This window comes from Phyllostomus hastatus, unplaced genomic scaffold, assembly GCF_019186645.2.
Source record: "Phyllostomus hastatus isolate PE091 unplaced genomic scaffold, TTU_PhHast_1.1 phas_contig_159, whole genome shotgun sequence".
In the NCBI taxonomy this organism is placed as follows: Eukaryota; Metazoa; Chordata; class Mammalia; order Chiroptera; family Phyllostomidae; genus Phyllostomus; species Phyllostomus hastatus.
The window spans coordinates 4,878,500-5,149,668 of NW_025333640.1; the positions used below are offsets into that span (position 1 = coordinate 4,878,500).

A 271,169-nucleotide genomic window follows, 5' to 3' on the forward strand; every position below is an offset into this window, starting at 1 on the left:
CATACAGATACTCAATGTCACTAATCACCAGGGAAATGCAAATCAAAACCACAGTGAGACACCGCCTCACACCTGTCAGAATGGCCGTCATCAGTAAGTCAACAAACAACAAGTGTTGGTGAGGATGTAGAGAAAAGGGAACCCTCGTGTTTTTGGTGGGATTGTAAATTGATGCAGTCACTATGGAAAACAGTATGGAGGTTCCTCAAATAATTAAAAATAGAGCTTCCCTATGATCCTGTAATTCCACTTCTGGGTTTTTATCTGAGGACTTTTGCATTTCTATGTTCACTGCAGCGTTATTTACAATAGCCAAGACATGCAAGCAACCTAAGTGTTCATCAACAGACGAACGGATAGGGGAAATGTGGTACCTATACACTCTGGAATATTACTCAGCCATGAGAAAGAATGAAATTTATTGCAACAATATGGATGGAACTAGAGTGTATTATTCTAAGTGAAATAAGTCAGAGAAGTACCACATGATTTCACTTATACGTAGAATCTTAAAACAAAAACAAATGAATAAACACGATGGAAAGGGAATAAAATAAAAGTGAAGTCTGACCAGATGCAGGAGTCAATGACTTCATTGCTCCTTGGGACCCGGCCCTTCAGGTTTTCCCCAGGTGGTCACGTCCCCAGCCATCACGCTGTTGATCCAGGCGGTGTAGCTTCCTACACGAGTATAGATGCCGGGCTTCTTGGGGTTGCCACACACACGGGATCCCGAGGTGACCACGCCCTCAGCCACGCCGTTGCACACCAGCGGGCCCCCAGAGTCGCCCTGTGTGGACAGTGCCGTTAGGTGGGGGCACTCCCACTCCGTAGCCCCTCCCTTCCTACCCATGCATCGTGCCTTTGGTGTCCCACTGCAATTCCTGCTCCTCCCTCCAGTTCAAACCTGCTCCCTCGCTTGTCAATCTCCCCAGGCCCTACCCACTACTGCAAGCCCCACCCACCAAAGGCTCTGCTTCCCGGCTCTCAGCTGTCTATTCTGCGGGCCCTGCACTCCCACATGACACTCCAGTGCCCCTCCCTCTGTTCCACCCTCTGCTCCACCCCACACCTTGCAGCTGTCCATGTTTCGTTTGCTCTCAGCACACATCATGCGCTCAGTGACGGTGCCGTCGTGGTACTTGCGCAGGTTGCAGATGGTACGGTTGATCACCGGCAGGAGCAAGTACTGCAGGAGGTCGGGCTTTCGGCCCGAGTGATTGATCACGCCCCAACCGGCCACGTCGCACAGCGTGCCACCCGCCACATCTCGGTCCTCTTGCTGCCAGGGCAGGGGCTTCACGGCGGGGCCCAGAGTGGCATTCTCAGAGAGCTGGGGGTGGGGAGAGGCGGGCATCAGGGTCGCAGGAGGGCATATAGCAGGAAGGGCTAGGCTAGACTCGGTGGGACGGGGTTGGGGGAAGGCGGGCATCGGGGTTGGGAGGCGCGGGATGGTGGGGGGCACGCAGCAGGAGCGACTGAGGCTGGACTTGGCAGACCTGCAGCAGAAGGAGGTCGTGGTCGATGGTGTCCAGCCGGCTGTCTGGGTGGGGCACTGCTCGGATCACATCGTACAGCTGCTTGGAGGGCTCAGGTTGTGACAGCGAGTGTGCGCCCAGGAGCACCTGCACCAAGGTCTCATTGGTGTTCCTGGGTGTGGGGCAGGGTCCACGTCAGATCCGTGTCGCCCCCCTCCCACCCCTTCCCTGCTCTGTTTCCCACCACCACTCACACATGCTCCAGGCAGTGTGCTGCGCTCAGCACCCACCGCTCCGTCACCAGGAAACCGCCGCACACATGTGTGCCGTTCACCTGCACCGAGGCCATGTAGGGCCGCTCGTGGGGCTTGGCCTGGCTGCCTCCCAGGATCCGGCCGCGGGGCTGTGCCACTAGGTGTAGGCAGGGGGGTGTGAGGACTCCCCAGATGACTGCAGCCCAGCCATCAGAGGCCCCGTGCACCACCCTCTCCAGTCCCCCTCAGACCAGGAATTCCATCACTGGATCCCCACACCCCAGGGTCACAAACTCAGAAGCTCAGATGCCTGGTAACAATATACACAGAGCCTAACAGCTTTGATTTAAACAAGAAAAGCAGGACAGACCAAACCAGCACTCCTGCCATCCACTGAACACACCAGCCGCCAGTTTCCGTTGTAGGACTGCATGTTCTCACTGTGAGGAAAGCTCACATTCCAGATGCAGGTTTTGAGAATTCATGAACTTTCAGATCCTTCCATTCGTCTGGACACTGCCCCATGTCTGCCCACATAGTAGGACTGGGAGACAGTCCTGTTTGATGTGGGGGGGACCGGCTGACTGCCCTGCAGGCTGGTGGCCCCTGCTGTCACCCCAGCCCCAGGTCCACTCTCACCACATAGGGCCGCTCCTAGGAGGATCAGAGCTGCCAGGTGCACTGAGAGATCTGCCATGCTGCTGCTGTGGCCTTGACACTGCCCCAGGCGGGGCCTGGGGCACTCTTATGAGAGTGGAAGGTGGGGCGGCTCCAACAGTCCCCATCTGCCCAATGGGCAGTTGCCCAGGTGGGTGAAGGGGAGCCCTCCTCTGCTCCCACCCTCCTCAGGGTGGGGTTATCTCCTGCTGGACTTTGCACTGTCAGGGGTGCCTCCTGCCTCACTGTACCTGGCCCAGGGCTGGCCTTGATGTGGGGAGCAGCCCCTCAGAATGCAGGAGCAGAGCAGAGGGATGGACCCACCCCAGTCCCCCAGCCCAGCCTCACAAGAGTGTCCTTCCAGCCCTCAAGTTTCACAACAGCTGTTGGAGGCTGGTTTATAAACAACCGATTTCCTCGTTTTCTGTACCTTCCTTCATTGTCTTTCTCTTCCAACTTGGAGAAGAAATTGGGTGGGGGTGGGGAGGCCACCCTATACCTTTTGTCCCCCAGTGCTGTGGCTCTGGGGCCTGACACTCCAACAAGTAGAATGTTGAAAATGTGGTGTGTAGGGGCAGCTGGAAAGACTGTGTCTGCAATAAGGAAATTTAAATGGAAAGTTCAGAGTCTGCCTTCAGGTGTGGCTTGATCCAGGCACCTTGAACAATGTTAGGTCTCTGCCTCTGGTTGTCCCCTTCCTCCTTGATGGCTTCTCTCCTCACCAGTCTCCCCTGTGATGGCCCAGGAAACCCAGATTCAGCCCAGTGGCTCAATGGGCTCCTCTCCTGATTCCGTATCACTCTAGTCAATGTCTCTAGGCTGCTTCTGATTGGCTGAGCTTGGATCATCTGCTCTGTCTCAAACCAACCTGCCAGGGGATGGAAGGTTCTGAGGAGCAGAACCTGTAAGGTGGAAATGGTGGGTCAGTGTCTCATGAACCCGTGGGGGCAGGCACTGGAACCAGAAGAGTGGGGCAGGCCGTGGATATCCCCAGTGGGAACAATGCATGATGTTTTCCCCTCCTTTTTTTCCCCCTCACAGCAGATTATTTCATATATACTGAATAGAAAGTAAATGTGATCTGTTAGATCCTAACATGTTTCCTAATTAAAATCAGAAGTTCTGAACAAAAGCCCATGAGGATTTGGAATCCAGATTATGTAAGAGTATTCAAAATTGCAACATAATCTGGAAACGACTTAGAACAATGGGGTGGTTCAGTAAATAACCCCGAACATCCGCATATCCTGTGAGGATGTGGGAAGACCCCTGGGTATAGTATTAAGTGGAAAAAGATGGTCACATTTCTGAGCAGGTGGCACTTGGGGGAAGGCTGGATAAGGGGACAGCCTGCAGGAAGAATGGGCAGGCAGAGGAAACAGCCAAGGCAAAGGCCCTGAGGGGACCCAGGTGACTGAACTTCCGTCCCCAGGGAGGGGATTTGGGGCCGGGGGACAGAGAGGGAAGGAGATTTATTCCACACCTGTGGTGTGTGTGGTGGGCATCATTACTGTTCATTTGCTGGTTCAGGTGACTATTTCTTCCCCCACCGCCAGACTATAAGCTGCATGATGGCAGAGGCCATGTCTGCTGTGGTCCCCACCCATGGCCCCAGAGGCAGAAGAGGGGTACAAGTCAGTCACATGCCCCAGGACAGCAACTTCCACCAGGACTGGGGGATGCCTTGGGGATCATCTGCTTTGCTCCCCCACTCCCTTGTCAGAGCAAAAGTCTGGAGAGGTGGGGGAGGGCTTGTCTTTGTCCCCTAGTGAGACCCCAATCCTTGGTTGCACCCGTCCTAGACAGCAGCTCACTCCTCCCCACAGGGAAACAGAGGTTCAGAGATAGCCACCAAGTTGCCAAAAGTCAGAGCTGGGACTCAAACCCAGGCTCCTGAGAACGGCTTCATTCTCTGCACTCCACTTTCTCATCTGTAAAACCACACTGGTGGGGCCTGCCTCAGGGGCCAAGGAGAGCTCCAACACTAGCAAAGACCGAGAATGATTTCCACACCTGGTCAGTGCTCAGCAAACACCTGCCGCAGTGCTTTGTCACCACGTGTAAGTGGGTTTTATGGGAGGGAAACCAGAAGTGGCAACTGGCATCCTTTTACGGCAGGTAGGGAAGAAGCTTCTTACCCCAATGGACTGGCTTTGCTGCCCCCTGGTGGCAGCATACTGGTGAGATGTCCAAGACACTCTCCTGACTACATTCAATCTTCAATTGCACAACCAACAAACACCCAGACACTTCCTACAAAACAGAGAGGGTTTTTATTGTGCCAGATGCTGCATAGTGCACCATGAGATGGGCCTGGTGAGGGGCAGGTGAGGTGGGGTGACCAGGGAAGTCCTTTCTAGAAGGTCCTACTCGCAGGGTCCCTGGGGTGGAGTTGAGGGTGGGCATCATGGCGGCGGATGATGGAGTTTATCCAGTCTGCGTACTGTGCCACGGCGGCAAAGGAATCTGGGAAGTAGCCAGAGCCACAGACTCCCCTGATGAAGGAGTCGATCCCGTGGATCAGTCCGTTGCAGATCAGGGGCCCACCGGAGTCCCCCTGCACAAAGAACCAGGGGAGGTTAGGAGCTATGTTTCCAGAGCCCTCCATCCACTTCCTTTCAGGGTTGTGAAGTCCTCCCTGGAGTCTGGCTTGCAGTCCCGGTTGCTGCAGCCCAGGTGGGAGTGGGGTGGGGGCTGAGAGGGGGATTGCAGATACTTACGAAGCAGATGCCGGCCCGCCGGCGCTGCACCAGCGTGCACACGTTTGTGGGGCGGCAGAGGAATGACACCACAGTCACGTTGAGCTCCTGTAGGACTCTGGCTGCTGGCCGGTTCATGCCCAGCTTGCCCCACCCCATGGCCACGCACTGCACCCCACTCTCCACGCCTTGGCCCTGCGCAGGCAGCCTGGCCACCTGCACGTTGGCATTGATGGTGGCTGACCCGTTGAGCTGCGGTGGACAGGGAGAGAACCAAAGAGTCACATGGGGCTGTCCCCTCTCCGGGTCCATTTTCCCATCTGAGGCCCCACGGTGGTTCTGGGATTCTGTGGAGTAGGATGCCCACCCTCCAAGATGTTCCCCATCCCGAGCCTCTGTTTCCCCATCTGTGAAGTAGGAGCAAGTGGCTCAGGGTGACCCTGGACATTTCTTGAGTGTAATAAGCAGTAGGGACCTGATACACCAAGCTGCGGGCAACCCCAAGGACAAGAAAACCCTGGTTCTAGGACATTACAGAGAATAATCGTAACTCCACGCACAGTGGGAAGGGAAGGTTTCTCTCTCTCGTCTCCCAGCAGTCTGAATGTGGGGAAGTTTGGCCCATTTCACAAAGACAGGGACTGTCCCTGCCCTTGGCCGCAGGGCACGAAGAGTCACAACAGTCTGGTAGCAGACAACTGTTCAGATCTCTCTGCATCCTTGTGTTCCCTTGCTGCACAGTCCTGCCAGGTGGGGCTTCTTTCCCAGTTTACACAGCCGGACACCGAGGCACAGGGATGACCTGGCCAGTTAGAGCCAGATGAACCCCCGGCCCATAGCCTCTTCCTTGCCCTCTGCAAGCCTCAGACCCCTGGGCCTTTGCACCTGCTTGGGCATCCCTTCCTTACCCCTGGAGCGTCCCTTGTCTGCCCAGCCAGCCCCGCACCTGTAGAATCACGATGTCATTCAGCAGCCTCTGGCGGTCGAAGCCGTTTTCGAAGACTTGCTGGATGCTGAACACCTGCCGGGTGGACTCAGGCCTCCCCAGGTTGTGTGCGCCCAGCACCACCCGCACCGTCTGGAAGTCTCTGTGACAAAGTGAGCGCAGGCGATTCGGGGTGGCTCTGCACTTTGAGGGTGGCAGAGAGGCTCCAGAGCTCAGTCGAGACTCTCCCCATTCCCATGAGGTGCCTCGCCCTCTGGGACAGGGCCTTGGGCCCCTTGGCTGAATGCGGCCACTTGGGCCTGGTGGAGAAGATGAATTAATGGGGGCTCCCTGGAGGAGCCCAGGCCCTGGTCTCACTCCCCAACCCCTAGCTCCCCACCCAGGTTTGACCGAAGTGGAAAAAGAGGGCCTGAAGGGGGAAGGTGTGCTCGGGGGTCACTTACCTGTTATTCACACAGTGGGCGGCTGACATGACAAAGTTCTGGGCCACTAGAGTGCCACCACAGAAGTGGGTTCCGCGCCGCTGTAGGGACACCATGAAGGGCCATGCATGGGGCCTGGCCTGCCGGCCACCCACGATCTCAGAGGCCAGCACGGAGCCTGGGGACATTCAGGGGTGGGGTTGGTGAGTGCCGTGGAGGAGACCCACCCCACCGGGCTGGTTAGCCCTTGAACCCCCACCAAGAACCCATGGGTCAAGGGCTCCTCACATGCTTTTTGCCAGCTGAGGCACAGAAAGGAAGGGGGGGCCTGCAACACCCCTGCCAGGGCACAGCTGTATCTGGACCCAACTTGGCTTTACAGCTCCCGGAGCATGCCCAGTGACCTTACTTCCCGGTCGCTCTGGGCTCTGGGCTCCTCACCACTCTTGACGTCAGTCTCCTCCTCTGAAAATGGGTCTACCTACCCCGGCCTCCCCCTCCATGAGGATGAAGGGGCCACTTGGGTCAAGGGCACAGTCAAGAGGCAGGAATGGGTTCCCAGGGACAGACTGACGGGCAGACATGTGGAGCCACTCACCACCCAGCAGCAGGGTCAGCAGGATGAAAGCAAGGGCAGGGCCGAAGGGTCTGCAGCTTTGGGCCATGGTGAGGCGGGGGCTCCGGTGTCTCTGTCCCCTGTGCCCACCTGGCCTTCTTATAGCCTGAAGCCTGGGGACCGTTGCATTGCCCCATGGAGGGGCCAGGTGTCCCCACTTCCTCTCTCCACCCCTAGGAACGGATGGAGGCGATGATGGGAAGAGCAGTGGGCAGCGTGGGGTGGTGTGTGCTGGGGCCTAGACTGGCTCCACATGAAATTCAGGGCACAAATTTGAAAGTCAGATAAACAATATTTTTTCTTTTTAGTTACATTTTTGGGGTGGCATTGGTCAATACAATTATGTTTCAAGCGTACAATTCTATGATACATCCTCTGTGCATTGCATTGTGTTCCCACCACCCAAAGTCAAATCTTCCTCCATCACCATATGCTTGAACCCCTTTATCCTTTGGTTTCCCGCAGCCGCCTTCCCTCTGGTGACCACCATGCTGATTTCTGTGTCTGCGAGGTTTTGTTTGAGGCTTTTTTTTTTCAGTATAACTGTGTCCCAAATATTGTACTTATCTAGAAAGTTAGTCATTGTTTATCTGACATTCAAATTTAACTGGGTGTCCTGTATTTTTGCTAAACCTGGCCACCTTAGGCCCAAAGAACGCCGGCTGGGTTCCCCCACATGCCTTGGCTTACCCACGGCACTGTAATAATGACGGTGCACCCAGAGCTGTCCTGACATTTTACAGGGGGATGGGGGCCTGCTAGGTCCTTATTTGATTTTTCTAAACCCTCACTTGAGGACATGTTTATTCATTTTTTAGAGAGATAAAGAAGGAGAGAGTGAAACACTGATGTGAGAGAAACATCAATCGGTTGCCTCTTGTACCCACCCCAACTGGGGATGGAACCCACAACCTTTTGGTGTATGAGATGACGCCAAACCAACTGAGTCACCCAGCCAGGGCTGGATCCCCATTTGAGATGAGGAAACTGAGGCACAACGAGGCCTCCCCCGTGAGTTCCTACCCAGCGACATGGTGAGCAAGTGGGGGTTTAAACTCAGGCCCCGCAATTCACAGCTGGCTGGTGATTCGATGCCCACCTCCCTAGGTCTTGGGTCTCCCTCTCCAGGCCTGGCCTTCCAGTGCCCCTTCTGCTGTAGCTCACAGTGGGGAGCGCATTCCCACCTGGGCCCTCATGAGTCTCTGGTCCCCAGCAAAGATTCTGAGGAAGAGCTCCTCTCATTCCCCCGCCCCCTTGAGCTTGGCAGGTCCCCTTTCTGGCCTGGGAAAGGAATCCTGCCAGACCTAGGGGCTGGACCATGGACGTCCACCGAAGCTGCTGCCTGGGGCTGTGGAAGAACTCAGACCAAAGCAATAAAGAAGGGGCCCCAGGGCTCAGCCCCCCACCCGATGGCCCTGTTCCTCTTCCCACCTCCCCCAGAATGCTCCAGCTGCAACGGCTGTAGCCAAGGCTGTCGCAAGAAGCAACGTTTTCCTGACCTGGAACAGGGCTCAGGGGAGGGAACCAACGGATCTATCTGCAGGGACAAGCGGTGGGGGCGCTGAGGACACCGGAGCTGGGGCTGAGTCCCGTTTGCCCCTGGGCTCCCTTCCACACGCGGCCACGGGCAAGCGAACCCCCACACCTCATCAGTGGGGATGACAGCTGTGCTCCCCCAGAACCTGGCACATAGTAGGCACTCAGTGTCTGCCCTTCATCTCCCCCTTCTTCACATGCACATCAGCCAATCCTGCCCCTCTCCCTACTTGGCAGGGTCCCCACCCCATTGTGTTAAATTTATCATAAAGTACTCAGTAAGCACCTACTGCATAGACAGCCCTGTTTCCAATCTGGAGATGGGAGAGTGGAGAACGCTATATCTTGGGGGTGGGGGCTGGCTTAGGTAGGAAGACCCCATTTAACCAAAGCTGCATTTATTGAGCACCACCTGTATGTATACTATGTTCACACATCTCATAGTGGTCAAGCATATCAACTCTGGGTTCCTTCTGGCTTGGCCACTTGCCCACTACATAATTTCAGATCACAGACTTAACCCATCTGTGCCTCAGTTTCCTCATCTGTAAAAGGGAAGCTATAATAATAGGCTCCATTGCATAGGATTGTCTCAAGGATTGGATTAATTTGTGAAGTTTTTAGATTAGAAAGTGATGTCCCAGAGGGCTTATTAACCCTGAATCACCCCCAGCGGGGCAAGGTGCTGACTGCCTGGCGGGTATAGGCTGGGAGGCAAATGCTAGGCTTATAATTTGCGATCAGAGTACCGGTGACACTGGCGATACTGTAGTGAGCCTTCCAAGCAAGACGTTCGCACTGTATAGGCCTGAGTTACGCCCCAGAGAGGAGACAATGACTTGAGCATCTCCCCCGACCTGGAGGCCGGGGACCCCTGAGCTGCAGAGAGTGGTCCCCAGCAGCATAGATGCCCCTCCATGGGGCTTCCCGGGGAGCCCCTCACCACCCCGCAGGCCTCCCAAATTGCTGATCATCCTGCTTGTTATTCCCATGGGTTTGTCCTTTCTTGGATCCACCCAGCGTCCCCAGGCCCCATCCTCAGCTCCCTCTCTTGGACCTGATCTTTGCTGTGCGGCGCTTCCCTGAGTCACCTCTCACTGGCAAGCCCACGGAAACCAGAAAACACCCGTGGCTGTGTTTGGTGGGTCTTTCTGTTCCCAACATTCCCTCTAGCAAACCACTCTCTACCCCTGATGCTGTGGGGTTTTTACAGAAACCCCTTCCCCACCTCGGGCGGTGGGAAATGCAGGGAGTGCCCAGCGGGCCCCTGACACCCATCATGCACATTTCCCAGGACCCAGCCATGTCCCCTGTCCCCGCACACATTTGTCCCTGGTAACACGGCCCAGGGGACGAGGTGTAAAAGATACAAAAGGGCGCAGGCCTGAGCGTTGTCACTCTCGCTCGAATCTGCACATGGCACCAGGTGGTGGCAGAACAAACTGATGAGGGAAGAGCTGCCTTCCAGCTCTGGTTTGTCCCTTGAGCAGTTGGGACCTCCTTCGGAGCCTCGTTCCCATGGCTACTCACCTGCTGGCCAATGACCTCTACCTCCTCCCGGCCTCAGGCCTTTCCTCTAAGCCCACCCAGTTCATGTCTGTGGGCCTGCATGCTCTGCCACGTCCCTGAACTTTCCTATTCTACCCCCTGACTCTCCATTCCAGCCACACCGCATGCCTTCCTGTTCCTCTTTGCTTGATGTGCCTCTGCCTGGGGCGCTTCTCCTCACATCAGGCATTGCCGCCTCCTCCAGGAAGCCTCCCTAATAGCCATTCTGCCTGCCCTTGACTGGGTCAGGAAACCCACAGGCCCTGGGCACTCCAAGTTATGACAGCCTGGTCATATGAGAAGCCCCAAGCTGGAGACACAGAGCCAGACACGACACCCGCATCCCTGAAGAACAGGTGGGGCTCCTTCATTGGTTCTGGGAAATGTCTGTGGTAGCTCCCTTTTCCAGATGAAGAAACTGAGACGCAAAGATGGGCATCAACTTGCCCAGGGTCACACTGGCAGGGCTGGATTAGAACCCACATCTACGGGCATTGGAGGCATGGGACATACTGTGACCTGGGCCCTCCACCAGCTTCCAGGCTTCTGCTCCACACCCCCGTGCAGAGTCTGGGGCCTGGGGCCTGGGGTGCTGGGGGCCCTTGGCTGCTCCCCCCCACATACCCCCTCATGGGAAGGACAGACAGGAGCCAAAGGAGGGTTTCGATTTTTATTGATGTCACCGTGAGGCTGGGCACAGCCCCCTGCCCCCAGTTAGAGCTTGTTCCCTGGTCCTGGCCCCTGTGAGGGCCATCTGGAGCAAGTGGCTCAGGGGCTGCCCTCCTCCCCCACACTTCTCAGCACGGACTGGATCCAGTCCACGTAGAGGGCCACACGAGCGAAGAAGTCAGGGAACAGGCCCGTGGCACACTCCCGGATCAGGAAGGAGTCCACGGCCTGGAGGACACCGTCACAGATCAATGGGCCACCAGAGTCTCCCTGGAAAGAGCGAGGACAGGGTGGTCAGTCGCCCTGGGTGTGGCTCCGTCAGGGAAAGTGTAGCTAGTGGCAGCCTGATGCTAGTTAGTGGTAGAATGCTTCCAGTCCGACATGTGGACAAGTGGACAGAGGGAGGCCATTCCAAAGGAAAGTGAGCATTTATTGGCCTCGGGCCATGTACCTGGACTCCTGGAACGAGGCTGGGCTAGTCACCCCCACTTCCACAGGGTCTGAGAGGGGGCCCCAGGATGGGAAAGTTCCTAGACCCATGAAGGCCACCAGGTATGACCTGAGCGCCCTCTCTGTGCCTGCAGCAGTGAAGGCTGTTCTGCTGAGCCCCCCTGATGGGTGTGCTCCTCTTCCAGATGGGGAGTGAGGCACACCTGTGCTGCTCAGTGAGGAGGGTGTGGGTTTGCATTCCGGCCACCTGCCCACCCTCCCTCCTGTGGCCAGTTCCTGAAGCCTCTCCTCTGCTCCAGAGCAGCCCCAGCCTTTCAGGAGGTCCCTCCGGTCATGCAAACTTGGTTCAGGGCACTGCGAGCCAGGCGGATACGTACAAAGCAGATGCCTGCTTTTCGACGGGGCACGAAGGTGCACACATTGTGTGGCCGACATAGGAAGGTGACCACGGTGACGTTCAGCTCCTGCAGAGTGTGGGCCAATGGTGCACGGGTGCCCAGGCGGCCCCAGCCCATGGCCAGGCACTGGGTGCCATGGGGCACCAGCTGGTCCTGCTCGGGCAGCTGGGCAACTGCAACCTGAGCGTTGAGGTTGGCAGGGCGGTCCAGCTGGAGCAAAGCAAAGGCATGTAGGAAGTGAGAACCTGTCTCTAGACCCCATTGCCACCACCTTCTCACATTTGTTCATGTCCTGACCACCCGTCCTGTGCCTCCTCTGGGGCCTTTGTACATACTGCTCCCTCTGCCTGACCCCTCCCACTCACTCTCAGGTTCGACCACAGGGGTCACCTCCTCTAGGGAGCCTGCTCTGATTGACCCTCCAAACCCTACCAGAGCTCAGTTTTACATTCTCTGACATCATGGACCTCCCCTCTGTAGCCTTTGTCACTGTGGCATTTATTTGCTTACAAAGCACTTATTGAGTGCTAACTGTGTGCTTGGCCTTCTGCTAAGCCCTTGGGATACTACCTCTGCCCTCAGGTGATCATCTGGGGAGGTGGAGAAGCCAGGAGGACAACAGACTTATAGCCAAGGGAAATGCTAAGATGGTGAGACGTATATGGGGAGGGGTGGCTGTCTTTCCAGTAGGGTGAGGGGAGCTCTTGCTGAGGCAAAGCGGGTGCTGAAGTTGGAGGTGAGGATGTCAGATGGATGGGTGCCAGGCAGGAGGCATGGCCAGGGCAAAGGCCTGGAGGCAGGTGGAGCAACCCTTTGTGGGGTTATTGTCTGAATGGTTTTCTCTTCTCATCAGGCCTACTATGTACCAGGCTCTGTCCCAGCACGTGCAGGGGCCTGGCATACAGTAGGTGCTCAATGCATGTTTGCTGAAGATGAACAAAGGGATCCTATAGATCCTGCGGGCCCCAACTACGCACCTGCAGGAGGAGGATGTCATTGAGATTCTGCTCTGAGTTATAGTTGTTGGAAAACTGACGGGTGACGTTGAACCGCTGTTGGCTGGGCTCAATATTCCGCAAGTTGTGGGCCCCAAGCACCACATTCACCAGGGTCTGGGGTCTGCGGGGTCAGGGCAGGGCACTCATCACTTGGTCCCTTACGGGCATCCTGAGGCCCAGAGTTCAGCTCCCTTGGTGACAGCCCCCTCAGACCCAGGGCAGGGCTGAGCCTCACCCTCAGACCTCGGGCAGGTCCACTGGGTACTCACGTGTTTTCTAGGCAGTGAGCCGCGGTCAGCACGAACCTCGGGTGGATCAAGGTGCCCCCACAGAAGTGGCTGTCCATTATCTGCAGTGATGCCACGTAGGGCCGTGAATGAGGCTGGGCTTCCCGCCCACCCACGATCTCTGAAGCCCATGCCGCACCTGAGGATGAGGGGCACCAGTCATCAGTGACAGTCACGTGTCCCTGCTGCACCCACCCCTACCCACCTCCCCGGGAGAGAAGCAGTGGTCTCTGCCCGTTTTATAGATGGAGAGACTGAGTTGAATATCCCAGAGCTGTCCTTCCCTCCCTCTGAGGCGTTCATCCTAAGCAGCAGATGGGCCCTGCCCTGGTCCTGCTTCAGTCTTCCTCTCTGTGCAGTGAGGGCATTGGGCTGGCCATCAGGGGTGGGTATTCTCAGAATGAGCGGGGCCTGGCTAGACAGGCGGAAGAACGTGTGGCCCACTCACCGCCCAGCAGCATGGCCAGCAAGATGAGGGCCAGGGCAGGGCCGGAGTACTGCTGGCTGTGGGTCATGGTTGGGTGGGAGCTCAGGGTCCCTTGCCTGCCCACCAGCTCTTATAGCCCATGCCCAGAGGCCGTTGGGGTTTCCCCATGCCAGGACTGGGCGTCCTCACTTCCTCCTTTCAACTTTGGGTGCACAGGGAGTTGAGGGTGTTGAACCACATTCCAGGAAGACAGGGAGTGTTAGGCTCACAGTCTGAGCCCCGCCCCCCTCAGAGTATGAGAAGCTGTCCCCAGCCCATCCCATACCTGGGTCTCCTGGACAAGGGGCAGCAATGACACAGTCCTCAGAGGGGCACACACCACTCTCTATGACTCTCCCCATGGGGTCCCTGTGTCCTGAGCAAAGTGGACTGTGGCCAGCATGTCCAGGCGCTGGGGTAAGCCTCAGTCTTGGGGACAGGAAAGGACAGGAAAAAGGAGTGGGGGCAACAGAACCATGTGCCCTTCTAAGACCCATATGGATTCATTGTTCTTACCCGGGTCATTGTTCCCCGAGGGGACCCTGTCTGGGGACATCTGTGGTTATCAGGAGTGGGGATGCCTCTGGTATCAAGTGTGTGGGGCAAGGGACATCCTCAATCCCCCCGCTCCCCCCCCCCACCCCAATGCCCAGGATGGCTCCCCATGGAGAAGATCTGCTCCTCTGACCCCCAGGATACAGAGTGCAGGAACCCTGGTTGATTGTTTGGGGGAAATCTGAGCTCACTCACTGCTCATGGTAGATACCAGAATAAATCCCAGTGGTGAGACAGAGTAAACCAGGCGGCCCCAGCATCTGGGAGTCGCCTCCCCACTCTGTCCCACTCAGGCTGTATATTTAAATGTGTACAGCCTCCCAGGACCTCCGCAGTCAGACGGTTACTGAACACGGAGTCTCCTGGGGCCCGTGGACTGCCTGGACCCAGGGGTTAAAGGAATGAGGCGCTGACACTTGCTGCAATATGGATGAGCCCTGGAAACACGACACTCGGTGAGAGAAGCCAGACACAAAAGGACAAATACTGTTTGATTCCATTTGTGTGAAATGTCCAGGACAGGCAAGTCCAGAGACAGGAAATGGGTTAGTGGTTGGTTGTCAGGGTCTGGGGGAGGGGTTTGGAGAGCAACTGCTGATGGGGATGAGGGTTTCTTTTTGAAGTGATGGAATGTTCTGGAACTATATAGAGGTGGTGGTTACGCAACATTGTGAATGCACCAAATGCCACTGAATTGTTGTATAGGCAAGTTGTATAGTTCATAAAGTGTATTTCAACAAAGCTTTAACCAAAAAAGAAAAAGAAACACACACACACACACACACACACACACACAGCCTGCTAGATAACTCACTCACTAAGGGGGAGCTCCCCTGGAGGATCTGGGGTCCTCCTCTCCAAGCACTCTGCTCCAGGCATGCATCACACGGAGGCCTGGGGGGCAGGCAGGTGAATGCAGGGGTGGGGGTTGCCTGGAGGCCGAGGGAGGCGGGATGCTGGGGTGGGAAAGCTCCTGGCTGGGGGTGGGGGCTGTGGAGAGCCTGGGGGTGTAACAGGAGGGAATGCCCTGGACCCTCTGAGGGTTCAGTTGGCAGGTGGAGGGGAAGTGGGGGCTGGAAGCTGTTGCCTGGCCCTTTCCCACTCCAACTGTGGGTGGCTTAACAGGCAACGGCCTCAGGGGAGGGAAGCTAGGTTTGTTGAGTCACCAGGACTCTAGCACGGAGGGAGAGGGAGGGAGCGGGAAGTGCAGCTTTAGTGTCTCTGTCTCTGTCTGTCTCTCTTTTTTCCTCTCCTCTCCTTAAAAAAGGAAAGTACTCTTTTTTGAGTATTGGGAGGCTCCAAGCTGGGAGACCATATGCTCTTGGACCCCAACACCGTGGGTCAGTTTCCCCGTCTGAACCACAAGCAGGCAGTGGCTCCACCTCTTCAAGCTCTGGTCAGGCCCCTGGACTGGTTTAGCCTCCTGAGCCTCTGACGTTCCCCTCTGGGCCTCAGTCGCCCGTGCACAAAGTGGTCTGATGGCAATGCAAATAACCACGGTGGCCTGTCAGTCTAGGTGAGCATCGGGGGCTTCCAGGGGGCAGTGGGTAGCTTTGGGATCGCCCACACTTGGGGCGGGGGCAGTGGGGTCCCACAGAGCCTCCTACCATGCAGTTGGGGTGTAGCTGCAGCCCCCTTCGTACTGTCCAGGGGTCCAAGGCCTTTGCAGGCCGTGGCACATATGACTGTCCACACGCCTGGAACCCCAGGCGGTCCATGGCCCATTCCATGGTTGGGGGGGCGCCTCTAGCAACTCAGATCAGCAGCACTGGTGCTCCCCTAAAATGCAGTGTGGCACCCGTTCAGGGGCTCCCTGCAGCCCAAACAGGTATACTGCTCTTCTTCAACTTAGTACTGATTTTTAAATTTAATTCCCACCCTCACATGGTTCAACCATCTGAAAGCTGAGTAAAAAGCTCCCCACTGCAAAGACTGGACAGTCTCTCGCACCCCTGACCCTCACACCCGGGTAAACTGACTGATTCTCTTGGACTCCTCAGGACTCCGATGGGCACATGAGAATGTGCCCCTCACACATGCACATACATTATTCTGCCCTGGGGTCTTCCAGTGTCCCCGCTGTCTCGTAAAGACCCCTTGGGTCAGTGAGCAGGGTGCCCCCAATTTTTACAAAGCTGCATAATATTCCCCACTGGCTGAACCAGACTTTGTGCATTTTGTGGTCTCCTCCTGAGGACACTGAGTTGTTTTCAGTCTCTTTTCCTTCTAGACGTGTGGCAGGAACACTCTTTGCACCCTTGTCATCTGCACAATGCCAAGTGACAGGGGAGGCAAACCCCCAGGGTGGTGCTGTTAGCTCTGATGCCCAAGATCCACCTCTGCCAGAGGCGTCCCAGTTGCCTGTCCACCGAGGTGGACACGCAAAGAGTTCTCAAACACCGTGGCTTGTGCACATTTCGTAGCTTGAAAAAATGGTATCCTTGAGAAAGTTTGCTTGTATTTCTAATATAATGAATGAAGGTGAAGGTGTTTCCATACAAGATTCCTTTGTGTTTCTTTGCTGTGCACCGCTAATCTCCTTTACCCATTTTTGTACTACTGGACTGTTTCTTTCTTACTGATTTTAAGTGCTCTTCATATTTTAATCATAACTATATTCCACTATATATTTTTAAATATATACATTTTATTTTTTAAAAGATTTTGTTTATTTATTTTTAGACTGAGGGGAAGGGAGGGGGAAAGAGAGGGAGAGAAACATCAATGTGTGGCTGCCTCTCGCACACCCCCTACTGGGGACCTGGCCTGCCACCCAGGCATGTGTCCTGACTGGGAATCGAACCAGCAACCCTTTGGTTTGCAGGATGGCACTCAATCCACTGAGCTACACCAGCCAGGGCTAATAAAAATTTATTTTAACAAACTACATTATATAATATAATTCTATGCATACATAATTTTTATATAGAATTTTTTTGGTTGTCAAGTGATCTTTAATTGAAGTATCTTCCTTTGTAGTTCTTAACTGGCCAGGCACTCCACTGCACCACTGTCGATGTCACCTGTGATGTCATGGGGGCGGCGGCCATCGACACAGCAGCCTGCAGCCTGGGCGGTCTCCGGATCTCTTTAGTGGTCCCGGAGAGCTCTCTAGCTGAAGATCTGCACTGCCTCTGTTGGGCGATGTTGATGATCCATCAAAGTGATATTTCCACTGTGCTTAATGATTTCTTGCTTCTTTCTGTCTCGTGGCGGTTCTCGGAGGGCTTTGATGATCAGGGCAGAGGCAGAAGGCACTGCCTCAGTCTGGGCCTGTCTGCTCTGAATGGTCAGTTTCACTGTGAGCCTCAGACCCTTCCCATCGCCGGTTGCTTTGGCAATGTCATCACCAGCTGTGTTTTGGAGACAGGCCCAGCCAACCTTGGGGGCCAGGGAGGATGTGGCACTGACTTCCCCACCAGTGCGCCTCAGGTAGATGACTGATCTCTCAGGGGCTGAACTTCGGCAATATGGTGGAGGCGGCTGGTGTGGGATGAACCTGGATTCCGGACGACCGAAGGAAGTTGCACCTTCACCTCCAAGCCGAAAGCCAACAGCATAATTGTTATTTATTATTTAACAGTTATGTTTAGCGCTCCCTGTAGTAGGCATATTAGTTTTCTGTGAATCCAGTGGCAAACACTCTTTGGCCAGTGTCTCGTGTGCCTTTTGCCTTTGCTGCACAATATATTCTTGACCAAAATGACAGGTGGTTAAGGGGGCTTAGAATCTCACAGATTTGGGTTCAGATCCCACACTGGCTGTGCGGCCTCGGTGAGTCACCCAAGCTTTCCCAGCCTCGGTGCTCCCTGTCAGGTAGGATGATGACAAGCCCTGGCTCTCAGGGCTGTGAGTGAGTTCAGCGAGTGGAGGCCACTCTGCCAGTAAATGCTCGTTGCTTCCTGCCCCCTGCCCCCGGCCCCCGCCAATCTGGCAAAGCAGAGGCCAGGTGCAGAGAGAACGGGGATGGCTTCTTTATCAGGGTCCTAACCGCACAGGCTGGGGTGTGTGTGGGGGACAGGCCCGGAGGTAGGAGGTCACATGCCATCTCCCCAAGGGCTCAGCGCGGGGCTCCTCCGGCCAGTGCTGGTCCAGCAAGGGGTTTAAAACAGAATTGATCCAGTCTCAGAAGAGTGCCACAGGGGCAAAAAGTTGGGGCCCCTCCAACCAGGCTCCATTGAGAAGGAGGCCACACCACGTGCCCAGCTGTTGCAGATTAGGTGCCCCCATCACCCTGGATGGGTGGCAGACCAGTGAGGGCACCCCCAGGCCCAGCCCCATGCACTCTGCTCCCATCACAGAACAAACGAGCTGGTGGCTGCCACCATAGCTTCAGCCTTTCTCCTGCAACCCTCAAACCTTGTTTCAACCCCATGTGCTCTCATGCTGCTAAAAATGCTCGAATATTCATCATCCAGGTCTAATTCCATACTCAGTCCAGGGGCCCTTGTCCTGGCCTTGCTCTCACCCACCACAGGGAACTCATTACCTCTCAAGATCCCTCCTCCCACCGTGGGGGAGCCCATGCCAGATTGTCCCAGCCTGTACCTGACAGATGCTGCCCTGGCAGGTGAGGTCACCACTGCACACGTTTTGGGGTGACACTAGTCCAAAGGGGTCACAGTGACATTGAAGACCCTTGGGAAACTGGAGAGAAGCCCTCTACAACACTGGCTGGGTAGCTCAGTTGGTTAGAACATTGTCCCAGTACATGAAGGTCATGGGTTTGATTCCCAGTCAGGGCACATACAAGCAACAACAAATTAATACATAAAGAGGCAGAACAATAAATTAATGTTTTTCTCCCTCTCCCCTTCTCTCTCTCTCTCTCTCTCTCTCTCTCTCTCTCTCTCTCTCTCAAATAAATAAAGTAAAGGATAAAATAAAATAAGAAAGTCCCCTACACCTTTGGATCCCCCTGGAAGCTGGTGGGCAGTGCTACTAGCGGCACGCTGCTGGTACACCCTTCATCTGGGGAGGGAAACCAAGTCAGGAGAAGTTGGAGCTGGGGCTGGAGTCCCAGGGGGCCCAGCTGGGAAGCCAGAGTGGCAGCGAAATGAATTCTGGTCTATAAAGTGGTTTGAGCTCAAGTCCCAGTATGAGCAATAAGCTGCTGTGGGATCCTGGCCAAGTCACTTGACCTCTCTGGGCCCCCGGTTCCTGCACCACAGAAAACGAATAGTCAATAATTCCTACCACAGCTGTGGCCGGGTAGCTCAGTGGGTTAGGTCATCAACCAGATATGCCAAGCTTGCGGGTATGATTGCCGGTCAGGGCACATACAAGAAGCAACCAATGCACAAATAAATGGGACATGGATTTGTATATCTCCCTCTCTCTCTCTCTTAAAAGCTGTGGATCAGGGCACACCTGCAGAAGTGCTGTCCCTGCTGCTGAAAGCAGGTCAGGAATGGGGAGCTCCTGTGACAGCCTTCTGTTCCCAACGATGTCCACAGGTGGGGGCTGAGCCAGGGGGTGGGACATGTGTAGCTCCTTAGTCCCAGCCCCACTCCTGCAGGGACACCCACCCCTGCTTTCCTCACCTCACCCAACTCGTTCCCTAAGAAGACACGTGGCCCCAGGTTCCCTGCACACTCCTTCGAGGACTATTCGGAAACAGCATGGTTGTGTGGCATGGGCTAAGACGTTTTCCCTCCCTGAGCCTTAAGTACAGAAGAGCAAGGACTGGGCTGCTGTCCCCTCCCACATGGGCCTTTCCCTCTGCAGCTGGACCCCCAGCAGAGACGAGCATGCCTGGCATGGGTGGGCACTTATCAGCCCTGGAAGTTGCCAGCAGGCTGGCCAGCAGAACCAGGAGTCTGAGTGCGGGCATGACAGGGCTGCTGAGGGTGCCTGGGGACGGGGCTGCCCTTATGCCTGGAACGCAGCTGTTGGCAGCACCCCTAGCACGGGGTCAGCCTCTCCTCGTGGAAAACGGAGAGTTGCTCAAGGTCTCCACTGCCCGGGAACAGCTGCTCCGGGAACCTGCCTGGACTCTGCCAACTTGTTAGATAGGACAAGGGTCTCACGGTCTGAGCCATTCTTACTAAAGGGTATTCTTGCTAAATGTGAAAATGTAGCACAGTATTTTGCAGACCAGCTGTAAACAGGGATTTGATAGGAACCCAACTCCACAAGCATAGCCAACTGCAAAGAAATCAACATGTAATCGACCAAATAGTGCATATAATCGATGCTAAGCCTCTCTTTAAGAAGGCAAGGCTTTGGTTATGAACCTCCTGTCTTCTTGTTGCAATTGAATAAAAGTACCTTGTGACAACCATGTCTCCTTTTTTAATAGAGCACCCCAAGTGGTGAACCCCTTGAGTTCAGTAACAAACTGGCAACTCCAGATGGGACTCTTCTAAAAGGATTTCCTCTTGGCCTTGTGTGGACGCTTAGCTGAGCAGTCAGCAGCAGCACCCCGTCTGGGGCTGACTTGCCTGCATGGCCACTGGACAGAGAAGCTGCTCTATGGGATAATCCCGCTTGTGCTGCCCACTGCAGCAGCTGCCTGGCCGCCTCGACAGCAAAGCAGAATGGCCACCTGCGTCTGTTTCTTTCAGGGTTTTGAATGGCAGGCGGGTGGGTCAGCCCCTGTGGTCATTTTAATTAGTGTTTCTATTCCTGTCTTGGGTGTAGGGTTGTTAGAAAGGTAATTTCAGTTCTGGTGAGCTCTTGGTTTTTGTTTGGTTGGGCAGGAAATATCTCCAAGATGGCAGATTCAGGGCCTGATACAGGTCTGACTCTGGAGGCTTGAGAAACTCCTGTGGGAGAATCCAGGACACCCTTGGGGGACCATCTCTGGTCTAGCTGTCTGATTGTCTGTCCTGAAGGAGACAGATTTTGCTGTTTGTGTGTACATTTGGGGTTGCCTTGTGTGTCTTATATGTAAATGTGTCAGCTACAGGGAGCTCCAATTCGATCCCTGAATGCAGCCTCTTCGGGTGCATTCTTCAGAAATGGATAAAAAGACTATTTATTTGACTTAAAGAAATTAAACACTTTAAATAAATTAAGAAATATAACAAATAGTCCTGGCTGGTGTGGCTCAGTGGATTGAGTGCTGGACTGCGAACCAAAACATCGCTGGCTCGATTCCTGGTCAGGGCACATGCCTGGGTTGCAGGCTGATGGATGCATCTCTCACACATTGATGTTTCTCTCTCCCTCTCTCTCTCTCCCCCACCCTCTTTCTCCCTCCTTTCCCCCCTCTCTATAAATAAACAAATACAATCTTTAAAAATACTATAGCTACAGTCTCCTTAAAGGTTGGAAAAAACGTAATTTATTTAAAAAAAGAAATATAACAAATAAGTTCATGGTAGGAGACTGCTTGTTCTGTTTAAAGCAGCCTTGCTTCAGGCTGGGATTCTATTGTGGATTCGAGAAGCATTGTTTTTTTTTAATTGATTGATTGATTGATTTTTTTTTTTAGAGAAAGAGATTGGAAAAGAGGGAGAGACAGAGAAACATAGATTTGTTTTCTGCTCATTTATGCATTCATTGGTTGATTCCTGTATGCGTCTTGACGGGACTGAATGACCCTGTATGACCTTGGCGTATTGGAATGATGCTCTAACCAACTAAGCTACTCAGCCAGGCAAGAGGCATTGTTTTCTATGTGCAGCTTCTTTGCTTCCTCAGGTTTCAACATTCAGTGATCACACATAAGCTTCTCCCCAGCCACTGCCACCCTGCTTCCGTCCAAGGAGTGCACTTTCTGGAACACCTGCAGCCAGGGTGAGCTCCACGGGCAAAGGGAATTCATTGCACGGCAGCACTTTCCTGAACCACCACGAGGCTCCCATCAGGCAGGCTGTACCACCTTCACTGAGGAGGACAAGCTAGTGAGCTCCTGGTTTCCAGGGGAAGTGATCTGGGACAATTAAGACTGAATGGCACCCTGGCCAGTGTGGCTCAGGTGATTGGAGCATTGTCCTGTAAACCAAAGTCCTGGGTTTGATTCTTGGTCAGGAAACATACCTGGGTTGTCGGTTTGGTCCCCACTTGAGGTGCATACAAGAGGTGACCAATGGATATTTCTCTGTCACATCGATGTTCCTTCCCCTCACTTTCTCCCTCCCTTCTCCTCTCTCTAAAAATAAATAAAATCTTTAAAAAATTACATGGCAGCTCTGACTGGCATGGCTCAGTGGTTTGAGCGCCAGCCTGTGAAGCAAGGGGTTGATTGGATTCCCAGTCAGGGCGCATGCTTGGGTTGCCAGCCAGGTTCCCAGTGGGGGCGCGCACAAGAGGCAACCACACATTGATGTTTCTCCCTCTCTTCCTCTTTCACTAAAAATAAATAAATAAAATCCTTTAAAAAGTTACACGACACATCTCTTCAAATAGTCTCATTGATATAAAGAGATATTCTGTTAGCAAGTGTGATTTCGGAAATTTTACCACAGGTATGGTAACAGAGACCAAATATCCTAGGAGTACTGGAAACTAAACAAAACTAAGATTACCTGATTGGATTGGGGCAAGAAAAGGAGAAAAGTCTGCTGTGATTTAGAAATGCAGTTTGAGCGCACTCCCTCTCCCCGCAGCATGCCCATGCCTTGCCCTCCCCCACAGGCACGCCTCTCTCCTAAACTCTAAGGGTCGCCAGGAAACTTGGCAATGAGGGGAGCAATGGGCTCGTCCAGGACTAACCCTCTAAAACTGTCCCCAAGGCCCCTCTGTTATTTCTTTTATCCTAAGCCCTTCCTTTGTTTCACTGTCCCCAGTGTTAATAAATGTCATAAATAAATAAATAGTTTGAGTCAGTTTTCCTGGACTTTAACACAAAGCAGGGGGAATCAATCACAGGTTTTCTTGCTGTTGTTATTTTTTATTTTTGAGAGAGAGGGAGAGAGAAACATTGATTTGTTGTTCCACTTACTTAGGCATTCATTGGTTGATTCTAGTGTGTGCCCTGACCCAAGGTCAAACCCGCACACTTAGCAAACGGGGACGATGCTGTAACCGACAGAACTACTTGGCCAGGGCTCACATGTTTGTGTTTTGAGACATAGAAGCAAAAATGTGGGCTTCCTGGCCCCATGGTATGGGAGGAAGGTAAAAATGACACAGGGAAATGAATTGCTAAAATAGTAAGGTTTTAGAGTGGACTTAAGAAGCAATTTACTGGTTACCTGTCCATTCGGCAGCAGAGATGGTGTCGAGGTCACTGAGAGCCCACTCAGGTCCCGAAGATGTGTAAGACCTCAGCTTCTTTTCTGGGCCCATTAGCCTCCCCCCGCCCTCCAAAGCTGTGGGGTAGCTGGGGGTGAGGCAGGTCGGGGTGAGAGAGCTTGCTCTCTGTACCCACAAGCAGGACAAGGTACTTCTTAAGCTATTTTCTCCTCCTTGGGGACTTGACCCCACTCAGCCTGGGCCCTCGCCCCTATGGCTTTGGGAGTCTGCCGACTGGCAATGGAAGGGGCTGGCCCAGGCACTCACCCTGGATGAAGCAGCCTAGTGTTTTGTTGTAGCCACAGGCAGCCATGGAGGTTTAGGGACAGAATATTGCTGCGCTAGTGTGTGATTTGGAAGGGAGACAGGTATAGGGAGTCCACACCTCCCTAACCTTTAATTTTTTTATTTATTGATTTTAGAGAGTGAGAGAGAGCAGGGAAAAAAACCCACTGATTTGTTTTTCCGTTTATATATGCATTCATTGGCCGCTTCTTGTATGCGCCCTGACTGAGGATCAAACCTGCAACTTTGATGTATTAGGATGATGTTACCTGGCCAGGGCCTGAACCTTCCCTTCAGCAGATTGAGTGTGGATTGTGGCATACGAGTTGAGATCTAAAACTGAGGATCCTGGTCCTGTCCTCTGCCTCTCAGAGTCCCATCTGCCGGGAACTGAGGGGTCGGGGGGCAAGCCTTGAAGGGGCCTTCTCAGCCCTTCTTCTCCAATAGTCCAGAAGCCAGAGGACTGAGAAGAAGACTGGGACCTGCCACTGCAATAGGAGGTGACCCTGCTGACACGGACATTCTTAGCCAGAGAGAAGAGGTGAGGCTGGCAGTGCCTCCTGTGAGAAGCTCCTCGTGGCATTAACACTGGCTGTCTTTACTTTTCCTCCCGTTTCAGTACAACCTGTGCCCACAGATGTTTCCTGTCTTCACTTTTATTTATTTATTTTTAAAGATTTTATTTGTTCATTTTTAGAGAGAGGGGAAAGGAGGGAGAAAGAGGGAAACATCCACATGCCAGGGGAACACCATCAATGGTTGCCTCTCACACACCCCCAACCCAGGACTGGGCTGCAACCCAGTCACGAGTCCCGACTGGGAAATGAACCGGTGACCTTTCGCTTTGTGGGGACGAAGCCCAGCAACTGAGCCACCCCAGTCAAGGCCTGTCTTCACATTCAGTCTTGAGCTCCCAGTGTTTCCCGAGTGGGGACAAGAGGTGGAAGGAGCCACAGTCTGCTGAAGATGGAAAGTGGGGTAAACAGACCTCAAGTATTCGCTCATCTCAAGGCTCACTCCAGTGCCTCCTGGGCAGGGGGTTTGGGTGACAGAGAGGTAGCAAGCGACTGTTACTTGCTCCTTGTATCCCGAATTCCAGAAGGGTTTAAGTCTCTGAACTGCAGCTGCGTAGCTGGCTGACTAGGTGATGACTAGGGTGTCTGAACACAGAGGGCCCATGCTGTGTGGGCTTGAACAGCGTGGCCACACGTGTTGGACCGGAAGTGCACATACACACAGGGAATTTATAGTCCTGGAGAGCGCCTCCTGCCATTGTGGGGTGGGAGCGGGGGCTTTTCTGTGGTGCACTATCCCAAGACTGCTGATTCAGAGGGCTGTGTTGGAGCTTCCTCCCAAGATGTCCTCCCTTCCCAGGCCGAGGTGCAGCTCTTCCCTTGGCCACATAGCAATCATCACTGCGCTTGAGAAACCATGAGATACTGACCGGTCCTATCTGGTGCTTCTCCCCCCTATCCTGGAATTACTGTGCTTCACCCACTAAGCTCACCCTTCCTGTAGAGTCACTTCTTACCCAGAAGTGTCCTTCAAAGTGCTGGACAGACCCAGCAGTCCAATATTTGCCCTTGCTGGCATCTTTGTCCTTAAGAAAGCTGTCACTCTGTTCCATCTTGCTCATTAGATCCCCACCAGGGTGTGACTTCATGAGTGGCAGGATTTCGGTCTCCTTGATCTCCCCTACTTCTGCCTCAGCTCTTCTGCCTCACGTCTTCTGTCACAGCAGAGCTCTCTGTGCCCTCCTGCGCTCAGAAATCACAAAACCTAGGGGACCCCAAGACCTTCATAAGTTAGGCAGCCAGAGAATTTCACTCTTCTAACTCAAAAACATACTCAGTCCATGTTCAGAAAACAGTTACAGAGGTATGACCCTCGTCCCTAATTCCTTTCAGAATGAGGAGTGCAAAATCTCTGTGGGTGTTAGATAAGGCAAAGGTCTCAAGGTCTGGGTCATTCTTAGTAAATGCTATTCTTGCTAAATGTTAAAATGTAGCACAGTATTTTGTAGACCAGATGTAAACAGGATAAGCTTGACAGGAACCCAACCTTTTAAGGGCAGCCAACTGCAAAGAAGAAATCAACATGCAATTGACAAAATAGTGTATATAAGCAATGGCTAAGCCTCCTCTGGGGAGGAAGAGGTTGGGATAGGAATCTCATGTTCTCTGGCTGCAAGTAAATAAAACTACCTTGTGACAACCATGTCTCACTTTTCAATAATGCACTCCAAGGGGCGAACCCCTTGAGTTCCGCAGTAAACTGCCTGCTCTGTGCCTCAGTTTTCCCATCTGTACAAGGGGGATATGCACAGTCCTCCCCCTTTCTGTAGAGCTGTGGTGAATATGGAGTTTGTGAGTCTCTGAGGAGCAACCTAGCATGCTCAACACCTCTTGCCTGCTCTAACCTCTTCCATGGCTCCCTAGCACCCCAGACTCAAGCACAGACCCCTAGCTGGGCAATGTGCCACCACGGTTGGCTCTTGCTCCATTTCCACCACCAGACTTGATGAGAAGAAGGACCCCCCCCCTCAGATCTGATATATCCCCAGACCCTCAAGCTCTCAGGAAGTTCCTCTAGGACACCTCTTCATGCTCCTGCTGCCCACCCCCCCACCCCCGGGCCCAGGAGGCACCCAAGAGTGATTGTCCTCTCTTCCACTCTTCCTTCTGCCTCTCAAGGGCTGACTGTAGTCACCTTTCAAGAGTAGATTCCCACAGGCAGTCTAGGAGAACTGAGGCCAGTCCACCACCAGGCCTAGGGAGGTGTGACAGACAGGGTCTGCAGCAGGGACACCCCTTTTCCCTGGTCTCACTGGGCAGCCTTGGTGGAGTGTGAACAGCTGACCAGGAATAAAGGCCAGAGAAGAGGCCAATCATGCAGCCCTCACCCCCAACACTTAAGTACAGAGCTGAGTGTCTGCGTCTGTCCTAGTTACTGGGGGTCCTCAGTTCAGGATACAGTTGGTGCTCAAGTGATAGTGAATAAATGAACTGAATAATATCCTGTCCGTTTGGGGGGTCTGGTGACCTTGACCAGTGACTTTTTAGTTCCCCGGGCCTCAGTTTCCCTGTTTGTAAATGAGGGCTCAGCCAGCCCCCACCCCACAGGGCTGTGTGTGGTAAAGAGGAGAGGACTACAAACAGCAAAAGCTGCCTGACTGCGCACCAAAAAATTAACCACGAGAGCTCTACCCGCCGTCCCCCGAATCCCGGGGCTGCAGGGCCATTATACCTGGGCGGCGGTGGGCTTGGCTAAAGGGCTGGACCGGCAGATCTGAGGGTGGACCGCGCCAGGCGCAGGGGCGAAGGTGGGCGGGGTGGAGAGAGGCCCGGTTCGGGGGAGGGCAAGCCCTCCGCCCGTCTTCTTTGTGTCCTGATCACTCGGTGCCCAGGAAGCTCGCCATGGAAACACATGCGGGCGAGCGGCGGGCACCTGGGAGGGTGGGTAGAGACGCGGGGTTGGGGGCGTCAGAGACAGGAGAGACACAGAGATAGCCAGAGACCCAGGAACCCAGACCCTCGCCCCCGGACCCAGCATCGATGGGACTCCCGAGGCCTACCCTTGGAGGGGAGGAGACTGCAGACCCCGACCTTAGCTTGCGAAGCACAGGGACCCCTGCGACCCAGAGACAGAGCAGGAGGGAGTCCAGGAGGCGGGGACCACACGCCCGGGGCCTGGCCAGGACATCGACGCGCGCGACGCTTCCAACGCTCCAAGACAAAGAGCCCCCGCCCCTCGCGCCGCAGCTAGGCAGCCGCGGGTGCGGGGTCTCGGAGCCGGGCGGTGTCCTCTCGGCCTACCCCTCCCATCTGCCCTCCGCCCCTCTCTCCCATCTCCCCTCCGCCCCTGCAGGGGAGGGGCTGTGCTTTGTGCTCCGCGCTCCGCCGAGCCGGCGCGGCCGCCAGCTCCGCCCTCCGAGCACCCGTGCGCCAGGTGAGGGGCCTGCGAGCCAGGCCCCGACCCTCGTTGACCGGGAGGCCCCTTCCCCGGTGCCGGGGACAGCCCCGGATTGAGACCCCTCAACCAGGCTGGCCCCGCCCTCTTTGCCCGACCTTCATCCTTGGTGTGGGGGTGTCAGTAGCCGATTGTCAGGGCCACGGTGTGGGGAGAAGGCCGCAGGGACACCCCTCTTCCCTGGCCTCAGTTTCCCTGGGGGGCTCCTGCGCATCCTTGCCCGCCCCTCCCCCGTCGCTGCCCGGTCCCTGGTTCCCGGACTCAGTCTGCGCCTCCCCTCCCTCCTCCAGCGCAGCTTTTTCTCCTCCAACCACGGCCTGGGGCACCCGCGACACCATGATCTCGACCAAGGAGAAGAATAAAAGCCCAAAGGACAGCATGACGCTTCTGCCCTGCTTCTACTTCGTGGAGGTGAGTGTGTGGTGGGGGGTCGCCCTGGCAGGGCCTGGTGGAGGTCTCAGTTCCACCAGCCCTGGGGACTCCCATGCTGAGGTACAGAGGTGGCACCACTCGGGTCACCCTTAGGTAGGGACACAGCTAGGGTGCCTGCGGGTGGGGATCCGAGGAGCTGGGCTCTGCCAGAGAAGTTCAAAGGGCAAAAGGGTGTTCTGGGCTTCCTGAAAAGCCTGGGCAAATGCTGGGAGGTAGGACCTTCAGCCTGGGGCTTGGGCCAGTAGCTCGCCTGGAGGGGGCTGGAGCAAGGTGCTGGGGATCATAAGGGTGCTGCAGTTAGTGAGGGTGCTGTGTCTTCCTCCGGCGCTCGGGCTCTAGAGCCTGAGGATCTGAGCTGACATCCCTGGCGTGCTGATCTCGGGCACTGGTGCATTTCCGCTACAGGCTGGGCACACAGTGAGGGCTGAGTGAGTGTTCAAAAAGTAAAAGATAGGAAGTGCAACCACCTGGCACTTAGAAGTGCTGATGATGACACAAGGTGACCTTTGTCCATTTTTGGAGGCTTGGCACTGACTTTAGTCTCCCCGTAGCCAAAATCTCCCCAACTTGACATGCCAACTGGCACTCGAAATGCTCCTTGGTCACGAGACCTGCTCTTACGAACCCCATTTGGGCATTTCCCCTCTAAGAGCCCCCAGCCTGGTCCCTCCCTCTGTCCTGGCCCTAGCCATGGGGCTTGGGGCATCTGTCCCACTCTGTCCCCCTCTCCATGGGCAGATGGATAGCTGCGGCCTCTTTTAATGTGCCATACAAGGCAGGTGTTAAGGTGGAAGTTTCTCTTGGGCTTCCTCTGTGCTTGTTTCCTCATCTGTGAGATGGAGGTGGGAGCTTCTCAAGGCAGCTCCCCTTAGGCACTTGCATACGCTCTACCCTCTACCCCCCCTCTACCCCCCATGGTGCCACCACTGTCTGTCCCCTGTGGCTATTTGAACTTGAGACCCTAAGACAAAGGCATAGCGTCCCCTAGGATGCTAGGGGAGTTTGCTTCCTCAGAAGATTCTGCCAGAATCTGTGCTCAATGGCTGTTTGAGGCTTGCGTAAATAAATGAGTGAGCGATATTCTGGGCACCATGCTTGTGTGATGTGATCGAGAACAGCTCAGCTTTCCCAGCCTCAGTCTTTCTTTCTGCACCTCACGGGTGGCATGAGCATATGGGACCATCATGTATGCTATAGTGCCCAGCTTGTGTGTGTGTCAGGGGCCACATGACAAGGGTGTGCAGAGGACAGCTGCATGAATTAGCAACTCAGTGAGTTCATTTGTTCATTCATTCAGCGCCTGCCATGGCCAGATGTCTATGTTCTTTTGGCTGAGGGGCAGGTTGGCACATAGGTTTTGGGGGCCCAGAGGAAATAAACTAGTACAAGGGGTGGAGAGATGGGTGGCCAGGGAGGGCCCTTCTGAGGAGGGCTGAGCACCAGAGGGAGTGTCTGAGGGCATCCATCCATCCTTAAGAGAAAAATTCCAGAGGTAGGAACATCTAAGTTGTTCAACATGGCAAAGGGGGCTGGAAGGAAGAAATGGGTGAATGAATTGGGGGGGTAGGTGGATGATGCATGAAAAGAAGGAAACATGGGTGGATGGAGGGATGGGTAAATCCATGGATTTATGAATGAGTTCATGAGTGCAAGAATAGCTACGATGAAGGGATGGACAGTGGACGCTGTACAATGAGTGGTGGGTTAGCCACTACATGATGGATGAGCTGACCATCGGGTGAACTGAAGCATGGACAGGTGGATGGGTGGGGGGCCCAGTGGATGGGACTGAATTCACAGACAGGTGAGTCAGTGAGTAGGTGTGACTGGCCAGCCATCTCTCTGCAGCTGCCCATTGTGGCATCCTCCATCGTGTCCCTGTACTTTCTGGAGCTGACGGACCTCTTCAAGCCTGCCAAGGTAGGTTTCCAATGTTATGACCGCACGCTGTCCATGCCCTATGTGGAGACCAACGAGGAGCTCATCCCGCTGCTCATGCTGCTCAGCTTGGCCTTCGCTGCCCCTGCGGCCTCGGTGAGTCCCAGCGTCCCCAAAGGGTCTCGGTCACCCTGTGGGTACCCCCGGCCAGGATCCAGCTGAGCAACCCCCTGTCGGCAGATCATGATGGGCGAGGGCATGCTGTACTGTCTGCAGTCTCGGCTGTGGGGTCGTGGAGGTGGCCCAGGCGGGAGCTGAGGGCAGCATCAACGCTGGCGGCTGCAACTTCAACTCCTTCCTGCGGCGCACGGTGCGCTTTGTGGGTGAGTCACTGAACACACCCAACCCTCCATTCACACCCGGGACTGGGCAGGTTCGGCCCCCAGCTCCCGCACAGTCCCTGATCCTTTCACCCTCAGGCGTCCACGTGTTCGGCCTGTGTGCCACGGCCCTGGTGACAGACGTCATCCAGCTGGCCACAGGCTACCACGCGCCCTTCTTCCTGACTGTCTGCAAGCCCAATTACACACTGCTGGGCACCTCGTGCGAGGCTAACCCCTACATCACGCAGGATATCTGCTCTGGCCACGACACCCACGCTATCCTGTCTGCAAGGTGAGCCGGCCCCAACCCCTTTCCCATTTAGTGTGGGGAAACTGAGGCACAGAGGGATTTTTTGGGATACAGCGGGGCTTACTCAGACACCTCCTACAGGAAGACCTTCCCATCCCAGCACGCCACGCTGTCGGCCTTCGCTGCAGTCTACGTGTCGGTGAGTCCCGGCTCAGGCCTTGCCCACCCTGACCCGCCCCGACCTCTCCTACCCGACACCACTCTTGCCCCACCCACATCTGCCCCAGCTGCCCTGGCCCTGCCCTCCCTAGGCCCTCTCTTTCTCTCCCCCTGCCCCCCTTTGCCACCACCCTGATCGCCGCACTGCCCCCAGATGTACTTCAACTCTGTCATCTCCGACACCACCAAGCTGCTCAAACCCAGCCTGGTGTTCGCCTTTGCCATCGCCGCGGGCGTCTGCGGGCTCACTCAGATCACGCAGTACCGCAGCCACCCTGTGGACGTCTACGCCGGCTTCCTCATCGGTGCCGGCATCGCCGCCTACCTGGTGAGGGTTTGCCCAGGGAGTCTGGTGGCCATTAGGCTGGTCCTGGAGCGGGAGGTCTGAAGGGGGCTTCTAGCCCCTGTGGGGGATGTCTGAGTGGGAGAGGCACAGGCAGCAAGGCCTGCCCCTGCCCTGGGGGACTCTGACAAGTCTCTTGGAATGCTGGAATCAGAATCTCAAGGGCTCATACCTGCCCATTGGGCAGAGTGTGAGTGACCAGAGGTGAGAATTTGCCCCACTGGGGAAAGACAGACTTTTCCCATTGAAGGCCAGGCCTCCCCTCAGACCCCCAAGTCTTTGCCTGGTGGGGACTCTGATCTCCGGCCTCCGGCTTCACAGCCAGCCTGCATTTCACCCCCAGGCCTGCCACGCGGTGGGCAACTTCCAGGCCCCGCCCACAGAGAAGCCCACAGCCCCAACACCCGCCAAGGATGCACTGCGGGCCTTGACCCAGAGGGGCCACGACTCGGTGTACCAGCAGAACAAGTCCGTGAGCACCGATGAGCTGGGCCCTCCAGGGCGGCTGGAGGGCGGGCCTGGGCCTGTGGCCCGAGAAAAGACCTCACTGGGCAGCCTGAAGCGGGCCAGTGTGGACGTGGACCTGCTGGCCCCACGCAGCCCCATGGGCAAGGAGAACATGGTGACTTTCAGCCACACACTGCCCCGAGTCAGCACGCCCTCACTCGATGACCCTGCCCGCCGCCACATGACCATCCACGTGCCACTCGATGCCTCCCGTTCTAAGCAGCTCATCAGCGAGTGGAAGCAGAAGTCGCTGGAGGGCCGTGGCCTGGGGCTGCCTGATGAGGCCAGCCTGGGGCACATGCTGGTGCCTGAAGAGCCCATGGCAGAGGAGGAAGAGGAGGAGGAAGAAGAGGAAGAGGAGGGGGAGGAAGAGGGCCCAGCCCCACCCTCGCTCTACCCCACAGTCCAGGCCAGGCCAGGCCTCGGGCCTCGGGTCATTCTCCCACCGAGAGCTGGGCCACAGCCACTGGTGCACATCCCTGAGGAGGGGGTACAGGCGGCAGCTGGCCTGTCCCCCAAAGGCAGTGTGGCTGTGCGGGCCAAGTGGCTCATGATGGCTGAGAAGAGTGGGGCTGCTGTGGCCACAGCCTCCACCCAGCCCCGCATTGCCAACCCGCCCCGGCTGCTGCAGGTGATTGCCATGTCCAAAGCGCCAGGTGGACCTGGCTCCAAGGTGGCAGAGACTGCGCTGTCCTCCAGCTCCAGTTCTGACTCCTCACAGTACCGGTCACCATCAGACCGCGACTCGGCCAGCATTGTCACCATTGACGCTCATGCACCCCACCACCCTGTGGTCCACCTGTCTGCTGGTAACGGGCCCTGGGAGTGGAAGGCTGCTGGGACCAAGGGGTCAGAGGGTGAGGGTAGCTATGAGCTAGGGGATCTGGCTCATGGCTTTCGTGGTGGGCCCAAGCCACTGGGTGTGTCCCCTGGCTCATCCGTCAGTGATGTAGACCAGGAGGAGCCAAGATTTGGTGCTGTGGCCACGGTCAACCTGGCTACAGGTGAGGGGCTGCCCCCACTGGGCGTGAGCGACGGGGCTCTGGGGCCAGCCAGCAGGGAGTCAACGCTGAGGCGCAAAGCTGCTGGCCTAGCGCTGAGCGAGCGGGATGCCTCCTGTGAGTCAGAGGCTGAAAGCTACTACCACAAAATGCAGGCAGCCCGCAGGTTCAAGGACTGAGCACCCAAGGGCTCAGTGGGCTGGGGTGGGATAAACAGCATGGGGGAACAAGGGGATCAAGGACTGAGCAGGTGTTTTGTGATCAGATAATAAAACATTATTGGAATCCTGGCTCCGTAGTTCTGGTCAATGGTTCTTCCAATGCAGGCAGGCCTGACCACTCACAGGGGCCCCAGGTTCCTGGGCCGGTGATCTCAGATGGTGTTTGAGGGGGGCCTGGCCCTTTATGGTGGGAAGCCACTGAGGAACAGGACAATGGGTGATATCCAGTGTGCCAGAGGGCTGAGCCGCAAAGTTCTATCTGGTCTGCAGAACCCAGAAAGTTGCCCTATCAGACACAGGTGCAGATTCCCCAGAGGCCACCCTACAGGAACAAGGGGGACTCCTGAGCAGGGGTCACAGGACTGCAGACCTGGATGTCAAGTCCCACCCATGGATAACCCCTCCAATCTTCCTTGTCCTAAGTTGGGGGCAGGGGGAAGAGCAAAAATGTCTGAATTCACACAGAAGAACAGCAGTGAAGACAAGCAGGCCCAAAAAAGAGGGAAATGAGTGCAGGATACAGAGAATTTATTCAAAGTCCAGTACAGACTGCCCAGACTGCCTTCCACAATGTGAACAGAGAGCCTGCAGAAAAGGCAAGAGTTGTTATAAAATCGCTTTAATTCAGTTCTCTCCACATTACAAGCCGTCAGGCAGGCAGTGGAATGTGCCATGCTCCACATTACAATACTGAGCCTGTAATTGCTGGTATCAAAATATACATTTGTGTCACCATAAAAAAAAAACACCCCTGCATTTTCTGCCCCTCATGCCTTACAACTGGTATAAAAAATTATAAATATTTAAACCCTTGTCCCTACCCCAACACGAACACTCAGGGGTCCAGGCCCCGAGAAGAGGGGCCGGCCAGCACGAGGTCTGCGCACAGGAAAGCCCCTTGGACACGTGAGTGCAGGACTACACAAGGTAAAGGAGACAGTTAAGACTCAACAGCTGTTGTCCCACCTTAAGGGGCCCCAGCGTTAGAGGCAGACAAAAAACAACTTTGGTCCAAAATTTGCAGGATATTAGAAACCCTGAAAGTTTAAGAGCCCTTGTCCTCCCAGCCAGAGGACAGGTTAGGTGTAAGGCGTCTGGAGGTCTCGGGCCTGGGCTCGCTAGAAGAGCCTGGCTCCTTGGTGGCCCCCACTGCGTCTGCCCTGGAAACTAGATCCTGCCCTGCAACTTAATTACAAGGAATAAAATAAGAGTACAGTATACAAGGTCATATAAGCAGGAAATTTAGATTACACTCATACCATTTTTTATCATCTTGCTATATAAAAGGTTACTTAAAACTATGTCTTTTGCATATAAATGAAGATTAGAATATTTGGTCAACTGGAAATATTGCTAGGCACAGACGTCTGCAACTGCATCAAAGCACAATAGATTTTACAATGAAACAAAGCTCCAAGCTGAAGAGGCGGCAGGGATGTACCCTCAGGGCAGGGGTCTTAGCCCAGGAGGGGCACCTCAAGCCAGGAGTGGGGTGAGGTGGGGTGGGGAGAATCACACACTTGATTAAATGAGATCAGCGGGATATTGGGAGAACTGGGATTTTCGGCAGATCCTGCAGCTGGCAGCCTCCTCCCATGCCAGGCACATGATATGATCCCTGCAGGAGCCTTGCCCCTCAGTTCCCAAACCTCTACACATTTGCTACTGCAAGAAGGCCCTGCCAGAGCAGCGGGTTTTAAGGCACAAGAAAATGGAATGGAGGTTTGGGACTGCCCACCCCGCAGGCTGCAGAAGGCACAGGCAAGGGGCCAGGGAGGAGCAGGCATAATGTCCATGTGTCACCAAGAGCCTGAGGCTGGCACCCCATCTCCCCAAGGTGAGCAAGGTGAATTAGATTTAATTTTTTTAAAAACAGGTAAACTGATTTCTCTTTAAAAAAATAGAATCTCTGGTCTTTTAAGGTCACTTCAGCTGCTTTTAAAGTGGCTATTTTCTGGAATGATGGAAGTTGTCACCGGGACAGCCCGGCAGGCTGGTCCTTGGTGGGGGAGCCTAGATGGTGGACTTGGAGAAGGACACCCGCAGGTGGTGGTTCTCGCCCAGGTCATGGTTGTGCAGGTCAATGAGAGCCTGGATGGCCTCCTCCACGGAGCCCATCTGGATCAGTGCCATCTTGCGGTCCTTCCTGTGGGGACAGGAGAGGGACAGGACATGAGGTGGAAGGGAGGAGGCGGGGAGGAAGGAGAGGACAAGTAGGGAGAGGGTTTTGTGCTCACTGGAAGAACTTGAACCCTTTGACAACTCCACCGTTGCTGGAGAAGAGGATCTTCAGGTCATCCTCGGATACAGAAGGCCTGTGGAGAGAGGGAGACCTGAGCCATGGGTCCTCCGAGGAAGACCAAGGCTACAGCTACTCCCTTGAGGATGGCAACTCTCGAGAGAAGGAAGACCTGAGGGATGTTCACCCTTTTAGGGACCCAGACATAGGATACTTAAGAATAATTGTATCAAAGTCTACCAGAGTCACAGAAAACATTCCATTTGGCTTCCAAAAATGACGCCAAACAAACCCCCCCCCACAAAACAAAAAACCCCACCCATCACACCTCTTCCCTCAGTTGTTTTGGGAGTGTTCAGAAAGGACAAAAGCAGCTTGTAGCAAGACAACCTGTCAAAAGCCTAGGGTTTCAGGGAGGGCCCCACCCTGCCCACCCGTGGGACACCTACGGGATGTTGGAAAGATGCAGGGTAGCTGAGGGTGGGAAGATGTTCTGAAAGTTCTTGGAGCCAGGTTTCTTGAAGCGGTGCAGGGGTGAATTCCCGTAGTCCTTGGTGAGGCCCTGGTCTTCCTGGCCCTCACGGGGCAGCTGCACGTTTTGGTGCTTAGACAGCGTGATGCGCACGGGTTTCCCGTGCAGCTTGTGCCCATTGAGGTGGCTCATGGCTGAAAAGGTGAAACCCGTGTGACCCAAGGCCCCACAGGCACATGTCTGGCCCCCCACTCCCATCCCAGGCCATCACCCCTTACCCAGCTGTGCTTGGCTCCCATCGGCCATCTGTACCAGGGCATTCTCCTTCTTGTTGAACAAAATCTTCACCCGCTGCACATCACCATACACGCCTTCAAAAGCGCGGGGACAGGGCCCTGAGCCTGGGATCTGCTGCCGCCTCCCCCACCAGCCCCCGTGACCCCGCACACCCTCACAGGGCTGGCTCTTCCCGAAGGTTTGCTATTCTGCCTCTGGGAACCTGCATCTAGTCACAGGGATGTTACCAGGAGGACTACCTTCAGCAAAGAAGTCATAAAATCCAGAAAAGGTCAATTGCCAAAGAGCCATCACTTTACATGCTACCAACACGCTTAACTGCGAGAGCATGCAGGGCAATGAACCATGCGTGTCTACGAAATCCAAATAAATACACAAAACCGAAGGCAAACCAAGTAACGAGGCAGAAATGCAAACTCATAGTACATCTTAGGGCATAAAAATAACCTCAATTAAATGAAAACAAGATAATAAAAGTGTGAATGATAACATACCGAAAAGAATAAAGAGGCTTTGGGGTGTGACTCTCTTTAGAGGACAGCAGAGCAAGGCAGCGGAGGGACAGGGAAAGGGAGAGGTCAGGGGGCGAGTTGCCATCGTCCACCACGAGGAGGCAGCCCCGCAGGCGTGCAGGTTGATGGATGATGAAGTTGTCAGGATGTTAATATTCAAGGGCAGGTTGGTTTCCGGAGAGCAGGGTTTGAGGGGGAATTTTGTTTTTATTTATTTATGGTTTTGTTTTGTTTCAAGCAACAACAGGAAGCAGAAGTACCGTGCAGTCAGTTGGCAAAGAAATTCCGGATCAGAAAAAAAATTGGGAAAGGGGAAGGGGAGAAAAGAAAAAAAAGTAGCAAAAAACACAGGTCAGTAAATACATAAGAAAATCCGCAGTGTTCCATCAGTCAGATCTACACACATTACTAGTCACAGGTCCACCTCGTGGAGCAGGCAGGAAAGCACCTGTCCGCACAGTGAGCAGGAGACGCTGCTGCCCCTCCGGCCTCGCCCTGCTCCAACCAAGCCCCTTGCTTGGCTCAGTTCCCCGGAACCTGTGTCTCCTGCTGACTGCTGCGGGGAAAGTATAAACGCTCACACAAGCACGAGGGGTGGAGTCTGTTAGTGAGGCTTCTAGAGCATCTAACTCAGACAAGGCACCGGCCGCCCCAGGCCAAGAGATCACAGGAGTGGTCAGATAGATGAGAAAACAGTCTGAAACGCTAATTGAACATTAATCCCATCTTTCAAGAGTTAAATATTTTGAGCCTTGATCTCACCCAAGCTCCCTGAGCCAAACTTGGCCCGGAGACAATTATAGGTTGGCTGTTCTAGGGACTGCGACTCTGAGTTGTGGGGGCAGTGCAGACCATGGCCCTCCTGAGCAGAAATGCCCAAAGACCTCTTCAGACAGAGGCATGTTTGGCTTGAAATTTTATGATTACTTTCATGTACTGAAAAACATTTCAACTCTGAACACTATGGAATTAGAAATTAAACCAGGACATTAGGGGAGATCCCAGCCCAGGGGGAAGGGAGGGGAAGACGCAACGAGTGCAGAGTGGGGCTGCACAAGGACTGGCCTGTGAATGAGCTCCAGGGGGTTACAGGAGCGTGGCCTGCTGGCAGTTTGCACTAGGACCCGAGAGCACAACTCCCCTACTGGACTGGGAACAGCCTGGAAGAGCCACGTACCTCGGGGTTGAGGTTGCTGACCAGCAGGACAGAATTTCCAGCACCTGCCAGGCCTGGGATGGCAATCCGGCCTGCTGCTGCTGCCGCTGCCGCCGCCGATGGGATGGCCAGAGGGGCCAGGGCCCCATGCACATTGGGAACAGAGAGGCCTGCAGAAAGAGAGGCAGTAAGGAGATGAACAGCAGCACCTGCTTTCCACCAAGAGAGGAGCAAAGTCCTGCCCATCTTCATGCAAAAGGAGATACACAGAAGGTGCCTGCACTCTGCCTGTCCTGGCCAAGTGGCCTGCTGGCTCCTTCATCCTCCTCACAGCAAATTGCACTGGGTTTGGACCCGGCTACATGCGCCCATACAGCACAAAAGCTCTAGAACTCCATGGATGCAGAACTGAGCCTTGGCCTTGTGTGCATGCAGGTGCCCATCACCATGCAGATGGCATGCCGGGCAGGACACAGCAGGCTCAAGACCTCATGACTGTCACATGGTGACTGTCATGTGGTTGGGCGCCCAGCCCCCAGGAGGGATGCTCAGGTGTGCCTGCCCAGCTCATGCTGCTCTGCTTACCAGGACACTTAAATTCACCTACTAGGGACACAGCCCTCCAACCACTGTGTGTACACGTCCTTGCCCGGGAAGTGCTTAAAGGAATCAGACCAGAGACTGGGGGGTTAGAGTATTCTCTGCATGGCCCTGTCCTACAACTACCCTGTCCAGGCTCCTCAGAACCCAGAGGCCCGCGCCCAGGAAGATGGGCTCCCCCCGTGACTGTGCCCGTTAGCTCGCGTGTTGGCAGAGCTACTGAAAGGTGTGTGGGCATGCACAGTCGGCTGTGGGGACCAAGACCAAGTGTTTGAGTACCTGCAGCTTGAGGAATGGCAAAGGTGGGAGGGAAACCAGCTCCTGCATACGGAGAGGCTGACATTATACCAGGTGCACCTAGAAACAAATGAGACACTAACCATCGCACCCACAACCTCCGCCACCAGAGCCAAGTGAGCCGCGTCAGTGTACCCCCACACCCAGCAGGCAGGTCCAATGTCCGCCTATGCTGGGTGCCACGGCCATGTAAGGAGTAATGGGCACCAACCTCCCTGGGCGCGGGGCAGGCACCATGGGACTCCTGGGGCCTGAGCACTTAGAGACTGAACTATGTGTCCTGGTCTACCACGGCACATGGTGGTACTGGGCACCTCGCTAGGCATCTTACCAAAGGCTGCAGCCATGGTCTGGTCCAGGGAAGGCTGGCTGTCACCAGAGGGCAAGTCAGGACGAGTATAGTCTCGGCTCTTGTCATTGTTGTACTTGACATTGAGGCTGGTAAGCTTGGAAAAGTCAATGCGGAGCGTGCAGCAGGCATTGTAGATGTTCTGCCCATCCAGTGACTGCAAGGAAAGATTTTGAGTGGCGAGGGCCCTGGTGCTGGGAGACGTGCAGGCAGGCAGGCATCCCCCGGACCCACTTACCAGCTTGGCGTGTTGGGCGCTCACAGGTTCAGCATACTGCAACAGTGCCTGGAACTGGTTGTTCTTGGTGAAAGTGATGATTTTCAGAACTGTGCCAAACTTGGAGAAGATCTACCAAAAAAGGAACAGTCAACCTCTGCCCAGAGCCTGGGTGAAAGATGGGGCACATAGATCCCACCTCACCTGGTGTAGCACATCCAGGGTGACTGGGTAAAAGAGGTTCTCCACAATGATCCTGAGCACTGGACTCTGGCCGGCCATTGCCATCCCGGCATCCACAGCAGCGGCCGAGGCAGCTAGCGCCAGGTTCCCCGACTGAACCGAGTTCACAGCGTGTAAGGCTGCCTGGGCCCGCTGTAGGGGAAACAGCTGTCAGTCCCCCAGGCCCACACCAAGGGCCCCGACCCAGCCCCCAGAGCGGATGAGGGGGTGACGCACTGCCTGGTTGGGGGAGCTGTCAGTCTTAAGCTCCTTGTGGTTGGAGAACTGGATGTAGATGGGCTGGCCGCGAAGCACAGGCGTCACGGAGGTGTAGTAGTTCACCATGGTGTTGGCTGCCTCCTCTGTGTTCATCTCAATGAAGGCCTGGTGGGGTGAGGGCATGAGCGGGGCCCAGATCTCTACAGAGAAGCCCTGCACCCCACCCTGAGAGTAGGCCCAAAGCCATTGCTGGGATGGGCTCACACACCTGGTTTTTCCCTTTGAGCATCAAGAGATTGGTGACCTTCCCAAAGGGCAGTCCCAGAGAAATGACCTCGCCTTCAGTAACATCACTGGGGAGCTTCCGGATGTGAATCACTCTGGAGGGCACACCTGCACTTCTGTTGTCACCTTTGAACTTCTTGCTATCATTTCCATTTGCTGAAAAAAGGAGTCGTTTGTCTTGCACAGGGCAACTCCCAGGCCCCCACAAGAGATCCCCCCTTCTCAGAACCAGCTTCCTCTATGATGTGGCCACACTGATCCCCACATTGGGTTGGGCCTGCCCCCAAACCCTAGTTCCCAGGTAAATGTGTCCATGTGTGAAGTGGGGCTCAAGATTGCAGCCAAAGTCAGTACACCCTAGATGTCCCCATAGCACAGAGCATACTTGGACACAGACAGGGAGCCCCTGTGGCAGGGACTAAGGGCTGTAGTTAGCAGTTACCTGCGGAGGCCGAGTTGCTGCTCATGATAAAGGGTCCGTTAGTAACGCAGGCAGAGAAGAGCTCGTCCGATCCCCGCTGGAAGAGAGGGTGCACTGGAGCAGGGATGGAGGTGGCCTGGCACATGGCTGCAGACCCCCTCTACGCCCAGAATACTCTGCTGCTTGGACTGGAAGAGACTGTCTGCCCGGTACCTGTCCCGCCTTGAGATGGCCTCACGGTCCTCCTAAACCCCCAGATGTAGCTGCTTTTCCAAGACAGGGGCCTGCATGTCACTCCCATATCTAGCTTCTGGGGGACACCCTTCCTGGGTCTGTGGACAGGCTTCAAGTCAGGTGCCTCAGTGGCAGTAGGTCCAACCAGCCACCTTTAGACTGTTGAACAGTCTTCAATTCTCACAAAACTGCTCGCAAACTTGAAAACAAAGCCCCCTTGTCATGCTGCACCTACTCCCTTGGCCTTAGGAGCTTGGCCTATTTTCTAGCTGTGTGAGGACACCTGAGCCACAGTCTCATCACTCACTGACCAGAAACACTACCTCTCTGTGAGTCTGCGACACTATCCAGTGACTACCCAAGTGACCAAGAAAATGGGGGCCGAGGGCAGATCTTGAACTGCCTGTCTGCAGATGGACAGGCTCCTGTGACTTCTGACCTGCCTATTTTCTTTCTTTCCAGAAACAACTTGTTTACTCCTGAGTCTCAATCTAATTGAGTCAACTCCCTGACATATTAGACTGACCCTGCTGTGGGGTTAGGCTTAACGACAAGACTGCTTTACCCTAGGGGTGAGCTGGATCAGACTGCGCAGTACTCAAGTAAGAGGTGCAGGCCTCAGCCCCCACCCCAGGACTGCCCTGCTAGGAACAGGAACATGGACACCGGGAACTTGCAGGCTCCAGGACCTGGTGGGGGGGGGGGGGGCGCGCGCACGCGGGGGGCACAGCTGTAGCAGGGCTCCATCAACAGGAACAAGGACGAAGAGTGGGAACCAGGGCAGGGTGTCACCCCCCCCCCACTGCCCTCAGTCCCCCCTAAGGCCTGTGGCAGGAACAGGAAAGACCAGCTCACCCAGGCCTCCAGCTCTCAGAGCTTAAGAGCCGCACCCCTTCTCCCTCAAACTGCCTTCTCTCAAGGACACCTTCTTTGCCCTTCCTCCAAACTGCCAAGTAGTTGTTACTCAAACCAGCACAACCATCATGCTTGCGATGTTGCCATGTGGCCAGCCATCTTTCACCAGAAAAACTGAGGTTCCTTGGAAACCCTCAGAACCCCTGCCCTGCCATGGGTGGTTGTTGAGACCTGAAAGGAGCCAAGGTTTACAAACTGCCCTTTGGGAAAAGGAGCAGGAATGACACCACCACTGGCTCCCTTCTGTGGGCACGTCCCCTCATTGAGGACCCCCGGCTGCACAAGCACCTGAAGAGCCACCCCTAGCTCCCCATCGCCCAAGGCTTCATGGGCTGCACAATGGACAGGTGCTTACAATTGCAGTGCAGACCCAGGGCCGTAGGCGCTTGGCCTAGAATGGGAGTTGCTAAAACCCTGGGTGCTCAGAGCAGAGAAATGCAGTTAGACTGCTGGTCTCTGAGGGCTGACATCTAATAGAAAGTGAAATGTTCTACACCTACCATGATTCTGAGCTTTCTTCCGAGTGGACACCCAGTGATTCAAAGCTCAGCACTGCAGGGACAGACCTCAGTGGGGACAAAGCCATGAGGCAGAATGCACTCACCACAAGTAAGTCCCACCCAGTGTCTGGACTAGGAGCTCTGACCCATGCCTTTGCCCCCATTTCAAAGATGCCCCCCCAGAGTTGGACAAGGGCCAAGCACCATGTGCTGGCTGAACAACCTTAAAAAGGGCCATCCTGACTGCTGTCTTTGACCAGTGCCAGGCAGAGTGTCATTTGAGGGGTAGCATTCTTGGCTCTCAATGGCATTCCCATGGCAGATGGCCTGGTACTCCCACAACATCTGTGGGGCAAACTGTAACCCTTGTCCATCCACATTCCCCCAGGCCCTCCTCTCCCCGGACACAGGCCTGGTCTGCTAAGCTGCAACACCCCTCACTTCAAAGCACAGGGACACTCAGATGCACATAGTGACCAGCAGCTCAGAAGCAGAATTGGGGCAGACACTCCAAGGGCAGAACCCTAAATGGACATGGGCCGGGCCAGGCCAGGTACTGAGGTTTCCCAAAGGCTCTGTGACTTGAGCACAGCAGGGCCAGGCTGCAAGCATAGCCACACTAAGAACACGATCCAAGCAAGGCCAAGGGAACAGTCTAACTGCTTCTGGACAGGCCACCCAGTGGACAGTGCCCTCCCCAAGCAGGTACTTAGGAAGATCCCATGGCACCTTCCCCAAAGTCAGTTAAGCATCTACTGGAAAAGCCTAAGCTGTGTGCTGCCTGCTCCCAACAGCATGTAGGGGGAACCTTTGCTTTTTAATCAATAGCTAAGCATCATTAACCTCTGGACTCCTCTAACTTATGGCAGTTTACTCTAGAGCTGAAATGGTGGTCAGTGGTGCTCAGAACCCAACTGTGCTGCCCTCCTGGTGAGCTGGGACACAGGTACCAAGCTGTGCTGGCAGAGGGCCTTAGCCCTGTACACTAGAGCCTCAAGGGTTCATCCCATGTAGGTCTGATTCTGGAAGCAGAGGTCCCCTGGGACTGGCCAGAGGGGCAACTCCAAGGACAGTCCAGGGCAGAGCTGCTGCAGCTACAAGCAGACAAAACCAGGTGGGTTATGGGAAGCCAGACATTTTCTACAATGGTTACAAATGCTTCAGATGAAAGTCTCCCTCCTCCCGCCACTGAACAAACAGGTTTTATCTGTAGGAAGATCAGGACAGGCTGCATGTGAAGACAAGACTCCACCTGGAAAAACTGAAACCTGGCCCAACAGCGTGGTCCACTGACCAAACCACCTGCAGTGGACTCCCCAGCACCCAGTCCCTGCCAGCACACAGAACCCCGTCAGCCCAGGTCTTCCTGGAGGCCACGTTCCTGGGACACACACAAAGACATGGTCCTCACCTGAGGGAAGGGCCACCATGGCCCTCCTTCCTGTGCAACAGCAGCAGCCAGCTCTGCCCTTTCTATAGCTTAAATGTCCAAGCACTGACAACAGCACATAAAGGGGATCCAGCACCTGTTTTCCTTTATCTCAAAAAATGCTATGGGCCCTGGCTGGCCTGTGAACCGAAAGATCTCTGGTTTGATTCCCAGTCAGGGCACATGCCTGGGTGGTGGAGCCAAGTCCCCAGTTGGGGGCGTGCGAGAGGCAAGTGATGGATGCATCTCTCGCACAGATGTTTCTTTCCCCTCTAAAAGTAAATTAAAACAAACAAAAAACAAACAAAAAAACAAAAAACAAAACAAACCCTGAAATGCCATCAAAAGTAGCTCCTCTCTACCCTGCTATACCACCAGCCACCCTATAAACTCCTTAGGGTACAATCAGGTTTTGACCTTTTCTATATTGAACCAAGGACACTTAGAACACTCTGGGTGGATACCCTCTCAGCCACAACCACACATCCCAGGACTCTTGCCAGGGCAGAGAGGAGGGACCCCAAATTAAGACCAAAGGTGCATTTACCACTGAGGGACCACTCAACCCACACTACTTGAAATAGCCTGAAATGGACTGGATGCAGACAGGGCAAAGGAAAGATGTCTTTAGAATTTCTGGCCTGCAAACCCTCCACCCCACACGAACTACAGACCACAGGAGAGTTGCTGTCAGAAGGAAGTCCCAGAGCTCAGCAGCAGGAGGGAAGGGGCCCACATGGGCAGCACCAGATTAGAGGCCGCGCCAGCTAACAGGGTAGCAGAGTCAGCAATGCCTACCTTTGTACCAACTGCTATGTCTGGGACAATGCTGTAGAGAGAAAGAGAGAAAAGAACATTAGCAGGTGTACCACATCAGCTGCTGCCAGGGCTCCGGGGACAGGCTGGCCAGCATGGGCCTTCTTGGGCTGCACAAGCCCCCCCCCCACCCCCCATTTAAGTCCTCAGATAACTAGTAAGCTTAGGGCAGGGAAGTGAGCTGTCTTCCATTTAATCTCAACTTGAAAAGGAGCCATCATTGTCCTCCAGCTCCCCTCCCTCCCAGCAGGACCCTAGACAAAGACACCCCCCTCCAAAGCCCCAGGAGGGACACTTGATGCTTGTTGTTAAAGGATAAAATGCGTTGTTTGCTTTCTAAAACTTGGAAATGCTTGGAGAACATTTTCAAGCATGGAAGGAAGACCAGTGAGAAGACAACTCACAAGACCCTGAGGTCAGAGCTCCAGGGGGTTGAGAGGGGAACTCAACAAGGGGACTCTGTTCAAAGAAAGGCAGGCTCCCTCAGAGAAAAGAGACAGCAGAGATAAAACAATCCGATTAAATTAACACAAGTTACTCATCAACCTGGCTCCCTGTGATTGGACTTTCTCCCTGCCAGAGGCCCAGCTCAGGTGGATACAGACGTTCCTACAGGCCTCAACTGAAGACTAGCTCTCAGCACAAACATAAAACCCTCTGAAGGCTTCTACATGGCAAATGTAAGCTGACAAGGTCCTCAATGACTCATGGAGAGGAACTTAGTCACCAACGTCCCCTACCAGGTCACCTGGATTAGTGGTCTGTGACCAGAGCCTACCATGAATGTCATACAAAGATGGCCCCCTCACCCAGCCATGGAAAGGCTGGTTCCAGAATGGGCATAAGGCCCTGGGGCAGCTACCTGCACTATAACCCCTTTGTTCCTGCCCTCAGAGAGGCAAGTTCAAGGCACCAACCCACTCCCCACCCCCAGAAACAGCCTGACCCCAAGTGCTGAGCCCTAGTCCTGCCACCTGCACTCCTCGCCAGCTCATTTTAACCCACTACCTCTATTGTAGGGCCTTCACTATAAAAAAACATTATGGACTAGTGTTAACAGAAATTTTAAAACTTTCTGAAGTCAAACAAAAACTTCCCAGAAAAACTGAAAGAATGAAAAACTTGCAGCTTCCTATCCGCCAACCCAGGGCAACTCACTATTTCCTACTCCCTGGGAGGGCCCCTCTGGCACAGAAAAGTTTTACATAAAATGGCCCTTCTTAAAAAGGTTCCCAAACCTTCCAATAAAAGGCTTGGCGGGGCTGCCTAGGTAACACCACACTATCCACAAAAGGTTGCAAATGGGACTGGACTCCCAAGCCACACACGGGGAATGAAACACTCCAACAGTCCTTGAGTGAAGCAAAACCAGATGACTGGACCAGATAGTTAAGAAAATGCTTTCCCCCACTTTGCATCAAAATTTCCCCACAGGGGGCCTAAGTACCCACTTGTTTGCACCCACAGCCCAGGTCTACTGGTTTGGAAAGGGATTCTCTGGGTGGTCTACCTGAACCTGAGATCATAAGGACCCACGATCACATTCTTCATACCCAGTTTTTCTAAAAAAGCTAAATTAAATTCATTCAGCCTGAAACCTATCATTTCAAACCCAAAGCAGAGGAGGTGACCCTCCGGGAAGACTGAGGGAAGGAGGGCTTTCAAAATCAAAACAATCAGAACTGCCTTCAGAATCTTCTGGATTAATTTTTTGTAATCGAATTTATTGGGGTAATGCTGGTTAATAAACAGTAAGTTTCAGACATGCAATTCTGCAATTCATCGTCTGTACATTGTATTGTTTATCACCCCAAATCAAGTCTCCTTCCATCACCATTTACTCCCCCCCATATAATATTACCTTCTACCTCTCCCCAACCCACTTCAGGCTTACTTTGTAAAAACAGAACCTACCCATGTCAATGGGAAACGAAAATAATTAGGCTAACTCGCAAAACGGAAAGGCACTATTTAGTTTCATTTTTAACAGGTTCTGTCATTTCCCCCCATATCAGAAACATCTAAAAAGGGCTCTAACAAAATAGTTTTATACCTTGACCTTAAATGTCAGTGTTAAAGTTAAAAAATCTTTGGAACTTCAGATCTGTTCAAGGCTAGAGAATAACTCACAATACACTAAGATTACTTCACCGTTGCCCCTCCCATTTCTCTGGTCCTGAGCACACGCACAAGCCCAGGAACTGATTACATGTGCACCCAGGGCCCCTTCCCTCTTCTAATGTGACCAGTCAGCCTTCTAAACTGCTCGAAGGCTCAGGGTCCGATGTTCAGGCCCACGTGGGTGGCTCCGCAGGATCTAGAGCCTGGAGCTCCACGGTTTGGGTGGAGCAACTTGTGCTTAAAGAATTCCCAAACAAGGAGCCCCGGGCTGGCGAGAACAAAGGGGGCGCGCGGGCCCCTCCCCGACACCCCCGACGGTCCTTTGTGGGAAGCCCAGGGAGGAGCCGGGCGGGGGAGGAGAGGGCCCGCGCCCTTCCGGGCAGGAGGGCGGCGTCTCCCGGCCGCACCCGGGACCGCCGCGGGCGGGGGAGGCCGAACGCACAGTCCGCGCGGCGGGAAAGGCCGCGCACGCGCACCACAGCCTGAGGCGAATGCGAGAAACTACGCACGCGTGCGTGGGGGCCGGACGGGGAGCGGGAAGGGCCACACAGAGCGTGCTAAGAGAGTACGGGTAACCGGAAAAGCCACATGGGGCGCGCAAAAGGTGGCGCGGGTGGGGATCCACGGGAAGGGACGTTCAGCCACCGCGTGCTTTCGGGAAGAGCCCCGAGAAAACCGGAAACAAGGACAGGGGCGGGGAGGGTTGGGCCTGGCTGACCCTGGCTGGGAGATGTGGACCACCTCGCACCCCTGGCAGTCTCTTCCCGCGCCTGGGAGGAAGGGAGGAACCCCAAAGAAGCCTGTGGGCCCGGGGCGGAGCAACAGGCGGGCCATCGCTCCGAGGAGGCGCCGGCGGGGGCAAGAGAAAGGTGAAACGTGAGGGGGGGAAGGCGCAGGAAGCGCGTACAAACACAACTCACCCGTCCATTGCACACAGAGGAGACCCGGAGGGGACGGAGTGGAGGCGCCGGAATAGCAGGAACCGACCCAACGGCTCCGAGTTATAGACTCACAAAATGGCGGAGACGCCTGAACACGTCCCTCGCGCGCTCTGCCCATTGGCTCCCGCTGCTCAGGGAGGGCGGGGAGAGCGCCGCGGGCCCCTGCCAGCGCCTCCCAATGGCTAGGAGGCCACTCGACGGGTGGAGCCAAGGGTAATGACAGACGACCATTGGAGAAGATGGCTGTCCGTGAGGGCTCAAGGCGGAAATGGCCCGTGGAATCGGGGGATGGGAGAAAAGCTGGGAGCACGTGTCGAAGCCTGAGCCAGTGAGCGAGCCGCTCTCCTGCGTGGAGCTTTGCGGGAGAAGCCATCTTGAGAGTGGGTACGTGGCGAGTCTGGCGGCGGGAAGTGTTCTTCCCCCGGGCTGCCGCCATCTTGCATACGGGCAGGGGTCGTTTCCTTAGCGCGTGAGAGCAGGGTGGAGTGTCGCCATCTTTGAGTCGGGCAGGACACCTCAGGTGCTCCATCTTGCTTGTGGGCGCGTGGTAGAAAAGTCTAATTAAAATTGAGGCCTTAGCAGGTGGGCGGGGGAGGGGGGGCGCAAAGGCCATTTACGCGTCCCAGAAGCCCCAGGTCTCACTTGCCACTGCTGGCTACCAACCTTGCAGGTTGGATGTGGTCAGGAATCGCGCCCGACCGTCCTTAGTCTCAGCGCAGTGAAGGCCAAGTGCAGTCTGCTCTCTGGCTGGAGGGATGGGGAAACTGAGGCCAGGGGTGCAGAGAGGATGCCGCCCACCCTGCACCTGAGGAAACTGAGGCCAGGAAGGAGGCCCGCACGGGACATAGCCCGCCCTGTACAAGGATAAACTGAGTCCAGGGCGCAGAGAGCAGAATCCTGCCATTATGGGACATTCGGAACGGGGTGGCTCTCCATCCCAGCAGCAGGAAAAACGCCCTGCAAGTATTCCCAAGAGTGCTGATTCCAATAGTTGAACAGAGTTGTGGCTGACAGAGGTGCCCTTCAGAAAGCACCGGAAACTAGGGCCAGCTGGGTTGGGAAAAGGGATCCATATGAGGTCAGAGAGGCCAAAGCCAGGAAGGCTGCTCATCGGTTGTGTCCTCCAGCCCTATTAGAAGCACCAGGAGCTGATGGGCATCGCAGGCTTGACAAGGTTCCCGGTGTGGAGTTCAATAAACAGAGGAAGCTGTTATTATAGTTTGCTGTATGTCCATGCTGAAGAGGAGTTTTTATTGGGCAGCAGCCTAGACAGGGAGAAGCAATGACATTTCTCTTTTCTCTGCCTCAGGTTGGTTTCATTTCACCAGTGAGCTCTCGTGGGCTGGGCAATACCACTTTCAGGGCCTTGAGGTTCGGGATTCTGTCCAGGAGTCTTGGAGCCAGAGGGCTGCCTCAGATTAGGTGCACAGCTCCCTCCTTTATCCTCTCATTCTGAAGGCCAGAACTCTGAAATCAAGGTGTCAGCAGGGCCATTCTTCCTCGAGAGGCCCCAAGCTCCTGGGTTGTAGGCACATCACTCTGGTTAGTCTCTGACTCGGCGATCACTTGGCCGTTTTCTGTTTTCTCCCTTATTCTCTCTGTTCCTTCTCCGTGAGTCACTAAAAAGGACACTTCTCATTGGAGTTAGGCCCTACCAGGATAACTGAGGAAGATATCAGGGTCACCTAAGACCCTGAATCACGACTACAAAGGCCCCTTTCCCGAGTAAAGTCATACTCACAGGGTCAGGGATTAGAATGAGAACACACCGTTTTTTGAGGATTCCAGTCAACCCACCACACCATCTGAAACTTGGACCAGCAACAAAAGGTTGCTGGCGGGGTCCTCATGATTGTAGCTAGGTTCCAGGGGCGGGGGGGAGGCTCGTGGTTACCAATGCTTAGGGCCCGCCATGGAGAATTAGATCCGTCCCTCTGATTTATTTAGGGGCAGGCCAGCCTTCTCTCTTTGTCTTCCTTTTCCCTTCTCGGTGCTTTCTTTCATCCTAGCCTTGCCAGCCAGCTGCCTCACTCATGAATGATTCAGGGTTAGGGACTGCATGCTCACCTTGCAATTGTTTGATAATTTTGAAAATGATACTCTCCGTGGCAGGAGCAAGGGGGGTGGATGGGTGCCACATGGGGGTAGAGGGCTGGTATCCCAAGCTCTGGTGAGAGGGACTTGCAGGGCCTCCATGCCCTGCTCAGATCTGATGGGGGTAGGGGTGATGGTGCCTCAGTTAACCCTTCATCAAAACACAGGGGCAAGGCCAGGTCAGTCCCTCTTCACCTCCTGTATGCTTACCTTCCTGTTTCAAATGGAAATAACTTAATAGTTTTGTATTTAGTCACATGTTTGTTTATCCAGTGCCTTGATTACAAAAGCCTTGGGGGGGTGGTGAGGTATCCGAGGCTTGGGCTTGTACTAGTCACTCCACATCTCCCCTCCCCTTGAAGCCCTCCCAGATTCTCAGACCCTTTTTCCACATTTCTGTTGGATTGAGCTGGGGAGGTCGGGGCATCAAAGAGGTTACTCCCAACCCCTCCAAGCTAGAGCCCTTCCCCTGTTCCAGCTGGGTGACCTGGAACCACTCCTGGACCTCCTGGGACTCCCTGTGGCCTAAGAAGATTCAGAATCTGCCTCCAGCCTGGGTCTATCAGGGAACAGCCAACTCCCCAGATCCAAGACTTGGGGCCAGTCTCCCTTCTCCAGTTAGGCCTCCTACCTCTTCCTCCTGCCCAGTCCCCTGTGTCTGCAAGGTGGGAAGGGGGGCCCCCAAGGCGCTTCCCCTGAATTGTCATTGTAACTTCCCAAGGGTCTCATCCTCGACCCCACACATCCAGAGCTCAGCCCTCCCCCTCCCCCAGCCCTGGGCACTCAGGCCATCTGCAAACTCCCCAGCCCTTATCCGCCCAAAGCAGCCTGGTTTACCCCTCCCTCTCAGGAACCCACCCTCTCCCCAGGCCCTGCCACCACCACCACCCTCCCCCTCAGCTAGAGCTAGGTTTCTGCCTCTAGCCCCACTCCACCCCAGCCTGATCCACACCTGCTGGGAGCTCAGCCAGTGCTGGGCGCCTTCCAGTTTTAACTCTTTAATCTTCTGAGTGTGAAATACTATCACTTCCTTTCCCTAGCCCAGAGAGGTCGAGTCAGCTGCCTGAGCCTCTCAGCCTGTAAGACAACCCCCTGGGTTTACCCAGACTTCTCTGCCTTCCCCCTCCCCCCGGGCAAATGGTCTGGCCTGTCCACCAAAGAGTCTACATAGAGTGACCACCTGACCCGGCAACACTTCTCCTAGGTGTGTGCTCAAGAGAAATGAAACATGCACACGAACACTTGTACAGGTGTGTTCACAGCAGCCAAAAAGTGGAAACAACAGACAAATGGACAAATATAAGTGGTCCACCCACACAGCAAAGTATTACTCGGCCAGGAAAAGAAACGAAGCACTGACACATGCCATAAAGTCAACAGGGCCCCTGCTGTCCCCACGGCTCCACAGGGCTGGCGCTGACCCTGGCCTCCTAGCCACTGTGTCTGTTAGACAGTCACTGGCAAGTCCCTCCCCTAACTGTCCTCTCAGGAGGGGTCACCAGCTGCAGCCCATAAAGAGGTATGCACCAGGGGTCTTTCTGTCAAATGGAGACTTGGGCCCAGGGCCCAGATGGCCCAAAGCCACGTCGGGGCTCCTGCTGGGCACTGGGCCTTGCAGGAAGCCTAGTCCTCAGGGAAGATGGATGATAAACCTGAAACTGAGGGTGGCAACGTCAGGAGGCTACAAGGAGCCCTGCAGGAAATGGCCGGAGAGAAAGGCAGGAAGGGGCAGGGAGGGGCAGGGCAGCCCCACAGAGCAACTACATTTAATCTGAGGGGGGTGGGCTGGCCACTGGAGGGCCTGAGAGTGTGGAGCAGGGAGCTGCAAGGGTCCTGCCATGGGCTGGATCATGACCCCCAAGGATATCTCCATGCCCTGACTGCCAACCCCTGCACCCATGAGTGCGACCTTGCTTAGAAACAGAGTCTGTGCAGGTGTAATTGGGTAAGATGAGGTGACACTGGAGTGGGGTGGCCCTAATGCAAGGACTGGTGCCCTTATAAAAAGGGAGATTTGCATGCAGACAAACAAGGGAGAGGCCACATGACAACAGGAGGCAGACCAGGGTGATGAGGTCACCAGCGTGGGACTCAAAGGTTGCTGGCACACCAGCAAGACACCCCCCCCCCCAACCTCCACAAAGGACCAGCCGACTAGCACCTGGGTCATGGACTTCTGGCCTACTGAACAGGAAGAGAGTAAATGTGTTGTTTTACATCACCCAGTTCATGGCTTTTGCTCACGGCAGCCACAGAAAACTCCTTCTGCCTTCGAGAAGTGTGGTCAGGCAGGTGGACAGACAGGGACTGTACTGCCTGGGCTGGCAGCTTCACCTGGTGACAGGAAAGTTGGCCTGCTTCAGCGGCCCTTGCAAAATTTATGAAAAGGAAGATGTCTTGATAGGAGAGGGAATGTGAGCTGGGCTGTAAGCAATCCCGTGGCCATCTGTTCACTTGGCTGCTCGCCTGTCCATGGGGTCGTGGGGCCACGGGCACCCACTGGGACGGGGCCAGGCAGGGGCTCTGGGCTGCCCAGTGTGTCCGCACCTGGGCAGGAGCAGAGACCCAAGTCCTCACTCACCGAGGAGTGGGAACCGCAGCCCCATCCCGGTCACTGCAGTGGAGCCTTTACTCCACTTAGTAAAGTAGCTGCTCTCACCCAGAGATTCTTTTTGTCCCCCTGCTTGGACACTGGGTGACATCTGAGGACGTCTGTGGTTGTCACACTGGGGGTGCTCCCAGCATCAAGTGGTTGGTGGCCAGGGATGCTGCTCTACACGCCATGGTGCCCAGCATGGCCACCCACAGAGAGTTACTTGTCCAATGTCGGCCGAGTTTAAATAAAGCCCCTGAGTCCTCTGCAGGTGACCCCCTGGAGGCCAGGCTGCACTGTGCGGTGCTCTGGAGTCCTGGTAAGAAGGTGATTCTGGAAGGATCCAGGCACAGAGGGAGAAATGTGCCCCTAGCAGGCAGGCGGAGAGGACTCCAGGACAGGAGGGAGAGTGGCCCTTGTGTTTCATAACAGGTAACATATGAAACCCAAGACAGCCGGCCTCGCGGTGGTGACAGTGCTGGCATCAATAGTTTATAGCAGGAACGGACACTTGATCTGGAGTCTCAGGAAGCTGGCCTGGATGGCCTCGGGGCCGCCTGCCTGGGCGAGGCTCCTGACGACCAACCTGGGGTCAAGACAGACGCTGTCCCTCATCCCAGTCTGAATGAGCAATTGTTTGGTGCTCTGGTTCCACAGAAGCTGCCCCTTCTTGTAGTGGAGACACTGTGTCACCATTTGTTCTCGTTTTGGTGGGCCAAGGGGTGGGTGCTGCTTAGGGGCTAGTCCAAAGAAGGGTTTCTGCTCGAGGCCGCCGGAGGCCGGGAGGATGGGAGAGACAATTGGGAGGGACGATGGGAAGGGGCTGAGGCCACTGGCTCCAAGTGCCTTTGCAGTTCTGAACAGACATTCGTACAAAGACAGGCAGATGACCGCCAAGACCTTGGCAAGATGTTCAAACACCATGAGCCATCAAGGAAATGCTGACCAAACCCACAGTACGATGACGCCCCATACCCACAGGATGGCCGCTGTTCACGTGGGGTCCCGGATGGACGAGGGTGCGGAGAGAGTAGAGCCCCAGTCCGCAGCTGCCGGGCTGGGAAGCAGGGCAGCTGCTGTGGCAGTTCCTCCGAAGGGTGAACATGGAGTTACTGTCTGACCCAGCAATTTCATTGCAGGAATTTTACTCCAAGGGAACAACAAACACATGTCCTGCCCTGACTGGTGTGGCTCAGTTGGCCGGGTGTCTTCCCACAAACCAAAAGGCCACCAATTCAATTCCCAGCCAGGGGGTCAGGGCAAATGCCTGGATTGCAGGTTCAGTGCCCGGCTGGGGAGCTGGGGAGCGTGCGAGAGCCAGCCAATCAATATTTCTCTCTCTCTCTCCCTCCCTTCCCCTCTCTCTAAAAATAAATAAATAAACTCTTAAAAAAGAAGATGCATGTCCACATAAAAGTGTCCACAAATGCGCACAGCAGCTTGATTCACAACGGCCACGAGGGGAGAACGAGCGTCCATGAGCAGATGGGTGTGATCCAGCCGCGCGCTGTCATGGCAGTCGCTGCAACACTGATGGACTTTGAAAGTGAAGTGCAGTCAGAGGAGCCAGACACAAACGGCCACGCAGTGCGTGATCCATTTATGTGGAATGTCCAGAACAGGCACAGCCACAGGGACAGGAAGTGGATAAGTGGCTGTCAGGGCAGGGATGGCTGATGGGGAAGGGGTTTCTTCTTGTTCCTGAGGCTTTTCTACATATTTTTCTTACTGAGTTTAAAATGTATGTGCATTAAATACTCATTGTATACAATTACATACCCAAATAGAAAAAAGAACTAAAAATTACCTGTAAACTCCACCTAGAAAGTCAGCAGTAACCACCTTTAACATCTGAGGCCTTCCTTTCGTATTTCCTTTATCTATTTATCTTATACGGAAAACAAGTGGAGCTCTAGCTGGTGTGGCTCAGTGGACTGAACATCAACCTATGAACCAAAAAGTCGCTGGTTCAATTCCCAGTCAGGACACATGCCTGGGTTGCAGGCCAGGTCCCCAGTGGGAGGCAAGAGAGAGGCAACCGGTGGAAGTTTCTCTCCCTCTCTTTCTCCTTCCCCCCCTCTAAAACATTTTTTAAAAAGAAAGTAAGTGGATATGTAATGCAGATATGTGTATATGTACCTGTCTGCATATGCGCGTATATACATATGCATACTGTATACATATTTATGTAACACATATAATCCCCATCACGCTAATACTTTCTAAACATTGGTTAAAAACTAAGTATCACTGTAACCAATTTACACACACCCAGAATGTAAAATAAACGTAAAGCTCCTTTGCCCTATTCCTTACATATTCCTGCTGTTCCAAGTTCACGCTGTTTGCCCCCAAATTGCTCCCAGACATTCCCAAGGCCTATTTTCCACCTTGGAATCTGCCGGCACAACACAGGCATCGTGTGTGTGTGTGTGTGTGTGTGTGTGTGTGTGTGTGTGTGTGTTGTCAGGTAGCATCGAGATACCAACTGCTACGCATCTTCATCTTTGTATCTTCCATCCTTTGAGTTTTAAATGGTCCTCAGGCCTTTTGTATTCATTTTCCCACAATGCATTTTGCATTTAACAACCAACCTGGTCACGTTAGTATAGCAAAACATTTAAAAATAGAGCAGAAGAAGAAACAAACTTTCTCCCGTGATCCAGAGGGAGCAACTGCTAGTGAGTCGGAGGGTATCGGGGGCATTGTTTTATTTTGTAGCTTCATTCTGGTCACTAAAGCAAGACTTGCTTCCTCGTTAAGCAGGTTCTCCCTTTCCCTCCTCCTTTCTTTAACATTTTTATTTCAATTGTTGTTCAAGTAGTTTTCTGCCTTTTATCCCCATCCCAGCCCCTCCCCCCCACTTTCCCTTCTTTTATATCCTGAAACTTTCTAGGTCATACTAACATTTCCTCTGAAACTCATTTTTTGCTGTTGTAAAATATGCATAACATGAAATTTACCCTTTTTCACCCTTTTTCAATCGTACAGTTTGGGGGCATTCATTAAGTGCATTCACATTGTTGTGGAACAGTCACCGCCATCCAGAACTTTTTCAACTTTCCGAACTGAAATCCTGGAAGCATCTTCCACACGTGCCAGACTGTTGCTGCCGACTGCCTCACACCCTCCTCCCAGTCAGCCCCCCAGTGCGGGAGCTGGGCCCCCCTCTTCACACGGGCGGCCTCTCCTTCCTGGTTTCTTTACCTCAGAATGCGCTGGGGGTGACAGGCATGTTCAGCCCTAAATCTGGGTGCTCACTCAGGGAGGACAGGGGTCAAGCACAATGTTCCTGGCCGCCCCGCCCCACATTCCAGAGGAGCCAGGAGTCTCCCAGCCCAGCTGACCTGGGACTGACCTCCCACCTCTCCTGAGTCTCCAGACCTTGAACCTCTGACCAGCACAACGCCAGGGATCTCCCTATCAGAACAGCAGAGTTCAACAAAAAACGAGAAAAACCCAGAAAGACTAAGATGATGAAAATCCTTCTTTCCTTAAAATCTACATCTTTATTTATTTATTTATTTATTTTTTGAAGAAAGCCACATTTTCCTCCCCTGCTCCAGCTTCTGTATCTGGCTAACGGAGTTTAAATTCCCAGGCATGATCCTGGAGGAATATTCTAGAATTCGCTGGGCAAGCACAGGCTCCTTCCTTTCTGCTGAAGATAAAACAGGTCCAACCATAAAAACAAACATACCGAATGCTGCTGCTGTTTATCTTCAGCGTGTGGAATGCTGTGTCATTTCCAGACATTGTGGAGGGTTCCGGGAGAGGGGCCGGCGCACTACCAGGCCAGGGCTTCGAACCACTGCTGTAAGTGCCCGTGTCCCTCCAGCAACCCACGGAGCTCTTGGTTGTTTCTCCCTGCGAAGCTTTCATCTCTGGAATCTTCCACAGGGCTCTTCCTGCCCAAGAATTCAAACCCTGAGGGGTTCCCCACCAAGACCCCCAAATGTCCCTTACAGCAAAGCTGTCGGAGGGAGTGATCTCCATGACAGCAAAATTCCTTTGTGTTTTTCATCGTCCCTCCCACAGCACAGAGCCTGGGGTGGCCTCAGGCCCTATAGGGCCAGTGCACCCGGAAGGGGACCTGGCCGCATTCCGAGCATTCCTTCTTTTGTCCCCACTTGTTTGTTTGTTTGTTTTAAGGGATGTGGCCCAGGAACTCCTTTTCCCGTTTGATTTCTGCAGCTGTCCGGCGTTTTGGGACTTTGTCCTGTCCTGGAGCCGCCAGCTGGCCGAGTCGTAGGACATGCTAGCACCCTCCCAGGCTGCACCCCCCAGACACGCCACGCTGGGGTCATTCCGTCTACGTGTGTCGTCTGGCCTGCCTGCCCGCAGGCCCGCATGCTCTGTCGCCAGGCAGGCCTGGCCACCCTTGGCTGACTCGCCTCAGGCCACCCCCCACTCCCCCGCCCGTCCTGCCCCCATCCAAACCATCCCCCTTCTAGCCAGGACAGTGGTGCCTCCCTCCATTCTGCTGCTGAAGGGAGGGAGGCAAAACAAGATTTCTGCCCTTTGCAGACCAGGCTGGGTGGTTGTGGACACGGTGGCCTGGACTCAGGGGAGGTGGCAGAATTTCAGATACTGCTAGACGGTGGCCAGCACTGGCAGCGCACCAGATTCCCAGTGGCGAAACTGAGGCGGGCGTTACAACCACTTCCCCAAGTCCTCAGCTGCGTCCACACCCTACTGAGTGTGTATTACTGTTCCCAGTGCCTGGGGCACAGTGGGCTCCTCAGAGAGGGACAGACTGACCCAGGTGGAGTCCGGGGGGCAGCAGGTAATTTCAGGAGCTGTTTCACCCCCTGAGCCTCGATATGGTCTCTAAGGGGAGGACCAGGGTCACACCATATAGAGCTGAGGTGCCTGGTCTGCAGAGAGCCTTTGACATCTAGAGAGGATACCTCCCTCCTATGTGACCTTGACCTCCTCCAGGAAGAAAAGCAGGATAGAACCAGACAATGCAGGTCAGGCCTCAGCTCAGTCTGGGACACTCGGGTGGGCTTTAGTTGTTCAAAAGAGACTGTTCTCAGGAAATTGGAGTGGGGTCAGTTCAAGCCCAGCAGGACTCTGGGTCTTTCTGCTCCTCGGGCCCATTTCTGGGGCCCGCACAGAGTGAGTGCATGGCGGGCAGAGGGCGTGAGCGAGCTGGGAGCAAGTGACTCTGAGCACAAGCCTTTTTTAAACAATTGAGGTGAATGTTCTGACCAATGTGGCTTGGTTGGGCGTCATCTCGTGAAGCCGAAGGTCGCTGGCTGATTTCCGGTCAGAGCACAAGCCTGGACTGAGGGTTTGGGTCCCCGAGCGGGGCGTGTATGAGAGGCAACAGATGGATGTCTCTCGTATTGTTGTTTCTCTCCCTCTCCCTTCCCCTTTCTCTAAAAATAAATGAAATCTTTAAAAAATAAAATTGACGTGAAATTCACATAATGCGGCATTATCATTTTCCAGTGGCATTCAGTACATTTGTAATGCTGTGTAATCATCACCGCTATCTTGTTCCAGAACATTCCCTCACCCCAAAAGGCAGCCCCAGTGAGCACTCACTCTCCCAGCCCCTCCCTGCCCCTGATACCCACTTCCTGTCCCTGAGATGGGCCCCTTCTGGACTTTCCGCATGAGTGGAGTCACATGCTGTGTGGCCTTGCGTCTGGCGCCTCTCACTGAGCACCGCACGTTTGTGCTCCATCCCCATCCTGGTGAGCGTCGCTGGCGAGTCCAGGGTGGGGGAACCATGTTCTGTTTGTCTGTTCCCCTGTGGGTCCACCTTCTGGCTGCTGTCGGTTGTGCTGCTGTGAGCAGTTGTGAGCACATTTTTGTCTGAACACCTGCTTTTGGTTACTGGGGCACGTACCCAGCAGTGGAGTTGCTGGGACAGAGGTAACTGTCTAAGTTTGGCTTTTTGGAGGGACTGCTGACTTCCCCGCAGTGGCCGACCTGTTTAACCTATTCCCATAGGTGAGCAGGATTCTTAGTGATGTGGACGCACTCGAAGCCTGGGCTCAAGCCCCTGCTTTTGGCCAACCCCACCCCCCACCCCGAGGTCGCACTGGCCGAGTCAGGACTTGCTTGGCAAGGGTGTGTGTGAGACCAAACGGTGCGTTTTCATCATTTGAGAGCTATGTGCACAGGAGGGAAATTTGGAAATTTGGACAAGTTCGGGCAGCCCCACTTGAGTTACCACCTTGGACTTCATGGCTGGAAAAACCTGCCAGGGACGTTTGGTGCCCTGCAGATGTAAACCCAAGGGAAAACGTCCACACACAGACTGCACGGGGTGCTTGCAGCATCTTCGCTCCTGACAGCCACACGTGGGAGCAGCCAAGATGCCCTTCGACGGGTGATGGGTGAACAAAGGGCGGTCCATCCGGGCACGAAACGTCATTCGGCGCTGAAAAGACGCGAGCCATCAAACCACGAAAAGACAGGGAGGAAACCTAAATGCGTAGAACTGAGTGAAGGAAGCCAGTCTGAAAGGCTCTGTGCTGTGTGGTTCCAACTCCAGGACGTTTCGGAAAAGGCCCACACTGCTGGGGGAACAGGGAAAGGAGGTGGGGTGTCGGGGCGGCGGAGGGACGACCAGAGCGCGGAGGGTTTCGGACGGTGGTGCTGCTCCGTGAGAGACGCGGCTGCGGTGGTTGCGTGTCGTTGTGCACTCGTCCAAACCCACAGAGTGTCTGCCACCAGAAAAGGACCCTGAAGTCCACTGTGGACTTCAGTTAATAATAATGTATCAATATTGGCTCATCAGTTATGACAAACATACCACCTCAGTGCAAGATACGAATAATAGCGGGAGATGATAGGGAGATTGGTGCGAAGGTGTGTAGGAACTCTGTTATTGCTGCTCAGTTTTCTGTAAACCCAAAACTGCTCAAAAAGTGCTCGCTTCGGCAGCACGTGTATTAAAATCAGAACAATACAGAGAAGATTAGCATGGCCCCTGAGCAAGGATGACATGCAAATTCGTGAAGTGTTCCATAGTTTTTTTGCAAATAAGAATAATTCGTTTCTTTCTTCCCAACGTTCATGCCTTTGTTATTCGTTCTTGTTTTACTGCATTCACTGGGAACCTAGTTTAATGCTGAATAAAGGCTATGATGGAAGGCTAAATAAATAAATAAACAAACAAATAAATAAATAAAATTGCTCAAAAAATTAAAAAGTGGGCCCTGGCTGGGTAACTCACTTGGCTGGAGCATCGTCCCAACATACCAAGGTTGTGGGTTCGATTCCCTGGTAAGGGCATGAACAAGAGTTAACCAATGAATGCATCAATAAGTGGAACAACTAACTGAAGTCTCTTTCTCTCCCTTCCTCCCTCTCTCTAAAAAAATCAATCAATAAATTATTCTTAAAAAGTGGGATGTTGAGCAGGGCAAAGAAGGACCCTCCTAATAGTGAGGTTCAGATGTGACACAGGGTTGACAAATAACCCAATTGAAAAAATGAGCAGAGGGCCTGAATAGACATTCTTGCAAAGGGGACATACAGATGGCCAATGGACATATGAAAAATGTGCAACATCACTAGTTGTCAGGGATACTCGAATTAAAGCCACAGTGAGATATCGCCTCACACCCGTCAGAATGGCCACCGTCGATATATCAGTAACCAAGGTTTGTCGAGGACGTGGAGAAACGGGAACCCTCGTGCCCTGTCGGTGGGAATGCAGATCGGTGAAGCCACTGTGGAAAACAGTGTGGAAGTTCCTCAAAAAATTAAGACTAGAACTACTTTATGACTCAGCAATTCCTCTTCTGGGTATTTATCCAAAGAAATCCAAAACACTAATTTGAAAAGATACAAGCACCCCTACGTTCATTACAGCGTTATTTACCATACCCAAGATGTGGAAGCAACTTAAGTACCCATCAACACACGAATGGATAAAGAAAATGTACATATAGGCAAGGGAATATTACTTGGCCACGAAAAGAGCAAAACCTTCCCATTTGGACAACATGGAAGGGCACAAAGGGCACCATGCTGAGAGAGGAAAGTCAGAGAAAGACAAACACTGCACGCTCTCACTTACACCGGGAATCTAAGACAGCCAAACCCATGGAAACGGAGAGCAGAATGACGTTCTGGGGGCGGGGTAGGCGGGAGGGAAGGATGGGTGGTGTCAGTCAAAGGGCAGCAGTGAGTCCTGGGCTTCTAACGTGGCGAACGCAGCGACAGCCCTGTGTTGTGTCCTCGAAATTTGCTGAGAGTGAATCTTCAATGTTCTCATCACAGGAGAAGGAAAAGTAACCAGGTGAGAGAATGCAGGTGTTAATTAGCTTGATTGCGGTGACCACTTCACGATGTATATGGATGTCTAACCGTCACATTCTACACCTTAAATATATACAATTTTTTTTTTTGCTTGGTTGACTTTATGCTTTCATTTGACTGCTGGGTTAACTTCACCAACTACACTCTTCTACGCCATAACCGTGTTGCAGAGGAGGTGGGAATGAGGGCCAAAACAGACCATTTGGAGGTCAGGGAGGCCACGTCTTTTATAGGGGCAATTTCATGGGGCATCGTGCCTTGTGACTTGATGGCGAGCAGAAGGCAGAAGATTTTCCGTATGATTCCAGGATGGGAGTCCCCCAGCTGGTACACTGTGTGCTTTTAAAGCACCCCCCGCCCCTGCCCCCAGCCCCCAGCCCCAGTGCCCTTCGAGCTGCAGGCAGCCCACAGGGCCTGAGGCGGCTTTGCCTCTGAATGGAAAATGCAGGACTGCAGGCCTGGCCAGGGGCAGCCCCCCCGCAGGCCCAGTGATGAGCTTTCCAGCCCTGGTCTTTGCTGAGCCACTTGCAGGGACGGAGATCAGATTCTTCACTCTCAAGAACTGCTCCAGTCGGGGGCGCAGTCCCGTCCTCCGGACGCTCCTCCTTATTCCTCCTGCTCTAAAACCCTCTGACACCTTTCCATCACTGTTGCCTCTGCTATTTCTGGCTTTAAGATGTCTTTAATCTGATGTGGAAGGGGCACCTCGCAGCGATACAGGATGCTGTTCTCGCACAGTGTCATCCTCTGAGTTACCAGCCAGACAAGGATACAGTTTAGAAGCTGGGAGGTCATCTCTGGATCAGCAGGGAAGACAGGTTGGCAGAGAAGCCTCCTGCAGCCTCTTCTTGGGCTCAGGTGTAGGGCAGATCCAGGTGAAGCGGCTGTTGCCCAGAATCCCTGAGGCACCACCACAAGGCAAGCCGTGGCAGTGAGTCTTCTGTTGTGTCACCGGGAAGGGAGACCTGGACCAGAACAGTCTGACCAAGTTTCCGAGTTTCAGGCTCCTTGCTTGCAGAGAGACAACGGGGTCAGAGAGCACCGCCTGGACTTGGCGCGGGCCGGGCCCCTCTTCTGCACAAATCCCTCTCGCCAGAGAGATCTGCCAGCTCCCCTTCTGCAGAGCTCCTCCTGGGCCCTGCAGTGGGAAGGTTCACGGTGACAGAAGCAAGGCTGCATCCAGCCTGGGGTCGGCCTCCACCTCCCCCCTCTTTTGTAGGACTTCCGTGATTCTCCCCCTTGCGATGAGGCCGACTTTGCCGTCACATCAGGTTCTCAAACCTTTCACACAGATCAGCTTGCTCACTCTCTCCATGGAGCCAGTCACAGACATGATGAGTTTCCCTTCCCCCACACAAGTTCCACGGCCCCACCTGAGGCCCGCGTCCGTGATGACTGTGTCGCCCGGCAGCACGTGTGTCTCAGTCTTGAGGCACAAGCTCTCACCCAGACGCCTGCAGGGGAGGCGAAGCCTCGCTTCCGCTGCCCTGGGGCCAATGGACACACACGAGCACAGCTTTCCTAGGTTGGCCAAACCTCGATAAAGCTGGCAAAAGGTGTGGAAAGCGTTTGCTTCTAGAAAGATAAGTCGGTGGAATAAGTGAAATGGTGAGTTGGGACAGACTTTTTTAAAGTATATCCATTTGAATTGTATAAATTAAATTGTACACAAACCTGGTAGAGGTGTATTTTAAACTATGCAGAAAAAATAAACAATGCCATTCAATGGTTTTTAGTATATCTGTAGAATGTGCCGCCATCATACTATTAATTCTAGAACTTCCTCATCACCTCCCTAAAAACCCGTCCTAACCCTTAGTCACCCTGTCCCCCTCCCCCAGCCCTTGACAACCACCGGCCCACTTCCTGTCTCTGCCCTGGACGCGTCACATGCATGGAATCACACACTGTGTGGCCTTCTGTGTCTGGCTCCTCTCCCTGAGCCTCGTGTGTCCAAGGTCCATCGCGTTGCAGCGAGTGTCAGCACTTCACTCCTCTTCCTGGCCGAGTGACGTTCCGGTGTGTGGGGGACCACGCTGTGTTTGTCCTTTCCCCACTGACGGACGTGTGGGCTGTGCCCACCTTTTAGCTGACGTGGACTGTGCTGCTGTGGGTTGCGAATGGCGAACCTGAGTGTATAGATTGTTGTGTGTACATGCATTTCCAGTTCTCATCTTCACGTCCGACTAGGAGGGAATTGCTAGGTCACACAGTCTTCACCTGTTTGACCTCTTGAGAAATGGCCCGAGCAGCAGCTTTGACATCCGACATGGCCCATCCGGGACATGGAGAGGGTGAGGCAGCCGCCTTTCTGCTGTTCCCTGGGGAAGAATCCTTCATTGCGACGATGACTTATTGATGAGAGCAGCTCAGTGGGACCAGGAGAACTTTCCATGGGTTCCTGTTATAAATAGGGCTGGTGTGCAGCAGGGAGGATCCTGGCGCCACCCTTTCCGCAGGCTCCAGAGAAGGGAGCCTCACTTCACATTCTGCCTGTGGCACTTTGCAGCCCCCTGGAATCAAGAGAGGAGTGTGGTCAGGGCTGACTTGCCCCTCAGCTGCCAACCTATTTTCAATTATTTTGTGAAGAATTAATTGTGAGGACCCCAGACATTTAATACCCAGAAAGGCGGGGCACTGGTGACCCAGAGTGGGCACACTGTTCCCGGCTGCCCTCCCGGGCACCTCCAGCACCCACTGTTCCAGGGGACCCCAAGTAGACAGGGATGGGGCACAGGTCCTCAGGGAGCCCCGGAGGGTAGCCATTTCCTCGTTCCCCACCATATATTTACACAAAGGATTGACCTATGAGGCAGCCAGCCAGAGGGGACAAGATATAAATATCTTTATTTATAGATAAATGGCTATACATTTCCCATCCATTACACCTGGCAGGAAATGAAGTTTTGTAACTTGAAATTGAGGATTTCATGGCAAACCTGCAGATTTGTTAGAAATACCCTAGTGTGGGCCAGGGCGGGTGTCCTCCAGAAACACCCCCACGCCCTGCTTCTTCTCAGGTCAGGAGCACAGGACGGGACTGCTGCCCCAGGGGACCCAGGACCAGTCCGGGTACTTCTGGGAACCTCGGTCTCTTTATCTGTGAATGAAGCCAGCCTCGTTTTCTCTGTCCTCTATGTGGAAAAGCTGATGCTACTGCTGGCAAACGGTCTCCTCAATGACTCATCTGCTGAGCCTCCTTGCCTATAAAATTTAGTTCTAATTAAAACACTCACCATTTTATTTTAAACAATTTGGTTTGTCCAAATATGCCATTAAGGGAGTCAAAAGGCAAAGCATAGGCTGGGAGAAGCTGTTTGCACTACATAATACAACAAAGAACTTATGTTGAGCGTATGTAAAGAACACTCACAAATCAATGAAAGAAATCAGCCAATTCAAGTTAAGAAAATGGGCCAAGGACTTGAAAGGCCAGGTCCTGAGAAAGGACACCCAGTGGCCATAAGCATGTACTTGACAGCACAAGTCCACAGGGAAGTGCAGGTCAAAACCCCAGAGAGGGGCCACTGCAACAAGAGAACAGCTAAAACCCCCAAGATGAGTTGTGCCGAGTGCGGGCTGGCACCTGCCCGGGGAATTCCCTAGTGCCACAGATAAGAATGCAAAGATGGTATGGGAAGCAGACACCTCTGGAAAGTTATGAAACTGTCTTCTTTTAATTGAGATGTAATTGCATCCATAAAACCCCACCATTTTAAAGTGGACTATCCAGTGTTTTTTAGCACATTCACAGACTCGTGCAACCCTCACCACTGTCTAATTCCAGAACACTTTCGTCACCATACAAAGGAAGCTCCGTGCCCACAAGCTGTCACCCCCCGCTCAGCAAGTCCCAAGCAGGAAACCAACGCAGGAAAAGTAGTTTTCAGGGGCTGGACTGGAAGAAAATTATATGTTTGGAGTATAAATACAAAAATGTACATTTAAATTTAAAATAGAGCCATGAGTTTTAATACACATACCTCTTAAAATTTCCACAAAATTTCAACTACTATAATGTACTATGGGATAAATCCATTAAAATGTGCTTTATTGTATTAAAATGTACGGGGGTGTGCATTTTCCTCTGTGGAACACAGCTCCATGGGCTCTGTCCACTGCCACTCTCCTGTTTGTTGCCCCCCGGGGAGCCCAGGGGTGTTTTGTGGGGCAGGGTCTCTGGGGCTGTGTTTTCTCCAGTCTGGGCGCTCAGGGGTGCTGGGGACCCTCTGCCAGGGAGAAGAACGGAAACTTGTAAGAGGCAAGGCAGTCTTCTCCGCGCAGTGGGAGCAGGCACCGCATTGCTGGTGTTTTGCTGCCCTCTGGTGGCAGCATGCAGTTGCTCCTCTCAGTCCCGGTCCCGGTTGTCTGGTGAAGATAGGTTTATTTGCTCGGTCAATAGTAACCGGAAACAACATTTATTCAGCACCAATTGTGTGCCAGGTGCCCGGTAACCCTCATAACGTCCCTGGGGGTCAGTAAGGCTAGGGGAGGGATGGGCAGTGATGGTGGACGCCTGAGCCAGTGAGCTGAGAAGCCCAGCCAGGGGACCCATGAGCTCCATGTTGGACGTTTGGCAGGCACAACAACCCCACCGTTCCACAGAAAACCACTGTGGCCACCTACTTAGTCTATTCTCATGCCCACAAAGGCCCTATCTCCAAGTGGCATCACACTCTGAAGTTCCAGGTGGATATGAGTTTGCAGGAACCCTGTTTAACCCAAGACAGAAACTGCCTTTACAAAGCAGGGTTCAGGGGCCCTGCAAACCGGCTCAGATCTCGGGCCCAGTTTTTACCCCATGTTGGGTCCTGCTGGGAAGACCCCTGGAGTTGGAGAGGCTGATGGCAGGGGAGGATTTATTTAAAAAAAAAAAAACAAAAACGGCTCTCACAAGGCCATTACTCATTTTTATCCAATTATAGTTTCTTTGCCACTCTTGTGCAAGGAAAATGTAAGATAGTGACGGGTGCTCTCCTTGCCACTTGTGTCCGCTCAGAGCCCGCCTGTAGTGCGGTTGGGAGGGGCCTCAGGGGCCCTGAGCCAGTCTGACAGTGGATGCTGCTCTACCCCGGCCCAGTGCAGCTATAACACCCCATGCAGCCTCGCCAGAGAGCAGGGACTTCTAAAGAGAAATCTAGGTTTTTAAAACTTCCTGCTTTTTAACTGTTGGCAACTTCTTTTAAAGAAAACAAGGTAAAAACACTGGTAGCTAAGAGAAGTCTGTGTTTTGAAAGCCTCCAGTGTGAGACCTCAAGGGCAAGGAATTTTCAGTCACCCCATTTCATTGGCCTGTCAGTCCTGTGGACAAAGGGGTCACCTCCCCTTTACTGATAGAGAAATTGAGGTTCAGAAGGAGGAATGGCTGGTTAACTTAAGACAACCTGAAGAATAGGAGCTGGCGATGAGATTCGAACCCAATTCATCCCACCAGAGCCCTTGCCCTAAACCCCACTTTAGGTCCAAAATGGCCAGAATTCTGAGGTGGCCCCAAGATTCCTGTTCCCGTATACAAACCCTGTATATAATGCCCTTGAGTGTGAGCTGGACGCTATTTGCAGGCGGAGGGCTTTTTCAGGTGTAATTAATATTCCCAAATCAGTTGACTCTGAGTTGATTCAAAGGGAGATTATGCTGGATGGGCCTGGCCCGATCAGGCAAGACTTTTGTAAAGATCTGAGGAGCAGCAAACAGCTCTGAGAGAGCTGCTCACGGAAGGGGGCCATGTAGCAAGGACCTGGGGAGACACAGCAAGGAAACCGGGAGCCCAAGGACCGTGCATCCAGGAGGGACTGACTTTGGGGCCATTTATTCCCTGCCTTTTCTCAACAAACATGTCTCATCCACCTGTACTGGCAAAGAGTAGGGCCTCCGCCGTCACCTCCAGGTCCCTGTATCCAGCTCCTCCCTGGCCTTGGGGAGGATACGGTCTATCCTCCCCAAAGCCACCAGAGGGCGTATGTGAGCATCTAGTCTGCTCTGCCCACTGCCCTCCATGGCTCCCAGGTCCCTCAGAGTAAAAGCTCAAGTCCGGCTGTACTCACGGGACCGTGCGCGACCTGCCTCCTCCATCATCTCTTTGCCTTCATCTCCCCTTCTTCCCTCCTCACTCATTCTGCTCCAACCACACAGTTCTCCCTGCTGTTCCCCCAACACGCCAAGCTCTGTCCAGCCTCACGGCACGAGCGCGTGCTGTGCCCGCTTCCTGGTTACGTTGCTCTGGCTCATTCTTTCACCTAATTCTGGCCTCTCTCAAAGGTCACCTCTTCCGAGAGGTCTCCCCGACCACCCTGGCTCAGAAAGCTGCCCTGTCCCTTGCTACATTCTGTTCCTGCTTACAGTTTTCATTGCCTGGTGTGTGTCACCAGCCTTTGCATCACACATTTAAGCGTCATTATTTGTTTATGTATTTATTTATTTTTGAAAAGACTTTATTTTTTTAGAGAGAGGGGAAAGGGAGGAGAAAGAGAGGGAAAGAAACATTGATCAGTTGCCTCTTGTATGCACCCCAACTGGGGACCAGACATGTATTCCAGGCATGTGCCCTGACCAGGAATCGAACCCATGACCTTGTGCTTTGTGGGACGACACCCAACCAACTGAGCCACACCAGTCAGGGCAAAGAATCATTGTTTAATCCCTGTGAGCTCCGTGGTGTGGATGCCATGCTCCTTGGTCACAGTGGGTTCCGGTGATTTGAACAGCACCAGACACTTAGTAACCGATGAAAGACTGTGATATTTATGGAGCACCTGTGGTCTGCCAGGCGCTGGTCTAGGCACTGTGTACATGACAGGGATAAGACAGACACTCCTTCCCCTAGCAATTAGGCGCTCAACCTGGCGGGACAACAGATCGGAATCAAATTGTCACACAATGGTTAATCAGAACTAATGCTAACTTGGAGTTCACTGTGTACCAACCAGGTGCTTAGTACTCTGTTAGTTCATCCGCACCACTGCCCTGTGGAGGTGATACTGGACCCTCGATATCCCATGCTACAAATGAGGAAACTGAGGCACGGGGAGGGTAAGGGTCTTTTAAGTTCCCACGGTCCGTTAGGTCATTCCAGGATCAGTCCTACGGGCTCAGGCCCCCATGCTCCTGTGCAGACCTCGTGTCCTGTCTCAACGCCAGTCATGTGCCTCAGGCGGCTGGCGGAGCTGCAGCGCGTGTGATGCGTGCACTCGAAGTGCTTGTGTCTCGAGACCTGCCTGTCCTGGGGCTCCTGGATGCCTGCAAGTCCCTCGGGGGGAGAGCCGGCCAGCCTGGCAGTCGCCCCATCCAGGGCAGTCAGATTTAGTCACTGAAAACAGAAGATGGCCCCGGTGGGGTGGCTCCGTGGGTTAGAGCGCCACCCCGCGTGTGTGCCTGCACACTCTCTCCCCCTCCCTCTCTCTGAAATCAGTAAACATATCCTTGGGTGAGATTAAAAAAAAAAAGAAAACAGGATGATCAGTTGCATTTGAACTTGAGGTAAACAAGGAATAATTTTGTTAAAGCCCATGTAAGTCCCAAATATTGCATGGGACATGCTTATACTAAAAAAGTCATTTGTTGTTGGCCTGAAATTCACATGGGACTGGGTGTCCCGGGTTTTAGCTCACAGCCCTGTCCCTGCAGCCAGTGGCAGCCCTGACTCCGCAAGCAGGAGAGGGGCTCCCCTGAGGGTGAAGGCTGAGCACACCCCCGCGGGAGTCCGTGAGACAAGAGGGCAAGGTGGGAACACTGTGCACAGGGCTGAGAAGCAGACCTGAGAGGGAGGCAGGATTCTGGCATTTTAGATGGAAAGTAGGGTTTGTATTTCAGCCTAATGGCCTCGGAGGGAACTCGCCTCCCTTCTTGGATCATAATGCACTGAGCTGGGGAAGACCCGGGAAAAGTATCCACCCCTCACAAGAGAGAATGGGGGGCGGCCAGGGACCCTCAGACTGAAGATCTGAGAAGTGCCGCCCACTGGCCGCCTGCCTGCATTTCCCCTCTAGAGCCCGCCCTGAGGTGTCCCCCCCACCGCTTTCCAGACAGACCTGCCCCCCTTGGGGGATTCCTCTAAGAATGTATTTAAACCATTCACCAAACACCTCCTGGGCAGCCAGCCTGGCAGGTGGGGAGAATGCTATCTTGGCTTTCTAAGGGGGCTGCCTCATTAAAAGACTCAAACTCGAGGTAAGTCTTAAAAACAAGGCATCTCTAATGTTCACAGTTCTGGACATGCCAGTTGGGTAGAGTTCAGAATTTCAAAGAGGATGTTGCATTGTTAGGGCACTTCTAACTTTTTTTGAGCTTCCTCTGATTGTTCTTAAGGGCCTTCCTTTGCCTCTGAGAGAGCCGATACCCACCCCCGTTTTCATTGTGTTAAGATGCACAGAACATGACATTCACCACCTTAACCATTTTGAAGTGTGAAGCTCAGCAGCGTTACACGCGCCCACACTGTTGTGCAGCCGTCCCCACCGTCCGTCTCCAGAACTTTCTCACCTTCCCACACTGACACTCTGACCCCAGTACACACTGACTCCCCTCCCCCGGCCTGGCTCCACCACCTGCTTCCTGTCTCCCTGAGTCTGACTCTGCGCAGGACCCCTCTGAGTGGGGTCACACGGTGCTTGTCCTTAACGCACATTGGGAGTGCAACCGACTCGGTGGGATGAGGCCACCTGGGAAGACTGGGCCTGGCGGGACTGCAGACGGTCACTCCACAAGCACTGATTGAGCGCCTACTGCATGCTGCATGCTGGGAATTCGGAGTGTGACCCTGACGGCTTGTCACGGGGCCTGCAGCCCATGGGAGGAGAGGTGAAGGCCCCTTGGGGGCACAGGGAGCGTCACCAGGAGAAATGAACCAGAAGCAGAGGGGGTTTATTTCATGGTGGACGCGAACAAGCAGGTTGTGGCAGAGAGCAGAAGGACCCCTTTCAGCCCACAAATCAAGCCCTTTCCTCAGCCAGGTCAGATGCTGTCCCCGTGGGACCCTATCACGTCAGGCAGGGCTTTGCTGGTGCGCCGTGGAGGAGACTCCTTGGCTGGGAGAAGGCCCTCAGATGGGGCGCTCAGGTTTCCTCCCTCAGACTGGAAGGTTTCCCAGGGCTGGAGCAGCACGTCCCCCTTCTCAGACGGGGCCTTGGGGAGGGGCAAATGCCTCTCCCCTCAGACCTGGGGCTTTTTAAGTTTCTAGGACCCATGCCTTCCTCCAGCCAGCCCCTCTGCCCTCAGACCGGCCGGAATGATGACAATTGGAGTGGGGGAGGGGAGCTAGTCTCCATCCTCCTTGGACACAAGAGTATTTGGCAAAGTCCTAGAAACAGAAAGAATTCATAGAGGTCCCGTTTTAGCCCCAGCTCTAGACCCAGAAAAAGCAGAACAATTTCTCTAGGAAAATAAAAGCAAGAAAGCCCTCAAGTCCAAAGGCACAGCCACCCTCAGGGTTGTCGGCTTGCCATTTGTGGTTCTCGGATTGTGCTTAAATGGGGACCTGTTCCCTAAAGTGTGTGTGTGGGGGGGTGGCTCAGTGATGGTCTTGGCGGTTCCCACAGGGTCAGGGTGCCCCGTCTCCAGGCTCAGTCTTCGTCCTCACTGGCATAGATGCCAGCCTCCCAGAGTTCCGCCTTGGTACTCTTGTGGCGGGGCACCCGAGTGGCTTCCAGAACCTGCAAGAGGAGGCAGAGAGTCCCCATTATGATGCTAACCCCCACCCCAGACACCGCTCCCGCTACCAACTCACAGGAGAGGCTGCGGACCAGGGTAAAGCAGGAGCATCCCCTCCTCTGTTTCAGGTCTCCTACCCCTAGTAATAGCACCAAGGGCTGTGCTAACTCATGCTGAGTTCCCCAGCAGCGAAAATGCCTGGGGCTGCCATTTTGGGCTCAGCTCACAGATGGCCCCAAATATATCCCACAAATCCACTGAGGTAGCCGCCCTTCTCCATACTCTCAGAAGAACCTCTCCCTCAAAGAAAATGCCCTCGTCTTGGGCCCAGTCTGCTCCAAAACCTTCGTTATTTGACAAAGCTGCAAGTGCACCCACTTCATACGATCTGTACCCATGGCAGGCATCACAAGCAGATCAGAGCAAAATCTAGCACAGGCAGACACTATTAATCGAGAAGCTACCCAGTGCAGTCCTCACACCCAAAAGAGGCTTTTGATGGCCCTGGTGCCATGGGGCAGGGGACACAGACAGGGAAGGAAAAAGCTAGGAGCACACACTCACCTGGGAGTTGACATGGTCCGAGGGGTTGATGCCAGCATACTAGAGGAAAGGAACATGCGTCAGCCCCTGGGCCTTCCGGCCCCGCCCCGCCCCAGAGCCCACCTGGAACCCTGTGCACAGCCCCCTCAGTCACCGCTGAGGCAGGAGGAAAGGTGTTTCATGCCCACCGTGACCCTCCTCAGTGCCCCTCGATCATCCCACTCAGTCATCCACCTTGCTGTTCCCTCATGCCGTTCCCCTCAGTGCAGCTCAGTCTGTCTGTGCAATTATTATTCCTCTTTGTCAGCTTCAGCATCATAAAGACCGCCGGCATTTACGGGGCTCTTCCCATGGCCAAGCCCCGCTGTGAGGCTTGGAGGTGGCTGCTCTCACTATCATGCTCATTCCACAGAGGAAGAGACTGAGGGTCAGAGAGGGGCAGAAATTGCCCAACATCACATAGCCGGCACGTGGCAGGGCTGGGACTTGAACTTGGGTTACTGGACTCCACTCTGGGTCCCAGCCCATGGGGCCAGGCTGTGAGTACCAGCTGCGTGAGGCCGGGCTTTGTGTTATTATCTAGGGTGTCTGTCCCTAGTACCCCGCTCAGGGAGGACACGGCCTCACGGTTGAAAATATGGGGTGTGGAATCAGGCCGGGGTCCAGTCCCAGCTCAGACACTCAGAGGCCACGTGACCCTTGGCAAGTCTGGCTCTACCTTCCTGGGGCCCTGACTGGGGGTGGGGGTGTCAGACCTCAGCCAGGCCTCTGAGGGGTGGGCAGGGCCCTAGACTCACCCACTGCTCCTTCTTCCTCTGCCCAGGAGCAGCCTCAGCAGGGGCCTCTGCCTTCCACACCAGGCCCGAGTGCAAGCGGTGGATAGGGGTGAAGAAGTGCGACTCGGACACCGAATAGCTGCCCTCGATGCCTGTGGGAGGAGGGGGCAGGAAAAGCATCAGGGAGGGTGCCACAGTGCCCTGAGGGTAGGATGCCGGTCAGAACAAGGCTCAGGAGACACAGAATATCTGGCCAAGTGTGTGGACCAGTTAAGGAGACAGGTGAATGAACAGATATGCAAAGCAGATAGCTTGTCAGCAAAGCTGACACCGTGACCAAAATAACCAGTCAGGAGGGACTGGAAAGACGGGTGGGCCAGCTGTGCAAGGTGGGAACATGAAAGTGACACAGAGATATTTAATATCGACAAGAGGAGCAATGGACTAAAAAGTTACAATATCTATAAACCCTTATGTGTCTAATAATAAAGCATTCAAAACCATAAAGCAAAAACCCAAGGGCAAAGTTGACATCTCTCTCCAAAATCTATAGCTTAAGAAAACATACAGGCAGACGGACCAGCCAAATGGGGGAATGGACAGAGTCCCCCCGATGTCCCTCCACCCTCAGCCCCTCCTGACACCCCCAAACTCCACTTCCCCACCCTCCTTTCCTCTAGCCTTTGAGACCCAGATCCAAGCAGCCATCCCCCAGGACACCTCCTCACCTGATGCCTGGGAGGAGCTCCTGGAGTCTCTGTCACAGCCCGGCTGCTCGAAGACCTCTGGGAAGAGAGCGTTGCGTCGCTCCTCGGCCACCTCTCGCTCCCGCTTCAGGACATTCTCCATCTCCTTCTCCAGCAGCTCAGAGGACTGGGACCTTTGTAGCCTCAACCTCGGGGCTCCAGCCTCTTCCCAGCCCCAGGTTCTAGGGACCTCAGCTTTCTGGGGCACGTCTGGAACCCTGAACCTCAGGGGACGCAGGCGAAAGTACTCCCTTCGCACGACACCCCCACTAGCTGGTGGGGGTCCCCTGGGGGGCTTCTGGAGCTCCTGCTTTGTGCCTGAGGGTTTTCCAGAAGATTCCAAGAGATGCCTCTGAGATCCTGTGGCCTTTGGCGAGGCCACCGCCTTGGCTGCATCTGCAGAGAGACCACTAGGCTTGCCGTAAGCGTGGAAAGCTGAGAAATTTTGCTGGGGGGCCCCAGAGCTCAAGTAAGGCTGGTAAGCGTCAGCTGGAATGCGGTTCACCTTCCTCAGCTCTGGGGCGGGGCTGGCTGCCCTGGTGTCTGCGGCCAGGCCGAGGATGGAGTCTGAGCTAACTGCTCTCCTGAGTCCAGGCTGGGGGTCCTTCGAGATCCTGGTGGGCGTGGACACCCAGCCCATCTGCAGGCCCTCCCGCCGGTGGTCCTCTTCACGCTGAGTCTCCTGTACCATGTCACGCTGCACGTAGAGGGACGGGCGCCCCCTGTCCCGCCGCGGGGCCGTGGTCAGGCTCACCTTGGTCAGCAGAGGCCGGGTGGGTATCTCCACCAGCTCCTGGTGGCTCACCGCCCGCTGCAGCCCCCTTTCCTCACGCAGAGCTTCCTCGCGCTCCTGGGCCAGTCGGATCTCCCGCTCGATGGGTGTTTCCTTGGGGGCCTCCAGTGATTCTGCTTGGGACTGGAAGCCAGGGCTGCCCATAGCTTGGATACCAGACCCAGTGGACAAACCACGGGCCCTCTTCTCTTGTATGACCACCTTCACCTGGGGCTTGACTGAGACAACATACCCATTGGACAGGGGTGGATTGTTTAAGGTCTTGGAGGTCTGGCTGACCCTGGGTGGGGTACATGCTGGGCCCGCCCTGGCTGGGAGACTCTGAGGGACCCCTGCATTTGCCTGCTCCAGGCTCAGGAACTGCTGCCTTGCCGCCAGGAAGTCGATCTGCTCCCTGTCAATCACATTGTCCTCCAGGTCCGTGAACTGAGACTGTCTAGGGGTCCCGGGGTCCCCGTGGTCAAGGGTGCCACGAAGTGTGGCCACTGTGCCACTCTTCCTCACTGCCTGGCCCTGGATGACTGCCCAGCGCTCCTTCTCCAGGTCCTGTGGCTGCCTGGGCAGGGCACCCCTTGTGTCCAGATGGTAGCCCTTTGCCTCATCCTCATCGTCCTCCAGCTGCAGGGACTGCTGGCAGGGGCATGCGCACCGGCTACAAAGTGCCCCTGTCCTCAGCATATCCAGCTGGGCCTTGCGATTAGCTGTCTGCACTATAGGCTTGTCCTGGTCCCAGCTGCTGGCCGAGGGCTCCACACCCACCAGCTGGAATGTGTAGCTGGTGTTCCCATTAAGGGCCAGGCCGGCCTTGCCTGGTGAGTGAGGGATGCTGAAGATGGGGTATCTGGTCACTCGGTCCATGTTCTGGGGGTTTCAGCCCACCACAGGTTCCCAGTGTGGAGATGTTCTCAGCTCCCTGAGGATGAGAGGAATGAAAGCCACCAGGTCAGAGCACTTGAGGAGAGGCACAATGTCCTTTTGCTCAAAGGGCAAAGTCCTGCGCAAGTGGCCTCTGTGATTGGTTCAGGGATGGATAAGTAACCCAGTATGGCCAATCAGAGTCTTCTGTCCCTTGGCCTCTGTGATTGGTTCCAGGATGGACCTATGACTCAACCTGGTCAATGACATGAAATCCTGGGACACGGCAATGAATGTGGAAATTGTACCCTCTTCCCGTAAGCTTGTTAGGTTGGCGGGACAAAACTGAGAAGTGCTGAGGGGCCACACATGCCCCCTTGTGGACACAGTCTGCTCGAGAGCAACCCCAACACAACATCCTAAAAATGTTGTTTGAACTCCTGGATCCAGCCACAGCGGAATCTCGCACCTGTACTAACCCAACAACTCACCCTATATGTGTCTGACCTCTGCAAGCACCCCTGCCACCATCTTCCAGACACCGTACACCCTGCCCTGCGGGGTCCCCAGCTACCTCAATCCCACTCCTCCCCTCCTCCACTCAGTTCACCGTGTCTGGACCCAAAGCCACCCCTGGACAGTCTCCCTGGGCCCCCAGCAGCACAGGTGTCTGCCTCGGTCCCAGGGCATACACGTTCTGTGACTGCTTCCGTCTGACATTTACAGATGCTTCCAGGAGGCTTGCCTGTCGCCGAGGGATGTCCAGTGGAAAACCTGAGGCCCAGAGAGGGGTGGCAGCTGGCAGGCTCCAGCTTTCCAGGTCCCACAACCCGGTTCTGTCTCCTGCACCTGCCTAGCGGGACCCCTTGTTCCATCTCAGACAAACCATCTGCCTCAGCCCTGTAAAACCAGGACAGGCTAAGGAGCACCTTGGACCTTGTCCCCCTGGGCTAGGCAACACCCTGACCCAGTGCCCCAGGGAGGCCCAGCTCCCTGTACTCCCCACAAGTGTCCAGGTTCCTGCTGAGCATTACTCCAGGAACTTTCTAGAAGGTCACCTTCCAGACACTGCACACCCTGCCCTGCGGGGTCCCCAGCTACCTCAATCCTACTCCTCCCCTCCTCCACTCAGTCCTCAATCCTACTCCTCCCCTCCTCACACCTCTGAGGCTCCCGGCATCTCCAAAGTTCAGTTCTCACTACCTTCCCTAGGTGCTCAAGGCCACCTCCATCTGATCTCAGCACAAACCCCCAAACTCTGTAGGCACCTCCAACCCTTTGCTTGGAGGTCCTCATTTCTGCACCTCCAAACCTTCCTTAGCTGCAGCCCACAGGACAGCTTCTCCAGGAAGCCCCCCAGATTGCCTCCATTGCTGGAGCCCATCGTCTCAGAGTCTCCTGCGTGCCCTGCTCAGCACCCTAGTGCTAGGTGTCGCCATTTCGCAGCTAAGGAAAGGGAGACAGATTGGGTCCGACTCCCCCAGCAGCCTGGTCCCCGGCCTTGGACTCTGGTCCCACCAGACCTGCCATATGCATTCGCTGCCTTTCTACACCAACTTGGCTGTGAAAGCTAAACGTGGTTCTGAAAAGGAAAACGCAGCATGTCGCTGAATTGGGGAAGTGTCATCAAACAACGGAAAATCAATCCTGGGAACAATGTTACAGTGAATAGGTTATGTATCACACCCTCTTTTGCATATATCAAGCATTGAAACTATAATTAGGAAAACAATCTTTAAAACAGGTGACTTGGACAGTAAGTCCCAGGCCACCGGGCTGAGCCACTGTCCCATTGGCCAAGCAGCCCCCCACAGAGATTTTCTCCTTGAAAGTTATTGGGGGAGGTGGACATGTCTTGGAAGGGGGAGTAAACTTATTTAAGGCCTGTCTTCTCCCACCTGAAGCCATCGGCCCAGGACCCTTTCCCTCAGGGGCCCCAGGTGAGCACCCCCACGGCAGCCCGCGTCTGGTACTCTGCGGGGACTTAATAAAGGCTGGCTGAGCAGGGTGCGGTCTCTGCAAACACTCCTCGCCCCCGGTGCTCAGGACCTGGGGCTGGGTTATGTCAGCGGCAGGCCTAGCTGCCCCTCCACAGCCCCCTCCAGACCACAGCCTCTCCTCCGCGTCAGCTCTGTCCCCGTGCACTGGGGCTCCCTGGAGAGGGCAGGTGTGGCAGGGGTGACAGGGGAGTGTTTGCTGAGTGAGTAGCTGGATGTTCACTCACCAGGATTTATAACCCACAGGGGACGTTAACTGCTGGGAAAATGACCTGCCTGCCCAGGGGGTGTTGGGTCTCCCTGCCAGGTGGGGCAAGGGTGGGGGGTACCACTTCCGCCTTGGCTCATTCCTCCCAGGTGATTCACTGAGCACAGCGAGGCACGGGACTCAGGCTGGGTCTTGGGTTCAAAGTCCCAGGGCCCCTCTCACCTGTGGCCTTGGGCAAGTCTCAGTTCAACCCTTATCTTATTCGCTCCTCACAAGATCCTGTGATTCTGGTCCCCAATTTACAGCAGAGGGAGCCAAGGCCCAGAGAGGGGAACTTGCTCACCTGAGGTCACACAGGTCCTGAAGCTCAAACCCTCACTCCCAGTTGGTTGCCACCTCCTTCAGGAAACCCCCCACTGGATCGCTCCTTCCCAGCCCCACCCCATGTCCATGTCAATGCCAAACTGAAACTAGGTTTATGGCCCCTGGTGCCACACATCTGCTTCCTCACACCGAAACTGGCCTTCTGCCATCAGGGCAAAGGCCTGTCGGAGTGGCTGAGGCTCAGACAGGGAAGATCACACAGCAGTGGGGAGGGGCTCTGGGGGCTCCTCTTCCGTCACCAGGGCTACAGTCCCCCAGGCCCCTGGCTGGGCAGAGCCCCTGCCCCTTTGGCATACCTGGACATTGGACTGAGTCTCGGTGCTGACGCGGGACACGCTGACTGCCCCACCCCCACCCTCCTCCTGAGCGTCCCCAGCAAGCTCTGGGCCCCGTGGGGGTATTGTATGCTGCTTCCCAAGCAAGGCTCTGGCCGGTGCTAAGTGCCTCCCCAGCAACCTCCAGAATTCCCAGAATTCGTGGGCGAGGTTAGGGGTGCTCTCTGGCCTCAGGCCATGGTGCCGATGAGGCCCCTCCCTTGGAGGGTCAGGGCTCAAAGTTCTTGGATTTGGGGCCAGAAGCCCAGGGTGGAGACTGAGGCCCTGGCAAGGTTCAGCGATGGTCCTTGTGCTCCCGGGACAGGGGGCAGGGAGGGTGGGAAGGACACACACCTCGAGCCTCAGAGCAATGGGTGTGCAGAGCAATGGGAGACTCCTACCAGACCCTGACACCCCAGCTGGGTCCCGATGGGCACCGAGCAAGGATGGGGTGTCTCCCTCCCTGCCGCCCAAGGGCCCCACAGGTGAGCAGCTGAGACCAACTGACACACGAACCCCTGTGCCCAAACCAGACCCCACCCCATGCAAGACACCACCCCGCACAGCTTCGGGTGTGTCCTGCTCCCACACGCCCCCGGCCTCACCTGCCGGCTCCTGGCCCCCAGTAACCGTCAAGCCCCGGCTCCACTCTGGCGGCACTGCCCTGCCCACAGGTTGCCAGGGGACAGGGCCCCACCCAGGGGAGGCAGGGGTACCCCTCCTCCTCAGCCCCACCCGGGGTTAAGGAAACAAAGTCCTGAGAAGGAGAAAGAAAGCCGATACCCAGGCAGGGTGGAGGGAGGCACCGTGCCCACAGCACACTGCCCCCCGTCCCCGGCCCCCAAGGCCTCCGGCTGCAGCTCCTCCGAAACCTCCCTTTAGCTGCCGCCTGGCTTTCCCGCCGCCGTTCAGTGCCACTCAGAGAAGGGACATCACTTGCCCAGAGTCACACAGCAGGTCCGGGAACCAGCCGTCCATTTCTGGGTTGTGGACCCCCCGTGTGCCACCAGGCTCCGCCCACCCTTAGGGCTACTCCCCCTCCCTGTTCTGAGACAAGCCCAGCTTGCCTGTTCTGGGGGTTCAGTGAGTCTGGGTTCCAATCCCTGGGACCTCGATGAGCCTCTACTTCCTTCCGGTGAAATGGGGCCATCACACAGCTGGGAGAGCTCCTCAGGCCACTTGGCCATAACGAGCTGACCGAGCACATCAAAAGTGCCAGAGTGCTGGGGGGCGGGCAAGGCCCAAGTCCTGTTGAGGGACGGGGTGCTGAGGTTCCAATGGGCAGGCAGCACATCCTCCCAGGTGCTCAGCTGTCCCGCCCGATTCGAGGTTGAGGCTCGCCCCATTCGAGGTTGAGGCTCGGAGAGTGGCCGGGGCCGCAGGAGCCCAGCGTTTACAGGGAAGTCGGGCAACTGGGACCAGGGGCCAGTCTGTGAGGGAGAGGGCATCGTGGGTGGGGCTGGGCTTCTGTCCTGACCCTGGGCTGGCTGCAGGGGTCCTCTGACCCTGAGTCTCTTCTTCTGCTGAATGGGCCCCAGCCCCAAACCTGGCAGGGCTGCCTGGGATGGAGGGTTTAAGACAGGTCCAGGTAAAGGGATCAGCCCCTTTTGGGGAGTGCGCACCGTGGGCCAGTTCTGTCAGAACCTGGGGCGGACAGCCTCGTTGCCTTCCCCGCACCGCTGCAGGTCCTTTGATCTGTTATGCAGACATGGGAACTGAGGTACAAGAAGTTTCAAGTCCTAAGGGCAGACAGCGTTCGTGAAGGGGCTGGGATTTGGACCTGAGCCTACCATATTTACCGCCCTATTGCCATAGGGAGAAACTGAGGCCCCCAAAGGCGGAGACTGCACCACCCAGTGTGCTAGGGCACTGTGGAGTCAGGGACCCCAATGTCCTGCTCCCAGACGGGGTAGCCTCCCACTCAGGGTTCAAAGCCCATCGAATAGATGGGCAAACTGAGCCCCAAGGGGGCAGTGACTTCTCCCAGTCGCAGTGAGACAGGACAGGGTTGTAACCCCCATAAATGCTTCTTCCCCTACGGCCCCATCTATTTTCCAGAGACTGGTCCCTTGCCAGAGACTTGGCCCCAAGTTCTCTTGGGGGTGTCTGTGGGGTCCTTTAGATTTCCTGGGGAGCTGTGAGCCCAGCAAGGGGCAGCCTCCCAGACAAAGGACAGCAGAGGGGCAGGGCGCGTATGGCATGGAGGGCTCCGCAGGAAACAGAAAGCGAGTCCTGCACTGGCTGTGGCCCGTTCCCTCCAGGTCTTACCTGCCCAGGTGCTGCTCAGATTTGCTCAGGTGCAGGTGTGGCCTCCACTGACGTCTCTACCACTGCACTGGGTGAGCTGGACGGATGCAGGGGCCCCACCCGGCCTCCCTTTATGTACACTTCGGTGGGCCCCACCCCTGGCTGGCCACGCCCCCTGCCCCACCTCCCGCGCCGGAAATCCAAGAACTCCAGGACACAGGGCGTTCACAGGGTTTATTTGCTTCTCCGGGAAAGTCAATTACACGGGCCTGTCACACATCGAAAGCAGAGGGGGCAGCAAGGGCACTTCAGCGGAGGCTCTCAGCTCGAGGACTTGGCAGCTCGAGGAGGGAGGGGGTCCATGCCACTGCCGGGAACCACCTCAGAGAGGGACTCTTCTCCCACCTTCGACGGGCAGAGCTGAGGCAGGCCGGGCTGGTTTCAGGCGGCCCCTGCATGGCTCTGCTGAGGCAAGGGGTGGCCTCAGTCTGGGCACAAGGCAGGGGAGTCCCCCAGGAGAGGGGCCCAAGATGGGGCCTGGTCATCCTACAGCCCACACAGGAGAGGGTCTGTGAGTGTCTGTGGGCATGAATGTGCCTCTGAGGACTAGTGTGGCTGCAACCTGGGAGATGTGAGTGCACATCTGGGTATCAGCTGCCCACAGGATGAGAGTCCCTCATCCCTCACCCCTTCCAGCAAGAGGGGTGAGGCTGGGTAGCCAATGGGGGCCTCCTGCTGCAACTCAGGGGAAAGTTCCCTGCCCTGGGCTGTGTGCCCCTCCACTGCCCAGAATGTGCCAAGCCCAGCAGAGCTGGCAGTGGGCCTGATCTCTGGGGTATGGTTGGGGAGACCCAGGACCCTGGCCCAAGCAGCCTGGAGAGTGGCCTGGGAAGCCCCCCCAGGGTCCCCAAATTAGCACCAGGAGGAAGGAAGGCCCAGTGAGGGTGGGAGCTCAAGACGAGAAGTGGCTTGCACAGCCCTGCTCTGTGCAGGGGGCAACTCGGAGACCCTCGCCTGACCCCTCCAGAGGACAGCACAGGCGTCATAGACTCCCCTAATGGGGGGGCTGTCCTCTGGGCTCCCCCTTCCTAGGCTCCATCATCCACTGGCCATGCCCACAGAGAGCATAAGGGGAGGGCACAGAAGGCTGGGGTGGCCAGAGGGGCCCCTGCTCCATTCTAAGAACTGGAGCCTGGTCCCTGAATGAGGCTGCCCAAGGAGGTGCGGCCTCACCCCAGCTGCCCAAGATCCCAACACCGGTGCCTTGGCTGGGGAACCCCACTTCCAGGGGCTGAGTGGGGACAGAAAAGGCCCCTGGGATCTCTCAGCTCCCTAGCTCCTCTCCGGCAGGATGTCCCCTTGGAGACCTCCTTGGAGGTGGCACGAAGGCACAGGCAGGAGGCCCAGGGGGTGGCGGGCTTGCCTGGGGCTGCACAGCGGCCCGGGTCCCACCAGCCAGGAACCCTGTGGGCGAGAGCCCGTCTGTGGAGCTGCCGTGACATGTGGGGGATCCTCGTGTTTTGGGAAAAGTGGGTCTGTCCGTGTCTCTGCCCTACCAGGCACAGGTGCACGGCTCAGCGGCTTAGGGCACGTCAGGGTGGTGATGGGTGCGGGACCCCTGTCCCTCTCTTTCCGGTGAAAGAAAACTCAGGAGGAAGATGTGACAACACGGCACGTCCTGGGGCCCGTGACTGTGGGTGGAGGGCGGGCAGGCACCGGCCGGGCTGTGGGTGTTTGGTGTGGAGGGTGGGGCCAGGGTCTGGGGCCTGCGGCTCACATGATGGAGCAGCATTTACAGCGCTGCTTCTTCACGTCAAGGTCCTGGGCGTCGCTGGCAGGGGCCTCGGACCCCACCTGGTTCTCTTCCCTGGAGCCTGCAGGGGCCGGGGGCTCCGCCACACTGCCGTTGGGTGGGGCGGCCTCCTTGGGCCCCGCCTCATCCTCTATGACCACCAGCTCCGCCGTGATGGTGTCCTGCAGCCCCAGCACCTTCTGGGTCTCCGCCTCGTCCTCCACATTCTGGTACCCCATGAAGATCATGGTGACGGGGGGCTCCTGGCCAGGCTGGATGCCCGGTGGGCCCGACGTGGCCTCACCCGGCTGCGCCTGCACCCCGGTGATCTCCCGTCTGGAGGGTGTGGTGGTCTGGGCGGCTTCCTCGGACGTCCCCCTCTTCTCCGCTGCCCCAGCCACGGGTCCTGCCTCGCTCAGCGTCACCTCATCTGCCTTATGGATGAGTTCGTCCACCTCGGAGGAGCTCAGGGGCTGGATGCCGTTCATCGCAGTGCCGTCCACGGCGTGGACCACTGGTGGGGTGGAGATAGAGAGAGTGAGGCCGGAGGGAAGCCTGGCAGGTCTGCGAGCCACCCTCCAGGCTAAAGAGAAAATCATGAACCAAACTAGATGGGCGACCTGAGCTCCCTATTGAGATCTGGGCCACAGGCAAACAGGCGTGCAGGGAAAACTTCACTGCACTTTTGAAAGCACATGTGGTGAACAAAGACTGCAATTCAATGAACTGGGAGGTTCCTGTCTTGCACTTTGAAGTATTTGTACTTGCAAAGTGGTTGTTTTTTTGTTTTTGTTTTCTTTTTTCCATTGAAAAGATGGTGGAAACAGAAGTTCGGAGAAAGGAAGTAGTTAGCGAGGCCACAGCTGGCCAGGCAGACCCGGCTCCCCCACCCTGAGGGATTGCGAGGCTCCCGGTCTCTCCTTCCTCCCGTCTCTCCGTGGATCCTGAATCAAAGCTAGCTCATTCACCCAGTCTTCCTTGTTTTCCTGTAAAGGCCCCAAAGGCTACATGCACTTTCTCTGAGTTCGGCTTTAGCCGCAGCCGATGGATTACATTACCTTGTGCTCTTTCAAGTTTAAATAGTTTATACTTTCCATTTTGACTGATTGCTTCTCTAAACTGAGATTTATTTAGAAAGTGATTTTAAATTTGGGGGAGAGAGGGGCTGTGGTCTGGGGACACGGAGCATAAACGTAAATGGCCCCTGAGGCCACCTTTGCAGCTGAGAGCACTGTCACTGTCACTCTCTGCAAACGCCCTGCCTGTTGCCTGTGCTTCACGAGAACACACATTCACCTCAGGACAGAGTGTCATGCCTGCGGTCAGTCTTTCCCCCCAATTGGTCTTGTTAATGCGTTTTCCAAAACTCTCCGACTTTCCTGCTCCGTGTCTCTCTGATCTGTCACTTCCTGAACTGTGCTGCAGTCTCTGAGGACGAGATTCAGCACCAAGAGGAGTACCGGCCCCAGTCTGATGCCAGCCCTGGAGCACCGCCTGAAACCCCCAGAAGCACAGCTTCCTGGCTGCCCATGGCCCCCCCGGGAGGAGGAAGGGGCCCACTGAGCCCAAGGACGTGTCTCCTCCCAGGCCAAGGGTCAGGGCTCAGATTTCTGGCCTCTGGCCAGATGGAAAATGCTCTCAACTTTCAGTTTCCAAACGCCCAGTGAGGGGCGTCCACACTGCAAGGCCTTGACGTGACTTTGGGCTGGAGGCCCCAGGGTAGGTGTGTCCCCGAGATACAGAATCAAGCTGAGCATTCCCACTGGCTACTGCCCCAGGACAGGAATCTGAGCCCTTGGCTGCCACGGAAATGGATCACCTTCCCATTGCTAAGCAACCGGCATCCAGTGGGGAGAGCCCTGACTCCCCAGGGGCTGGGCCAAGCTGGGCGAGTGGCCACGGGGAGGACCTTCTGCTCAGCAGAGGCATCTCCTTTGCCTCTCAGCCTTGTGCCCATTTTTGCCCAGGAGACAGGCAGCTGGGACCTGCCCAGAACCACACGGCCGGTGAGAGCTGGGCCCGAAGTCCTACCTGGGTCTATGCCTCAAACCAGAGCAGAGCTGGGCTATGACAGAGCCCCCACAGTAAAGTTCTGGACACCCCGGAGGCTCACATAACCACTTTGGGAATAAAAACCACAGTGGAATGTCACTTCACACCCAATAGGATAGCTTTACTACTAATTAAAAAGTGGACATTAGCCCCTGGCTGGCATAGCTCAGTGGATTGAGCTTGGGCTGCAAACCAAAGTGTCGCAGGTTCGATTCCTAGCCAGGGTACATGCCTGGGTTGCAGGCCATAACCCCCAGCAACTGCGCATTGATGTTTCTCTCTCTCTCTCTATCTCCCTCCCTTCCCTCTCTAAAAAATAAATAAATAAAATCTTTTAAAAAATGGACATTAACATGTGTTGTCAAGGATGTGGAGAAACTGGAACCCCCGTGCACTGCCGGTGAGAAACTAGCACGGTGCGGCCGCTGCGGAAAACACCCGGCAGTTCCTCAGAAGGGCAAGCAGAGTCCCCAGGTGGCCCAGCCGTCCCACTCCTACGTAGCTGCCCGGGAGAAATGAAAACACTCACCCACACGAACTTATAAAACCATAATATGGAAACAACCTAGATGTCCATCAGTGGATGGTGGGATAAACACAATGTGATCCGTCCAAACCACAGAATACCCTTCAGCCATAAAATATAAACACGATGGACCTTACAAACACGATGCTCAGTGAGAGAAGCCAGACACAAAAGGCCACACAGTGCGTGATCCGTTCACGTGGGGTGTCCAGAACAGGCATAGCCACAGGGCCAGGAAGTGGGTTAGTGGTTGTCCAGGGCTGGGGGAGGGGTTTCTATTTGGGGAACAAAAACGTCCCCGAATTAGACAGTGAGGGTGTACAGAGTGGTGAACACGCCCACACCCGCTGAGCGGTGCCTGAACACTCCAGGCCCCGACCTCTCACCGGGCAGGTCTGCGGCCGTGCTCACGGGCTCCGGAGTGGAGCTGCACGCGCCTTGTCGTGGCTCAGGGATTGGTCCTGTGGACTCCATTCCACGAAGAAAGCTAATGTTTGCCTTGGTTTTTGAATGTACCTTTTTAATGTCTTCTTAAAACATATTTTATTCACTGAAGTGGGTTTGTTTTATTTTACTAGCATCACAGTAAATGTAGCCTAGAATTGCCCCCCGCCCCAGGGTCCTTCACACATACCCTACAGGTCATGCCAAAAGTGAACAAAAGTTTACATGCCAAGGTGTTCATGAAACTGCTCTGTAAACACTGATGACCTGCACAGCTCAAGCAAATGTTCTCTGTATTTAACCAAGAGGGGATGTGATGGCAGGCGAGTCACACTGAGACACACTCGTGGGCTGTGGGGCTTCCGCCCCGGCTCCCCTGCTGCTGTGTGTTCTGAGTGGGTGTCTCCCACAGCCTGTCCCCCACCCTGTCGCCAGGGGGCGGGAACCCTAAAAATCAAATCAGATCTCACTGCCTGCTCATCCCTCCCAAGGCTCCTCCCGCTTCCTCCCTCCACTCTGCACCAGCCCACAGGCTCCTCCCGGTTCCTCCAGCCCAGCCAGCTCCACTGCGCCGCAGGGCCTTTGCACGGCTCTCCCTTGCCCTGCTGTGCATCCAGCGAGCTCCCATTTACTTCCTTTGGCCTCCTCCCTGTTCTGCTAGACCAGCTCATGGTCCCCTCTACATCTCTGGGGCTTTCTGTAGCCTCTATCACAATAGTAACCATTTCAACAAGTTTATTATGAGCTCGGGATTGTGAGGCTGGGCTCACTGGCTGGGAAGTCCTAGGGGGTTTGCCTCCCAGAGCCCAGTCTGTCATCTGGTGCTCAGCCAGCCTTCAACGCAAGTGCCTGGAGTGCAGGGAGGACAGCCATGGGTCCAGGCTCTAAGCACCAGCGAGCTGAGCCGGATGAGGCCCTGGCCCTGAACGACATCCCTGTCAAACTGGATGGGAGTCAGGCTCTGGCTCAGACAGTGAGGGGGTTTGGGGTGGGGGATGGGGGTGTCGTACCTTTGGTCTCGTCCTCGTAGACCTTGACGCCCTGAGGGAGCGGCTCCCGAGGGAGCAAGGTGGTGCTGGACAGCACCCGAGTCTCCCCGGTCACCTTGTCTTTCTCCACCGTGATCTCAACCGAGTACATGGCTGATACGAGAGGCACGGGTTATGCCACAGCCACCCGCCCAAGTGCCCCCCGCTGGGCTGCAGCCAAGCCAAGGAGGGGAGCTGGCAGCGCAGAGCCAAGCAGTGGGGATACCCTAGGCATGGCCCTCCCCAGCTCAGCATCCTTCCATGGCTCCCTAGTGCCCTGGCCACAAGCCTGGATTCCTCTGCTCCGCACGAGCCCCATCCTGGCTGCCCAACCCCATCTGGAAAGCCTTACACTATCCCATTTGCTTAGAGGACAGACTGTGCAGAGCGAGCTGCCTTCCCACAGTCACAGCTACAGCTGGAACTTGGGTCAACCTGTCCTGGCCCCCTGCGTTACCTGTTTCTCATACCCGGCTTTAGTCACCTATGGAACTTGTCTTCGTCTGCTTCTCTATAAAGAATTGCTAATTCCCTCTTGGAATAGTGAAGGTCATTATCCCTTAGGGCCTCTATTCCGTACCCAGAATCTCGCCCATGTTCTGTAGAAATCATTACCACAAAACTACGCGAGGAGACTGAGTCCTGGCACTGACCCTCCCAGGACCTCACCCCAAATTCCAGTATCACAATACCTTCTCCATCCTCCATTTGGAGTCCCATGGGAGCCCCCAAATCACCATGTCCAAGAGCCCCAATCTGCCCTCTACACCTGACCCTCCTGGGTCTTCCTGCCCCAGTCAGAGCAGCTCCCTCCTCTCTCTCTCTCTCACCCCCTACTCTTTCCATCTGAAAATCCTGTGGACTCTATCATCCCAACACCCTGAACCCAGGACACTTCTCACCGTGACTGCAGCCCACGGTCTGTTCTCCCTACAGACACAAGAGGGTGCCAGTGAGCGCCAAGTGGGCACATCTCTGTCTGGCCCTCCCTGGCTCCATCTAGCTCCCACAGGACCCTGCACCACGTGCTCTGTCACCTCTTGCCCTCTGTTAGTCTCTCTCTCTCTCACTTATTCCACTCCAACCACACGGGCCTCCCCCATGTGCCTCCAACACACTAGGCACCGTCCAGTCTCAAGGCCTGTGCCCATGCGGTACCTTCCGCCTGGACTGCATTTACCCCAGATGTCTGCACACCTTGCTCCCTGGCTTCTTTTGGCTCCTTGCTCAAATGTCACCTCCTAACTTTGGCCTCCCTTGAGCCCTCTGATTAAAACTGTCCCCATTCCAACTTCCCATGGTCTGCCTTATTTTCTCCCTAAGTTAATTGTATGGGCTCTGGCCCCCATCAGAACACCGGCTCCCCTGTCTTTGTCACTCATGCCTGGCATACCGCAGGGGCTCGGTCAGCACTTGCTGCAAGGATGAATGAATGTTGTTTAATCCCACGTCCCTACACAGCCTAACACCCCCATGTGCAGACACATAGTTAGCTGGGCAAGTTGCCCGCTGCACGAGATTGCCCACTGAGAGGATGCATGGGGGCCTCGGGGCTCGGTGTGGGCCTGGGCTGGTCTAACTGGCAAAGACACCCTGAAGGCATGCCCTTTCTCTGGGAAATAACTACCCTCTACCTCTTGCCCCCTGCCTGGACGGCGCAGGAGACCCTGGACCTCCCTGCCACCTCCTCCCTCCCTGAGTGTTGTCACATGCTGACCACCCCTAAGAGGGTCTTCAGCTCCCAACTCGCTCCAATAACAGCTGGAGAGCAAGATGGTTCTGCCACCTGTTAGGACTTATCGTTGCTCTTGGGCTGGTTCTGTGACAGGCCTTAGGTGTCAGGTCACTGCAATGCCACCCCTCTCACAGGTGGAGGAGGCTCAGCTGCCGGTAACTCGTAGGCCCGACCTTGTAGAATGCTTAGCACTGACCCTGTCTCTCCTCGCTTCCTAGAAGGAATGTCTGAGGCCCAGCTTGCTCACCTCCAGGGACAGGGCACTCACTCTCTTTCCTGAGGCAGCCTGAGGGCAGGGGAGGAGGACTCACAGTGTGTGCGGGGGTGTTTGAGCATGTATGCCACCCCACCTGGCTCCCGGAGCGAGTGGCGTGGTTAAGGGGATGGAAGCTGCGAGAAAGTGACGGGTGAGAGCAGCCATGCGAGGGGGCCCATCTTCTAGGGGAAGCTGGACCGGCGTGTGGCCAAGGTGCCAAAGCAGAGGCATGGCCCCGGCCCCACCCCAGGCTCGGAGCTAGCGCCTTGGTCCAGCCACCACCCCGGTAAGGAGGGCGTCTACCAAGGGCGCGTCTGCATCTGACATCACCCCTGTCCCTCCAGGCTCCCCAGGGTCACCACTGGGCCCAGGACGGCAGCTGCATGTGGGGGGGCCGAAGCTGGTTCTGACCTACCTGCCTTCATCATGGTGGAGCCTTCCACCATCCTCACAGGGGTGTTGCAGACTTGCTTCTCTGCTCGGAGGGAGAAGAGCGAAGAGAGAGATGAGGGTCAGAGGAGAGATGACGATGCAGACCCTCCACAGACACCAGGACACCCTCAGAGGCCCCCTGGACAGCACCCAGAAACGTGGACACCTCCTAGGCCCACCTGCCCAGATCCTGGGCCCCTCCGCAGGCACGCACACCCGTGGGCCGCTCCACATGCCCAGGACCCCCAGGCACACACCCCGCCCCATCCCTCCTCCCACAAAACACACACCAGCACACAGCCATTTCCTGTCTCTCAGCCCCAGTGATTTTCACAAAATCCCCGAGAGGCCTGCATGGATTGTTTTTATTATAAATTTTTAATTCCACAGTAAGACAAGGAGAGACTCTCCTTATGAATAATTAACACGAAAGAAATCAGGCCAAGACACGTCTGGCCACCACCTCCGATTCCAGTTGGTGGCTCTCCTTTCACGCACTACAGAGGGAAGTAGACGAGTTTACTATGTATTTTCAAGGTACAATTTATATTAAATAACTTTAATATATTTCACATAGTTAATAAATGTTATATATTTATATAACATTATATATTATATACTTATACCTAAGCATATATATTTAAATGTCCCATATACATATGAAATACGTGCTAATGTGTATATTATGCCTGTAATAAGTTGGGGGGAGCATAAAATGGGTCCCAGAGTTCAAACTTTGGGCTTTGTTCTTTGCCTGTTTCCTGGACTGTCGTTCCTTTAAATGGCGCCGGATCCCCAGGACAGCGGAGACCTTGTTCTCTGTACGAGCCCCTCTAAATTCTCATCCCCACAGACTCCACTTTACAGATGTGAAAACTCAGCCCCTCCACCTGCCCAGGAGTTCAGAGCAAGTGGACAGAGAGGGTCAGTCAAGGCCAGGCTGGACCCAGAGCCTCAGCTCTGGAGCTGAAACCTCAGCCAGCCACACCCCTGCGAAGCCTCAGCTTCCTTATCTGTAAACCTGGGAAGTGTGGAGGGCGGCGCTGCAGCAGCTCCACCCCAAGGGCACTGTGAAAATTAAGTGCAGTGATGATGAGAGCAGGAGGCCAGTCTCCAAGTCAGATCCTTGAGAATAGTAACCATAACGAATTTTGTTACCATTATTGTTCCTTACTAGCAAGACCACACGCGCCCCCCCACATCTGCTATCCCCACTCCGGACACCAGAGGGCGCTGAGGCCCAGCCGGTCCCTTCCAGAAGCGTACCTTTGGGTGTACCTTTGGGCGTGCCCACCGGAGTCTGCAAGAAAGAACGGAGGGGAGTCAGTGGTGATGGCACCCCGCTCCCACTAACTAGGCACCACCAGTTGGGGTAGGAGCCTGGGGTGAGTCTGGATCAGCGGGGACTCCATCTTAGGTGCCATCTTCTCCTGGACCCATGCCCCGCCCCTGCCCTAGCCTGTGACCTCCTGATGTCCCTGCCCTGTCCCCAAGCATTGGTGACTCCCTAGTGCCCCAGAATCCTTTCAGAGGATGCCCTGAACTCTGTGTTAGCAGACCCCTGCCCACTGGCCTCTCCTTCCTTCCCATCTCTCTGGCTGGCTTCCCCGGCCTCCTCATTGTTCCTCAAACTTATTCCCGCTCTAGATCCTTCCAATGTCCCCTCCATTTGGGAGTCTGTTCCCTGATTTCACTTGGCTGGTTCCTCTCTCAGATCCTGACCACCCAATACACAGGCAGTCCCTCCCACCCTATCTCAGTGCAGTCTCTCAGGTCACTACAGGGTGAGGCAAAGTAGGTTTACAACTGTTCGTATGGAAAATAACACAATAATTAATAAATAATAATACAAGAATAAACTCTGTGTTTCATGTACTCACAACGTGTAAACTACTTTTGCCCCACCCGGTATACTGTCTGCCCAGCCAGTGTCTCTGCCCCCCCGCCCCAGGACATGGACATCATGAGGGCAGGGACCACGCCAACCCAGTCTGTGCTTACTCGGTCTCAATGAAAGCCCCCTTTCATTTCGAGTCTGCACTGGGAGAATTCCTATTCAACCTTCAAAACCCATTTCCTCTGGGAAGCCTGCCCAGCTCTTCCATGAATCAGGTGCTTCCTTAGACATCTGAGGTGGGGGTAACAAGGATTGGTAGGGGGAAAGGAGGCACCTGCCGCAGGCCCCTCAAATCCTGAACACAGCAAACATGGTTGGGAGACTCCTGAATTTGCGTCAACGTGCTGTGGTGACCACAAGTCTGGGGCCTACCATTCTAGGGTCTGGTTTCAACAGAAGTTGGCACAGACCTCAGGCCCTGGAATCAACAGAAAAGTCTGATAAAGGATATTCCTTACTGTGTGGCCTTGAGCCCCTCTCCATCCCCCTGGGCCTCAGTTTTTGTCTTCCATCAAATGGGGACATTGTTCCCACCTAAAAGGGCTGTCACGGGGCTTAGGCAGATGGCAGCTAGAACATGCTTGGCATGGACAGGCCAAGCACTCACAGGTGCCCAATAAAAATAAGGACAAGGATGACAAGTTGGTGCCATTCGTGGAAAGCTCCCTAAGTGTCAGGTCCTGTATGAAGGGCATGTCATCCATGGATTCATCTAACCCTCATGACACTCCCAGCACGTGGGTCCTCTACAGGTGGGGAGACCGAGGCCCAGCAAGACAAAGCCACATATTTCGGGTCATGTGACTGGGAAGGGGCAGGCTGAGACTCCAATGCAAGAAGCTCTAAAATCTGGCCACAGCAGGGGTGAGGCTGCACCCCAGGGCCCTGGGAACTCCTTACCTGCTGAGAATTCTGCACCACCTCTGCCTTCTGGGTCTCCTTGGCCGGGCTGTGGGCCGGGGTGTGGGCCGGATGCGGCGCTGCCCTGCTCTCCCTGGCGGTGGCTGGGAGAGCATCTGCGTTATCCAGCACCTCAATCTCCTTCTCCAGCCTGGGGAGAGGGTGAGAGGTGGCAGCCCTCACGAGGCGTGGCCATGTGCCCAGCACCATTCTGGGCACTCCATGGGGGGACCCCTTGGTTTTGACGTTTCCTAACACTCTGTGAGGCATTCTTGTCGCTGCCATTCCTGATTGGGGAAACTGAGGCAGAGTGCAGCATGCACGCAGCCAGCAGGTAGCAGAGCTGGGACCTGCACACAGGCTGCTCTGTCCCTTCGTCACTCGTGCCATTGCCAATCTCATTTGCTTCCAACTCACTCTCCTTTTTTCCACTCAAATACATTTATTTTTACAGGAAGCTTTATCTCTTCAGAAAAACTGGAAAAAAGTATGTCACTTTCCAAGTATCAGAAGATAGCTGTACATAAGCCCCGGGAAAACAAAGCTGGCATATTAAATCCTGTCCAGCCATCGCCCATGAGAAGGACAAACAGGGGGTTCATCCACAGCCTCCCAACAAAGTGAGCTCAGGTCAGCAGGATGAACACAGCTTGGGTCAGCCTGGAGGGCTTCCTGGAGGAGGTGTCTGGGCAGGGGCACTGAATGGGCAAAATGCAGGGAGGTAGAGCCACTGAGCAGTGGGAAGGGGAAAACCAAGGCCCCCATAGCACTCAACATGTACCACTGTCACCGTAGGGCTCAGGAGAGCCCCACTGCCACGCCCCCCCACAAGACCACACCCAGCAGTGTAGGACATAAAGGAGCCCACCTTGTCCAACCGGCAAGTCCAGTGGCTGGTAATTTCCATGAACTTTCCAACCCACCCAGCATGGGACACTGCCTGGTCAGTCCCCACTGTCTCCACACAGACCTGTCTTAGCCCCTAGCTTAACGTTTGTTGGAATCAAGATGTGCAGGAGAACTTCTGCTTCCCTGTGCACAGGGGGAAGACCGGGCTGGGGAGGGTAATCCCAGCCCGCTTTCTTCCAAACCAAACACACCAGGACAGGAGCCCAGGCCTCCACCGCAGGGCCAGCCTCGGCATCCTCCAGGGCCATGGCCCAGTGTGCTGTGGGGACTGGCAGGCTCATGCCTCGCAGGCCTTTCCTTGGCCAAGTGGACATTTGGAATTTTGGCTGTCACTTCCCTCTACCTTGACCCTGCTGCCCTGGAGCCGAGCCTGGGCCTCCGGCCTGCCCGGAAACTCTGAGCCTTTTGTCCCAGCCCAGGGGGGATGGTCACTTTCCCCAGCCTGCCCCTCCCAGCCTTCCTGCAGGCCCAGCTGCCAGTGCCTCTGTGGACTCCATTAGAACCGAGCCGGGAAGAGCTCGTCAGCTGGGCTGGCGCCAGGAAGCCCCCGGGGAGGCCACTGCTGGCAACTCCCATCCTCAGGGACTCAGGGATCCACCCTAGCTCCACGTAACTCATGCACCTGCTCTGCTGGGGTGTCGAGAGAAGGGAGGAATCGAGCAGGGTGGCCCGATGCCCCGAGAGCCCTGTAATCCCCATTACGCATGCAGGTCTGGCATCGAAGCCTGTGCCCCCCGTTCCAGCATGTGGCGGTCTCCCTGCTCCCAACACACACGGAGCAAGGCAGCCAGGCCCCGTCCCGGCCCTCAGGGAGGACCCTCACAGCCCACTGCTTAGGGTGCCCACACCCAGACTTCTCGCAGGTCTCCAGGGCTCCCCACCCACCTGGAGATGGACTCTTCCAGGAGCCGGGCCTTCTGCTCATCCTCCTCCATCTGTCTCCTCATGTCCTTGTCCCCCTCAGAGGCCGAGGACGGTGTCCCCTCCAGCAGCCAGCGTTCCCGAAGTGCCTTGGACTGGGGGTGGCGGGGGTTGGGGTCAAAATCAGGGTCAGAGTCTGAGCCAGGGCCACCTCAGCCTTCCCGCTCCCCCAATCCCATATTTGGCCAAGGTTTAGGGCCCCTGGGCACTGCTGCCCACTCCTCTTCCTCCAGTGAGGCCAGGCTCTGGGAGGGGGGAGCAGCCCGCTGCCTGGTACCTTCAGGTGCTGCAGCTGCCGCCGGTCATCTTCCAGTTGCCGCCGCTTGTTCTCGATCTCGGCCTGCTTCTTCCGTTTCTCCTGATGGAAAGACAGACAGAATGGAGTCAGGACCAGGCAGGGGGGCCAAGAAGACCCCAGCAACCCACCCAAGGGTCTGCCCACACAGATTCTGCTTTTTCCGTAAATAGCACCCACTCGGCCCATTGGGCCCCACCTGCTCCCCACCAGCTGGTCTCCCAGCCTCTACTGCACCTCAGCTCCCCCGCCTGCAAGGGAGCCTGGGAGGGCTGGTGGTCTATGATTCCGAGTTCTAAGGGCTGAGGAGCTCTCTCTGTCTTTATTAGTGGGGAAGTGCCAGCAGGCACGACCCACTCATAGGAGCCCTGGGCTGAGTGTAGGGAGCCTCTGAGACCCCAAGTCCCCCCACTGGCCACACTGTCCAAGGGACAGAAAGAACTCACTGCAATGGCCTGCAGCCGCTCCTGCTGGAATGTGCTCTCCCCCGCCAGAACCCTGGGGAAACAGACAAGGTGAGGCCAGGGGTCCACCCCAGCCCTGCTTCCAGCAGACCCGATTCAAATCCCTGCCCTGTGTCTCCCAGCTGGGTGATCACCGCAACAGGCTTGGCCTCCTGGAGTTCCTCTTCTGCAGAGTGGGACTCCTTCCTGCCCTCCCCCCTCAGAGGTAGAACCATCCTCTCCATCTAGCCTTATTACCTCATTAATTCTCCCAACAAATTCTCCTGCCACACCCTCAGGGAAGAACCCAGAGACAGGAAGAGCGAGGCTCCGCCCAAAGCCCCGGGAAGGGGTTGGGGAGGAGAGGGCATTGAGGCTGGACTGTGAAGGATGCACAGGGGTTCACCAGGAATCGAAGGGTGAAGGGTGTTCCAGGGCACGCTGTGCCACCTCCTGGCCCAGACAGAGAGGCTGATGAGGACAGCCCCCTTCCTCACCATCCCACCCAGGGGGCGTTCTCCAGCCCTGGGTCGGGGGTCTTGAGCTCTGCTACAAACCCAGAATGACCCCAGGGCACCCCCTGGAGGCATGGACAGGAGGCCGTGGGGGACAGGGCCAGCTGGTTGGCCACGGTGGTGCTGGTGGCAGTGGGGAGGTCTGAGTGGCGGGAGCCAGACCACGCCCAGCCGCCCCTCTCCCCAGCCCAAAGCCCTGTGTCTTCATAGGGCCTGAAATTACAGGCCAGTCTTTGGTTCTGCTGCCACCCCCCCACCCCTGGGCCTGCTCCAGGGCCCAGAGCCACCCTGTGGTCTCTGGAGACCCTCTGCCTCCCTGGGCTTCCGTTCCCCCACGTGCGCAGTGGGAGCAGACACCCAGCTCTAAAGCTTCCTGTTATGCCCCACTTCCCCCTGCGGTTCAGTAGGGAAACAGAGGCCCAAATCACAGCATGCTGGATTTGCCCGGGCCCCAGCCACCCCCACCCCCACCCCACCCAGGTGCCCTTGGGGTGAACTATCCTGGGCCGCAGGGCCCCACCTGCCTGCCGCATTCAGCTTCAGTTTCCTGGCCTCACTGAGATCTCTGAAGTCATCTGGCTCCCACGCCCCAGCCAGGTGACCCCACTCAGCTCTTCCCTTCCTGGCGGGCGGCACTTGCCCCCACTCTGTGACTCGTAGAGGCCCAGCGGCACCAGCCGCACCCTCTGCTGCTTCCCTCTCTCCTACCACGGGGAGGCTGTATTCAGCTGGATGGAGTTCAGGAAAGGCTTGATCCACCTATTCAGGTCACAGGCCCTTCCTGAAGGGCCGGCTCAGCTAGGTTTCCGGCTCTGCCCCATTGCCCTGAGTGATGCAGGCAGGTACAACCCCTGTGTTTCCATGCAGGCCCCTCCCCCACTTCCCACAAACCCCACATTTCCCACCCCAGCCCAGGATTCTACCACCACTGGCCATCTCCCTGGTCCCTGGCAGCCCTCTCTCCACCCCACAACCACAGGCAACATCTCAAAAGGAGAACCAGACCCTGCCACTCTCCTGCTCTGAAGTCCCCCTGGCTCCCATCACCCCATGAAAGAAATCATGATCCCGGTGTAGCCCAGCCCCTCCCACTGCTCTGCCCCCATCCCCTCTGCTCCCCTTTCTCACTGTCCCAGCCAGCAGGACCTCCTGGCTGTGCCCACACTGCACCAAGGTCACTTCTACCTCAAGGTCTTTGCACACCTCTGCTTGGTGTGTTCTTCCCACGACTGGAAACCAAGCCCAGAGAGGGCAAGTTCCTTGCCCAAAGTCACACAGCTAGAGAGAGGCAGAGCTCAGTTCAAACCACAACGGTCCAGCTCTGGGCCACACCAGGCCATCCGTTTTCCCAGCTCTAATCAGGCCTGAGGGATCTCTCCAGGAAGGAGGAAGATTTGGGCGGGGGGGCATATAGCAGCTCAGACCCCAGTGCACACAGGGCCATGCTGGGCAGAAGGACCAGCCACCTAGTGCCACATTTCCACCATGCAAGGCAGGTGGCCATTCAGGACAGACACAGGAACACAGGGACACAGGACTGGCTGTGAGGCCAGGTCCCCAGGCTGCAGACAAGGAGGGCAGTGTCTTCCCTTGGGTGGTCTGTCTCTGCTGATGGAGCCAGGGCAGGGGAAGGTCTGGAGGGCCCAGGAAGAGAATTTTCATCCCTGCCATTTCCTGTCCCCAACACAGTTCGAGGGGCGCAGGCTGTGCACCCCCCTTCACGAGCCCCCCCAACACCAGGGCCTGGGGGTGCTAGAGCCGCCCTGCCCCTGCAGGGCGCCGCTGCCTCCCTCTGGATGACTGATGGCGGCCCTCGGGAGGCGGTCACCCTGGCAACCGCGCCGTCCCCAAGGCAACTGGGAGGCCCACGTGGGGCCCGCCAAGCATCTCCCGCCCCCAGCCCCGCGCTGGGGGTGTAGAGGCTTCAGGCCTTGGGCTTCAGGGGCTTCCGAGGGAGGGTAGGAGGCAGAGTTAACTGGCTCTCCCCACTCCCGCTGCTGGAGGGACGGTCCCATCTTGGGTCCAGGGACTCCAGCCCAGGGAGGGGCTTCTACTGTGGAAGGTTCTGGACACATCCCTGGCCAGAGGTAGCCAAGGTCAAGCCAAGATAACGTTCAGCATCATGAATGTGAAAAATAAAACAAATTAGGACCATCGGACCCTCATGAAACAGCGATAAATAAGTACTCCTCCCCAGGAGCTCCTCGCCTTCCGGGCTTGTCTCAGCCCCATGTAACAGGAGGGGAAATTAAGGCTGAGGAGAAGAGGGGTCTTTAAACGACATGTGCTATGTGTCCATCCTCCTGATGGTCCTGCGAGGCTGGGGGGATGGTTATACTCGTTTTATCAGTGGGTCAAGCGAGGCTGCTCAATGGTGGCGACCGGACCCGGGTTCCTACAGGCAGGCTCAGGAGCCCGCGGAGCATGGGGTCTCCCTGAGGTCTGGCAGGGGCTGGTGGGGGGCGTGGGGTGGTCAGTGGGATGGTCAAAATGCTCACTAGGGCTCAGTGAGGGAAGCAGAGGCCAGACCACAAAAGGTCTTACAGGCTGGGTGGAGAAGCTCAGGAGGATTTTGGGCTGCGTGGCAGCTGCCCTCACTGGCTGTGACCCGGGTGAGTCACTGGCATCTCCGAGTCTCCGCTGGCGGCACTGCGCAACGGGCCACAGCGCACTCTCAGACGCTGGCGAAGGGATTCGCCCTCCGCCTGGACGCCCACCCTCAGCGCACGCAGGCTCCAGTGCTTGTGCGATTATTTTTATGGCACTTGGAGCAAATTCTGGGCTGGAGCGACAATGTGGGCGGCTCAGGACAAGGCAAGGGTGTTGGCTGCGAGCGCATGAGATAATCCCGGCCCCAGGAGATGAGCTAATGAGGCCCAAACCCAAGGAGCCCCGAGCCCCAGCAGAGGCCCCAGCTTTGCGGGGCGTTTATTTTTTAAAGACCCAGAGAGGTTACGCAACCAGCCCAAGGTCACCCAGCGGGCAGGACAGGCGGGACCGGAGGCGGGTGGAGGGGATCACACTAGTTCTTCCAGAGCCCATGCCTGGGCAGCTCCAGCCAGAATGAGGGGGTCCAGGCCCAGGCAGGCTCAGAGCCCAGGGCTGGAACATTCCTGTGTTAATTGAAAGGAAACAGCTGACAAAGACCTTGGCCATGGGGGAGGGTGGCAGCAGAGTCACGGGGCTGGGAGGTGGGGGGGTGGAGAGGGAGCCCAGTGGCCCAATGGGCCCCTTCCCCCACTGGACCAGGGCAGGGAGAGATGGAGTTGGGGGAAGTCCCCATTCCACCTGCTGTTTCCCGGCTCCTGGTGAGGCCTTTGTCTCCCCCGCACCTTCCTGGCTCTAAATTCTCCACAGCCACAGCCCTCTGAGAAAACCTCAGCCTCTCAGCCGTCCATTCAAGCCTGCCACAGTTTACCCATCACCCCGCATCAGCTCCCCCTGCTTCTGCTTTTCCTCCTCCACCTCCAAGCTCAGCTCAAGTGCAGTCCCCTCTTCCAGCAAGCCTTCCTGGATCTCGTCCCTTCATCAGGTGACTTGCAGGACCACTACTGTCATTAGTGAAGTGAACAGCCCATGAGGCATGAGCTTCCTAGGAGATTCAAGACAGAGAGGCATCCCCCTCATGGTGGAGACCGAGGTCGGAGCAGGACACAGACCTAGAGGAGCAAACCTGTTGTCTATTAACCTGGGGCAGTGAGGGGGAGGAGCTGGACCCTGCCCTGGGCTCTGGACAGGAAGGGCAGTGGAGCGTGAATGGAGGGTGTTGCAGGTAGAGGCCTTCCCCAGGGGACATGTCTCAAGGCAAATCCAGCTGCAGAGACCAGCCCCAAAGACCCCTGGTCCCTGGCCACCCCTCCCTCTGCTGCAGCCACATTCAGACATTCCAAGTATATTCCCACCCCAGGGCCTTTGCACTGGCCGTGTCCCCTGCCTGGTGCACGCTCTCCCTGCACCCGCAGGCCTCACTAATTTCCACAGGCCTCTCCTCAGACACCACCTCCTCATCTAGGCCTTCTCTGATCTCCCTGTTTCAGCCCCCAGGACCCTGCAATTCCCTCGTCAGCTCTCACTCTCACGCAACACACTGGACCTTTACTTATTTTGTTTCTCATTTCCCCACGAGGACAGTAACTGTCTCTTTTTGTTCCTGCCATATCCCCCGCGCCCAGGACACAGCAGCTACCAACACAAGTTCACTGGACCAGCAAGTCAATGAGGGTCTTTCCATTTTTGGACGCCGCCTCCACCTAAGGGTCCCCCTCCCTGTGTCACATTCCGGCCACCTCCATGAACTGACCACCTGTCTTAGGGCCACCTCCTTTTTTTTCTCTTTTAAGAAACTGTCACATTTATCTAAAACACAATCTGGGTTCTCCACATCCAGCAGAAGACAAGGGATAAGTCCCAACCACCTCGGAAGTGACTGTATGAATTAACACGTAAAACAACTCAAATGCCCACCAATAATGGGTGGATAAACACAGTGTGGTCCGTCCACACATGGAATGTCACTCAGTCGTGAGGAGCGAAGCACCGACACTCGCTACATCGTGGTGGATCCTGAACACACGATGCTCAGGGAGAGGAGCCAGACACCAAGTGCCACCCAGTGTGTGATTCCATGCATGTGACGTGTCCGGGACAGGCACTTCAGAGACAGCAACTGAGTCGGTGGTTGCCAGGGACCAGGGGAAGATGATGGGGGTGGCTGCAATTGGTGATTGGGCTTGTTTGGGAGGTGATGGAATGTCCTGGAATTAGAGGTGATGGTCTTACAATTATGTGGGTGGATTGGGTGATATATGAATATCTCAATAAAGCTGGTAAAAATAAATATATACCTTCATGTAGCAGAAATGCTGACCCTTTCATTAAGAGCTGAGGCAGGGTCAGAGGTGGGGTCCTGCCCTGCGACTCTCCATGATCAGAAGGATTTGAACACAAAGTGACAGGGGCATCACATGCTCACTCTCTGCAGGCCCCTGCCAAGCCCCGCCCCCCCACCCCCGCTCACCCAGGCTGGGCTCCCAGGCGTGGCCCCACCCCACCACTACCACTGTCCATGCAGCAGCTCCCACCCAGCCTGCCTCTGCAATGGTCCTTACCCAGCCTGCCCACCACGGGCCTGGCTTGGGGCCCACCTCTGGCTTTCCAGCCCTGTCCAGACTGTCCCAGTGATGGGCTCTGACTGTCGCTGAATTCTTGCTTGAAACCCTCGGGCAGGAGATAGACATCCCAGCCCAATTTCATGATCCTCAGATGTAAGACCTCTACTCAGCCTTCCTATGCTACACAGAGACCCCTCGGTAGCACGGCCAGGGCGCTCTGAAATCAGTTCCATGTCCACCCAGACATTGGGTCCTGCTCCCCTGACCCTGGCACTTGTCTCTGAGCTGCCCCCAGAGGCCCTGTCCAGGCTGAACCCTGACTTGCTCCTCATTGATCTGGCCCCTCAGCTGCCAGAGCCCCTTCTTGGTGCCCAGCATCTGCTCTCACTTCTCCAGAACTCAGACACCCCAAAGGGGCACTCTAGGCCTATTAAGACCTGGCCCCGAGAGCATAAACCAGAGAGTGCTCCCTTCTTCCAATGCCTTCCCACCTCCGGGCCTTTGCATGGGCCACTCTTTCTACCAGGTGCTCCCTTCTGCCTACAGGGTAAACCCTTAAATCTCTCTCACAGAAAAGACCCACGATGGGAAAAGGACCAGGGAACCTTCCTCCACACCTCAAAACAGACCCTCCGGGGGCTTTCCCAAGCCTTCTGATCCTGTGTGGGGCTAGGACAGTCAGTAGGGAGCACTTTATTTTTTCAATCCTCACCAGAGGACTTTAGAGAGAGAGGAAGAGAGAAATATCGATGTGAGAGGGAAACACTGATTGGCTGCCTCCCGTACGTGCGTGCCCCGACTGGGGGACTGAACGCACGATCTAAGTATGTGCCCTGACCAGGAATCGAGTCTGCAACCTTTTGGTGCCTGGACACTGCTCCAGCCAACTGACGCCCCCGGCCAGGGCAGCAGGGAACATGTCTTAAATGAACAGAGGAGACACTTCCTGGGTGGAGGGGGGAATGGATGGGAACAGGGTCCCAGACTTGGGAAAGGTGATGTAATGTTTTGTTTTGTTTTGTTTTCCCCAGAATGTCAACCCATTTCCCAGTATCAAAATCTGGGACCCTCAATCTCAGGGGGCAGGTCTCTCACGGGGCTGCAGGTGGTACTCAGAAGCTCCAAGACCACATAGCACCCACTGCTCTTCTGACTGCGCCCCGCCTGGGAAGGGCTGTCTAACTCTGCCCAGAGGGGACTGGGTGGGCTCACATCCCCATTCACCAAATGTGAGGGGTGAGGCCCAAGGAAGGCAAGTGACATGCCCAGTCTCCCAGGGAGTCAGGACGCTGCCGTTTCAGCCCCCACTCTTGAATCAACGGTCGCAGTGAGGGTCTTTGTGGGGGAGGACGCGGAGGCAGATGCCCCCAGGGGCAAAGACCACCAGCCAGATTGAAAAGCTATGCCGGGATACCTAGGGCCCTACAGAGTAGTCCAGAGCCTCTGGGAAATAGGAAGGTACAAAGATTCCCTACCCACCACACCCCACCCCACCCCACCCCCGACTCCCCCTGCTGACCCCAACCTGACCCTCCACCCACCCTTTTACAGGCCGTGTGACCTCAGGCTTGTCATGTCACTGGTCTGTGCCTCAGTTTCCCCACCTCACAGAGCTGCTGTAAGGATCAAGAGAATACACAGGGACAAAGCACTCAGAACGGGGCCTGGTATACAGCAAGTGCTCACTAAGTGATGTTTAAGTAAATAAATGATGCCAGCGCCTCTCCACCTTCCCATGTTCCTGCCACCAACGTTAGTATTATCTGCATGTTCCCTCCCTTCATATCACTTACTGTTCGAATCGGCCCCCCTCGCTTCAGATTAGAAGGACACATTTCATTGTTACCAAGACCGAGAAAACAAGAAGCCATGGCCACGGAGTTAAAACCTTGGGAAACAGACACTGAAAGTGAAAGCATGTTATTCAACGATTACTATAGACTTTTGCCTTTTAACTGGCTGTGCCTGGCATTAAAAAGGGAGATCAGCACCCTGACTGGCTGGGCATCGTCCCAGAAAGCGAAAGGTCTCTGGTTCGATTCCCCACAGACTCGGGGTTGTGGGTTCAGTCCCTGGATGGGGCTCGTAAACTGGATGTTTTCCTCTCACATCAATGTGTCTCTCCCTCTCTTTCTCCCTCCCTCCCCCCTCTCTACAAATAAATAAATAAACAAACCCATGTTATAAAAAGGGAGATTAGCAAGTGTGAGAGAAATGTTAAGGACCCAGTCAGCACCCAACACCTGAGGGCCGGGTCGGCCTCTGGGCAGGTCCCGCCCCAGCTCTGCCTCCCGCTCCTGTCCCAGGGCAGGGCTTGGGCACCTGAGAACGGCTGCACTGAGCTAAAATATCCTCCTTTTACCGGCCAGACCCTGAGGCTCCCAGGGGAGCAGCACCTCAGCCTGCCCTCACAGCACATCTTCTCCACGGCAGGACTGGCGTCCAGCCCCCCTCCCAGGAGTGCGCCCCTGCTCTGCCACCCCCCAAATCCGGTCCCATCTTTGCAGCCTCAGCCCTCTCTCCCACTGCCTTGGTGATTATCTACTCACTATTTTTCAATAAACCCTTAAATTCTTAAACTAGTGAAAATTTGTCTAATCCTTTAACAAAATTTTGTCAAATTCTTAAATTTATTTTTAAAAGAAACTTCCCAGCACCACCCTAAGCCACAACCACCTTCCGTGACTCTGATGGCAAAATCCATGGAAACGGAATGAGGTGAGTGATTTGTTCTAGTGGCTGTGGCCTCTGTGCCTGGGGCCTGCTCTGCCCTCTCGGAAAGGGACCCGGAGCCAGAGCCGGGGCAGGCGTTCCAGTCAGGGCAGCCTCTCCCCACCGTCGTTACTCCAAGCACTAGGCACGGAGGCTTTCTCTCTCTCACGGCTAACTGAGCCAGGTACTACCAAGGCCCAGCCCACATCTGTACCCAGCAAAGCCAGTGGTTCACTTAATGGGGGGCCATGGCACCATATCTGGCCTGTGACCACGAAGGCACAGGGCAGGGGCACCCTCCTTGTGCCGTGTGACTCTGGGGCATGCTGCCCCTCCCCAGGCCTCAGTGTCCACACTGAGAGGAAGGGGTGGTAGGAAGGACAACAATGGGGTCCAACCAAAATATCCCCTCATTTCTCTGCTCTGAGTGGGCATTTGCCTAGATTTTCACCCTCTTCCCCCAAGGCAGTCCCCTCCCCAGGGTCTGCTGTCAGGAGGCCCAGAGGAGCCCCTTCGGCCAAGGGAGCAGAGCAGGTAAACAAGTGGGGATCCTAGTGCAGACAAGTCTTGGCTCTGGCTCCCCGGAGCCCCTGGCTAGGCTCCCAGGGTGTGTTGGGGTGCAGCTGGGCTTTTGTCTGAGTTTTCAAAAGCAGAGGACACTGGGTGTCGAGTTCAGGGGAGGGCGGGAGGCGGAGGCTCCCACCCAGCTGAGGGTGTGGTGGGTCACGGGTGAATCCCTGGAGGGAAGGTGTATGCTTGGAAAACACACCCAGTGGGAAGGGCAAGAGGAGCTGGACTGGCTGGACCTCCAGGTCCAGGCCTCCAGCCCCATGGGGACCGGCCCAGAGCAGGGAAGCAGATGCCCACCCCCAACACACACATAGTGGGCGGGCTGCTGGATCCCCAGACACCTGCTTCCCATCCCTGCCCTGGCAAGCACACTCCACAGCCTCTCAGCGCCCACCTGTGGGAATGGAGGTGTGGGGCCACCCTGACTCCAGAAAGGACTCTGCCTGAAACGACTATGCACACTCATTCAGCACCTGCTTATGCAGGAATCATCTGTTGCCCAGCAGCTCCCCTCCTAAACCCCACAGACCCAGGCCACCCATTCTATTCCCGCCTGGGCCCAGTGGACTCTTGGCTACACCATTTGGGGCCCCATTTGGGGCCCCATTTAGGGGACAGTTTCCCAGGAGGGGATCTCAGCTCCAAGCTCCCCTGTTGGAAAGCACCTGGACTTCACACATCCCAGACCGGAAGCCTGGAGAGAAGGCCCCTCTCTCCGGCGGTAACTCGGGACAGCATCTGGCAGCCCACCCGGCCTTAGCAGGGTCTCTGGACAGCACTCGAGGCTCTTGGGGAGGGCTGCCAGGACGAGGGAGTACTAGCCCGTGGGCGCGTCCAAGGCACAGCGAGCTCAGGATGAGGGGTGAGGGGGTGAGGTGGGGGGTGGCGGATGACCTCAAGGCCTGACGGTGCAATGGGGAGGGTCTGCTCCATCACCCCAGGGAGCCCACTCCGGAGTCCACAGGTGGCCCAGGCTAGCCCAGGGGGCGCCAACAGGACGCGGGCGGGGCACAGGCAGAGACACGCGCCACCCCCTCCCAGTGTCCCGGGCTGCCCCCAGCCGCTGCCTCCTGAGTCCCTCTGAGACGGTGGGCCGCCTGGGTCGGATAGGGGGAGGCCTCAGGGCGGGCGCTGCCCGGCCCAAGTCCTTCCGAGATGAGCTGGAGTCCCAGAAGCCCCTCGACACCTCCCTCTCCACGAGGGGCCGCGACGCTCTGGACGGGGTGGGGTGGAAACCTCACTACCTGCTCGGTCCCCCCAACCACCCGAGCTCCCCGCCCCCGACCGAGAGCGCCTACTCACTCCATTTCCCCAGCAGAGGTCCGAGTGGGTCCGTGATGCTGAGCGGGGGCGAACGCGGGCGGGTGCGCAGGGGTGGGGAGGGAGGGAGGGTGGGGGTGGGGGCGCGGGCTAAGGCCTAGCGACCCGGGCTGCACGGCGCGGGGGCGTAGGCACCGGCTCGGGCATCGCCCCGCGCGCGGCTGTTTATTGTCCGGGCGGCGGCGGGCGCGGGGGGTGGGCTGAGTGCGCGCGTCGCCGCCGCCGCCGCCGCCACAGCGTTTCTCTGTCTCTCCCCTCCCCGCTTGGTCCCCTCCCACCTCCCCGCGCAGCGGTTCGCGCTGCGCCTCCTGCCGGCCGCCGCGGCTGCCGCAGCGTCCCCATCCCCGCGCGCGGGCCTTGCCGGCAACCTCCCCTAAATCCGTAGGCCTGGCCTGTAACCTTGGAGCTGTGCCGGGTTCCCCGCCCGGAGTCACCCATCCCCTGTCCGAGAGGCCTGATGCTGGCGGCCAGGCTTGGTCTGTGCGCTGGCCCTAGCAGTGATCTCCCAAAATCCCGCCCCTCCCCTGCTCCTAGTCCAGAGGGTAAGCGGGTGGAGGGGCGGTGGGGCGAGAGGGACGAAGGACGAATGGGACCCCAGGGGAGGTCCGGGAGGCCGCTCCGAGGAGCCGACTTCTCCGCTGCAGCCTGGAGGTCTGAAAGAGGACCGTTTGGGTGGAGGACACTGCAAGTGCAAAGGCGCGGCGGTGGGACCGAGCCAGGCCCATTGAAGAGAAATGATAATACAGCAATTCCTGACGTTGCTGAGCGCTTTCTGGGCGCCCGTCCTGGTCCTGGAGTCGGAGGAAGTTTAATGATTTCAATCTGCCTCAGCTCCCACAGCACACACTGCAGGCCCCTGTGGCCAGAGTGAGTGAGGTGGGTAGAGGAGGGAGCAAGGAGAGCTCAGGCTTTGTCCTGAGGGCACTGGGGAGCCACGGAAGAGTTTAGAGCTGGAGAGGGACCAACCCAGTTTATTTATTTACTTTTTAAAGGAAGATATATATATATATATATATATATATATAATATATATATATATTATTTTATTTATTTACTTTTAGAGGGAGGGGAAGGGAGGGAGAAAGAGAGGGAGAGAAGCATCCATCAGTTGCCTCTCATGAACCCCCAACTGGGGACCTGGCAGCAGCCCAGACGTGTGCCTGCAACCTGGGAATCAACTGAGGACCCTTTGCTTCACAGGCCAGCATGCAATTCACTGAGTCACACCAGCCAGGGCCCATTTATTTTTGTTTAGGGCCCTTTGGCTGCCAGGAGGGGAGTGGATTAACAACAGTAAAGCAGAGAGTCTTGGAGGCCTGGAAGAGGCTGGATAGGGCCCCCCAGAACACACTGAGGCTGGATAAGGTTGAGGGGCAGGTGGATTGTGTATGGATCTTGAAGGAAGAACTGATGGGATGTGGGATGACAGGCATTGGGGTCCCCCATTTGCAGATTGAACCGCTGAAAAGACCTGCAGACATGGGTGGGATTGAGGGGAGAAGAAAGGGTGACATTGGGTGGGCAGCCAGTGGCCAGGTCGGAGTTTACAGCGAAGCCTGGCCCGCCCTAGGGGAAGTCTCGATAAGCCATGTGGGGATCAGGCACAGGCAGAAGACAGAGGCGCCCAGCTCCCCTGCCTTCTCCTTGATTTCTCACAGTCTCTCTGGAGTCCTTCAAGCTGCGTGTATCATCATGTGGATCCCATGGACCAGGAGACAGGCAGGACCTGTCACTGCCAACATGTAGACTGTGGCACTAACTTCCCAGGTTTTCATAAAAATACTAGTCCCCTGGCCCCAAACACACTTACTGGGGTCTGGCTGTGGGGAGGGGCAGGACAGGGAGATTCTTCTAAATGCCTTTATTTTCTTGTAAGTAAAATGGTTCTACTCAGCATGGGCTTAATAAATGTGTGTGTGCAAAGGAAAATAACTTTCGATGGGTTCTAGGGAAAGATGCATCAGGATGCACCCCAAAGGAGGAGGGACACTGCTACCTCTTTCTTTACAGGCCTTTTCATTCCCCCTTTTTATGGTGAATGTGCATTCATTTGGCACTCAAACAGTGAGAAAAAATAGCAGAGTTAGAAAAGGAAAGAGAACCCGAGAAACACCAGGGCCCTGAGCTTGAGTTCCAACTCAGAGCCATGTGTGCTGTGTGACCCTGGGTCTGTTTCTTAACAGAACCCTGTCTGAGCTCACTTCCCCATCTCCAAGGGCAGCTGGAAGAGGTAATGGAGTGAATACCCAGGAAGGTTTGGAACAGGGCCCAGCATACAGGAGCTCAGAGTGTGACAAACTCTTTCTGTAAAGGGCCAGATAGTAAATATTTGCAGCATTGCAGCCCCAGATCTTCCATTGCAACATGAAAGCAGCCAGGGGCAATATGTACACGCATGGCTCAGCAAAAGGGAGCTGTGTCCATTCAGCCCAAAAAGATTTTTTGAGCACCTACTGTGCACCTGGCAGTGTTAGGTGCCCGGGATGCAGACGCCCTGTGTTCGGAGAAATGACTTTTGTCTACTAAGTAAATGATTCCAGGTTTGAGGGATGCTGGGTGCATTTTGTTTAAAAATAGGAAGAGTGCTCACTTCGGCAGCACATATACTAAAATTGGAACGATAGAGAGAAGATTAGCATGGCTCCTGCACGAGGATGACATGCAAATTCATGAAGCGTTAAAGAAAAGAAAAGAAAATAGGAGGAAGAGGAGGTGTGTGTATCGACTGCTGGGACCCGCCCCCCCCCCAGCGCCCCCCCCCCACACACAAACCATTCTCCAGCGTTGCTAGCCCAACTTTCCTGGGCTCCCATCTCTCATCTCTCTCAGGCCAAAAGCCAAGTTCCTTAAAGTTCTCAAGTGGTTGCCTGGGGACTCCAGGTCCCCAACATCCACACTCCAGATGCAAGCATGCATGTAGTCACTTCCAGGAGACTGGCTGGAGGTGGCAACATATGAGCTGGAGAAGTCAGGCCCGGCCCAGATAGTGCAGAGAGGCATCCCGGGCAGCAGGGGCAGATCTCAAAAAGTCATGGAAACGGTGCCCTGGCTGGTGTGGCTCAGTGGGTCCAGTGCCCACCTGTGAACCGAAAGGTCAGTTATCGGTCTGATTCCAGATCAGGGCACCTGCCTGGGTTGCGGGTCAGGTCCCCAATTGGGGGTGTGCGACAGGCAACCAGTAGATGTTTTTCTCACATGTCAATGTTTCTGTTCCTCTTTCTCCCTGACCCTCTCTCTAAAAAAATAAATAAAATCTTAAAAAAGAAAAGAAAAAGCACGGTGGTGGAACCAGGCAGGTTATGTCATTTCAGACCATCAGAGCAGTGGTCTCGAGTAGCCCTTGCACCCTTTCACCCTCCAGAGAGGCGTCCACCTCACCCGCTCCCTCCTCTTCTCCCCTCAGCGTGCTGCAGCTCCAATCCGTGTGGGGCCCTGCCCCCGTTCTGGACCACTTGCATCCATGGTTTCTACCATGACTCCCCTTCCCGTCTCACTCCTTGGCCACCTCTGCTTATCCAGGATGTCACCATCCCCAGAGCCCCTGACCCTGCTGTGAGCCCACTTCACATCTGTGGCTGCCCCAGGACATCCTCTGGGGCCCTTGGACTCCAGGGGAGTGGATCCCAGAAGCCCACTCCTCTTCTGTCTCTGAGTCAGAGGCCCCTTTACCTCCTCCCTAGCCCTGACTCCAGCTCATGCCTTGTGTCTCCCATCCCAAAGGGACCAAGAAAGGTTAAGCTGGACATGCAAGGAACTATATCGCAGAAGGAAGGGGTTCTTGAGCTCCTCCCCCGCCAGCTTCATAACTCCAAACCTCAGGCCCAGACCAGGTTGGGGCCTTTACAGAGCAGCATGTCAGAGCCCTGACCCCTGCTATCCTCCTGGTTTGCTCCATGGCCCTGGGAGCCCTGGACTTAATGGGTAAGGGGGGTGGGGACCCGATGGGGCTACCCAGTTCTGGCCAGCTCAGCACTGGTCCATCTGCAGATCAGCAGAACCCAAATTCACCTCCCAGGGAGGCTGTGTCTCTGCACCTAAGAGTTCTCAGAAAAGAAATTAATATGACCATGAGTTAATCTCCTCAATATATAAAGAACTCCAACAAATCAATAACAAAAAGTGTTTAGTAAGGGAGCTATCATCATCATCATCATCATCATCATCATCATCATCATCATCTCCATTGTTGTTGAGTCTCCTCTGACTGAGAAAACCACCCAATCCTCCATGAAAAGACCCATCGAGGACTATAGTCCAGGAGTTCTGGGTTCAAGACCATCTTCTGAGTAGCCCCAACAAGCCAGTTTGGGGTTGGACAATACTGGCCCTTACCCAGCCCATTACTCAGGGCTGCTGGGAGCTTGGTTAGTTGGGGCCATAAAGGACAGTTGCCCATTTCACAACTGCTTATCAGATGGGAAGGAAATGGGCCCACCTGTGGGTAAAACTGGCCCCTGGTAGAGACAACAGCTGTCCTGAGGCTAGAGCCCTGGTCCCCTCACTCCCTCTCTGTGCGACCTTGGCCAAGGCACTTAACCTGTCTCTGCCTCAGGATCCCCATCAGTGACATGAGGATAGAAATAATACATCCTTGGGTCACTCCAGGATTAAATAAATTTCCACATATCTGAAGCTTTGATTGATATTTATATATTTTAAAAATCCTCACCCAAAGATATGGGTTTTTTAAAAATTGATTTTTAGAGAGAGAGGAAGGGAAAGGGGCGGGGGGCACATCTATGTGGAGAGAAACATCAATTGGCTGCCTCTTGTATGCATTCTGACCAGGATCAAACCCGAAATCTCAGTATATGCTCTGACCAGGAATCGAACCCACCACTTTTTGTGATGGGATGACACTTCCAACTGAGCCACACATCCACGGTGTCAGTTGATATTTATGCCACCCCCCGCAAGGGCATGCGGCTGGAAGAACTGACCAAGACGCTGGGTAAATTGGGGGACAGAGAAGATAAGTGACCCCTGGGGGTACAGGGACTGGCAGAGCCAGGGTTTGCCTGGGCAGGCAGCCCCCTGCTCCCCTCCACTGCCCTGTTTCCTCCCCTGCAATTACGATCAACAACCCCAAGGCGGTTGAATCATTGGTGTCCCAGAACCACCAGCTCAGATCTGGTCGTTGCTGATGGGGCCTGGCAGGGCCTCCAACCACAGACCACAGCTGGGTTCCCCCTTTCTGGGCCGTTGGATGAGGGTGGGGGCCTCAGTCCTCAACGCTCTCCAGGGAGATTCCGGCCTGCACTAGCCATGGGGCCTGGGGCAGGCTGCTGGGACCACCTGTTGCTGACTGTGGCTACTGCCCTGATGCTGTCCATGAGGCCTCCAGGTGAGGACCCCCAGGTGCCCCTACACAGGGGCCCCACCAGTTAACTCTCCAGGTGCCCTAAGGCTCTGACTTGATGCAGCTACACAGCCCTCGCTGGTCACCCTCTGGGGCCTCAGCAGGGAGTGGGGCAGGCGCCCAGCTGGGGTCTTGACAGGCCCATACCCAGGTTTCTGGCTTTTGGTCCTCCTCCCGGCACACTCACGGGCCTTCTCTGGGCTCCCCGTCACTCTTGTCCTTCTGCAGCTCTCTTTCCAGCTCCATCTCTGCCCAGCTCTGGCTCTTTCTCCCCCAGGTTGGCCCCCATCCCATCCAGCGCCTGAGTTGCTCCCATGAGCTCTTCTTCCTGCCAGGCCCCACATGCTCCCCCTTCTCTCTGCAGGCTCCTGGGGGGCCAGGATCATTGGGGGCAGAGAGGTGACCCCACACTCCCGTCCCTACATGGCATCGGTGAGCTTCAACGGCCAGCATCACTGCGGGGGCTTCCTGCTCCGCGCCCGCTGGGTGGTCTCAGCTGCCCACTGCTTCAGCGACATGTGAGCCCACCCTGGGCCCCCTCCCCCTGCCTGTTGCCACTTGGAATCCCAGAATGCTCTGGATACAGGGTGGGGGGTGATGGCGGGAGTGGTGAGAGGGATTCCTGGTTGGGCATTGCTGCATTCCAGGCAGGGGCATGGTTCATACAGCCAGATCCCACCCCTCCCCTGTGGGGCTCTTGAAGGAAGAGGCATCTCAGTGGGGTTAGCTTTACCGGACAAGGAAGGGGAAAGGGTGGAGTGCACAAATGAAGTGCCGAAGGAGCAACCTCCATAACGATAAATAGATGTTATCATCGCTGTGCTTGTTCTAAGTATATGTTTTTAAGATTTTTACCTATTTATTTATTTTTAGAGAAAGGGGAAGGGAGGGGGAGAGAGGGAGAAAAACATCGACGTGCCAGAGGAACATCCTTCGGTTGCCTCTCACACGCCCCCAACCGGGGACCTGGTCCACAGCATGGGCATGTGCCCTGACGGGGAATCAAACCAGCGACTTTTCAGTTTGTTGTATATCGCTCATCCCACTGAGTCATACCAGTCAGGGCAAAGTATACTTTTATAATAATCATTAACCATATTAAAGTTATTGGAAGAAAAAATTTTCTCCACTTTTCTAGGTTCTTCCAGATGGTCTAATAGTTCAAGCTACAGAGAAATTAACAAGAGAAAATAACCATTTAATGCAAACGTACACATGGGAGCCCCACACCCATGAGGGGGTCAGGAACAGAAAGGACGGATGAGGTACACACGTCACCTGAGCTAGCGGTGAGGCCAGGTGCCTGAGGCATCAGTGGCGAGAAGGGTCCTCGAGCCTTGAGAAGAGCGGATGCTCAGTAATTAGAGGGCTGCCCTGCTCCCCAGGTAGACCACAAAAGGTTACCTCTGGAGCTAACGCTCACAGTGGGTGAGGCTCCCATTTAGACTCAGGCAGGTGATTAAGGCAGAGGTAACAGTTTCTTGTGAGCCCTTGAGGTCTTGATGGCCTTTGGTTCAAAATAATCCACATGCCGAAGGGACACATCTTGGGGAGGCCTGTTCTGAACCCCTGTAGAGGTAATAATATAATTGAGGTGGGAATTATAATAAATAAATATTCTATTCATTCTAAGTGTAGTTTATAATAGTTATTAGAATTCATATTGCAACAATTAGAGTTAATGCTATAATTGCGGTGGGAACAGTAACAAACATCATTATTATCGCAGGGCTGGCATCGGGATGAAATAGACTGCTGTGCACTGGCTTTGCAGATGGAGCTGCCAACGACCGTGGCCGGCGGCCCTCCCCCAATCTCACTTACTTCACCCCTCCCTCCTACAGAGACCTCCGAACAGCTCTGGTGGTGCTGGGGGCCCACGCTCTTCGCACCTCAGAGCCCACCCAGCAGGTGTTTGGCATCTCTGCTGTCATCAGGCACCCTGACTACCACCCCACGACCCACGCCAATGACATCTGTCTGCTGCAGGTGAGCTTTGTGGTGGTGGTGGGGACACACTGGACATAGGTCTCGCCTCTCCCAGCCACCCCTCTGATGACTGGACATGCTTTAGAAGTAGCTGTAGGATCCCAAAACATCTGCATCAGGTTAAGTCTTTGCTCAAACGTCGCCTCCGCAGGAGGCATCCCTGGACACCCACCCCATCCTGTGCCCTGGTCCCGTCCTGCCTTCCCTCCTCCCTGTTCTCTCTCTCTTTTGTCCCGAGAGGCTGTCACCTGCTAGCAGCAGCTGCACATTCGCTACTTCACCATTCTTCACTGTCTCCTCTAGACCTGAGGGCAGGAATTTTTACCTCATTTGTGACCATTTATGGCACACAGCTGGCGCTCAATGTCCAGGCTAAAAGGGGGACACGTGAGGGACGAGGACCATGAAAGACTCTGCCACTTGGCCCTGCTTGGGGTTTTCTGGCCAGGAGGCATCTCTTCCCAGAAACGTGAGCTTCCCTCTGCCCTGCCATGAGGGGTGCCCTTTCAGACCATCCCTCCCTGCAGCTCCCACGGACGTACCCCAAATTCAATTCCAGTCATCCTCAGGGCCTCTGTTTTAAGGGGAGAATGTCCCAAACTTGTTCTCCAAATGTGGTAAAAAATTAAAGTGAAGAGATACTCAACACGCCTGAATAGTTCCCTGGGAACAGTAGGATCTGGGGTTCTCTTGGCAAATACAAAGGGAGCAGTGAGTGTTAGCAGCCACAGCCTGAGTTTCACTCTCTTGTGGAACCCCAAGGCCTAGAACCTGCTGCTCTGACTTACCCATCCCTTTGTGTGAGTGGGGAAACTGAGGTTGGGGGTGGTCAGGGTTGTGCCCAAGGTCAGGGAATGCCAAAACCAGGGGTCCAAGTTGTTCATTCCGTAACTGTTGATTGAGTATCAGCTGTGTGCCAGTCAGCAGGGACACAGACATAAACAAACCCTAGGACTGGTCCTCTTAGAGCCGCCAGTCTAAGAGGGTGGCAGCTGGGTAAACTGGCTTTGACAGGAGCAGATGGGAGCCCAGAGGAAGTGTCTGCCCTTGCCTGGGAATCTTGGAAGACTTCCTGGAGGAGACCATGTCTAAGTTGAGACCTGAAAGCTAGACAGGAAAGGTGCTCCAGGTCGGCATTACAGTGTGAGCAAAAGTGTGGAGCTGGGCCCAGGGCGTGGCAGGGAATTTATTCAGGCTGGAGGGGAGGGCTGAATGGGGGTGGAGGAGAAGAGGTTTCATCTTGAGGGCAATGGGGAGCCATGGGAAGGCTTAGAGCAGGGAAAGAGATGATAATTAGGAAGACCCTCTGGGCAGCTAAAGAGGTGAGGGGAAGCCATAGTCCAGGTCTGAGTGAGTTGGGCCTGATGGACCGGCGCCACTTGGCAAAAGCAGCAGACCTTCTGACAGTTGTTGCTTGCTCTGTATAAGGCCAAGAGACCAGGTACCACAGATGGGTAAACTGAGACAGGAGCAGTGGTGACAGTTTAGGCGGTCCAAAACCCAACGTTCTCTCTGCAGCTGAACAGCTCTGCCATCCTGGGTCCTGCCGTGGGTCTGCTGCGGCTGCCAAAAAGAGGCTCAAGGCCACTCAGGGCTGGGGCGCTGTGCCGGGTGGCCGGCTGGGGCTCTGTGTCCAACTTTGAAGAGTTGCCACCTGGGCTGATGGAGGCCGAGGTCCGTGTGCTGGACTTGGACATCTGCAACAGCTCCTGGAGGGGCCACCTGCCCCCTGCTATGGTCTGCACTCACAGTGGGGACCGATGGCGACGAGGTTTCTGCTCAGTAAGATACTCATTCCCCGTCCCTCCCACTGACCATATGGGAAACCAAGGCCCACAGAGAACGGTCAGAGCTGGGCAGAGCCTTGGGAACTCAATCCCAACTTACTTTTGAGCAGATGGGCCTCACCTGGGGCCCAGGGTCACAGGGCTCCCATGTATGGCTGTGCAGCTTGTGCAGTGCACGGAGCTATACCTTTGTGTGTTTGTAAGCAGTGGCCAGTAGGGGGCAGTAGCAGATCTCGAGGAAGGAGCTCCTGCTCCTAATAACCTGTTTGGAATAATGGCAACCCTGGCCCTACTGCAGAGGGAGACACTTAGCCTGGAGGGTCTTTTGTTTCAGACAAGAGAGTTCAGTGGTTCAGAACACAGGTTCTGGAGCCCAGCTGGTCCAAATCCAGACTATGTCACTTTCCAGATGTGTGGCCTTGGGAAAGTCACTTCACTTCTCTGGACCTCTCTCCATCTTTCTCCATTTACAGAACTGCCACCTCATAGGGCCAGAGCTACTGGTAATTCCAGATGACAATTGGGGTGAGACCAGGAGGGGAGTGGGCAGGAATTTTAGGATGAGTATTCAGGAAGGCTAGCACCTTTGAGCTGAGTCATAAAGGAAACCTTAAGATCTAAGAGAGGGCATGCCAGGTGGAGAGACAACCACAGGGTTGCCATGCACATCCAAGCAGGTTTGTACTGCACAAACAGCTGCAGACTTCTCTGTTTATACAAGCAATGCCCAGCAGGGGGCAGTAACAGGTCACAAGCAAAAGCTTGCAGGGGTGTCCAGCCCTTTGGCACCCCTAGGCCACACTGTAAGAAGAGCTGTCTTAGGCCACACATTAAATGTATGGTGACATGTAATCACAAAAAAATTCTCATAATGTTTTGAGTAAATTTACAATTTTCTGTTGGGACGCATTCATAGCCATCTTGAGCTGCATGAGGCCCATGGGTCGCAGGCTGGACACCCTGGTAGAGGCTGGATGGAGCTTGGCTTGCTCCAGGAACAGCCAGGAAGGCTGGTGAATGAGGGAGAGAAGGGCAAACAGGTGGATGGGATCCGCAGGGTCTTGAAGGCTGAGGCGAGGGGTGTAGCCTCAGCTGTAAGGGCACTAGGGTGTCATGGAAGGGTTTGATGGGCAGGAAAGGGTCCTGGTGGGCTTTACATGCAGAGGCCCCTTCAGGCAAAGTGAGGCTGAGAAGAACTCCTGGCCTCGTCTCTCCCTCCATTCCAGGCAGACTCTGGGGGGCCCCTGGTGTGCAGGAACCGGGCCCATGGCCTTGTTTCCTTCTCCGGCGTCTGGTGCGGCGACCCCAAGACTCCAGATGTGTACACACAGGTATCCACTTTCGTGCCCTGGATTTGGGATGTGGTTCGGCAGCACCTGCATACCCCTCAGCCCAGCTCCCCACCCAGGACCACTGGGGCCCCCACGGGAGCTGCCTGAACCACAGCAGCACTGAGTACACAAATGAGATGACAACCAGTGCAAACAGCTCCAGCCTGGGAAACCGGTGCAAACAGCATCCATGCCTGGGGCAGGGTGTCCACGGGGCCCCCAAACCCAGGAAGCTTGGGTTGGGGTATGGGCATTGGTTACAAACAAAAAGGGCCAAAATAACTGAATAAATGTTAACTAACTAACCAGACATGATGGTCCACCCACATTCCTTGAGCTTTTTCTTGGCCTCAAAGTGGCTGGAGTCCGGCCGAACCACTCCCTCCCTGAGCCACTTTCTTGGCCTCCTTTCTCTCCCACTCACCCCCACCATCCCACCTGTCTCAGCCCTCTGTCTGGCTGCTGCCCACTGCCCAGAGATGGGCACTGAGGCTCGGAGGTGGACAGTGGCTGCCCCAAGGACATACGTGTCTCCCCTGGATGCTTTCAGAGGTCCCCACTTACCACCCTAATAGCAACCCAGGCTCCAGGCTCCCAAAGTGGGTGGCAAAGAGGATCAGAGAGAGTGGAGCAAACCAGAAATTGACCCCAAAGTGGCTTTTTACAATCTTTATTTCTTTGGTGAGGCAGGACCCCAGGGCAGGGGAAATTGCCTTATTGGGGGACTCAAGCAAATTCACCTACTCAAGGGTATTTTTCTGGGTGTCACGGATAAGGCACTTCCTGGGGACTGGGAGAGGGTGTGTACAATGCCTCCTGCGCTCCTTGCCCCATATCCAGTCTGAGCTTCTGGTCTGTATGAAGGCACAGAGAGGTGTCAGAGTGACAGCCCACATGAAATGGAAGGAATTGGCCCTAGGCTAGCACTGGGCAGGGTCGAGACCCCTGAGCCTAGCTGGTGGGTAAAGAGGGGCTGGCTAGGAACTTGGCCTGGAAGCCTGGCAAGGGTGGGCCTCGTGGGACCAAGGGCTTCAGGGTCTAAACCTCACCTGTGGACAGGTCAGCAGTCACTAGAGGTGCTGCTCAGACACATAGCTCCAGGAGGCCAGGTGTGCAGTGGACACTAGCAGGTATAGCCCACCTGGGCCAGTGAGTACGCAGGGTCTCCTGGGCCCCGCCAGCTCCCACCCCCTTCTGAGCTGGTGCTGAGCTGAGACCTATGTCAGGAGGCAGAGAGTGCCTCCCCCATTAGGGGACAAGCTGGACTTTTCTCAGTGGCCTTCACAGGTACATGGAGGCAGTGGGAAAGGAAAGCCCTGGGTTCAGGGGCTGGTAAGGGACTGAGGCTGCATCCTTGGCCTGCTGGGAGGTCTGATCATGTTCTAAGGCTTATGCATACACACACCCCCCAGGCTGTGGACCCCCTCCTCACCCCTTGGTCCCTATTCTAGAAGGCCAGGGTGACTTTTCATTAATTGCTGAGAATTCTCAGACTTCCTGCTGGCAGCCATAATTACTAGTAATCCTGGAGGGAGCAGAAGTGGGGTCCTCTTGAGTGTCTGGGGCAGAGGCCCCACCTACCAGCACTGCTCCCAGGCCCTCTGTCCCCAATCCCTGCAAGGTACCGTTTTGGGAAGGGGTCCAGGGCTCCCCTAAGTGGTCCAGTCCTGGGGCTGGGGAGTGTCCATGGGACATAAATTAGACTCTGCTCTGGCAATAAATAAAATGGTGGAGGCCTTGAACGCCAGGCCCAGGCCGTCCTTAAGTCACACGAAGTTCTCCTCTTCTTCCTTCGACTCAGCATCTGAAGGCTCAGGGGTGCCTGCTGAGCGGGAGGGAAGAACAGAGAAATTGGGGGTACAGAATGGGGCTGGGAGCTACAATCTACCACTGCTCCTTGCCCCGCCCCGCACCTGCGCAGCTGCCCGGGTGGCGCACGCCAATGGAGCGGCCCAGGAAACAGGTGGCCTGGCGCAGATGGCACGAAGACATGTAGGTGATGTTATTGTTGCCGCAAAGCTCCTGGCCGGGGTTGGAGGGCGCAGGGCAGGGCGCTGCGCGGCACATCACGCAGTGGGCGCTGCCAGTCTGGTCCACCACGCACGACTGCGGCCTCTGGCACACCACGTGGGCGCACGACTCTGTGGGCGGGGCGCCAGGTTAGGTTAGGGGGTCGGTCGAGATCGCGAACCCCGCCTACAACAGAGTCCCGCCTCCTCTGGGTGTGCCAGATGCTGCACCCCTCTCCCACAACCCAAGTTCACCCTGAAGCCCGGCCCCCTCTGATTGCACCCACAAGCCCCTCTGAGTCACACACCCATACCTCACACCCCATGTGAGAACCAGAACCCCACTTTCCAAACTTCCACCCTAGTCTTCCTTATTCTCGAACCCATAAAGGAACCAATCCACTGACGCCCTCTTAAGACAATAGACTCCTTTTATTAGACCCCGCCCACGACCTCACCATCTAGGCCCCGCCTACCATAAATCCTGCCTCAACTTCCAAGACCTTTACCTATGCTACTAAGCACTTTGCATCGGAGGCCCTGCAGGCCCCACCCTCATGCACTGCAGCGCCCGTACTGACACGCAGGCCTGGGGGCCCCGCCCTCCCGCTGGCCCGGCCCCCACGTACTGCGACAGCGGCCCATGTACATGACACGCAGGTCCGGGTGGCCGCGGCAGCGTGCAACACGCAGCTCACACTCATCACGGTAGGTGGCGCCGTCCGAACCACAGACCTGCAAGCGCGCCGGGAGCTCCACGCAGTCGTGCACGCACTCGCAGTGCGGGCGGCCCCCCAGCATGCTGCACGCCTTGCCCGGACCGCACTCCACGCCCTCGCACGAATCTGAGGACACAGGATACGCGCCTGTGGGCTGGGGCGCGTGGCAGCGACCAAAGGTCTTCTGAGCCCACTGCTCCTCGCCCCCTGTTCTGAGGGATAGAGGCCGGGCAGGAGTTGGGGGCTGCCCAGAGGGTGCATGGGGAGGTACTGGTTTGGGGTCTGGGTGAGAGGGCTGTTGTGGGAGAGATTTAGTCATTACCCTGGTGGACGCCTGAGGCTGGGGGCTGTGTCTGGAGGCGGGGCTCAGTGTGGGCGGGAAGGGCGTCTCTGCTGTGAATGGTGGGGACAGGAACAGGCTGCCAGCCCCCTCATCCCACTCTCCCTGACGTCTGTTCCCTGACTAGCGTTTCTGGGCAGGCCGGTGGGAGCCCTGGCTGCGTCTGCCCAGGGGTAGGGTGGGGGGCTCCACCCCATTCAGGCTCGGGTCTAGGAAGGACTGGCAGTGTCTGCTCCCGGTGCATGCCAGGACCTCCCGGGAGGAGGGGACAGGGAGGGCGGAGTATGGCGCTTGGCGTGAGGCTCATTTCCTGAGGAGCGGACCTCCCACAGCCGTAGCCATCTGAACTAAGGGTTATCCACCCCCTTGAAACCCCATTTCTCAGGTAGGAAAACAGGTCTGACCAGAAGTCTACTACTCAGGCCCCTGGACCTTCGGAAATGCAAATCGGACTCCATTAATGCCTGCTCCTGCCCTCAGGCCTTCCCAGGCTCATTGGGGCCTCCGGACCACCCTATAAGGTCATGCTGTTTTGTCACATTTTACAAAAGGGGGAAACTGAGGCCCCAACACTCCTGATTGGAGGGGAGGAGCCAGGGGTACCTCAGCATAACTCCAGGCCATGTCCTGGATGGACCCCCCTCCCTCCACCCAGCTCTGTTGCTTCTGGATCTGGAGGACAGACTCTGAGCCTTTTGCACTCTAGCCTCAGCCTCCCTGTGTATAAAGTGGGGTTGATAGGGGAACCCACCTTAGAGGGTGAGCATAAAATAAGTGGCTATTACTAAGACAATGACGGGAGAAGGGATAGGCCATGTTGGTTGTCCCTGCCAGGGCATGTGGGCCGCACCTGGGCGCCTCCCGCCCACACGCACATCTGGAAATGCTCTGCCTGTGTGGCTTCATGCAAGAGGGAACAGAAGGGGGGTGCTGATTTCCCATCCCCAAGGCCAGAATGGGGAGGGGGGTGTCCTGGACCATCTCATGCCCAGGTCAGGCACTTTTTGAAATCTGTCCTCCTCCCAGAAGCCAAAGGGGGTTCTAGAATGAGCCAGGGTATGTGGCAATGAGTTTAGGACCACCCAGCCAGGGTGATCTGGGATTAATCACAACCCAGGAGCTGGCCAGTCTCAGCTTGGCCCTCAGGTCTGTGGCCCTCAGCTCCAGCCTCCTCCCTGCTCCTCTGCCCTACCCCCCCACCCCCACAACGAGGACCTCATCCTAGGCCTCTGCTGATGCTCTCTCCCCACATACTTTCTCCAGCTGATAAACTTCTAATTACCCGCCAAGACGCTGTCTCTAATGCCTGCCTCCTTCAAGTCATGTCCCCTCTTGGTCCCTGCAGGTTGATCCCTGACCACAGGGGCCTGGGAGGGCCCTCAACCCCTTCTACAGGGCAGACAATATGTCTTATTCATTCAGCCCCTGAAGAGCTCCTTGTCTGCTGGAGGCAGCGGCATTTCTCAGAACATGGTTCAGAAGGCACATGCTTATTAAACATGCAGCTAGGGGCTCACCACAGTTCCCTGGAATCTGTGGGGTTAAGGGCAGATAAGCTTGTTGGGAATATTGAGTGTGGGGTCACAAACCAGAGTGGCCAGTCAGGAAAATCCACTTTGCCAGGAGTTAGGTGTGAGCTGAGTGTACTTCCACCTTGTGGGGAGCAAGTGGGGTGCAGATGGCCAAGGCCAGCCTGGCAGAGGGCTTGGCATAAGCAACCGCCTAGAGGCTGGAAACCAAGCTGGGGAGTCAGAGCTTCTTCCTGAATCTTCAATGGAGGGAAGCTGGGATCCCCTTCCCAACTGCTCCTCCCAGTGGCCTTGACTTCCTCCTGCATACCCCGGAGACAGGGAGCTCACTTTCAGCTGGTCCACTTTCAACCACAGTGACCCTGGCCTGTGGCCGACACCTGGGGTCTCACCTTTACCTTTGCAGGGGAGGCAGTGGACCAGGCCCAAGAAGCCCAGGAGGCTGATCTTGTTCCCTGGGTAGGTGACGTTGGACCAGGCGGTGTCGATGTTGCCGGAGGCGCAACACTCGGCCTGGCTCACGTCGGTCTTCAGCACCAGGCTGCAGATGGCCTCTCTGCCCTGCTGGAGCCAGCAGACACCACCTGTGGGCCCGGGAGTGGGGGCGACAGTTCCGATGGGATCAGAGGTGCCCTTCTGTACCACTGCTGACACCCGGCCTTGACCTTGCACCCAGCTTCCATCCCCAAGGAAGAGAGAGGGAGGGACTCTGGATCCTTCTGAAATTCTCCTCTCTGAGCTCCATCCTCTCCACTGCTCCGCCACCAACCCCTAACCAACCCCCAACCATCCCAAGAAGCTCTCCTCCCTCCCCGCTGCCCCCCTCCCACCAGCTCCCCTACCCACCCAGGCCTGGCATCCTGCTTAATCAGTCAAACATTCAGGCCTGTATGTGTCAGGGTCAGTAGGCCTTGGAGCTGCCTCTCCTGACTCTGTCCTCTGTCTAAACAGCACCCGAGGGCACACAGAATCCCCCTCTCCTGGCAGCACCCCCCTCCCATTGCCTGGACTGCCTCTTACTCACTCCAACTTGGGAACATTCCCCTTGCATGAGCTCACTGTCTCCCTGGGGACACGGCCTTCGAGGAGGGGGCTCCACTCTCCCCTCCCTCCGTGCAGGGCTGGGTGGGGCTGCCGGGTTGGGAGGGGGGCAGATGACCTCAGTTTCTTCACCCTTAAATGGGGGTAGGAATGGCCACAGCCCCCATCCCAGAGAGCTCACTGGTTTGCAGGTGCTATACTGAGTGCCGCCCAGGGACCAGCTCTCATAAAGGGGAAACTGATGCCAAGAGTGGGGATGTTACTTGCCTGGCTTCTCCCAATAAGTGGCAGGCATGACATTCTAATGACCCATCTGCCTAAGCCAGACCCAGGAAAGGCCTGGGGCCCTTGCTGGAGGTCCTGGGTCTGGCCACCCAGCCCTGCCTCTCTGTGGTGTCAAGACCCAGGTGGTCCAGGTTCCAATTCTGGCTCTGCCACTTACAAACTGTGTGACCCGTGCCTCAGTTTCCCCATGTGGAAAATAGGCATAATAAGAGTTCCCACACCATTGGGCTGTTACACAGATTTAGGGAGGTAAGAGGTAGACACTAGGGGCTCAGTAAATGTCAGTCATTGTGACTACTATGGATCACAGTTGTTGAGAGTCACATCTGTTCTACTAACCTCTTGGTTACCCTCCTTCAGGCCCTTTGGGCCTGGGGGAGCCCCAACCCTCCAGGGTTCAATCTGCAGCAGCCTCCGGCCACCGCCCTCCACCTCCAGCTGCCACCTACCCTTAGACCCCCAACATTCCCCCAGCCCGCATTCCAGGCAGACCCACGTGGGTGGCCCACCACACCCGCGCCTTCCGGCCACCCCACTCACCGGGCACGGGGTCCCCCGAGCCCACAGAGCCCACGAAGCCCACAGCCCAAGCCAGGGCCCCCCAGGGCAGTGGCCACAGTGGCCCGGGCGCCCCAGGATGCATGGCGAGAGCAGAGAAGGCAGCGGTGGCCCCTGCGGCAGGCGCCGAGGGCGGGCGTCTGGGAGGGCGGCGGCACCGACTTCCCAGTGCTCCTCGGTCGGCGCTCCCTATAAAGGTCCCGCTGGCTGCGGGCGGGGCGGGGCCGGGCTGGGGCGGGGCTCGTGAATGGCGGGGCACGAGGCTGAGTCGTACGCGATGTGTGAAGGGGCCGGGCCTGGCCACCCGGGTGGCAGCTGGTGGGTGGTGAGCCCGACCTGGGAGCCTGAGAATTTATGCGGGAAGGTGTGGCTGTTGCCGATGCAAGGGGTCCATCTGTGACCTGGGGTGTGAGTTCGAGGTGTTGCCTTGTGTTTGGAGGTCTTCAGCTGTAAGGCTGTGGCTGAGCCAACTGGTGACTCACAGGGAGCATGCACCGTGTCGTGGATTGTGTGTGGTCACTTGCATGGCTCACGTGTGATCCTCCCGTTCCTATATGCCCCACACCTGGGGCCCTCAGCCCTAGGCTGGCTGCTCACACCCTAGGCCACCCACCTAGCCACCTGGCTGCTGGAGCTGGTGGGCACAGTTGGGTGTGAGAAAGTGTGCGTTTGTGGGGCGGGGCACAGGTAGAGACCCAGGGACACAAATGGTCCCAACAACATCACCAACTGCAATAATCACACCACAAGACTTCTGAAGCGCCTGTGTGCCTGGGAGACTGCGTGAGGCCAAATCTCTGCAGACGCTGTGCCAGGGCCACACCCACACGAAGAACTCACTGTCTTAGGGGGATTTCCTCCTCTCCACTCGGGTTTAGCGCTCTGGAATCTCGGGTGTCCTGCAGTTTATGATGGCAACACCAGTGTAAACCTGGAAAATGAGTCCAGGGGGCTTTGGTGCAGGCAGGCAGACACTCTTACTATTTTGGAATTGATTCCTTCTACCTTGGGAGCATCCCAAATTGTTAGAGCTCTCTCAAACTGCTTATGGGTTCTGTGCAGCTCCTCTGCATTTGTGCTTCTAAGAAATCATCAATGATCGTCAGTGGCAGGGGCCATTGGGGAGTGCTGGGGTTCCAGGGTGACCAAGGCAGACCCAGTCTTGTCATCAGGGAGCTCATGGTTTGTAGGGACCATAGCCAATAAAATAAATTAGCATTATGACTTCAGAGAGTGGTAAATGCTTTCAGGAAAATTAAAAAGATGGAGAGCAATTGGATATCTCCCATGGGGTGCCTCTGCCTCTTCATCCCCCATTCCTGCATCAGCTCCCTCCCCAGGTGTGGAAATTGAGGGTTCCTGTGGCCGGCCACACAGCACAGACCTGCTCTACATGCACAAGAACTTCTGCTGTCAGATGGCACTCCCAGAACCCTTCCTCTACCTGAGCAGCCCAGCCTGACCCATATCCCCCAGCCAGTAGCCAAGGGCCACGTCACTACCTAGAGACATTGGGGGAAGATGCCAAGCTGTCTCACTGTGGCCTTAGCCTCTGACAGTCTGAAGGGACTCTCCCTTGGTTGGAGAATGGGTCAGTTATGGGACTCTGTGTTCTCACAAGGGTGTGAAGGGGCTGGACAGTGTGGCCTTGGCCAAGACCTGACCTCAGACACCCTGGCCTGGGCTGTGCAAATCAAAAGATCATTGTCAGCCCAGTGTGGGTTCCAAATGAAGACCAGCTGCCAGTGGCCTCCTGCTCCCTAGCCTGGCGTGTCTTCCCAACCCAGAGGCCATATGCTGGGTGACCTCAAGCAAGTCACCGGCCCTCCTCAGAGGAGCCCCTGCCTCCCCTTTTGAATCTCTCCCATTTGTACCTTCTTCTTTACCCTGACCCAGCCACAGCCTCACTGCAGCCCACTTTCCAGTCTCAGCTGCCCCAGGTTCCTTCTCAGCTCAAACACCCACCACGACTCCCTAATAGCCCTGGCTCACCACCCCAGGCTTCTCTTCCCCAGACCCCACAGGTAAACTGGCCGTGATGACCGTGGTCAGAGCTGTGATGGAGAATAATCCAAAGCCACACCTGACCCAGCCTGGGAGAGACCGAGCAAGACTTCCCAGAGAAACAGGACATTTAAGTGGAGACTTGGGCCCTGGTCAGTGTGGCTCAGAGGGTTGGGCATTGTACTGCAAAGTGAAAGGTGGCCGATTCAATTGTCAGTCAGGATGCATATCTGGGTTGTGGGCCTGGTCCCTGGCTGGGGGCAAGTGAGGGGCAACGGACAGATGTTTATCTCCCTCTCTTTCTCCCTCCCTTCCTTTCCCTCTAAATAAATAAATAAAATCTTTTTTAAAAGTCTTAATTAAGTAAATAAAATCTTAACAAAAATAAATTGAGACTTGGGAGATGGACTGAACCACGAGAAGGAGGGGGCTATAACAGAGGTGCAGTATCGGGATGCTTGTACTAAGAGAACGCCCAGATTTACCTGACACATCTGTCAGATCCTAATCCCTGGACCCTGTAACTATGTCACCTTCAATGGCAAAGACACTCTGCAGATGGGGTTACGGTAAGCACCTTTGGATGGGGAGAAAATCCTGGATTACCCCGTGAGCCCAGGCCATCACGGGATCCCGAAAAGTGGAAACCCTTCCCTCTGTGGTCAGGCTGCTACATGAGGAGGAGGTGACCTGCCATTGCTGGCTGTGAAGACGGAGGAAGTGGCCAAGAGCCAAGGAATGTGGGCAGTCTGCAGAAGCTATAAAAGGATGGGAACAGATTCTCCCTTGGAGCCTCCTGAAAGGAATGCAGCTCTGCCGATACCTCGATTTTAGTTCTGCAAAACCCGTGTTGGACTTCTGACCTTCAAAAGAAAGAAAGATTTGGGTTTTTTTATGCCACCAGGTTGGTCGTGATTTATACAGCAGCAATAGGCCAATACAGGTGGGAGGGCCCGTTTGGGTGGGTTCAGTATGTCACCAAGGTCCCTGCTGGGCTGGAAACAAAGAAGGGAGTGAATGAGGTGTGATGAGAGGTGGTAGTACAGAGTCCCTGGGAACAGGAAGGTTGTGGGTTCTCTGAGGAGGTGACCCTGAGGCAGGAGAGAGGAGGTGTCCAGTACAAGCTGTGCCACCTCAGCCAGATCACGTGACCTCCGTGGGCCTCTGTTTTCTTATCTTTGAAATGGGCATGGATCCCAGTACTGCAGAGTGCAGGCAGGACACCAGGGACAGTGCCCGACTCACAGTGAGGGTATGACGTGTATGCATGGATTCTTATGGGTGGTTTGGCCGGGGCAGGTACATGATGAGTCTTCTTTACACCTCACCATGATGCTATGAGGCAGGCACCCAATTTACAGAGGAGCAATTAAGGCTGGAAGAGGGAAAGTGATTTCTGGAATCACCAAGTCCCACAGGGTTGGGATTGGAGTCAGTACCAGGTAATCACGATTCTCAGCACCTGTGTGCTGAGTTGTAGGACAGGGCCCTCAGGGCCCTTCTCTCTCTGAATTAAATGATGAGCAGTGGCCCCCAAGTGGTAACTGTCATCGTCCTTATGGTCCCAACACATTCCAGGCAGTGCAGAAGACCTGTACAAAGGTTGAGAGGTGCAGAGAACTGGAGACTTATAGCCATAGTAGCCATTTACAGAGTGGACTCCCTGTAAGTCCTCTGGGCACAGCTAGAAGACGCATTATACAGGTGGAAGACTGAGGCTCAGAGGGCCATCTGTCCTTGTCCTGCAGTACTTGAAGAGGAAGGCACAACCAAGTCAGGGGTGGGGGCATTCGGCCCTGTCCCGCATAGTCTGGAAGGGTTGATAGGGTCCTGTCCCTGGGGAGTCTGGAGGGGCCAGGCCACACTCCACCTCCATTTTCAAAGCCTTTTCAAGGATATTTTTCTGGGAAGCCATCCCTAGATACCCATGTCTTGCCACGTCTGGTAGTCAGAGAGCCTCCCAAGTGTATCCCAACAGGCTTGCCAATAAATCCCTGAGGACCCCAGAACCTCAGGGCCACTGGGTCTCAAGTATGGCGAGATTTGAGCCTCAGTCTTCTCATCTGTAAAGTGAGGTCATAATTGTTGCACCTCATGGCTCTTGTGAGGGAATTTAACTGCAGGCCTGGTATCTCCTGAGCTCATAGTTTTATAACATACAAAACTGTGTGTTCTTGTTCCCACTGCATTACCAGAGACTTGCTTGTGTATGGCACACAGAAGCTACTCATTAATGTTTACTTATTCAAGACTCTATTGAGCATGTACTGTATGTTGGGTGTTGGCCTCACATACTGGGAAACACCATTGCTAACCCCTGCATTAGGGAATGGCAGAGGTGGAAGAGATCAGGGTGCCGGGCAGCAAGATGCAGTGGGGGATGGGGTTCCCCCAGGAAGGGGTGGGGGTAAACTCCCAAGAAGCAGGGAAAGAGGAGGAACAGTGGGAAGGGCACTCCTAGCAGAGGTCATGTCCAGGCAAAGGTCCTGAGGTGAGATTCAGCTTGGCCTACCCAAGGGGGTAATGAGGCTGGTCTGGTGAGAGAATGGGTGAGGGGTAGATGACCTCAAGTCAGGCAGCAGGGCCCACTGAAGACGGAGGAGATGCTGTGGCTACCCATGTGTGCCTCAAGCCTCATCTAATCCTAAGACCTTGGGAGGTAGTTTCTGCCACCTGACCAGAGAGGTCAAGCAATTTGCCCAGGGTCACACAGCCAGTGTGGTGTGCAGAATTTGAACATGAGTGTGTTGGCTCCGAGGTCTCTTGGGTGGTACCTCATACACTTCTGCAGAATAAATGAATGAATGAATGAATGAATATTGATGGTGGGAAGTGAGCCAGGAGCTGGGTTTGAGGCAAAGGATTGCTCCTTAGACCGTAGGGCTCCTGGATTCCCAGGGATGGGGCCGGTATGCACTCTAGTGGTCACAGTAGGAATGGCCTGGAATCACCCCTGAGCCTTAAGGAGGGTCAGAGGGTTGGCAAACAAGTCCCTATCCCTAGCCTCTTGACAAACGAGACCGTGTATCATAGGCTCCAATTTTTATTTCCTCAACATCCTGGCTCCGCTTTTCCCTCCCCTAGGAAGTGCTGCCTGTCTTCCCAGGAAGAGCCAGGGCTACCCTAAGGTCCCATCCTGTGGCTCAACCTCAAGGGTTTGGGGGTGTTTGAACACATCTCTGTTTCCCCAGCAATACTATTTTCCCTTTTTGAACAGTATTACCCTTTTCTCTTTTTTTTAAAATTATTTTATTGTTGTTCAATTACAGTTGTCTGCATTCCCCCCGCCCCCCACCATTCCCGGCTCCACCCCAGACAAACCCACCTCCCTCCCTTGCTTCCACCCTCCCCCTTGGTTTTGTCCATGTGTCCTTTATAGTAAGTAGTTCCTGAAAACCCTTCCTTTCATTATCCCCTCCTTCTTCCCCTCTGGTTACTGTCAGATTGTTCCTAATTTCAATGTCTCTGCTTATATTTTGTTTGCTTTTTTCTTTTGTTGATTATGTTCCAGTTAAGGTGAGATCATGTGGTGTTTGTCCCTCACCGCCTGGCTTATTTCACTTAGTATAATGCTCTCCAGTTCCATCCATGCTGTCGCAAAGGGTAGGAGCTCCTTCTTTTTCTCTGCGGCGAGGTGTTCCATTGTGTAAATGTACCATAGTTTTTAGAGTATTATCCTTTTCATTGTCGTTTCCCCTGCTGTGTCCTTGCAGCCAGGAGCCCAATGAATGTTTGTGGAGTAGATAAAGAAATAAACGCATGATTGGGCTGGAACCTCCCTTGATCCAGGAATGAGCCTCCTGTCTGCATTCATTCAATGAGTGTTTACGGAATGCCTGTGTACCAAGCACAGTTATGAATCCAACAGGGAACAAAATGCAAACATCCCATCTGCTGTGGAGCTGACTCGACAGTTTATTAGGTGGAAGTAAGTGCTATTGAGGAGGGAGTCTCAATAGGTTAGACATTTGAAAGACTTGAAAGACAGGAGGAAGAACGCCCTGTGTTTGGGGGAACCGTGCACCAGCAGAGACACAGCCAGTGCAAAGGCCCAGCCAGAGGTGAGAGCGCGCATGTCGCGCCCCAGGAGCAATGAAGACAGTGAGGAGAGATATTGAGACTTGAGGTAGAAGAAATAACGAAGGAAAGTGGGAACCTTTGGAGGTTTAAAGGAGATCGACCTAACCCTACTCAGGCTCCAACCCTCTTGCTCCGCGCAGGAGGTTCCAGCACCAAGTTTGCCCCTCGGCGGCCACCGTCGTCTGGGCCAGCCCTATTTGGCTTACCGCCAGACTTGCTCCCGCGCTCCCCACTCCACCCCACGGTCTGTGCGTACTATGCGTGCTGTGCGTGAGCGTGCGCGAGCTCGTCGGCCGGCTAGGGAGCAGCAAACGGCCGGCGCCGCCGCGCGGGGGGCGGGCGGCGCGGAGGAGGCGGCGGCGGCCATGGCCGAGGCGTCGCCGCAGCCCGGACGGTATTTCTGCCACTGCTGCTCGGTTGAGATCGTGCCGCGCCTGCCGGTGAGTTCTGAAATGGGCGGTGGGCCCTCTCCTTGGGCTTGAGACGGGCTGGCCAGGCAAGGAAATAGCTCGGGCAGCATTGGCCCGGGCCCCCGCGGAGGTTTCCGAGGCGGAGCCTGTCTCCGGTGGCGCAGCGGTGCCCGTGATCCCGATCCGCGGATTCCTGCCCCGTGAGGCCGCCGCGTCCCCGACGGGAAACGGAGGCCTGTAGAGGCCGCGTGACCTTCTCCGTCTCGCTGCCCTGGAGGAAGCGGGGTGCCGGAGGAGAGGGGATCGGGGGCCGTTCCCTGAGCGCGTCGTCGGCGTCGCGCCTCCCTGCAGCCTGTCCAGTGGAAGTCCCTCGCCTGCTCTTGCTTTTCCGGACGAGTGGCTGTGGCCCTCCCCAGGTCTGACAGCTGCTGCGAGCCTGCGTTCTTGCGCTTCCCTGGGGCTTTAGCCCAACCTGTGGCCCGGTATTGCCTCCTGCTTATTTAGGCCAGCGTCTCGCAAGATGGCCTAATAGTTTTGTGTGGTGCAAGAGAGGGCTACAGACAGTTTTCCAGGCCCTCTGGAATAGGACCAGTGTTCCCTTGCCCCTGGCTGATCTGTTCCCACTTCACGGGTGAAAAAACAGGCCCACGGTGGCTGAGGCCGGCCACGATCCTGATATTTGCAACTGGGCCAGCTCACGGGAAACTGGTGTGGGATCTGGAGTGGGGAGGATTTAGTGAGCACCTACAGGATGCGTTCCTTGTACTTGACTTCCCCACAGTCACCTGGCTGGGGAGTGGAAGAGCCTGTTTTGATTTCAGAGCCATGCTCCGCTGTGGGGTTCCCTGGGAAGAGGAATTGCTACCGGGAGGGGACCAGGAAGAGCCAGGAAAAAGAGTCTGTCTGCATTGTGCCAAATACAAAAAAAAAGGAACTGGAGTCTGGGTTTGGAGAGTGGTGCCTAGGCCCCGGGGCAGAGAAAGGGTGGAGTGGTGTGGCTTCCAGAGACAAGGGGATTCCCCACCTTCTCAGGGGAAGGGGAATTTAAAACGAAACCTCATGTGGGCTCGGAGAAGCCAGAACTTGCCCCACTCCAGTCTCCCGGAAGTCCTGCTTTTGCCTCTTCCGGTTTCCTGCATGCCCCAACTCTGGGTCTTTCTTTCTCCACCATAGCAGTAAGGGGCTGGTCACTTGATAGCTCACCAGCCTGGACTAGTTGCATGCAGACGCTCACAGGTGGTGCAAGCCCCAGGATCAGTCCCGGGTCTTAGGCTCACCCCAAAACACCTTGTCTAGAACCATCAGGAAGCTGGAGGCTGAGGCTACAGCTGGGCTGGGCCAGCGCAGGGCCTGGGTCCTGGCCTGGTGTGGCCACTTGCTGGCCATGTAGCCTTGGACCAGAAGGACCCTGACCTCTTCGGTTACTGGGCTGATGAGGACATTTCTAGTCACAGAATCTAGTGGTGAAAAGGGAGCCATGACCTTTACCTTCAGAGTTTATAGGCTTCAGGGAGCCAACCTTGAATGTCAAAATATTTAGTCAGGAATGTTGGTACACATCGTAAGAGCAAATATGACAGGGAGGAGGCATCCAGGTGGTGGGAGGGTATTTGGAGTGGGATTCAACCAGGCTCAGTAGACAGGGATTTTATCATTAGGGGGCACACCTGTTGTCAGGGAGAGAAAGTTGGAGCTTGGTAACAGCGGGAGGTCCTAACTAGCGCTCACCCCCTGAAACTGGGACTTCTGTTTGTGGGAAACTAGCCCCACTGTGTCTGCTGTAAGATGCCTGTGTTGGTTTTTATATAGCTCCTACTACTGTTGTGACAGGAACTAGCTGTTGTCACCATAGCACCTTCTCAGGCACCCTAGACTTGGACTTTCCTCTACCAGCAGGGCTTGGCTGTAGGGTCAGGCTGAGGCTGCCCCCAGCTGCCCCATTTCTCAGCTGTCTGTTTCTGGGTGAGATGTTCAGCCTCCCTCTGCCTCAGTCTGCTCACTGTCAGATGGGTTTGATGAGCTCATCCGCACTTGCTCGATGAGGTCCAGTGGGAGTGCACGTGTGCAGAGGAGTCCAGCGCCTGACTCCCAGAATGTACAGGGAGAGGCGGGTGGCCTAGCTGGAGTGCTGCATGTGGGAGCAGGAACCAGACAGGCCAGCTGGCTCGGAGGCCCTGAGGCTGGTGCACAGGCCCAGACCCAGTCCTTCCCCGGAAGCAGAAGTACTGGGGATGTGGTGGATGTGCATGACTGCAGGGTCCTGGATATGTACCTGCTACACCCAGCACCCTTGGGGCTTGTGCAGAGGTCAGTCCTCCTTCAGTGCAGGTTCTTGCGTACCTGTTGTGTCTGTGGGAGACGGAATCTCAGTGTCTATTGATGGTGTAAGAAGCAGCCTGGGAAGAAGGAGGAAGGTTGGGTTAGGTGGGTGCCACAGGTTAAACTGCATGGTGGGGTCTATATGTGTATGATGCACGTGTGGCTGGCAGAAGTAGGCCTTAGGTGACACCAGGTCCTGGCAGGGCTCTGTGCTGCAGCATCCAGCTGTGTGCGTGGGGCTCATGGAGGCTTGGGGGCACAGATGGGGTGTGACTGGGGTGTGAGGAACAGGGATGAGACTGGGTCAGCTTTCTCATGGGGTCTGGGCAGGTCTCTGCCCAGTGACATTTGAGGAGGGCCATGTGGGGCAAGGGAGCAGCAAGCGTACCCCTAGAGTCTGAGGGCTATAGGGGTCTCATATTATCTGTATTTGGGTCTGAGCCCATGCACCCCTGCTGCAGCTCTGTCCTGCTTGGGGCCTGTGCTGTGCCTGAAGCTCTGCTCCTTCCCAAGTGACCGTGAGGGGCCTGGGCCCCAGAGGCCAATGTCACTGTAGAGTGGGTGAACATGTGGAGCCAGGCATCTCTGCAGCTCCCGTCTCAGTTTCCTCAACTTCACTGTATGCCCCTGGCTGTGAACCCTCTGTGTATGTGTGGCCACAGTTAAGATAAAGGCTGGTGCCCATCCTTAGGCCTGGCCCCGGTGACCTTGGCCTTCCGTGTCTGTCAAAGCCCCCATGTCCTCCCTGTCCCCAAGGAGAGGCCAGATAGAACCTCCTGGGCACGCCCTGGGGACCTAGTGCAAGGAGTGAGTGCTCAGTGAATTTAGCATCTGTGTGTCATCTTTGATGCTCTGGCCAGTGCTGTTGCCATGGTGCTGGTGCTGGTGTGGGCCCCTTACCTTTCACCCGTCTCTCTGAGGGGAGAAGTAACTAATTTACCACAGTCATTGGCTGGAAATAGGTGCTCACAAGTTAGGACCCTGCAAGCAGGTTGTTCCTCACCGCCTGAAAGGGGAGCAGTTGCCTTGGCCCTGCTGCCAGAGGCAGGTTCTGTCCTGTGGCAGGGATTCCTTCACCTCACAGTCCCCTTGCTGGATGTGGGTTTCTACCATTAGCTGCTTTGATTTAGTAAAAATCTCTGGGACGTGCTCTCGGAGGAGGACACTGGGAGACCCCTGGTTCTGGCTCCTTTCCCACCGCCTGCAAGCAGAGGCTGGAGGCCTGCCTCAAGTCTGGGGCAGCCCACGGCTCAGACAAGGCCGCTGTGGACTCGACATGGGCTCTCTCGGGAACAGAGTGCAGAGGCAGGGCCTGATCGTGACCCACTGACAAACCACAGCCCTCGGGTCCTCAACGGTTGCCGGATTTCAGAGCCCTGGGGTTGAGGCCATCCTCCGTTTACAGGTGGGGAGACCGAGGATTGCAGCCAGGAGGTGACGTTTGAGCAGAGACCCAGCTTCCCTGAGGGGGCCAGCCAGGTAGATATATGGGGAAGAGCGCTCCTGCAGAGGGGCTGGTGTAAGGCTGCCAGGGGGAGAGGGAGAGGGTGAGGGCTGAGGCAGTCTGGACTGGGGTCCAGAGGGGTGGAGGGTGGAGCTGTGGGAGTGGCCGGGCCAGATAGTTCTGGAGCTGAACATTTGCTGATTGTGCTTCGTGCTGAGAGGGGGCAATGATGTGTGAACACAGCAGTTGGGTTCAGGGAGGTGTGGGGACCTTGAAGGACAAGGATAATGCACAGGCTACATAGGCTGAGAGCATTGAGTACCCAGGAGCTTCAGCGAGCCATAAGTGGGCAAATAGTCCTGACTGGTGTGGCTCAGTGGGTTGGGCGTTGTCCCACAAACCAAAAGGTCACTGGTTTGATTCCTGGTCAGGGCACGTACCTGGGTTGCAGGCCAGGTCCTTGGTTGGGGGCATGTAAGAGACAACTGATTGATGTTTCTCTCCCTTTCTTTCTCCCTCCCTTCCCCTCTCTCTAAAAATAACTAAATCAGATTTTTTTAAGAAGTGGGAGAATGGGTTGCCTGTTTCTGGCAGGTCAGACTGAGGTTCAGGCTGAGGCCACATGGTACATCTGTGGGGTGGGAGCTCCGCCAGGATTTGGTGAGAGCTCAGACCTTCCCATGGGCCCGGAGCTGAGGGGTTCCCTTCCCTGGGTAGACCCCTGGTGGTGGGCAGACCAGAGTTCAGAGTTTGTCTGACCTTGCTGTGTTTGTGGGGATGTCTGGTTCCCCACATCCAACGGCGGCCAGCCAGGCTCCTCTGCAGCCCCGTTTCCCCCACGGGCCTGTGCACAAAGCCGTCTGTAGCTGTGTGAAACCTTGAAGTAAACAACGGGCTGCTGCTGCCAGGAGGGCGATAGGAGGAGCTCCTGAGTGACAGCCCACTGGCTGAGAATCCCATGGGGGGTTGTGACTCTCATGGTCGCTCACTGTGGTGGAGCTGTGCCTTGTCCCCATGCCCCTTTTCAGGAGGACAGAGGGCTGTCCTCACCGTTAATGGCCCGTTTAAAGTGTATACTTCACTGCGGTCAATATACCTGCAGCTCTGCACCCATCCTCTCCATGTGATTCCAGAACATTTCCTTACCCCAAAAGAAACCCGTCCCCATCAGCAGTCACCTCATCTCCCTCCCCAGTCCCTGACAACCACTGGCCCACGCTCTGTCCCTATGGGTTTGCCTATTCTGGAGATTGCACATAAACGTGTGGCCTTTTGTGTCTGGCTTTTCCCACTAAGCGCTGTGCGTTCTAGGCCCACCCACGTTGTAGTGGGTGTTAGAGCCTCACTCCTTTTCACAGCTGGGTGATGTTCCAGTGTGTGTGCGGGTGATGGCATTCGTGCATTGATGGGGGGACATTTGGATTGTTACCATGTTGTGGCTCTTGTAAACTGAGCCATGGACTTGCTTGTATAGGATTCTTTGTGAGCAGACACATAGCAGTGGCGTTGCAGGGTCACGTGGCGGCTGCGTGACCTTTGGAAGAACTGCTCTCTGTGTTGCAGAGAGACTGCCTGTTGTGTATTCCCACCAGCGTATCAGAGGGTCTGATTCCTCCACGTCCTTGCCAGCACTTGCCACTGCGGCCTGGGCGTAGTCACCCTGTGAGTGCACAGTGCATCTCACTGGTCTCGACCTGCATTTCCTTGTGCCTGGTGGTGTCCAGCGTCTTTCTATGGGCAGTGGCCGTCTGTGGATCTGAAGAAATGATCCTTTAGTCATTTTTTAAATGGGTGGTTTGTTTTTTTATTGTTGAATTGTAAGAGTTCTTAATTTGGTTTGGCTACAAGGTCCCACGTTCTGTGCAGCCCCCACCTGCCCTCCCCACTTTGCTTCAGCAGCTCTGTTTCTGGCAGTGGGGCAGGTGCGAGGGACCAGGTGTGCTCTGCGTGGTGTGGCACCCACTGTGCAACTGGAGGTGCTTGGCACCTCCCCCCTCCATGGGGTTGCTCCTACAGAGGGCACTGTCACATAGGGTACTTCTGAAATGTCACCTTGGGCAGAAGTAGGCCTTGTACACAGGTCTTGTCTCCTGTCTGTGACTTTAGGGACCCCTCTGCTGGCCCTGACCTGCACACGCCCAGTGAGCACGATGTGGGCTGGGCTTATTTTAGGCCCATCAGCCTGGTTGGGCCTCACACACATTGGGCCAGGGGCAGGTCCTGCGTTCTCCCCTCAGGACATCACAGTCTCTGCCACTGGGCTTGGGGAGGGAGGGGTACAGGGGTGTGGCCAGTGAGGATGGGTCACACTCCAGCTTAGAGTGGCAGGTTGTGTGTCAGGACTGCCAGAATGTTCCAGAAATGCCACTGTGGGGCCGATTCCTCTGCCCTCAGTGGTTGCCTTCCTGGGAGCTGACCTGCTCTGAGGCCCAGAGAACCCTGGGGGCCCAAAGACAGGCTCCTGGCGCAGCCCTCCGGGAGTGTAGGGTCAGGTGCCTGACCGGGGCCAGTTCTCCTTCGTGTGTGGGGAGTGTCACTCAGAACATTCTTGTGAACAGCTTGCTGGACCCACATTAGCTGGCCTATGCTTGCTGCAGGCCCTGTCAGAGCCTTCATCAGCCGATGTGCTGAGTGGAGGCTCCGTAGCCCCAAGACTCTGTAGGCGGGCAGGAAGGTCACCTGCAGAGGAGCAGGTCAAGGCGTGGATGTCGTAGCCGTGGCTGACAGGTGTCCGTGCCCGAGCTCTGCTTGTGCCCGCCAGCTGGGCCTCTGTGGGGCCTGACCCTGGACTGGAGCATTTACAGATGGGTTTCTTGAGGTGACGTCCATCCTGGGCCTCACTCCTGCCCTCTGCTGCTTGCTGTGGCCCGAGGCTGGGGCTGAAGGTGTGTCCTGCTCCAGGCAGGGGTGTCCAGTGAGCTTCCGGATTCAGATGGCATGGGGGCTGGGACGCTGAGATCACGCTCACCTGCTCTCTCCTCCTGCAGGATTACATCTGCCCACGATGTGAGTCTGGTTTCATCGAGGAGCTTCCGGAGGAGACCAGGTAATGCAGCCCCTTGGTCACAGAGGCCTTGGGCCCAGGTGCTTACTGGGAGAACCCAGGCCACTAGGGCGAGCACTTGGAGTTGTGATAAGGGACATGCAAGCGCTGCACCCAGCGCTGGCTCAGAACCATCTCGGTGGGCGGGGGTGGGATCTGGGCAGTGCCCTGGAGCCCCTGGGCAGCCAGATGTTGAGATAGTCTCCATTCTCCTTATTTGGGATGAGGGCAGGGACTGCAAAGGGCAGAGAGTGACCCTGAGGCCCATGGGGGTCAGGCAGGGGTCCTGCCTCTTCTCTAGCGGGTCACCCCACTGCTGACTTGCACCGTGTCCACCCAGGAGTACAGAGAACGGTTCCGCTCCCTCCACAGCCCCCACAGACCAAAGCAGGCAGCCATTCGAGGTGAGTTGACTGGCCTCCCCTGACAACGGACCATGCCCCACATGGCTGATGAACAGGCTCAGTCCCTTGTCCTGCAGGTGGTGGCTTACTCTCTGGGAGACCCTGTACCCCAACAGGCAGGGCTGTCCTTCTCCCTGATCCCTGGTCCTCCTGAGCTTCCCTTCCTAGGCCCCTTCTGCCCTCCTGTGTCTCACACATGCGCCAAGATTTCCCTGGTGTCTCCCTGTCCCCTCGAAGCGCTGAGCCTAGGACAGTGGCCACAGTGGGGAGGAACAGTGGTGCCCATGCAAGGGGCCCACAGTCACGGCCTTCCTCCTGCAGAACATGGACCAGTACCATTTCATGCTGCCTCAGAACTTCGGGCAGTTTGCTTTCGGCATCTTTGACGACAGCTTTGAGATCCCCACGTTCCCCCCAGGGGCACTGGCCGACAATGGCAGGGACCCTGAGAGCCGGCGGGAGAGAGAGCAGCAGTCTCGGCACCGGTATGGCGCCCGGCAGCCCCGAGCCCGCCTCACCCCGAGGCGGGCCCCCAGCCGGCACGAAGGCGTCCCCACGCTGGAAGGGTGAGGGGGCTAGGTGTGGCTGGCGGGTGGGTTGCTCTTGGGGGCTTCCAGCCTGTTGCACCCCACTCAGGCAGAGCAATAGCCTGCCCATCTAGATTTTTTTGGTGCAGAGCTGTGGGTGCTGTCTCTGGGCAGGGTAGTTCCCACTTGGGTTCTGGCAGAGCTAGCCAAGGCTACTGTGCAAAATGGGGTGGTGCAGGTGGGGGTTGGGGCCCTGGCTGGGCTGGGGGGTGAGGGAGCTGAAGTGTGGCTCAAGGACCTGGACAGAGCTAGGGGTCCTCGTGTCCACTGAGTGTCTCCATCATCCTTTTGAGCAGGGTCTCATTGGCCTGGGCATGGCTGGTTCACCTTCAGGTCTTTGTCCCAGAGCTGCAGCTGGCGGGCAGTTCTTCGAAACCCTGCCCTGTAGCAGCGCCCCAGCCCCTCCCACGTGCAGGTTGTCACCAGAACAACCGGCTTCATTTTAGCTTGTGGACAGCACAGGAGAAGGACTCAGAATAAAAACAACATTTCTTGCAGTCCTCATCCCTCCAGAGGAGGTGGGGCTAGGCTTCTCACACGTCTCTGAGATGGCCTTGACTATGCACGGAGAAGCACCCGTGTTGCGATGGGCTTGAACCCACATGGAGCTTATCCATTTTCCTCACTGTGAGCTGGAGGCCCAGTCCACCACTAGTGTTCCAGCTGTCTCATGTTTGAGTGGCACCCAGGTCCCACTGACCCTGGGCTCTGGGGATAGCAGGGCTGACCCCACAGCTCTCATGACCTCCAGGGTGTTACCCAGGTTGTATCATGAAGTTGGGTATGGTGACATGGCCATAGGTGCCATCCTGGCCTTGGGGCATTCTGGCCTGGAATTCATCGAGAGAGAGATGCCTCTCTGGGTCCCTCTCATGTTTCATTCTTGTTTCTCACCACAAATCTCACTGGTTGAAAGCACACCTTTTAAATGCCGTGTGTTTAGAAGCTGGGCTCCAATCTGCCGTGTGTCCTCCTGGGTGCCCTTGCACCGGGAAAGCGCTAACCGCATGCTTGGCCTTGGTGTGTTCCAGGATCATCCAGCAGCTGGTCAACGGCATCATCACTCCAGCCACCATCCCCAACCTGGGCTTGGGACCCTGGTGAGTAGGTGGGCGGGTCCCCCAAGCCCTACCTAGCCCCTCTGCCACTTGAACCCCACACGTCTCTGCTCAGGGGTGTCCTGCACTCAAACCCGATGGACTACGCCTGGGGGGCCAACGGGCTGGATGCGATCATCACGCAGGTATGGGGTGGGTCTCCCCAGGTGGTACTAGGGGCATCTTGTCTTCCCTTCAGATGGGACTAGGGGTTTTGACGGGCCCACACCCCGCTGGATCATTGAGAGGACTGTGGAGTATGTTCCTGGTAGAGCGCGTCTCTGACGTGAATACTTTGCTTCCCAGCTCCCCACCTCCCCGTAACTTCATCCTGGGCCTGGGGTACACCAGCCAAACGCTTTCTGCAGGCATAGGACCACTGTGGAGCAGGAAACTTTGTGCTGGTGTTGCGGGTCTTGGCTTTGTCTCATGTGGTATTCCATGTTCTCCCCAGCCTGTCCTGAGATGGGTGTTCGCTGTGATCTCAGTGGTACTTGTGGGGCAGGAACGTTGCCACTTTCAGAGCTGCTTGCCAACGATCCCTTTGAGTGTTGTGTCTCTGGCGGGATCAGCCCCGTGGTTCTAGCTGATGCCCCGTAGGATGCAGGATTGTGTGAGCCCCTGGGGGGGACCCTCAGCCCCAGGGTGCAGTCTTCCCGCCCTGGCTGTGAGGAGATGAGACTAGATGAGCAAAACAGTGGACTGGGCCCACGAATGGGCCTCATGGGGTACCTGACCTCTGACCCCCAAGTGGGGGTTCTGGGGAACCAGAACAAACTCGGCCTCGGTGCTTTTGCAGGTAACCCAGCCTTGCATTTCAGAGTCCTGCGGGGCGAGGGGCCCCGCCCGCCGACCGAGCTCCTGCACTCTGGCCTCTTGTCTTTCAGCTCCTCAATCAGTTTGAAAACACGGGCCCCCCGCCCGCAGACAAAGAGAAAATCCAGGCCCTCCCCACCATCCCTGTCACTGAGGAACACGTAGGTACGTGGCCCTTAGTCACCCAGCTTCTTTTCAAGATACTTTCCTTCAGACTTTTCTGTTGGACTAAAGGTCAGCTTGAAGGGGAGGCTTTATCAGGGTCCCCTTTGTTCCCCTGGGACACGGGACTCAGGACACAGCCTCTCTCCCTCTCTCCCCTGGGTCCAAGGTGGCCCTGGAGGAGCAGACTCCCCAGTGGGACACCTTCGGTTGGGGGTGTCACAGGGGTTCCCCACTTCCCACAGGCTCTGGGCTGGAGTGCCCCGTGTGCAAGGACGACTATGAGCTGGGTGAGCACGTGCGGCAGCTGCCCTGCAACCACCTCTTCCATGATGGCTGCATCGTGCCCTGGCTGGAGCAGGTGAGCAGGCAGGGGGCCAAGGCCACAGGGCCTGCGTCACCCCTGCCCCCCGCCAGCCTCTGAACTGCTTCCCTCTCCCCACTCTGTCCTCACAAAGCATGACAGCTGCCCCGTCTGCCGAAAAAGCCTCACAGGACAGAACACGGCCACCAACCCCCCAGGCCTCACTGGGGTGAGCTTCTCCTCCTCGTCGTCCTCCTCCTCCTCCAGCTCGCCCAGCAATGAGAACCCAGCAAGCAACTCCTGAGTCCCCCCTGCCAGTCCCCAGATTAAGCACAGGACCCCGGCCAGCCCAGGCCTGGCGGGCATGGGGACACCGACGTCCTGGAGCCCAGGAGGTGCCCCCTACTCATCTCGGCTCTCATACCACCGTGGTTCCCATGGACTCTGGTGCCAGCTGTGCCCCCACCTGTGGGCAGAGGCTCGGAGGACTCACTGCCTCCAGGTTGTGGAGGAAGCCTGGCGCTCCCCCAGGAACTTCTCTTGAAGGGCTGGGCATAGAGGTGTGCAGGGCGCATGTCGCCCCCAGGTGTCCCCAGCATCCCCCGTCTCATCTGTCTCCAACTTCACCCTCTACATGTCGAACAGCGGAAAGGTTTTTATAATTTTAAATTATTACTGCTTTGAAATAAATGGACATTAGCTTACACACAGCCCTGCATGATCTGTGTAAAGACCGGGTAGAGCCGCTCAGCCGGGGTCTCGGCCCCACCAGATAGGCCAGCAGTCCCTACCCTGAGTGCGGGGGGGCTCGGGACCACAAGGATGACCAGCAACAAAACTGAACAAAACTGCTCTGACTTTTTTTAAAGGAAAAAATACGTGTATCTTGAAAGTTATTTAAAAAAATACACCTACTTAGAAAGAGAAGCAGGTGGTTGGCGTTTTCCTTCTGCGCCGAACCCTAGGGTTGTGCCCCTTGGGCACCTGCCAACACCGCTGTTCCAAACCAGAACCCTGGAAGTGAGCTGGCAAGGTTCAGTAAGAAAGGTGCAGGGGGTCACTGCCTCTGAAATGTGGAACTGAGGAACCCCAGTGTGCTGAGCTGTAAGGTGGGGCCTTCCCAGCTCGCCCTTCTGCAGCTGATGGGGCTTCATGTACGAAGGCTACTTTGGAGTGCAGGGTCACCTGGGTAGAACCACTGGCCCTGACCACAGTGAGGGTCCACTCTACACCCCTAGGTAAGTGACCCCAACTTTGTTTTCTGTATTTTAAGTGGCAGGAGGAGGCTGGGAGGGGTGAGAGTCTACACCCCCACTCCCAGGGACTGTTACCTGCCTCAAGAAGAATGTTCCACCTTGGCTGGGAGGGGCTCCCATATTAGCCCCCCATAAAACTCCATGGGGTAAGTGGTATCATCATCCCCCCTTAATAGAAAGGGAAATTGAGTCCCAGAGTGGAACTGCCTGGCCCAAGGCTGCCAAACTCACTCAGCCCTGGGTAGGGGCTCAGGGGTGCTGGGAGGTCGGTGGGTGCTCCTCCAGGCACAGCACTCCCATGTCCCTTCACTTCCCAGGCCTGTGGAGGCCACTGCCATGAAGTCCCTCCGCCTACACATGGTACCCCTGCCCTGCTGAAGAACTTGGGAGCTCTGAAGACATTGCTCGATTTCAGACCCCGTGTGTGTGTTTCTGCAGCTGCTGTGACAAATCACCAAAACTTTGTCGCTTAAACCACACACATTTATTCTCTAACAGTTCTGAGATCAGGAGCCTTACATAAGTCTCATGGGCTAACCCAGGGGTGAGCAGGACTGGTCCTTCCAGAGGCTCCAGGGAGAACCATTTCTGACCTTTTCCAGCTTCCAGAGGGGCCACATCCCTGGCTTGTGGCCCCTTCTTCCATCCTCACAGCCAGTAGCGCAGCCTCTTCCACCTCTGACTCTGACCCTCCTCTCTCATGAGGACCTGGTGATGACACCAGGCCCCCTGGAAATCCAGGGTCATCCCCATCTCAGGCCTTGACTTAATCCTACCTGCAGAGTCCCTGTGCCTTGTCACATCATCAGGACCTGTCACCCCATAGCATGTCCATGTTGCCCTCTCTCTGGCCCCCCTCGCTACCCCTGGTTCCCCCACTCCTTGCTGCCTCAACACTCCAATGGGTTCCCACTGCTGAGCCTCTGACAGGCTGTGTCCCAGCCTGGGGTGCCCTTCTCAGGCCTTCTGGTGACCACACAGCTGAATCCTGTTTCTACGCCAGGAGGTGCATTGCTGGGGACTCTTCACTACCCAGCTCGTGACTGGACACCTCCAGCCCCTGCCCAGGTGAGTGTCCACCCCCCTGTCAGACTCAAATGAGGGCCGGGCCACTTCTGTGGGGTTTCTTGCAGGTTCCCCAGAGCCCTGCACACAGCAGGCACTCAATGCTTGTGAAATGAATGAGTGACCAGGCGTCATGGCTTGGCCACAGCCTGGGTGGCCTCCAGCCTCTGGTCCCCAGCCACCTGCCCAGGTGTCTTCTGGAATCTCATCTAGCCAGTCTTCACAGCCCCTCAGGGCCTCAGGGACCATGATAGGCAGGAAGTGGGTGGATAGTGGTGCCACCTGGTCTGGCCACTGCATTGTGGTGCACCCTGCTTGTCCAGTGCCATGGTGACACCAGCAAAGTGAAGCATAGGTGTTGTAGCTGTCCTCCTCAATGGGCTCCTGGAACCTGCCGTGGGCAGTGCAGACCCATTGCAGGGGCCGGGCATGTGAAGTGACCGCTAGAGCCCCATTTCCTGCCAGTGTCTGCCCACCGCCTTCCACCCCCACCATGCACCGGTAGAGGTGGACCCAGTGGTTTATGGTCATGGAGAAGCTGATGTGCGCAGCCTTGAGCACCTCGATGCCCATGCAGATGGAGCAGATCTCAATAGTGCCTGCTGGGAGGGGCTCAGTCAGGGCCCTCAGCCATCATCTCCCCATGTGCTCCCATTCATTCATTTGTTCATTCATTCAACACCAGGCACCACCTGTGTGTCAGGCTCTGCTGGGTGTGGGGACATACTGGGGACCACACAGGCTGTCAGGAGCTGTCCCAAGGATGTGGCCCTGACGGAGCAGCTGTGGGGCTTCCCTGGGTTCTCACTGCCTTTGCCATGTCTGGCCCTGACAGTGCAGCCAGCTGCAGCTGCATGATTCTGCTGAGATGAAACTCCCGAAGGGAGGCACTGCCCAGGCAAAGGTCTGGGGTGGGACATGGGGTATTTATAGCAAAGTGCATTCAACTTGATAGCTGCTAACACTGCTTGAGTGCCAACTGTATGCCAAGCACTGTACCCCACCAAGCCCACACAACAGCTATGGATGAGAGGTGCTGACTGTGCCCACTTCCCAGAGACAGAAACTGAGGTCTGGAAAGGAGCAGAGCCAGCGTCAGGCCCCATCCATCCACCTGTAGGTGACCCTGGGTGATTTCTGCCTGGCTTTGAGCCAGTGTTTCCTGTCCAGCAAAGCAGGACTTTGGGACAAACCACCACCCATACCCTCAGCCCCACCCGTGCACTGAGGTCTAATCGAGTCAAGGCTGTGCCCTTTGGTCTTCAGTCTGGACTTGGATGCCTGAGACAACAGGGAGCTCACCCCATCCCCATAGTGCCTTGCACCTGCTGCTTCCTCAGCCAGGCCCCTGGCTCCTCTTGTGTGTGGTCAGCTCCTTCTCTTGATGAGGCTCAACTCAAGCCTGTCTCCTTGGAGAGACCACCCCCCGTCACATCTTGTACATTGCCTTGTTGTCATTCTCTCTGTACCCCATGTGGTCCTCTCTGAAATTATATTACTTATTCATGTACTTAACTGTTTTTCCCTTTGCTCTGTAACCCCATGAGGGTGAGCTCTCCTGGTGCCCAGCACAGCATACAAGAAGTACCCATTTATTTTTGTTATTTTTATTTTTTAAAGATTTTATTTATTTACATTTTTTGAGAGAGGGGAGGGGAGGGATAAAGAGAGAGAAACTTCAATGTGTGAGAGATGCATGGTTGCCCCTTGCATGCCCCCAAATGGGGACCTGGTCCACAACCCAGGCATGTGCCCTGACTGGGAATTGAACTGGTGACCTTTTGGTTTGCAGGCCGATGCTCAATCCACTGAGCCGTAACAGCCAGGGCAAGGTGCCCATTTAATAACCACTGAATTAATGAAGGATACAAGATCTCCAAGCCCAACCCACACAAAGCCGTTCATCATGTCACCCCATCACTGCCCAGATAGGGAAACTAAGGCTCAGAGAAAAGCAGCAACTATCAGGTCACCCAGCAGAGCCAGGCCTCACCCCCAGCCTGAGGCCACCCTGCCTGGCCGTGGACACCATCAGTCAACCGGCCCAGCCAGATCCCTGCCGTGGTCTTGGTCTGGTGAACCTAATGAGGGCCTTGGGATCCCTGGATAGAAGCAGCTAGGAAGGCAGGGGTGATTATCTGCACCAATGGTGGTGGTTCAGGCAGTGGCCAGTAGTCAGCTCCATCACCTAGCTCCTCCTGCCCAGACCTCAGAGTTGTGAGGAGACTGAGGCAGGCCCATGGGGTCACCAACCATCCTGGCCTCCCAAGGGTTCTCAGCTTCTCTTGGCCCCTGCATCTCCTCTTGCTTCATGCATTCCACAAATACTTATTGAGTGCCTGTTGTTTACTGGATGGGGCAGCAGGGACAGTGACTCCAACTCGATGAGGTTCTTGGGCATCAAGGAGCCCTAGCAACACCAACCCCTGGCAGTGTGACCCTGGACAGGTCATTTCCCCTCTCTTCATAGGAAGTTTCGTAGGAAGAAATACAGGGGTCCCCAACCAGGCAGATCCTGAGTTTTGTTTTGCGCTGTGGGAGTTCTGAGTCCAGCTTAGCCCCATCGCATTATATAACTTCCTGGAGTCTCAGTTTCCCCTCTGTGAATGGTCCTAGTGACCTCAAACTCAACGATTTTGCAAAGACTCTTCTCTCCTACTGAGCCAGTCCTGGAGCTGGGAGCTTCCTCTGTGAACATTTGCTTTGGTCCATTTTACAGTTGAGGAAAATGACTTGGCCATACAATCACAGGAGGCCCTGGGACACTCCGTCGCTGAAAGAGGACCCAGCTCATCGTTAAGATTACTGCTGCAGTTGTTATTGCCAGAACCTCCCTTCTTCTCAACCCCGTCACCCCACCTGGCAGCCCCCCGCGACTCACTGCCAGGGCTGTGGTACCAGCGGGTACCTTGCAGGAGGCCACTGGGGTCCACGCGCAGAAAAAAATGGGTGGAGGAGAGGAGGCGTCGCCAGCACACGTCGCCCTCTAGGTGTCCATAGCTGCGTGGCCTCCACAGCCCGCTTGGGGTCCCCGCAGCGCCAGGAGCTCGTGCTTGCAGCGGCCATGCCAGGCCCAGCCACAGGCAGCTGCGCATGGCTTCGTCGCCCACTCGCTGCCCGCTCATGCCTCTTAGAGCAAGTAATCGTGTCTGCCAATGCTGAGTTGGGGGCGGAGCGCCCGAATGGAACCTTCCCGCACGGGCCAATAGGAAGCCTCGGTGTTGGGGACGTCAACTCAGGGGCAGGGCAACCGGATGGGGCCAGAACAGGGTGGGCGCGGGGCAGGGGTGACCCGCTGGGCTTCAGAATGTGTTTGTATTGCTCTGTGGGAACGGTGGTGCCTGTCTGAGTCACCGGGTTGGCCTGCAGGGGCTGCGGGGTGTAATAGTGAGAGAGGCGGGCCACAGAGTTGGAGGGAGGCAGAGGCAGAGACAGAGAGAGAGATGGGAGTCAGACGCAGAAACAGAGACAGAAACAAAGACAGACACAGAGATAAAGACAGAGACAGGGTTAGAGACAGACTGAGGGACATTGACAAAGAGACTTGAGAGACAGAGACTGTGAGATTGAGGACGAGAAAGGATTGAGAGACATGGAAAGAGACAGAAATACAGATACTGCGAGACACAAAGAGAGGCTGAGAGAGAGCTTCAAAGAGAAACAGACTAAGCTGGAGAAATGGAGATTATGAGACACAGGGAGAGATGGCTAAGAGAGGCAGAGAAAGATACAGAGAGAGACAGGGCGAGATAGAGGATAGTCGGACAGAGAGGAAGGGGAAAAGAGCTACTCAGGGGTCAGAGGCTGGGTTGGAATTCCTGGCCTGAGTGTTGTCTGCACTGGCCAGGCCCTGGATTGGGCATGCCCAGGTGGAACTTGTCTGTCCTCCAAACTGGAGCTTCCTGAGAGCCAGGTCTCTGGGCAGGAGGCTTCGCTGAGGGATGGGCATGGGGATGGGCAAGCACAGACAAACATTTGGGGGACAGTGTGCACACAGGCATTTGGGCAGGTGGGTGGATGGAGTGTCGTGGGTGGGTGGAAAGACAGATGATGGGAGGATGGACTCCTGGGCATGTCTGTGGCCAGCGGGGTGACCGAGGCCGCACTCCATTCCCAGCATCTGGAACTGCTGTCCTAAGCATTAGGAGTGGGGTGGCCCTGTTTATAAGCACACCTCCTCATCATTTACAGCCACATCTGAGCCTCACTGGGAGCCACTCCATGCCGTGGGCCCTTAATGGTGAGTACAGTGAACCTCACAGACTCAGAGCCAAGAGGCACCATTGATAGGTGGGGAAACTGAGGTCTGGGAGGGACAGCAACTTCCCCATGGACCCACACAGAACACATCCCAGGGTTCCAATCCCTGACCTTCTGCTCCCATCAGCCCAGTCCTACAGCCACAGCCCCAGGTGACACCTTTAAATGGCACCAGGGTGAAGAAAACATGACAAGCCTGTCCTAATGGAACATTGGAGGGATAACTGGTCCAACTGAAAGCTGGCTTGCCTTCCTGGTAGCTCTGGAGATTCTCGATCCTTCTTCCTGGACTCAGGAGGGCCATTCAGGAGCTGTGGCAAATTTCCAAGCCCCAGGACCCCAGGCATGAGATGGGGTTAAGGTGCCTCTATGGCCAGGGTCCAGCCCAGCCTATCTCACCTTACTAGGGGCCCCAAGGCCAATATCTGAGGGACTTCTGTGTGTTCATCACCTCCCCAAGCCTCAGTTCCTTCTCTGGAAAATGGGCCAGGAAATGGCTGGTGTAGCTCAGTTGGTTGGGCATAGTCCCACAGACAGAGAGGTTGCTGGTTCCATCCCCAGTCAGGGCACATGCCTGGGCTGTGGGCTTTGTACTCTGTCCTTTGTTGGAGGTGGTTACAGATGGCGACCAGTTGGTGCTTTTCTCTCACATCGATGTTTCTCTCTCTTTCTCCCTCTCTTCCCCCTCTCTAAAATAAAATAAGAAAAAGAAAATGGGCCAGGAAAGGGAAGGCTGGAAGGATGGAATAAGATACTCTACGGCCTTGCTGGGCAGAGGTATAGCATACAGACTTGGAATAACGTTCCACTTGCCAGCCAGCCAGAAACTTGGCCTTCCCTTCCTAGAGGGTTTTCATCCCGCCCCCCAACCCCAGGAGGGTAATTTTGGGCACCCTGTGCAATGGATAGGACCCACGTCTGGGAAGCTGATCCTGCCCCAGGTGTTGTTGGAGTTTAATAAAAGCTTTGTTGAAATTAATTAAAAAAAAAAAAAGAAATAGAATTCACACGCCACACGGTGTTTTCAGTACATGCAGTTTTTCACCACCCCTGTCTAGTTTCAGAATATTCCATCACCCCCAAACAAAATCCCTTCCTCATTAGCATCCAGTCCCTACCCGCTCCCTCAGCCCCTGTCACCCACTAACCTACCTCCTGCCTGTGGATTTGCCTGTCCTGGACATGTCACATACATAGAATAACACACTGTGTGGTCTTTGGTGTCTGGCTTCTCTAACTGAGCATCGTGCTTTCAAGGTCCACCCATGTTGTAGTACGTGCCAGTGCCTCGCCCCTTTCATGGCTGAGGGATATTCCAGTGCGTGGATGTGGCACATTGTGTTTATCCATTGACCCGTTAATAGGCACTTGGTCATTTTTACCTTTTGGCTGTTGTATATCATGTTGTTGAGGACATGGTGTACAGGTGTTGGCATAGACACATGTTTTTATTTCTTTCATGTATATACCTAGGAGTAGAATTCCTGGATCATATGATTATTCTACAGTTAGCTTTTTGAAGAACATCCAAACTGTTTTCCACAGCACCTGCACCATTTTATACTCCCATCCACCGTGCATGAGGGTTTCAGTGACTCCATATCCTCACCTGCACTGGTGGTTGTCAGTTGGATTATAGCCATCTTAGTGGGTAAAGCACAATGAATGCCCTGTGCCTGGAGTCCCCAAATACAGATCTTTTTCTTGCCTTCCATCAGCAGTAGAATGGGTCATACTCTGCAGCAAATGCACACAAGGGAATACTATGTAGTCTCGAAAAAGAATAACCTCCTAAAACACACAACACTGATGACTCTCGGACATCATATTGAGTAAGCAGCCAGACACGAAACAGATCTATTTCTGTGACATTCTAAAACAGGGAAACCAACATATGGTGGGAGGCATCAGGGTGGGGGTGCCACCCTTGGAAGCAGTGACAGAGTTGGGCTTGGGGGGATTTTGGCAGCTGGGTTTTCATTGGAACACCTGTGTGTTCAATTTGTCAAAATGAATTGAGCTGTATTCTTGATGTGTCCACTGCTTGCATTACACCTCAAAAAATACACACGTGTAATGCTTTTATGTGCAATAAGTGGATATTTGAGAGCAAGCCACAGGGATGGTGCTGCTTCCCCTGTAAGCACATCAGATGCGTCTCCTAAAGGCATGGTCCTTTGTCGTAACCCAGCTGCAATCTAATCCACCATCCATGCTCAGATTTCCCCCAGTGTCCTTATGGTGTCCTTGGATACCTCTTTTCCTGACCCCAAACCACAAAGGGCATTTGGTTTTCCTTTAGTCTCTGGAATCAGCTGAATAATGGCCCCCCAAAATATTCCACATTCTAAAACCTGGAGCTTGTGAATTTTACCTTATTTGCATCAAGAGTTTTGACAGATGCAATTAAGATGTTTGGATGAGGAGATTATTCTAGTGGGCACTAAAAGCAGTCACAAGTACCCTTATGTGAGAGAGACAGAGGGAGATTTAACAGACACACAGGGAGAAGACAAGTGACAACAGAGGTAGAGCCTAGAAGGGTGCGGCCACAAACCCAGGGACCCCTGGAGCCTCCAGAAGCTGAAAGAGGCAGGAAGGGCCCTCCCTCGGAGCCTTTGGAAGAAGTGCAGCCCTGTCCACACCTTGAGTTTAGATTTCTGTCCTATGGAACTGGGAGACAATAAATTTCTGTTGTTTAAGGTACCAAGTTTGTTATAATTTGTACCAGCAGCCCCAGGAATCAGATGTCATCTCCTTCCATCTAGAGATCCCCACCTTTTCTTGGCCTGGCAACAAGGACACTTCTGAAGTCTCATAAAGTGACCCACTATCCAAGTTCATCTGAATGTTTCGTGGCCCAATTTGGACAAAATGTTTGGGGTGCAATCCTGACGTACACGAACAGTCTCTAAAACATGGCATGGCCCACACTCCAACCTCTGGACACTCTATTCTCCACCTGATTACATCTTCCTCCACCTGTCTCGTGTCTTACTGTTTTGCCAGTTTAAGTTTTACAGGGAAACTTGGTATCATCATGAGGAGAGGAAAGCTAGTGCTATACATTGACACATTGACTTTAAACAGAAATAAGTCCTGGCTGGTGTGGCTCAGTGAACTGAGCACCAGCCTGTGAACTGAAAGGTTGATGGTTTGATTCTCATCTAGGGCACATGTCTGGGTTGCGGGCCAGGTCCCCACTTGGGGGCATGTGAGAGGCAACTGATCGATGTATCTCTCACACATGGATGCTTCTCTCCCTCTCTTTCTTCCCTTCCCCTTTCTCGAAAAAGAAATAAATAAAATCTTTAAAAAACGAAATAGAAACAAAAGGAGAAACAGGTCACAAATTCTCAGATCAGTAGGATTGCAGCCAGGGAGCTGAAACTTCCCATGTAGTAGCAGGACTGAAAGAATAGCTTTCTTGCTGCTAAGATCCAGGAATCTAGGTCTTGGAGAAATACTGGTTTAGGGCACCTGATGTTGCATAGAATAAAAGGAAAAGTGAGGCATAAGAGAAGATAAAAGAATTCAGGAGTCTTGGCTTTCAGCCCAGGTTCCTGGCTCTGCCAGACTTCCGGGGTGCAAGGGTGTGTCTCTAGGTCTAGGGGAACCAGTCCCAGCTGATTTGGCAACCCCCAACCCAGAGTCAGGAAGGCAACCCCAGGTTTGAGTTAAGTGTGAGGTCAGTGCCCCTCAGGGCATTTTGGGGTGGGCTGGGACAGGTTGAGGATGGCTGTCCTCTGCTGAAATATTCCAGGCAGGTGACGTCACTGTGCTTCACAGTGCACATGTCCATGTGGGCAGTTGATCTGGAATGGGCTGTCAAGGGGTCTCCAGGTCAGAAGTCCAGCCGTTCCAGAGCCCAGGTTTGAACCCCACTCTGGGCTAGTGGGGAAATTAAAGTATGAGCATAGGGGAACTGATAGCAACTTGAGCTGGGGCCCCTAGGTCCACTGTGGTGAGTCTCCTGAGCACTCCTCTAGCATCGTTTCTATATAAGCCAGCCTCACCTCACCTCTGCCTCAGCAGGGCACCTGGCTACATTTTCCCTGTTTGTAAACTGAGCTGTAACGCCTGACCTGGTTTACCTGAGCTGTTCCCTCAGCCAAGCCATCTCTCTCAGGAGAGCTATTTTTACCGAAGGAAGTCTCTCCTGTGCCATCCCCCAAGTTAGGGACCCCTGTTGTTGAATTGGCAGCAGTGACCTTAGGTTGGTTGGTTGATGGTAGGCATGCCTTCCAGGTCTGATTCTAAAGCTTTAGCCCTGGAGGCCAGGGCTGGGAAGCTCCAGGCTCTAGGGAGTATCTCATTGCATTTGTTATCTCAGTTTGATATGTAGTTCACTCTTTCTGCTCATTCCACTCCTTAGGAGCTTGGGGACTAGTGGGTAAACCGAGGCCAGAGGAGCGGATGACTGTAACGTCCAGGGAAATGTCCCAAGCACATCTGCCTGGGAGTCAGACAGATCTGGGGTTTCATTCCAACTCTCTAATTTATGTTCACGCTGTATCTATGGGCAACTTGATTGACTTCGCGGAACGCCAGCTTCCTCCACACTAAACTGGGGGTAGTAATAATTCTTGCTCCCAAAGATGTCGTTGGATTAAAGAAGATTTTTAACAGAAACCTCTAATAATGTCCTAATTATTATACAAGTATTCTTTAATTAAAACAAAAACAACCCCCCCCCCAGGTTCTGGGACCTCCGGAAGACACAGTTACCTCACATTGCCCGAACAACATTCTGTCCCTCCCCCAGGGAAGAGCCAATCAGAAAGCTGCGCATGCCCTTGCGCCCCGGGGCCCTGCTGCCCTCTGGGAGTTGTGGTTCCGAGAGCGCTTCTCCAGTAGCGTAGTCCCTTCGCAGCCGCCGTACGTCGTGAAACTACAACTCCCGGCAGGCGTGTGAGGCACCGGCGCGGAGCGGGCGGCTGTTAGGGTCCGCGTGCGGGCGGCATGTCCGCCCTACGCTGGGGCCGCGGCGCTGCGGGGCTCGGGTGGGCCTTGTGGCCGGCGGGCCGCCCTGGCCTCTTGGCCGAGGAAGGTAATGCGGGAGAGGCCAGGGGGCAACGCTGTGGCCGCTGCCACTCCTAACTCCCAGCACCCGGCCATGACCTTTCGGCCCTGGGATCTAGGCACCCTCGATCTTTGCTCTTTGCGGTTCTGGGGAACCCACTGACACGACCCCGCATTCACTCGTCCTTGGCGAACTCTTCTGACAGGGGTCGCAGGGCACTTTGACCTTTGACTCCTGGTTTCCTTTGGTGCCTTCTGACCCCGTTTGCTATCTAAGGCTCTTGACGTTTGAACTCTCAGTACCTTTAGTTCGAGGAACATTTTATCCTTGATCTTTCACCTCAATTTTCGTAGTGTGTGGGGTCTCCTTCAACTTTGATCCTTTGGTTTCTTTCCAGTCTGAGACCTGTGAACACGGACAGTCTCCGCTGATAATTTAGGATTTCTTTGCTCCTGGATCCTGCAGTATCTGTCCATGTGACCCACCCCCCCACCCTAACTCACACACAGGCGCCCGACCCCCTTCAACCTCTCCTTCTCTCCTGCAGGGGTCCTGGTTGGCATATGGGGCTGCAGAAGGAACTCATCTGCCAGACCTTGTGAACAAGACCGCCGGAGGGACTGGGGCCATGCAGAGCTGCTGGAGGGTGAGCTGCTTCAGGCTTGAGGCCTGAAGCCCCTTCCTCACTGTCCCCTCCTTGGGCTCCCCGCTAGGGGTCACCTCCCTGGTTCCTCACAGTGACTCCACAAAAAGGGATGTCATTCTGTAAAGCTCTCTAACTAATGGGGTCCCACCTCGTCGTGATGGTGAAGCAGTGACGGCTTGTAATTCCTTCCTTTCCCAAACTCACCAGGTGCTTCCACTTTTGGGGACAGTTGAGGCCCAATATTGTGGCCGGAGAGACTGGCCCAAGGCCCCACACGGCTGCACCTGCATAGTCGGGGTTAGAACCCAGAACTAATGCATGTTGCCCTGCCTGGGCTTTCTGAGATTGGGTGCCTATTGGGATTGTTAACTTCAAAGTGAGAGGCAAACAAGTATTTATTTGAGACCAATAAGAATAGCTTTTTGGAAGTCATTTATTCAGGCAGAAACCCAGCGTTCCAATTAGGAGACAGAGGTAAAGGGTACTTGGGAGAAAGAGAAGAGGAACAGTTACATCCGTGGAAGGAAGGCATTGCTGTTGGTGCAGATAACATAATGTAGTGACACTAATCCTGCACAGTGTTTTTAATTTTCAGTCTGATAGCTATCAGCCCAGTAATCATAGTATCTGCTTTCCTGTTATATTTGCAAACAGTTCTTAGGGCCAGTCCAAAGGTCATCTTGCCCTGTTTTAACATTCTGAGGTTTGAGGCTTGAGATGTGCAAGGCAGTTCCTCTGGGATGGCAGTTTCAGCCCCATTTTAAAGTGGCTCCATTTATTAATTTCTTTTGACATTTTCCCCCTTTGTTCAAGATCTCTCCTTGAAAGCACTGCTGACCAACCACTGAAAAGCAGCACTGATTAGTTATTCAAACCATTGTTGGTCCTCCATTGTCAGGGGGCTCATTTGGGATATGTCATGCCATTGTCAATTCCTCGTCACCAGGAAGGCTCTTTCCTGGTATGTCATGTCCCGTGTAGAAGGGAAGGTGGTTTTTTAGGAGCCTCAGGCCACGTTTGAGCAACAAGATTTCGAGGACGGAGGAATGTTTGCCACCACATTTTTGTAAGGACAAACGTCTGTAGTTTTTTGAGATTTCTCATATGAAGTCTCATAGGCATTTGTGATCATTTCAAAACATTGAACAACCATTATCAAAGTGATGGCTTTATAACATGGAGCTGTGCAAAACAGTGATTTGTAGCAGCAAAAACTCTGTAATGAAATGCTAAGTCCAGTGTGAAGAATGGATCTGAACTAGGGGCGATACCTGAGGGCAGTCCACTGAAGATGTTAGGGAACCATGAGGTGTCAGTTGGCACTGTTTTTACTCATTTGACTCGTGCCTGGGTTTTATCTAGTTTGATCTTTGTTTTAACAGAGGTGTTTTATCCAGGTACAACAGGAGGTACTGACAGAGCAAACACCATCTTGCTAAGCTAGGATATGGTCAAAAGCAATTTTGTTGTCCAATATAACTTATGCAAGGGAACTTAAAGATTTTTCCTTGTTGGCTATTTTTTTGGTGGTAGCACCAGCAATTTCCTCTAAGGTTTTGGATAAGTTTCTTTTTAAAGATTCTGTTTGTTTATTTTTTTTTTAGACAGAGGGGAAGGGAGGGAGAAAGAGAGGGAGAGAAACATCAGTGTATGGTTGCTTCTTGCACATCCTCTACCAGGGACCTGGCCTGCAACCCAGGCACATGCCCTGACTGGGGATCAAACTGGCGACCCTTTGGTTCACAGGCCGGTGCTCAATCCACTGAGCCACACCAGCCAGGGTTGGATAAGTTTCTAACTCATTGTAATACCTGCTCAAGGAAAAGTATTCTTCCAAATTTGGTACCTTCACTGGGGCTGACATTGTCAGGTATTAAACCTGACTATGTATGTAAGTAGTTGCACGTTTTGACCTGTGAAGTGTTTAAAGATGATGTCCAGTGTCCAGTTATTTTCCCAGACAGAAATTAAGGGGAAAGGGGAAACAATAACATTATAGTGAGTGGTTGGCCTCTCATATTATTTGTAAGAAGTAAGGAAAAGGAAGAAAAGGGAAGTGTGTCTATTATACAGGCCTGATATGTAAGGGCTCTTAAACAGAAAGACACATAAAACAAGATTATGTGCTGATTAGTTGGCAGAAATGTGACTGGAGGCTTGCAAGAGCCCTGTGTTTCCCCAGGAGTAGTGGTTCCATGTTCACTAGTTCATTGTCCTGGCAACTGTGGGAGCAGAACTGCAGAGAACAGAGCTGCTGGTAGTGCTCAGGAAGGGCAGAGCAGGGCTGGGCTGGGAATCCTCAGTGAGAGTCTTCCAGTCAATGAGAGCAGCATGTGCAAAGGCCATTATGTCAGGAGCAAAGTGAGTAGTGGGGGCAGTGGAAGGCCATGGGGGCACGTGAGTAGATTTTGATGACAGAGCCCTGGGGACATGACAACAGAGTGCATGTGGAGGGAGAACAGTGTAGGCAGCCCTCGGGTTGTGGGCAGAGTACCTGGAAGACAGAGCTGTGGTGACAGAGACAAAGAAGGGATACAAGGAGCTTGTATGGGATGTTGAGTGTGAAGGGGATGGGGCAGGTAAGTACCAAGTGGAGGAGTGGGGTGCATGTGATGAGAAGTCCAGGGACATACGGGAATTGTCAGTGAATATGTAGAAGTGAGGCCTCAAGAGCAGGTGAGACTAGTTGCCTCCTACCTCCCTGCTGGCAGGGTGTCTGGAGAGGTTAGGATTTGAACCAATTCCCCTGACATCTTGCCCTTTGCCTCTCCACAGTGCTTGAGGCCAGGGTGCGGCAGCTGCAGGCTGACCACGTGTCAGAGGTGACGGCAAAGCGGGTGGATGTGGCTCGACTCCCAGGGGCTGGTGGCTCCCAGCCACCCAAGAAGATACAGGCAGGTGATGAGGGCACCGCCCTGGAGCTCAGTGGCCGCTGGGCGCAGAAGTTGGACAAGGAGAAGATCGAGATGCAAGAGCGCAAGCCGCAGGTGGAGATGAAGCTGCAGCAGCTGGAGATGAAGCTGCGGCAGCGGGCCGAGCGGCAGGCTCGCAAGCAGCAGCTGCGTGTGGAGCCCCAACTGCTGAGTGGGCAGCTGGCAGACCGCCTACAGCGTTGGGAGCACAGCACCCCCAGGAGTCCCTGGAAGGAGCAGCTGGCTCGTCTGCTGCAGGAGGCACCGAGGAGGCTGAGCTGCAAGGAGGAGCATGGCCCAGCAGACAGCGTTTCCAGGATGCGGCGAGAGGGCCAGCAGCAAAGGCTCCTGGCCTTCTTGGAGTGCTGTGTGCTCGTGGACCAGCTGCCCCTCGCCCACCATGTGCTGGTCATGCGGCACAGCAGGTCCCGGCAGCGGCGGATGCTCACCCTGCCCATGTACAACACCGTCCTGCTTGGCTGGGCTCGCAAGGTGAGTGGGGTGGGGGGGCTGGGGGGGCCAGGGAGAAAGAGATCACCAGCTGTCATAGGTGGAGGTGAGGCTTGAGGGCAAGACTTGCCTGGCAGTGCTTAGATTCCAACCCTTGTTTTTTAGATCCAAAGTGCCTTGTTTTACTGTTTTAATAATTCTTTTAGCTTTGAAGGATATAAATCTTATGTGGCCCTCAAAAAAAATTTTGAACATGACTGAAAAAGGAGGAGGAAATCCTGCTTATGTTTTAGTGCATTTCCTTCTAGTCTGCTGGGCCAAGGCTTCTGAACCTGTGTGGTTCAAGGACACTTTCAGCATTCAGGGCAGCCTGCAGACCCTCAGCAGGTAATGACTTCCATGCTTTGGGTTCAGTTTGCTCCTTTTCTTTTAGTTTCCTAGGTTCAGGTGATTTTCTCGAGACCCTTCTTTTTTAACACAAGTGGTCACAGCCATGGTCTTCCTTCTGGGTGCTGTGTTTTTTCCTTTTTTCTTTGACTATCTTCCAGTTCCCCTGTGAGTTCTTCTTTTACTCTGGGTGTTTGGGAGCATGTTCTTTATATGCAGCCCTAATTCAAGGAACCACAGGAAAAACTTACTGCTTAGGGGTAAGGGAGCCAGTTTCGAACAGATACACATACCCACCTGTGAAGACATCTGTGGTGGAGACTTTGATGCACTTGACTGACCCTTGTGACTACCGTCTGCGTCACCATGACATGATGTGGAGATGCCCAACATCCCCCCAGGTGTCTCGAGTCCGTCATTATGGGAGTTGTACGCAGTTCCTTGAGGGAGTGGAAATGAAGGGGTTGTCCTCCTGTCTGAGTCCACCAAGCTCTAGAATCCCCAGCAAAGAGCCCTGTGGCCGCAGGACGTGTCTTACTAGCCCAGGGCCACATGGCTCTTTTGGCTCCCTAAGCAGTGTTTCTGGGTGGCTGGCCTGTGTAGGGTGGGGCTTGGTGCTCATGCCACTCCCTTCCCTGTGAGCCCCAGTTTTCGTATCTGTAAAGTGGGGAACCCGCCGGCTTCTTGGGAGGATCGAGGAATTGAACCCAGGACTCCCAGCTCCACGTGTGTGTAGGGAAGGGCCGGGAAGGTTCATGGGATGTAAAACTGTGTTTTCACATGGGCGGTGATGCTGCTGAAAAACGTTTTGGAAAAGTGGGATAGACATGCTTATTCTAGGCCAGTTCAATCTAATAGAAATGTCTGTAGCACTGGAAGTGGGTTTTTTTTAACATTTTATATTTTATAATTTTTATTCCTGTCCTCTCTCTTCTCTTCCCTTTGGCAACTATCACCTTATTCTCTGTATCTATGGGTCTGTTTCTCTTTTGTGTATGCAGTTGTTCTGTTCTTTATATTCCACATGTAAGTGAGATCATACAGTATTTGTTTGCCTGGGTGCATCTTATTTCACTTAGCATAATATCCTCTACGCTCATGCATGTTGTTGCAAATGGTAAGAATTCATTCTTTTTATTGCCAAGTAACATGCCACCGTATGTGCACACCACATCTTTGTCCAGTCGCCTGCTGACAGACAGTTGGGTTGCTTTCGTGTCTTGGCTGTTGTAAGTAGTGCCACTCTGAATGTGGGGTGCGTATGTGTTTTCTGGTAGTCTCTTGGATTTCTTCAGATAAATACACAGAAATCAGATTGCTGGGTCATACGGTAGTTCTATTTTTAGTTTCTTCAGGAACCTCCATACTATTTTTCATAGTGGCTGCACCAGTTTGCAGTCCTACCAGCAGGGCATGAGGGTTCTTTTTTCTCCACATCCTTGTGAGTACTTGTTTGTGGATTTATTGATGGTAGCCATTCTGACAGGTATGAGGAGAGATCTCGTTGTGGTTTTAATTTGCATTTCCTTGATGGTTAGTGACATGGAACATCTTTTCATGCCTGTCAGCCATCTGAATGTCCTCTTTGGAGAAATGTCTCTTCGGGTCTGCTGCCAAATTTGTAATTGGATCGTTTGTTTTTTGGTGTTAAGTTATATGAGTTCCTTATATATTTTGGATATTAAGCCCTTACTGGGTGTGGTGTTGGTGAATATGTTCTCCCATTCAGTAGGTCATCCTTTGTTCTGTTGATGGTGTCCTTCGCTGTGCAAAAACTTTTTAGTTTGATGTAGCCTCATTCATTTATTTTTTTCTTTGTTCCCTTGCCCAAAGAGACATGTCCAAAAAGATGTTGCTAAGAGTGATGTCAGAGAGTTTACTGCCTGTGTTTTCTTTCAGGAGTTTGTGGTTTTGGGTCTTACATTTAAGTCTTTATCCATTTTTAGTTTATTTTCTGTGTGTGGTTTAAGAAAGTGGCCCAATTTCATTCTTCTGCTTGTATCTGTCCAGTTTTCTCAACACCATTTATTGAATAGACTGTCTTTACCCCATTGTATATTCTTGTTTCCTTTGTCATTGACTGACTGACCATATAGGAGTGGGTTTTATTTCTGGATTCTCTATTCTGTTGCACTGATATACGTGTCTGTTTTTATGCCAGTACCATGCTGTTTTCATTATTGTAGCTTCATGTCAGAATACACGGCTGCAGGGAAAAGCCTGGAGACTGAAAATCTAGCCCCACCCCCTGGCAGGTGAAGACTCAAGAAAGAGGTTTCCGCTTCGGTCTGGTGATTGAGTTTATCAAGGGAATGTGCGTGCGAGGCGCATCTTGGGCAGCAGCGATACATGAAGGTTCTCTACACCACGCACAGGCACTAAGAGATTACACAGGACAGGGCAGGGTAGTGGGTTACTGGGGTGAGACCCTTCCAGATGAAGGGAAAAGGCCTTCCATCCTTGTCCAGGGTGGGGCCAGGGCCTGTCCCAGGGACCAGCACCTCTGGTGCACGGGGGAGGGGGTGGACAGTTCCTGGGGGGGAGGTCAGGGGAAGCCATTCCTGTTCTGCAGGTCTAGCTACATCTGCCAGTGGTCCTATCAGGAACAGTGTCTCCTCTGTGGTCCGTCCCTCGTGGTTGTCTCTTTCACTCTCCTGCAAGGTGCCCGGAGAGGTCAGCAAGGGCTTCATCAGCCGGGAGGCAGCCAGTTTAGTCCCCAGTTGACCACACTGGAGCCGCAGCCTACAGCAACAGTATAGACTAGTGCACGAACAAAGACAGAGCATTAGCACCGACTTTTCTACTGTGCCTCCTGGGGCCCAGGTCCGTGTGTTAACAACTCGCCAAGTCTTGGAATCAGACCACTCAGGGCACTTCCTTAAGTTTTCATACCTGCTAACAAAAGAGGTTTTATAGTCATCTGCCACAGAAAATATAACACTCAGTTTGGATGATGGCACAGGTGCCCCCTCTAACTGGACACCACAGGGACAGTAGAAATCCAAGTTCAGAAAGGCAGATGTTTAGTGGGGGCTTGGATTTGTAGGCCTTCTCTGAGAATGGCACTTACAGCCTGATCCTTTGATATCAACGTAGCCATGGCCTTGGGACCCTGTGCTGGCGGGGGAAGTGGTGCTCTCTGGCGCGAGGCGAATAGGAGGGCGAATGTGCCAGGCATGGACCTTGCCCTCTCCCCTTTCCAACAGCGCAGGCACCGGCGCACGTGCAGTGTGTCTCCGCAGGTCCCGACTGCAGTGGGGTGACAGGGTCCCACTGGAGACTGAGCCGTTAACCCCCACCCAGGGCTAGGAAGTAACCAAGCAGCCCACCCTGGTGGGTTGTCCCTTTGCAGATTCCAGTAAGCAGCCCCATGTTTCAGGGACGGTAGGGCTGGTCTATGACAAGCATCGGAACTGTTGCTCAGGCCTTTGTTTTCCATACCTTCACCGTTTTGGGTGCCTCAGTCAGCGTTCCGAGCCTGGCTTGTGGAGCAAAGGACCCCATGGGCTGGTCATTTAAATGTATTAATGCCTGGGAAAGCACTTTATCCACCCAGCCAATGTAGGTTTTCCAGTTAATAATTTTATCTGTTGCTTAAAGACTCCATTCTCCCATTCATTCCATGGGAGCTGCCTGTGGGTTTTATGGGACGTGGACTGTCTATTCAGTACCATGGGGTGTTTTTTTGTTTTGGGGGGGTATTTTGCCCATTCTTGTACTGATGTACCCTAAAACATGATCCGCACTCCCCCAGTCGCTATTCTGTGAGAGTACCCAGACATAGTGTGCAGATTTTCTGGTCCCCTTGTCGTTGTGCCTGAGTAAAACCAGAGGTGGTGCTGACGTACAGCAGGACAGAGCTGGGGCCTCACCCAGGGGCGGGTGTCCTGTGTAGTCCATTTGCAGTCCCGTACCAGCTGGGAGCTTTGGCAAACGGCCCTGGGTCTCCGTGGCAGTTGTCTAGGGCGTTGTCTAGAGCACACAGGACTGGACATAGCTGCGTAGCTGGGTCGCTGTATTTTAAAGGCAGCCCTGCCCCCTTAGTTGTGCGCCATCTTACCCTGGGACTGCAGGAGCCGCTATTCTGATGACCCCAATCTGTAGTGCCCACTGATGGGTCAGTTGCTGTACTGCATGTTTATGTTTTAAAGATTTTATTTACTTCTTTTTAGAGAGAGGGATAGGGAGGGAGAAAGAAAGGGAGAGAAACATCTGTATGTGAAAGAAACATCAATCAGTTGCCTCTCGTTCCCAACCGGGGACCTGGCCTGCAACCCAGGCATGTGCCCTGACTGGGAATCTAACTGGTAACCTTTTAGTCTGCTGGATGAAGCCCAGTGCACTGAGCCACACCAGTCAGGGCTGAAGTGCACAATTTTGCCAAGGCGTCTGCTTTCTGGTTACCTGGAGCTCTAGACACCTGTGGGTAGGGACATGGAGGATAGTGAGACCTGCCTCAGGCTTCTGCAAGTGAGCCCAGGTGCTGTTCCATATCTATGTCCCCGTAAAGATTTGTTTACCGTCACCTCCCATTGTCCAAGCCAGAGAGTCAGAATAGCTCAGCTGTCAGCACACAGGGTCAGTGGCCAAGGTTCATATGTGATTATCAGCCAGTCTGTTCTTAACTCACCCCATGGCTACAGTGATTTGTTCCCTTTTCCATCCAGATACAGTCAGTGGATGGTTGAATGTGGTGGCCACTCAGGTAAATAGATTGCTCCAGGTTGAGCCATTGGTATACCAAGTGCCAGCTGGAATTTCCCCTGTACCTTCTTTGTGGGTTGCAGGGGCCAGTACGATTGGAGCGGGGGCACTTGGAGGGTAGCAGGCCTCTGCGGTAGGTGAGCACGCAACCTTTGTCGGTGTAGGAGTCTGGCCCTGCAGAGGCCGGTCGGGGGAACATGTCTGTTCACCCCTTGATGGGGAGGGAAGTTCTTACTGTAACTGGCTGTTCTCTCTGGATGTATCTGATTTCTGCCTCTTCTATAGTTGGGACCAAAAAACAAGGGACACTCTGTCCCTTTGCTGTTTCTGCTGCAAAGTCCCACCCAGGCCTTCTGGGGTTACTGAGACATCTAACTCAAATGGCAGTCCTGCCTAGGAGAGCTCAGGAGCTTTAATATGTTTGACCAGGGTTTTTGTTTCTCAGAGGGAGCCTGTTGTTCGGCTCCCTGGTCCCGTATAGCGGTGTGCCCCTTCTGAACTGGGACAAGGACTTGTGCTAAATGGGATACGAGTGTTCACCAGGACGCCAGATTCCCATAAGAACTTTTTACATTTGACATTTTTTGGTGTGGGGTAGGCTTGTGCTTTCTCTGTGGTGGCCTTGGGGACAACACAGATCTTCCCTAACCACATCACCGCCAGAAACTGTGCTGCTGGGCCCTTAGTTCTCTGCAGATTCACTGCTCGTCCTTTGTTGTAGGTGGTCCAGTCAAGTGTGCAGATTCTCTGTAGCAGAGGCAGATCCTCACAGGTTAATGTGAGGTCATCGAGGCACTGAGTCCATTTCACAGGGATCAGGAGGCAGAACAGGGACCCGTCCTGAGCCACCATTCCATGATATGGTGGGGCTCGGTAAGTAGCCTTGAAGGATCGCACTTGAAAGAATACCCCAGGTGGGAGACATTTTGTAACAGTCTGTCATACTGTGAAGGCATCAGCCTTGACTTGGGGATGTGTGTGGCACCTGAATAAAGTCCAGCTTAAAGGCACTGCAGTGCATGAGGGAAAGCAGACTCAGAAAAGCGGGGCTTGCCAGGGAGCCTGGAGGGAACCAAGCGGCCGTCTTGTGTTTTTCCATAGTCCTGATTATTCATCCAGTTTACAGCCACTGGTGACCCATCTCAGTTTCTCTGACCGAGGAGCAGACTTCTGCCCTCAGACGGGCAGAGACACCAGGGCGGCAAAAGTCTGGCAGTGAGGGGCCATCTTTGCTGAAGCGTAATGGGCTTCATCCACGTGTGCCACCGTCTGATGCTCTAGTGCAGTCCTGTGAGTGTGCGCCTCACTTTGGGTGACGGACATTTTATGCCAGGACAGCTTGGGTTTCTAGGAGTTTTACATAATTTCTGGAACACTTAAAACTTACACTCATACAAATACAACACAAAGAAGGTTTAATGTTATTTTTTATTTGACAATGTTTCCCAAATAAACTGAATTGTTAGTAAAACTTAGCTCTTACTATTAGGGTTCAGATATCTTAAGTAATTGAGGACCTGATGAAGACAACATAAAACACAGAGAATTATTTTGGTAAATCATAGTTTTTGCATTTTGGCAGAAAATTTTTTACATAATGTTACCTGAATCACACCAATAGCACAGTAGATGTTTAGCACACAGAGGGAGAACTAAACTCTGTAATTTTTGATCAGCTTACTTTTGATTTGATATTTAAATTCATGTACTGAATTAAATTCATTCCAATCTTAGCTAGCTTGATTACACATTAAAATTTCTTTCCAAAGTTTCCTTCCTCCACCAGCCTTCTATAACTTTTTTCCCTTATAGTTTGTCTCTTATTCATTCAGAAATAACCAACTTTATTTTAGGATAAACCACTTCCTTTATTCTCTCAAAAATGTACTTCCACACCTTATACCTGCTATTACCAAAAACATATATACTAACTTCTTTTCATCTTAATTAGATTTCTTAACCCTTAGCTGTCATTAGAAATAAAGGTTTCTTCTTTAAAAAAATATTGTACTTATTTATTTTTAGAGGGGAAGGGAGGGAGAAAGAGAGGAAGAAAAACATCAGTGTGTGGTTGCCTCTCACACACCCCAAACAGGAGATCTGGCCTGCAACTCAGGCATGTGCCCTGACTGGGATTTGAACCAGTGACCCTTCGGTTCACAGGCCAGTGCTTTATCCACTGAGGCACACCAGCCAGGGCTAGAAATTTCCTTCCTTTCTAAGAAGGAAACAAAAGTAGGTGAACCTATGTCTAGTAATTAATATTTCAGTCTTTTTTTCTTACTTAAAACTATATTTCTGAGAATTTTGGAGTAGCCAATTATAAGTGCTTGTTTGTTGTTAAGTCAATTAAAGAGAGTTGGTTGTTTTTACAAATTAGCAATACCATCTGGAGGTAGAAAATATCACACAAATACAATACATATGTAGACACATAAACAAACAGACGCAGAGCCTGCCCGGCTTCCATAAACAAGTGGATCCTGTTCAAAGGACCTTCTCTCCTTTTCTTTCTCTGAGTTTCGCACCTTCCTCACAGCTCAGACCCTGTCTTAAGACCGCACAGTTTCTCCAAGACCTGCAGATTGATCACCTGACGTTGCAGATGCTGCATCCCGCTACCCAATGAGTGTCCCGTACTATGTGCTTGGTACCATGTGCATGTCTGCAAAATCTGTTTCCGTTCCTACTGTGGAAGTGGCGTGGTCAGGCCCCTGAAATGCCTTGCTATAGACCACCTGGCACTTGACTGGCATTCTAAGGATCTGCTCTACTTCCGTTGGCTCCCAGGATCATCCTTGCCCAGGACGGCGTTCCTCGTCTGGCCAGGCCATCTTGCAGGGCAGGGTGAATCAGCTTACAAGGGAGTGGGTGCTGTGACTTGCTCAGGCAACTGTGCGGCCACTCATAGTATGTAGTGATACTCCTCCTCTTCTGTGCTTCCTGCTGGGTCACAGAAATGCCATGTCCCTGAGTCCCCCAGCTACAAGAGCCAGTTGAGAACACTCTGGTCTTTTGCTGAAATTTGGCCCAACCCTGGCCTCGTCACAAGTGCTTGGACTTTAGGCTGTGGGAGCCTTTGTGCTCTCCCAGTTTGACAAAGTGACAAGCCAGGATTTCCAGCAATTGCCGTGTTCCCTACCTCTTATCAGCCAGTCTCAATGCTAACAGAGTTGTAGACAGTCTGCGTCCTTTCATAGTTTCTGTTCTTCCTCTAGTTTTCTACCCCTGGCTTCTACCCCCATTTAGGTGTCAGTGGCCAGCTGCACCACTCGTAAGAGGGCCTGGCCCCCAACTGTGGCCCTGTGCGTCCCTTCCATGCTGGTGTGTAATGCGTCTTTGGAGCATCCCCATACTCACATGGTATCTAGCATACCGACCTCCCCTCTATATGGACAGCCTGGGATTTCCTGCTGGGATGCTTCCTTTCCAAACCCCATTTCTTCTGTCTCCTGGGTAGTTCACCAATTGTCAGTACATACAGACCCAGGGAAAAGCACTGAGACTGGAAATCTACCTCCATGCATGGAGGGCCGATTAAGACCCAAGAAACAGGGTGCCACTTCAGTCTATTAAGAGAACTTACATGTGAGGTGCATCTTGGGTGGTGGCAAGATTTCCTCTACGCCATGTGGCAGGTGCAAAGGGGTTATATAGGACAGGGTAGGATGGATGGAGTACCGTGGGCGTGACCTCCCTAGATAAGGGGGAAGTGCCTTATGTCCTTCCTTGCCCAGGGCAGGGCACAGGTGCCCTGGCAACCAGCACGTCTGGGAAACAAATGCATGAGGCCAGACGGCATCTTCGGTGCATTTCCACACTCACACAACACACAGACCACCCCCCAGCATGTGGGGATCAGACAGTCTTGGGGGGCTTATGGGAAGCAACCTCTTCAGCTAGAATCTAGCTGGATATAGCTCAGGGGCAGGCAGCAGTCACTCTTGGAACAGTCTCTTCACAGTCCATGATACAGTTTGATGTCAGGAGTGTGATACCTCGCACTTTGTCCTTTTCCAAAATTTCTTTGGCTCTTTGGGGGTGTTTTGTGGTTTCACATAAATTTTTTTTCTTTTTTTTTAATTATTTATTTATTTTTAGAGAGGCAAGGCAGGAAGATAGAGAGAGAGAGAGAAACATCAATGTGCAGTTGCTGGGGGTTATGGCCTGCAACCCAGGCATGTACCCTGGCTGGGAATCGAACCTGTGACACTTTGATTCACAGCCCGTGCTCAATCCACTGAGCTACGCCAGCCACGGCGGTTTCACATAAATTTTAAGATGAGTTCTAATTCTTAGAAAAATGGCATAGTATTTTGTTAGGGATTGCACTGAATCTGTATATTGCTTTAGTAAAGATGTTTTTAACACTATTAATCCTTCCAATCCATGAGCAATGTATATTCTTCCACTTATTTTTATTTTCTTCAGTGTCTTATAGATTTCTGAGTACAGGTCTTTTATCTCTGGTTAAATTTATTCCTAAGTAATGAAGCAGTTGTAATGGAATTGTTTTATTAATTTCTTCTAATCGTTCCTTATTGGTGTATAAGAAGCAACAGATTTCTGTATATTGATTCTATATCCTTCAACTTTACTGAATTCATTTATCAGTTCCAATAGTTCCTTCAGGTGGACTCTTTAGGGTTCTCTCTATATAGTATCATGTCATATGCAAGTAATGTGTTTTACTTCTTCGTTCCCAACTTATTTCTTTCTCTTGCTTGATTGCTGTGGCTAGGACTCCAATACTGTGTTGAATAAGAGTGGTGAGAGTGGGCATCCTTGCCTTGTTCCTGGTCTCAGAGGAAGAGCTTTCAGCTTTTCACCACTGAGCATGATATTAGCTGTGAGTTTGTCATATATGGCCTTTATCACGTTGAGGTGCTTTCCTTCATACAGTTTTTAAATATTTTATTTTTTAGAGAGGGGAAGGAAGGGAGAAAGGGAGAGAAACATTTATATGTGAGAAATACATCAGTTGATTGCCTCTCTCACACCTCCAACTGGGGACCTGGCCCTCAGCCCAGGCATGTGCCCTGACTGGGAATTAAACCAGTGACCTCTTGGTTCTCAGGCCAGCACTCAATCCACTGAGTCACACCAGCCAGGGCACCTGCATACATGTTTTATTTGGAGTTCTTATCATAAAAGGATTGAGTTTTTTTGAATACATTTTCTGTATCCATTGAGGTGAACATATGGTATACTTTATTAATGTATCACATTGATTGATTTATGGGTATTGAACCATCCTTAGTCCCAGGGATAAATTCCCCTTGGTTGTGGTGTGTGATCCTTTTAATGTATTTTTCAATACATTAAATATGCAAATATTTTGCAAATATTTTGTTGAGAATTTTTACATCTGTGTTCATCAAGGATATTGGTCTGTAATTTTCTTTTTCTTTTTTTTTGGTCTGTAATTTTCTTATTTTGTAGTGTTTTTGTCTGGTTTTGATAATGACTCAATAAGATGAGTTTGGAAGCCTTCCCTCCTCTTTAATTTTTTGATATAGTTTAAGAAGAATAGGTGTTTATTCTTCTTTGAACGTTTGATAAAATTTACCTGATAAGTCATCTGGTCCTGGAATTTTATTTGTTGGGAGTTTTTTGATTACTGCTTCAGTCTCATTGCTAGTAATTGTTCCCTTTAGATTTTGCATTTCTTTCTGGTTCTTGGAAGCTTATGCACTTCTAAAAAATTTTCTGTTTCTTGCAGATTGTTGAATTTGTTGGCATATAATGGTTCATAGTATTCTTTAATGACTCTGTGTATTTATGTGGTATCAGTTGTAACATCTTTCATTTATGATTTTATTTGTTTGGGCTCTCTTTTTTTTCTTGATGAGTTTGGCCAAAGATTTGTCATTTTCTATTTTGTTTATTTCTGGTCTGGTCTTAGCTATCCCCCTCCTTCTGTTTACTTTGGGTTTTGTTTGTGCTTTTTCTAGTTGCTTTAGGTGTAGAGTTAGATTATTTATTTGGGATTTTTCTTGTTTCTTGAGGTTGACCTATATAGCTATAAACCTTACTCTTAGAATTGCTTTTAGGCCCTGGCCAATGTGGCTCAGTGGATTGAGCTCCAGCCCACAAACCAAAGGGTTGCCAGTTAGATTCTTAGTCAGGGCACAAAACTGGGTTGCAGGCCAGGTCCCAGTAGGGGGCGCTTGAGAGGCAAGCACACATTGATGTTTCTCTCTTTCTCCCTCCCTTCCTCTCTCTAAAAATAAATACATAAGATCTTCTTTAAAAAAAGAATTGCTTTTGCTGCATCCCATAAACTTTGTAAAGTTGTATTTTTATTTTCATTTATCTCAAGTTTGTTGATTTCTTGTTTGAGTTCCTCTTTAATCCTTTGGTTGTTTAGTATGTGTTTAGTCTCCACGTACTTGTGTTTTTTCCAGTTTCCTTTCTTTAGTTTCTTAGTTTCATGCCATTATGATTGGAAAAGGTTTTTGATATGATTTTAATTTTATTAAGTTTATCGACATAATTTTTTTCTATCTTGTGACATAATGTGTGCTCTATCCTGGAGAATGTTCTATGTGCACTTGAAAAAAATGTATTCTGCAGTTTTTGGAGGAAATGAAATAACAAATGTCTTTTAAGTCTAGCTCATCTAATGTGACACTTAAGACCAATATTCCCTGTTAATTTTCTTTCTGGATGATTTTTCATTGATGCAAGTGTGGTATTAAAATTCCCTACTATCGTGTTACTGTAGATTTCTCCCTTTATGTCCATTAAAATTGCTTTATATGTTTAGGTGCCCCTATGTTTTATGTGTAAATATTTACAATTAAACTTTTTAAAAAAATTTATTGATTTTCTTAGAGAGAGTGGAAGACACAGGGAGAGAAACATCATTTGTTTTCCACTTATTTATACATTTTCATTGGTTGCTTCTTCTATGTTCCCTGACCAGAGATCGAACCTACAACCTCTGGCCTTTGGGAGTGATGCTCTGACCAGCCAAGCACCCAGCCAGGGCCAGTATTTATGGTAGTTATATCCTCTTCTTGGATTGACCTTTTTATAATTATGTAGTGTCTCCTTTTACATTTTTTTGTTTTCAAGTCTGTTTGTCTTATAGGAATATTGCTACTCCAGCTTTCTTTTTGTTTTTATTCGCATGGAATATTTTTTTTCATCCTTTCACTTTTAGTCCTTAAGTGTCTTTTGATTTGAAGTGAGTCTCTTGTAATCAGCATATAGAGAGGTCCATTCAGCCTCCCTATATCTTTTTATTAGAGCATTTAATCTATTTACATTGCATGCAATTATCGAGAGGTTTTCTCTAGTTCTTTGTTGTTTTCTTCTCCTGATTCTTCCCTGTGGTTTGCTGGTTTTGTTTAGTGTTTTGTTTGGGTTCCTTTCTCTATTTATTCTTTATACATTTTTGTGGGTTTTGGTTTGTGGTTACCATGAGGTCTGTGAATGTCATTCTGTATCTCTAGCAGTCTGTTTGAAGCTGGTAGGCATTTACGTTTGAGTACATTCTGTAAGGACATTTCTACTCCCCCCACACACTCTGTATGTTTTTAATATCATGTTGTAGATCTTTTTGTGTGGTGTATCTACCTACTTATTATAGTTTGAGTTTGATACTTTTTTTTGAACTTTGTAGTAGATTTTTAAATATTTGATTTGCTGTATTTATTAAATATTTATTTGGCTGTACTTGTGAGTTTTTTTTCTTTATTCATATTTTCTTATTTTTGTTATGACCTTTTCTTCTCTGCTTAAAGCAGACTGTTTAACATTTCTTTTTTTTTTTTTTAAAGATTTTATTTATTTATTTTTAGAGAGGGAAGGGAGAGAGATAGAGATAGAGATAGAGAGAGAGAGAGAGAGAAACATCAATGTGCGGTTGCTGGGGGTTATGGCCTGCAACCCAGGCATGTACCCTGGCTGGGAGTCGAACCTGGGACACTTTGGTTCCCAGCCCGCGCTCAATCCACTGAGCTACACCAGCCAGGGCATGTTTAACATTTCTTGTAACGTGGTTTGAGGGTCATGAACACCTTTAGTTATCTGTCCCACACGTTTAAAACATAACCTTGCTGTGTAAATTGTTCTAGGCTGTGGGTGCCTTTCTCTCAGCACTTGAAAAATGTCCTGCCTCTCCCTTCTGACCAGTAACACTGCTGCTGAGAAATTAGCTGACAGCCTTGTGGAACTTTATGTGGAACTCACTGTGCGCCTGGTACTTTCTTCAAGTTTGTCTCTTTATGTTGAACTTTTGCCATTTTAACTGCAATACATCCTGGCGTGGGTCTCTTTGGGTTCCTCTTGTTCAGAACTCTGCTTCTGGGACTTGACTGTCTGTTTCCTTTCCCAGGTTAGTAAAGTTCTCAGCCATTATTTCTCTAAGTAAAGTTTCTGTTCCTTTCTGTCTTCTCCTTCTGGGATCTCTATAATGAGAATGTTTGAGTGCTTGATGTTTTTCCAGAATTCCCATAGACTATACTTTTTTCTTTCTGCTGTTGTGATGGGTTGATTTCAGCTGGTTTGTCTTTCAGGTTGCTGATCTGTTCTTCTTGGTTAGTGTGCTGTTGATTCCTCCTATTGTGTTTTTCATTTTGGTGTTGTGTTCTTCAGGTTTGCCTGCTTTTCTTATACAAACCTCGGTTCTTGAACATGTCGCATTTTGAACAGTTCGGTTCTTGACCAAGTTGTTTACTGAAAAAATGTCTCAGTTGTTGGACAAAACTTTGGTTTGTGACCTGACGAACCTTTCATGTTGATATCTGGGGAAAAAATGATTTGGTTTTCAGACAAATTACTTCTCGAACAGCCTTCTGGAGTGAATTAACTTTGAGAACCGAGGTTCCACCACACTTTCTCTTTGTTGAAGTTCTCCCTAAGTTCCTCTGTTCCACTCAGCTTTGGTGAGCATCCTTCTGACCATTTCTTTACATTTTTTTATCAAAGTACTTATCTCTGTTTCCTTAGGGTTTCTTTCCTTGAAGATTTACCTTGTTTCTTCATTTGAGAGGGAGTCTCTCTGTTCATTTTGTTTGACTTTGTATATTTGTTTACATGAATTAGAGAAAATAGCTCTCTCCCCTAGTCATGAAAAAGCGGCCTGATACAGAAGCCTCGTGTGCTGGGTGGTTCCTGGAAGTCAGCAGGTGTTGCAGGGGACAGTGGTGGGGCGGGGGGCCAGGTGGGTGTGGTGATGTCCTGTTGTGCCTTTGCTCAGAGGCGGAAGGCTCTGGGCGGTGTAGCTGGGAAGTACTGCAGTGGTCCCTGTGGCGTTAGGGACCTGGAGGGGACGTGAGCAGTGGTGCTTGGGGCTCCGCCACTCAAAGGGCTCCTGAGATCCCAGCCTTTTCTGCTCATCTCTTTCTCTTGTTTGTTGTTGGAAGCCGTTCACTCAGCCCTCAGCTGTGTGGCAGTAGTAACTGGTGTCTGCTGTGCACGTGTGTATTTGAGTCTGGGTGGAAGGGTGAGAGTTCCATACCCCCAGACTCCGGGCCCCTCCGGAAATGTTTCTCTTCTGTATCAGCCTGTGTAGTCACTGAGCACTTGAATAACTGAACGTTTCATTGAAATTTAAACTAAATGACTGTGTGTGTCTCGTGACTGTGGAATTGGACTGCTGGTCACAGGTGCAGGAGAGCCATGTTTGGAGGGATGGCGGCAGCCACCTCCAACCAGCAACACGACTGCCGCCTTGGGAAACTAGGTGAAAGAAACAAACTAATCCCAGAACAGGTCCAGGGGCCATGCTATGACAGAGAAGAGAAACAGCAGGAAACCATCAAAACCTGAAAGTGGGTCCTCTGAAAAGGTAGCAGAACTTGAGCAACCTCTTGGAGCTCAGTGACCTGGAAAGGGGTCCCTTTTTAGCTGCCCTGAAATCGCACATGTTCATGTCCACAAAACCAGAAACTGTTAACACCCCTTCCCACCCTGGCACCTAGGGTTCCTTTGTGACACAGCCATGGTGTTACCACCATGCCGGCGTTTCCACGGCACACAGGAACGTCAGGGGGCTGTCTGCCTGCCGAATTTACCGCTCCTGACTAGCAGCACTTTCCGGCCTGATGCCGTGACTGCAGAGAGGGGTCTTGGGTGGGGGGTGGGGATTGCGGCAGGCTGGGCCATCCCCAGACCTTAACCCTGGCTTGGTGTCCCCAGGGCTCCTACAAAGAGCTGGTTTATGTGTTCTTCATGATGAAAGATGCTGGCCTCGCTCCAGACCTTCTGTCCTATGCGGCCGCCCTGCAGTGTATGGGGCGGCTGAACCAGGATGCCAGCACCATCCAAAGGTGAGCAGGTGTCGGGGGGTGGTCCTACCAGGAACACAGCAACGTGTTGGGTCTGGGAGGCTGGCTTGGCCTGCCCTGCGGGCCAGGACTCCCTGCAGGACTTGATAGCCTCCTGGTCATGAGACCTCGAAGATGGTCAGCAGTGACTCTGGGAGTCGGGGATTCACCACCTACCGTGTGTCCCCCACAGGTGTCTGAAACAGATGGCCCAGGATGGGCTGCAGGTTCAGGAACTTTTCACAAGCTTGCCACTGTGCAGGGAGGACAAGGCCACACTCCTGAAGGCTGTGCGCAGGGCTGAGCCCACCTTCAGACCTCCGCCGCCGTCCCCACCCTCGCCCCAGGTCAACACCTCCCCACTGCTCAGGGATGTCTATGACAAGGTGAGTTCCAGCCTGTGGGCTAGTACCTGTAGGTGTGGTTCCGTCACATGCAGGGTGAGCCAGAGTCATCCCGTCTCCATGGGGTACCAGGAGCTTTAGCCCTTTTTCTCCTTGCTGAGCCATCTGCATCTCAGGGACTATCTCCCTGCTCCTCGGAGGTTGAACAACTCAGTGTTGGCAAGCTCCTGGTCCCCAGCAGCACCTCGACCCTAAGGGTTAAAGCTAGAAGGTGCTGCCAGAAGGAAAAGCCTGCCACACGCATGCCGGGCACCACAGCGATCACTGTCCTACTCGAGATTCAGCTATAAGCTGAGCACGGGAGTGGTAGCAGAGCCAGGTACAACTGCCACAGCAGGGGGCGGCAGGTGGGGCAAGACCCCAGCACTGCTTCCCTGAACAGAGGGCAGCACTGAGAGTGGGCAGCCACCCAGATGCCTTGGGTTTTTGTTTCTTTTTATTGGGATATAATCCACCAACCATACAGCCTACCTTTCGAAGTATAATTCAGTATTCCTTAGTAGGTTTACTTCTAATTCCAGAAATTAAGTCACCCCAAAAAGAAATCGCAGCCCCTGGCAAACACTAACCCATTTCCTGTCTCTGTGGATTTGCCTGTTCTGGGCATTTCACATACACGGGATCACACTCTGTGGCCTTTTGTGTCTGGCTCCTCTCTCTGAGCACCATGTGTTCGAGGTCCCTCCGCGTAGTAGTGAGTGTCAGCACTTCGCTCCTTTTCCTGGCTGAGGAATACAGGGTGGGGCAAAAGTAGGTTTGCAGTTGCGCATATGGAAAATAATATAGTAATTAATTAGTAATACAAAAATAAAAACTGTTTTGTGCACTCACAACTCTAAACCTACTTTTGTCCCGTCTCATCCTGTATTCTCGTGTGTGGATGGACACATTGTGCTTATCCATTCGGGCACTTGGCTTTTGTGAACTTTTTAGCTGCTGGGAATCATGGTGCTGTGGGTATGCACGTACAAAAGTTTGTGTGGACCTATATTTTTTCATTTTCAGAGTATTGGGTTTTACTTTTTTAATTTCTCTGTTTTGTGATGGGTCACACATTCACGCAGTTCCAGGTTTAAAAGAAAAACTTGGTGTCCATGGACTTGAATTGCCTTCCTGGGCTATCCAGCGCCCGGCCCAGGGAGGCCAAGCAAATACAGAGCTTTTTGTTTTTAAACCAGCATAGCTATTTTACACGGTGTTCTGTACTGGCCTTTTTCCTGTGGTGTGCAACACGGATGATTTTCAGGGGACTTGGAGAAATGCATATGACTGTGGGGGCGGGAGTCCTGGGCGGCACAGGGTGGGCAGCTGCGCTTCTCCACCTCCGGTGTGGACCAGTTTCCCCTCCCAGGGACGCAGGTCTTGAGGGCAGGCGCCCAGGGCCTCACCACCTGCCTGTCCCCATCGGCAGAACCACCCCAAATCCTACCCAAGGCAGCACCTGCCCCTGAAGACGCTGAAGAGCCTGTTCCAGGAGCAGCTCAGCGTGGAGATGGCCACCACTGTCACGGTGGACTCTGTGGAGAAGGCCCCGCCGCTGACCAGGGAGGTCGTGCAAGCGGTAAGGGACCCGTTGTGCTCAGGTTCCCACTCAGCTGAACTGGGCACCCCCTGGTCTGAGCGTGCCACCTGCTGGGCCGCAGCCCCTTCTTCCTACCCCTTGGCTGTCCTTTCTTTTCACTGAGTGGGGTCACTGGGTGCCCTCCCACTGTTGGAGAAGAGTGCTCAGCAGCCACTTGGTTCACCTTGGCACCACCTCCTGGTGGACTCCTCTTGGGAGCCTGTGAGCACTGAGTCCATGGAACACCGTGGTGACCCAGTGTCTGTACCCCACCACCACAGCGAAAGACATTGAAGAAGCTACGTACCTCATGGGAGACGGAGCTGTGCCTGGCGCTGCGACAGACCAAGGCCAGCGAGGCCCATGCTGCTCGTGAGGGCCGCCCCTCCATCTTCCCCTACCTGTGCCTGCTCAGCGAGGGGGAGTTAGCACAGCTGCTGCTGCAGGTGGGCAGTGGACATGTAGGGACGGGGCCGGGCCTGGGTTGCACAGTTGGGAGATAGGGGTTAGGTGGGGGATGGATAGAGTGTGGGCACTGGCAGGGCAAGGGGCTCATGGCACCACCCCCAGACCTTGCAGGTGCTGCCCCTGCAGGGAGAGTCGCTTCTCTCCCTGGCGCAACAGCTGGGCCTGCGCATCTTCAGCCGGCATGTGGTGCAGAAGAAGCAGCTCAGCGATGAGGTACAGGCACTGCAGCGGCGCTATTTCAAGTACCTCCGTCTGCTGGCATCCGACACACGGGTAAGGTCTGGAAGGGGCCGAATGGGGAGCTGCTGTCAGGCCTGGGATCTGGGGGTCCCTTGGGGCTAGGGAGCTTTGGTGGGTTTTCAGGTGGAGAAACCAAGACCCTCAGAGGAAGTCTCATCCCTAGTCCCCTCCCTCCTGCCCTGGGGCAGTTGGATTTGCCCCCACCCCCCATGGCCTATTTCCTCATCTGAACTTTCCGCCTGTGGGGGCGGCTGGGAGGAGTGTACAGCTCTGCACCCAGACCCTGGTTCCCTGACCTATGATGCTCCCCACAGATGGTAATGTCGCACCTGCCACGGCAGTACTGGGAAGCACTGGGGGCACCTGAGGCCCCCCACGAGCAGCCATGGCCCTTGGCTGTGGTGGTGCAGCTGGGCAAACAGCTGGCTGAGGTGCTGGTGCAGACGGTGAAGATGCCTGGCCACCTGGCCCAGCACCAGGGCACCCACAACCTCATCCCTGTGCTCTACCACGTGTACTCCTTCCGGAGCTTCCGCCAGGTGAGTTGCCATAGAACTGGCTTCTGGGCCTAGAGACCCCTCCCGGCTCCCAGCAGTAGAAGGCACTTGGAGTCTGAGTGTTTGAGATGAGGCTGGGGCTTGGGGTGGTATGGGCACTGCTGAGCCATGGTGGGTTACTGTGAAATCCTGTGGGGGTCATGACCTAGTCTCAGGATAAGGGCTTCTGATGGGACCTTGGGGCCCTCTGCCTGCTATTTGCCTTTGGGGCAGTCGACCCCCTGACTGGTTATCTGCCCGTCCCACCCCCAGATTGGGATCCTGAAGCCACACCCAGCCTTTATACAGCTGCTGGAAACTGCAGCCGAGCGCACAATGACCTTTGAGGCGGCCGAAGTACCCATGCTGTGCCCGCCACTGCCCTGGACTTCGCCACACTCAGGTGCCTTCCTACTGAGCCCCACCAAGTTGATGCGCTCTGTGGAGGGCACCATGCAGCACCAACGCCTGCTGGAGAGCTGCCCGCCCACCAACCTGCATGGTGCCCTGGACGCCCTAACCCAGCTGGGCAACTGCGCCTGGCGTGTCAATGGGCGCGTGCTGGACCTGGTGCTGACCCTGTTCAATGAGAAGGGCTGCCCCCGTCTGGGCGTGCCAGCCCCCGCCTCCGAGGCACCCCGCCCACCTGAGAACCGCCTGCCAGCTGAAGCCTCACCAGAGCGCAAGGCTGAGCTACGGCGGCAGCTGGCCCGCTGCCTGAAGGTTGCCAGGGAGATGCACAGTCTTCGGACCGATGCACTCTACCGCCTCTCATTGGCCCAGCACCTGCGGCACCGTGTCTTCTGGTTGCCTCACAACATGGACTTCCGAGGACGCACCTACCCCTGCCCGCCCCACTTCAACCATTTGGGCAGTGATCTAGCACGGGCCCTGCTGGAGTTTGCCCATGGTCGACCACTTGGCCCCCATGGTCTCGACTGGCTCAAGATCCACTTGGTCAACCTCACTGGGCTCAAAAAGCATGAGTCGCTGCAGGCACGCCTGGCCTTTGCTGACGAGATGATGGAGAAGATCCTGGACTCAGCCGACCAGCCCATGATGGTAGGGGCGGCCAGGGCCTTGCTCCCACTCGCTCTGTCTCTCCCAGCCTGGTCTCCACTCTGGCTCTGGCCACCTCAGCACCCACCTGGGACACCCTCTAGGTGTCCCTGCCTCCAGGCCAAAATCAGTAACCCCTGCACCCCCTAGTCTTCCCTCAGGACAAACTTTGTTTTTGGCCTTTTCCCTGCCCCAGTCCATCAGCAGCTCTGTCACCTCCCACTCCAGGGTAACCCTAATTCCATCCCTGTCCCATGGCTGGGCCCTGTGTCCCACCCTGGTCCACCATTCCTGTCCTCACCCTACTGTCCCAGGGGCTCTATTCCAGCCTCCCTGTGTCCTCACATTACCTGGGCCAGCTCAGCTCTTATCCATGCCCAGGAAGCTCGGTCCCACTGACCCCAGCCCAGCCTCACCCACACACTGCCCTCCTGCAGGGCCAGAAATGGTGGATGGAGGCAGATGAGCCCTGGCAAGCCCTGGCCTGCTGCATGGAGATTGCTCAGGCCGTGCGTGCCCCCGACCCCACCGCCTACGTCTCCCATTTCCCTGTTCACCAGGTGAGCTAGTGGGGACCCTGAGGTGGAGTGGGGCTCTCTGAAGGTGTCTCCAGTTTGAGGTTCCACAGGACCGTGTGGGAGTCTAGCTGGTGTCCCTGTGTGTGGGCCAGCCCCAGTGGGTCCGGCTGGCCTTGTACTGTGGTCTCATGCAGGCACATTCCTTGCCTCATGTGCCTCAGTTTCCTTTTTGTGGCGGGGTAATGACACCTGTCCCTAAGCATCGGGGTCCAGCAAGCTGGTGATATGAGCAGAGTGCTGGGGAAGGACAGAGCTGTGGCTCATGGCCTGGGGAGACCCTGCCAGTCCTGCCCAGACCCCTCACCACCTCCTCTTTGGCCCAGGATGGCTCTTGTAACGGCCTGCAACACTACGCTGCTCTGGGCCGGGACAGCGTGGGGGCTGCCTCTGTCAACCTGACGCCCTCAGACCTGCCGCAGGATGTGTACAGCAGTGTAGCTGCACAGGTAAGCACCATACCCTTCAGCCTGTTAGCATCCCCAGAGCCTACCTGGGGTCTCTGTCCTGTGACTACCTATGTATTGCCCACCCCATGGCCTTGGCTTTGCCTGTCATATGTGATGTGACTGGGCAGTCAGAGTAGGCTTCCCAGGGGGGGTGTCAGAAGGGGGGGTTGTGAGGTCAATGGAGGAGGTGCCTCATGGAGGAACTACTGGGTAGGGTGGGTGGAGCCAGACGGGGAGGCAGGCGGAGGTCTGCGGGCTCACTGACTATTGGTGTCTGCCCAGGTGGAAGTGTTCCGCAGGCAGGACGCTGAGCGGGGTGTGCAGGTGGCCCAGGTGCTGGAGGGCTTCATCAGTCGCAAGGTGGTCAAGCAGACCGTGATGACGGTGGTGTATGGGGTCACCCGCTACGGGGGCCGCCTGCAGATTGAGAAGCGCCTCCGGGAGATCAGCAACTTCCCCCAGGTGGGTAGTTTCACCCCAAATCCAGCTTGCTGCTTCCCCTGAACAGGCGGCTGCTAGGCAGCTGACAACTCTGAGGGAGGGGCTTGTTTCCCTATGGGGTGTGGGTAGGGCAGAGGGAGGGGCCCATAGGAGCTAGCTATCTTCTCAGGCCTCTGGGCCTCAGTTTCTCCACCTGAAAAATGGGGGTGGGGACTTCAGGAATGTAGGACAGTCCTGTGAGGTCACCTGACCCTGGGCTGTGGGGTGGGCATGGAGTGGGCTGCCCCTCCCCTCCCAGCTTACACTGCCATTTCTGTGCCCTGCCCACCCCCAGGAGTTTGTGTGGCAGGCCTCTCACTACCTTGTACGCCAGGTGTTCAATAGCCTTCAGGAGATGTTCTCGGGCACCCGGGCCATCCAGGTGTGTACTCCTCCTCCCTCCCCCAGCGTGGCTTCCCTGACTAGCTCCTGCACTAAGCCTGTCCCCGTCCCTGCAGCACTGGCTGGCAGAGAGCGCCCGGCTCATTGCTCACACTGGCTTGGCTGTGGAGTGGGTTACGCCCCTGGGCATCCCCATCATCCAGCCCTACCACCGCGACTCCAAGGTGTTGGTATGTGCTGCCTCCATGCCCACCCCTACCCCAATGCCAGGGCAGGCCTCACGCCCCATAACCCTTCCATCCCAACCCCACAGATCAATGGAGGGATCCAGAGCCTCACCTTCAGCAGCACTGGAGACACCAGCCAGTGAGTGCAGGGGGAGGGGTCAGGCAGCTGGACTAAGGGGCTTCTGGGTGAGGACTAAGGGGAGTGCTGGGCCAGGGGGGTGCCACATAGGCCAGGCCAGGGTGGAGGTACCGGATCCTCTACCTCAGCACACCCGACCCTCTGCACACAGGAAGCCAAACATACTGAAGCAGAAGAATGGCTTCCCGCCCAACTTCATCCACTCCCTGGACTCCTCACACATGATGCTTACAGCCCTGCACTGCTACAGGTGGGCCCTGTATCCGCACAGCACACATTCATTAACCACTGCTGCAGGCAGGCCCAGTTCTGGGCACACGGTGGTGACCCTATAGTCACCGGGATATAGTTTGTGAGGCCAAGACCTGCAGGTGGGGGCTGGGGCAGAGACCTCCAGCAGGGGGGACCCCAACATGAGTCCATTGGACCTGATTGATGCCTAGAAAACCACTGTGTGAGCACATGCAATTGCCTTAGGGCAGCAAGGTGTGAGTGCTAGGCCATGAAGGGAAGGGGTGGTTCCTCTGAGTGTAAAGCTGGCCCTGGAAGGTCCCTGTGACCCCGTTCATCCAGCTGAATGCAGGCACACAATTCGTGACCAGTTCCTGGGGGCTCGGACATAGTTCTGACAGGTGCAGGGACTTTGTGGCAGCTGACAGAACCCTCTGGTTTTCTGTCCTGAGTCCCACAAGAGGCAGCAAACTGGTGGTGATGGGGCAGGTTATGGACAGTTCTGTTGGAAGTGACTTTTGACATGGGGGGCGTTGGCTGGACTGAGCCGGGGGTCAGGAGCAAATTCCATGCTCCCTGTGCATGGTATGGGGTCTCCTGGGATGAAGCCCTGTGCTTGGGGGTGTGCAAGTGGGGTCAGCATCCACTGGCCCCTACAGGAAGCTGAGAATCAACCAGGTAACAATTGGGATCAGGGTGGAGAGGATGTGGAACAGATTCTCATTCTAAAATGAGAATGTTTTGTCCATACGCTGTGGGGTCTGACTGTGCAGGAATGGTGGGGTGCATGAGGAGGGAAGAAGCTGTACATTACTGGAGCCTGAACTCCCCAGGCCAGTGGTTGCAAGCTGGGCCCTGAGTGGACCAAGAGGGCTGGTCCCTCCTCACGGAAGCCCCTCCCCTGCTGCAGGAAAGGCCTGACCTTTGTCTCCGTGCACGACTGCTTCTGGACCCATGCAGCTGATGTCACCATCATGAACCAGGTGCCTGCCACAATGCCCCCAAGAGTGGATGCCCTGGTCCCATGGCTCTCCATGTGGGACCTTGCACCCCCAGCCTCTGTCTGACCTGCGGGTCCCAGTGCTCATCCAGGTGTTGGGGCAGGGGGTGGTAACCCCACCCCTCAAGCCCTTGTTCCTGGCTTCTGACCCCCCTTTCCCAGGTGTGCCGTGAGCAGTTTGTCTGCCTGCACAGCCAGCCCATCCTGCATGACCTGTCTAGGTTCCTGGTGGAGCGGTTCTGCTCTGGCCCCAGGTGAGGCACTTCGCCCTCAGTGCAGTTTCCACTATCCCCTCCCCATCCTTCCTGGGCCTCACTCCACACCCTGCCCTCCACTTCAGGTCCACAAATGTCCGAGTCGCCAGGTTGCTGGACATGCTACTGTCAGTACCCAAGACAGGTAGGGCCAAGGGCAGGGGAGGGGTGTCTGAATTGCCATTTGGGAGCTGGACTGTCCCAGGGCCCCACCTATCCCAGGACCCAGGTTCATGGTCTCACTGCTCTGCTCTGCAGGGACCTTCAATCTGGAGCAGGTGAAGCACTCAACGTACTTCTTCAGCTGATGCAGGCCCAGCGACCCTCTGTACCATAGTGTAAATAAAGCTCTTTTCCCACCCAAGGAAGTACTGCCTTGGAGAGGGTGTGCACCACCCTGCTGTCTTGGGGCTTCCAGCAAGCAGATGCGGGTAGGCTGGGCGCCAATGCTGTTGTTTATTGCGTGGAATGGGGTTGTGGAAGTTAGTGGGGTGTGGGGGTGTGGTGGGGACATTGCTGCCTCGGCTTGTCAGTACATTCGTCACAAAGGCGGGGGTTCCCCGGCCTCACCCCCATGCCCAGGTGGGGCCCGGACTGCCAGCCCCTGGGTGCCCAGTGCTGGAGGAGGATGCTTACGCCCACTCCAGGGAGGTCACCGTGGGGTGCGCGCGTGGAGAGGGGCGGGGCCGGTTATTGCGTGAGTGCGGTGGGGGCAGCAGGAAGCCGGCAGGCCAAGTATTGCACTTAAACAGAATCCTCATCAGACGGCGGGCCACCTGTGGGGGTGGGGGCAGGCGGAAATCCACAGCCATCTCTCGGCCACGGGGTGGCGCCCTTCCTGTTTCACAGTTGGGGGAACTGAGGCACCGAGGTGAAGGGAGCCCCCTCTCAGGCCCGCGAGGCCACCGCCAAGGGGGGCGGGGGCAATGTGGGTGGGCGCAAGGTGATGAGGGGGGACAGCAGGAGCCCGCCTGTCTGACTACAACTACCTACGTCTCCTCTATGGCTTCTGGGGTGGGTGGCCGGGGCAGCGCGCAATGGCATGGCTTTGGTTTGGATGAAGGCCCCGCCCCTGGCCCACCCAGGCCCATGGGGCGGTGCAGCGAGGGTCACAAGTTGGAAGAGAGGCGCGAACGCGCCGAGTCAGGCGGGTCAAGGCCTCCTGTGGCGCTGGGCAAGGCCGAGTCCCTGCGGTCCGGGCTGGGTCCTGCTGCCCTGGTGGCGGGTGTGGGCCCCAGGCGCGGTGTGGAGCTGCTGGCTGGACGTGTGGAGGCCGCAGGGCCAGGGCCAGGACCGCCATGGGGCAGCGAGGGCTGTGAGGCGGACAGCGGGCGCGAGGCGCGGCTCAAGCGGCGCGCCGGAAGTGCAGGCCCAGCACGGGGTGCAGCTGGAGAGCAGGGTGCGCCGCCATAAGGCGAAGTCCGTGGTGCCCGGGGACTGGCGGGTGCGCCTGGGGGACTGGCAGCGGGCACGTGCCCTGGCGAGGCAGTGGCATTGGGTGCAGGCCCCGGGGGCAGGCGGCGCACTAGGCGCGGTGAGCCGAGAGCTAGTGGCCCCACTAGCGGACGTGCCACCTGCGGGCAGAAGCTCATGGCCACAGCCTGCTGCAGTGTGGCGATGGCTGAGGTGACCTGTGGCTGGGGTGGTGGTGGGAAGAGGCCTACACGCTGGCCCAGCTCAGCCTGCTGCACCATCTCACGGTCATACTTGACAATCTCCTGGATGATGGCATTCTCCTGGTTGTTGAACACGCCTGAGTTGAGGTCATGTTGCACCTTGTGCAGCAGGATCGAGTTCTTCTTGCCTGGGGATGGGGGAGGTGTCAGTGCACAGGGGAGCATCTCCTGCATACGGTTAGCCTGTATCCAGTAGGCAGGCCACTGCATGTACTAGTCCCTCCTACATACAGCAACCCAGTATTGGGAACCACTACATCCAGTAGGCACAGAACACCTGCACACAGCAAACAGTAAGTCACCCACTCTCTACAGCTAGCATACATGCACCTGTGCGTACTGCATGCTTTCTACACACAGCCAACAGCTCTTCACCTACTTTACAACCAGTACACATACCGCTTCATGTATTGAATACCTGCTGTATATAGCAAGTAGGTATAGGCACTTATTCTCTACAGCCTGTACATATATACAGATGTACTTGGAATGCCTCTTGTACACACGAAGAATGTATTGGGCATCTACTATCTACAGCCAGTATGCAAAGCACACCTATATACCACAGGTAGTACTGAGTGCCTCCTGCATACAACTTTGTGTATTGAGTGCCTCCTACATGTAGCAAGTAGGCATTAGCATCCACATTTTATAGTTGGTATATGTACACTTGTGCATACTACCACAACCATGCCTTCTACACACAGCCAACAGCTCCTCACCTACTTTCTACAACCAGGCATCTAGTGTCTGCTGTGTATGGGAAGCAGACAATTGAGAACCTCTGTATACAGCAAGTGTGTATGATCTATATACAACAAGCAGGAATCGAGCATCTGTTGTGTGTAGCAAGAGCACCTGCTGCATACATAAAGCAGGTATGAAACACCTATGTAAACTGCTAGCATCCATGGGGCATTTCCTGCATATAGCAATCATGTATTGAGCGCCTGCACTATACACTTACACACCCAGAACGCCTGCCTATTCACAGCTAGAGGGCCAAGTACTTGAAACATACACTGCAAGCATGTGTTGAGTACTGGCCGTATATAGCAAATATGTCTAAGCACCTGTCCCCAAAATGTTGAATACCTACTATATAGACATTGTTTAGTGCCTTTTGCATATAAACATGTGTTGAGCACTTTCTGCATACAGGGAAGTCCTCCCTCTAGCCCCCGTCCACTCCACCCAGTCCTGATTTTCCAGCCCTTATCTTCGTTCCCACAAATAGCAGCAAGGGCCACCATCCCCCTGCTCCTATGTCTTGTCAGTAAGTCCTGAGGGCTCCATCTCCCAAATACTCCTGAGACGCCCTCCACCTCTCCCTTCAACCAAGGCTACCACGTCCCACCCAGGCCAGGCCACCGTCTCTCCACTGTGTACCCTTGTAGAATACAAGTCTGATCAGGTCCTCCCCTGCTTAGAACTGTCTGTGGCTCCCTATTGCTCCTGATTTAAAGTCCAACCACCTCCTCACACAGCCCACAGACCCTGTGTGCCTGGGTCCTTGCCTACCTCTCTAACTTCCCTCCTCTTAGCTTCCCTGGCTCTCTAGACTCTGGACCTCTTTCTCACCTGAGGGTCTTTGCATAGTCAGCATCCATTGCAAAAGCATGCCTTCTCATCCTGACAGCACCTACTAGTACTGGTCTCCAGCTGGCATCACCAGGAAGCCCCACCACTACCACATGTCCTCTCTGACATAAGCTCCCTGAGGGTGGTGACTGAGGCAGCTTCATGGCCCACCTGCTGTCACTCCGGGCACACGGTAGCTGCTCAGCAGCTGTTTGCCCAGTGAGCAGAGTTCTGCACAACCGGAAACACCTCACAATTTTTCTTCCTTGGAAACTAGAGCTGTGCTAAGCCAGGGGAGAGAGGCAGTCAGATAATCTGGTTTCCTGCGGGTCAGCTAAGCCACACCACGTTCCGTCTCAGCAGGGTTTCCCCCAGGACCACAGAGGGCTCAGCCAGGCCCACTCACCAATGCGGTCCAGGCGGTCAATGGCGACTGTCTCGAAGGCCCGCCTCATCATGGGGTACTCCTCCAGCACCTCATTGAAGTGGTCCACACTCAGTGAGTAGAGGCGGCAGTAGGTGTCAGCCCGCACACTCGCTGTGCGCCGGCCCCGTGTTAGCAGGCAGATCTCTGTGTGTGGCCAAAGAAGGCACCTCAGACACTGGGCAGTGGCCCCATTCATCCTGTGGGTACTCTTAGCCACAATGAGTGCAGCCCAGCCCACACCTCTGCTAGTGTGGCCCTTCTAGCCAGAGGTCCTTCCCACTGTCACCCTGTGGCCTCCCTGCCTTCCCCTTCCATCCCCAGGAAGGTTAGTGCCTGCCTGCTCCCTGGTCCCTGCAGACACTAACCCCCGAAATAGGAGCCATCAGATAGCTTCATCTCCTTGTTGCCTTTGGTAAGCACGCTGACCACACCATGCTGTATGAAGTACATCTTCTTGCCAATGGTACCCTCACGGATGATGTAGTCCCCTGGCTGGAAGACCTCAAACTTGAGTTTGGTCAGCATGGCTGTGACGAAGTTGGGGTCAGCATTGGCAAACAGTGGCATTGAGGCCACCAGCTTCCGGCAGTTGAAGTTCACAATCTCCTGTGGAGGCAATAGGCAGGGGTGACATCTGGGAACAGGCTGAGCGCTTGCTTCCATCTTACCCCACCTTTGGGACTGTTTCACCTTTCAGACCCTCAGTTTCTTTGTGAAAGGGGTTTAACATTTTAGCCTGAAAGCCAGTTTCTTATTTAATGGACAGACACTACAGGTTTGGCCACCAAAGACAAGAGCTAGAAAAGATGCACACTGATTCCTTACTATTTAATGCTGTATTAGCAATGCTGGTCAATACAATTAGACAAGAAAAAGTAACTGTAGACACAAGAACTGGAAAGGGAAAAGTAACACTATCTCCCTTTACTGTCTCCTTTAATGTGACTACCTGGAAAACCCAAAGGAATCAGTGGAAAACTATAGCAATAGAGGAAGTTAGTCATACTAGCAGTGATAGAATAAATCAACATAAAAATGAATATTAAGTGAATGTGGTAGAAGTCAGGCTGACAGTTAACCTTGGCAAAAAGAGCTTCTGGAGGACTGAACCGTGTGATGTTTGAGCTGAGTGATGGTTACATGGGGATTTCATTGTATAGAACAAGTGTGCCCACTGACATGAGTTTTTTCCATTTTCCCTGTTCCTTTACACATTTCTCATGATCCTAATGAAAATTCCATCAGGTTTTCTGTCTAATAACTTAAGATAGTCAAGTTCATTTAGAACAAATGAGCAAAAATAGCAGGAAACCCGCTTGTGGGGGGAACAGCAGAGAGGTGGGAATAGCCCCCTAAGATATTAAAATACATTGTAAAGCTTCACACACAGTGCACACAGGCTAACAGGCTACAGGATAAGTCCAGAAAAGACCCAAACACAATGGAACTTGAAGGTAAGGGTGGCCACTACATCAAGGGGCAAAGTGGGATGTTTCAACAGATGATGACACTGCATCCCTTCCTCACACCATATTTCAGGATAAATTCCAAACAGATAAAGATCTAAATGTAAAAAATGAGGTCTGCAATGGCAGTGGCATAGGAGGCTACTGAACTTGCCTCCTTCCATTCCAAACTCAAACGTATCAATATAGACAATTACTCTCAGACAACTGAGAGCTGAATGAACAGCTTCTGGCAATGAGAGACCAAACTGAGGACTTTAGAGCCACAAGACCTCTCTGGAAGCTACAGGAACTCTCCAGGGTCAAAGGGGCTGGTGAACACCATTGTACGGGCCCTCTCTACTTAGATATGGCTGTATGGGCTCTATCCTGGGGCTTTGGCATGCCTGCAAGGTCACCACTGTGTGTTCCCAGTTTTATTACTTGGAGCCTTTAGCTTCCGACAGGATAATACAGCATCACCACATCCACAAGGCCTCACCACCAAGGACTTCTCCAGCTTAGTGGGCCAGTGTTCCAGATGCCTTAGGCACCTGCTCAGCTCCCACCAGTTTCCCCAAACCACCTGGCACATTCAGCCTGCACAGAGTCTGCTTCCATAGAAGTATAAACAGATAAAGAAATCAAAATAAAATCTTTCAAATGAAGAAACAAGAAAAAATCTCCATGAATAAAGAAAACCAAAGAAAAAGAAAATTTGCCTGATAATGAATTTAAAGAGGCGGTCATAAGGATGCTCACCAAACTTAAGTTGACTACAGGAGCTTAGGGAGAACTTCAACAAAGAGAAAGTATAAGAACAAAGTAGACTTGAAGAGTACAATACTGAAATGAAAAAACACATGATAAGGAATCAACAGGTTAGGGGACAGAAGAATAAATCAGTGACCTGGAAGACCAACCAATGGAAATCAATCAGAAGAGCAGAAAAGGTGGTTTTTTTTGTTTGTATCTTTTTAAGATTTTCAGAGAGAGGGCAAGAGAAGGAGAAAGAGGGAAAGAAACATCAATGTGTAGTTGCCTCCTGCACGCCCCCTACTGGGGAATCAAACTAACAACACTTTGGTTCGCAGGCCTGCGCTCAATCCACTGAGCAACACCAGCGGGGGTGGGGGTGGGGGTGGGGGTGTGTGTGTGTGTGTGCGCGTGTGCGTGTTTGTTTTTCTTTCAAATGAGGATAGTTTAAGGGAATTCTGGGGTAACATCAAACACTCAAACATTCACATTATAGAGATCCCAGAATCCCAGAAGAAAAAGGAATAGAAACTTTACTTCAAGAAATAATGGCTGAAATCTTTCTTAAGAAAGGAAACAGATATCTAGATTCAGGAGGTACAGAAAATTCCAATCATAACGAACCTAAAGAAACCCACACCAGGACAAATTGTAATTAAAATGGCAAAGTTAAAGAGACAGTTTTGAAGGAGCAAGAGGATACCAGCTAGTTACATACAAACGACAGGGCAGAAGGGAGTGGGAGGGCTTCTAAAGTGCTGAGAGTAGGAACCTATAGCCTAGAATAATTTACCCAACAAAGTTACCATTCAGAATTGAAGGAGAAATAAAGCATTTCCCTGACAAGCAAAATGTAAAGGAATTCATCACCATTAAACCAACTTTACAAGAGATATTAAAGGGGTCTTTAAGTAGAAAAGACCATAACCAGAAATAAGAAAATATGAGAAAAGAACCCTGACTTGTGTGGCTCAGTGAACTGAGCAGCAGCCTGTGAACTGAAAGGTTGCTGGTTTGATTGCCAGTCAGGGCACATGCCTGGGTTGCGGGCCAGGTCCCTGGTTGGGGGCTTGTGAGAGGCAACCAACTGCTATCTCTCTCACACATTGATGTTTCTCTTCCTCTCTCCCTGCCTTCCCATCTAAGAATAAGTAAAATCATAAATTAAAGAATATAAGAAAATCATAAATTAAAAAAATAAAGTGAATATGGGAAAGGAAAAGAAATCTCACAGGTAAAGCCAAATTTTAACAAATATAGCAAATTGGACATTTAAAAGCTACTATGAAGTTCAAAATAAAAAGGATCAAACTCCATTTAAACTATAAGTAGCTAGATATACAACATAAGAAGATGTACAACATGATATCAACAACATAAAGCGTGTAAGGGGGAGTACAAGTGTAGTCCTTATAAAATATATTTGAATTTAAGTGCCTATTAGCTTAAGATAGACTATTATAGATGTGGAATGATACACATAAACCTCACATCTACAAATACAAATATGTAGAGACTAAACAATATGCTACTAAACAATGGATTAAAAATGGAATCAGACAAGAAAAAAATGACCTTTACAAAGGAAAATTAAAACTCTACAATAAAAAGATATAGAGTGATTGAATGGATTAAAAATGAGAAGTATTTTTATATTGCCTACTAGAGGCATCAAATTAAAAGACACAAATAGACTAAAAGTGAAAAGATGGAAAATATATTCCATGCAAACAGAAATGGAAAGAAACCCGGAGTAGCAATACTCATATTTTCCATGTATACTTCAAAACAACAAATGTAAAAGAGACAAGGATGTTACATGATCATAAAGAGGTCAGTTTAAGAAGAGGATATAACTAAATATCTATATGCCTGACATAGGAGCACATAAATACATAATGTAAATATTCGTAGACATAAAAGGAGAAATTCACAGTAATACCACAGTAATGGTAGGGAATTTTAATACCCCACTCAAATCAATCCAGACAGAAAAGGAAATAATGGATTTAAATGTCACATTAGAAGAGGTCAACTTAATAGATATTTATACATCATTTCATCCAAAAACTATAGAATACAAATTTTTTTCAAGTGCACATGGAACATTCTTTAGGACAGGTGATACGTTAGGCCACAAAACAAGCCTCCAGCCCTGGATGGTGTGGCTCAGTGGATTGAGCTCTGGCTGCAAACCAAAGGGTCGTCAGTTTGATTCCCAATCAGGGCACATGCCTGGGTTGCAGGCCAGGTCCCCAGTAGAGAGCGTGCAGGAGGCAACCACACATTAATATTTCTCTTTCTCCTTCCCTTCCCCTCTCTCTAAAAATAAATGAATAAAATCTTTTTAAAAATAGAAGAAAAAATTTTTAAAAAGCTTCCATAAATTCACAAACACTAATCACAGCAAGTATCTTTTCTGACCACAATGGCATGAAATTAGAAATCACCTATAGAGAGAAAATTGGGAAAAATACAAATATGTAGAGACTAAACAATATGGTACTAAACGATGGATTAAAAATGAAATCAGACAAGAAAAAATGACCTTTACAAAAGAAAATTAAAACTCAACTTTACAAAATGTATTGCATGTAACAAAAGCAGTTTTAAGTGGGAAGTTCATAGCCATGCAGGCTGACCTCAATAAATAAAGAATTTCAAATAAATAATTTTAACTCTACACCTAAAGGAACTAGAAAAAGAACAAGCAAATCCATAGTAAGTACAAGGAAGGAAATAGTTAAGATCACAGCAGAAACAAAATAGAACTTTTTTAAGAAATAGATTGCCCTGGCTGGTGTAGCTCAGTGGATTAAGCACGGGCCTGCCAACCAAAGTGTTACCAGTTCGATTCTCAGTCAGGGCACATGCCTGGGTTGCAGGCCAGGTCCCCAGTAAGGGACACTTGCGAGGTAACCACACATTGATGCTTCTCCCCCTCTTTTTCTCCTTCCATTCCCCCCTCTCTAAAAATAAATTAAATCTTTTAAAAAATAGAAAAGATCAATAAAACTTAGAGTTTATTCTTTGAAAAGATAAAAATGAACAACTTACAAAAAATATAAAATTATAGGCCAATATCCCTGATGAACATAGATGTAAAAATTCTCAGCAAAATGTTGCCAAACAAATTCAACAATACATTAAAAGAATCATACACAACAACCAGCAGGATTTATACCAGGGGTGCAAGTATGGTTTAATATCTGTAAATGAATCAATGTGATGCATTAACAAAATGAAGGATAAAAACCGTATGGTCACCTCAATATATACAAAGAAGGTATCTGACAAGATACAACATCTTTTTATCATCAAAACACTCAATAAAATGAGTGTGGAGAAAAGTACCTCAACATAATAAAGGCCATATATGACAAATTCTCAGTTAATATACTCAATAGTGAAAAATTGAAACCTTTTCCTTTAAGGTCAGGAGCAAGGCAAGGGTACCAACTCTCACCACTGTTATTCAATATAGTAATTGAAATCCTAGCCAGAGCAATCAGACAAGAGAAAGAAAGAAAAGGCCTCCAAATTGGGGAACAGAGAAGCAGAACTGTCACTATTTGCAGATGACATGGTTCTATATAGAGAGATTCCAAAGACTTTAAAACACTATTAAAAAATAAACATAGTAAAGTTTCAGGATGCTGAATGCAAGAGTGAAGCCAGACTGCAGTCTGACACCATACACAAAAAATCTAACTCAAAGTGGATTCAAGACTTGAATATAAGACCTGAAACAATAAAATATATGGAAGAAAAGACTTGCACTAAAATTATGGACATTTGTCTCAGACTTTTTTTTAACTTAACCCCAGAGGCAAGGCAAGTAAAAGCAAAAAATAAATGGATGGGACTACAGCAAACTTAAAAGCTCTGCACAGCCAAAGAAATTATCAACAAAATAAAAGAATGAACCAAATGGGAAAAGGTATTTGCAAATGATACCTCTGGTAAGGGGCTAATAGGTAAAATACGTTTTTAAAAAACTCATACAACTTGACAAAAAAATCCAATTGAAAAATGGGCAGAGGACCTGAGTAGATGCAAGGAAGACATACAGATGGCCAAAGGACATGAAAAGATGCTCGCTCAGCTTCATTAGCTGTTAGAGAAATGCAAATCAAACCCACAATGAGATACCACCGCAGGCCTGTTAGAACAGCTGTTTTCTATAAGATAAGAAATAGAGTGTTGGAAAGGAGGTAGAGAAAAAGGAACCCTCATGCACTGCTGGTGGGAATGTAAACTGGTACAGTCACTAAGGAAAATAGTGTGAAGTTGCCTCCAAAAATTAAGAATAGAGCTACCATATGGGCCAGCAATTGTTCTGGGTTTCTAGTCCAAAATTTTGAAAACACTTAGTCATAAGAATATATGTGTGCCACTGTTCACTGTAGCATATCCACAATAGCCAAGGCATGGAAACAACTTAAGTGTCCTTCAATGGATGATGGGATAAAGATGTGGTATGGAATACTATGCAGGCATGAAAAGGATGAAATATGGCCATTTGCAATAACATGGGTGGATCCTGGGAGTATCATGCTAAGTGCAATATGACAGATGGAAACCGACAAGAACCATATGTTAAGCCCTGGCTGGCATAGCTCAGTGGATTGAGCATGGGCTGCAAACCAAAGTGTCGCAGGTTTGATTCCCAGTCAGGGTACATGCCTGGGTTGCAGGCCATGGCCCCTAATGAAGACGACCTAATGAAGGTGAAAAGATATTTATTTTTATAGAGGGAATAAAATCTAAAAAAAAAGAGAGAGAGAGGGAAGGGAGGGAGAAAGAGAGAGAGAGACATCAATGTGCAGTTGCTGGGGGCTGTGGCCTGCAACCCAGGCATGTGCCCTGACTGGGAATCGAACCTGCGATGCCTGGTTCGCAGCCCACACTCAATCCACTGAGCTACACCAGCCAGGGCCCCTTCCCTCTCTTAAAAAAAAAAAAGAAAAGAACCATATGTTTTCACTCATGTGGGCTGTAAAACAAAAAAGCAACAAACGAACAAATAAAGCAAACAAAGTCATTAACACAGACAACAGAACTGCGGTTACCAGATGGGCAGGAGGGTGGGGGAAGACAAAGAGGACAAATACATGGTAATGAAGGGAGACGAGGTTTCAGGTAGTGAGCCCTCAGTAGAGCACACAGATGTCATGGAGTTGTACACCTGAAATTTATATAATGTTGTTAGCCAATGTTACCCCAAAACATTTAATTTTTTTAAAGATAGCACAGTACTGGCCTAAAAACAGACACAAGGCAGTGGAACAGAATAGAGAGCCCAGAAGTAAATTCCTGCTCATATGGTCAGTTAATCTAAGACAAAGGAGAAAAGAACACACAGTGGGATAAAGGCAGGCTGTTCAATAGGTGGTGTTGGGAAAACCAGGCGGACACATCAAAACCAAAGTGAAACTGGACCACTTGCTTACACCACATACAAAAATAAACTCAAAGTGGATTAAAGACTTAAACATAAGACTCTGAAACTATAAAATTCCTGAAGGAAAACAGGTGGTACACTCTCTGACATCAGCCTTAGCAATATCTTTTTGGGTAATGTCTCCTTGGGCAAGGGAAACAAAAGGAAAACAGATGGGACCACATCAAACTCAAGTGTTTGCACAGTGAAGGAACCCTCCCACAAAATGAAAAGAGGACCTAATGAAGGTGAAAATATATTCACAAATGATACCTCTGATGAGGTATTGATATCCAAAATAGATGAGAAAATAAACAAAGAAAAGAAAAACAAAAAAACCCCCAAAATATGTGCAAGGAACTCATGCAACTTAACGCTGAAAAATAAATAAGTAAATAAATAAATAACCAAACAATCCACCTAACAAATGGACAGAGGACGTAAATAGACATTTCTTCCAAGAGGACATGCAGATGGCTGATGGCTGCATGGCATCCATCAGCCATCTGATGGCAGATGGCTGACAGACATGTGAAAAGAAGCTCAACATCACTAAACATCAGAGAAATGCAAATTAAAATCATAATGAGACATCACCTCAGACCTGTCAGAATGGCTATTATGGAAAAGACACCAGAATACAAGTGCTGGCAAGGATGTGGAGAAAAGGGAACTCTTGTGCACTGTTGGTGTGAATGCAGGCTGGTGCAGCCACTACAGAAACAGTACAGAGGTTTCTCAAATAATTAAAAATAGAGTTGCCATATAACAATCTCACTTCTGGGTATTTATCCAAAGAAAACAAATGGAAACAACCTAGGTGTCCATTCATGGATGAATGGATATAGAAGAGGCACATATATACAATGAAATATTACTCAGTAATAAAAAAGAATGAAATCTTGCCATTTGCAAAACATGGAGAGATATGTACGTCCGTGAGTATTATGGTATTGTGGGTGCTGTGCTAAGTAAAATAAGTCAGGCAGAGAGAGACAGATACGGTATTGCCTCACTTATATGTAGAATATAAAACAAAAGAAAAAGTAGAAGCAGAACTACAGATATTGAGAGCAAGCTGATAGTTGCCCGGGGGGAGGGTGTGGGGAATGGGGATAAAAAAAATAAATGAAACTATAGAAGCATTAGAAGGAAACATGGATGAGTTCTACTACAACCTGGGTGTGTGCAACAAGCATGTATTATGCATCTGCTACATACAGCAGGCAGGTAGTGTGGCCTACAGTATACAGAAAGCAAACACAGAGCTCCTGCTGTACACAGCATAAAAATCCCCCAAGTCAAAAAAAGAAAGAAAGAAAGAGAGAGAGAAAAACAAAGTAAGCAGAGTTAAAAGGCCATCCCAGTGGCCATTGGGCTGGAAATGTGTATGTCAGAGTTGAAGTCCTCCACAGGTAAACACTTCCTACCAAAAACCCCAAAAGACCAAAAGCTCTGGAGAAAAACTAGCAAAAGTGATGGACAGTTCACAGACAGAGGACGACAAATGAAACGGCCCCTAAGCCCACAGACGAGCAGCACACTGGAGGCTGCCTGCAGACACACTGGCGGTGTGCTCAGTGCGTATTCCCCCGCTGGGAACAGGTGTCCCTCAGGGAGCCACTGGGTGTGCAGCAGCATGCAGGCCCTTGGCCCTCCGCCCCGCCCAGTGCCAGGTGTCCCTCCTGCAGAGGCACAAGCAAAACTGCCAAGACAGAGCACCTGGGGCTGCACCCACGGGGTCCGGAAAAGGGGAGGAAAGCCAGCATGGGACATAGTTCTGGGTGTGCCTTTGTTTGGGGGTTGGCCAAAAAGTTCATTTTGTTTTGTCCATAAAATAAAAAGCACATTTTTTACTTTCATTAATAACTTTATTGATTTGGATATTTTGACTATGTCAGCTAGCTCCCGCATGGTATAAAGCTGATGGTTCTCAATTTAATGTCTACATTTGATCACTGTCAACTTCAACTGTTCTACCTGTGGCGCATGATCCAGAAAGAAATCTCCAGCACAAAACTTCACAAACTACTTTTGACATGTTCGATCAGTCACAGCACCTTCTCTGTACACTGAACACATCTTTTTTTTTCATTGCATTTTTACCTTTCTTGCAAGGTAAAAATATATGCCAAAAATGTTGCTTATTTTCTTCTATCTTCAGTATTAAAATGGTTACACAAAAAATTCATCAATTTTGATTGTTTTAAATGCACGCTAAAATGACAGCTGTCACAATACAATCTAACAAAATTGTTTCAAATGAAGTCAAAGACAGCTAAATGCCACTAGAGCCATCTTATGGAGAAAAAGAAACCAAACACACTTTTTGGCCAACCCAATATTTTACGGAAGTATATAGCAGGAGAGAACTGGTGGAAACACAGGACAGGAGCCAGAAAACCTCCAGGTATATGTGGTTTGTAAAACTTGACTTTGGAACTGTGTACACATTTAAATGACTGACTAACAGAGGCTGTCAGTGGCTGAGGAGGGAGGGAGAAGCAGTGGCTCGCAGGCGCAGGTGTCCCCTCGGGCTGCTGGGACACGGTGATGGTGGCTGCAGGACTCTGAATGCTCCCAAACCCACTGAACTGTATGCGGTTTAGGGTCTGTGGGGTGTATTCCATCAATGAATGAATGAATGAAAGTATCAAATACAGTTAAACACTCTCTATGACATTAACCACAGCACCTGTTTTCTAGGTGGCAAAGTGAGTGAATGGTTCCCCCACCCCACAGCGCCCCTGTCCCTGGCCCCAAGCACAGGGTCCCTCCCTTCCCACCCCCATCAGCCTCCCCTCCCCATCCTCACCACCGTTCCTCAGGCTGCACGTCACCTTCCCCTCCTCAGGGCCTTTTCCTGGCTATACCCTCCACCTGGGACCCACAGGTTCACACCACCTCAAGGAGATGTCCTCCCACCAGTCACCTCCCCACTCTGGCCCTTCCCAAAGCTCCTCCCTCTGGACCTCCCTGAGGGCACAGGACAGGGCCCACAGACTTGCACCGTAACTGCTTGGGGAGTGTTGTGGGTCAAATCATGTCCCCCAAAAAGAAATGTTGAAGTCCTGAACCCCAGGTCCCTGGGAATGTGATCTTGTGTTGGACCAGGGTCTTTGCAGATGTCATTAGTTAAGACGGGATCACACTGGAGTAGGTGGGCCCACATGCAATGATTGGCATCCTTATCACAAGAGGACAGACATACACAGGAAGACGGCCAGGCCACGTGAAGACAGGCAGAGATCGGGGTAACACATCTCTAAGCCCAGGGACACCAGTGACTGCTGGCTACACCAGAAGCCGGAAGAGGCAGGAAGGAGCCTCCGTAGGAAGCACAGCCCTGTGACACCTTGATCTCGGATGCCTGGCCTCCACAATGTGAGAGACTAAATTCCCATTGTTCTAAGCTATCCAGCGTGTGAACATTTGTCATGGCTGCCCCAGGAATCTTGCCCAGTGTCACACGGGCGCTGTGAGGGGCAGAGCTGGGATTGATCCCACAACCCACCCTGGGCTGATGGGCTCCAACTCCACCCTTCCTCTGCCTCCACCCTCTGTCTAACACAGACGCCAAACAGGGCACGTGGAATCACACAGAGGGTGCGGGGACTCAGGATGGCTGGGGCATCGTGGGGGTGTGGAACACAGAGGCTCACGGAGGGGCAGCTGGTGCTGTGTACAAGTCTAGCTTGAGTCCTTCATGCTGTAGCTGAGCCAGCCCCTCCTCATTTCAGGAACTGGAGGCCAGGTAGCAGGACTGCCTCAAACCCCACCCAACTCAGAGGGTCCCCTGGCTGGCCTCACCTCCCGCAGGGGCCCGTTGAGCTCGCCCAGGATGCTGTCCTCATCAAACATCTTGCCCTGGTAGCGGTGCTCGTAGTAGTCGTGGATTTTCTGTCGGAAGTCGGCAGGCAACTTGTGGAAGGACATGTACTGCTCCACCTGCTTGTACTGTAAGGGGGCGAGGTGCAGGCAGGTCAGTAGCTGCTCAGGGAACCCCGGCCCCAGCCCGAACGCGGCTCCCAGGCTTAGACACAACCACAACAAACAGCACGCCCAGTTACCTCTGAACTTCACATCAATGGCAAACGTGCTTAATGTAAGTAAATCCTGTGCAATACTTTGGACATGCTTCTGCTAACACAAGTTACTCCTTGTGTCCTGAATTGTATCTGGCATCCTTATCCCTGACAGATACTGGACTCCTGTCTCAGAGGCCCCCAACTCTGCCTGTGACTCTGGCCCTCCTCCCCTAGGATCTTTCTATAAACCAGGGAATGTGGGCACCAGGCAGGGGTGCCAGGCCCGGCTGTCCCCAGGATGGCACCCCTGGGGTGCCCCAGCCCCACCCGGCCACAGCTGCCCTGAGCTCAGCGGAACCCGTGATGGTGGGTGGGTGGCAGCACCAGCTCATGTTTGGGTGTGAGGCTGTGGCTTCCGGACAGCCGGTGCACCTGGCACTGGGCCCAGCTGACCCAGCTGACCCGGCTAGTACTGCTGGGGGTGCTCCCAGCTACCCAGCCAGGGTCAGCCATCAAATAGCAGTTCAGGACAGACAGGGGCAACATGCGGGGGGGGGACGACAAGCTCATCCTTGGTCTTTATAGAGAGAAACTAAGGCACAGGGGAGACATCAAGAGCAAACTCCAGAAAGGGGTGGCCTATGGGGCCAGCGGCCACTCTCCCTCAGCCCTTTCCAGTCCCCCGGCCCTTGAATTAGCCCCATGGAGACTCCCCCAGCCCTCAGGCCAGGTGCAAGTGGCCAAACATCCTTGATGCCCCATAGGCCTCCCCCATGGACATGGCTGACCAGCTTGTCCTCAAGTGACCCTGGTCCTCTAGGACCCTGCTCGGTGCCTGCCTGAGCCAGTCCAGCAGCCCCAGCATGAGTTTACCTCCTGGAGAGGTCCCCATGCATCCCCATCCCCCAGGGAGCTCCCTGGCAACACATGGACTGGCCCTGCCCTGTTTGGATGCCATGGCTCCTGTCCCCCTCCCTGGCACGAGTCCCCTCCTGGCTCCAGACTTCCCTCTAGGGTCCTCGCCGCCCCCCTCCCCCATGGAGCTGGGGGAATGTTAAAGGAGGCGCCCCCAGACCTTTTCCTGGTACTGGCGCCTCGAGGAGTCCAGTGACTGGATGAGGGCAGTGGCGTGTCCGATGAACATAGCGTAGCAGGTGGCTCCCACGATCATACTCAGCATCGTCAGCCAGATGTCGGTCATGCTCTCAGGTGCCTGCCGACCATACCCGATACAGAGCATGTGGCTCATGGCCTTGAAGAGTGCAAAGGAGTAGAGCTCGCTCCACGAGTGATTCTGCAAGGCCACAGGTATGCAGGTGGGCAGGTGCTCACAGCCCCAGGGAGCCCCTTGACCCCAAGGGCCCCACCTGCTTGTCCTCCCCCAGGCATCTGAGGTGGTGAGCTTCCCGTGTCCAAAGATAGCCAAAAGAAACTAAGACTCAGGCAGGTGACCTAGTGTGTACATGAGTCACAGCAAGTCAGAGGCAGGGGCAGGTCTGGATCTGCCTCCCCACTTTACTCCTGGAGAAACTGAGGAGCGGCAGGAACAGAGTGTGGCTCTGGGTGTTCAGGAGCCCCCAGCCCTTTGCAGCCTCTGATAAGAGTGTCCATAAGGCCAAGAGGATGTGAAAGTTCCAGGGACCCTGGGGATGGTGAGCTGAGGACACCGGAATCTGATCAGAGAGGCAGAGGGTGGAGGCATCTGGCAGGGCCAGGAGGACCACCCCCCCCAACCCAGTCCTCAGTTGACCCTGCTGGGGGAGGGAAGCAGTGGGGCCCCGTTCAGGAAACAGGACAGCATGCCTGGGTGTCCGGCCAGACAATGAGCTGCCTCAGCCGGACATCTGTGCCAGGCGCCACGCGCGCGCCTGAGGATGTTCCATTTACTGTCTTTCGCCCGTCAACTCCCTCCCCCCTCCCCTCCCCTCCTCTCTTTCCACTCCTCCCCCATCCCTGCTCCTGCCCAACTCTAAGTGTATCCCAACCCCACATGGGCCAGAGGGACCCAAGACTTCTTTTAATCATCAGCATCTGAGCCAGGTAGCAACTGGTGACTGGGTCTCCACAGATTGTTTCTTCTGGCCCATGATACCACGTTTCCATTTGTCTTTTGAATAAATTATGTACATAAGAAAGTGGACTCAATCGCAAAAAAATAACCCAATAAGCAGATGATACTCTGTCTGGGTGACAAAAGTTGTCATAGTCACTTCAATGATCAAGGAGCTACCTGTTCATGGTCCCAGAGGGGAGCTACCCTAGGACTGGGCGGGACACAGCCAGGTGGGGCGGAGCCCAGGTGGGCGTGGGCTGGGCGTGGCACAGGGCGGGGCGCTCACCACCATGCCGTTGATCGACACCCAGCAGTTGCGAGGGAAGTCCTGCAGCATGGGCACCAGGAACTGCAGGCAGCCGTCCCAGTGGCACAGCAGCAGCATCATGCTGATGAGGTTGCAGATGCGCATGACCGCACTCGCCAGGTCGTAGGTCATGTGGAAAATCTGGGGCATGGCGGGCGGGCGCATGAGGTAAAAAGGAGCCCCGCCCCCTCCAGCGGGACCCAAATCCCTTCCCAGCATCCCCCACTCCCCGGAGGCCCTGCTACCTTTCTGGGTAATGAAATGTCCCCAACGAGAGTATGTGGTCCCTGCCCAGCTTGGTGCCCCAGATAACCCCTACTCCTGTCTCCCAAGGTCATTGTCCCTACCTACAGCCCTGTCCCTGCCTGCTTCCCCTCTTGGAGCCTTGTCGCTGCTCTGGAAACTGGGGGTGACATAGCTCGGCATGGGCAGTCCAGAGGTGGCCCTGACTTGAGGGACAGGGTCATGAATTCACTTTCCTGAGCCTCAGTTTCCCTACTGCCAATGGAGTTGTGGATTCCTCCTCTTACAGGGCAGAATGAAGGAAAGGGGTGCAATGTGTCAAGGGTTCACGCTGTGTTCTCCATGAGCCCACGTCACCGCTCCGCCCCACAGCAAGCCCAAGTTCTGTTCCCTATGATATAGGCCCTTCACTGCAGCCTTTGTGACCCCACCCGGTGCCCCCTCAGGACCCTTCTCCTGTACCTGTAGTCCTGCCTTCTCCTTGTGGCCCAGCCTCTGGACCCTCAAAACCCTACCCTGAGTCTCCCATCACTGCCCAGCCTGGTTGGTCCAGGTATCCTCACAGCCCCACCCCTGCAGCCATGACCTGGCTCACAGCCCCCCTCAAGCCCCACCCCTGCAGCAATGGCTCCTCCCACAGTGTCCTTAGGCCCCGCCCATGCAGCCCCTTTTGCACCCTCACCTCCTCCCACTGGTGAATGTAGCGGATGAGACGGGACAGGCGAAGCAGCCGCAGAAGGCTGAGGATCTTGGTGAAGCGCACGATGCGCAGAGCTCGTGCTGTCTTGTAGACTTCGGAGTCGATGCCTTTCTCCACGATGAGGAAGATATAGTCCACGGGAATGGAGGACACGAAGTCCACCACGAACCATGTGCGCAGGTATTTTTTCTTGATCTTCTCGGGGTCCAGGATGATCTCCGTGTTGTCCTCGATCACAATGCCCGTGCGGAAGTTCAGCACCAGGTCCATGAGGAAGAACGTGTCCGAGACCACGTTAAACACAATCCATGGGGCCGTGGTCTCGTCCTTGAAGAAGGTGATGCCCACCGGGATGATGATGAGGTTTCCCACCATGAAAAGCAGCATGGTGAAGTCCCAGTAGAACCTGGGGGGAGGTGTGGGCATCAGCCCCAGAGCCCTCACCCACGTCACGCACTCTGCCACGCGTGTGTCCCCACTGTGCACATGAGCCTTCAAGGACCAGCCCAGATCTCTCCTCCCACAAATTCAATCCGAGACGTTGGCCCCAGGTCATGACTACTGCGGACTCTGCCTCCAGGAAGTCCGCCCACCTACCTCCAGACAGAACCTCACAGCCTGCTGGGCTGCCCAGCCTGGGCCCTACCGCTGACCCAGTTCTAATCTTCCCTTCGTGAAGAAGCTCCAGACCACACAGAACCTAGGAGGTCACTCAAAATTTGATTAAATGTTTCCCTTGACCAAACAGACCCAATGTGCCTGGCGTAAGTGTGCAGTCCAAGGGACAGGAGAGGAGAGACAGCAGAGAGCAGCCAAGCAGAGAGGAGCCAGGGTGGTGGGGAGTGTGGGGTGGGGGTGGGGGTGGAGGGAGGAGCATGGGTGGGGGGTTCAGTGGGGACACCAGGTGCTGGGGAATGCAGGCAGGAACTGGACATGGCAGCTTGACACCTGGGGGTGCAGGGCACCAACTCCTCCGTCCTGAGCAGCAGGGTGTCCATGGGCAGCACTGGCTATAGTGCCATTTCAGGAAGCGCCCTTGCAGGCCACAGACAGGAGGCCGCAGGGGTGCCAGTCCCACAGGGAGAGAGAGGCACAGGCCAGGGGTGGGGGGGGCAGTGTGGAGGGCTGAGACTGTGGGAGTGACCTGAGCAACAGGACATTCAATGTGATAAATATGCCCAAAAAAGTAATGATAGGTGCTTTCCCAAATACAAGACCCCAAAGTCAATTCCTAAACTCCACCTGGAAAGTGCTCTCAGAAAAAGGCCTGTCCATTCGAGGAATACCTATTGATGGCCAGGCATGGTGTCCTGGATAAAGTGTCCGTGAGGACACACAGACACAGCTAAAGGCCACATGGAAAAACTGCAGCCCCGCAACAATCAAGAAAATGTGAATCGAAACCACTCTGAGGGAGAACGGCCAGCTCCTCAAAAGTTAAACTGCGTCGCCATACAATGCAGCAATCCACTCTTAGGTGTGCACCCAGAGGTTTAAAAGCAGGGAGTCCAACAGGTGCTGGTGCCCCCATAATCACAGCATCACAATGCATAACACCCAAAAGGTGGGAGCACCCCGAATGTCCGCCACTGGGTGAAGGCAGTCCCTCCACACACTCAGCCACGAGAAGGAGGGAAGCGCTGACACTTTCTGCAACATGGATTGACCTTGAACCCATGATGCTCAGTGAGAGAAGCCAGACACAAGGCCACGCAGAGTGTAATTCCAATTACATGAAAGGCCCACAACAGGCGCATCCACAGGGACAGGAAGTGGGTTCGTGGTTGCCAGGGGCTGAGGAGTTTCTGTTTTGGAAAATGAAAACATTCTGGACATGGATGGGGTGATGGGCACATAACACATTGTGATAGTACTTAGTGTCACTCAACTGTACACTTTCAAAGAGTAAAGACCGAAGTTTATGTTTTATATATACGTTAACATTATAAATGAAAAAACCCTGAAGTCTGGGGGTCTTGGCGGTAAGCAGGCACCCCAGACAGGGGTCCGAGCCCACACCTGCAGTCTAGATTCAGGCAAAGGGTGTCCTCAAATTTTAAACAGAGAAAATTATTTGGCTTTGCCTTTAATGCTGAGAAAAGAGCACCCCCCCCCCCCCCGCCAGATCACGTCAACCCCTTCAGGGGTCTCTGGTCTTCAATCGCCAGGCAGGTGTGTGCCGGGCTCTCCTGTAGGACCAGTCCCCTCCCCATCATGGCCGGAATCCCCATGTCCACTCAGGGAAGGTTCCATCCCATGTAGGTGGGACAGTGCCTGGGAGGACCCTGAAAGGCTGCCACTCCCTGGACTCCTCCCGGATGGATAGAAGAGACTGAGGCTCCCAGTGGTTGGGGGACTTGCCCAAACCAGCACACGTAATAAACAGCTGTAAGCCCCAGCGCTGGTTTGGCTGCGGTAAGCTCCCTATTTTGGTAGCCGCTGTAAATTGGCTCCTTCCTGATGGCACTGTGAGAGCTATTAACACCATGCCTGCCGGCTGGTGTTCCACTCCAGGAAATTGATCTCAAGGAAACTGTCCAAGAGAAAGAGAAAAAAATTAAAAAGTTATTTACACCAACATATTCACAATAGTTCAGCCTGTGAGAGCCAAAGGCTGGAAGGAACCCAATGTCTAACACCGGTGGCAGCAGCCAGACCCGGCCGACACGCACTCCTGCCCACTGGCAGACAGGACTCTGGACAAGCCCCCCTGCCCCCCCCCCCCCCCCCGCCGCCAGCCCTTGGGAACCTCAGTCTCTTCTGTCCATCCAGGAGGAGCCCAGGGAGTGGCAGCCTTTGAGGGTCCTCCCAGGCACTGTCCCACCCACCTGTGATGGAACTTTCTCTAAGTGGACATGGGGACTCCAGCCACGATGGGGAGGGGACTGGTCCTGTGGGGGAGCCCTGGACAAACCTGCCTGAGGTGGGGATGAAGACTTCGAGAGAACTGAAAGGGCTCTGGGGGTGGGTGTTCAGGGCAAAATCAAATGACTGCTAGAAATTCCAGACCATGTCTTGCCTGAATCTAGACAAGGTGTGGGGCTCAGGCCCCCACTCTGGGGCATCTACTCACCCTTGAGAGCCCAGGGCCCAGCACCCAGTGGAGCTGAGGGCCCTGCTGCCCGCCTCCTGCCTCCAGTCCCCACTTCCAATCCCCAGAGCATTCACCACAGAGCTCCCAATCCCGCCCACCCTCTCTGGAATGAGACCCGTGCCCCCCATCTTGGGGCACACGTCCTGGTACATGGCAAGCAAGAAAGAGTGACTGCGAAGGCCAGGGGGCCTAGAAACTATCTAAAAGTCCCCAGAGCATGAGGGCACCCTTCTTGACTTTCCTTGTTACTGGATTTATTGGGGAGGCACTGGTTAACAGGATTATAGTTTCCAGGCGCACAGTTCCACAACACATTGTCTGTACACTGTATTGTGTGTTCACCACCCCAGGTCGGGTCTCGTTCCATCGTCATTTATCCCCTCCACCCCCTCCCCCCTCACACCCCCGCAATCCCCACACTGTTGTCCAAGTCCATGAGTATTCATTCTTTTCTCCTCGGTCGCTCCACACACACACACCCTGCAACAAGGGCACCCTGGACAGGTGACTTTGCAAGTGTTCTCTCCTTTTATTCCGGGGTAGGAGTGGGGACAGGGACCACACTTCCCCACTGACAGACCAGAGAGGTGGCTCAGCCAGGACGTTGGGGCAAGGAACTGAGACCCAGGCATGCCCCCTGCCCTGGTGCCTGTCCTCAGTCTACTGCCCCGCCGTCTGGGAGCTCCCCCGCAGGCCCTGAGCCCCAGCCCTCTCACATGCTGTGCACTGTCTTTCCCTGGGTGATGTCCCCAGGGCTTATGAAGCATTGGAACAGAGGGCAGGGGACCGAGGACAGGATGATGGGCAGCATGACCCAGTGCCATGCACAGGACATCTCACCTGCTCCAACTGGGATGCCCAAACTGCCCTGGGCCCTCGACCCTTATCTTCTCCAGCTCGTGTCCCCAAGGGGAAGCTGGGTAGAGGAAGTGGGTGGAGGGTAAAGGAATCCAGGGTATCTGCCCCAGCACCCCTACTTTTTCCTCGCCCGGCCCACCCCCTTGGGCTGTGTTGAATGGGGCTAATAGTTCTTCTCTGAGCCCCAGTGCCTCATCACCCAATCCTGGCGGCCCCTTCCTCATCGGGCACCCCAGGGACCAGCAGGACACAGGGCCTACTGGGGCATCGTCAGGCAGCCAGCAGGGGCTGGCACATGGTCAGCCCCTCAACTACCCAGCACCTTCAGTGACCACAATTACATCCTGTGCTATAAAATCTTCCCTAACAAATAACAGTGGGGCCTTTACCCGACCCAGACCCTGGCTGCTCTATCCAGGAGGGGAGAGGGTGGACTGGCCAGTTCACACCTTGTTCATGGAGAGAGAAAAGAGAGCCAGAAAGACTCAGGGACAAGGACAGGGAGTCCCAGGGAGTGGAGGGCTCAGCAGCAATGACCCCTGGCCCCTAGGCCCAGGCTCCTCGGCTCCAGTGCCCCGTAGACGGGAGAGAGCCTGGAACCCTCTCCCAGGGGCACCCCCACGGGCTGGTGACCTCAGTGGGGCCCTGATGGCCACCGCCACCATGAGCTCAGTCATCCTCTAGCTGCTGCCCAGCTATTCTCTTGTCTCGGACAGAGAGACCAAGGCACAGCAAGTGTTAAGTGACAGGACCCAGGCAGCCAGACTTCCCAGCAGGAGCTCAGCTGAGGCCTCACAGCTGCTGGTCGGGGACACGGTGAACAAGGCAGCTGGCTGCCCGCACCCCCACCAGCATGTGAGAATCCAGAAGCCAGAGAATTACAGATCCGGCAAATCTGAGGGATTAGGGGCCAGGTCCGTGATTAAGGGTGAGTGGGGACGGAGGATTAAGGGCCTGAGCCCTCGGATGCAGAGTCACGGAGAGGTGAGTGTCAGGGATTAGGAAAGGGAGATTCCTGCTGGGGAAGATCCTGGATTCCCAGCTTATCCCAGGACAGGGCAGACTGTGGGGCTGGTGGCGCGCCAGGCCCTGTGACCCACAGTGACCAGACAGACTTGCCCTCCCTCAGAGCCCCCAGCCCAGGCGAGGAGACAGGTGCTCCACACAAACAGATACATGAAAGGGATGTCCCAGAGGTGCCACTTCAGCCAGAGTGGTCAGGGAGGGCTTCTTAAAGGTGGTGGTACTTGAATGGACAGTGGAGAAGGAGTCCCTTGGTGGAGTGTGGGAGGTCTTGCACCCCAGCAGAGGGAGCAGCAAGTGCAAGCGTCCTGTGGTTGCAATGGGGTTTCCCCTTTTAAGGTTGGCTGGGTAGTCTGGGGCTGGACCAGGAGGAGTGAAGGAGGTGAGAGGAGATGATAGGAAGGGGCAGGAGCTGGGCTCCACAGGGCCTTGGGGGCTCTGGCCAGGGGAGATTTTACGTGAGGGGGAAATAGGGACACATGTGTACCTTGAGACGCCCTGCTGGCAGCTAGTAAGGCCAGGGAGTGGGCAGAGGGCAGCATCCAGGCAGGAGATGGGTGGCTTGTGCCAGCTGGATGTCGGGTGGATATGCTGATGGGGGAAAGTGTAGCAGGGTCTGGCCTGAGCAAGCGAGTGGCTGAGGAAGGGATCCCCACCCCGAGAGCATTCCCCTAGGGAGGTTTGAGGATTTGAGATTTTTAAAGAAGAGAATTCAGAGACCAGAGATTTGAAATTCTAGCTGAGGGCCCTGGAGCGAAGAGAGAGGCTTCAGCCAGCCCAACCCTGATCCCGTCATAAGGACCAGGGAGCTCACTTCCTCCCAGCTCGGGGTGGTCTGGACCTCAGGCCTCCCACCTGGGAAATGGGTTTTTCCACTGACTCCCACTCCAAGTGCCTTCATGGTTGTCTGGAGCCAGGGAAACCCTCACCCCCCAACTCCGGATAATGTGGGGTTTATTTTTGTGACCTAATGTAGGGATTTGCAGGGAGCCCCCCGTCCTCAACTCTCACTGATCCTCTGGACCACAGGGGGCAAGGGATGGGGGCCTCTAGTCCTGTGGGGTTCTTCAGGCCAGACTCCTCTGCCACCACATTCTGGGGAACCCCAGAGGAGGTGATGCAGAAACGGGTCAGCATCCACAGGTCCTGGCCTTGTAGAAAGTCCTCTGAGGGCCAGGAAAGGGGCCAATTCATCTTTCTCTCATGCCAGGACCTCCAGTGGCGGACAGTTCAGAAACACTGAACTGAAACTCAGCAGCAGCAGGAAAGACTCAAGTCAGACCTCAGAGACAGGTGGACTTAAGAATAGGTTGAAAGGCAGCAAAGAAGCCAATTGCCCAAACTCTCTCTAGGGAGATGAGGACTCCGTCCCCAGGCCAGAGCTCCCCTGGACCTGCTCAGCATCCAAGTGTGTCCTTCAGTGGGTTCAGAGACACCCTGGGCACCCACTGTAACAGGGACCTCTACAGACCCTCATGCCCATGGCAAGTAGGCAATATCAGCGAAAAGGCAGCCTCTGAGCATCTGAGCAGCAAACACAAAAGAGGTGGGAAACAGCAGGGTGCTCGTGCCGAACAGGGTTCTGGGGGAAGCAGCTTGTGAACTGGGAGTTGAAAATCAGAAGCACTGGGGTGAGGACACATGTGGCAGGGGGACCAGCTTGTACAGAGGCTGTCACTCCGTAGGAAGGAGAGGAGAGAGGTGCGAGATTTGAGGCCTGGAGAGATGCTGGCCCGGCTGTGAAAGCCAGATACCCACTTCCCCTCACACCACCGCATCACATCTGGGAAAGCTGAGCAAGCGGTGCCGGAGAGGACTCAAGGTGGCACAGGGGCTTGCAGCAGACACCCTCCATGGTAAGGTCTCAGCTGGGTCATCTCCCTCCTGCAGAACTCTGCAAATGCCCTCTTCCCTGGATGCTCCACAGCAGCCCTTGCAGAATGAGGCACAGCCAGGGCCGTTCCAGTGCACCTCACGGTATCTGTCCCTTTCTTGGTGCCAGGAGAGTTCCAGGCCCGTGTGCACGGGTAGGCCCCACTGACAAGCAACAAAGTCACAGCTCAAGGAAGTGGAGACTCCGTGGCACTAGGTGGGGACCTTGGGGGCTGGGCAGCAGCCTCCACCTCACCACCCCACTTTCCCCCTTTAATTGGAACAGTGCGTGGACACGGACACTGACGGGGATGGTGTCTGCATCGTGGGTGTTGAGGACACAAGGAAGCAGCAGTGGAAAAGTGGGCCCAGAAAGGCCCCTCCCCACTGTTCTGTGAGCGCTTTTTATAAAACACACATATGCAAACTTAGAGAGAACCCATGGCGCACCCCAATTGGTGCCCCCTATATCTTGAACAATCCCTGAAATGCCTTTTCCTCCCATGTCCTCTTGGCCTGTATGGGATGTGGCCAGAGGCCAGGCTGCCCAGAGGTCAACAGCATGGACACAGGGGCCAGCTGGCCCAGGTGTGAATGTCTGCTCTGCTCCTGGCTAGCTGTGTGGCTTTGGGCAAGTGACTTTACCTCTCTGTGCCGCGCCTTTCTCGAGTGTAAAATGCAGGTAGCTGCAGTACCCACTGCACAGTGGACATGAGGATTGAATCAGTATTTGCAAGGTGCTCCCACAGCACCTGGCCCAGGGAGTGCTCAGGTAGCATTGTTTTGGTCACATGCTTGAGGTCTGTCTCCATCTTGAATCAGAAGGGTCTAGAAGGGGCACAATTCCCAAAGCACGTGGTTGTGGAGGTCCTGCTATACCCCAGCTTGGCAACAGCCTAAGTTTTTCAGTTTGACCGTTGCTCCCCTAGTCCCAGCTACAGGCCACCTCCCACCAACTCATCCCATTTTACAATTTAGCTGACCAGCCCCAACCTCATAGCCAGCCCAGGATCCCACAGGCAGCTGTGCTCAAGGGACACAGGATGGGGAGGCCAACTGCTCCTCCCAGCACCCTTCAGCCAAGCCCCACTCTACCCCTTCTGCAAGGAAGAGAGAGCCTGGGGTGGCCACGTGCTGGAGGGAATGGGGGATGGTTACTTTCTGCAGCCATCTCCCCCTGACCACCATGTCCCCGATGTACCTCCCCAGCCAGATGGCACCAGCTCCCTGTTACAGACTGGAACATGACCCTCCACAGCCAAGACCCGGGCTCTCCCAGCTTGTACCACCTACAAAGGCATGCTGAACTCCCATGCAGGTTGGGACCATTCAGATGCATCCCATCTTGGTTGCCCCTCGGTGCCCTCCCCCTCCTCCGCAGCCTCTCTCAGAACTCAGGTCACTGATCAAAGATGCATTCACCTCCCGGGGAAGGTCTGAGGGGTGAGGAATTGAAATCCTGGACTTTCTTCGAGCCTTGTCTCGGACGTGCGTATCCCTGAGTCTCATTTTCCCCATCTGTCAAGTGGAGACCCCGGATATGGCGGCGAAAGATGGGTGGGTGGGAAGGGCTGGGGTGGGCTGGGGTGGGATCACCTCTGAGCTACAAGATCTAGTGACTCAGAGCTGCGGCTGGGGTGCTGTCCGTGGTGCTGAAACCGCGCCCTCCCTGAGAGCCGGGGCTGGGCGGCCTGGATGCGTCCCACATGGACCCCACTCACGTACACAAAACCTCAAACATATCGTGCACACAATTTACAAACACTTCCCACCTGTGCACACCCATCCGGGCACCCGCGCACATACCCCATCTTCCTCTAACACATACCAGCGACCCACCACGCAGACACTCCCCTAGGAGCACGCTCCTCCCCATTACTCCTCCCACGCCCCCAGGACCCCCGCTCCCCGCAGTCACATGCTCGTGATCGCACACACGATCTGCAGTGATATGCACTGTCCACACTCACAAGCCACAGAGCGCTCGCCCAGGAACAAGAAGGGCAATAATACAGGTCTTGGGTGGCCCTAAGTTTCCTCTTGACTGTAGAAAGAGCAGTGGGGGTACAATGGTGACCCTGCGCTCGGCCTCGCTCTGCGCCTTTCCACGCATCAATCAACCGGTTTAATTTCTATCAAAATCTACACACCCACTGACACATGTGCACAGCAGCTGAGACTGATGAGGCTCAGGACACAGCCTGCCCGGGGACCCCGGGATGCTAAGCGTTCCCTCCTCACGAAGTATCCAGCCTCGGGGAAGGGACGCGCCTCCCTGTGGCGTGGAGCGCAGGTGGAAGTCGTGGAAGCGGGCCGTGTCTGCTTAACCCTTTATCTGCCAGACTTTCCAGGGCGCGTCCTTCCCGGGCGCACTTCCTTCCTCCTTCCTTCCGTTTCGCCGGCTCCCCGGCACCCACGTTCCCCTCTATTCGTCCTCTCCGTCCCTCCGCGCTCAGACCCTGGTCCTGCGGTTCGTGACGTGCGCCCTCCCGGCAGGGCGGGGGATGTCTGGGTGCGTGGGAGGGGAGCGCCAGGGTTACGGCAGGAGTCTGCGCGAGCCTCCCAGTACCCCTCCAAGGGCGGAGCCTCGCGCACTCAGGTCATTCCAGGCGGTTCCCGGACGCGCCCGAGGTCACCCAGGGGCCCCGAGGTCACCTGCGGGGCGCACTGCCCAGACCTCCGCGAGGCGGTCCAAGGACGGTCCCAGCACAACCGCTCGCTGTGACCCCTTAGCGCCGGCCCGTCCCTCCCGGTGGCGGTACCTGAAGTCACTGTACGGGTGGATGATCCAGGCCCCGGCCGACTTGACGCGCTCCTGCTCGCGCTCCACGGCCTTCTGGCTGCCGAACATCCGCAGCGAGAACTTGTTGACGCCCGGCTGCAGGAGCGCGCCGAACTGGCGCTGCATGAAGCTGGCCTGGCTGCCGCGAGGCTCTCCAACCGGGCCCGCCTCCTCGCTGCACGCCTCGTCTGCCGGGCCCGGCCCCGAGGCCGGGCCCGACGCTGGGCCCGCGGCTGCCCCGCGGCATGAGAACGACACCTTGGGTCCCCGCGCCGGGCCCTCGGGCCCCGCGGGGCTGCACTGCGGCTCGCCGCGCCCGCACTCGCCGTTCGGGCTGCCCTTGGCCGTGCTCGCCGCGCCCGGAGTGCCCGGACGGCCGCACGAGCTGTCGCGGCTTCGGAGCCGGGCTCGAGGGCCGCCCTCGTCCGCCGCCTCCGGGGGCGCCGCCTCAGTACGGGGAGGCTGCTGGAGGGGCGCGGGCCCGGGGCCAGGAGGGGGCGCGGGCGGCGGCGGCGGCGGCGGCTGCTGCTGTGGGGGCGCGGGCGGCAGCGGCGGCGGCGGCCCCGGAGTGGGGGTCGCGCCCGGGCTTTCCCCGGGCCGCCCGCCGCCCCCGCGCGCGTCCATGGTGAGGAGGCGCCGGGCAGTGCGGAGCGGAGCCGCCGCCGCCGCCGCCGCCGGCCGGAGCCCGAGGGAGGCGGGGGAGGCGGGGGCGGGGCGGGGAGGAGCCGCGTGGGGCGGAGCCTGGTTCGCAGGGGCTGGGCAGGGGCGGCAGTCCCGCCTCTGCCTGCGCCCTCTGCGCTGCTCGCCCAGGCTCCGCGACCGGGAAACTGAGCCCCCAGGGTCGGGGACGGTCCAAGGTCACGCGGCCGGAGACCTGAGAGATCCGCTTAGGCCTCTTCCCAGAAGTGGCAACTAAGGCCCACGAAACGAAAGGACGCGCCCAAGGTCACCAAGCTCAGTCGCGGGGCCGGAGCCTTTGCGCGCGACCTTGACTTGGCAAGGGGCCTTAGATCCTCCTCTGTCCAGTGCTCCCGGCGGGGCGGTAACCGTTGCTGGTGGGACACACAGAAGTGAGAGCGTTCCCGTGCCAGCCTCTTTCCTTTCTACGGGGTTGAGGATTTCATAATAAAACGCTGGTTTTCAGGCCACAGGAGACTTTGGCTTGTTCACCTGAGGGCCCTTGGACAAAGCTCTCAAGTGGGAATGTGTTCTGTGGGGAGGGGCAAGGTGGGGTTAATGTCGCCCGTCCCACAGTCGCCCCTCTCGCCCACCTCCTGCATATGAGAAAACTTAGGCTGACAGGAAGAGCCACTAAGGTCGAGGACGACCCACACTCTCCAATGGCACCCTGAACCACAGTGGGGGTCTGGGTCTCCTGTAAGGCTGGAGGGCTTTAAATTCGAGGAATGTCCGGGGTCCCAGGGGGTCTCAGAGCCTGCTGTCCCTTCCCACCAGATGCCCCACCATGCTGCCCAATTTCTCTGCCCCAACTCTGAGAAGACTTGAGGTTCTGTTTCTGGGGCTGGAGCCAGGTTGGTGTTAGATGACACAGGGGCCCAGGACTTTACTCCTATCCACCCCCCCCCCCCCGCAAACTTTCCCCTCAGCTGAACCAGAGAGTGGGAGGACATTTCTTGGGAGAAGGGTGATGGAGACAGAGATGGGCACAAAGGAGAGAAAGAGGGAGGAGAGAAGAGGAGGGGTCTCGAGGCGTGGAACGTCCCAGCCTAGCACACAGGAGCTCTGGCCTCCTGGGACCCTCCAACCTTCATGGCACTTTTCACCTTGATGTCGTACTGGGTGCCTCCACCCATCAGCATGTCAGAGCCATGAGGGTGGAGATGTGACTTGTCCCTGCACACAGTAGGTGCTCCATAGTGATTGAAATAGGCCCATTCGGACATGGGTGAGCCGAGTAAGGCCATCTCTCAATGCCCCCCACCCCACCAGGCTGTTCTGAGTCCTAGGAATTCCCACTCCTTCACCAGGTGGGCCTGGCCCAGGGACCACCTCTGTGGTGCCCTCAGCCAGATGGGTGGGCAGGCAGGCAGGCGGGGCTGCTGTCTGTCCAGAGGCAGTGAGAGGTTGGGTAGAGTTGGCAGTGCCAGCCTGTCTCCCCCCATCCCACCCCCAGCAGATGTGTGTTCCCGCTGAAGGGGGATCTTTTATGCTCGCCCTGGGAAGATGTCAGTCTGGGCAGGCCGCCAGGACCCTGGGGCTCGCCCCGCTGAGAGTGGGTAAGTGAACTGAGTACCAGCCTGAGAACCCATCACGCCTGGCAGAGGGAGAAGCAGACCCAAAACTGCTTCCCAGGGACCTGGAGGGGACCTGTGAGTCAGAGGACTCTGGGACTTGGGAGTCTTGTCCCTGAGTCCTGGCAACTCCTTCCCAAACTACAGCCTCCATCTTGGGCCAGGCTGCCACCAGCCTCCCCCATCTCTTCCACTCACTCTCAGTACTTGCCAGGGCAAAGTATTCTTTGCACTGAATGCACTCACTCATTCATGCCTTCCAAAAATATTTATGAGCATCTGTTCAGGGGCTGGGACTCAGGGGGAACCTAATGGGCCACTGCTCCCTGGCAGGGCTGACAGTCAAGCAGAGGCGGCAGATGACCAACAGTGCCAACCTTACGTTTAGCAGATATATCATCCTTTAAAAGGTGCTAAGTGCTACACAACCATTCAAAGCCAGGAAAGTGGTAGGAAGGTGTGGCATGTGACATTTGGAGGTCTTGAGGAGGGGGTGACATCTGAGGGAAGACCTGGAGGGGAGGGACAGTGTCATATGGACATCTGCAGGAGGAGTGTCTAGCAGATGGCACAGCCTGTGCAAAAGCCCTCAGGCAGGATGGTGACTGGCTTGTGTGAAAAGGGATATTGAGGACCTACGGGATGGGTGTAGATGACACCAAGAGATGGCGGCGTGGGACCGGACTGTGCAGACAGGTATTAAACTCTAAGTCAGTTTACAAATCTGTTGCCTAAAACTGACTCCCCACTGCCATTGAAAGGAGCTCCGGTCCCTCCCACCAGCCAGAGCCCTGGGCACACGGGCCTCCTCAACCTGAGCCTCCAACAGGCCCTGGGCCTTTGCCCCACTGTTCCCCTCACTTGAGGCCGCCCTGCAGAGCTGGTCCTGACCTCCCAGTCACCGCTGCCCACCCCTCTGAGCATCCTCAGCAGCTGGGGCAGGGCCAGGTCCAAAGCCCTTAAGTCCATAGTCTGGGGGACCAGTGAGGGACCCTGGAGTTTAAGCTTCAACTCCTGCTTGGAAAATCCACTCCACACTCAAATACTGAATGTCTGATCAACCATGTGAGGCAGGACCCCACGTTTACCTCTAGGAACGGGACGCCATGTCCCATGTCTCTTGAGTCACACGCACAAACGGCATTGTGCAGAGCACATCCCTGGTGTCCACCCAGTGGTGCATGACCTTAAGCAGAGCATTGCTCCTCAGGACACCAGTCTGTGCCATAGGTTGGAGCCTCCAGCTTTACTGACCTAGACTCACCTGGGTTTCCTTTCCCTGCTGAGCTCACTCCCTGCCAGTCCCCCGGAGTGGGGGCAGGACGAGGAGGGAGGACCAGCCTGACAGTCCCCATTTCTAGTCCTTTCTTTAGTTTTTTCTCCTCTTTGGCACTTTCTGTTTTAGGTAAAGTAAAAGTACTCTTAGGGTCGGCACCAGAGGGGGCTCTGGGAGGGCCTGCAGAGGCCTCCGCCACAGGCCCTGTCCTCACACGGTCTGGTCTGGAGAAGCAGGTGGAGCGTGTTCCCAGGCAGCCCAGGGAGTGGGCCCTCATTGGCCTGACAGCCCCATTGTCCCGAGCAGGCTGAGACCCTGTGACCTCAGTTCCCGAACCCTGCAAGCACTTGCCAAAGGTGCTCCCGTAAACCCCAATACTTGGCTGCTTTGGCTTGTCTGTCCCACCCCTGAAGAGGTAGGTTCCAGCGGGTTGTCCCCAAGCACACCCCTCTGTGGCACAGGGCTGCTTGTTGACTGTTTGGACAGACACGAATGCTTAGTGTGAGGAACAGGGGCAAAGGCTGCCAGCCTAGTTGCTAATCAGGTTTATTTTCCTGTGTGCACAAGAACCGGACAGCCGTCCATCCACACATGGCAAATGGTGTCCCTCCCCGGGGAAGGGCGCTTTGTACGAACCTACCACGAGGGCTCCTGCTCGTCCCTCCACTCTGCACACTCCCATCTGCTGCTCTGCACTCCGTGAGATCACTTCCGACCCCACAGCGCTGCCTGTCCTGATGAAGACCCCAGTGCAGCCGCCCCTGACTCCAAGCAAGCAAACACGCCCACTCAAGCCCAGGAGGGACGGGCTGCCCAGGAGGAGGCCTGGCCAAGCCACCCCCAACGATGGTCCAGCTTCACTGTCACCTCCTCATGTGTTTGGCTCTGGCCACTGGACCTGCGGCCTGTCTAAAGAATCCCCAGCCCCAGGTAGACCTTTGGTGTCCCTTCAATGTCGCTGAGCAACAAGTAGGCGTGTGCACCTTAAGGGCCACAGAAAAAGTGGTGGGTTCTTAGGGACCTCAGGGCTCAGGAAGGTTGGGATCCAGGTGTGTTCAGCTGGAAGGCACACAAGACCAGGCAGTGAACAAAGGGCTCTGTGGACTTACTTCCCTGGACCCAGTCCCACTCGCCAGTGTGCATGAGGCACCCTCTGGTGGTGGCCAGAGGGTAGGACTGGGCAGGGGTAGCCCCCAAACCCCAGACTTGGGTTTCTGCCATGGAGCAACCTCAGTTCCTTCCTGTGAAATGAGGGATGGCTCTTCCCAGGCTGTGGGATGCAGGACAAAGGGTGAGGGGAACCGTATGAAGAATCCCCTATTCTCCTCAGCTTGAGACCAGACTCCCAGCTGATTGCTGTGCGCCCCCGGAGGCCTCAGTGAAGTGCCTGGTCAGCAGGCAGGGGCACCTGACGTCTGGTGGGCACAGCCTGTCTTCAGCTTTGTGGCAGTTATGCTGGACCTCTTGCCAACACTGAAATAATGTGCTTCTCCAGAGACCTGGTCCAAGGTCCTCCCGACCTGCTGACAGTCTGAGCCCATGTCCAAAAGGGGGAGTTCCCTAGACGTAGAAAGGGGGTTAAGCCTGGACAAGCTCTTTCCCATCTGGCGCAGTTCCCCCGCTGCACCAGGTGGGAGGCTTAGATGGTACCTGCCAGTCCCAGGGTTCAGCAAGACACTGCCTCCTGCTGCTTGGCTCTTCAACCTGTTGTGCTTCCCTGCCAGTCAGGGTGCAGTCTGGGTGAGCAGGCACCCGTCCCATGCTTTCTGGGCCCCAGCCCCACCTCAGCTGGTGCCATCCCAAGACGCTGGGCTCTAGGTGCCCCCACATCCCCACTTGCACCTTCCCCTGCCTGGGTCCTAGACAGTCCTTTGGCTCTCCCACGAGTCCCCATCCACAACCACCACTGCTGCTCCCTGGCCACCCAACCACAGGGAGAGTGCTGCCTGGGACACATGGGTCAAAGGTGCTTACCCCCCACTGTGGAGCCGGTGAGAAAGATCCTAGGTGTTGCCCAGGGCCTCTGAAACAGCTGGTGACCATCCACCCCATTCAGACCTGCTGCAGGTCCTCCCAGTCCTCTCCACCCATCCCTGCCATTACCCTTTGTCCCAGGAACAAAGCTCCCAGGCCAAGTGGTCAGCTCCATTCCACCCTGTCCTGTCCCCACCCCTGCCCCCTGCACTGTAACTTTACTCTGGGCCTCAGCACAGTTTAGCACTTGCCCTGCAAGCTAAACCCCCTCCCGCACCCACTATGCTCTCCTTGTAAGCTCCAGGTCCAGCACAGACAAGAACCAGGACAGGGAGAGGTGGATCTGCCTTTATTGGTTGGGGCGGGGGGGTAGCGGGGCAGGGGGGTTCCCATCTCAGTCAGGACGATGTGGAGGCTTCTTCAGTCACCGTGGGCACGAATGGGGAAGAAGGAGTTACAGTAACTCCCACTCCACGCTGGTCGCCTGCTCCACCGCCCCCAAGCATGGGGACAGGAGGAGCAGTGAGGGAGATATCCCAAGGGGTGGCCTGTCCCACGTCACACAGACCTGTGGTGATGCCACAGTGCTGGCTTCAGACAGGAAGAATGCCAGGCATCGTGACCTGTGTGTGACCTTCTGAAAATGGCAGGGAAGCGGCAGAACCAAGGCCCAGCAGCCTCAAAGGTGAGCCGCAGCAAGAGTCTCAGGAAAAGGCCAATGTGCCCTCCACAGACCCCCAGCATGACAGACTAGAAAGCTCAATGCCCAGGGGACACGGAAGGTATGGGTTTTGGGTGCAGGGTGGGGATGGGCAGTGGGCAGAAGGGGCCTCCCACAGAACCTCGAGGCTCCCCTAGAGTGCTCTTAAAAAGAAAAAACAAAAACCCTAAGGAATGGAATTCTACATAGAGAAAACCCAAGTTTAGACTTTTTAAAAATAAGAGAAAATGGGATCTGCACCCACAGCACGGTCTACTCTGCAGGGCAGGTTTCCTTCGTGAGGAGAGGACTTGGAATGGCACGGATACCCTGGACATGGGGCTCCTCTGGACGGCAGCTCGGGCCTGTGCAGACCCCTCGCCACCTGCGGAGGGGGGGGACGGGACACTCAGACTCCAGCACTGGTGGGGCATACCCTGCACAGAGCCACGCCCCTCACTTTACTCACTCAGTTGGCGTTCCTCTGGCGGACTTTCTTGCCTTTGTCATTCACATGGTGCCCACTGCTCTTCCTGGGGACATTGGGGGGAGTGTGCTTTTCAGGACTCAGAAGGACAAAATAGCCACCTGTCACCCTCGCCCCCAGTCACTGATGGAGGTGTCCAAGTCCAGGCCAGCAGCTCCCCCAGCCCTGCCCACACCAACCCCTCACCCGACACCGCGAGGCCAGGACTCACAGTGGAGCAGAGCCTGTGTCCTCATCTGTGTGGACGCGCAGCCAAGCCACATGCAAGAGAAGAACAGGCATCAGGGGTGGTTCTTGTCCTGTTGGGCCCTGCCCTGTGTCCCCAGCTGGACATGTGGGGAGCCAGGCCCATCCCTGGGACATGTGCACTCAAAATGAGCTATCTGGGGTCACAGCCTGAGTGTCCCAGGAGCTCTGCCTGCTCTCCTCGTCCGCTCGCAGGCAGGCGGGCACCCTGGCCTGGCTCAGGCAGCTCAAGTTTCCTGAGCTTTGTCAAGTACAGTCATGGGCTCATTTGGACAATGGCCCTCAGACCCAAACAGTTGCTATGAGGGGAGAATGAGCATCTGAGGATGGCTGCTCACCAAATCCCCAGCCTCAGAAGGTGGGACAATCCCTGGGGGCCTGACCAGATGAGGGGGTGGTCCCTCAACCTGGATGGTGCCTAAGCCCTTGGTTTGAAGGCACAGGGCCAGCTCACCATCCAGGACGTCATCCGACTTCCGCCTCTTCTCATAGATGAAGATGATGGTGACCAGCACGAGCACCTCGGCCACGATGCCCAGGAAGGGCCAGAGGGCGGCAAGGTGGTTACGCACACGCAGCGTGATGATGGCCTGGCCAGTGCCCTCTGTGTTGGTGCCGTTGCAGACATACTGGCCGGGGTCGGCCTCCAGGTCCAGGTTCTGTAGGTGCAGCTCCGTCGTGGTGTCCGAGGACACCACAATCTTGTTCTGGGAGTTGTTGGTAAGGACCTGGGGACAGGTGGACCTTATAGGACACCGAGGCCCAGGCCATATCCCCCAACCCCAGGCAGGTGCAACCCTCACCTGATCCCCAGCTTCGGTTATCTTGTACCACACCCACTTGGTCACTGGGGGGAAGGACTCAGACTCGCAGGTCAGCACAGCCACCTCCTTCTCAGTGGCATGCTCTGACTTCTTCTTGGCCTTGATCTTGGGGGGCCCTGGTCAAGAGAACAGCACGGGAGAGCTTGAGCCCTACCTCCCGGAGGAGCCGACCCTCCTTCAGTGTGTGGGCTTCTCTCACCCCAGAGATGGAGGAGCCTGCCCCTTCCGACACACTCTGGGGGCCACAGTACTCACCCTTCACGCCCACGCTGCTCCTGCCTAGGTCCGGGAGGAACATGCAGAAGTACTGTCCCGAGGACTCATCTGTGTCCACCCTGCAAGCAGACATGGCCGTGAGCTGCCCTCTGCAGGTGGGGCCAGAGCACGGCCTCTGCAGTGATGGTCAGGAGGGTGCATACTGCCCATGTCCCATCAAGGAGGGAAGAGGTGTTTTGGGGATGGCAGATGGGCTTGGCCCTGCTCCCAACCTGGCACCCTCACTGATGAGCCCCTTGTATCCAGGAACCCCAGAAGCTTGAAAACAGGGTTCTGGGTTTCCAGAGCTGGCTTGGCTTCGATTAAGACAAGGCTTTAACTTGGGCAGTCTTGAGTGCCTGAGACCTTAGTAAACCAGGAATTCAGGGACTGCAGGTTGGGGGCACCCCTGTAGTGGCCTTCTCACATGCCAGCGCCCAGAGGAAGGAGAAAAGGGTCTTAGAGGCCATGATGTCTGGCCACTACTGGTTCCTCCCTGGTTCCTGGGCTTCTCACAACCAAGGGATCTGAGCAGAGTCTGTGTCTAATGTCTGTCCAGTGTGGGCCCAAGGGCAACAGCCTTCACTCTGGCTGATGGCATGGCCATTAACAGTGAGAACCAATCAGAGCAAACAGGCAACAGGGAGTCCGGGGTGAAACCAGCTCCCTGAAAAGAGGCCCCACCCCTCTTCTGCTGGGACCAGCGGGACACAGGGCCTGGGTGCCTCCATGGGCCTCACGCACTCATACTGTGTTGTCCTACTACGCAGCTCATCCTCCTTCAGCAGGACGTCCCCTTTCATCCAGCGGTGGCCCAGGATCTCAGTATCACTGCCATTGAAGATGCAGGTGAGGCGTGTTTTGGAGCCATCAAAGTCTATGGAAGTCAAGATCTGGCTCTCTGTGTGGCCGAATGAGAGGAGGTTAGCCAAGGGATCAGAGAAGGGCAAAGTCTGTGACCCCCACAGCCTCCTGCCCACTTGTCCCTGTAGCAAATCCGCGGTGGCACCTCCACAGTCACAGTGCCCTCTTGGGGCAGAGCAGCCGCAGCCCTGCTGACAAGTCCGGAGCCTCACTGGCACATTCAAGAAGAGTATCTCCTTTGGAGTTAATGAGGTCTCGGGTCCGAAGAGCTACTGAGTGAGACAGGGGCTTGAGGTGGGTTCTGCCAGCAGACAGGGGTCTCAGATGTGGGAAGAGAGGCCAATGCCCACTTGGAGTCCCAACTCATGGGCCCAGCCCAGCACAGACCCTAATTTCCTTTGGAAAAAAAAAAAAATCTATCCGTGCTCAGGGCAACACTCCCTCGCTGCACAGTCTTGCACATTCCCTCTTCTTCATCAAAGCAAACCACCGTGATGGGGACAGGTGTGCTGGGCTTATGGGCTGGACAGCACAGGAAATGACAGGGCCAGGGCATGCCAGCTGCCCCCATCCTTGAAAGAAACTTCTTCCCAGAAGGTCAGGAGTTCCCACAGCCCATTCACAACTGCGATAAAGCCGCCATACAGGAGACAGTATGTTGTCCTGCTCAGGGCGCTGAGGGTGGACTCCCATTAGCAAAGGTCCTTTAACTCAATTTCCATTTAGGCAAATCTCCCCACTAGTTTTGGATGTTCTCTTGAGGAACTGAAATGTGAAAAATCAGCCCTGGCTTGTGTGGCTCAGTGGATTGAGTGCCAGCCTGCAAAACAAAATGTCTCCAGTTCAATTCCCAGTCAGGGCACATGCCTGGGTTGCGGGCCAGGTCCCCAGTTGGGGGCATGCAAGGGGCAACTGATCGATGTTTTCCTTCCTCTCTTTCTCCCTCCTTTTCCCTCTCTCTCAAAATAAACAAAAGCTTAAAAAGAAAGAAAGAAATGTGAGAAACACTTAGAATCCGGTAAGAAACCCAAGAGACTGGGTGTAAGCTAGGAGGGATCCTCTTCAGAGACCAGAGATGGGAGGTGAATCCCAATCCCATAGTGTTCACAGAGGAAGCTAGGCAGGTGTTCCATGGACCAAGGTCAAAAGTGAGGGGAATGGAGCCTTCTGCCGCCACTGCCCAGCCATGCCAGAGCCCTGTCCCAGGGTGGGGGCAGGTGTTGTGTGGACACCCCTGCCCCACCACTATGGGTCTCAGGCACCACGAGGCTGCCCATGCTGGCCCCCATTCATCTCCTTTGGGATGACTCCAAGGCAGAGCTTTACATGGAGTGTCTGTTTCTCCAGGATGGTCACCCACACCCTGGGGCCCTGGAGACATCCCCTCTAAAAGGCTGTGCCCACAGGATTAAGCATAAAGCAATTCAGCCAGAGCTGTTTACAATGAGCCTCTTCTCCTTTCAGTCTGTGGAGAGAAGCCTGTGGCATAGCTGGATGAAAAAGCACAACACAAGACTGTGTTTTGAACAACTTCTGTTCAGAGGCCACCATACTAGCAAAGTGGCTACAAGAAACCCAGCAGCCTGGCAGCCGCCCAGCAGGCCCGCCCCACCCAGACCCCGGCCTCCTCACTGGGGACACCCAGTGACTTTGGAAGCAAAACTCTGAAACCACAGAACAAAACGCAGGAAATTGGGCAGAGTGACCAGAGGTGACCCCCGTCTGGATGGTTATCTTAGCTGCCTAGGACTCAGCAGCAGTATAAATTGATTCCACAAGCAGCAAACCTCTGGCTTATACCTAACACCCTAGTCCACAGGGAAATGACTGGAAAGGTATTCTCCTGCATCCACTGGACACCACACTGGACTCTCGTCACATGAGCAAAGCTTGCTTGGCCTTACCCATCCACAGAGACCCAGTTAGTCATTAAGAAAATTAAACCTCAAAACATAAAAGGGCAGCAGAAAAACTTTATCCAAGAGACCTCACGGATAGATCTGGAATGACCCACAGGCAGTACACACCTGGCCTCTCCTCAGACAGTCTGAGATCGGCGTGCACCAAGCATGCAGCCCCAGCCCTACACCTGTACTGGGTCCCAGGGCCACGGCCCAGGGTCCTGGCACTTAGGTCCTCAGTGAGACAGTGGACCCCCGCTGCCCTGCACTGTCAACTTGAGGCATGCAGACCCAGTCTTCCAGCTGCATTTCTAGTCTGGGAGGACGGGGACAGGACACATGCACAGCCAGGCCGCTGGGCCACTTCCTTTACAGGCCAGTCCTCACCGACCCACCGCTGGCCACCTGTTGGCTCTTTCTTTAAAACAAGACACGATGTCTCAGAACTCCAGGCAAGCAGGGATGAAACAAAAAGCTTAACCACAGCCAGACAGGAGATGCAAGGAGGGCTCTGGGGCTGGAGCACCCGTCTGCTCCCAGGGTGTGTAGACAGACACACATACCCTACATGTGTGCATGTGTGGACGGTAGGAGCGCACACACAGAGACATGTACCCACACACAAACACATGCGGACACACAGAGTGCACATGTACATGCACACCCGATCACGGTGCCCTTGCTGCACGGAGGAGAGCACAGGCTGCTGGTGAGGAGGTCCTGGGGGCCCAGGCTGTCTGTTCTGGGGCAAGGAGGCTCCAAGGCCCCAGTAACAAGTGGACCTCACATCCTCCCACCTGGGGTGGTCCAAAGGCAACTCACAGGGTTCAGGACAGGCACAGTTAAAGCTAGAAGCTCCGCTGCCTGACCTGGAAGCCACCCAGTAATCCACACTTCTCAGGAATTAAAATTTCCCAAGACTGCAAAACAAGCAGCTGTGTGCCAAGCTGGGAGCAGTCAGGGTAGGAAGTGAGGCCCAGGCAGCCCTCCCAGACAGGGCTGCCCCTCTCTACCGTAGAGCCTCGAACCCTCACCTGTGCTCTCACCCCCTGACCCAGGGGCTGCCAGAGAGAAGGTCGGTCAGATCTCGTCCTGGCCATACCTGCCTCCCTGTGGCAGAAAAAGGTGACTTGAAAGTGAGCCTAGAGCCCCTCAGGCAGGTGTCCCTGCTCTGGTTGGAGGGCTACCAGCAGCATGGTACCAAGGCCCCACCTGGGCCACTTGCCAGCCATCTCACCAGGGAGCCTCCTGTGAGCTGGCCACCATGCCGCCACATCTCTCTCATGCATCTTCAACAGGGCCGCATCACTCCCGGGGAGAGGACGGGTGTCTAGGAATTACAATGGCTGTGACCCAACCCGGGGTCACCACACGCAGAGACCTGCTGCTGTAAGTGATGTTAACATCTAATGTTAAAATGTCACTGGGACAGGGCTATTAGGAAAAAAAGTCTCAAAAGGCTGAGGGGTGGGGTGGCTGGAGAGTGATGTTGGAGAAAAGTTGAAAAGCGCATCCTCTAGCAACCCCTGGCCAAACTCAATGTCCAGGACTTGGGGGAAACATCCCCAGAATTCACAGGGACAGGAGGTAGGAATCTCCATCTCTAGAGCACCAGGAGACCGGGGAAAGAAAAGTGAAAACGCTATTCCGTGATTCTGGCCCTGTGACTATAACCCACATTGCCAAGTAAAGTCACCTTCATCTAAAAACAGCCACCCCTCCTCAGGGCCCACTCAGCAGCCAGGCTCGGGGCGCAGGGCCAGGCAGGCCTCGAGGTAAACAGCCAAGAAACTTGTAGGATGAGGCTGAAGTTACCCGCCCTCCTCCCCACCCATGGCAGCACTGCAGGGCCCAGATAGGAGCCAAGAATGTTTCAGGGATACCAGCCATGGGCTCCTTATCTCTCCCTCAGTCCCTCCATTCCACCAGGAGGTGGCTCCTGCTCCCCTCACTTGAGGCTCAGAGAGGTCAAGTCATCAGCCCAAGAGACCCAGCTGGAAAGCTGGCACCCTCCCAACTTGTCTGGCCAGGATAACAGGGCCCTGGGCAATCCCAGGGACAGCCAGGGTCTCCTGGCAGAAGAATCACCCCTGGGCCTCAGGGGACCAGGGTGCTGACAGTCAGATGGAGGAACCTGCTCCTGGCAAGAGCTCCCAAAGCATTTCTAGAGCACTGACCTGGCCAGGCCAGGAAAGGCAAACACTGTCACTAAGTCACCCCTCCCAGGCAAAAAAAGGACGTGTGGTGACATTCTCTGAAAGACTTTCAGATCTTTCCAAGAGTCCCTGGGAAAGGTGAATTGCCCAAAGTGAAGGCGGGGAACAAAACAGACAGGAGTCTCTGGAGAGTCAGACACGAGGTAAGTGTGCAAGAACAGCCCCAAATGTGCAATGGCACAAATCCTCTAGGCTTCCTGGCAGGAGCTCTGGGGAGTCACCCAGAGCTTCCGCTCTAAGGAGAGATTAACAAACTCAGAAACTGCTCCCAGCAGAGGAAGAGCATAAGCCCTTTCACCCCGTTGGCCAACTGCAGCCACCAAGGACTATTTCTAAAGGGCTCAAGCTGCCAAATGCAGCTGTGTAACTCCCAAACTCACTTCACCTATGGGCTCCTGAGTCTTTCCAGACAGCAGTAGCAGGCAGACAGGCCTTTGCCTGGAGGCATTCAATAAATGGCTGTCTCGATTATGAGGGAGAAGAGAGATGCCATTGAGATCATAAGGTAGATCAGAAGTAACTCAGTGAAGCCTGTTCAAGAGGCAGTCCTTCCAGGCCCCTGCCCAGAGCAGTTCACATGCCGCTCAGAGCCCCCAAGGAGCTACCTCCCCAGAAGAGCCCCAAGTCATTCTGGTCTGCACTTTGTTCCCTACATGCCAGTCACTATAAATCTTTAACCCAGAACCAAATGGGAAATCTCAATACAGGAAGAAAATGTCTATCGGGTCTTCCCTTGGAAAATTATACCTTAATCTGTTTCTCATGAGCATTCTCTAAATCACATCTGTCCACCCCCCAAGAAAAGCTCTAAAATTTAATGCTGTTTCATGGTCTGCAAACATTTTCTCCACTTCCAGCTCTTTCCTGGGTGGCCAGGGCGATCTCACAGTGACCTTGGAATATTCTACCTCCCCTCCTAGGCCTGTTTCCACCCCTGGAAAAGGAGGTGGGTGAACTAGATACGCCATCTCATCTGTGCACGGAAATCAGAAAAACAGGCGGCAGAGCATGTTGGCTTCCCTACAAGGGTTTAAATTTAAATGTCTGTGCTAACACCAGGAGCAGGTGCATACCCAGAGCGAGACTCGAGACCTAAATCCCGACAAGAATGACAATCCCTGCCAAATCCAAGACTGCCCGCCGCAGGGACACTCACGTGCACTTCCTTCCAGCGTCTACTTAAGGGGAAAAGCCCCCTTTCCAGATGAGAGCCAAGGGCCCCGAGGAGCCCAGGAGGCCCTCAGCCGCACCTCTTGTCCCAGTACAACCCGGGCTGGCGGGGGCGTGGAAGAGGCCCACTCTCAAGCTGCCTCCCCAGGCTCCTGGGCTCCCGTCCAAAGGGGACGCTGTAGGACCCAACCGGATAGTCCTTCCCTGCAGGGAAAGGGTGGGGGGCCGCCTCCAGATCCTCTCCCCAGGTGCCCGCACCAGGGTCAGGCCACTCCCGGACCCCCGTCCCTTCCCCAGGGCTCCGAAAACCTGGGACTTCACCTCCAGAATCTGGTCGGACCCCCGCCAGCCTCCCATGCCGGGGTTTCCCCACACAGTACCTCGGCGAGGAGCCCCGTGGGTGACTGCTAACTCCCGGTACTGCCGCCCCTGGACCTCCTGGGTAGTAACGCTTCCGCCCCAGCCGGAGGGACCCCCGAGGCTGGACCCGCGTCCGCCCGGCCCAGTCCTTACCCGCTCTGGAGCCGCTCTTGGCGCCCAGCAGCGCGAGCCCTAGAACCACGACTAGCATGGTCGCCATGTCGCCGTCGCCTCCGCCGCCAACCAACGCCCGCAGGGTTATAAGAACCGGGAAAGCGGGACGGGAGCGCGCGCGCAGAGTGGAGCGCGCAGGGTCCGCGGGCCGCTCTCTGCGCACGCGTGAGAACGCACGTACACACGCGCTAGCCCAGGGAAGCTCGCACTACCGTAGCCCGGACGGCGGCACCACGTGACTTGAGCACGCCCGCGACCTAGGGCTTGGCCCCCGTTGCTAGGAAACTGGGGCAGGGCCTTCATTTGTTCAGCGTGTTACTCAAGACCTAAGCTGACTTTAAAGTGGTTAAAATGCTCAGTTTATACCATGTGTATTTTACCACAATACAAAAATAAAAGCATTAAGGGAGGCCATAGGGATCCCTGTGAACAGGTGGGATATGTCGCCTGGGGCAGGCGGGGGCTGCCAGAATTAGCAAATAACACCTGAATGGCTGTTAAATGTGAATGTAAGGCAGGAAATGAGTAATTTATCAGTGTAACTAGCCCATGCAATTTGCATATAGTGATACAATACAAGTATTCGCTATTTATCTCATTCATTATCTGAAATTCAAATGTAACTGGCAGTACTGTATTTTGTCTGGAAAACCTACTCTGAGGTCTCAAAATGTTTTTCAAGAAATACTTGTTAAAGTATTAACATTAATACTTGATAAAGTATTCAAGAAATACTTGAAAATAATTTCAAACTAAAACAGGTAATATAATCTTTGTGAATTTGGCTTAAGCAATAATTTCTTATATATCACACCCACAGCACACACAACAAAAGCAAAAATAAATTGGACTTCATCGAAATAAAACCTTTTGTGCTTCCAAGAACAATAAGACAATGAAAATACAGCCTATAGTATGGGAGAAAATATTGGTTAACATGTATCTGATAAGGAATTTATACCTAGGATATATAATGAACACTTACAACTTAATTTAGAAAGACAATAACTCAATTAAAAAACAGACAAAGGAGCCCTGGCTGGTGTGGTTCAGTGGTTGGAGCATCATCCCTTTATACCGAAAGGTTGAGGGGAGGGTTGGATTCCTGGCCAGGGCACATGTCTAGGTTGCAGGTGTGACCCCTGGTCAGGATGTGAATGGGAGGCAATCACTCTATGTTATTCTCTCACATAGATGTGTCTCTCTCTCTCCCTCTGTCTCTCTCTCTCACTCCCTTCCTTCCCTCTAAAATCAATAAACGTATTTAAAAATTTTTAAAAAATGAACAAAGGATCTGAATACATGTTTCTCCAAACAATGAAACAAGAGACAGCATAGGAAGAACTCTGAGACTGCAATACTGTCACTGGCCAGCATTTATCACCCTGGTTGCCAGGAAACACCTTTTACCAATTAGGTAGAATAAATAGTAAACCGAGGCAGGGAGGAGGAAGGAGACAAGTCTCACATGCTAAATCAGCAGTCCTAAGCCTGTTCTGATAATATTACCAGGTGTTTCAATATCACAAGAAACACTATATTAGCAAGAAAGAAAGTCCTTGAAATTCTATGTAACATTTCCACTATCTGGAAAAGAAAGCCTTGAAACTGTGCTTTCAACCCAAGACCTGAATGTGGGAGAGGGTCCCCGGTGCCTAAAGAATGAGCCCATAAATCAAGTTTGGTTAATTGCCTACCTCTAGTCACTATCTGTCTTACAAGGGAGTCTCTGACGCTTACAGAAAGAGCCCATAAGTAACTTTGGAAAGTGCCCCAAAATTTAATTAACTGCCTCCAGTCACATATTTGTCTTACAACAGGAGGACCAAGTGGAGTCTGGAGCAAGATAAGAATTCAGGTGGACAGACCCCCATTCATCCCTAAGTTTGGGTAGTCACATTTCCCCAGGAAAGCTGGCGCCACATTTACCCCTTAATCAATATGTAACTTTTTTCCCTCCTATCCCACCAACTATATAAGTCCTGAGAACAAAGGACTCTGGCTCTCTCTCTCATGCTAAGGGGGCTCTTGGCTGTCGGGCCACAGGGCCTCTGGCCACCTGGCCTTAGGCTGCCCAGGGGATTGCCACCCTGGTCTCCAGCCTCTCTTGCTTTTCTCACCTTGCTTTGCTCTGAAACTTTCCCTTTCACCCCCTACTCTACCCGGTCCTGTTCTCTTCCATGGAAGTGGACCACTAATAAACTGATTATATACTACTAGATTTGCTGATATGTAATTCTTTACATGCGTCAGCAAGAAGAACCAGGTCTCTCCCATCACAACAAGACATGCAAGTAGACAATAAGAACATGAAAAGTGCTCAACATCGTGAGCCATTGGAGAAAAGAAAATCAAAACCACAGTGAAACGCTACTTCATAACCACTGGGATATCTATAATAAAAGGCAGATAATAGCCCTGGCTGGTGTGGCTCACTGGATTGAACACTGGCCTGTAAACCAAAAGATCACTGGTTCGATTTCCAGTCAGGGTACGTGCCTGGGTTGCAGGCCAGGTCCATGGTTGGGGGCATGTGAGAGGCAACTGATAGGTGTATCTCTCACATACTTATGTCCCTCTCCCTCCCTTTCTCCCTCCCTTCCCCTCTCTCTAAAGATAAATAAAAAATAAATAAATAAATAAATAAATAAATAAATAAATGGAGAAGGTAAAGAAAGAGCTCTCAGGCATTGCTGGTGGGAAAGGTGCAGCTGCTGTAGAAACCACCCCATTGTTAAACACAGAGTTACCATCTGGCCCAGCAAGTCCACTCCTAAGATATGACCATGGGAACTGCAAACTCACATCCACAGTCCAAAGTTTATTTCCACCAATTAAATGCAGCCAGGAACCCCAAATTTGGGGTGCTGAGCAGAGGTGAAGGGGAGAAGACTTAAGCAGCTCAGAGAGGTGGTTCAGGTGTCACAGCTCTGGCCAGGGAATTCATAGTATTCACAGGGAATTGAAAATCCACTCCACAAAATCACAGCGTAGACTGACTTATACAGAGAGAAGTTTCCACTCCTGGTCCCTGATGGGTCAACTTCCATGCAAATGAGGACTCCAAATAATCAAAGTTTGGTTGGTCTGAATAGCACCATACTAATTTATTAAAAAAAAGATATTTTGATTGGTCAGGAAAAATGCAAACAAGTACAAAGCTGCACAGCTCTGATTGGACAGGAAAAGTCTCCTGTCGGTCAAATTTTGATTCTACGAGCTCTCTTATAAGGGTGACTCAGCAGGAAGGAGCACAGTGCAGGAGGCTGCCGGGTCAGTCCGTGGCTTTTCCCTGTTATGCACCTTGCATGAAAGGCCTCTGTAAACAAGGGCTGCTAAACCCTTGAATTAGGCACACTTAACCACAGGGAGTCCTTCTTAGAAGGTATTTTATTTCTCAGAGTCAACACTTGCATGTGAACATTCACAACAGCAAGATTCATGGTAGCCAAAAAGAAGGACAACCCAAATGCCCAAACACAGCGTGGCCATCCACACACTGGAGTACTACTCAGCCATGAAAAGACGTGAAGCACCAATGTGACTAGTGGATGAAACTTGAAAACGTGGTGCTCAATGAGAGAAGGCAGATGCAAAAGGCAACACAGTGTGTGATTCCATTTTTGTGAAATGTCCAGAACAGGCAACTCCACAGAGATGGAAAGTGGGTTAGTGGTTGCCAGGAGCTGGGGAGAAGCATAGGGAATAATGGTTAATAGGGGTGTGAAAATGTTCTAAAATTGATTGTGGTGTTGGATGCATTAATTCTGTGAATATACTAAAACCCACTAAACTGTAGACTTTGAATGGGTGAATTGTATGGTATGTGAATTATCTCAATTAAAAAATAGGGAGGTGTGAGTAAGGGGGGATTGCCTCTCATAAGGGGTCAGCCAGCTCCTTGCAGACGACAACCTATGAGGTAACACAAGAATGAGGAGTCAGAGGCCATGGGAAGGAGTGAGCGGTAAGTCAGTCCAAGAACAGCCTGTCACATGGAGGCAGCATCCAGGAAGGAGGCTGGGCAGAGCTGTGGAGTCCCAGCTGCAGTGGACGCTCAAGGAAAAGGCTGGAAGGATGTAGCAGAAAGGCCAGAACTTGCTGATAATGGCACTGTAGGGTGAGAATTTGACGTCTGGGAGGACCCACTGTCAGAGCCTGGGTGCCTCAGAGCTAACTAGAAGCCCCAGCCCTGTGGCTGTAGGGCTTGACAAGGCCTCAAGGCCACACAGATAGGGGTGGAGAGCTACTAGAACTACGTGCAGAATGAGGGAGGAAGACAGCCAACTGGCTTCAGAGCCCCTACAGCCTGGGCGGGTGGAATTTCTCCTATCCTGCACCCCCTGCCCTCCCTAGGCTGGGCTGAGGACAGAGGTCTTGGGAAATAGCCTTTGCTTTTGTTTACAAAATCAAGCTCAGCCTCCTGAAAACTGAAGACCCAGTTTTCTGGTCCTCTCCCTGGAAAGCCTTCGTTGTCCCCTCCCACTACCCATATTCCTGCTCTGCTTAGTCCTGGCCCCACCCCGGGGCAGGAAGTTCTGAGGCCCCTCTGCTTCCAAGGGCAGGGCTTCCAGGACCGCTTTATCAAGGATGTCCAGATTTAGCAATTAAAAATACAGGACACCCAGTTAAATTTGAGCATCAGATTTTTTTAAATCAGTAATTTTTAAGTATAAATATATACACAGTACCTGGGATGTGCTTACACTAAAAATGTTATCTGTTCTCTGTCTGAAATTCAAATTTAACTGGGCATCCTGTATCCCATCTAGCATCTTGCACCCAGTTGAAAGCAGCCCGGCGACATCCCCCTTTGTAATTGCCCTTATTGCACTGGTCACTCTCTGACCTTGTGTGAGGTCAGGGACACACGGCCTCACCTGGGCTCCTCAACGGGCACACAGCAGCTTCCCCTACTTGTCTGTGGGTGATCCTTACTCGCTGTCACACCCTGGCACTTGACACCTGCACCCTCTCTGAGACAGATCTGGGCTTCTTCCTCCAACAGAGGGCACGGCAAGCAGCTCTCTTTTCTAGCCTGTCTCTCCAACTTTGCTCTGGGCAGTAGACAAGTCCCCCTTGGTTAGAAGGCAGGGGAGCCTTTCCTTCTGTGTTCCACCTACTCTTAAAGAAAAAGGAGCAGCCAGAGTCCTCTCAGCATCCCTCAGGCCTGGGCCCGCCGACACGTCAGACCTCACGCACCCTCCATCTCTCCCACACCTTTGGTTCCAGCCTCATGGGCACCATTTCCTGCCTCCAAGCCTTTGCCTGGGCTGTGCCTTCTGCCGGGAATGCTCTTCCCAGGTTATTGCCTGGCTCCTTCCTTAGCCACACTGGCTGCCTCCCGGCAGAGGCGCCTCCTGGCCATCCTGTCTCAAGTGCTTACTTAGGACACCAGCCACTGTTCCATCACAGGGCATCAGCTTTGGTTTGTTTGCTTCCTATTTTTTCTTATAAAACCTTTTAAACTCACAGACACGGGGAGAGAAAAGGGCATAGGGTTTTTATTCTCTTCACATGCACAACATCCATCTATCATAAAATGTTCTAGCTTAACTCTCTATACGCATGTTTCTGAAAGGGTGGAGCTTTGAAAAAACCCTCCCGGGGTGGTGACAGGGGGTGGGATGGGTGGGTGGGGGAGTGTGGATTTTATTCTCTGGGCACTAGGGAGCCCTGGGGGGGCAGGGGATGTTGAGGAATGGAAGGTCATCGTCATCTGATGTGTGTTGTAGAGAGATGTCTCGGCAGCCACGGGGAGAGGGGCCGGGGAGGGCCGGGAGTGGACTCGGGTAAGGAACAGGATGCTGTCATGGGCCAAATGGTAGCCCTCAGAGCCTGTGAATGGGACCTTATTTGGAAACATGGTCTTTGAAGGTGTAATTAAGGGTCTTGAGATGGGGTCATCCTGGATTAGGGTGGGCCTAAATCCAGTGACTGATGTCCTTATAAGAGACAAAGGACGAAACCCAGACATAGAGGATGAACCACCTGAAGGCTGAGACTGGGGGAGGCTCTCACAAGCCCAGGGACATGGGACCCCCCAGAAGCTGGAAGAGGCAGGAGGATCCCTTCCTTGGAGTTTCAGGAGGGAGTCTGGCCCTACCAACACCTTGACTTCCAATGAGTGGCCCCAGAAGGGCAGGGGAGTAAATTTCTGTTGCTCTGAGCCATCTGGTTCTGGTTACCCAGGGACAGTCACTCAGTGGTATTGTCGCACTCTCCTCCACACGTGTCCAGTTAAAAGTATCAGAAACCAGAACATGGCTCACTCAGCCACAGACACTTGCCTGGTTGTTCCCTGTTGACACCTTCAGAAGCCAGCTAGGAGGAGCTCTGAGTTCGCAGGCAGAACAGGGCCCCAGGGCCAAGGACCTTCCTCAGCACCTTCCTGCCTCACCAGCCCTCCAGCCAGAGTGGGGGAGCTGCAGCACCTCATTGAGCTGGTGGCCCATTCTGTCCCTTTAAGCACCCCCAGCTCACCTGGGGGTGAAGTGGGGACTCAGCTAGGCCGGGAAGGAACAAACAGCTGAGAAGGCAAGATAAGCTTTCTCCCTTAAGGTGGCTCCCCCTCTCCAAACACAGGCTTGGCCTCCAGTGATCTCTGTCCAGTTGGAGCCACGCCACGACACTGCCGAGAAGATGGGGACCTCTGACATCTGGGGGAGGCCAGCTTCCTCGCTGGCCTCCCTGCACCTAAATCCGGTCTCCCTTGAGGATGAGGAAGAACAATAAAAACCAAAGCTTCCTGCAAAGACGTTCAGGGGCTACATGCCAGTTTGGGGGTAGGGGCGGGTGGCAGGATGATGACAGCAAGTCTCTGGAAGTTTAAGTGCAGGAAACCAGCAGAGAATAAAGGCCATGATGTCCACAGCAGCCAAACAACTGTACACTCTAAAGGGGTGACTAGTATTGTCGGGGCCCTGGGGAGGCTGCCCAAGATGTCCCACAGTGGCACATTAATTATTTTGAAATAAAGTTAGTACTTAAGAAACTGCCTGTTTAACAAGAAAACCCTGACTTCTCTGTCCTCCTAAAATCAGGAGATAACTCTTCCTTATTACTAGAGTGAAGAGCTTCTATACATACATTGCTAGCTAACTTCCCCAAAAGCTCGTGCCCTGCCCAGATTCCTCTCCAGCAAGCACTGACTCTCTTAGTCCTGTTTACTTTCACAGATGAACTGTTTCTTTGTCTAGAAAGTATAAAGAGAGCCTGATTCGATCATTGTTTTTAGCCCCATCTGATGATCTGAGGGTCATATCGTGATACCTCCATGCCCATGCATTGGATCCGTGTTTCTCCTCTGGGCCTGGTCTTGAGTACATTTTATTATTTTATTCCTAGTTCAGCTATAAGCACTAGAGAAGGGCAGAGTAGGAAGTTCTCCCCATCTCCAACAGGTTGCTGTGTCAATATCATCATGACTTTTAAAAGATTTTTTAAAAGTGCAGTGGAAATTGGAAGCTGGGTGGGACTCCCGTGACCTCTAGTGAAGGCCTCTCGGGGAGATGGGCGGGGGCTCATTTCATTACTGGGACAAGAGGCAAATAAAATAACGTAGGGACAAGGGCCAGAAATCACTTATTTTTTTTATCCTCACCTGAGGACTTTATTTTTTTTTTCCTTTTAGAAAAAAAGGCAGGGAGAGAGAAACATTGATGTGAGAGAGAAGCATCGATCACTTGCTTCCCGTATGTGACCAGACAGGGATCGAACCCACAGCCTACTGGTTACAGGATGACACTCCAACCACTTGCACCATACCGGCCAGGGCCAGTATACCTCAGGCCCCAAATTATATATATGGTAGGTCAGGCTCCAAATTATATATATGGTAGGTCAGGCACATATGGCAAACTGTTAACCAATCTAGAGGCAGGATATACAGTTGCTTGTATAACCTTCCAACTTCTCTGCTTGAAAACGTACATCATGAGCCCTGGCCAGTGTGGCTCAGCTGGCGGGTTGGGTGTCATCATCAGGCTGTTGTGACCTGGGTGTGTTCTGTGCACAGGTGATGCCTCAGCAGAAAGTTAAACACTAAAAATGCACTTACTTGCCCTGGATGGGTTGTTCAGTGGTTGGAGCCTCATCCCGTACACCAAAAAGTTGTGGAATGATTCCCTGGGGTCAGGGTGCATGACTGCATTGTGGGTTTGATCCCTGTCTGGGCGCATATGAAAGGCATATCCCCAACCCCTCTCTAAAAACCAATACGCATGCCCTCAGTTGAGGGTTAAAAAAGAAGAGAAGAAAACGCACATCACAAAAGGTGGAGGGGGAGGGGGAAAGGCCCCACCAGACTGCCCCCACTCCAGGGGCCAGTCAAGAGTGCAGGCTGCACCAGTGCTTCTGACCGACTGACCGCCTGACCGTCTGCGAGTTGGAGGTTTCCACAGTTCTGTCCGTGGGTTTGATTAATTTGCTTAGGACTGCTCGCAGACCTTGGGGAAAGGCGTATTTACACGTACCTGCTCATTATAAAGAATAATAAGCAGTGCAGTGATGAAGGGCACAGATTGACAGCAGATGATGGGACACACGGGATGAGACCCAGAAGGGTTCTGAGTGTGGGAACTTCTGTTCCCGTGGAACAGGGGCGTGAGCTTGTGTTGAGCTATTGGCAGACTGCTGCCTTCCCAGGTTGGGCCTGAAAGTTCCGACCTTCTAACCCAGTGATTTTCTTTCTTCCTTTTTTTTTTTTTTTAAAGAGAAGGAATTTTATGTATTTATTTTTAAAAGATTTTTTAGAGAAGGGAAAGGAGGGAGAACAGGAGGGAAAGTAACATCAATGTGCAGTTGCCTCTTGCTCACCCTCCACCAGGGACCTGGCCTGCAACCCAGGCCTGTGCCCTGACTGGGAATCGAACCAGCAACCCCTCGGTTCGCAGGCTGGCGGCACTCAATCCACTGAGCCACACCAGCAAGTGTTAACCCAGTGATTTTCAACCAGTGTACTGCAAGAACATTTAAAACATGCAATACCTGACTATGTAGTCAGGGGCATTGACCTATTTCCCCTTAGATTGTCAAATAAAAAAATGACAACAGCTAACACAATACCTGTCTGGTGTGAATGAATTAAAGCTATACCTCCTTTTGCCAAAATATAATATGCTTTTGGTGTGCCACAGAATTTTAGTCATTAGTTTACACGTGCTGTGAGTTGAAAAATCTCTGTTCTAACCCCTGGGTCTTCTAGGCTGTTAGCCCTGTTCCAGGTGTGGCTGAGCGGGGCTTGTTCTGAGCAGCGGAGACTCCTTTGCCCGTCTTATCACTCAGGAAACTCCAAGTGTTTTAGAAATCCTGTACCAGAAATGTGGGCGAAGACCAAATATACATTCTCATTAAATCACAGTGTTAGTGTTGGGTTTGTGAGAAGTTGCCAGGCTCTTGTGGCCCGAGTATGTTCCGTGCACAGGTGATGCCTCAGCAGAAAGTAAAACATGAAAACTGCACTGACTTGCCCTGGCCGGGGTGTTCAGTGGTTGCAGCGTCATCCTGTACACCAAAGGTTGTGGTTCAGTTCCAGTAGGGCTCATACCTAGCTTATGGTTCCATTCCCAGTCGGGGTGCATAAGGGGGGCAACCAGTGGATGTTTCCCTCTCTCTCCCTCTCTCTCTCTCTCTCTCTCTCTCTCTCTCTCTCTCTCTCTCTCTCAATAATCAACATATCCTTGGGTGAGAATGAAAACAAACCAGCAAACAAACAAACAAAGTCTGAGGAAATGTCACAGCCCAGAGTTCTGGGCCGGAAAAGGGACATTTGGGGAAACTGAATGAAGTATTAATATTGGTTTGTTAACTGTGACATAGGTACCTGGCTTATGCAAGATATAGACCTGGGGCCCAGCTGGTGTGGCTCAGTGGGTTTGATAGGGGACTTAAGAGTTGGAACATTTTAGTTTAAGGTAAATAGTTATAAGCCTAGCAAGTAATGCATATGTTAAAGCTTTTGTTTCAGAACCTACAGATAAGGCCCATCCTGTCTCCTGGGAGAGACAGCCCACCCCCTGGGGCCCTGCTAAAGATACGCCTGGGGACAAGTGGGGGCTTTGTGTTCCAGGGAGAGACAGATGACCACCCACCCCTGGGAACAGCCCAGGACAAGAAAGTTGCAATTTTTTAATCAATTTTCCCTGAATTTCAAAACCCCTCACCACACTTTGTTCTCTGTTATAAAAGTCTGGCCTGGAAAGAAAATGTAAGACATTTTGTGTTAGGGTGAGAACCTGCTGTCTTCTCAGATCAATGGCCATCTGAATGAAGTGTCCATAAAGATTCACTCCCTGTCTCTGCTTATCGGGTTTGGTAGTGACAGGCAGCATGAGCTCCCGTGTCTTTTCTGGTTTCAGATTGAGCACTGGCCTGCAAACCAAACGTTCACGGGTTCGGCTCCTATTCAGGGCACATGCCTGGGTTGCAGGCCAGGTCTCCAACAGAGGGTACATAAGAAGCAACCACACAGTGATGTATCACTCCCTTTCATTCTGCCTCCTTTCCCCTCTCTCTAAAAATAAATTTTAAAAAATCTTTTTTTTTTTTAGCAAGGGAAACATCAGTGTGTGGTTGCCTCTTCTGTGCCCCCAACTGGGAACCTGGCCCACAAAGCAGGCATGCGCCCTGACTGGTAATCGAACCTGTGACCCTTTGGTTCACAGGCAGGTGCTCAACCCACTGAGCCACTCCAGCCAGGGCAATAACATCTTTAAAAAACAAACAAACCTGTAAATATGTTGCCCAGATGCCTTGGATGAAGACATAAGACTTGCCTCCTGGGTGAAAATGGGTGACAGTGGGAAACTATCTTTCTCCAGGGTAAACTTCCTATATGTAGTAATAACTATGCAAAAACTAAATTTTAGACAAGACTGCAATGGGCAGTGGAGTCTCCTTGGGCTAGGGTTTGGATTACAAACATTTGTCAGCTCTTGTCAAAACAGCAAGTCATCCACTTAGATACATGCATTTCATTGTATGTGAGAGAGAGACAGGGAGAGACAAGGGGAGATGGGGGACCCAAACCCTGTTGAAGTGTTTGTGGAGCTGTGCTGCGAAATGCAAATGCATCGGCAGATGAGCTGGACGGAGAGGTGGACAGAGGACCAGTGGGGGTGAGTCACCTAAGTGCTCATTGTGCCGCTGTTTCAACTCTGCCGTGTGTTACAGATCTAGCGTCCTTCCTCCTTTCCTTCCTTCCTCCCTTCCTCTCTCTCTCTTTCTTTTTAAATGAGTTTGGGAGTATTCTCTCTTCTTCAATTTTTTTTTAAAAGATTTTATTTATTTATTTTCAGAGAGAAGGGAAGGGAGGGAGAAAGAGAGGAAGAGGAATATCCATATGCAAGAGATACAGCGATCAGTTGCCTCTCACACACCCCCAACTGGGGACCTGGCCTTCAACCCAGGCAGGTGCCCTGACTGGGAATCGAACCAGTGACATTTTGGTTCACAGGCTGGCACTCAATCCACTGATCCACACCAGCGAGGGCACAGAATTTTCATAATACAAAGGTTCTGCTATAAAACAGCAGTGTCTCAGAAAGTTACACAGAGCCACTGTATGGCCGAGCAATTTCACCCTCGGTGCCCGCACAAGAGAAATGAAATGGCATCCACACAAGTACAAGTGCACCTGTGTCCATGGCAGTATATTCACAATAGCCAAAGGTGAACACAACCAAAATGCCCGTTAAGGGATGAGCGTGGCCGTCCATACACTGGAATGCCGCTCGGCCACGACAAGGAGTGAGGTGCTGACACTCGCTGCAGCGCGGATGGTCCGTGATGCTCGGAGAAGCCAGACACAAAAGGCAACCGGCATGTGACCCATTTATGTGGAGTGTCCAGAACAGGCACATCCGCAGAGACAGAGGGTGTATTCACGGGTGTCAGGGGCTGGGGAGGGGGCCGGAGGTGATTTTTGGTGGGGACAATGCTGCTTGCTCTTTGGGGTGATGGGATGTTCTGGAATTAGACAGAGGTGACAGTTATATAACCTTGTGAACATGCTAAAAACTACTGAATGGGTGAATGGATGAATCAATTTAAATGGATGAATTGTAAGGCATGAGAATTATATCCCAAGATTGTAAACATATTACCAAAAAAATAAAAGGAAGAAGGTTCTGGGATGTTTCTGTTCAGTGACCCCACCCCATCCCCCAGCACCCAGCACATCCCCTGCCTGCCAGCCAAACTCTGGCTGTGGCTCCTAGCCCTGGCTGAAGCCATGCCCTGCCATCCTCTGGGCCTTGCCCCAGAGCCCCTCCTGGGAGAAGCCGGCCCTCGCCTGCTGCTGGGCTGCCTTCAGCAGCCTCAAAAGTGCAACCTCTGTTTTATAAGTGGGGAAACTGAGGCTTGCCTAAGGCCTCACAGGCAGCATGGCAGAAGTGGGTTCAGAATCCAGGCAGGACTCCTACAGTTTCTTTATTACAATTTATTTGTCCTCTGAGCTGTGGCCAGTCCCCTTTCTGTTCCTCCCCATAGTTCTGTGGGGGAGGGTCCCACAAGCAAGGGAGTAGGGATCACCTCTGAAGCATCAGGCCTGAGGCGCAGCCCGGCTAGTGCTTGATGATCTTCTTGATCCAGGACACATAGGGGGGCACAGCAGTGGCCACAGGGGGCTTGAAGACGTTAGTGCAGGTTTTGGAGCTGAAGGACAGGATTCCAGCCACCTGGCCTTTGCGGCACACCAGGGGCCCGCCTGAGTCCCCCTGTTGGAGACCAGGGGGCACAGGTTACCCTCAGTGCCTGCTGAAGAAAGCCTTTATCCCCGGGGCCGGGAGGGTGGTTCCAGGGTAGAGACCCCCCGCAGTCCCACATCTGCCTACACACATCTCCTTACTCCCCTCCCAACCTCTTCCGTTCCCTTTTTCCTTCCTTCCTTCCTGTCCTTTTAACACTCTGCTTCTTCTTTCCACTCCAGGACCTTTGTACATGCTGTGATCATCTTTGGTGCTAGAGTTCAAATCCCATCTCTGCTGCTCCCTGACTATGTGGCCCTGGGCAAGTCACTTAACTTCTCTGTGCCTCAGTTTCTATACCTGGGAAATGGACTAATGCTAGTACCAATCTCCAGGATCCCCCAGAGAATGGGCAGAGTTGGGGCCCAGGGAGAGTTGGGGTTTGCCAGGTTGTCCTGGACATAGGCTGATGCCCTCGCCTCAGGCTAATCTGTCCTGGCCTGCCCCACTGCTGCCCCTTTACCTTGCAGGGGCCCTTGTTCTTGGAGTTGGCTTCCAGGCAGATCATGTTGGGGGTGATGTTACCATTCCAGAAACGACTGTTGTTGCACATCCTGGCATCCAGCACACGCATGTCCAGCTCTTGTAGTGCTTCCGCCATGTGCCCAAGCTGGGTCAGCCCCCAGCCGGCCACACTGCACTTTGCTCCTGTCGCCACTGCCTGGTGCTTTCTGGGTAAGCCCAGGGCCTTGACAGTCTTGTTGAAAGTCACCTTACGCTCCATCTACAAGAAGGGACAGCTGAGTGAGGGACAGTGGGAGACAGACAGTGAGAGAGGGGGGCCTGGGTGCAGCTGCCACTCCTCCCATCTGCCCCAACACCTTAAGCAGAGCGAGGTCATTCAGCAGAGCGGGGGGTGGCTTGTAGTCAGGGTGCAGAACTGCTTTCTTGACTTCTAAGCTGAGGACATCGTCTTCAAACTCATGGATCCCCAGCCTTAGTCTCAGCTGTTCCATCCTGTGGGCAGCAGAATCAGGGTGTGTGCTGCCATCCTGCAGCTTGGGGACCCCTCCACACACCCAAGCTCTGCCTCCAGGGTCCATAAGTCTGACTCAAGGTCAAGAGATTTTCACTGCTCCCCCGTCCCAGCCCTGCCCCACAGCTGGCTCCCTTACCTGGCCTCTCTATGGCTGGGCCTTCCTTTGCTCCTTTTCACCTGCCTCCTCCCCACCTCATCCAGGAAGCTGTCCCTGCTCCAACCCCTGCCCCAGACTCCAGTTTATCTCTGGCCAGAGGCTGGGCTGTGTGTATCCAAAAATGGTGACCTCCAGCCTGGAGCTCCCCTGTGCGGGGCTCCAGCCTCACCCAGTGCATATGTTATGCCTCAGCCATACTGATTTGTTCTAAGGCTGGCACGTGACCTAGGCTGGGCCCATCAGTACTGATCCTCACAGCTTTGCCCGAACTATAAAGAAACAAACTCTTTCTTTAGATCCCATGGCCACAGGATCTAAGGGGGTCCAAACTGGCCACCATGTGAGAACCTTCCTGATAATGTGGCCATGGGACATGACAGAAGAGCTGAGAGACAGGCAGGCTCCCGACCAGCTCAGGCAAGCACCTGGATCAAGTTGTGCCTGTTATGTCTTCCTAGACTTTTCTTTCACATGAGCCAAAGAGATAGCCTTTGGTTACTTTGACCAGTTTGATCTGGGGTCTTTATTACTGTGTAGTCCAGAGAGGGCAGCTTCAAAATCAATTCATTTCGTGGCTTCCTAGGTTGGTCCTGCCACCCTCACAGACCAGCGCTATTCCCACGGCCACAATGAGAGACACATTCCTGGGTGTCCCAAGAGGCCCAAACTCTGCCCAAGTGGAAGGCGCTTTGCTGTGGCAAGTAAAGTTTCCCTAGGAACCCTTCAGTGCAATGGCACTTAGGCATGCCCAAGGTTGATGTCACGTACACACACCAGAGCAATCACAGGAGAGGGAAGGGGGCACCCCTGTACCCTACAATTGGCTTAAGTCTGTCAGGATCCACCTCCTGGTGAGAATGGGAAACCTGGGATAGAATCGGGGACACTTAGGGTGACAGAGGGGGAGGGCAGGTTAGGGTTACTTACGGATGGACAATGCAGTGAGCAGCTGTCAATACCCACCAGTGGTTCACAAGGACCGCCCCACACAGGTAGGAGCCATCATCTTTCTGCAGCAAGACCATGTATGGACGGGAGTGAGGGACAGCCTCGTGACCCCCAATAATGTGGGCCTCCAGTGTGTCACCTCCTGGGGAGAGGAACAGAGCTCCAGGTTAGGGCCAGGTGTCCCATCCCCACTGCGGCCGAGGGGCCTCAACCTTAATGCAGTGCCCTCTGTTCCCTGAGATGTTCAGGTCAGCAAGCGGGACTGTCTTTGATCCTTCTCCATCCTTTACCCTATGTCCTGGTCACCAGCAGGTGACCAGCTCGAATTCACACATCCCTCTCCCTCGCTCCTGGGCCCCACCGGGACTCCCCTGGTCATCACAGCGCAGCCCCTATTACAGCAGCTAGAGGAGCTGTTTAAGGTGGAGAAACTGGACCATCACATCCCTTCCCTGGGATGTCAAATGGTGCTGCCACTGTGGAAACAATCTGGCAGTTCCTCAAAGGTTAAACAGTTACCACCGACCCAGCAACGACCCTCCAAGAGGAGTGAAAACACATACCCACAAAATCTTGTGCACACATATTCACAGTGGTTGGATTCACAATGGCAAATAATGGAAACAGCCCACATATCCAGAAACAGGTAATGGATAAAGAAAAGGTGATATATTCACACACTGGAATATTACTCAGCCACGAAAAGGGGTGGAGCACCGTCGTTACCTACAGCTTCAATGGCCCTTGAACACGTGACACTCAGTGAGAGAAATCAGACACAAAGGGCTGCATAGTGTGTGATCCCATTTATGTGAAATGTCCAGAACAGGGAAACCCACAGAGGCAGGAAGTGGGTTGCTTAACGGATGCCAGGGGCCACAGGAGGGAGTGGGGAGTAGTTGTGAACGGGGATGGGATTGCTTTTTGGGATGATGGAACTTCCTGGAACTAGATAGAGGTGCTGGTTGCCTAACACTCTGAATGTACTAAAACCCATTGAATTATACACTTTAAAGGGGTGAATTGTATGGTGTTTGCATTATATCTCAATAAAAATGTTCTAAAATTGTTTTAAAATCAATCATAAATTTTAAAAGATTAATAAAATGTTTTTAAATGTAAATCAGTTGAAAATCTTCCTACAATTCCGCTTCATGCTTTAAACATCTAAACTCTCTGTGAGCCACAAGAGCCACGTGAATAGCGGCCTCCTCCTCATGCCTCCCCACTGCACTCTCGCCCCCTGGCCTCCTGGCTGCTCCTCCGCTGCGCTGCCTGCACTGCCGCCACGAAGGCTTCGCACAGGCTGTTCTGGCAGCCTTTCCTGCAGACATTCCCATGTCTGGCTTGGGTGTGTCTGCTCAAAAGCCCTCTCCCCAGAGACCCCCACCCCACCAACTTCCTTAACATAACCCCCCCGCCCCCCCACTCTGCTCTGTTCTCTTCCTGGCACTCGCCCTCCGTGACATTGTATCGCAGGCAGGCGTGCTCATGGACTGCCCGTCCCCGCTAATTCCTGAGGGCGGGCCCTGTGCCTGTCTTGTTTACAACAGGCCTGAACAGTATGTGCTCAGCAAATACTGATGGATGGCTGAAAAATAACAAATGATAGATGGAAAATAGATGGATGACTGATGAATGATGAATGTATGAATGGATGATGGATGGATGGAAGGCAGAGAAAGATTGATGGATAGGTGGCTGGATACTTACAGTGCTGGGTCCCTGATTTATCACAGAGCCATTCTTATCCAGCCTAGCCAAAATTCTGGGATGTCCATCACCCACCACCTTCTAGCTCAAGCTCCTAGTCATCCAGCCCTGGCCAGGTACGCATGATTTGGGGAGGCCAATAGCAGAGGCTCAAATTCCAGCTCCGTGCTTCCCAGCCAGGCAATCCGGACAGGTCACTTCATTCGCTGGGTCATGGTTTCCTACTCTGCAGCCCAGGGTTATGTACGTACGTATATAAGGACCCTGCCTCCTGGATGCTGCCAGCAGGCAAAGAGCCTGCATCTGCCCCAGTTCTGTGGTATTCTGCGTATCCAGCTCCAGGGTGAAGTGCGAGGGGCACAGGATATCCTCAGAGCCCCAAAGTCTCCCCTAAAGACAACTACAAGAGGAAATTGGTGATTTTTACCCTGGAGCAATCGGGTGAATGTAGACTTCACCAAGTGATCAAGGTAATGGCGCTAGGGAGCAGGGGTGAACCCTCAGTGGTGCGGCAGGAAATACGCAAGGTGAACCTGACCTTGGGGGCACAGCAGGCAGGCCCTCAGGCATCACAAACGCCAGTGTCACAACACCCAGGGGGAAGTGAAGAAACTGTCCTTAAGGTGAAAGAGGAGACCAGATGCACCCCGCTGGGTTTGTTCCCTCAAAGGACACTGCAGGAACTTTTGAATAAGAGCTGTAGATGAGCTAATAGCACTGTATGAATGCACGATGTTGAGAATCTGCTATAATTGTGTAGAGAATGTCCTTGTTCGCAGAAAACATGCCATGGCATTTAGGAATGAGGGGCAGTGTGCCTGAAGCTTACTCTCCATTGGCTCTGATAAATAACATATATATTTGTTACCACCCTTATGACCAGCAAGGGTGATAAGACAACTGGGCCAACATATTTACAATTGAGAAATCTAGGGGCCCTGGCTGGGTAGTACAGTGGTTAGAGTGTCGACCTGTTAAGCCAAGGTTGTTGTTTAAATTTCCAGTCAGGGCACATACAAGAAGCAACCAATAAATGCATAAATAAGTGGAACAACAAATCGATTGATTTCTCTCCCCCCATTCTTCTCTAAAATCAATTAAAAATTTTTTTTAAATGAGAAAAACTTAAAATGCCTGCCCTGATGTGACCTGACCTCTTCCTCGGGGCCCCTGCCCGGGCCTCACCTCCGTTTTGGAGCAGCTGACATTTCTCCCATCGGTCCCCTTCTGGGGACAGTGAACTTATTTCCAATCTCCGTTCTGACACCCACCCATGAATGTCCAGGGGCCTAAACTTTGGGCATTTCCCCCCTTGCTTCGCTCCTACTCACCTGCCCAAAGGGCCTCCGGGGCCAGCAGCAGCAGCAGCAGCAGAGAGAAGAGGGCCTCCATGGTGCTGGGGAGCTGAGCCGCACATACTGCCTGGGCCTCCAACACCTTCCACACCCCACCCACCCCTTCCTATGGGGGAGGGAACCCTCACAGCTCCACACCCCGCAGCACTCACGCCACCCCTGGCTGGTTCTACTTCACCCAGAAGCATTTCAGAAAAGTCCCCCTAAAAGACACAGGCTCTCTGGAGAGAAAAACCACATTATGCATCACACCTGAAAAATCAACAAAAATTCCTCCTCCTCATCTCATATCCTGTCATGTTCCACCCCTATCTCACACACGTGTGTGTGTGTGTAGTTTTAACACGATTGTTTTCTTTGCCCTGTTTCTTATTGTAGCAAAATACAGATAACATAACGTGTACCACCTTAACCATCTTTAGTGTGTAGCTCAGTGGCATTCAGCACATTCACACTGTCATACAGCCAACCCCAGCATCCATCTCCAGAGCTTTCTCACCTTCCCAAGCTGACACTGACCCCAGTAAACACTGACTGCCCTCCCCCAGCCCCTGGCTCCCACCACCTATTTCCTGTCTCTCCGGTAGAACCTCACAGTATTTGTTCTGTGTCTGGCTTATTTCACTGAGCATGATATCCTCAAGGCTCATCCGCACTATAGCAGGTGATAGCATTTCCTTCCTTTTTAAGGCTGAATCATATTCCATTATATGGTTGGACCACATCTTGTTCATCTGTTCATCACTCCACGGATATTTGGGCTGTTTCCAATCTTCGTTGTTCTGGATAAAGATGGCACGAACACTCGTGCGCTATGAACACTGGGGGCACAGCCACAAATCTGAGCCCTCGCCGGCTCAGCTGCATGGAGTCCTGCCTGGAGCAGCCCTCATTCTCAGCTGGACTTGGAGCTGGAAGGACGTCAGCCTGGTCAGCCTGGGGGTGGCCCCAAAGTGAGAGGAGTCCCCCTGAAAATGAGGCCCACACAGAGAAAGCTGAGCTTGGGGGCATTAGTTTCCTCGTGCAGCTTTAACACATTAATGAATTGCCTCACATCCGGTGCCTGAAACCACACAGACTTATCCTCTTAGTTCTGGAGGCTAGAAGTAGTGAGTGGGCTTCACTGGGCCACACCCAGGTGTATGCAGGGCTGATTTCCCTGGGGGGCCCAGGAGAGAATCAGTTCCTTCCTTTCCCAGCTTCTAGAGGCATAGACTCTGGGATCAAGGAATGGACATCTTTGGGGCTGTTATTCTGTTGACCACAGGTTGGGGGAGACAGAGTCTGGACAGAACCAATGCCTGGATCCTGCTGTGCCTGAAACCCCCAGCCTTGTCAGACACAGAAACCAATGAATTTCCTTTTTGCTTAAGTCATTTTGAGTTGGGCATTTTGTCCTTTGCTACTGAAGGGATCATGGCAATTAGAAGAGAAGAGGCAGAAAAATTTATACTAAATGACAGGCGAATTCACCCATGTGTTGGGGCTCTGGAAGCAAGTCACCACCTATTCTCTGATTTGACAGTATGAGGCTCTGGAGTTCTATCTTCACCCAGTCGGGTGTGTGAGGCTAGGGATGAGTTTATCTACCAAAGGTTGTCCCAATTCAACACCAATAGAAATCCCCAAATTGGGGTGAAGGGAGAATTTATTTGGAGCAAACAGTTTAATTGTGATATAGCATGGCAGCGGGAAGGTTTGGCTGTGAGACAACTAAATTATGATACAATACAGCCGTGAAACAGCCCAGCCAGCCCAGACTGGGTGAGGTGGTCCAACGTTATAGCTCTCGTGTCCCAGCTCAGAGCTCTCAGCCCTAGCAAGAGAGCTCTGTTCAGCTGCAGTGTGGGAATCAGTCTCCATCAGGAACTGAAAGTGAGCTCCATCAAAACAGGGGAGGCTGCCATATATAGAGAAGTTCCCAATCCTGGTCCCTGATTCATCCATTTTTATGCAAATGAGACTCCAAACCTTCAGAATTTGATTGGCCCAAAAGGCACTGTCCTGATTACTTGAAGCCACTCTAATTGGTTGGTAAATATGTAAATGAGATTATAGCTGCACAGCTCTTATTGGAGGGCAGGTCTTCAGCCTACTGGTGAAAATTTTTTTAAAAAGATTTTACTTATTTTTAGAGAGAGGGTAAGGAAAGGAGAAAGAGAGGGAGAGAAACATTGTGTGGTTGCCTCTCATGCACTCCCTACTGGAGGCCTGGCCTGCCACCCAGGCACATGCCCTGACAAGGAATCAAACCAGCGAAACTTTGGTTTAGCAAGCCAGCGCTCAATCCACTGAACCACACCAACCAGAGCCTATCAGTGAAATCTTGATCCTAGGAGCTTGCTTATAAGGTCAGCTCACACAGTGGCAGGAGTACAGTGTACAAGGCTGGCAGTCCAGTTTGTGGCTTTTTCCGGATATGCAGCATTCACGAGGGACTTCCGCAAACAATGGTTGCTCAACTCTGGTTATGATTTTGGGCCCAGTTTACCACAAGGAGTCCTTCTTGGCAGATATATTCTTCTCAGAGTCAAGAAGTTAAAAAAAATCATATTTATAGCATGTGTTCACAGGTCCCATTTTGTTTAATCCTAACAATCCCAGAAAGTAGATTCTATTAGTATCAGGATGGTCAGATTTAGCAACTAAATGTTGAGTGTACCTGTTTAAATTTGCATTTCGGATAGTTAACGAATAATTTTTTTTGTATAAGTATGTCCCAAATGTTGCATGTGATACCCCTATAGTTAAACACTTCGTTGTTTATCTGAAATTCAAATTTAACTGTACAGCTCTATTATCTCCATTTGCAGCTTAGAACACTGGAGTTCTTTTATTTTTATTTTTATTTGAAAGTACATTTATTAAAGCTGGAGCCAATGAAACAAGGAAGGGCTTAAGATAGAAGAAGCAACAGGCGAGAGCCCAGGAGGGGCTGCTTTGGCTCTCCAGAACTCGGAGAGAAGTGAGCCTTGGAGATACAGGGTTAGGGAGTTAGCCCAGGATGAGCTGCCGCTGCCCATTGCTCCCCTGGTTGCAAGTCTCGTGGGGTCCCTTCGAGTTTAGGAGATACACACCTGTGGGGGGAAGAGGGGCAGGGAAAACTGTGAGCGGGCTCCTGGGAGGGAGAGCACATGGAGCACTGGGTTTCCGAATGTTGAAGCCATTTGTCCTTGGCTTGGTCAGTAGAGATGATGTGAAACTGGAGGTCTCAGATACTATAATCAGATTCATGTGTGCAAAACCTCTTTTGAAAATCATGTGGAGTACAGTCTGAGGAGGAGGAGGGCAGGTTGTGGTGGTTTTAGAACCACCGGTTCTTGGATATGCTCCCATCAAGAGGTAGGGTGTGTCCCCTCTCCTTGAATCTCGCTGGGCTGGTGCCTATTTTGACCAGTCATGTGAAGCAAAGTGGCATGGTGTGACCTCCAAGGCTGCTCGGAAATGGCTCTGCTCCTGGGACCCTCAGCTTGGAGCCTATGCCGCCTTACTGAGAGGAAGCCCTGGTGATGGATGTGGGGCCATGTGCCCAACCCAGGCACCCAACTTGAATGCCTCCACACGACCCCAGGCCCCACGGTTCCAGTTACCTAGATGTGGTGAAGAGGGGACAGGCCACCCGATTCCTGACCCACAGAAGCTAAGCATAAACTGGCAGTGGCTCTATGTCACTAAGTTCAGACAGTTCGGCAGCAGTGGTGGAGTGAGGACAGGGAAGAGGTCCAAGCGAGAGGAGAGGATGAACTGACAAGACTGAGGAGGGTGGCAGTGGGTGCCAGCACAACTAGGACAGAAGTTGACCAGACTAAGTATTTCTTATTTTTTGGGTTAGATGCCCCAGGTTGCAATTAGTACTGAAGCTGCAGCTCATAAACAGCCAGACACAGGTAAAGAAGTGGGCGTGGCCAGAAGCAGTTCCTGGTTTGCTGACACCAGGGCCTTCTTGTGCAGGCCAGTAGCTCCTGGGCCCCAGGAGGCCCTTCCCTTCCACTGCCATTCTGGAGGCTGCCATCCACTTGCTGGGCTCGCAGGAAACAGGAAACACAGGCTGGGTTTATACTGTGGGTGACAGCTGCTCCCTCATTACCCTCAAGGTGCAGCTTCTCAGCCTCCCCCTCAGGAAATGCTTCTGCAAGACGAGGTGAGGGGAAGCTGCACATCCCCAGGTCTTAGCAGGGGGTGCCTACAAGCTAAAAACACAGGCGGGTGGCCTGGCCTCGGTGCTGGCAAAGTGCCTGGGGAGGGTCGCACCCTTGGGGGTCCAAGAACACCTGGGGATGCTCTTGAGCTGAGTCACCTGTAATGCAGTGGGGCCATGAGGTGCCTGGAACAAGGCCTAGGCAGGAGAGGGGACAGGTGTGTTTGCCACACGTAGACTGGGCTCAAATCCAGTTGAGAATCTTGAGTGGCCCCTCACTGGCCCTGCGCTGCCCCTCTCCCCGAGGTCAGGTTTAAGGAAAGCCAGAAATTAAGACAGTTGGGTGAAACCTTCCATTTTAATGTAGGAAAATCATTCATGTTAAAAAAAAACAAACAAAATTTTGGGCCGGCCGTGACGGCTGTACTGTGGCACCCAGGCTGCAGTGCATTCGTGGAGCAGGAGGCAGACGAGGTGTGCAGGCTCTGCAGGCTCTGGCTGGTCTCTGGGGTGCACCTGTCCCCCACCTGATGGGGTCATACAGGCTCTGGCCTCGGTGACCAGTCAGGCCAAGTTTCACTCGGACCTTTGTCCTGATGACGCTATCCAGCTCTGAATCCAGCTTGCGCCAGGCTTTTCAGCTGCACAGAACCTGTCAGAGGCCTAGGTGACATCAGTGCAGTAACCGCAGGCAGCAGTGTGGGGCCACCAGGGGGCTGCAGGTCATTTCCAGCCCAGGGCTTAGGACCCAGGCCCACAACCACAGCCTCTCGAGAATACCCCTGGCTGCTGGGCCTGCCTTCGGGCCCCACGCATTTGGCTGCTGCAGGAACCAGGCCTGGCCACTGCACCCCCACAGTCCTTGGGGAGGTCAAGGAGAGGTTGGTTCTCTGGCTTCTTGTAAAGTCATTTTATTTAGAATCCAAACAAACCAAAGCAGAGAGAAGAGGTGGCCACAAGTTCATCCATCCACTCATGAGCCGGGAACCCCAAGTCTCTGGCTCCAACCAGCAGGGCGGCAGGCAGGACTGGGGTCCGGGCCTCTCAGGCCACCTCTGCCCCCAGGCCTGCCTGCCTGCCAGGTGCCCAGCACTAGTGCAGCCCTGGGGACACAGTGTGGTGGCCCATCCTCTCTGAAGCAGAGGAAAACCCAGAACAACCACAGGAAAGGAAAGTGAGACCAAGGAGACAACGCAACAGCGGAGCCACCTCCCTGAGGTAGTCTCGGCGTCAGGAGGTGCCCGAGAGCCCACACAGTCTGGGCTTGGTGAGGTAAAATCTGTAAGTTTATTCGGCGAAGGACTCGGTGTCAGGACTCCTCATTGCCAGAGTCGTCTTCGTCGTCCCCGAAGCAGCTGTCGGCCTCGGCCTCGGCCTCGGCATCCTCGTAATAATAATCGTAGAAGAGGTCCGAGCCCTCGTTGGGCGCGGGGGCCTTGGTCTTCACGCAGTACTCAGCCAGCGTGGTGGGCACCTTCACGCCATCCCGCTCGGCGTCCACCTTGGTCCCCAGGACCTGCTTCCTGGAGGAGAGACAGACAGGGAGTTATGGCCTTGTCCGAAACCACGGCCAGGAGCCTCTGGAGGGAAGGAGGTGACCCAGCTTAGTGTGGACGGCATTCGTGCACGAAGCCGCATGGAGGGGCCTGACCGAGGCCACGCCAGGGACCAGGGCTCCAGAAGATTGTTACACTAGGTCAGAGCGCTGCCAGCAAGCCATATACTTAACCCTCCCGAGAAAATGCCTAAGGGGGTTAGTTCAGGACCGGAGGACTTTGACCAGCCGAGGAGTGGGAGGCAGGCACAGGGGAGAAAAAGGGGATGGCGGGGACAGCGCTCTGGGAGAGGGGGAGAGGATATGGCGGGCTCAACCGCGGAAGGGCGAACTCAGCACTACGCTGTTCACGAGGCAGCAAGTGAGGTTGGGGAAATGCTTCTGTTTACAGTCAAAGGGAGGACGAGTGAGGTGACAGAGGGTGGTGACACCCCACAGGCCACACACCTGGCCATCCGACACCCTAGCCCCACCACCAGGTATATCTGAAACTGGAACCTCGTAGGACCAACATGCAGATGCTAAAACCTCTTAAGCCCACCAGGCACTCTGCCTTGTCACTGACAGAACGTGTGGGAGCACAGACGGGGGTGAGCACACAGGCAGACGGCAGCCGTCACAGCTCCCCACGTGGGCACATGTGAGCCGGCCTGCAGGGAGTCTGGAGGGACAAAAATAGTCTGGATTTTTATTTCAGCACCACGTGGAAGGTGGAGAGGAAGAACTGGCAGAGGAGTGGGTCACATGGGCAGGATACTCTGGAGGTGCCACCCAGCATTCAGCCTGTGACCCTGAGGCCTGTGCAAATCCAAAGAGGCTGGCAGAGCAGGAGGTGTCTGCCAAACACCCCCTGGGATGGCTGCTGGGGGACCAGCGTCGTGACACCCACCACAGCTCCTCATCAGCTCTGCAAACGAAACACTGGCTGCCCAGCATCAGGGACGGCTGTCCCGGGACAACCGGGGGACGCATAGGAGAGGGGCACACCCTGTATGCTCGGAGGTCCTCTGGGGGCTGTGTGTGTGTCAAAGTCATTTAGAGAAGTCTTACATAAAACACCACAGAACAAGCAGCAAAAACAGGCCAGACCTAGGTAAGGAAGCCCGCTCAATTTAGTCAGGGAGAAGTACACGCAAGTAAAGAGAGAGGGCACTAGGAAAGCAGCAGAAGACCCGACACTGCAGGGCCCCCGGTGTCCCAAACAGAACACTGCACCTGTCTGTGTGCACGCACGCCTGCTCACATGTGCCTATGCCCCTGTGTAAGGTGGGGGACCAGTCAAACTGCAGGGTGAGGTGAAACAGAGAACCAAGGGCTATCTAGAGACAGGGAAGAGCTGGTTCATTAGGAAGGAACAAAGCAGGTTACAACATGTAAGCACAGGGACAGCCTCCAAGGGCAGGTACTAGGAAGCTACAAAAGGCTGTTTCCTCCTTTCTAGGTAAGAGCAGTGGCTGACGGGGTGGCGTGGGCAGGAAAGGACAGCAGAGGAGGAGGGAAGCTGCAGGTGGAGGAGCTGGATCTATGCCTCAGTGAGGAGGCGGTCACGCTAACTGTCAAAACTCACCAAACCGAGCCCCAAAAGGACGAGCTTTACTGTAGGTTAACACCACAGGAAATCTGACTAAAAAGCCAGTTACAAAGTGGCGTATGTAGTGTGGTCCATTTTTGGATAAACATCTGAAGGACACACCCAAACATTAACCATTAGGTATTAGGATCATAGGGTTTTTGTTTCTATTTGTACATAAATGTTTTTGCCTTATTCCGTAGCCTTATTAACACAAACTGCACCCACGTAAAGTACGCCTTGTGAAAGCACCCCACAAATGAGCTCACAAATGTACCCATCACCACCAGAAGCCCCGGGGCCTCTTCAATTCCACATCCCCGAGGGCCGCAGACGCATTTCCTAGGACACCTGTCTGGGAACATGCCATCAACTCCCACGTCCACCTGGCTTCCTTCACGAAACTTAATGCCTGGAAACGCGTCCACCTGGCTGGTGGAGAGGCCAGGGCTTGCTCACCCTTCACCTGAGGATGTATTATTTGGGTTGTTTGTTTTTTTGCAAACTGATCCTGTTTTGAGTAATTGCATGGATGCTGGTGCGCACCTGTATCTCTTGGATAAATAATTAGGCCTGGGATGGCTGGGTCATAAGGCAGGACTGTGTCTAACTTATTTACTTTCCTAATTAAAAGATAAACTACAAACTGAAAAGGTTACTTGGAAAAAAAAAAGCCTAATAAAGGCTGTTTGTCCTGAAACAAGTCAGTAAACCCCATGATGGAAAGCGACAACGGACAATGGACAGAGCGACTCATAGAGTTTGGTAAACAGAACAAGGCAGAAGCAGCGGGTCATGCAGCCTGGAGAGAAAGCTGGTGGCTTGCACACCCAGGGTGTCACACCCAGGCTGTCACTCAGCAGTGCAGGTCCTGTCCCCAAGGTGGCACCTGCACTGCTGAGGATCCACTCCACAAAGGCTGCAGGGTGTTCGCCCGCTCACTCTCGAGAGGAGAGCACCGGGAATGGAAAGGAGGAGAGGCAGTTCCGGCAAATCCTTAAGTTATATGCTATGCTTATAACCAGGCAAAAAAGATGTTTTTTGGAAAAGAATGCCCCTTTCTACATATGGTGATACCTTAATAGTTTTTCTGCCTTTAGATAATGACTCACGTCTCAAAATTACAAACTTAAGGGATGCTTACAGCAGCAAATTATTAAATGGAAAAATAAAACATTACATGACACAGTCTCGGTAACGAGATAAATGAGCCCATGAAAAACTGATGAGGGACATGATGAGGGACAGAAGCAAGCGGTGGAAGGACATGTGTGCGCCCAGATGTGGGCTGTGGGCACCTAAAAGTGGACAGGCAAACCACACCATTTGCTGGATACACTTACACGGGCCAAATGTAACAGGAGAACCCCCATTCTCAGATGCACTGCCTGGGAGGGAGGGGAGCAAGGGGCAAAGGAAGTCCGGGAGGACTTCTGGAGCTTGCTGTTAGACACCTGAGTGTCTATGTCTGTGACACACCACCGTGCCCCTATGTGTGATACACTCACACCCCAACACGCACATGTATACCCGAGTGAGTACACATGCATATGATAAGTCTGTGGATTACATTAAATATACAGACTTCAGATTCGTATGACAGATATTTCAAGAAAGAAAAACAACGAACTTTCTCTAAAAAAGTTTCCCCATTAGTGACTCCTGCTTGTGGGCAGACATAAGGAGCCAGGCTGACCTGGGAGCCCTTCCTTACCGGATGATGTCTGTGTACTCCCGGTCCTTGCCTTTGCTCTCTTTCCACTTCCTGTACATCACAGAGGCGTCCACATTAGCCGGGGAGAAGGTGTTGGGCTCATTGAGGAGGGAGATGACGCTCAGGAGGATTGTCCTGGAGGAGGGAGCAGAGAGTTACTGGGTGGAGGGTGTGGAGTTTATTCACTGGCTGCACCACCCACCCTGGAAGCCAGGTCTGCCGCTGCAGCAGGAACCACAGGCCAAGCATGGCCCCCCAGCAGCTCCCATTTATGAGAAGATGCACCCAGCTTTGCAGCCTTTTAGGTCTGAGAGTCAATGGGGGAGCTCTTGGGTACACCCTGAAGCCAGTAAGCACCCAGAGACTCCCTGGCACAACCCCCCACCCCCACCCCAAGAGCAACATTTGTCTGGACTTTGCACTGGCCTGCCTGTCTACTGGCCTCCTTCTGCCCTTTGCCACATGCCCATCTCCCTGGACAAGACATGTGTGGGCAGCGAAGCCCAGGACTACCTTCCCCACCGGAAACATGCCTCTCCCATGCCCTAATGCCCTGCCTGGCAAGTGGGTTTCTCTGTGCTACCATCTCTTACTATGGCATGGACTGGACTAAGGATATGCAGACAAGGTAGAGGCAGGGTGCCAGGCCCTGGGACTTGGGTACCAGGAGGAGGGGGAGGGGGCGTGGCCCACTCATAGTGAGGAGTTCACCCCTGACGATGGAGGTGGCTAGGCTCAGCAGGGGCTGAGGAAGGAGGGAAGACCTCAGGTGAAGGCAGAGAGAAGGCCCTGTAGGCAAAAGATACGGACATAGGATACCCACTGGACGGGGCACTGGGTATCAGGAGATGGGGGGAGAGGCCAGCAGAGATGGCCCAGGGCCCCCGAGGCCTTACCACCATGGCGGAAGACCAGTTTCAATAGATGCCACAGTGCTGCAAGGAGCTGTGGCCCTGAGGACAGCACAGGTGTGTCTCCCCATGCCTGTGCTCCTAGGACTGAAGCAAGGAGGTCAGGAATGCTGGGCGTGGGGCACTCACCTGCTGACTAGACTCACCTGACGTTCTGGGTGGGGTTCCACCGCTCCGAGGGCAGCTCACCACTCTGGGGGTCGTCAACGGGGGGGTGGAGAATGGAGATGCACACGTCACCTGTCTGCAGGGATGGGAGGGAAAGGGATCAGTGCCCACACCAGCTCATCAGCCCAAACAACGCCCCTCCCCTGCCCACCCCCATTACAGAGACCAGGAGGGGTAAGATGGGAGAGGCAGGCTCACCTCATAGATGTTGGGGTGCCACATCTTTGTCAGGAACCGAAAGGCTGGCGGGGAGTAAGGGTAGTCGATAGGGAACTTGAGGCGTGCCTGGGGGTTGGGCAGAGAACGAGAGGACTCAGCCAGGGCCAGCCCTGTTGTCCCCTCAGTGCTGTGTATGTATCTGGACAGGACAGGACAGACTACCTCTTACAGACTCTGCCCATGAACACACAAGGACATCGGCCTGGGATGGACACCCCCTACTCCAGGAGGGCTGTCCGGCACTTGCACTTGTGGGAGGACATGTACTTGTATGTATGTGAGTGCACAAGGAAACTTGCACACTCTCCACACCACTCACAGGCCTGGGGTCAGGCGCATAACAGGCTGCCTTGGGCTCTTTTGGGGTCACCTGAGCTGACCCTGATCCCTACCCTGCTACTGAGGAGCATGGGCACCTGCCCAGGTCTGTGGTCCAGGCCTGCAGGAAGGTCAGGAGGCTGGGCCCTAGGGTCTGGTGGGCTCACACCAGCCAACTTCTGAGAGCTGTGCATCTGAAGCACAGTGCTGGACTCCCTGCCTCAGCTCCTGGCTGCAGGGAGCATTAAAATAGATGTGTGTTCACTTGGCAATCCTTCCCCACACCTCCAGGGCCTGGGCTTGCAGAAGGGGATGAGTCAGTGCTGTGTGAGCTCTGACTCGTGTGTGGGCTCTCTGCTTGCAGGTGTCCATCTTGGGGAATCAGAAAGGCAGGCAAGAAAGGTCACAAGGCAGGTAGCTGAGAGCCACCTGACTGGGTGACAAGAGCTACACAGTCTCAGTAGATGAGGGAGCTTCATTTATTTGCTCATTGCTTTGGGACATTCGGCCTGGGATTCTGGCAGTGCCTCAGGCTTTCAGGGGAGAGTGGTAGGCCGAGGGCCACAGCAGGGCACCCCTGCTGGGAAGGGGCCACTCAGGGCATTTGGGTCAAGTCTCTCTGTTCTCGGGTGAATGGTGAGGCCACTGGCCATGGCCTCAGAACAAGTCTGGAGCCTGTATCTCACCACCTGCCCTGCAGTCCCCCAACGCCAGTGCTGGGCTTCTAAATGACAATCCTGAGAAAGGCTGAGTCCTCCCCAGCAGAGCAGTGGGGGAGGCTTCCCCTGCACCAAACACCCACCGAGTCCCATCTCGTCTCATGTTTACTTTCAGGGGTGTCCAACCTTTTGTCGTCCCTGGGCCACACGTTAAATACATTTGCAACACGTAATCACAAAAAAGTCTCATGACGTCTTAAGCAAATTTACGACTTTGTGTTGGGCCGCATTCATAGCCACCCTGGGATGCATGCGGCTTGCCCATGGACCGCAGGTTGGACGCCCCTGGAAACCAAAGCTCCGAGAAGAAAAGCACCTTGCCCAAGCGCACACAGCAAGGCGCCCCTGAGGCACCCTGCACTGCCCAGGGGCCTGTCCCAGGCCAAACGCTCCTGTGCGGCCCCTGAAGAGAATGAGCAGCTGTGCTGGACCTTGAGGGATGTGCTGCAGGAAACGGCTGGGCAGTGATGGTGGCCCAGGGGTACTTCCCATCCCTGCATTTCCACATCTCCTTCCGAAGGTTTCCCCCCACGCCCATCTTAACCACACTAGACCTGAACGAGAGGGTCAGGTGGGTGGCAGAACTGCCTTGGGCCCCACACTGGCTTTCTTGAGGACAGACCCTATGGTGCCCAGGGCAGATGTGATCTAAGTCTGGCAGGGCCCCTTTCCCAATCCGTTCTTTTCTAGAAAAATGGGATTATCCCCACAACAGCCAGGGAGGTTCTATCCACAATCCCTTGCAACCACTTAGTGGGTAACAGCTAGCCACCTACATCCTTTCATTCCAGTTCTGCAATCTTGTTTAGGGTCCTGGCCTGGCTTCACCTAAAGGTAGAACTTGGTTATCCTGGTTCTGAGAGAGCCCTTCTCTTCACAGCCTGGTGATTCCAAAGCAGATAAAAAGGCTGATCAACCCCAAATTTGTACCTTGGTTCAAAATGCGGAACTCAGCCCAGGGCTCTTCACACTTCTCTCCCTATCCCACTCCACCATCAAGGAATCTCCCCCTTTCCCCTCCCCCCACGGACAGGCTAGGCTGTTCCCTCATAGACAACTGAGTAAGGCCAAAACATCAAACCTGCAAACAGAGGTATCTGTCTGGGCAGCACTGCCCCGACCCCTCCCCCGAGGCCTGGCCTAGCTGTGGTTTCTGTTCCCCACCCAGGCCTCCCGGCCAGGCAAAACCTGGCAGGTCCGAGCCAGGATCTTGGCAGGCTGTGACGGGGCGTGTTCCTATGCTGAGGGCTCATTTCACACCTCTCCCACAGGGAGACCCCTTGCCTCATCCCTCTGGCTCAAAAAGCCAAGTCCTGAGATCTGAAAGGGGTCCTTCCAAGGCCATGGTCTAGATTGAGATTATGAGGTTGAGAAAGCTGCCTGGCTTTTGACCTGAGTTCTTTGTCACACCAGTCCCAGAGAAGGCACTAACCTTTCTTTCCTGACCCCAACAACAACTGCTTGAAAAAGGAAACTGCTTGAAATCAAACCACCACAGAGGGCAGAAGAAATGGCCTAGAGTGTAAGACTCTGGCCATTTGCTCAGTGGAACCCGAGAAAGGCCAGCTGGGATGAGAGAGGAGCCCAGCCTCTAAGGCCAGGGTCTGGATGCTGGTAGGAGGTAGAGGTCTGGGGTCCATGGGGTCACCTCTGCAGTGTGGATCCCAGGGACAGGGTAAATGATGGGAGTGACAGTCCCACTTCAACCTTCCCAAGAGAACAAGTTACATAAAGCTCTGGATAAAGCCGAGAGGGCTTGGCCCGCAGCTATCGGCAAGTGTGGCTGCTTTCCAACCAGGTCCTGGCTGCCAAGGCCCCATCCAGGCCTTTGTTAGAATCTGAGCAAGTGGCAGAGCCAGACCCCCACCCCCGCCCTGCTGGCCTCCCTCCCTCCCTCCCCACCCCAGGCTGATGCGCCCCAACAATAGTGCTGGCTGGTTCTGGGGAGGCCTCTTTTGTCTCCTCAGGGCAGGGGGCTGGGAAGGGAGCTGAAGGCTGGGTCAGCTGGGCGGGGCAGAGGGAGGGGGCACCAGGGCTGAGCCCTTCCAGGAGTGAGGTAAGCAATACACCTAAACAAAACAGGGAGTGTACTGGGCCTCCTCTCTGGGGGGCCTGAATCAGTCTTAGGGGAAGTGGGGAGGTTCTTGGGCACTCCTAAGGCCTGAGAAGGGGTGACAGAAGGACCCCGTGAGTGACAGCGGTGGGCCTAGGCAGAGAGAGTGGGGGACCACCCTGCGAGACGTGTCTCGGCGTCCTAACTGGGCTGCGGGCTCACCTTAAAGTAACCGCCCTCGTAGTAGGTGTTGGGGGGCCCGAAAATGGCTACCTCCCAGTTGTACAGATCGCCCTCGTCCACCAGGGTCACCCGGAAGCCCTCCACTGGTTCCTCCTGCAGCCCCTTGAGCTCGAGCAACAGCGCCTTCTGCGAGCTGGGAACCAGCGGCCGGGCCATGGCGGCGGCGGCGGAGGGGCCCGGGATCGGGGTCGCGCTGGGTCGCGAGGCCGCCGCTGGGGCGCGGGACGGGCCGGGCTGCGCACCGGCCTGGGGGGCGCCGCTGGGGCCGCCGCCTTCCTCCTCCTCTACGCCGCCGCCGCCGCCGCTGGCCGGAGTGCCTGAGCGCTCCACTCGCTCTGGCGCCGCCGCCCGACCGGTGCTCCCTTCTGCCGGGTCCGCGCGCCCCGCCCCGCGCTGAGCCTACTCGCAGCTGCCGGGCCCGGACCGCGCCTGCGCGCCGCGGCCAGGCCCCCGACCACACCTGCGTGCTCACCCGCGGGACACGTCGGGAAATGGAGTTCCCCCCTCCCTCGGGCCGCCGGGTGCGCGTCGAACGCGACAGCCGGGAGGGAGGGGGCCAAACGCCCAGGCGCCTTGGTGCTTCTGACCTCCAGGGAGGCCGTAACAGCGGCCCGCTGGCACTGGCACCCCGGGCGCCTGTGTGCGGGGAGGCGGGCAGGACTGGGCTGCGCAGCCGCGGGCCGGCCCGCCGGGCTTTTGGGGTCTTTTTTGTGACGTCCGTGGCGCTGGGCGGGGCCAGGGCAGGAATTGGGAGTTGGGCCAGAGCAGGGCGGGGCGGGAACCCTCGGGGGCGGAGTGTTGTGGTCTCGACCCGCTCTGATTCTGTTTCCTCATCAGTGGACGCGCTGGAGGATTCCCTTACCAGTCGCTGAGGGCGACCAGAAAGGGCACTGGGCCCATGGTGAGGTGGGAGGGCAGGTGAGAGCCCGCGCTGAAGCCCACACACCCACTCCTAGACGGGTCGTGCCTCATTTTCCTGTCGGTGGGGCTGAGGCTAGGGCCCAGTTCCCGGCAGGTGCGAGGGCCCCAGGTAGGCAGTGCGTACACGACGGAGGAGGCCTGAGCAGGACTTTGGCCACCACTCAGATCCACAAACTGGAATCAGAAGAGATGGACAAGCCCCTGCTCCACCAGGAAACTGGGGAAGCAATCAGTGCACTCCCTGTTCAGCACTCATTCAGCACCCATCCTGGCTGAATCCCCAGGCGATTCCTGACCCTGGCTGGACCCTAATATCAGGCTGACCTTTGACCCCACCCAAGTCCTGACCCAGGGCTTCACCCTGACCTGCCTGAGCTCTGACCTAGTTGAGTCCCCAGGTCCAGACACCCACACACCACTTGCCAGGACACTTGGTCAGGACAGTGAGGTGTGGTCCCCTGGTCTCAATCCCACCACCTCCACAGGGTGACAGCTCCCCGTGAGGGTGACCTGTTGTTGTGGCTCAGGCTTCTGGTTCTGCCTGTCTTGCTGGCAGGTGTTCCGGGTAGCCAACACCTGCAACACCCCAGGCTGGACTGAGGTGACTCCCTGTCTGTGATGCCCCAGCACCTGGCCCCTTGCTGACAGGCAGGCAAACCTGTCTGGGGAAAGGAAAATAACACATTAACCGTGGGGTGGGATGGAGGAGTCAGAGCCCTGGCACAGCAGCAGCTCAAATGGCTGCCCAGTGCTGGGCCTTGGCTTTCTCAGCCATAAAGCTCTAGGCTTCATCTCTCAGGCCCTCTGCCCTGCACCCTGAGGACCTGGAGTGGGCCCCCTCATCTGCCAAATAGGCTGTTACCTTTGGTGCGTGGTCGGGGTGTTCTGACCCTCATTATGTGCCCATATAACCAATGTCATAGCACTGGCATGTGGCAGCTCATCAATAAATAGTATTTTTGCAGGGAGGTTTCTCGAGGTCTCTCCCTATGTACACCCCATATCCCTAGGTAGTACCGGAAACGTAAAGGAAGGCACCAGGTTCTTGCCCCCCTCTCTCCTGCGACTGGTCCCACATGGGGCCTCGTCCCTCAGGAGTCTGTTCCTCAAGCTCTGAAACCTGTGATGGTAGTTGTCTAGGGTTTCTGCCTTCCTGTTTTCTGGCCACAGCACCTGGTTTTTCCACGGGGTTTCCCCATCTGTCAAGGGTTGTGACTTACCTATAGAGCCATGGTGAGAGTCAAATAGGACATCGCAGGGCTTCAACATGTTAGCTGTTCCTGTCATCACTGCCATTAGGGCCTGCCACTGACCTCTTCGTCTCACAGCTGGTGACCGAGGCCCAAGAAGGAACTGCTTGGGTGGGGGATGTGTAGAGAGCAGGCTGGGGACCAGGTCTCCGTCTTCCAGAGCAGTTTACTGTGTAGACCCACAGCCCCAGGGCAGGGCCTCCTGGGTCCAGGGCACCTCACTAGATGCCCCATTGACCTCTGCTTCCATAAAGCTGCGTCCACGGGCACCTGGCATTTCCCAGTGGCAAATCTGGCCTCTGGGCAGTAGTGGGCCTGCTATGGTTGGCCAGCATGCACGGGAGTGGAGAGTGTTTCCGTGGCACAGGGCTGGGGAGTGGGGAGCACACACACACGTCAGGTCTGCCTGGGACACAGACTTTATTACTGCTGAGAGGGGCCTCTGCAGGTGTGTGGGGAGGGGTATCCACTTCCAGGGGCCCTTGGCCTGCCCCCTGAAGGGGGCTGGAGTATCATTCTAGGTCTGAATCTGGGTGAGGGCCCTGCACACCACCCCTGCATGCAGTAACACCAGTTCTGGTTCCAGACCCATGTTCCACTCAGGAGCAGGTGAGCTAGGCCTCAAAGCATCCCCCCAGCTGTCTGGGTAGAGGAGACAGGTGAGGTGGGTGGGTTGGGGGGCATTCAGCCCACTGGCTTGACCTTGGCAATGAAGAGGGCAGCAGCCTTCTCCAGAAACTCCTCCCGGGTCATAGGGGAGCTAGGCCGCCGAGCCACCAGGGCACGGTCCATGGCCAGTGCCAGGTTGTCAGGCCCCAGGAGTGAGCCGGCCTCCAGGTAGTGGGCAGGAGCAGTAGCACTGTTGCTGGCCTGCAGGGCACCCTCCAGGGTGTCCAGCACGGCCTGGCCCATGCGACGGTCAGCAACAGCCAGGGTTGGGTCCTCCAGCAGCTGGTAAAGGGCGCTGGCTCGTGCCACAAACTCCAGCAGCACAAAGCAAGTGAGCATGCCAGTGCGGAAGACGTCCAGGGGCACGGCCTCGTGGTCCCGGCACTGGATCTTGCGCAGCAGGGGTGCCACAACCTCCTCTGGGGCTTCCCCATCTCGGCAGATACGCTTGAGCAGCTCACTGTAGGTACGCCCATCCAGCCCCGGCTTCTTCTTGCGCCCACTGGCGCTCAGGCACTCGTAGGCCACACCGACGTTGTTGTTGAAGGCTGTCCTGCAGGTGGACAGGGGTGTTGGGCTGGCCCAGCAGAGCCCTCAGCCCCCATGCCCACCTGCCTAGCCCCAGTCTCCTGTCCCCCTACTTCTTCCTCCCACACGTCAGGCTGGGTCCAGCCTCAGGGCCTTTGCATAGGCTGTGACCTCCCCCTGGCATGCCCTTCCCCCAGCTCTCCCCATGGCTCCCTGAGTCACCTTTCTGGTGGTGCCCTCCCCTCCTTAACCCTTTCCTCCTGTTTTTCTTTGCAGCAGTTACCACTATCAGATTCACTACATGGTGTGCTTATGAGTTTGTCTTCACCCTCTGAATGTCCAGGAGCCCACATCAGGGTGTATCTGTCGGTCACTGTACAGCCCCAGTGCCTGGCCCACAGCAGCTGCTCAATAACTGTCTGCTGCATCAGCAGACGGGCATCTGCCCCACGGGACCCTCCAACTGCCTCCTGACGAAGATATTCACGCTCACAAGGTGGTCACTCTTGGACAACACAGTGCCTATCCACTTAACATGGCTTAGCTTACTCCATTCCCCTAGAGTCCCTCTGGCCAAGAGTCAGCAAACTACAGCCATGGGTCAAATCCAACCCACTGCCTGTTTCTGTAAATAAAGTTTTATTGGCACACAGCTACGTCAAACCACTGACACATTGCTCCTGGCAGCTTTCTTGGTGTAATAGCAGAGCCCAACAGTCACAGCATATACTGGCCTGTAAGACTCACAGCACTTGCTACCTTTACAGAAGCCTGTCAAGCCTGTCAGCTGTGATGTGGGAGCTATGAGGTGGGTATGGTTCCCTGCCTCATGAGGAACCTGAGGTCCTACCCCATGTGCCCTGGCCATGCTGTGAGCTTTCTGAGCAGAGTAGGGGAGCACTAGTTAGGAGTGTGGGCTGCCAGGTGAGCGTGGGTGGCTAGTCACCTTACCTGGTGTCTCCCTCTCCTCATCAGATCGACAGCCCAGCCCCTGGCCTGTGGCCCAGTGCTTTGGGTGGCTGGTGGTTTTTTACTAGTTCCACAGTCATGACTAGGAAGTGTGGTTCAGGGCAGGCTGATGGTTGGGTCGAGGATCCCAGGGGGTAAGGAGCTGACCCTAAGCCTCTTATCCACCCTTTCTGGGAGTTCAGCTCCATGGTAAGGGAAGGGTCACATTGCAGCTTCACGCTTATCTCATGTGTGACCTGGGCATGTTACTTCACCTTCCTGTGGGTCAGTGTGCAGTAGATGCTTAGTAAGTGCTGGCCAGTATGCAGTGGGAGCCCAGTAAATGCTGGGTGGTGTGCAGCAGGTGCCTGTAACCTTGGACACTATGGTCATCTCTGCTGCCCAGTGCAAGGCTCACAGACGGGTGTGCTGACCTGGTGAGCTATGTGGGTTAAAGCACCGTTACAGAGGAAGCTGAGGCCCAGAGGTGACAGGGCAGTGTCCTGGGAGGTTGCTCTCCCAGCTGGGATCCGGTTTGCACCTGTCTGGCTATAAGCTCTTTCTTCCCATCTTGGGTCCTCTGCAGAGAATGAGACCATCCAGGGAAGCATGGAGGGTGGTGCCAGACACAGCCTCATGCTCAAAAACATTTGTTCTCATGGCTATGACTGTTACCACATAACAGCCCTTTGTAGGAGCTTTTATTAACTCCTTACCCTGGGAGAAGGAAGTCAGGGAGAACTGGTGTCACTGTGGTGGTTGTGAGGGCCCCTGTCAGTTACCCATTGCTGCATGACAACTTACCCCCAAACACAGTGGCCTAAAATAGCAGTGATAGTTATTATTTTGAGGTTTCTGTGTGACAGGAACTCGGGGGCAGCTTAGCCGGGGGCTCCAGCCCGTTCTCTTGTGAGGCTGAGGTTAGGGTGTGGGCTGCAGCCGGGGTCCTCTGAAGGCTCGGCAGGAGAGGTGTTTCACATGCTGGCTCAAATCGGAGGCCCAGGCTCCTGGCCTTGGGCACCCCCATCCCTATGGGATGGTTTAAGCACCTCCACCCATGGTTGCTGTTCCCCCAGGGCATGTGCTCTGGGGAAGAAGTCACTCTCTGTCACGTCCATAGCACCTAGCGTTGACACAGGCCGGCCCCATGGATGTGGAAGACAAATGCATGCAAGTGCGCATACCAAGAGGTGAGGGCCTCAGGGACGACCTGAAGGTCTCCCCTGTGCTGTCCAACTCTCTCCACCCTGTGACCGAGTGGTGACTTGCCTCAGACCCTGAAATGTGAGTGTGAGTGAAGTGCGGGCCGGCCACGCTTGATGGAAGTTTTCAGAGCCACCGCGATGTTCCCCATGGCCCACTCGCCATTGCCTCGATGTGCAAGCTCACTGCAGCCCTGTGGCGTGAGACAACACCACCTTTGCTGTGCTGAGGCCACTGAGGTTTCAGGGGTGTGTGTTCCTTTGGAGGAACACAAAGGTAGCCCATGATCCATCCAACTGTGGCCCCTGAAGCCTCTCTTCCAGGAACCGGTTGGCCCATGAGGGGTGCTCACTGGATCCCGGTGTTCACTGAGCACCTTCTCTGTGCATGCCTGTGCCCCTGGCCCCAACTCAGACCCCCAACTCAGACCTGTGCGCGAGTCCCAGCCACTGCCTCTCACCTTCCTCGTCTGGAGAACGAGGGTTGTAATTCCTGTGCCTCAGGAGTCTCGTGAGGACAGAGGGTAGATTTTGTGCCAAGTGCTCAAGACTGTGCCAGCACATGGGAGCAGCCCATGTACGCATGCCACTCGCTATAACCTGGGCTGCGTTTCAGCTGGGCTGTCCGGACACTGTTTATCTTCAACTCACAAGGGGGTAACTACAGCGCAGCCTGTGACATCAGAGCTGACAAGGATTGGGCAAGAAACCAAGAGGAAAGCAACACCCAACCTCTAGGCTAAGGCCTCCTAACTGCCCCTCCTGGGTGCTCCCTGGTGCTTCCCAGCCACGAGGGGCACCCACGCCATCTGCTGAATCACGGGGAGCAGGGGTAAGAAGGTAGCCTGCTTTGGACTTGGTGGCCTGGGCTCCATCTTGGCTCCATAGGGGCACTCTGGGCCTCAGTTCCTTATTTGTGAATTGGGACTGGGCACTTACTCCATTCCTGTTAGCAGTTTGCAAAATATGTGAGCATTTGTTAAAACAAAGGAAGAACATGGGACGTCTCCAGAAAGAGCCACAGAGACTTCGCATTTTAGACCAGGGCTTCTCATCAAGGGTGATTCTGCTCACAGGGCTCACTGGGCCTTATCTAGGGACATCTGTAGTGGTCACACTGAGGACATTCCAGGCATGGAGGGGGTGCGGGCCAGGGCTGATGCTCAGGACCCCACAGTGCCCAGGACAGGCCCCCAGAGGTGATGGGAGCTGAGAACCCTTGGCCCAGACCCGCTGGTGCCTTTTGCGTGTCTTCCCAGGTCACAGGGACCTGCGGGGGATGGCACTCTTGCTGTTACTATTAGCAATGTGGTGGCCTTGGAGCCACACTTGGGGCCTGGGCCTGACTCTGGCTCTGTCCCTCTATGGTCATGCAGCCCTCACACGTCCAGATGACACCCAGGGTCTTCAGGCCAGTGAGGGTCTTCAGGCCAGCGAGGAGGGGGAGGAAGGGGGTGATGGAATGCAGTTGCAGCTATTACCACTCCAGCAGGCCAGCAATTCTGACTTCTTGAGACACCGGCAGGAAGGGTTTAGGTTGACTTCTCCCAAAATCTTTCGTGATAACATGCTCAAGAACAGCCCCCTGATGACCTGGTCAACCTTGCAGCATCAGGCGAAAGTATTCAACCTTGAAGCACCTGTCTCCCACACCTGGGACTTGCCTGGCCAGGTTTCTGCTCCTGACCCGGTAGGCATGGTTAAGTGCCTCTTGCCTTTACCACTCGCTTGTCTCTGGGGAGATGCATCTGCTACCAGCACTCACTGTGCACTCCCAACTGCCTACAGCAATGGCCCCAATGTCCCTGCAGTGCAGTAGCTCATGCCCCGACAAACTGCATGTCCATCTGGAATCTGTGAGTGTGACCTTATTTGGAAATAGAATCTTTGATATGTAATTAGTTCAGGATCTAGAGATAGGGCGAGGTGGTTCTAAATCCAGTGCCAAATGTTCTTAGAAGAGATGGGAAAGGACAGAGACGCAGAGGAGATGGCCCTGCGATGACGATGAGGCAGAGGCTGGAGTGATGCTTCCACCAGCCGGAAGATGCCCAGGAGCCGGAAAAGACAGGAAGAACCCTCCCTCAGAACCTCCAGAGGGAGCTCAGCTCAGCCTGGCAGTTCCTTGATTTCAGACTCCTGGCCTCCAGAACTGTGGAATATTTTTTCTGTTGTTTTCAGCCACTAAGTTTGTGGTAGTTTGTTAGAGCAGTCACAAGAAACTAATTTAATTTCCTGTTGACCCTAAATCTGACATTTCTCAGCCCTTATCCACTGGGCCATTGGACATTGGGCTGCCATCAGCCCACAAAATGCCTTTGTGTGAATTAGGGAAAAACTCTGCAAAAAGCCTTCATACAAATGTTCTCATCTGTGATGTCTATGGAGCGAGTGGCTTGTGCATTGCTTGACCTGAACAACTGTACATGGTGGCCCTGCCAGTCACCACCTTTCCTCCTCCAAAGGGGTCCTGGGATACTACTGTCTTCCAGTTCCCTCCTTCACATCTGGCCTTTGCATGCTTTTTTTGGGGGGGTGGTTTCCGAGGTTGCAGCTACTCGACCTGGGGCCTGGGCTCTTCTCAGGCCTTTACACCCCCTCCCACTGACCTCTTGTCCCACTCTCGCATCTCAGTTGCAGACCTGCCTGTCCACTTTCCTTCTGCAAGCTTCTCCCAGCTCCTGACTTAAAGTCCCCACAGGACTCTGGGAACTTCCTACAAACCAGTGCCCTTCCATCTAAGTAGGCAGCCACATGGGCTCACCTGGGACTGTTTGTACACTCCTTTTCCACCCTGGCCCCCGCAAGACCCATCAGCTTGGCCTTCACAGCATGTCCTGAGCCCACATATGTCCCACCAACCTGCTCCTCTTCCCAGGTCCCCATCTCAGGGGTGGCTCCAGCCTCTAGACACTCCACTGCTCCCTTGTCTGGCTGTCATCTTGCTTCCTTCCTTCCTGTGGCAGAGATGTGGCTGCTCTGCTTGGATGCCTGCCGTCCACACCCCTCCCACAGGTGAGCTCCGTCCCCAGCATCTCTGTGCTTTCCTCCCTGTGGCCTGAACCTGTCTGCCCAAAAGCACCTGGGAGTACTCCCGGGGAATCAGACTGAAACATTCCCTTGTTTGGCTTCCGCCCCTTTCTGAGGTCTCAGGGGAGCACCCCCTTACAAAATCATCCCTACATGAATGCTTGCCTCAGGCTCTGCTTCTGGGGATGCCCCTAGCCAAGACCCAGCCCATCCACATCTAGTCAGTGGCTTTGTCTAGTTGATGCTGCTTCTCTCCAATCCACCTAATGCAGACCATGCATACAACACATATTCCTCATCCACCTTCCATGGGCTCACAACTGTGAGGAAGGAAGGATGCCTGGGGAGTGGGTAGGAGCCATTCCCTCCACCCCACCATGCTTCAGCTGTGAGAAGGCTGTGCACCCCACAATGCACAGATGTACAGCCTCCAGGTCAGTGCACCTGAGGCACCACCTCTTTCTGTGAATCACAAGGGGCTTTTCCTGGACACCCCTCCTGCACACTGGGAGCCTCCCCTCCAGGACAGGAGCTTTGGGCGACTATGTTGCTGTCTTCACAGTCCAGACCTATAAAATATTCATTTTCTGGCAGAATGGACGGGGATGGTATACTTGTAACGAGCTAGCTAGGAGGTACCAGGCTCACAGGGTTTGCTCTGCGACATTGGGTTAAGTCCTTTCTGGGTTCCATGATTTTCAAAAAGGCATCACAAAAGATGAGGCCAGCAGGAGCTATGGACGCCGGCGCACGGCACGCATGCAACCACCAGGGAACGCTGGGGACCTCCAGGCAATCGCGGTCCGGGTCCGTCCCGCGCCAGGGAGGCATTGGGGACTACAGTTCCCAGCATACCACGCGCTCAAGCGTCGGCCCGGGGCGAGGAGACGCGCAGAGCACGCTGGGAATTGAAGTCCGGTTGGGGCCCCTACCCGCCCAGGCCCGGCCCAGTCCCGCACCTCTGGGAGTGGTGAGCCAAGCGAAGGTGCCAAAGCGCGCGACCCAGGCGCTGCTGCTGCAGCAGGAGCTGGCCCGGGGGCTCCCCGGCGCCGCCGTTTGCAGGCGTACTCAGGCCCATGTTCTCGAAGTAGTGCGCCAGGAAGGAGATAGGCTCCTCGGGCCGTGCCTCTAGTACCTTCAGCAGGGCTGCGCGCAGCATCTTTGTCACGCCGACCTGCCGCAGGAAGTCCTCTTCGTTCTCGGCCGTTGCTGCTGCCCGGGACATCGACGGCCGGCCGCTGTCTGTGAAGCCGGCCGCGGGGGCTATGGCTGGCCGCCGCTTCTCCACTGCCGCCATCTTCGCTGAGGGCAGCGGGACCGGAAGCCCCGCCATATTCCACAGTGCGCTGGCGCCTCCTGGCGGTCATCTTGGTTAAGGGCAGAAGACCCCGAATCCCTCTGGGAGACAGGAAAATAATTAGTACAGGCCGCTCTTTCTCATAGGTTCTAATTGGCATTCTTCCTCCAGTGTTTTCTTTACGTATACTGGTTGGCTTTCTTGTCTTAATCCCAGAACCTGAACTTTGCCAGGCTCCAAAATGGCTCTCAAGGAAGGGCTTGGTTTCTGGCATGAAGCTGGATTGCTTGCCATCTTGGTAGAGGGCGAGTCCTTTCTTAGCGTGGTTCCCTAGCAACCAGTCTCCTCGGTTACCAGAGAAGCCGTGCTGCGCTGAAGAGGGGGATGGATCTACCCAGATTCGAGGATTGAGCGCTGCTCCGTCCCATTTTTCTGATTTTCGTCTTTGAGACTTTGGGCTCAGCCTGGCCTTCACCAGGTGTTGCTCTGATCTCAGGTCTTACTCTGAGTTTATAGCTCACTTCGTGGGGACCCGCCCCGCACCCCCGCCCCTGCCACCCACCAGGCTGCGTTAGGGGTCTGCTCTGGCCTCCCACGGTCCCTAGGTCCCTGTGTGCGTTCGAGGAATTAGTAGACCACTCACGGCCTCGGTTCTCTGTCCTAAGCTGTTACCTTTCCTCACCACTGGAGGGGTCTTTCTCACACGCATCCTCCAGCGTTCTCAGCTCTCCCCAGAGCCCACAGGCTCTGCTGATCTCATTTCTAGCCTCTGTTTCTGCTCTCCCCCCTCTTTAGCTCCCTTAATAAGCCGCCTCTCTTCTGTGTCTGCCCACAGTGCCCCCCCACCCCAAATACTCGCTATTTCTTTTGATGACTCCTTAGTTATTCCTGAAGCACCAGGGTCCCTGCATCCAGGGAAAGGCACAGCATTTGTATTCTCCCTCCCCAGGCAGAGTGCACGCTCCCCCAACCTAGGGCCAGGGGGCCTGGGGTGTCTGTCCATCCTGTCTCCCCAGGGAGTCGCCCCGGGCAGAGGGGTCCAGAGTCCTTGTACCACAACCGAAGCCACTGAGGTCAGACCAGATGCTCTTTATTCTCCAGTTGGGGAGCGGCTCCCCAGGGGTCCCTCGAAGGTGAAACCCAGCCAGGTGGGGAGACTGGATGTGCTGGTCATCAGGGTGAAGGTCCCTCGGTCAGCCCTCACGCTGTCCAGAACCCTGCAAACGTCCTCCAGTCACAACTGAGTTGAAGGAAAGGCAGGCCACTTCAGAGGCATTGGTGAGCCTGGCGGTTAGGTGGCTGGCTGGCAGCGTTTCCACAGGCGGTAGGCGAGGAACACCAGGAGGAGCAGCCCTAGCACCAAGCTGCCAACCCACAGGGCTTCAGACGTGTGTGAGGTGCCTAGAGAGAGGAGCGTCAGGAGCCTGAACACGTCTTTGACGGCTGTGGGGAGAAGCTCAGCAGAGCTTCCAAATTTACCAAGTTCCCTAAAATTTAACAAAGGTCTTGATGGCTTAGAACAGTGATTTTCAACCTTTTTCATCTCACAGCACACGTAAACTAATTGCTACAATTCTGCAGCACACCAAAATTATATATTTTTGCCAATCTGACCGAAAAATTGGTATGATTTTGATTAACTCACAGCTATGATTATTGCTCTGTTGGTGGTTGTCATATTTAAATTTGACAATTGAAAGGAAAAGAGGTGAGGACCCCAGACTAAATAGGTATTACATGTTTTAAAAATTCTTGCAGTATACTGGTTGAAAATCTCTGGCTTAGAATGTCTTTTGAAATGTATGAAAAACACTGGAATATCCAAAAGACTTTGGAGTCAAAAATTTGAAAGGGACGTGGGGCCTTATAGTCAGATGTGGGCTGTTCAAGGAGGTGGCCACTTGGACGTCTGTGCTTGAAATGTGGCTTATCTGGGTGGAGAAGTGTTTGCTGTTGGTGTAAAATACACGTCACAGGCATATAAAATATATCACTCATACCTTCTTACAGATTACATGTTGAAATGATATTTAAGCTATATTGGGTTAAATAAAATGTATTACCTCACTTATTTTTACTTTTTCCCTGAATGTGGCTACAAGAAAATTTGAAGTGAAATAAGTGCCTGTATTCCATTTTCATTCTGCAGGCCATTGTAGTCTGTAAAGTTCAGGGTTTGCAAACTACTATGAAATCTACATAGTCCCTGAAATTAATAGTGATTGCCATGCCAGGCAACTGTATTCTTATCGTGTTAGGGAAGCCTCCTGGACAGTTGGGGTAACTGAGGCCGGGCAGGGGCACCTCCTTGTGTAAGGTCTTTGTACAAGGCTTCCCCCCTCCTAGCCTCCCCTAGTGCCCTCCCCAGCCCCCCAAACTCACAGTCTTCTGGGAGCAGGTACAGACTGGCCATCTGGCCCCCTGGGTCCAGGCGACACTGGAACAAGCCCTTGGGGTGGCATCCAGCCCACAGCACTCTCAGCCAAGCCTGGGCCCCAGCTCCCCACCTCTTATAAGCTGCCAGATCGCCAGGTGCCTGAGTCCAATGCACAGTTGTGCCAGGGCCACAGGCTGCTTCGCACAGCAGCTCCAGACCCCCTGGTGCTGGTGACCAGTGGATCTCAGGGCGGCAAGGCCTGGTGGAGCTGTTCCCAGGCTTGGGGCCAGGACTCCAGGGGCTGCGGGTAGAGTCCTGCTCCAGGGTGGCCTCCAGGGAGGTTGTGACAGGGGGCTCCTGGGAGGTCAGGATGTGCAGAACTGGAAAAGAGGGCGGCGATTTTTCTCCCTGCTGCCTCAGCCCCCTTTCTTGCTTATCTATCTGGATCATGGAGTCAGCCCAGTACTACTCCAAGCCCTGACCCGGGCCAGCCCAGTACTACTCCAAGCCCTGACCCGGGCCCCTTGGGTGAATTGCAGTGTATCCCAGTGGGTAGGAGTTGGGTTGGTCTGCTGTGCTCCACCCCGCGCCCCCACCCCCTTGAAGGGGACTTCTGAATTTTCTTGTCTCACTTTTCTCAGCTGTAAAGGAGGTGAGAGCCCTCACCCAGGCCCACACATGCATCCAGGGCACAGGGTCAGTGGGTGCTGGGTTTCATTATTATGGGACTGGGAGGTGCAGAGAGGGGAGGATGCATCTCACACAAATCGAGCACCTACTGTGTGCCAAGGCCCATGTTATTAAGTATTACCATTCAGCAATTATTTATTGTTACCTGCTATGTGCTGGGCACCATGATAACAGTTACTCATTTATTCAGAGTGTATCTACTCAACACCAACCATGCCCAGGCACTGATTTAGCCACTGGGAGCACAGCTGCGAGCAAGACGAACATTCCCATCTTGGTGAAGTCAAGAGCAGGGGAGACAGTTAATGGAAAAAAGATAAAGAGAACATACAGGATGTCAGATGTTGATAAAAGGTGTCAAGAAACACCAGGAGAGAAGGAGCTCGTGTGTGCATGCGTGAGGGGTAGGGGGAGGTCAGGGGAAGCCCCATTGGGAAGGTGACCTGAGGGAGGTGAGTGAGGGAGTTATGGAGAGAGCTGGGGGGAGAGCATTCCCAGTGGAGGGCACAGCACATACAAAGACCCTGAGGCTGGACCGAGCCCATTGGAAGAACAACAAGGAGGCCTGTATGGCTGAAGCAGAGTAAGTGGGGGGAGAGATGGGAGGGAGGAAATGAGGGCAGGGATGTGACCCAATAAGTTGTGCAGGGCCTTGGGTTTTTATTTGGGTGGAGGTGGGAGCCCTGGAGGGCTGTGAACAGAAGAGGGGTGAGCCCTGACTCAGATGCTCACAGGCGCCCTCTGGTGGCTGCCGTGCAGAGGACAGACTGGAAGGGTGAGGGTGAGAGCCAGGGACCAAGAGGGAGGGAAGAGCTGGAGGTACCCATGGGACCTGGCACAGGTAAAGTGCTCAGTAAATCCGTTGAATAAACAAACGATTGAGGAGTATCACTCTGGCTGCCACCAGAGGGCAGACTACAGATGGAATGCAATTCTCTCACCTGCCAGTAGATGCACTCAGCAGATGAAGGGCAGAACCAGGATTCCAGGGGAACTGCTAAACCATCCATCATCACGGCTCATAGGAGCTGGGTGGCATGACTTCTCCCGCTTTCAGGGGGACACTAAGGTGCAGAGCAGTCAGGACCCTGCAGACTCACCTGGAATGGGCTGGGAGTGGCTCTGCTCCAAGCCGGGCAGCCTCATGGTTGCCTGGCAGTGGAGGGCGGGTGGGGCAGGTGTCCACAGTGGGGGCAGCAGCCAGCGCTCTGTCACTCGGAACAGCGAGTCCTCTCCCTCCTCGGGCTCCTCCTCCACTTCCTGGCCCAGGGCCTGCACCTCCTCCAGTTCCTGGTCTCCCAGGAGCAGGGACAAGGAGAGGGCTTCGGGGTTGGTGATGTTGTGGGCCGTGCAGGCCAACTCCTGGGGCCGCCCCGTCACCAGGGCCACTGGGAAGACCGTCAGCTGGTTCGGGAAGGCTGTGTAGGAAGGGGTGGGAGAGGGTGGGCTGAACGGAGAGGATCAAGGCTGGGTCCTGAGGAAGGGGCTTGGGCGTAAGGCCAAGTGGGGAGTGGGGACTGTTGGTGCACAGGGACAGGGGAGACCCAGTGATCGCATCCTGTGTGGCTAGAATATAAGGTGCTGAAAGGGGGTCAAAAGCAGGAAGGGCAGGGACATCAGATATGGAGGGTTTGGGGGTGGGTTGGGGGAGAGAGTGAAGCCTGAGAAGCCTGGAGATAGGGAACGTTGAGAGGATGGAATGGATTGCAGAGTGACTCAGAAGCTTCGAAGCAGGCTTTGAGCTGAGGTAGGGCAGGAAATCTGGGAGGGCTCCCAGGAAGAGGTGGCATAGGGATAGAGCCAAAGCAGGGCTGCAGGGTTGGTCCGGCTTGTGCAAAGGCGAGAAGAGGAGGGGTGGGGGCTCACCAAACACCAGGAGTTTCACGGTCTTCTGGAAGGTGCTGTTCCCGCAGGAACCCACACACACGCGGGTCCCCGTAGCAGAGAGCGAGGCGTTGTGCACGGATAGGACGCTGCTGTTGGGGCCCGACTGCACGGCACCCAGGCTGGTGTCCAGGCCCCGCCACTGCACCGAGGCGGCCCTTGCCTCACAGGTCAGGCGGCAGGTGAGCTGCATCGAACCACCCAGGGCCAGCGCCACCACAGGCTGGCGGGGCTCCACCTCCAGGGACCCACCTGAGGACAAACGGCGTTCTTAGTCCCGCCCCTCCCTCTTCCCACCCCTCGCCCTCAGCCTCAGACCCCTGCCTTGAGCTCCCTCTCTGGCAGAACCCCCAAACCACTCAGCCCTGTCTCCTCCACAGGACGCCCTGTGTGAGGCTCATCACCCTCCCTGAATCTCTCCCACCTCCCCTCGCCGAACCCCCTCCACATGCGCCCCTTCTCTTTCCGAAGGCCCCTCCTCCCTCAGAACACCCTTTTAAATCTAAGCCCCCTCCTCTTCCGAACCCCCTCCACATTGCCTCCTCCTTTTACCCTGCGCACCGCGGCCTTGCTGGAGGAGCCCCATGAAAAAAGGAAGCAGGAAGGCTAGGCCCTGTTCCATGCTGGGTCCCATGCTCTGTCCACACGGCCCTGCAGGGAAGTGGCTTAAATAGTGGTGCCTCTGGCTCCTTCCCGCCACCCGCGACCCTGCTTCTCTGCCCCCTCCTCCCCCTGTTCCTCGGGGGTTTCCCGAGGGGGTTTCCGCCCTGACCCCGACCCTGGAGGCGACACAGAGGCAGGGGCTGGGGGCCAGAGATGGGAGGGTGGGGCCGAGGTCACAACACATGGAGCTGGAAGGTCTAGATAGATTCCAGATCTAACTTTCAGAGACGGGAAGATCAGAATATGGGGCCAGAGAGGGGTGACTGTTAGGTCAAGTGAATGGAAAACCTAGAGTCCCCTCCACCCACGTGCGCGCTAGGTTGGCGAACCTCTCAGCCTTCACTGCCCTGAGCGCATGCGCCTGCCGGAGGGGAGCAGCCGCGCCTCCCGGGTCCCTCCTGTGCGGTGCTGTGGGACCTCCTGGAGGAAGATGGTCTCTGGCGTTGGAACCTCCTGGGGGAGAGGGTCCTTCGGAGGTGGTGGAGTCTCCTGGGGTGATGGAGCTGAGTCCCACCCCTGCCTGGGACACATCGGGACCTACCACCGAGCATGTCTTCCCTCTGGCAAAGGGGCAGGCTGGTGGGAGCCTAGGAGGTCCTGGCATGGGGGTGCTTCCATACTCTGTTCCAGAGATACCAGGGTCGGGGGTCCTCAGGAGAGGCCCGGGAAGGGACCCTGGCCAGGCTCCCCCCTCCACAGCAGTGGTCAGCCAGTCCTGAACGCCTCACTTTCCCAACACCTGAATCCTCCACCCTGTCCTCAGTGCCCCTAGCCTGGTCCTGTTTCACTGTCTGCCCTTCCCAGCCAGTCACCACTTGGCGCCCAGAGTGGTTTCAGAAACACCCTTCTAAACACACAGTCATCCCAAGGCTGCCTGTGGCAGAAAGGAAAATCCCCAACTCCTTGCTGGCCAGAGCCCTTCAGCATCAGGCAGCCTCAGGACCTTTGCACAGCTGTGTCCTCACCCTGTTCAGTCTATGCCCGAATGTTGCCTCCACAGAGCCCTCCCCAACCCCCTTCTCACAGCCCCTGCCTCTATTTCACTTGATCCAGGTGCATTTTCCTCACAGACCTTAACGAGGCCGTGTAGCTGAAGCCATAACTTCCCTGTACTGGGGGGACCTTGTCTGCCGTGGCTCTCACTGATCCCAGCCCCCAGATCGTGTCTGTCGTGGCCGGCGCTGACCAGGGCAGGCACACAGGAAGGAAAGACATGAAGTGTCCTGTGTGCCCCTAGCCAGCCTCAGGGCGTGGCCCGTGCCCGTTTCCCTCGGGCAGCCAGGAGGTGGGATTTCTAAGCTCCACTGCCCTGCCTGTCGGTGTCTCCTCAGACTCTTGTCAGAGGCGGACACTGAGGCCCAAGAGGAGCAGGAGGGGTACACTGAGGCTCAGAGGGGCTGGAAGCATAAGAGGGAAACTGAGGCCTCAAGAGGTAAAAGTCCATGTGTGTGAACCCAAAGCCCATCTTCCTTGGTCCCAGCCCCCCACCCCTGGTGCCAGGAAAGGCCACACAGGAAGGCAGGCTCCGAGGGTCAGTACCCCCCAGCCCGGAGGCGTGGGCCCTTCTCGGGAAGCTGGGCCCTTAACCCCGGCAGGGAGCAGCTGGTCTGGTGAATGGGCCTCTTCCCAGCCCCTGACCCCACTTCCTGCTGCCCTGGCAGCTGAGGTCCCTTGCAGGGTGTAACTCAACTCTCTGGCCCTGCCTCCCCTGCAGCGCCCCCGCCCCCCCGGGGACCCATTCCAAGCTCCCAGACCTGAGTTCTCACATCATGGGGGTGGGTGGGCAGTCGGTGCCACCACCCTGAGGACAGGTGGGCCGAATAGATGAAGATTCTGGGAAGAGGTGAAGCCTGGGAAGGGGGAGAGGAAGGGGGTGGAGAAAGAGATGGAGAGGAGAGAAGGGAGGAGAAGAAAGGGATGGGGCAGGCACCTGGAGGATCCAGGTTGACCCCAGGGCGGGGTGAGGGAGGGACCCCTGGGAGCCTGAGGCCAGCGGTGCCTGGGGCTGAACCAAGGTCACGCCTGTGCCTGGGATACGAGCTCCTGTCCCTGGAAGACTGGCTCCGTGGAAGCTGCCCGATTTGGGCCTAAGGTCCTTGCTCTACTGCTCCCTGGCCCACCCCCACCCCTGGCCTGGGCTTCCGGCGGAGCCTGCCCTCAGATCCCCCTTCCCGGCACTGTCCCCACCCTAGAGGAAGTCCTCAGCGGCCTTGGCAGGAAGCCTTCCTCCCACAGAGGGTCCCAGCCCCCCTCCCCCCGCCACCCGTTCAAGACCCAATATCCTGCCCCCCCCCCCCGCCCCCGCCTATCTACCGCAAGGGACTCAAGCCAAGGAGGGTGTCCAGGAGAGAGCGTCCTGGAGACGTCTGTTCCGTCCAGGGACACCCTTCCCACTCCTCTGGGCAAGTTCCCCTTGCTGGCACCCCTTGTTACGTGGGGGCCTCAGGCTCTTTCTTTAGGGTGGGCTGCAGCTGTGCGAGTAGGGCTGGGTCATTTGGGACCCCTGTCAGGTCCCCTATTCAGCTCTGCTGCTGGAGGACCCCAGAACGGAAATGTCAGCCCAAGTCGTGCCCCCTATTGCCGCTCCCTGACTTAGAAGGTCTCTGGGACGGCGGACGCCTGGGCAGGTCTGTTTAGTAAATAGCCACACAGAAAGCTCTGGAGTGGGAAGGGCTGTTCTGGTCCACAAGGCCTTCGGTCTCCTGCTGGCCCTTGAGCTAACCCCAGGGGGGATGGCAGGAGGAGTGACACCCAGGGTACCAAGTTGGGGAGCCAGGACCCCGAATAAATAGTGTGGAATGTCTGTGAGGACAACATTGCTTGATGAATCTGTTTGTGAAGCTGAACCGAAGTTTGGCAAAACAGAGTCTGTGTGGCGGCCAGCCCCTCAGGCCATCTGGGGACCTGAGATGTAAGTCATCGGGAGCGTCCAGGGAAGTGGAGGCTCCGAGTGGTGACGTCTGCATTCAGACTGGATGGAAAGGCCAGGAACCAGGCCTGAGCTGCCAGGGACTGCAGCTGGTCTACAACCCTGGGAGGACGGCTCAGGCAAGCAACAGCAAGGCAGATGGGCAGACGAGGGTGGGGGGCTTTGAAGGTGCGCAGGCCCCTCACCTGTCCCACAGGGCAGAGAGGTGCATCTTATGAGAGTGGATTTGGGGGTGCTGGCTCTCCCACTCTGACACAGGGGGACCTGAGCAGGAAGTGGTGGGGCGGGGGGCTCTAGAAGCTCTACTCCAATCTCAGGCCCTGTGGCTACCTCAAGACATGCTGTCCTTCAGCGGCAGCTCCTTGCTGATGGGGCCCTGGCTGGGGAGCTGGGGGGTGGCACAGGGGCCCACCCCTGTGTGTGTTGGGCCACAGGGCCAGGTGATCGTGCTGGGAGGTGGAAGGACACTGGGGCTCTGGGAGCGGGCACAGAAAAGGAAGGGTGGCCTGAGAGCAGTCTATTTTGGAGAGAGCGGGTGGTGGCGATGAATTCAAATAGGAGGATTTGGCGTGGGAACCACTAAAGCTAGCTTTGGGCTCGCTGTGTACAATTTCCTGCCCCAGACCAGGTGACTGCAGCCTGGACAATCGACCCCAGCAGAAACAAGCCAGGGTCATATAATAAACTTAGGTCAGGGCACAGCCCCCAGCCACTTTCAGGTACTGAGCACCCGAAATGTAATTTTTAACTTAAATTTCAACTTAAAAGTAGACACAAGTCAGTTACCGGAAAACTTCAAGCAGGGAAACACAGTCCTCAATGGAAACTGAAAGTGCCTTCCCTGGAGACAGGGGTAAAGCTGCCCTGTATAAACAAGAGTTCCATACCTGATTGGTTCTCATGTAAATGAAGATTCAAAATCTTTGGTTTGATTGGTCAAAAACACTATGGAGTAGTTGAAATGGAATGCTTCCATTGGTCAGTAAAGATGCAAATGAAGATATAGTTGCACAGCTCCGGTTGGATGTGGGACATCTCAGTCCCCTTGGTCATATTTCAATCCTAGGAGTTCTCTTATGAGTGCTGACTCAGTGGGCGAGGAGCACAGTTAGGAGGCTGAGGGCCCAATCTGTGGCTTTTCTCTGAGCAGCTTAGGTGAGAGGTCCCTGGAAACAATGGCCGCTAGACTCTGGCTATGAAATTGAGCCTAGTAAACCACAAGGAGTCCTTCCTGGCAGTATACTCTTCTCAGGGTCAACAAGGGTTAAAGTACATGTTATTTTATATTTTATAAAACTAATTTTACTTTATTTATGCCACCCATTTCATTGTGTTTTTCAACGAGGCTGCTGGAGAATTTAAGTGACCTGTGCAGCTTAAATTCCATTTGCTGCGATGGTGGTGGTGGTGGTGGTGTGGTGGTAGTGTCGTGGTGGTGGTGGTGGTGGTGGTGGTGGTGGTGGTGGTGGTGTGGTGGTGGTGGTAGTGGTGGTGGCTGCGTCCAGGAGTTTCGATTTCCACAGGCCAGGAGCAGCGAGTGGCCCTTCTAGCATACCCCTCTCCCCACTCGGTGCCACAAGCCTGCGAGACCTTACCGGCGCAGCTCCGGAAGTGGGCGCAAGGACATCATACTACTTTTTAATTTTTAATTTTTAAAAATATTTTATTCATTTATTTTTAGAGAGGGAAGGGAGGGAGAAAGAGAGAGAGAGAGAGAAACATCAGTGTGTGGTTGCTGGGGGCCGTGGCCTGCAACCCAGGCATCTGCCCTGACTGGGAATAAAACCTGCGATGCTTTGGTTCGCAGCCCGCACTCAATCCACTGAACTACGCCAGCCAGGGCTTAATTTTTATTTTTTTAAAAGTCCTCACCCAAGGATATGCTTGTTGATTTTTAGAGAGAGAGAAGAAAGGAGGGAGGGGGGGATCAATGTGAGAAATAAACATTAATGGGCTGCCTTCCTTTACACGCTGGGAATTGAACCTGGCAACCTAGGTACATGCCCTGGCCTGGGATAAAACCCACAACCTTCTGGCGTACGGGAGGATGCTCCAACCAATTGAGCCACCCACCAGGGCACTTGGTACTTCTTGAACTCCACCCCACCCCCCACCCCCCAGTTCCTTAGCTGCATTGCATTGTCTGGGACCAGAGCAAGGGCGAGTCTTTTTTGCCTTGGGGCAGGTCCCTGGGGAGGCAAGATGATGGCGAGGAAGTTAAAATGATCTCTTAACTCAGACAGAAGACGCTCATTACATAGGTGCTGAGGATTTTCCCTGGGACTGAAGTCTCACCCTCAGGGCTGGCATCGGGACACCAGGAGCTGCTTGGGCATTTTGAGTTGCTGTGGGGTGAGGCTTACGATGATAAGTTCGTGTTGCTTGGATGGAGTCGTGTTGCTGAGGCTTCCAGGGTCTTACTGCCTGGCCAAGGTCAGGGTGCTGGAGAACACCACTGTTTTGTTTAAGGGAGAGAGGTGCCTCTGGGGACTGGCATGCGGTGCCAGAGACTGGGGCGTGCTGAGGGGTGGTTTTGTACAAGGGCCTTACTTTCAGAGTATGAGCAATTGTTAGGGAGGAGGGTCACTCTTTAATCCAAAAAGAATTTACCAAGTGTCTACTAGACACCCAGCATTGTTCTAGGTACCAGGGTGACAGTAGAGCGCAAGGCGGGCAGACTCCCACCCCAGGAACTTGCATCCTCGTGGGGCCCTGGGTCACCAGAGAGCACGACCCCCAGCATAGTAAACAGGCAGCTGTGTGCTAAAAATGCCCAACAACGGGCTCTTCAGGGCAAAGGCCCTGCTTTGTAGTGGACGCTGATTCCTGTGGTGTTGATACTCCCATCCAGCTGATTTCCAGCTACCAACAGGACACCTGCCAGCTCACAAAACTGCCCATTTTACAGCTCTGTCAAAGTCCAGCCCACCACCGTGCGACCAGCATGTACCCGACCTCAGCTAGTGATAAGTGCTGTGGGACAAAGAAAAAGTAAGGTGGAAGGGGGATTGGCAGTGGGGAGCTGGGCACGTTGCAGAATCGAGTTGGGTGGTCGGGAAGATTTGTTCAGAGGGAGAGGCTTCAGGAAAGACTTGAAGGAAGTGGAGAGATGCAGCAAACACCTGTGTAGGAAAGGATGTGCCAGGGAGAAGGTGCAGTGAGTGCGAAGGCCCTAAGGTTGCAGCAGCCAGGTGTGTTTTTGAAAAGCAAGGGGCCGCCTCTTTCTAGGGGGTGCTGAGCCAGGGGCATCTGTTGGGACAACTAGCATAAGCACCACAAGACCAGGAACAAAAGAAAGCCGTACCACAAGAAGTGAAAATATGAGATGTGCTGGTTGGTGTGGCTCAGTGGACTGAGTGCCGACCTGCGAACTGAAAGGTTGATGGTTTGATTCCCAGTCAGGGCTCATGCCTGGGTTGTGGCCAGGTCCCCAGCAGGGGGCGCACACGAGGCAACAGCACATTGATGTTTCATTGATGTTTCCCTCTCTCCTTC

At 54.3% G+C, this 271,169-nt stretch overlaps 16 protein-coding genes and 2 non-coding genes across 25 annotated transcripts; 6 read left to right on the forward strand and 12 right to left on the reverse strand.

The window, feature by feature from the left end:
- Window positions 1–489: 489 nt before the first annotated feature.
- On the reverse strand, window positions 490–13,473 carry LOC123813919 (transmembrane protease serine 9-like). The gene is made up of 14 exons (XM_045831367.1): window positions 13,407–13,473; window positions 12,941–13,097; window positions 12,651–12,792; window positions 11,653–11,883; window positions 10,951–11,095; window positions 6,478–6,634; window positions 6,035–6,176; window positions 5,110–5,340; window positions 4,760–4,946; window positions 2,372–2,476; window positions 1,733–1,889; window positions 1,500–1,650; window positions 1,073–1,333; window positions 490–790 (listed from the first exon to the last, which is right to left on the reverse strand). The coding sequence occupies exons 1-14, from the start codon at window positions 13,471–13,473 to the stop codon at window positions 593–595; spliced, it is 2,331 nt and encodes a 776-aa protein (XP_045687323.1). The 3' UTR covers window positions 490–592.
- A 13,789-nt stretch (window positions 13,474–27,262) lies between these two features.
- PLPPR3 (phospholipid phosphatase related 3) lies at window positions 27,263–32,688 on the forward strand. The gene is given in 9 exon segments (XM_045831278.1): window positions 27,263–27,395; window positions 27,707–27,827; window positions 29,697–29,882; window positions 29,967–30,032; window positions 30,034–30,109; window positions 30,206–30,401; window positions 30,501–30,558; window positions 30,733–30,906; window positions 31,265–32,688. Coding segments are annotated over 8 exon segments (2,175 nt in total). The 5' UTR covers window positions 27,263–27,395; window positions 27,707–27,752; the 3' UTR covers window positions 32,609–32,688.
- Window positions 32,689–33,161: 473 nt separating this feature from the next.
- PTBP1 (polypyrimidine tract binding protein 1) lies at window positions 33,162–47,000 on the reverse strand. Of its 2 annotated transcripts, XM_045830990.1 has the most exons (15): window positions 46,872–47,000; window positions 43,813–43,843; window positions 39,958–40,033; window positions 39,499–39,671; window positions 39,249–39,395; window positions 38,994–39,164; window positions 38,811–38,921; window positions 38,555–38,729; window positions 38,206–38,283; window positions 37,348–37,496; window positions 36,153–36,186; window positions 35,640–35,732; window positions 35,339–35,555; window positions 34,888–34,965; window positions 33,162–34,796 (listed from the first exon to the last, which is right to left on the reverse strand). In XM_045830990.1, exons 1-15 carry the CDS (start codon window positions 46,877–46,879, stop codon window positions 34,664–34,666), a joined length of 1,674 nt encoding a protein of 557 aa, XP_045686946.1. In that variant the 5' UTR covers window positions 46,880–47,000; the 3' UTR covers window positions 33,162–34,663. The 2 variants fall into 2 exon arrangements, with proteins under 2 accessions (XP_045686946.1, XP_045686947.1); XM_045830991.1 differs by lacking the exon at window positions 38,206–38,283.
- An 11,466-nt stretch (window positions 47,001–58,466) lies between these two features.
- Window positions 58,467–58,573, forward strand: LOC123814228. The gene has a single exon (XR_006784854.1). It is a non-coding gene; the product is annotated as a U6 spliceosomal RNA (small nuclear RNA).
- Window positions 58,574–68,703: 10,130 nt separating this feature from the next.
- Window positions 68,704–78,482, reverse strand: LOC123814110 (mitotic spindle positioning). Of its 2 annotated transcripts, none has more exons than XM_045831700.1 (5): window positions 78,395–78,482; window positions 71,558–73,281; window positions 70,851–70,981; window positions 70,075–70,113; window positions 68,704–69,512 (listed from the first exon to the last, which is right to left on the reverse strand). In XM_045831700.1, exons 2-5 carry the CDS (start codon window positions 73,224–73,226, stop codon window positions 69,423–69,425), a joined length of 1,929 nt encoding a protein of 642 aa, XP_045687656.1. In that variant the 5' UTR covers window positions 73,227–73,281; window positions 78,395–78,482; the 3' UTR covers window positions 68,704–69,422. The 2 variants fall into 2 exon arrangements, with proteins under 2 accessions (XP_045687656.1, XP_045687657.1); XM_045831701.1 differs by lacking the exon at window positions 78,395–78,482 and adding an exon at window positions 76,732–76,781.
- Window positions 78,483–78,592: 110 nt separating this feature from the next.
- On the reverse strand, window positions 78,593–102,429 carry PALM (paralemmin). Of its 2 annotated transcripts, XM_045830827.1 has the most exons (9): window positions 102,214–102,429; window positions 92,007–92,058; window positions 91,543–91,623; window positions 91,230–91,360; window positions 89,436–89,586; window positions 87,905–87,938; window positions 86,622–86,681; window positions 84,198–84,329; window positions 78,593–80,679 (listed from the first exon to the last, which is right to left on the reverse strand). In XM_045830827.1, exons 1-9 carry the CDS (start codon window positions 102,216–102,218, stop codon window positions 80,147–80,149), a joined length of 1,179 nt encoding a protein of 392 aa, XP_045686783.1. In that variant the 5' UTR covers window positions 102,219–102,429; the 3' UTR covers window positions 78,593–80,146. The 2 variants fall into 2 exon arrangements, with proteins under 2 accessions (XP_045686783.1, XP_045686784.1); XM_045830828.1 differs by lacking the exon at window positions 84,198–84,329 and having other exon boundaries at window positions 102,214–102,419.
- A 2,384-nt stretch (window positions 102,430–104,813) lies between these two features.
- LOC123814230 lies at window positions 104,814–104,920 on the forward strand. Its single transcript, XR_006784856.1, has one exon. It is a non-coding gene; the product is annotated as a U6 spliceosomal RNA (small nuclear RNA).
- A 2,543-nt stretch (window positions 104,921–107,463) lies between these two features.
- PRSS57 (serine protease 57) lies at window positions 107,464–112,936 on the forward strand. Its single transcript, XM_045830830.1, has 5 exons — window positions 107,464–107,575; window positions 107,955–108,108; window positions 109,435–109,579; window positions 111,098–111,361; window positions 112,593–112,936. The coding sequence occupies exons 1-5, from the start codon at window positions 107,497–107,499 to the stop codon at window positions 112,803–112,805; spliced, it is 855 nt and encodes a 284-aa protein (XP_045686786.1). The 5' UTR covers window positions 107,464–107,496; the 3' UTR covers window positions 112,806–112,936.
- A 422-nt stretch (window positions 112,937–113,358) lies between these two features.
- FSTL3 (follistatin like 3) lies at window positions 113,359–119,330 on the reverse strand. 2 transcript variants are annotated; one of them, XM_045830832.1, is made up of 5 exons: window positions 119,161–119,330; window positions 117,693–117,878; window positions 115,336–115,551; window positions 114,611–114,838; window positions 113,359–114,519 (listed from the first exon to the last, which is right to left on the reverse strand). In XM_045830832.1, exons 1-5 carry the CDS (start codon window positions 119,261–119,263, stop codon window positions 114,464–114,466), a joined length of 789 nt encoding a protein of 262 aa, XP_045686788.1. In that variant the 5' UTR covers window positions 119,264–119,330; the 3' UTR covers window positions 113,359–114,463. The 2 variants fall into 2 exon arrangements, with proteins under 2 accessions (XP_045686788.1, XP_045686787.1); XM_045830831.1 differs by having other exon boundaries at window positions 113,359–114,522.
- A 6,203-nt stretch (window positions 119,331–125,533) lies between these two features.
- On the forward strand, window positions 125,534–136,775 carry RNF126 (ring finger protein 126). The gene is made up of 9 exons (XM_045830829.1): window positions 125,534–125,702; window positions 132,423–132,481; window positions 132,819–132,882; window positions 133,204–133,448; window positions 134,501–134,569; window positions 134,643–134,712; window positions 135,454–135,547; window positions 135,790–135,905; window positions 136,003–136,775. The coding sequence occupies exons 1-9, from the start codon at window positions 125,628–125,630 to the stop codon at window positions 136,150–136,152; spliced, it is 942 nt and encodes a 313-aa protein (XP_045686785.1). The 5' UTR covers window positions 125,534–125,627; the 3' UTR covers window positions 136,153–136,775.
- A 1,422-nt stretch (window positions 136,776–138,197) lies between these two features.
- On the reverse strand, window positions 138,198–141,267 carry FGF22 (fibroblast growth factor 22). The gene is given in 6 exon segments (XM_045831368.1): window positions 138,198–138,250; window positions 138,352–138,441; window positions 138,444–138,499; window positions 138,501–138,582; window positions 138,664–138,768; window positions 141,051–141,267. Coding segments are annotated over 6 exon segments (600 nt in total). The 5' UTR covers window positions 141,265–141,267.
- Window positions 141,268–147,341: 6,074 nt separating this feature from the next.
- POLRMT (RNA polymerase mitochondrial) lies at window positions 147,342–175,206 on the forward strand. Its single transcript, XM_045830824.1, has 21 exons — window positions 147,342–147,479; window positions 148,000–148,098; window positions 150,874–151,502; window positions 166,701–166,831; window positions 167,022–167,214; window positions 168,644–168,793; window positions 169,075–169,239; window positions 169,364–169,534; window positions 169,816–170,040; window positions 170,311–171,099; window positions 171,534–171,656; window positions 171,998–172,120; window positions 172,403–172,582; window positions 172,896–172,982; window positions 173,059–173,172; window positions 173,256–173,308; window positions 173,460–173,558; window positions 174,450–174,522; window positions 174,702–174,793; window positions 174,880–174,938; window positions 175,052–175,206. The coding sequence occupies exons 1-21, from the start codon at window positions 147,392–147,394 to the stop codon at window positions 175,099–175,101; spliced, it is 3,693 nt and encodes a 1,230-aa protein (XP_045686780.1). The 5' UTR covers window positions 147,342–147,391; the 3' UTR covers window positions 175,102–175,206.
- Window positions 175,207–175,236: 30 nt separating this feature from the next.
- On the reverse strand, window positions 175,237–203,762 carry HCN2 (hyperpolarization activated cyclic nucleotide gated potassium and sodium channel 2). The gene is made up of 8 exons (XM_045830825.1): window positions 203,062–203,762; window positions 193,435–193,858; window positions 192,489–192,650; window positions 191,225–191,443; window positions 189,932–190,078; window positions 178,843–179,083; window positions 178,457–178,621; window positions 175,237–176,597 (listed from the first exon to the last, which is right to left on the reverse strand). Exons 1-8 carry the CDS (start codon window positions 203,703–203,705, stop codon window positions 175,903–175,905), a joined length of 2,697 nt encoding a protein of 898 aa, XP_045686781.1. The 5' UTR covers window positions 203,706–203,762; the 3' UTR covers window positions 175,237–175,902.
- A 5,155-nt stretch (window positions 203,763–208,917) lies between these two features.
- BSG (basigin (Ok blood group)) lies at window positions 208,918–217,938 on the reverse strand. Of its 2 annotated transcripts, none has more exons than XM_045831506.1 (8): window positions 217,760–217,938; window positions 211,846–211,996; window positions 211,096–211,175; window positions 210,820–210,956; window positions 210,471–210,744; window positions 209,982–210,006; window positions 209,753–209,816; window positions 208,918–209,668 (listed from the first exon to the last, which is right to left on the reverse strand). In XM_045831506.1, the coding sequence occupies exons 1-7, from the start codon at window positions 217,824–217,826 to the stop codon at window positions 209,753–209,755; spliced, it is 798 nt and encodes a 265-aa protein (XP_045687462.1). In that variant the 5' UTR covers window positions 217,827–217,938; the 3' UTR covers window positions 208,918–209,668. The 2 variants fall into 2 exon arrangements, with proteins under 2 accessions (XP_045687462.1, XP_045687460.1); XM_045831504.1 differs by having other exon boundaries at window positions 211,840–211,996; window positions 217,760–217,933.
- Window positions 217,939–230,212: 12,274 nt separating this feature from the next.
- GZMM (granzyme M) lies at window positions 230,213–235,756 on the reverse strand. 2 transcript variants are annotated; one of them, XM_045831596.1, is made up of 5 exons: window positions 235,655–235,756; window positions 232,626–232,752; window positions 231,348–231,483; window positions 230,990–231,250; window positions 230,213–230,496 (listed from the first exon to the last, which is right to left on the reverse strand). In XM_045831596.1, the coding sequence occupies exons 1-5, from the start codon at window positions 235,713–235,715 to the stop codon at window positions 230,344–230,346; spliced, it is 738 nt and encodes a 245-aa protein (XP_045687552.1). In that variant the 5' UTR covers window positions 235,716–235,756; the 3' UTR covers window positions 230,213–230,343. The 2 variants fall into 2 exon arrangements, with proteins under 2 accessions (XP_045687552.1, XP_045687550.1); XM_045831594.1 differs by having other exon boundaries at window positions 232,590–232,752.
- A 4,399-nt stretch (window positions 235,757–240,155) lies between these two features.
- Window positions 240,156–249,743, reverse strand: CDC34 (cell division cycle 34, ubiqiutin conjugating enzyme). The gene is made up of 5 exons (XM_045831737.1): window positions 249,266–249,743; window positions 245,933–246,019; window positions 245,713–245,810; window positions 244,656–244,790; window positions 240,156–241,339 (listed from the first exon to the last, which is right to left on the reverse strand). The coding sequence occupies exons 1-5, from the start codon at window positions 249,440–249,442 to the stop codon at window positions 241,126–241,128; spliced, it is 711 nt and encodes a 236-aa protein (XP_045687693.1). The 5' UTR covers window positions 249,443–249,743; the 3' UTR covers window positions 240,156–241,125.
- A 2,115-nt stretch (window positions 249,744–251,858) lies between these two features.
- On the reverse strand, window positions 251,859–259,164 carry TPGS1 (tubulin polyglutamylase complex subunit 1). The gene is made up of 2 exons (XM_045831636.1): window positions 258,794–259,164; window positions 251,859–252,679 (listed from the first exon to the last, which is right to left on the reverse strand). Exons 1-2 carry the CDS (start codon window positions 259,129–259,131, stop codon window positions 252,142–252,144), a joined length of 876 nt encoding a protein of 291 aa, XP_045687592.1. The 5' UTR covers window positions 259,132–259,164; the 3' UTR covers window positions 251,859–252,141.
- Window positions 259,165–260,204: 1,040 nt separating this feature from the next.
- On the reverse strand, window positions 260,205–264,750 carry MADCAM1 (mucosal vascular addressin cell adhesion molecule 1). 2 transcript variants are annotated; one of them, XM_045831634.1, is made up of 5 exons: window positions 264,635–264,750; window positions 264,065–264,334; window positions 263,299–263,616; window positions 261,514–261,888; window positions 260,205–260,532 (listed from the first exon to the last, which is right to left on the reverse strand). In XM_045831634.1, the coding sequence occupies exons 1-5, from the start codon at window positions 264,714–264,716 to the stop codon at window positions 260,423–260,425; spliced, it is 1,155 nt and encodes a 384-aa protein (XP_045687590.1). In that variant the 5' UTR covers window positions 264,717–264,750; the 3' UTR covers window positions 260,205–260,422. The 2 variants fall into 2 exon arrangements, with proteins under 2 accessions (XP_045687590.1, XP_045687591.1); XM_045831635.1 differs by having other exon boundaries at window positions 264,644–264,733.
- Between the last annotated feature and the right edge of the window lie 6,419 nt (window positions 264,751–271,169).

Excerpts from the sequence above, each read along its gene's own strand:
- GZMM (XM_045831594.1), bottom strand. The coding sequence starts at position 235,715 with ATGGAGGCCCTCTTCTCTCTGCTGCTGCTGCTGCTGCTGGCCCCGGAG. Across the intron at positions 231,251-231,347 it reads ATGACCTCGCTCTGCTTAAG|ATGGAGCGTAAGGTGACTTT; the intron begins GTGTTGGGGCAG and ends CCCTTCTTGTAG. Across the intron at positions 230,497-230,989 it reads AGAACAAGGGCCCCTGCAAG|GGGGACTCAGGCGGGCCCCT; the intron begins GTAAAGGGGCAG and ends GGTCTCCAACAG.
- POLRMT (XM_045830824.1), top strand. The coding sequence starts at position 147,392 with ATGTCCGCCCTACGCTGGGGCCGCGGCGCTGCGGGGCTCGGGTGGGCC. Across the intron at positions 169,240-169,363 it reads TAGCACAGCTGCTGCTGCAG|ACCTTGCAGGTGCTGCCCCT; the intron begins GTGGGCAGTGGA and ends CACCACCCCCAG. Across the intron at positions 172,121-172,402 it reads ACAGCAGTGTAGCTGCACAG|GTGGAAGTGTTCCGCAGGCA; the intron begins GTAAGCACCATA and ends GTGTCTGCCCAG.
- PRSS57 (XM_045830830.1), top strand. The coding sequence starts at position 107,497 with ATGGGGCCTGGGGCAGGCTGCTGGGACCACCTGTTGCTGACTGTGGCT. Across the intron at positions 109,580-111,097 it reads ATGACATCTGTCTGCTGCAG|CTGAACAGCTCTGCCATCCT; the intron begins GTGAGCTTTGTG and ends TTCTCTCTGCAG. Across the intron at positions 111,362-112,592 it reads GGCGACGAGGTTTCTGCTCA|GCAGACTCTGGGGGGCCCCT; the intron begins GTAAGATACTCA and ends CCTCCATTCCAG.
- BSG (XM_045831504.1), bottom strand. The coding sequence starts at position 217,826 with ATGGCGACCATGCTAGTCGTGGTTCTAGGGCTCGCGCTGCTGGGCGCC. Across the intron at positions 210,957-211,095 it reads GAGCAGCGTGGGCGTGAAGG|GGCCCCCCAAGATCAAGGCC; the intron begins GTGAGTACTGTG and ends TCTCTTGACCAG. Across the intron at positions 210,007-210,470 it reads GTCGGATGACGTCCTGGATG|ATGAGGACACAGGCTCTGCT; the intron begins GTGAGCTGGCCC and ends GCGTCCACACAG.
- LOC123813919 (XM_045831367.1), bottom strand. The coding sequence starts at position 13,473 with ATGACCCACAGCCAGCAGTACTCCGGCCCTGCCCTGGCCCTCATCTTG. Across the intron at positions 2,477-4,759 it reads CCACCCCAGGGACCCTGCGA|AGTGCCCCAGGCCCCGCCTG; the intron begins GTAGGACCTTCT and ends CACTCTCATAAG. Across the intron at positions 791-1,072 it reads GAAACATGGACAGCTGCAAG|GGCGACTCTGGGGGCCCGCT; the intron begins GTGTGGGGTGGA and ends CTGTCCACACAG.
- CDC34 (XM_045831737.1), bottom strand. The coding sequence starts at position 249,442 with ATGGCCCGGCCGCTGGTTCCCAGCTCGCAGAAGGCGCTGTTGCTCGAG. Across the intron at positions 245,811-245,932 it reads GGCACCCCAACATCTATGAG|ACAGGTGACGTGTGCATCTC; the intron begins GTGAGCCTGCCT and ends CCATCCCTGCAG. Across the intron at positions 241,340-244,655 it reads GAGTACACAGACATCATCCG|GAAGCAGGTCCTGGGGACCA; the intron begins GTAAGGAAGGGC and ends TCTCTCCTCCAG.
- PALM (XM_045830827.1), bottom strand. Across the intron at positions 87,939-89,435 it reads TGGTGCAGAATTCTCAGCAG|ACTCCGGTGGGCACGCCCAA; the intron begins GTAAGGAGTTCC and ends TCTTTCTTGCAG. Across the intron at positions 86,682-87,904 it reads GCCCAAAGGTACACCCAAAG|AGAAGCAAGTCTGCAACACC; the intron begins GTACGCTTCTGG and ends CCCTCCGAGCAG.
- HCN2 (XM_045830825.1), bottom strand. The coding sequence starts at position 203,705 with ATGGACGCGCGCGGGGGCGGCGGGCGGCCCGGGGAAAGCCCGGGCGCG. Across the intron at positions 191,444-192,488 it reads TGTCGATCAACGGCATGGTG|AATCACTCGTGGAGCGAGCT; the intron begins GTGAGCGCCCCG and ends GTGGCCTTGCAG. Across the intron at positions 176,598-178,456 it reads TGACCGCCTGGACCGCATTG|GCAAGAAGAACTCGATCCTG; the intron begins GTGAGTGGGCCT and ends CCCCATCCCCAG.
- TPGS1 (XM_045831636.1), bottom strand. The coding sequence starts at position 259,131 with ATGGCGGCAGTGGAGAAGCGGCGGCCAGCCATAGCCCCCGCGGCCGGC. Across the intron at positions 252,680-258,793 it reads TTGGCTCACCACTCCCAGAG|GACAGCCTTCAACAACAACG; the intron begins GTGCGGGACTGG and ends GTCCACCTGCAG.
- FSTL3 (XM_045830831.1), bottom strand. The coding sequence starts at position 119,263 with ATGCATCCTGGGGCGCCCGGGCCACTGTGGCCACTGCCCTGGGGGGCC. Across the intron at positions 117,879-119,160 it reads CTCGGGGGACCCCGTGCCCG|GTGGTGTCTGCTGGCTCCAG; the intron begins GTGAGTGGGGTG and ends CCGGGCCCACAG. Across the intron at positions 114,523-114,610 it reads CCACCCGGGCAGCTGCGCAG|CAGGCACCCCTGAGCCTTCA; the intron begins GTGCGGGGCGGG and ends CCTCCCGCTCAG.
- MADCAM1 (XM_045831634.1), bottom strand. The coding sequence starts at position 264,716 with ATGGGACCCAGCATGGAACAGGGCCTAGCCTTCCTGCTTCCTTTTTTC. Across the intron at positions 261,889-263,298 it reads CCACTCCCAGCCCATTCCAG|TTCTGCACATCCTGACCTCC; the intron begins GTGAGTCTGCAG and ends CCTCTTTTCCAG. Across the intron at positions 260,533-261,513 it reads GTACCTGCTCCCAGAAGACT|GCACCTCACACACGTCTGAA; the intron begins GTGAGTTTGGGG and ends TCCTCTCTCTAG.
- LOC123814110 (XM_045831700.1), bottom strand. The coding sequence starts at position 73,226 with ATGGACCGAGTGACCAGATACCCCATCTTCAGCATCCCTCACTCACCA. Across the intron at positions 70,982-71,557 it reads GAGCTCCTCCCAGGCATCAG|GCATCGAGGGCAGCTATTCG; the intron begins GTGAGGAGGTGT and ends CTCCTCCCACAG. Across the intron at positions 69,513-70,074 it reads CGGACCATGTCAACTCCCAG|GTTCTGGAAGCCACTCGGGT; the intron begins GTGAGTGTGTGC and ends CTCCTCTTGCAG.
- RNF126 (XM_045830829.1), top strand. The coding sequence starts at position 125,628 with ATGGCCGAGGCGTCGCCGCAGCCCGGACGGTATTTCTGCCACTGCTGC. Across the intron at positions 125,703-132,422 it reads AGATCGTGCCGCGCCTGCCG|GATTACATCTGCCCACGATG; the intron begins GTGAGTTCTGAA and ends CTCCTCCTGCAG. Across the intron at positions 134,570-134,642 it reads AACCTGGGCTTGGGACCCTG|GGGTGTCCTGCACTCAAACC; the intron begins GTGAGTAGGTGG and ends GTCTCTGCTCAG.
- PTBP1 (XM_045830990.1), bottom strand. Across the intron at positions 38,730-38,810 it reads GCGCCCAACACGCCAAGCTG|TCACTGGATGGGCAGAACAT; the intron begins GTAAGTGGGTCC and ends CTTTCCTTGCAG. Across the intron at positions 38,284-38,554 it reads GACCATGGCTGCAGCCTTTG|GTGCACCTGGTATAATGTCA; the intron begins GTAAGATGCCTA and ends ATTTGTTTCTAG.